The 274,897-nt window shown below is 37.1% G+C and overlaps 13 protein-coding genes and 1 long non-coding RNA gene across 24 annotated transcripts; 4 read left to right on the top strand and 10 right to left on the bottom strand.

Moving 5' to 3' along the window:
- Positions 1-3,748: 3,748 nt before the first annotated feature.
- Positions 3,749-9,970, bottom strand: fam83d (family with sequence similarity 83 member D). Its single transcript, XM_051911996.1, has 4 exons — positions 9,096-9,970; positions 5,671-5,838; positions 5,458-5,582; positions 3,749-5,075 (listed from the first exon to the last, which is right to left on the bottom strand). Exons 1-4 carry the CDS (start codon positions 9,567-9,569, stop codon positions 4,151-4,153), a joined length of 1,692 nt encoding a protein of 563 aa, XP_051767956.1. The 5' UTR covers positions 9,570-9,970; the 3' UTR covers positions 3,749-4,150.
- Positions 9,971-12,094: 2,124 nt separating this feature from the next.
- zhx3a (zinc fingers and homeoboxes 3a) lies at positions 12,095-23,450 on the top strand. Of its 2 annotated transcripts, XR_007932546.1 has the most exons (4): positions 12,095-12,419; positions 18,660-21,775; positions 21,880-21,960; positions 22,306-23,450. XR_007932546.1 is itself a non-coding variant. In XM_051911993.1 (3 exons), the coding sequence occupies exons 2-3, from the start codon at positions 18,822-18,824 to the stop codon at positions 22,337-22,339; spliced, it is 2,988 nt and encodes a 995-aa protein (XP_051767953.1). In that variant the 5' UTR covers positions 12,098-12,419; positions 18,660-18,821; the 3' UTR covers positions 22,340-23,450. The 2 variants fall into 2 exon arrangements, 1 of the variants encoding a protein (XP_051767953.1); XM_051911993.1 differs by lacking the exon at positions 21,880-21,960 and having other exon boundaries at positions 12,098-12,419.
- Positions 23,451-24,054: 604 nt separating this feature from the next.
- top1a (DNA topoisomerase Ia) lies at positions 24,055-36,739 on the bottom strand. The gene is made up of 21 exons (XM_051911994.1): positions 36,577-36,739; positions 36,148-36,172; positions 32,912-33,008; positions 32,540-32,660; positions 32,313-32,359; positions 31,739-31,825; positions 31,461-31,542; positions 31,261-31,358; positions 30,952-31,067; positions 30,513-30,634; positions 30,304-30,426; positions 30,018-30,205; positions 29,795-29,939; positions 29,090-29,233; positions 27,613-27,798; positions 26,549-26,617; positions 26,318-26,432; positions 26,086-26,213; positions 25,865-25,959; positions 25,598-25,747; positions 24,055-25,517 (listed from the first exon to the last, which is right to left on the bottom strand). Exons 1-21 carry the CDS (start codon positions 36,607-36,609, stop codon positions 25,415-25,417), a joined length of 2,274 nt encoding a protein of 757 aa, XP_051767954.1. The 5' UTR covers positions 36,610-36,739; the 3' UTR covers positions 24,055-25,414.
- A 2,483-nt stretch (positions 36,740-39,222) lies between these two features.
- On the bottom strand, positions 39,223-45,678 carry cyldb (cylindromatosis (turban tumor syndrome), b). The gene is made up of 13 exons (XM_051911995.1): positions 44,548-45,678; positions 43,952-44,078; positions 43,439-43,683; positions 43,180-43,348; positions 42,969-43,098; positions 42,759-42,866; positions 42,494-42,573; positions 42,304-42,370; positions 41,680-41,812; positions 41,448-41,556; positions 41,208-41,326; positions 40,887-41,085; positions 39,223-39,753 (listed from the first exon to the last, which is right to left on the bottom strand). The coding sequence occupies exons 1-13, from the start codon at positions 44,968-44,970 to the stop codon at positions 39,572-39,574; spliced, it is 2,091 nt and encodes a 696-aa protein (XP_051767955.1). The 5' UTR covers positions 44,971-45,678; the 3' UTR covers positions 39,223-39,571.
- A 4,696-nt stretch (positions 45,679-50,374) lies between these two features.
- tp53inp2 (tumor protein p53 inducible nuclear protein 2) lies at positions 50,375-91,210 on the bottom strand. Of its 3 annotated transcripts, XM_051911795.1 has the most exons (6): positions 91,068-91,210; positions 87,326-87,490; positions 76,557-76,716; positions 53,664-53,850; positions 51,704-51,803; positions 50,375-51,574 (listed from the first exon to the last, which is right to left on the bottom strand). In XM_051911795.1, the coding sequence occupies exons 4-6, from the start codon at positions 53,785-53,787 to the stop codon at positions 51,319-51,321; spliced, it is 480 nt and encodes a 159-aa protein (XP_051767755.1). In that variant the 5' UTR covers positions 53,788-53,850; positions 76,557-76,716; positions 87,326-87,490; positions 91,068-91,210; the 3' UTR covers positions 50,375-51,318. The 3 variants fall into 3 exon arrangements, with proteins under 3 accessions (XP_051767755.1, XP_051767756.1, XP_051767754.1); XM_051911796.1 differs by lacking the exons at positions 76,557-76,716; positions 87,326-87,490; positions 91,068-91,210 and adding an exon at positions 58,885-59,002; XM_051911794.1 differs by lacking the exons at positions 76,557-76,716; positions 87,326-87,490; positions 91,068-91,210 and adding an exon at positions 54,763-55,531.
- snai1a (snail family zinc finger 1a) lies at positions 59,048-61,968 on the top strand. Its single transcript, XM_051911789.1, has 3 exons — positions 59,048-59,273; positions 59,631-60,140; positions 60,695-61,968. Exons 1-3 carry the CDS (start codon positions 59,198-59,200, stop codon positions 60,877-60,879), a joined length of 771 nt encoding a protein of 256 aa, XP_051767749.1. The 5' UTR covers positions 59,048-59,197; the 3' UTR covers positions 60,880-61,968.
- On the top strand, positions 71,509-75,720 carry LOC127522165 (uncharacterized). Its single transcript, XR_007932530.1, has 3 exons — positions 71,509-71,931; positions 72,010-72,046; positions 74,605-75,720. It is a non-coding gene; the product is annotated as an uncharacterized LOC127522165 (long non-coding RNA).
- Positions 88,441-108,232, top strand: myh7ba (myosin, heavy chain 7B, cardiac muscle, beta a). The gene is made up of 41 exons (XM_051911798.1): positions 88,441-88,695; positions 88,941-89,044; positions 89,877-90,020; positions 91,102-91,258; positions 91,376-91,403; positions 91,654-91,750; positions 92,697-92,789; positions 93,017-93,080; positions 93,169-93,267; positions 93,351-93,454; positions 93,547-93,685; positions 93,754-93,872; positions 94,121-94,270; positions 94,361-94,531; positions 94,679-94,858; positions 95,416-95,548; positions 95,639-95,715; positions 96,092-96,179; positions 96,329-96,446; positions 97,287-97,410; positions 97,542-97,678; positions 99,459-99,714; positions 100,132-100,374; positions 100,464-100,640; positions 100,733-100,878; positions 100,952-101,042; positions 101,125-101,514; positions 103,589-103,715; positions 103,844-103,962; positions 104,054-104,250; positions 104,332-104,681; positions 104,792-104,916; positions 105,901-106,016; positions 106,157-106,349; positions 106,514-106,717; positions 106,810-106,935; positions 107,017-107,187; positions 107,289-107,393; positions 107,497-107,592; positions 107,679-107,825; positions 107,932-108,232. The coding sequence occupies exons 1-41, from the start codon at positions 88,596-88,598 to the stop codon at positions 107,941-107,943; spliced, it is 5,817 nt and encodes a 1,938-aa protein (XP_051767758.1). The 5' UTR covers positions 88,441-88,595; the 3' UTR covers positions 107,944-108,232.
- Positions 108,233-110,441: 2,209 nt separating this feature from the next.
- On the bottom strand, positions 110,442-123,504 carry trpc4apa (transient receptor potential cation channel, subfamily C, member 4 associated protein a). The gene is made up of 19 exons (XM_051911774.1): positions 123,337-123,504; positions 120,056-120,184; positions 119,786-119,902; positions 119,172-119,226; positions 118,927-118,982; positions 118,707-118,835; positions 118,368-118,569; positions 117,954-118,142; positions 116,447-116,589; positions 116,223-116,354; positions 116,066-116,124; positions 115,872-115,973; positions 115,698-115,781; positions 115,524-115,614; positions 115,280-115,420; positions 115,091-115,202; positions 113,741-113,853; positions 113,433-113,639; positions 110,442-112,267 (listed from the first exon to the last, which is right to left on the bottom strand). The coding sequence occupies exons 1-19, from the start codon at positions 123,460-123,462 to the stop codon at positions 112,130-112,132; spliced, it is 2,325 nt and encodes a 774-aa protein (XP_051767734.1). The 5' UTR covers positions 123,463-123,504; the 3' UTR covers positions 110,442-112,129.
- Positions 123,505-126,203: 2,699 nt separating this feature from the next.
- Positions 126,204-130,042, bottom strand: sla2a (Src like adaptor 2a). Its single transcript, XM_051911790.1, has 8 exons — positions 129,516-130,042; positions 129,045-129,163; positions 128,813-128,918; positions 128,645-128,731; positions 127,696-127,799; positions 127,455-127,601; positions 127,185-127,314; positions 126,204-127,076 (listed from the first exon to the last, which is right to left on the bottom strand). Exons 2-8 carry the CDS (start codon positions 129,118-129,120, stop codon positions 126,962-126,964), a joined length of 765 nt encoding a protein of 254 aa, XP_051767750.1. The 5' UTR covers positions 129,121-129,163; positions 129,516-130,042; the 3' UTR covers positions 126,204-126,961.
- A 176-nt stretch (positions 130,043-130,218) lies between these two features.
- On the bottom strand, positions 130,219-177,957 carry ndrg3a (ndrg family member 3a). 3 transcript variants are annotated; one of them, XM_051911782.1, is made up of 17 exons: positions 177,790-177,957; positions 159,334-159,405; positions 156,765-156,797; positions 145,591-145,696; positions 145,387-145,507; positions 144,735-144,797; positions 144,446-144,506; positions 140,036-140,122; positions 139,478-139,534; positions 139,262-139,365; positions 139,110-139,175; positions 138,979-139,030; positions 137,577-137,624; positions 137,380-137,415; positions 137,197-137,248; positions 133,055-133,093; positions 130,219-131,246 (listed from the first exon to the last, which is right to left on the bottom strand). In XM_051911782.1, the coding sequence occupies exons 2-17, from the start codon at positions 159,388-159,390 to the stop codon at positions 131,080-131,082; spliced, it is 1,149 nt and encodes a 382-aa protein (XP_051767742.1). In that variant the 5' UTR covers positions 159,391-159,405; positions 177,790-177,957; the 3' UTR covers positions 130,219-131,079. The 3 variants fall into 3 exon arrangements, with proteins under 3 accessions (XP_051767742.1, XP_051767743.1, XP_051767744.1); XM_051911783.1 differs by lacking the exon at positions 133,055-133,093; XM_051911784.1 differs by lacking the exons at positions 156,765-156,797; positions 159,334-159,405; positions 177,790-177,957 and adding an exon at positions 150,578-150,883.
- A 145-nt stretch (positions 177,958-178,102) lies between these two features.
- On the bottom strand, positions 178,103-196,222 carry phf20a (PHD finger protein 20, a). 2 transcript variants are annotated; one of them, XM_051911768.1, is made up of 17 exons: positions 195,789-196,222; positions 191,561-191,658; positions 191,288-191,459; positions 190,028-190,112; positions 189,839-189,915; positions 189,236-189,746; positions 186,601-186,657; positions 186,362-186,514; positions 186,223-186,273; positions 185,476-185,886; positions 185,268-185,366; positions 184,666-184,847; positions 183,326-183,425; positions 182,934-183,138; positions 181,465-181,837; positions 180,280-180,433; positions 178,103-180,167 (listed from the first exon to the last, which is right to left on the bottom strand). In XM_051911768.1, exons 2-17 carry the CDS (start codon positions 191,641-191,643, stop codon positions 180,025-180,027), a joined length of 2,856 nt encoding a protein of 951 aa, XP_051767728.1. In that variant the 5' UTR covers positions 191,644-191,658; positions 195,789-196,222; the 3' UTR covers positions 178,103-180,024. The 2 variants fall into 2 exon arrangements, with proteins under 2 accessions (XP_051767728.1, XP_051767729.1); XM_051911769.1 differs by lacking the exon at positions 191,561-191,658.
- Positions 196,223-196,546: 324 nt separating this feature from the next.
- Positions 196,547-234,789, bottom strand: arhgap46a (Rho GTPase activating protein 46a). Of its 3 annotated transcripts, XM_051911765.1 has the most exons (11): positions 234,443-234,789; positions 224,654-224,706; positions 219,666-220,130; positions 207,904-209,206; positions 204,548-205,172; positions 202,514-202,606; positions 200,390-200,463; positions 200,105-200,304; positions 198,324-198,415; positions 198,065-198,234; positions 196,547-197,968 (listed from the first exon to the last, which is right to left on the bottom strand). In XM_051911765.1, the coding sequence occupies exons 3-11, from the start codon at positions 220,085-220,087 to the stop codon at positions 197,774-197,776; spliced, it is 3,174 nt and encodes a 1,057-aa protein (XP_051767725.1). In that variant the 5' UTR covers positions 220,088-220,130; positions 224,654-224,706; positions 234,443-234,789; the 3' UTR covers positions 196,547-197,773. The 3 variants fall into 3 exon arrangements, with proteins under 3 accessions (XP_051767725.1, XP_051767724.1, XP_051767726.1); XM_051911764.1 differs by lacking the exon at positions 224,654-224,706 and having other exon boundaries at positions 234,443-234,787; XM_051911766.1 differs by lacking the exons at positions 219,666-220,130; positions 224,654-224,706; positions 234,443-234,789 and adding an exon at positions 209,999-210,109.
- Positions 234,790-236,117: 1,328 nt separating this feature from the next.
- Positions 236,118-274,637, bottom strand: sulf2a (sulfatase 2a). 3 transcript variants are annotated; one of them, XM_051911771.1, is made up of 21 exons: positions 274,271-274,637; positions 249,678-249,917; positions 249,041-249,280; positions 248,786-248,937; positions 247,626-247,795; positions 246,474-246,624; positions 244,236-244,411; positions 244,021-244,149; positions 243,877-243,942; positions 243,507-243,630; positions 243,207-243,405; positions 240,574-240,817; positions 240,377-240,473; positions 239,847-239,941; positions 239,682-239,741; positions 239,404-239,573; positions 239,159-239,301; positions 238,940-239,048; positions 238,815-238,848; positions 237,472-237,525; positions 236,118-237,109 (listed from the first exon to the last, which is right to left on the bottom strand). In XM_051911771.1, exons 2-21 carry the CDS (start codon positions 249,856-249,858, stop codon positions 237,079-237,081), a joined length of 2,625 nt encoding a protein of 874 aa, XP_051767731.1. In that variant the 5' UTR covers positions 249,859-249,917; positions 274,271-274,637; the 3' UTR covers positions 236,118-237,078. The 3 variants fall into 3 exon arrangements, with proteins under 3 accessions (XP_051767731.1, XP_051767733.1, XP_051767732.1); XM_051911773.1 differs by having other exon boundaries at positions 239,404-239,570; positions 274,271-274,636; XM_051911772.1 differs by lacking the exon at positions 274,271-274,637 and adding an exon at positions 251,246-251,367.
- Between the last annotated feature and the right edge of the window lie 260 nt (positions 274,638-274,897).

Below are 274,897 nucleotides of genomic sequence, written 5' to 3'. Positions count from 1 at the left end.
TTGCCAAATTTGCACCATATCCCCTTAGAACGGTAAGAGAACTTGCCAATAGCATACAACACTTTCAACACTTATCTTGAGTAAAGTTTTTCCACCAAGCAAAAATCTTGCCATGAGTTGCATCCATTTCTGTAGGCATTTCTATCCATGCTCAGTATATGATTGTTGAGATGTTAAAGGGATTGTTCAGACAAAAATCATTTATTCACCCTCATGTCGTTCCAAACCTGACTTTATTTCTTCTGTGGAACACAAATGTGTCTCATACAATGAAAGTCATTGGGGTCCTATAGGCTACTTTCTTGAAAACGACAAATAATATTAAATAGAAGTAGGCTAATACTGCAAAAACAATGCATTCTGGGTAATATTTGTCATTTTAAGAAGAGGCCTATAGGCTACTTTCTTGAAAACGACAAATAATATTAAATAGAAGTAGGCTAATACTGTAAAAACAATGCATTCTGGGTAATTGTCATTTTAGAGAAAGTAGGTTCACCCACATTGTATACAGAATGCATTATAATATACAGAAGTAGGCTAATATACTGTAAAAACAATGCATTCTGGGTAATATTTGTCGTTTAAGAGAAAGTAGGTTGTTTTTACGGTATATTACTGTTTCTGTGGAAAACGGTATTTTATTGTGTAAATTTGTTTAGTTTTTTTACTGTTATTTTTTGGAGTGTACAGTTTTGGTGCAACATGTAAATTCATTTTTGGGTGAACTATCCCTTTAAAAACAACCCTACTATCAGTAGAGATGTTCAAATAAAGACAATACATAAAAGTAGGAACTTTAGATGCCTTTGTAATGCACAGAAGATCAAAATGCCATATGTAATTTATAAGCAGTTATTGAATTATAGGCCTACATGGTTGGGTTTAGGCAGACAAAAAGGCTCTGTAAGTGTGAACTGTATCTTAAATAGCTACAACTGCTTTTTAAAAAACCACAAGCATGTTTCATTACTCAAGAGGAGTGATTAATGCTGCGATCATTGGACAGTCGTTGAGCGGTACCTGAGGGGGTGGCTGTGCCTCAAAATACTCATGAAAACAAGATAAATAATTAACTGCCAACAACCACTTGTTGTTGTGTTTAATTAAGCTATTAATAGTAAACCTCAGGGGTGGCTTTTGAAAGTATGATCATTCAAGGCATTTAACAGCATCTGAATGTTAATTTGTTTTGAGTATTAATTCAGGCCTTCGTTGCTTGAATTTCATGTTGAATATATTTATGTCCTGTTTATTCATTTTCAAAATGCACTTTTACATGCTTACAATTCACATAAACAATCCATTATATACAATCACTGCAGATTTTACAGTAAACAACACAAGAGGGTCATTCGTCAATATGTTGGCACTTAAGCTATGAGGCAGTATGCATAAAGCTTTTAAATGATCCAGTAATCGATAATAGGCTGGTCCTGTAAAAATGTGTGGGAAAAGCATAAATATACTGTAAATCCTAACGCTCAAAATAATGAATTGTTTTGAGTAGGACAAACTTAAATGAAACAAATTAGTTCAGTCAGATTAACTTTTATGAGTATTTAGCACTTTCTTTTTCTTTCAAGTTTATAGAACTGATATCTTTTAAGTAAGCTGAACTGTTTCATCGTTTTGAGTTTTATGAACTTATTTCTTTTAATTTAGACGAACTTAAGTTTAACTGAAACTAGGCTGGGATTTCTATTTCCCAACATGCTTTGCCCATGGCACTCTAAACAGAGAGTAAATGCTAAAATGAAGTGTTTTGTGCAAGATTAATGTAAAGTGGGAGATTTAGTAGTGATTAATGTTTTGTTATGCTAATTTATAAGAGGTTCTGTTAGTGTGGGTTTTTGGAGAGTTACCATCATGGTGACAAGTGGTGTATGCGGCTTGGTTTGAGAGCAAATAAGTTAAATAGTTTATATTGCTACACTCATTTAGAAAGTGATATACTATGCTATTGTTAACATGTTAGCAAATTAGCTAGTTAGCATTTTCCGAATTAGCTTGTTATAGCTAGCTACATAAAAATGTCCACATTGAGGTTAAGTTAAATGTATGAATTAGTGTACTCAAACATTTCAAGTTGAAAAACAATTAAAATGTATGAATACAAAATAAAAATCAGCCAATTCTGCTTACTTAAACTTAATTTCTTAACTTAAATATTTGAGGCAACTGAGTTTTGCCAACTTATTCAGGTTTACAGTGATGCCATTCAAAAGTTGAGGTCAGTAAGATTTAAAATTTTTTTTTTTTAAAGAGAGTCCCATGAGTGCATTTATTTAAACCAAAAATGTAGTCAAAACAGTAATATTTTTACAATTTAAAATAAACTGTTTTCTATTTTAATATATTTTAAAATGTAATTTATTCCTGTGATGGCAACACTGAATTTTCAGCTGCCATTGTTCCAATCCACAGCATTTTTCCTTAAGAAATCATTCTAATATGCTGATATGGTGCTCGAGAAACATTTCTTCTTATTATTGGAAGTCTGTGGAACATTTATTTGAAACAGAAATCATTTGTAACATTATAAATATATTTAATGACATGATCAGTTTAATTCAATAAAACTATAATAAAAGCTGAATAAATGTATCAATTTCTTTAGAAAAAAAAATTGCTGACCTAAACTTTTGCGTGTGTGTGTATAAGGTATACATTATGTATGCCTTATTTGTAAAATAACAAAACCTTCTCTTCTCTGATTTGTTTCTGCATCAGTAAACCATCTTGACATGCATGCAAAATGATTTTAAAGTATACATTTAAACATTTTTAAACTATGTTATCCAAAACATCAAGCTCGTGAAGTACTGGCAAGGTGCAAGATGATAGCGCCCTCTTCAGTTAGCAGAGGACTATTGCGGGTATTACATGGGGACAGAATTCCCAGAATTCCTCTTTCAGTCAACAATGTGAACACACAGTTGTTGATCTAAAATAATTGCTACTGTTTTTTTAATATATATTTTTTCCTGTTTATCTGCCTAAATAACTTTGCAATTGAGTCAGAAAGAAAATCTTTTATGCGAGATACACTCAATTATAGTTAACCAGTGGGGTCCAAGCCTGGTCTCAAATTAGCAGAATAATGATTTGAGTAAGAAAGTTGAATTTTAAAATGTACATACATTTTCTTGAGTGATTCAGTGGAAACAAGAACATCTGACCTTTTGTACAAAGGAGTTCACATGACCAATGTCACAAATTTGCTTATTTGAATAGTGACCTACAGTGCATAATCATACACATTATTAATTCATTTTACTTCACTTATTCAAAATCCTAACGTTTTGGAAATTGGGTCAGGTTTTTTGTTTGTTTGTTTGTTTTTTCTTCATTGAGATGAATAGCCCACTTCACCTGAATTCACTCTCATGGTTAATACAGTCAGATTCTTTCAAAAAAAAGAAAAAAAAAATCTAATTGCCCTCAAACTTTTTAAATATCTTCCTATTTTAAAGCTAAATGTAATATACTATACTAATTGAGCCTTTATAAATGAGTATTACATTCCAAAACCCCATAAACATCTACAACAAACAATTTGTTGTTTTATTAAAATGAGGCTATTATGAATAATTTAACATATTGTTTATTTTTTTAAATCTGCGTCCTTGGTGAAATAAATATTCAAAATGCCTCAAGCATAGTAAAAGTACCAAAAGTTTCCGATTTAGTACAACTTTGATTCAGTCCTCTCACCAACATCATTCAAGAGTCAAGACACATCAAACACATATCCATGAGTGACTGTTTATATATGAATATAACAGTAATAGTGTTTAAAAAAATGTTATTTTCATAACTTCACAACTTTAAACAACCCAGAAAGAAACAGAGACAACCAAATACAGAAATTTATGGATTTCAAAATAGCACTGAAAAGAAAAGTACTTTGGTTTATTTGACTACAGTATTTAAAGACTGCTAATAATTCCCCTCACCCTAAACAATAAGTAGAATTAAAGTGAAGAAGAAAAAAATCAGTATCTTTGCACATTTGTCATTTTTACATAACATACTCTCATAACATCATTCGAAATATTTTTCTGATTAGTTAAAAAAAGTGCGGTACTAAAACATAGCAGACTAACACCAATACATCCACCACCAGCGCTGTTCTTCTGAGTTCATGTTACTGTAGACATCTTGACCTGGGCCATGTTCCCGTAATAACATTGTCAAGTGTACCGTGAACCTGCCTGCCCTCTTGCTTACCTTTGCGTCCTCGGTGCAGGCCGGGCCTCAGGGTCAGGTTGGTGAGGTCTACAAGTTCCCTCTTGTGAGAGAGCAGTGTCACCATGTGGTCGAGTTTGGAGCGAATGGAGCTGTAGTGGTGCTGTCGTTCTTTGGTGATCTTGAGGAAGCATTCCCTCAGGTTGATGTCTTGAGGGGCAAGACAGACAGGTGGGTGACAGTCCACCTCTTGAAGATTGCATGTGGACGAATCACTGGGGTTGTTCTGGTTGCTGCTGGACGAGGTTTGCGATTTAGGGCTTGAGCTCTGAGGCTTGTTGTTGTCAGCGCATGTTTGCACACTCGTGTCTACGGTGTGGCAGATCGTTTGTGTTGAGATGTGGCAGGAAGGTACAGGGGGAGAGATCATCACATCGACTGTCTGAGTCTGAGTAGTGACATTCGTTACCGGCAAACGAGGAGGGTCATCCGAGGTGATCGCTTCATCTCTGAGTTCTTGTTCAAGCCAGTCTTCACCTACAGTGGAAGTATCAGAAACTGGGTTACTCTTTCTGTCTCGATCTTCAATGTCTTTATTCATCTGTTGGATCTCTGGGGTATGAAGTCTGGCTGGAGTGCTCGTCAGACATTCTGGTTGAGGCTTTGTTGTTCGTGCCAAGTAGGAGGGAGGCGTTCCAGGTGGTTTGAGGACAAGATGGTCATATAAACTGCTGCTTCTGGCACTAGAGGGAGCTCTTGCATTCAGTGGCAGCGGTAGGGACTGAGCATAGAGGATGCGGAACTCTTCATCAAATTTCTCAGTTATCTGGCCAGATAACTCGATAAGGTTGCTGCTGTTGAGTTTGCCATCTGTCCAGTTAAACCTGTATTTAAAAGAATGTACCAAAATAGATAGAAAATGTAGTCAAGACTATTATGTACCGATTCTCTGACATTTACAAAGTTAGAACTGATTAATTTACTGCAAAATGTTTCATGATAATTTCTTTATAATCATTCTACATTGTCACACCCACACAAAACAGAAAAAAGAAAATATTTTGAAGAAACAATGAAAGTCAATGTGGTCCTTAACAATGTTGGTCTTCCAACACCAAGACATTTTATAAATATATTAGAAATATTTTCTTTTGTGCTGCACAGAAGAAAGAAAGTCATACATGTTTGGAACAACATGTAATTTTCATTTTTTGGTGAACTATACCTTTAAGATCTTTAAAATTTGTGGAAAAGGGGTCCTAATACCTATATGAACCTGTAGCCACTCTGTTCCCATCAATCAGCATGAAACGCTCATGAACTTTTCCGGTGATCCGAGCACCTGATCTCATGTAGTAGGTAGAGCCTGTTATGGACCGTACTTTCATTTGCTTAAAAAAAAAAAAAAGGTAATTAAAAAATTCAACAACAATAATATTTAACAGATAATGCATTAAGCATGAAGTTGTGAACTCATACCAGCAGTTCATCAAGGTGTACGCGAAGGTTTTTACACATCTGTAAGAATGAGGGGACAGAAGACTGGTCTAGAAGAATATACACAGGAACTCTGCGGCGTGTGCAAGCTTCCTGCAGGTCATGGAAGATATCCAGGTCTGTCAAAGAGTCTGTCACAATGGCAATCACCTAAGGATAAAAATCACATCTGATTAATGAGATATTAAAGGTGCAATATGTAATTTTTTCTGTCCGCTAGAGGTCGCTAGACACCTTTTCAAAACAAAGGCGTAGCTTGATGATGCCAAGTTTGAGTGTGGAATCTTGGGACATGTGGTCTTTACCTCACAGCCAGTGGAAAATAATTGGGATAGGACGCGGGAAGAAATCATGTTCATGGATGCGATTATTAACGTTACTGTAGTATGAAGCAGAGCAGGACCGAGTGTTGTGGGAGCTGAACGAGGCCGCTGGAGCGATTGCGCAACACACGCCTCACGAGCAGCGGAACGTTTATTATGCCACAGTCGCCGGCGCTGCTTCCGCTTTTCCGGTCATGAGTATGAGGTAACGCAGCTCTGTTTATCATATTAGATACATTTGAGTGTGTTGAAAATGATGTTAGAACGTTACTCTGTGTGTTCGCTCGGCGGCTGCTGTGAGACACTTGTTGCACACTGGAGTAAGATAGATCGATTTTAGAATATCATATTAATAAATGCTGGATGGCTTGTGTTTGATAAATGGCATGCAATTAATTTTAAAACATATTGTATGATGGAGAAAATGCTGTATTACTGTTACTAAAAATAAAGCTGCATCTGATTATGCTATGTTAGCTACTTCACAAAATAGCGTTTTTCTCTATTATAAAGCATGGTACTCGCAAAAAATCAAGAAAATTAGATTTAAACAATAAGACTAAACGTGTTGAGCTATATAACAATAATTAGTTTTCTGTCTATAAATATATCAAAACAGTTTGTCTATTAAAACATGTAAATATTAAAGCGTCTTTGGTGTTTCCATGGTTTCTACAAAATAAAACCGGAAACCGAGGGTAACGCGGGTATGACGCAATTGACAGGCGACTCCTCACACGTCCCGGAGCCTTGGTTAAAATTGCAATTTTCTCACAATTTACAAATAGTTGCAAACATTTGGGATATTGTAAGTACTCAAGTGAACAATATATATATAACACTGGCCTAGTGGTTTTTGGATATTTTACCTAAAAAATCTTACATATTGCACCTTTAAAGCATTACTATTCTTTATACTATTCTTTTTGGCTAAACATGGTGGAAAATGAACAGCTTTAGAGCTTCCGCATCAGTGAACTCGATGTTCTAGCTCATTTGTATGATTGTCATGACCGAACTGCCGCTGGCTACACACCTTGATGATTTCTTATTACATTTGGCCTTTAAGTACATGCAAGCTGGAACAGATCCAGACTACCTGCAGGTATAACCTCAATACATTCAGCTCAAATCCCCCTTTCAGTTCAAGGACTGAAGAGCCTGTTGTGGCACCTCCAGGTTCAGACCCTTAGAGGTAACAGTTCAGTGTGATAGACGCTTCAGCACATTCTTACCATTCCACACTGAAGATCCAGAGCACACACTTACCCTTCCCTCACCTGAAAAACTGATCTTTTGACTAATACAGCTGAAATAAGAGATTTTTTTTTATGATGATCATCAAAATCATTACATTGCTTGGTTTTTATATTATTTTAATCCTCTTAAAAGTTTAAACAGGGAACAAATTAATTTCCCAACTAAATAAAAAATAAATGAAGACATGTTATGACAAGACATTTGAACATTCCTCATAAATTACTAGTATCTATTTTTGTTACTTAATCATTTTTAATTAATCATTCCAACAGACACAAGAATCTTTTTCCCATTTCACTAGTAGCTATTCATTAGCTACCATTGTTTTAGTAAGAACACTACAAAATAAGTGCTAGTGCCTATTCAATAAGAACTAAGAAAAATGTAATATATAAATAATAACCAGGTACCAGCAACAAATGGAACACATAATAGTTGCAAAAATTCTGTTCGGAATTAAATTTGGTAAATTTAAGTTAAAATCTGTTACATTGGAATATTTACTAGTCACTACTGGGATAATGACTAGTAGTAAACATGTGACTCACTGAACTGATAGTCTATTTTGGAATAAGTACTACTATCTAATGAATAGTGAAGTTCAAAATGATATTAATCACTACTGATTTACATACTAGTAATTTTAGAATGAATACTACTTACAAAAATATATTTCATAGTTTTAATTATTATACATGTTAAAGCTTTTCATATAGATGTATTCAAGTATAAGTGTTAAATGTTGCCTTGACATTGAGGCACTATTCTTGTAAAGTTGGTTTAGAAATGTATGAATTAAGTTTCAGCACAATGTAGAACAGATGAATTATTGCTACAGATGAATTAAGTAACAGTATCATGGTGACTCATATACACCTACACTACCAGTCAAAAGTTTGGAAACATTACTATTTTTAATGTTTTTGAATGAAGTCTCTTATGCTCATTAAGGCTGCATTTATTTCATAATAAATACAGAAAGAAACAATAATATTGTGAAATATTATTACAATTTAAAATTATGGTTTTCTATTTTAATATACTTTAAAGTATAATTTATTTCTGTGATGCAAAGCTGAATTGTCAGCATCATTACTCCAGTCTTTAGTGTCACATGATCCTTCAGAAATCATTGTAATATGCTGATTTGATACTCAGTTATTATCAATGTTGAAAACAGTTCTTTTTTTTGAAACCTGTGATACTTTTTCCAGGATTCATTGATGAATAAAAGGTTAAAAAGAACAGCATTTATTCAAAATATAAATCTTTTCTAATATAAATCTTTACTATCACTTTTTATCAATTTAACACATCCGTGCTGAATAAAAGTATTAATTTCTTTCAAAAAAAAAAACGAAAGAAAAAAAATTACTGACCCCAAACTTGAATGGTAGTGTATATTGTTATAAAAGATTTCTATTTTAAATAAATGCTGATATTTTTTTTTAACTTTTTATTCATCAAAGAATCCTGAAAAAGTATCACAGGTTATAAAATAATATTAAGCAGCACAACTGTTTCCAACATTGATAATAAATCAGCATATTACAATGATTTCTGAAGGATCATGTGACACTGAAGACTGGAGTAATGATGCTGACAATTCAGCTTTGCATCACAGAAATAAATTATATTTTAAAGTATATTAAAATAGAAAACCATAATTTTAAATTGTAATAATATTTCACAATATTATTGTTTTTTCTGCATTTATTATGAAATAAATGCAGCCTTAATGAGCATAAGAGACTTCGTTCAGAAACATTAAAAATAGTAATGTTTCCAAACTTTGTGTATATAACATTACGCCCCAAGCAATACCTCCTTTGCATTTTTTATCATCCTCCTGGCTGCTTCTTTGCAACTGTAAATGCACTCTCCATAACTCGGCTGGAAGTAGGCGACTGCACGCGTTACTCCTCGGAACGACCCCGTGGTGAACGCTGGCCAGCCCATCTCTAAAACTGGAGGCTCAATATCAGAGACCTCGGGGAAATAAGTCACAGATGAACAGTCCAGTGTGCCAGATTGGTCCAAATGAGAATCGTCTCCGTTCAAAGACAGTGATTTGGGCACTACAGCAGCGCGAGAAATCCGCCTGATCTCGTCGTCGGAGAGAAAGTTAGGGATTCTCTCTTTCTGCAGGAATCCCATAAAGGATTCGACTCCACCAGCGACCAGCTCCTCCAGAGCGAGTCGGTGTCTCTCATTGTAAAGTTCTTTAACGTTTAGATCCTGGCCTGTCCTCGGTGTCCGCCAACCCGGCGAATCCTCAAGACACTGGGAAAGAGCCATAACTGAAAGTTTATCAATCACACTAACGTTTCCTAAAATGAATATTACTGTCTAACACCTGTATCCTGTACTTTCAGAGGACCCATCCCACCGCCAAGACGACCATTGGTCGCTACGTTGTTGCCAGTCGAGTTGTTGCGTCACGTGCCCGCCAAGTAAGAACGCCATTGGACAATCTGCACTGCGCCTATTGGCCAAGTTTGAATTCGGAGGCAAACAAATGCGGCGTGTGTGATTCTCCTCGTGTTGTTGAATGTGAAATATTCACGATGGCGTGGTGTTGTGAAACTATGGCCTCATAAAATACAGGTAATGATACTCCATATAAACAGCTAATATAAAATCAGCTGAGGTTATGGTAGCATGTCTAAGCAGCCCTCATACATAACTCCCATTCCTGTTGGAGTAACTCGTTATTTTACTTAATAATTGAAATAGCAGTGTTATTACTGAATATATTTCATGCTTTATTATTTACAACAATAATAATGTTATAATAATAACTGTAATAATCGGTCATTTTTTAAAGCTACATTTAAAATGACATGCCAAATTATTGCTGTTATCAGGCCTTTGATTACAGCATAGAGCAGAATGGGGCTAGTTGTCACACACACACACACACACACATTATTACATGAAAAATACAGTTTATTTAACGCTGACTTTTTGTCACTATATTGAGTAAGATGTCAGTCTGATATTAAATAGACTTTTCAACTGTTAAAATTGAAAAAAAGTAAAAGTTAATGTAAATACCAAACCATTATTTTGTATGCGTAATTAAATATTGTAATTAAATTGTATGCATTTATAAAATTTAAAATACAGGACTTTCCCCAACGTGACACTTATGAAACTACCCTAGTCCTGAGAACAGAGTTATCACGGCCTTTCAATTATATAGTTTATTTCATAATATAGTTGACACTTTCTTGATTGTATGGTAGTGTGATTTAATGTTCACTTGATTATTCAACAGCTATGGCAAAAATGCATATATGACAAATATTGTAGTTTGGTGGACAAAAAAACAGACATTTAAAATCAACAAACTAAACCACTGCGAGAGAAAACACATTAGATTTTTGGCTCAAAACCTTATTCCTGAGATACAGTCATTGTGACAACTAACCCCAAAGTCCTCTATATAATATTTATAAAGCCAAGCAATGTCCACCATGCATTCACACTGAAAGATGAAAAGTTGGAGCCAAGGCCTTAATGAAGGAAAAGCCCAAACCGCATGGCAACCGTCTTGTAATGGACAGTAGGTGTTTTCGGGGTTTATCCAATCAGATTCATCTCTGCCTGTACTGTCAAAAAAAGCTGCACATCTGAAGGTGTAATTGCAACTGTGGCGTGAGGGGGAGCCCCTGGATAGCAGGTCTATCACCACGTCCTAAGAAAAGAAAAGTAAAGACTTTGAAACCCTATATGTATTTTATATGCGCCCACATACAAGGACTGAGTATCACACAACCTGTTGATAATAGACAGGCTGGTGTTTGTTGCGCTCTGATTGACTAGTTGTTATCAGTTTGGAGAGCACAACAGTAGTCTGTGGGAACTCTCAGATTTATTTTCACCTTATATGACTCTCTCAAAATATATTGTAATCAGCTTTTATGAAATTGTCCATGGACTCAGTGGTAAATGTGGCATAACCAAGGACACATTTGCATGCAGCTGTGCATATTTATTATCACTAGTAATAAAAGTATTGTGTAATGTATAAATATTTCTAGTGATTATTACTTGAAGATAACAATAATATGATAACTGGTAATTGTGGCAGCAGAGCCTCTACCTTCTTATATTCTAATAATAATAGATTAATATTGATAATAATAATATCTGTATTTAATTGCATGTTGCACAAAATCATGGTTGTGTGAAAATAGAGACTTTCCTTTCTATTCTATTGATAATACCAATAATATGTATTCTGTTGCATGTTGCAAAATAATTTCCCCCAGCCATGGGTGTGTAGCATTAGATATAATATTCTATTCTGTTTTAACAATAATATGTATTGCATGATGCACAACAATTTCCAATTTGTGGCTATTCTATTCTATTATATTCCATTCTATTCTAATAATATGTATTATATTGCATTGTCAATAACTTTCCCCGGCCATGATTGTGTATCAATGGCTATATTATATTATGTTACTGTTCTAATAATAATAGGTTATGTATAATACGTAGCGCAACAATTTCTAGTTTGGTCGTGTGGCTATAGATTCTATTCTTTTTTGGGGGGGTGGGTTCTCTTTCTATTGTAATATTGCGCGCAATATTTCGTATTCCTATTCATGCGGTTGATGCAAACATGCGTTCGTAGTAGCCTGTATGTAGTAGGCACATGCTCATGATCGGTATAGTAGGCTAGGTTGTTTTCCCCCCTCGTCCTTATACGACCTACTGACCGAAAGCGCTGCTCCATATTTCTGGCTATATTAGACATTTGCGCATGAGTCACTCCCTTCAGTGTGTCTGCTCAGCCCGTCCTAGAACAGAGAGGGGTAGGATCAGGATTTTGGGTTTGGGTGACGCGCTTTAATCACGTGCCCTTATTTGAGAGCGCCTGGCGTACATTTCTTTCCCTTCTCGCCACTCCAGCAGCGCCCATGTCAGCCGGGCACATAATCAGTGTGCCATAAAGCAGTAGATGCTCCTTATCGCGGTGACCCGACGGGTTCACGTTAGTTCACAGGGTTCATCTGAGGAGAGGTCTCGGCCCCTCCTGTTCCCCTGAGACCCGGAGCGGAGAGAAACCTAAATGTTATTCATTTCTGTATCAATAACGGATTTCCATTCGCAGTCACCAGAGCCGACGAAAAGGTAGGGAACTTTGACTTTTCAAAGAAGTGAAAGCGATTTATTTAGGTGACGCGAACAGTCCTCAAAAGTAGTTCTAGGAGAGAGAAGCGTGCCTTGTTATTCTACTCATATGCGGCGCGTGAAGTCGCCTCTATGTATAAAATGGCGACAGTAGATGGGAGTGCTTAGTTAAAATTTTTGGTAATAGCCAAAATATTGCGCCGCGCTAGACACTCAAACTCCCGAGAAACGTCTAGCCGGATGGAGGTTACTAGTGTCTCAATACGAAGCGAAAGGGTTAACTTACCAGTTTGTTACAGTTTGTTACTCAGTGTTCTCGTCTGCTTCCAATTTAATTATTCGCACGCTACAACGTGCCTATGTGATGTTACTATAGTCTGTCCATTTCGGAGCGAAGCGCGTCAGATTTCGACTTCAAACGGGGGTCAAAATGGGATTGATCACCGGCGATGAGCACGGAAATATTGGCACATAATCGATTTCCAAAAGTGATCTTTACGATGACGAACGCTTCGGGGGTTCCTGTAGTTTAAAGCTGGCGCAGATCTGGACAAGCACGCGCTATCAACTGTTAATGGGTACAGAATGTACTCAAACTCAGATTTAACTCCAGATCATAACCCTGGCTCTGATACCACACATTATAAATCATTATTTAGAATGATGGGCTCTCAGGGTATTTCATCTGAACTCTCTGCCGCAAGCATCTGTTCAGTAAACAGCACTTTTTGCTAAAGTACACTACTTTTTAAAGTTAGCATGCAGAATAACATTGTGAAAATGCATTAGAAGTGTGCTTTCTGTAGGTCCTTTAGCATGCAATGTGGTCTGGGTGAAGATCTGCAGTGTTGTAATCAGGCTAGGCAATATTGCCTTTCATCCTGAATTTGAGAACAGTAAACCATTTAGAAACGTGACCTTCCCAAAGTATTTGTAACTTAAGAAATTCTTAAAGAAAAATGATTTATACATACATGCGCAGTTTGCTCTGTTCTTATTGTGTCCAATTAGAACAGCATGACGGCACAAAATGAAGGACTAAATATTAAGTCGCTTGTGTGTGCACTTTGTTGTACGTTGATTCCAGTAAAAGCTGTCGGTTTATGTAATATTCTTTGAATTAAGAGAAGAGAATTGTCTGCCTAATGCCAACTGGATTTCTAAGCAGAATTATAATTATGGAGGCTCTATGTCCTCTATCCGTGCTATAAAAGCAGTCAAAATGATTAAATTATTTATAATGAAAAGCTCACTGTGCATGTAATAACAAAAATGCCCTTCTGTGATATCTCACATTACCTTATTAAATTTGTAAATCTAAAGAGTGGATGAATGTCGTGGAGTAACAGACAGAAACGAGCTCCACAATAGGAGTATATCCCCAAAACCTCCCCGTAAAGCCCGTATTAACCTCAGTACTTTTTGAGACAAACTTTTGGCTTAACGGCGGAGTGTCGGCCGTACAAGTATTTCAGCTGTTCCAGCGCGGTTTTGTATGGAGGAGTCTGGCATTCGCCGAGACCTGGCACTTGACTCAGTACAATTCATGGTGCTCCGCCATCTTTCTTTTTTGTAACTAATGAGTGTGTCGCACCGGTGATCAAACTCAGCACATCACATCAATGATTATTTCTCTCCTATTTGAAGGCGTACAAAGTACTTATTTTACATGTGATTTTCTGAATCTTTTCCGTGCCTTTAATGGCAGGTTTTTGTGTCACAAGACCTGGCAAAGTAATTCTGAAAACGCAAATACCGCCTTTTGTAAAATTCTGGGGTGCTCTGTTAGTGAAAAAAAAAAAACCTGCCATGATTACGGAGCGGAAAAAGGGACGGATCCTCATTTGTTTCCAATTTGTATATTGGCATAAACAAATAGCACAGTCAAATGAAATATTTGGAGTTTTGTTTCTTTTGGGTTGGAGGGCTACAAAAAATGTCCCCCAAGTGTGTGTGTGTGTGTTTTTTTTTTTTTTTGGTGAAGAATAGAGGATTTAGTCCCCTCTGTGTGTTGTGGGCAAGGAAAGGGAAAGGAGAGGGGTTGCTATGGCAATGTTAACACATGAGTGGCAGCGCAGACTGGCCTCCCAAGAGTCCGTGCAGCAGTCACCGAGGTAAGGGGGGCAAAGCGGGCACTTCTGATGGCACCCAGCTTTCTGTAGTACTCGCATAAGGTTCATTGACTGGATTTAAACATAAACACGGGCAGCCCAGAAATAGCTGATGGTACAAACGCTTGTGTTGGTGGCATTTTGCTAATGAGTCACATCCTATAATGAAGGTGAACTGTAGGATGCCTCAGCGGTGCTTCAATCTCTTCATAATTAATGTGGACGTGTTTGACGCCGTCACTGATATATCTTGCAAACAGCATCGTACAATGATGGCATGTAGTCACATGCCCATCTTATGTACTGGCACACACATTCAGGAAATATTTCAATGGCATGCGAGCATTGAGGGCACTGCATATGGCTTCCGGCTTAGTGTCATATTTCCCTCGTAAATGGGAGCGCCATTGTGTAGAATGAAGAAAAATTGTCACGACAGACTCTTATGATGACCTGCTTTTTCCTTGTACTTATAGAAATATAATTATTACAGCATGTGCTCACTGACCTTTGTTATGGCTTCTTGGCGTTAAACAAAAGTCACATTCATGCAGCACTTATGAAAGATGTTCATGCTAAAATTGACTGATATCTTTACGAGCTTATTCAGCTCAGCCTCGTGTAATAAAGCAGATCTAGTCTAAGAAATAAAAGAGGACGTCATGGTCGTGTCTGGGAGCACTGTGTATTTTGGGCCGTCATTTCAGGTTTTTTTTTTTTTCTTTTTTTTTCTTCTTTAAATTCCTGAATGGTTTCCTCCTTTATTTAAAAGACAGCTGGAACCATTGGAAAAAATATATACACATGGACACCACATTGTTTTTATCCAAAATGTATTTATAGTCTGATGAAAGAGAAGCTCATGAAAATTCAGAGCTAAAAGCAAAGCAGAAGTCTGAGAGGTTTAATCAGTGCACGTTACTTGCACAAATCTTGTGCCAATTTTTTCATTGAGTTTGAAGAGGGATATATATATATATATAATATATATAGTCAAACCAAAATTTATTCAGACACCTTGAACATTTCATTCATTAATACAGTTTATTCACTATAATGGTAATAAAATATGACAAGATCTCAGAGTTAAACTGTGCCAGAAAAATTAATCTTAATTATGTCAGATAACACTTAAGCAAAACATGGTCAGATCAAAGTGTCTGAATAATTTTTGGTTCCAAATTTTTATCAATTTTACTGGTAGTCCACTGTATGAAGAATTTTTGGGTATAATATGTCACATTTTGGTTTATTTTGCTATCCTCACTTACATAAATGAACTATAGTGTCCTGTACCCACTAGTAAAAATATATCAAAAACATCTGAATAATTTTTGGCTTGACTGTGTATATATACATACCTACATATACATATATAGCAATGACTTTACTACATATGGTCGACACTCAAATTAACAGTCAATGCAAGATATTTACATGATTAAGTAGAACAGGAGGAAAAATGTGAACCGCAGATGAACTTTATCCTAAAATGCTCCCGCACTGCCTGAAGTGTAGTGTGTGGAGGAGTGCACCAAAAAGAAGAGGATTTAGCGGTGTGTGTGTGTGTGTGAGAGCATATGATCAAATAAAAGAGAAGTGAGTGCAATATGGTATGTAAGAAAGAATACAAACATACTCGCAGCTCCAAAAATGTGACTGTTTATAACATTCTGTTTATTTTAGACCCCTTATCATGAAAAATTTCTTTTGAGCACATTTTGTTGCTGCACAGAAAAATAGAGATTTTATTTCAGCTGCCTTATAAAAGGTGTTCATGCTGAGAATCTATTGATATCTTTGCAGGCTTATTCAGCGTCGTCCCATGTAATAAAGGACGTCCAGTCTGGGATGCTTCAGCCTTTAATCAATAATGAGAAAGGATCTTGTATTATGTAAGGCCCGTATTGCCAGGCCTTTGCCCTCATGCTGCATTTAATACTGTGCATCACTATCTAAAATGTTTAAGCAGAGCCAGACTTATTAAATGTGAAACATGTAACATGATGTAATATTTTAGTTTCAAACTGTTCAAAGACGTGAATGTAGGTCAGTGTTGTTGTGCTAATTTTCAACCAGATCTGCTGCATGCCTTGACTCCACAGGTTGCTGGGATAAAAAGGCCTCCGGTTTCACTGCTAAAGCTACGAAAGTACTGAGACGCACAGTAGCAGGATAGACTGTTTTGTGTGAGACTGGTTCACCCCGGTGCTGAAACACGAGGCCTCTCTTTCTGAGTTCCCTTTTCAATAGCTCACTGTCTGGAAACCTCTTGTCCTGTGTCTAATCGCACGTCTCGGTTGCCAGATAAAGCATCCCATTCTTTGAAGAGTGACCTGTTTTTTTATATAACATTTTTGAACCATCTCCTACTTGTCCAGTGCTAATCAGGCTAGTGGTTCAAAGCTTCATCTAGGTCTGTTGTAGTTAACTAGCACTTTATGGTTTATATTAGAAGAATCTGGAGAGCAGATTTTTGTTACCATCTGAGAGAGTAGTCGGTGCCCTCATTCGTTCAGACAAACTCCACGTGATTTGAACTCAACAAGAGCTCTATAACTTTATAACAAATATAAAACTTGTGTGTAAGAAATGCTGCACACATTTTAGTAACAAACATAGCTTTTTTTTTTCTATTTGTTCGGTCCAAAGATTTTTACACACACATTTATGAACATTATTAATATTATTATGCAACTTCCTGTATAGTTTCTATTCAGAGCCGTCTGGCAAAATTTCAGTAACCATGTCAGGGGTTAACATCCATTGATGAAATCTGAGTATCATGGACTCATAAGCAGGCTGAACATACAGTAAATGCCCACGTCTGGATGCAGGGAACCAGGATTACAGCATAAGATGCTGGTGACCTAGTTTTATTTTTATTTATTTATTTATTTTTCTGGCAGGAAGGCAGCCGTCATGAGAAATAAAAGAGTCAGTTGCAAAAGAGTACGTCACTGCCATGTCTGGGTGCACTGTGTATTTTGGGCAATGTTTTTACTTCTGAATGGTTTTAACCTTCTTCTTTTTTAAAAGACAGCTGGCCATATTGAAAAAAAATATATACACATGGGCACCACATTGTTTTCATCCAAAATGTATTTGTAGTCTGATGAAAGAGAAGGTCAAAGAAATTTAGAGCTAAACACCAAACAGAAGTCTTGGGTGGCTTAATTAGAATCTTCTGCAGATGTGTAATGCATGGAAAATCAAGTATTATATTACTAGATTTATTCACCAGCTAGTTTTTAGCTGAAGTATTAAAACTGCTCAAAAAAGATAAACTAATTTATGTGCTCTGCTATCAGCTTCCAAGATGGCGACAACACATACTTTAATAAATCTTTAGCTAGCGGCATTATTTTTTATTTAGGTTTACAATTACACACGTTAATTACTTTCATCTTATATTTTAAGCTTCAAACCTGTAAGTCGACTACATATTGTTAATGTAAGAATCATTATAAGATATTTACATATTTTTAAAAACATAACAGGCGGAAAAATGTGAACCACGTATGAACTTTATCCTGAAATGCTCCCCCCACTGCCTGAAGTGTAGTGTGTGGAAAAGTGCAACAAAAAGATTTAAAGGGTGTGTGTGTGTGTGTGTGTGTGTGTGTGTGTGTGTGTGTGTGTGTGTGTGTGTGTGTGTGTGTGAGCGAGCGAGCGACTGAACATATATAGAAATCACAGAGAACTGGGTTTGATGTGCTATGCAAGAATATAAACTCACATTTTTGGAAACAAACATTTTTGGAGTTTATTTATAACAAGCAACGGTATCTTGGAATCTATTTATTTTAGGTACCTTATAATGAAAACTTCTTACAAGTACATTTTGTTCATTTTCTTTGCTCATAAAAAATAGAGATTTTATTTCACCACATCAGTACAATGTTTCTGCTCTCAATAATGAACTGTTTTTAGCTCTACTAGGCAGAGAAAAAAAATTGACTTCATATTAGTGATATGATTATAATAAACATTTAACAGTGGTTGGTGAGAGCATTTCAATAAACTATCTCTCATTTAGGACAAATTTTGTGATGCATATCCCATGCTGACATTAATTTCTAGTTTGTATCACTGTTTTATATAAAAATGTCATGTGTTCTCTCCTTAGGTTCACAGGGAGTTGTTACTTTGCTCCCTTATACAATGGGAAGTCCTGATAGCTGAAGATTTTACCAATTGCTGGTTCATCACGGCTGGCTGATGACACCTCAACTTCATACAATTCCAGTATTTGTTTCTGACTCTTTACTCATCTGCACAAACCTACACTATGGCCAGCAAGAGGAAATCCACCGTTCCCTGTATGATTCCATCAAAAAACAAGCACTTGCGGGAGGACATCATACTAGGATGCTTACCTGAGCTCCTACCCACAATACCTGAAGACAGCATCCTCAGTATCTCTTCAAAAGATGAGGATGCACAACGATTCCATGATCTCTTGAAAGCCGAACCGAAGACTTCATGCTGGGAAAGGGGAACATATAGCTGCCCTCTGTGCTGCTTTGAGTCCGGAGACTTGAACCTTTTTCTTCACCATATGGACAACTGTCACATGGACTTTCATGCTCAACCAAACTTTTACTGCCTGTCTTGCAAGGTTTCAGCAGTGAAGTTTGAAGGTCTCGCTTTACATAATGCAAAATCACATCCTGAACTCCATACCACGCACAAGAGAGTATCCTTGCAGGTTACCAAACGAGATGGAGCTATCACAGTGGAGCAAACCCTGTTTACAGAAGAGGATTTCAGTGAATCTGGAATATCCATTACCAAGACACCCATAATGAAAATGACCAAAGGGGGGCACAAAAAAATTGTCGTCTCCCATACTGTTGAGGTACACCGGGCCGAGCCTAGCAGCGAAAAGCCCGCAACTGTAACCAATGGCACTTCATTAAGGACCTTACCCCTAACAACATCACATATCATCGGTGGCACTACTGCCCCTCCGGTCCATAAAGTCCCAAACACACATGGAATACCAGGGATGCATAACCGTGGTCCTCTGTGGAACTCTAATCCGTCGTCACCTGATTCAAACGTTGATCTCCCAAAGGTCATGATCCCTCTAAGTAGCATCCCCACCTATGATCCAGCCATGGATTTAAGCAGCTTTCTTAAGACATCGTTTGGTAAGTTTCCTTACCCTACCAAAGCAGAGCTCTGTTACTTGACGGTGGTCTCTGGCTTCCCAGAAGAGCAGATCAAGCTCTGGTTCACGGCCCAAAGGCTAAAGCAAGGGATCAGTTGGTCTCCTGAGGAAATCGAGGACACACGTAGAAAGATGTTCAACACTGTATTCCAAGCCACACCGAAAACGTCACAGAATCAGTCCTATCACCACATTTCCCAACACTGTGTTTCTGTCCAGTCCGGCTCTTTGAGTTCTAACTATATACATCAGATACCAAAGGGAAGTGTAATGGGTTGGAAAGGAGGGGTCATAGTTAGCCAGCCTAGTGTGACCCAGGCCGCATCCCTTAAGCAGCAGCAGCAGCATCCAGTGGTCCAGGCACCACAGGTGAACATCCATCATGCTGTCATCACTAAGGAAACTGGAAATGAATTATCTTGTCGGACAGCTGAGAACTGCAACATTGCAAGCCGAGGAGGTAGCGTGAGCAATCATGGACACACTGGAAAAGGTGAGACTGGCTTTAGCTCATTCATCAAGACTAGCATTAGCTGCTTGCCTGGCACTCCCAAGAGTCAAAACAGCAGTTACAGTGAGGGCAGCATTATGAATCTGACAAACATAGTCAGGAAAATTGACTGTCAAGTCAATGACAGGAACACAAATTGCACCAGCAAATCTAACATCAGTCCAACTTCCATTTATGGCCAACAGAAAGCATCCAGTATCGTGAAAGAAAGCAGTAACAGCAGCTTCGCCACCACCAGCAAATATAACAACGGAAGCACTTATAAAAGCACCAGCCACAGTACTATTTGCACTAAAAGGGAGGGAAACATCTTAGATCACACCAGCAAAAGCAACTCTGACACTAGTGTCATTTGTAGCAGCAGCAACACACGAACTAAAGAGTTCACACCACCCCTTACCCATAGCCTGGTCCCAAAGCCTGGAAGTCTCATGGATCCATCCCTTGGAAAGGGCAAGATATTACCTGAGCAACCAGGCACTCTGAAGCAAAGCTTTATACATAACTCATTCCCAGAACAAAAGCAGTTTCTTGCTCCCCAAGGTCAACCATACCATGTACGTACTTCGACAGACTCCCAGTCTGCTTTGGGGGGATCGTTTAGTAACTTGCCCCAGAGCTCCCTCCAATCAAACCCTGCAGCAAGTTCGCGTCTTCTGGAGGAACCGAGTCAGCACTCCTCTCCATCCCTTTCTGCTCATCAGGAGCAACATTCTCCAGAAACTCTGCTGGGAGCACCTCAGGTCCAGTCCACAGACTTTACTGCCGTCCACTACAAGGAACATGACCCCAAGCACTTACCTGCCTTAGACAAAGACACAAAGCAATCAAATTTTGATAAAGAAAGGTTGCACAGAAACATAACACAAAAAGAAAACGAAGGAAGGGTTTCCGGACAGCACACCGGAATAACAAAAACATTTTACAAGTCTGACCAGAAAGAGCATAGCAACCTTGTTAACACACTACATACCTTCACAAACGATAACACTAACCAGGCTAAAGAAGGCATGCCGCTTTTACGACAATACATACAAGAAGTGGACCAATGGGAAAGCAAAAGTGACTATCCTGAAGGGTCAGCCGTGAGCCCTATGAAGATAAATGTAATTGCGTTGAACAGTGAAGAGAGTTTGTACAAGACCAACAGCAAGCAGCTAATCAGCAAGCCGTTGGAGAACTTGATCAATGACAGTGGTCCTAGCCATAAAAACAAATCTTCAGAATGGCACGAAAGCTATCGGCACATACCGGTGGAGGCTGAAGAGCGTATATCTGACATAGGTAACACTGAACCACATCAACCAGATAACCTTGTGGGGCTTGAAACTGAGCAAGTTAAACGTGATCTACGCCCGGAACAGAAAAGTATTTTTCAGAGTCTAGATTCTGAAGCTCCAATGCTGCCAATAAAGAAAAAATCAAAGGAGGCTCTGGCGGAATTGGACAAATCAACTGCAGGAGAACAAGATTACTGGGAGATAAAGGATGAGGAGCATCAGCAACCAATGGGCAACCAGAGTTTGAGGGGGCATCAAGCACAAGACAGTCAATCAAGGTAATAGCTGGAGACCATTGATGGACCATTAATCGGTTTATTTGAGAAAAATAAAAAAGCTAATTTTGAGCATTTTCCCAAGAGACCCATTGTAGTTTTTCTAGCAACTGACTTGTTGAGACTGACTGAGTCTTCAACTGCTGTCTACTACTCTTGGATTGTCACATCACATTACATTGTTAAAGGTAATCAAAGTAGCACAAATTTTAAAATTAGTTTAATTGGGAAATGTGAATTAAATTATGTGCATATTAACAGCATTTGGCCTTTTGATCAACTGATTTTTGATACAGTATTTTAAATTAGTCACTGGCACGCACGTTTATGTGCTTTATTTAAAAGGCTATTTTTGGCGTTAGTGAAGGCAGAGCTAATGAATTATAGAGTTACTCAAAGTGTGTCTTAACGTGAATAAATAATGAAAATTGTGTGTAGCAAAGTGCTGGACTCTCGGCTCTCTTGTGGAGTTCATGGTGTGATGCTGTTCGTTGTATTTGGGCTGGTCTAACACATCTTTTTTTGCCCTACAGGGACTGTCTGAGAGGAGAGCTTCTGAAAGTTTAAGGACTTCACTCCGCAAGACGAAGAGGCAGAGGATCCCGTATTCATCCGGAACATTACATTTCTTGTTTTCTTTAAATATGACAGCAGATGAGATTGTAACACATTTGTGATGGTCAATGGACTTGAGTTTTTGGAAGGCGGCCAATCCAGAGAGTAGCCGCTACAAATGTAGGTCTGATTTGATTTAGGTAAATTCTGTGTAGGAAACTATGATGTATATGCTTGAAACTGCACTATCGAGGGTGTACTGGACGTTAGGAATGTCAGTTAGATATTGTGATACTTCGTAATATGTCAGATGATCAGCACTTCTGCAATGCCTTGGGTTTTATGATATTTGTTGGGATATTCCAACCAGTTTTCCTTCTTCATGTCCAGATCAAATAAGTTCTCCATGGCTTATTTTTCCACACAACATCGAGCAGTTAGTGACAAATCATGCACTATAACTCGCTTTAGTGGTGTCTGTCTGCACACACAACAAATTGGCCAGACATTGCCTTAAACGTCACCTTTCTATTTCTATGACTGGCTGCACAAACAAGCTTTCAGCAACTGTGTTGGTGTGTGTATAAATTGGGGATTTGAATCCCAACAGAACTGCTGCTATATCTTCGGAGGTGTTTTTATAAGCATTAGCAAGACTATTATATATATGTGAAAAGCTTAAAAAAAAATTTAATTTATGGTGGAGAAAGTTTAAAACGGTGTGCTTACAATCCGAGGGGTATTACAGTTCTCACAGACAGTCAAATCAAGTGCTCTGCTAACTGGATATTCCCTGTGTTTGAGTTGGGCTACGATTTAAATATATATATAGTATATATATATATATACACACACACATTATGCATCATTTATATGCTGCTAAGTTCAGACCATCCAAAGTGAATAACAGGTGCTTTTCATCCCTTATTATTTGCATTTATAGCCAATGTGGTTTCTCTTTTAAAAGTTAATACGTAAAGATAATATCTGGACTTAACAGTATTACCTTCCCGTCCGTTCCCATTGTGCAGGTCTGTCTAAAAGAACACAGTGCACTGGAGTGTTATCCTTTCTACACATTACAAATCTTTTGGTAATAAATGGAGAATGTCAAATTTAAGAACTGGTGTCTTGAATGCATTTCATGCCATTGAAAGTTACACACAAGATCTATTCCAACATAGTAAAGCAGATGCACAATTGCTTGGATTTACATTCATTTCTTGGGCTAAAATGAAGCCCACGAATATGATCAACGCACTATTGCTTCAATCAGTTTCATTAAAGACGAAACGGGAGAAGAAATCATCTGGGGAAAAGAAACCAAGGGAATAAATGATTAGAATACTTTGCTGAGCACAAGAGTCACAGAGAGGTCCCGGGTGCACTTTTCAAAAGGAATGAAACCTTGCCTAAGACTACAGCTTGGCTAATACATCATACAGGCCGTTCTTCCAAAACAAACAGGCAGGGTCTTTTTACACTCCCCCTCCGAGTTCTTCCTGAGGCCTGTTCTCAAAGCAAGACTTGGTGCTTGTTTCACGCGGTTCTGGGAACACAGGAAGTTCTTCAACCCATTATTCTAGGCCGAAAACATCTTAAAACATTGAATTCTCACAGAATCTCACCCGTTAAGAAAACAGAAGATGAAACAAGACATTCAAATTTTAGAATACATTTTAAAAAGCTAAAACCAAGCAAGTTTCTTTGAACACACAACATACAAGTCATGTTGTAGGGTTTTATTTTTAAATAACCTACAATTGAGCAAAAGAAAAAAAAAAAAAAAAACGAGGGGAAAAAAAAAAGTGATCAGAGGTTATGGCATGAGCTCAATAAGTTGGAAAAGGTTACATGGCTGTCACTAACATTTCTTTCTAGACTGGAGTGGAAAAACAATATAAAGATTCTGTTCAAGTTGATGTTAAAATAAGTCTATCCTTAAATCTTGACAATTACAAAATAAAACAGCTCAAAATCAGAACAGACTTTTTTTTTGGCAAAGTTGATTTCCCTCACATACCCTTCAGAAAAAACCCATTCCACCATACCCTGAAATAATACAACCTAATAGTGATATCTTCAAGTAACAGATACAGGAGTTTTTTTTTTTGTTTGTTTTTTTATCTTATGGGAACAGTCATTACACATTAAGTTAAAACCAGGTGGAGACTCAAAGCCATGAAGACACAAGCTGTAGGATACAGAAGACAAAAAGGTGTGGGGAGAGAGAGAGAATTGGTTCACATTTACACTGGAAACGAGACCCTGATATATACGCTGTTTAAAAAAAAAAAAAAAAATTATTCACATTCTGCATGTTTAAGAAAAATAATAGTTGAAACTGTAGTCCCCTGCAGCTCATCCAAGCATCCTACTTTGTGGTCTGGATATAGTTTACACAAGAGTTCCAACTCCAGTTTAAAAGTGAACAGTTCATGTAACACTCACTCAAACACACAGCTTTACATGGTCATATTTCCCATAAAATACCACACCTGGTGTACACATTTCTTCTCCTAAAAAGGCGTGTGGGTGTACTTAAGCAATTCTTTGATTTTTTTTTTTTTTAATCTTCTATTAAAATATAGAATTCATTATTAATACAGGAGGGCTAAAAATACAGCAAAACTAAAAATGAAACGATCCACAAAGCAATTTGTAGCTGAATACAGTAGCTATAGGACCACGCAAGTTCATAGTTCAGATATCCTTGGGCCCCTTTGTCCAGAGATGGAAGGGGAGTGAGACAGTAAAAGTGTTCAAAAGGTCAAGCCACTGATTTTCCAGTTCATGGCGTAAAGACCATGCAATCTTGTATACAGGCTCTCCATACTTCATTCTTAAAAGATCGACCCAATAAAACCTACAAGATTACAGGTCACAGCCTAAAAAAAAAAATTAAAGATCAGCCACCCAAATCATGACATTTAGGCCTCCTCTCGACACTATGCTTGCTTCACATCTTTCCCTTGCCAGGTTCACAACCTGCTGGAAATCACTTAGGCTAAAAGTATCTATTTAAAGAAAAAAAAAAAAAAAAAAAAAGGATGGGGTGGAGGGAAAAGTAAAAATCACAAAGAGGATTTAAAATTCAAAGTCTTTATCAGCCATGTCAATAGCCCAGGCAAATTTCTCACGCTGAGTTTTGTTGTAGATCTTTTCTATCGGGATGCCAAACTTCTTGCACCTGGAAGGAAATGAACATCAAAATTAAAAAGGGACATAAATCCAAGAGAGTCTGGTTAACCAATGAAAACGTCATCTCACCAAGCTACTGAGATACGTGGGTCCAGGTAGTTGAGCTTGGAGGTACCCAGGGCAATCTGCTTGTTTTCCTCCCGGTCGGTGGCCTGTACCTCCAGCTTCATCAGCTGCTCCTCGACCCTCTGCACGAGTTTCTTCTTGGTCTCCACGGCCCTGGGTTGCCAAAACCATCAACATTAAAGCAGCATACAATCGCATAGAAACGCACAATGAGCATTAGAGGGGCCAAATTTAGTTGGGCGCCCTTCAAGCAAATATTTTGACACTCACTTCTTGGATTTCTCATCTCTGCGTATTTTGGCGTCAGCCTTGGCACTTTTCAGTTCTCTTTTAGCATCAGCAAGCTGTTCCTTCTTTGCGTCAATCTGGTTTTAATGAACAAGTGAATGCAGGAAAGGCAAACGTTTAGATGGTCCAACAGACCCTGCACTAACAAGAAAAAAAAATTCCAGCATAAGGACAACGAGGACAAGGTCACAAATGTCTCATACCTTTGTCTGAAGATTTTGCATGGACTTCTCAAATGTCTTGGGTGGTGCCCTCTGGTGGTTACACAGGATGGCTACTGCTCGGTTAGCCCGATTGTAGGAGAGGATCTTCGCAGGAACGTTTTCTTCAGCTTAAAAAACAAAACTTAAATCACATATCGTACATAACACCATCGACTCCATTTCTGGTAACTTGCCCCAATCCTGTTCTTTATATACAGTGAATGGAACTTACAATTTGTGAGTTCTTTCAGCTGTTGCTGTAGTGTGATGGAGGCGTTGTAAGTACGGAACACTTTAGCCGTAAGGCCATCCATCAACTCCTGAAGATGCTTGTTCAAAATGGAGGTCTGCAAAAGAGGGAAGTCATTTTACAATTGAGGACATTGGTCTTAATTTGATGCATTTAGCATAAGCAATTTACTTTGTATTCCAAGCAATAAATAACGTGAAAACAACAGCTTACATTGAGACGATCAAAGAGGTCATCCTCCGGCTCCTTGTCCTCCATGAACAGCTGGAGATTTTTGAAAACCTGTAATATTTTAAATGGGATTTTACACAAAAGGCAGAACTACACAAGACTGTGCTAATCAATAACACTCAGATAAAGAGTTTTCATTTGTACACGGCACAGTAAATTGGTGAAGAACACGTTTGATTTATAAAGCGCCTTTCACAAACCCAAGGACACTTGCAAATGTACAACAAAAGACCAACCAAAAAAATAAAAATACCAACAAAAACTACATAAACGGATGAAACAAAAAAAGATTTGACAGACAACAAAAAAAAAAAAAAAAAAAAAAAAGTGGATTGGAAACAGCAACTGGCATGAATTGATGACTGCAGAATAAGATGCAATCAACATTGATTTAACAACAAGCAAATAAGATTTCAATTGAGTTTTGAAAATATGTGGGACACAAAACTTAACAGATACTGAAGGAAAGCACTCCAAAGTCTAGGGGTACCTAGAAGCATCTAATGGCCATGGAGGACAAAACCAGGCATAAAAATGAATCAATTCAGTTCAAAACCACAGTGCTAGACCTTGACGAGCTTTAAAACTGTAATTAGAATATCATTGCATGCGATTAGTAACCTGTCAAGTTGCTGGAGAATGACACAAGTGTACTTCTTGGTGTAAGGGCACAGGCTGCAGTTTTGTATATATTAGCTCAGTTCCAAAACCTAATGAGTTGCCTCAGGCAGCATCCTAACTGAAAAGGAACCTCATAAATGACTGATTTGGAACGCTCTACATCAGCAATCTGCATACTACACAAGAGCGCTGTGTAATCTTTTCAGTATCAAGTATTTATAAATGAACATTTATTTTGCCCCATTTTGGACAGATTGAGTTTTCCAATACCTTAGATTCGCTTTATTTGTGAAGGATACATGTGATGCTGCCTTATAGTTCATCTAATATTTACCTGCATATGCCTTAAAGCATTATTCGGAATGTAGAAAATGTAACGGAGAGAAGAATGAAGGGGGGGGGGGGGGGAACCCAAAATAACTTACCCTCTTTTCAACGGGGACTTTGTTGTAGTATCTAATGGAGTCTTTACCGAGGAAGTCAAACTCCACGACAAACTCCTGGCCGTCCAGTTCTTGATGGAGAGTTAGATGTTCCACTCTAAGTGAGCAGCAGCCCACTGTGTCAGCCGTCTCTCCTTCTTCCTTTTCATTACCTGCTCTCAGAGCCAGCTACACCACATAGAAACAAGGAGATGCATAACAGCGTTCTGCTTTTCAACTTCTGCTTTAGCTCGAAAAGATATTACAAACGTCACATTAAATGCACAACCGTCGACAAAAACATTTTTAACTGAACCGAATGCTTTACATACCGTCAAACTCCAAAGTGGTGAAAAAGGTGACGTTTACAAAGTAAATAGTAGTACTGGGGTCTGGGAGCATCCACCCCCAGGAGAAAATATTCGTGATTTTAACATATAAACTAAGCATTCTGGTGCACTCCCACAAGAGAATAAATGGGGGGGGGGAATGCATTTGACACTAGGGCTGGGCATTGACACAAATTTCACAATTGGATTCGATTTTGATTCAGAAGCTTGCGATTTGATTACCTTTAATTCAACATTGATTCATTTGGGGTCTATCAGGTACAGTACATGGCAAATTTCCTCAAAGAAAAGATCTCTCTCAACTAATGCTGTAAACTATACAGGGAACCACAGCTGGCACATCATTATAATATTAAAGGTTAAAATTCATTGATTTCTAAGCTACTTGTATATAAATTACACAGAAGTTATTATAACGTTATAATAAATTTAATGACAATTATGTTTCTACTTGTTTTTAATATCGACCTAAACATTTAAATGGTGACGGTCATAAAACGGTTTTATTCATTCAGTATTGAAGCACATGTTAAGTACATGAATATGCAATGGCCTATAGGTCACAGTGGATATATATCAAAATGCTCGGTTGAAGCAATGATCGATCGATTAACGTTACATATGACATGATACGAATTTCAGTAAGTTGTACTGGATCTTTCAACATACCTTCTTTATTCATTTATCCTACATTCATTCATGTTTATTTAGTGTTGTAAAGCGGAAGAGATGATCAGTTCACGTGCGCTCTGCCTCTGTTTGAACTGAAGCACTACAGCGATGTGTCAGTCACACCACAGAGCGCCAAAAAAAGATCACGACAGCTCGAGAGACATCTATGGTCTCACTCCAGTCTATGGGAAAGTAGCCCATTTTCAATCTATTGTGCCTGCAAGCTCACCCTGACACCCCCAGAAAAAAAAAAAAAAAAAAAAAAAAAAAAAAAACCTGTTCAGATCTACACGATTCACATAAATGACATATTTTGATTCAAAACAAAAAGCGACCAGTTTGCAGTTAACAGCTTTAAGAGCTTTTATAGAGTAACTCTGAATTAACCTATTCATCACATGCTTTCAGGGTCATGAGCTCAAAGTAAAGGAGGTTACACTGATTCATGCAATGCAAACCTTGTCAATGAAGTAAAGAGCAACAGCACGTTGTCTGATCCTCATCTCTTTTGATTTCCAGTCTTCGCGGTATTGCGCACGGATCCGCTCCACACACTTTTTCAACCGACGGGCTGTTTCATATTTTTGCCAATCCTTCTCTCCCTGCAAGAAATACAACAAGGGATGCACTGATATTATAATTCTGGCAAATACCGATATAGTTGATTTTTTCCTTCACATTATGGCTGAAATCTGTCATTGTCGTCAAAAAAAAAAAAAAAAAAAAAAAAAAAAAATCTCTCTCTCTTTCTTTGATTTTGGAATTTCAAATTTAACCAAGAAATTTAAAAACGTCTGATATAATACCAATATATACACTACCGTTCAAAAGTCTGGGATCAGTTTAAGGAAATTCATACTTTTCAGAAAGGATGCATTAAATTGATAAGTGGCGGTAAAGACCTACAATTTTTTTTTTTTTTTTTTCCCCTCAAAGATCTCCATTTCAAATAAATGCTGGTCTGAATACTCTTTAATTCCAAAAATTCTGGGAAAAAAAAAAAAAAAAAAAACATCATGGTTTACACAAAAACATGCAGCACAACGGTTTTCAACACGAGAATGTTACGTGAAGGATCATGTGACACTGATTGCTGGAGTAATGGCTGCCTAATAGAAAAACAATATAAATTTCACAATATTAAAAGGTAAATACTAATTTACCTTGATCCTTGAACTGGGGTTCAGCATGATGTATTTAATAGAGCCTTGGATATTCTCAGTCCAGGACACCAGCCATGTCACCTTGTTGTCATGACGTACCTCCTTCCACTTCGTCCCGGGAGGTGGTTTAGGATGTTTTGAGTCCCTGCAATGAGAAGCATAGGATTAAACAATTTTTTCACAGCAGATGGCATGATGTTAGGCTGTGATGAATGCTCCTTACTTGCTGCAGTTAACGATAATGTCCTCAGGTCGGATACGACGCTTCAGCATGCCCATTTTGGGATGGTCACCTCTGCCACGGAACAAGCCAGGAGGCTCAATACGAAAGTTGGCAATGCGCTCTTTGTGATTGTCCATGACACAGAAGCCATACTCCTGCAGAACGCGCTCATTCTCCTCTTTAATTTTCTTAAGGTGAAAAAAAAAAAAAAAAAAAAAAAAAGTGACTAGACAAAACATCAATATTTTACCAACAATTATTTTGGTATTTTGATGTTTAATCTTACCTGTTTCTCTTCTTTAGTCATGGCCTTCCTGGCTTCAGATTGAGCTTTGAAATATTCGCTCATTTCAGAAAAGTCACACTTATTCAGATCTGTGATTTTGGATTTCTCTTCAGACGTCATTTCCTAAAACATCAAGATCATGAAAGATTAACAAAAGTCATACACTTTTTAAAAAGCAAGGGGGGAGGATGACACCATGGCAACATTACCTTCCTCCAATCTTTGAAGAAGTTTTTCCGAAATATATCCTTGGTGGTGTACTCATGGTCCAACATTTTTGCAAAGAAAGTGGCCACCTCCTCTGCCTCAGGGCTGAGTTTCATATGTTTACCTGGTGACAGACCATCAAAGCAGATTCAGAACAGCGGCAAAAAGAGCTACTAAAGCCTCAGCATCTTAATCCTTCTACCAGAAAGCCAATTACTGAAAATAATGGCCAATATCCAAAGTAAAGAAATTTGAGTTTGGGTGGAGAAACCCGCATTGCCTTTAACAGACTAATAGAACAAACAGAAAAGTCTTTTAAAACATCTGAAGTTGACATAATCTGCTTCTCCAACAGTTTTGATGGCCATCCAATTAGAGCAACTCCAGAACAGGTTTGTCTACCCACCTTAAGCACTGCTATAGTCTCGTTATAAGACGTACCATCATAATAGAACTTGATGCTGCTGGGAAGAGGCTCATATGGTGGTGCAAAGACAGGCCCCTTGTGTTCCAAAAACTTCCATTTCACACCATCTGTGTACCTCTCTTCCTCCCACCTAAATGGTATGAAAAAGCACAGAGATGGAAGGAGGTAAACCAACATCCCAATACAGGCAACCACAATGGCTCTGCAAAGTGCCGGAACAAGGACATTTGTGATCTGCACCATATCCCCGAATAAAATCAAAACAGACTCAAGATGAGGAGTCAGCCTACAATTACTTGACCATGAGAGGATGTGAGACTAACCATTTCCACTTATCTTCTGGCTCCTTTTTTGCTTTTTTCTTGCCATCTGTAGCAACTTCTCCTTTCTTGTCTTTTGTCTTCTTTTTGGGTTTTACGTCCTATGGCAAAGCAGAAGATTCAAATTATTAATCATTATATATATATATATATATATAACATTGGAAAGTCAACTTAGAGATAAGCCAATGCCTTCAACGTACCTCTTCTTCCGGTTTCCGTTTCTTTGCCTTCTTTTCGCTTCTGTCATCCTCAGTTTTAATTTTTTTAGGCTTGAACTCAACACTGAAGGGAAACAAAACAATTTAAAACGTCTAGCATTCACAAACCTTTCAGTTACCACATAACAGCTGTCCTATTTGCTCTAATGCTTAACATTTTAAACAAAGATGATCAATGCACTTTTGACTACAGAAGATTGCTAGGTTCTCTTCATATCACATTTAAGTTTAAGATGGCCTGCGAACACAATGTCACTTACTCGTCATCATCGCGTTCTCTCTTCAGAGACTTCTCGTGTTTAGGAGAGTGGTAGAAGTCATCATTCTCGGGTTCAGACTTAAAAGGGCTGTATAAAGGATGAGACACACATTATTTGTTTTCTTGCTCGTGTGATCAAATCTGAGAACCCCTTTAAATTATCAAGATAAATTCATGTTTCTAATTATGTGATTACGACCATGCCATTGATCTTAAAGCGATTAAATGAGGAAACAATTTTCCTTGATCTTTTAAGAAACAATTCAGTGGAAGCAGTATAGATACTATTTTACAAAACAGAAGACGACGAGTAAAAAGGTGTAAAAAGTTTGTAGCAGCTGAATGCAGTCCCAATATTGGCGGGTGAAGTTTACTTGTACCAAGATTGCTGATCAAGTAGGATATTATTTTGAGTGGCTCATTTTAGTACAGACTGTTTTCGGAACTAGCCATGCCAAAAAAAAAAAAAAGTGGAAAGAAAAAAATAAAAGTTATGATATGACCACTTTAAAATGAACAGCTACTCTTATGGCTACAGCTGCATCATTTACATCACATTTAGGATTCTCGCTCACCTTGCAAATCCGTTCTCTCTCTCTTTTTTGGGCTTGCCATCAAAGGACTTTTGAGGAAGAAAATGGAGGTGGAAAAAAACAAACAAAAAAAAAAAAAACAGAAAGAGGTCAATAACAGCACTCAATATTGTGTGAATCACAAAAGACTATTTACAACTCCTCCATGGCCAGAGGATTCAGTTCAGATAAAAATGCTGCAATGTGAAATTATAGAGGATTCTGCCCACCCTTTCCTCCTTTTTCTTCTCTTTGTGTTTGTCCTTCTGCTTGTCTGAGGATCCATCTTTGAGTTTCAGCCTCTCTTTATCTTTATCTCTGTGCTTTTTATCCGAGGAGTCCCTGTGTTCGCTGCAAAAATGCAATAAAACATGTTGTGATCTAATTGCCACAACGGTCTGGTCCATCAACAAAATCAGCTCCAAATAGATGATAGTGTTTACAAAGGAAGTTGCAGTAAAGCCAACATTCCTTCCTGTGGTCCGAACACTAAAGGCCACGCCCTGCTTATCAAACACACTCCATAAAGAGCAAACTGGGCTATAAACCGCCTATGTATCTACCGTAGAAACCCAAAGGAGAGAATAAAAGTGACGTCATACCTGTTGCTGTACTTTGATTTCTCACGTTCTTTGTCTTTCTTGTGGTCCTTGTGTTTGTGTTCTTTGTCCTTGTATTTATCTTTGTGTTTGTGAGAATCTGCCAACAAAGAAATTAAAGATTAAGTAGCACATTCAAAAGGCAATGAACACCTGGCAACAAAAGTATGTCCCTGGAACAGGAAAGAGATTCAAAAGCACAAAAAACTGGGGGTTAGAAAGTGTACAAAAGAATTAAATCAAACACACCTCCACATTGAAATTGTTCTGGTGCTATAGGTGTTCACAAACAAAAAAAAAAAAAACCAGGCAAATAGTACGGCGTTTCATCTGGATACATTATGGTGGATTATTTTGCTCACACCTGGATGAGAAATCCATTTCAGAGTGACCTGCATGAGCCTGCCAAACGCTGAAGACTATTTACAGACAACTGGTTTGAAATAAGTACAGCATGACACATTTTGGGTTGTCCTTGCCGACCTACTGCAGACACATTAGTCACACCTTGTAGATTTTGGCACTTTACTTCTTGAGGTGAAGTGTCCAGTTTTCACTCTCAACTATGTATGGTGTTTATAGAAGCCTCATTCTTCGCAGGGTTCAGCTAAGACTGTTTACTCTGAGAGGACCATTGCTTTAGGAAATGTGTAGGTTGGTAGACCAGATTAGGTTACAAGAGAGCCAGGCATACCCTACTGACACTGTATCGGACGGTGAGAAAGCTGGAGGTGTTTTGTAACAAGCCTCCCAAAAGGCAAAAGCAAAACGATCTCCCTTTCTATCACGAGGACCAAAAGAATGAACGGGAATTGTACAGGGCTTCAGAATCCAAACAAACTCAAATGTCATCCTTTAAGAGCACAGAGAAACAATGTACCTCATGTTACAGTAGGGTGCATTCAAGCATTAAGAGGGACAGGAGCGCTCAGTTAGGACGTGAAATCAAATCCTTTATCTTCTACAGCACGCATGAGCACATTACCAAATGCGACAAAACTTCCCCTACCTCTATATATGCATCCTTACATGAACTCCTGTTCAGGCATGTTTTTAATCAATAAGTGTAGGGTTTCCTTTCGGCTTTCGTTTAAAAAATAAAAATAATTACAAGAATAAAAAAATAAATAAAATAAAAAAGATGATGATTTTACCAACAAATAATGAAAATAATAAAAAGGCTATGGGCCAACCATTCACCATGTTCATTTTGCCCTTCAGCAAAACATGCACATCTGGGACTGTGGAGAAACTTGTTTGTGAACTCTACCCTCTAGTGGACAAGTTCATTGTCAGCAGAATTGTTACATGCTGGAGCTTCATAACAAAAAGCAAAATCCACAGTAATGAAGTCTGAGTCTGTATGACTGAAATAAGCCTTTTGAATAAAACGGATGCGAGTGAACCAAACACAAGAAAGAAGACAAAACCTTCATATTCTAAAATTACCAGCAAACATAATTAGATTTAGTACATGCTAAGCTAATGCAAAAACAGCCCCTACATATTTTTAAGATTGGTGGGTCAACACACATTCCTCATGTGCGATTTTGGAGAAAAAAAAAAAAAAGCACATTCTACACATTGGGTCACTATTTTATTAAATATGTGGTCTAATTTTATTGTTTCCAGGACTGAGCATGGGTTTAATACATCGCCAAACCGTGAAAAGCACTTGGTGGACGCTCAATGGAATGGCATGATGTAAACAGGCAGTTCGTGCATCAGCTCAGCGAGGAGTTAAAAATCCTAAATGCTCTTATAGTGAGAAGCAAAATTGATTACCAGAAGCATCATGCACATTCAAAGTATGGACTGTGTGGACTTTAAGAATAACAAAAAAAATAAATAAACAACATATGAGACACGAGTTGCATAATTACTGTAGGTTTAAAAAAAAAAAAATAAGAACTGTCAAAATCATTTACCTACCCTCATTGTTGAATCTATTATTTCCCAGTGGAACACCAAGTTAATTATCAAAGTACAATGATAATGCATGATGACTGATGACGTTCAGCTGCAGTTTTGTTTAAAAATCCAGATCTGAACTGGAATCATGTTTGAACAATATATTTGAATAAATGATACTACTAACATCTCTTGCACTTATAATAGGCAGTAGCATAAATGTTTCTAATAAAGTAAACAGTAAAAAAAAAAAAAAAATGCATAACCCTAACAATCTATGTGTGTCATAAATATGAAAAAAATATACATTATAAAATCATGAGTTTTCATTTATATCCAATAAATAAACACTTAAAGGTAGCACCCTCATAATGCATTGCATAACAAAAAAAACAAGTGTGGGTGCCACAGTGCTGTGGGATTTCCTGTCATGGCATGCTGAAGTTTTAAACTGTACAGAAAAAGGAAATTCTCATTAGTCAAATGATTTTTTTTTTTTTTTTGATGTTAATTAAAAAAAAAAAAAAGAAGAAGGTCAAAAAACTAAAGCTGCAATAAAAGCAGTGACTTTAGTAATCTCTGGCTGGCCACGTTTTGAACCAATATGACCAAATTAAGATCACCAATGACAGTTGTGTGAAATCAGTTTTAGGTCCAAAAAACAAAATCCCACAGTACTGGCTCATTTAAGTTTATTAAATCTTGTTGTAATTGTTTATTTGACGCAGATTAGATTACAGTACATACATCAAAAGATGCATTTTATAGATACTACATACTTGCATAATTACAGTTAATGTTTTATTAGTAAACGTGCATTTTTCATGATTTCTCGTCGAATAAAAGTGTATTTAATGTTGAGTGTTAATTTTCGTGCGAAGACTCGAAACAGGTCACACACGTTTCTCAATCCTTCTCCTCCATAATCACGTCGATGTGCACTTAACGTTCACTACACTCAGACCGCTAGACAGAGAAAAAGAAAATGGCGCAGAGACTAAGTCCTCAACCCCCAAACCCTCACTTTCACAAGCCCCATTAGACCATTTTTCTAACTCCAAAAACGATCAAGCTACATTACCTGACAAATAATCTCTTTCTCTTTCAAGATCGCCGTTTTTCGTCGATTTAAAAGCAGTATAAATACGATTTTTAAGGGCTCAATGTGAACAATAGGCGCTTGTCAGAGAGCGAGAGGGGACTTAGTCTCTGGGACGCCATTTCTGTCCTTAAAACTAACTGGTCGTCAAGCTGCTGAGCGATCACGTTAGATGTATAAAACGTATGTGTTTTTATCATAATGTGGTGATTAGACAAGTCCCACTCACCATTATATCTGGATCCCGACTCGATCTGCGGAAAAACAGTGGTGTATAAGTTAATGTTAAAACGTGCCATGTCAATAGGCTGCTAACTTTCAACTTGATGCTAGTCGGAGGGTTAGCGTTTAAGCTAACAAGCCTGTTCATAAAACAGCGTTTAAACACCACCGCTGCGGAGGACAGGGGACTGTTTAAAGTTTTTATTCCCAAAATGAAGCATTTGTTAGTGAACGTTAATGTAAGAAAAGCGGCAAAAGACAGCAAGGGCTGAAAATACAAAATTATTACATTCAAAGCCGACTTCTGGTGCCTGTTAGCTTAGCATGCTGGGGAAAAACTGCCGCTGCGGATGGAATTTAAACAGCCGAGCTAGTGACTACAAACCATCAAGAAAGAATTAAAATAACTGACAACGTTAAATCACAAACACTTTACCTGAGAATCGTTGTGGGAATGGTCCCCACTCATTTCTATGGGTCTTATTTTAAAATAACACAGTTAGAAGCCTGTTAAAGTAAAATGCCGGCGATGAGCTGTAGGCAGAATGAAGAAAGACACAGTTGTGTAACAGACCAAGCCCGAAATTTAAAGCACTGCGCATGTCAGACGCGTTTAAAAGGATAAAAAAGGCGTTATTCCTGCCCCTGGCTCCTCCCACACAGCTCCTCTCTGTGACGTCACACCTAATTTACTATGGTGGTAAGAGCCACGTGGTACCAAGTGAAGAGAGGCTTGTTAAAACAATTATTATTATCAATAAAAATAATAATAATAATAACAACAGCAATAGAAGCAATACATTTTTAACATTTGATTAACAAAATACTAGCCTTCTCTGATGGAACGAAGTTGACTGTCACATGGCAAGCTATTATTTACCTTTTATACTCTTTAAGGCATCAAGAAAACATGGGCACATCATTTATTGGTTTAACAATCAGCCTTGACATGACTCACAGTTTTTACTGAATTAACACTTCTATACACTGACTTAAGAAGTTGTGTTCATTGATTTCTGTCATTTTAACAAATCAGTTATTTTAGAAGTGACTCTCTTATTGGTATTTTGTGTGTGCTCTTGTGGTTTATGAGGACACAAATGTGTATAATGACTGGTATTACAACGTAAACATGGTATATGAAGACACTTCCTGTGTCCTCGAACACCAAATGGCTTAAAAACATACTAAACATTGTTTTTTGACATTCAAAAAAATGCAGAAAGTTTTCTGTGATGGGTAGGTTTAGGGGTAGAGTTAGTGTAGGGGGATAGAATATACAGTTTGTACAGTATAAAAACCAAAACACCTATAGAGAGTCCCCTTAAACCATACATGTGTGTATGTGTGTGTGTTCTCACTAACAAGTATGATCCTTTGCATCCCAATGGTCACATTTATCTTAAACCTGCAGCAGGCCTATCTCTGTCCAGACAACAGATGTACAAAGGCGGAAACTCACATTTCACAATCACGTGTTATTTATGATCTTTGTGCCTTTAGGTAACAGCCATGCTAAAAGCACGCTGTAACTTAAACATGATAGCATTCACAGTTTACAATTTAAAGGGCAATGACCAGGAACATGATTCTTGGTCACACTTTATATTAGGTGGCCTTATCTAACCATTTGATATATAGGCCTACTTATTATGTACATACATGTTGGTGCATGGTAATAACATTTAAAGTATGTGCATTTAATTAACATTTGCAATAACCTTAAAGGGTTAGTTCACCCAAAAATGAAAATAATGTCATTTATTGCTCACCCTCATGCCGTTCCACACCCGTAAGACCTTCTTTCATTTTCGGAACACAAATTAAGATATTTTTGTTGAAATCCGATGGCTCAGTGAGGCCTGCATAGCCAGCAATGACATTTCCTCTCTCAAGATCCATTAATGTACTAAAAACATATTTAAATCAGTTCATGTGAGTACAGTGGTTCAATATTAATATTATAAAGCGCCAAAAAAAAAACAAAATAACTACTTATATAGTGATGGCCGATTTCAAAACACTGCTTCATGAAGCTTCGGAGCGTTATGAATCTTTTGTGTCGAATCATGATTCGGATCGCGTGTCAAACCGCCAAACTGCTGAAATCACGTGACTTTGGCGCTCCGAACCGCTGATTCGACACGCTGATTCATAACGCTCCGAAGCTTCCTGAAGCAGTGTTTTGAAATCGGCCATCACTATATAAGTCATTATTTTGTTTTTTTGGCGCACCAAAAATATTCTCGTTGCTTTATAATATTAATATTGAACCACTGTACTCACATGAACTGATTTAAATATGTTTTTAGTACATTAATGGATCTTGAGAGAGGAAATGTCATTTCTGGCTATGCAGGCCTCTTAATTTGCGTTTCGAAGATTAACGAAGGTCTTACTGGTGTGAAACGGCATTAGGGTGAGTAATAAATTACATTATTTTCATTTTTGGGTGAACTAACCCTTTAACCCTAAACCTAACCAAAGCTCAAACACATTAGTAGTAAATGTGGAAATTTTCCAGAACGTGTAGTTACACAGTGAATCCATAGTCTTATTTAATGTTATTACATAGTAGTTAAGGCCACTTAATACTGGATTCTGCAACAACTGGGCCTAGAACAATACTGTTGTTTGTACATTGGTATTTATATACTTTTATTAAAACTTAAACCTACAACTGTGTATATCTACTCACAAATGAATCGCCTCAAACGATTCATTGAAAAGAACCAATTCAAAAGAACGATTCGTTTGAGAATCAGACGTCAACGTGCTAATCAAGTCTTTGTAAACATCGTTATTGGAGAGTTAATGCTGTGATGTTTCCATTAGAGGGCATCATCGCCCCTTCACTTCAACTAGGCCTCATGATAGATTAAATCCCACTGTAATACTTGTAATATTTCCCCAGATTTTATTAATTCCTAATATTTTCTACTTCATCTGTAAAACTTTTTAGGTAATTTATTTCTGTAATCTATACTATACTAAAGATATGACCTACAGAGTAAAAATTCAGTAACAGTTCAAACTCTGCATAACATTTACAATGGATAAAATGAACTCACAGACATGTGAGTTTGGTATAACAATGGTTTAATACAAATATAAACATCCTACAACTTTACAATAATTTTCAATAAAAATACAACATGCTAATAAAGTACAAATAAACTAAGTCATGTAATCAAAAATATGACATCCTGGTAGTAATTTTCAAATCAAATTATATTATATTGTTGATTGTGCATAAACGTATATCTCTACCTGATAAAATTGTCTTAATGTACTGCCGTTTTATTTATAAATAAAGAACAATTTGATCAAGAACAGAGCAAAGAAAACATCAGGGTCCTTCATGTGTCCACTCTCATGATGTAATGGCACAAGAGTACACAGTAGTCCAAAGATATCACAGATGTCTCTGCTCATTGATGATTGTCTGTTCTCTGATACAGACACATGTATGAATCACACAGCAGTCTGCGCACCAGCTCACTGCACTGACTCAGATCTGCTGTGGAGATCTCCTCCTCAGACTGGGAAAGGAAGTCTCCAACCTCAGGACAGGACCTGATCACGGGAACGTTGTAGCCATTGTTATCATCACCTAGGGATAAAAATAAGATAGTCAGGGATTAACTAAATTCAAACACCTATGTCAGTGATAAACAGCATTTTATCTGGGTTTATCTGGTCAGTAATGGAGGTTTTGTGAAACCTCAGTGGAGTGATCCTGTGTAAATAACATATAGAGAAATTAGAGCTGCATCCGAAAACTTAGGCAGCTGACATTGTGCCTTGCTGCTTTGTCAGGCAATGACTTGTGTTGAAGGTATGAAGGTACCTCATGAAACTGATTTCGGACAGACTTCTGGGGCAGCATAACGGTTTAATGATGTACAACAAAAGCTTTGGTGATAACTAAGCGAATATTTAATTTCTCACTAGAAATGACATCAAAAGTGGTCTAAAATGTACATTTACATACAAACTGACCACAAAATGCACTTTCAGACACCAAATTTATTTTTTGGCAGTGGGTAGATAGCTAAATAGCGATGGATGTTATTTACACTAAGTGTAAATAGCAACAAAAACTAAAAAAAAAAAAAGTGTAAATAGTTGTTTGATGGTATTTACTGTATACTTGGTGCAAATAGTGGCAGATACTATTTGCACCTCAGTGTATTGTAGTATATTATAAAACAGTATGCAATAATAACAACATATTCAATGATTATATTTATTAAAATCATAAACGGATGCTGTCTCATTGGGGCATTACTTGTCACTATTAGAGAAGAATGATTGACTTCCATAGTATGGAAAAAATACTATGGAAGTCAATAGGGGTCCCCATCAACTGTTTGGTTACCGACATTCTTCAAAATATCTTCTTTTGTGTTCAGCAGACGAAAGAAATTCATACAGGTTTGGAACAACTTGAGGGTGAGTAAATGATGACAGAATTTTAATTTTTGGGTGAACTATCCCTTTCAATTTCATGGAATGGAACGCACTGGATTGTGAAAAATCAAAGGCAGCAAAGGATACATCTATGCTGCCTTCAATAATCGATCAGATTAAGTTATCTCAGTAAACAGGATGTGATATGATCATTGGATTCGGATGTGCCTTGTTGCCTTCCTGCTTCCGAATTCTGCCTGCAGAGCCAGTATTTCTTAGCTTCGGACGCAGCCTACATTTGAATATGTTGGAGATTTAGCATATATGACATACCGCAACGGTCAGCCATGCTGTCAAAGAAGATCCAGGACCGTGGGTCAGGCCCATATTTGACAAAAGACACATAATGGCTGGTGTTTATACAGAGAACTGCAAAGAGTTGCATCTGGTGCCTCTGTACTGATGCATCTTCTGGAAGATGAACTGTAAGTTTGTGAGGAGTGTGTTCCTGTCGGGAGGGATGAGTGTGAACCTGTAGAAAGAGCAAAAACATTGGGTTTGTTAGTGGGAGAAGGCATGTGGAGGAAAAAAGCATGTAAAATCCATTATATCACAGAAGTTACATAAGTAAGATTTTAGCATTAGATTCACTACCTGCGTGTTGCAGATAGAGCAATACTGCTTAATTTTGCCTGGCTGGAGCTTATGGTCCATCAGGCACTGGTCACACTCATATTCAGCTACATGACCACACAGAAAACATTCCCGAGGAGCTGCCAGAGAAAACAGGAGAGGCATAAGAGATATTCTGTCTGCAACAGTCCAATATCTGCTTCCACAAAACAAATGTTATCAGGAGGAGATTTCATTTGGAAGTATGTTTGTTAAACTCACAACAATGCAAGACATCTGTGATGTCCAGCTCTGTTGAGGGAATGATTTTAGGAAACATCTTGAACTTCTTTCCAAACCGTGGCATCTGAACTATAAGGCAAGATGGAATCTAAAATAAAAAAAAGGTTTGATTAATAATGCATACTTCTGTTTACAATATATCTCTACTAGGTATGCAAACTGTAATATAATAAAAATCTAATTTACAGTAAGCTCTAAGAAATGAACAAACCTCTTCAAACTTCAAATCACTTGATACTAAAGACATCTCAAGCAGCTGTTGAACTGAAGGCACGGCTCCCACCTGATTCTTCTCTACAATGATCTGATGCGTATAGGCATCCTGTGACAACTCTCCACGTGCCCTAAAAACAACACACAGGTGTTAAAATATACAGTTTAAGCTTGTTTACTGCCGTTAAAAAGAGATCTGTGAGAATGAGGTCAGTGAATTTTGTTTTTGTTTTTGAAAGTCTCTTAATCTCACCATTTATTTGATAAAAAATACATTAAAAGGCAATATTGTGATATGTTATAATTTTTAAATTATAATTTTTTCTTTTTTAAATATATTTTAAAATGTAATTTATTTCTGTGATGGCAAAGCTGAATTTTCAGCATAATTTCTAACACTGTAATTATCATCAGCTTGCATCAAGACCCATCAGCCTGCGCCATCTAGAGTTTCATGACAGAACTGTATATTATTAAGTGAAATAAAAATACTTTTTAACCCCTGTGTGCAAAACATGTTCATTCAAGGGTTGTGTAAAATGCAGTAAAATGTCAAAACAGAGTAATGTTTCTCGAATAAACAAATCTGGAGTGACGGACTAGCAGTGCAAATGAAACAAACCTGATTTTGAGCAAAGGCTCTATGTGTAAAACATCCTTTAGTAGTAAGGTGATGAACTCCTCTGGATCTGAAGGAAATGGCAGTAAAAATATTTTAGTGATCAGTGTAATGTTCTCTCTTTAAGCCATAGATGAAAAACATGCAGCTCAACATCAAAAAAAGTAAATGGCCGCTATGTGACAAGTAATACCTTTCTCCTCTGTAGCAAAAGATTTGCAGCCCAGCTGTTTACGAAACTTCATCACATTCTCTGCTGGAACAAAGCCCGATCTGTCGAGAGAGGCAGAGGTCATATGAAATGAACTGTGAGTACCCTGATGACTATAAACACACATGCCCATTTGAAGAGTGTTTACTCAAGCTCTACAAATATGGCTGTGCATTAGCTTTGTTATGTCACTTTCTTATGTACTATTACAAATACAAATTACAAATCAAGGGATTTAGAGATTTACCTGCGTAAACAGTTCACAATGTCACGTCTTAAAATGTGTGAAATGCCTTCCTCACTGTCTGCTGATCTGTTAAACATTCTGTTGAAACCTATGGATGACGTGAAGAGACTGTAAAAGCAGAGAAAAAAAGAAAAATGCATCAGTACATGCGAACAAAAAAGAATGAAACGTGAAATAACAAACATAACATGCATTTCTTGAGATGCTTACCTAAAGAGAGTGGCATCTAGATAGCAGGAGTTGAAGTGACCTTGGATTCCCCTCATTCTGCCCACCAGATGAGACAAAACATCTCGCTCAGCAACAGGGGGAACATCTTCATTCAAATCTTCCAGGAGTACTGAAAGTAAAAAAAAAAAAATTCTTTAACACTCAGATTGTTTTTAGAAGTGGAATAATATAGCAGACTGAATGGCCTCACCTGAAGGAGGTTCAAGTGGTTTCTTATTCTCATTTTCATTTGGAATGAACAGAAATCTACTGTCCGGTTTGCAGTTAGTCAATGGCACAAACAAGGCTTTGTTTCGTTCACAGGTGAAATACTGTTTTGTACCAAGCGTCCCATCCGAACAAGTCGTCACCTCAGTGTCCTGAAAGGATTTAAGAGATTTTTTTTGCATGCACAAAACAACATAATCACCACATGCTCTGTATTGAGAGAAAAAAATATACATGCTCACCAGCTCAAGTCCTGCCCAGTAATGTTTCTTTCCATCTGGAACTCCAATCCATCTGATCACCCCATACACAGTCAGTCCATTCAAAGATATGACCTCTGCCATGGACCCCACCTCCAAAGAATAATGGGACATGGCCTGAATGGAGTTGGCCACATCCTTGTTGGATAAGGTACTTCCTTTTTTTGCATTGCGTGAGTTGAGAGCTGGCATGGAATATATGCGTGACACTGCTTTCCTGTTCAAACCTTAAAATGGGAAAACATGTAAATCATATTACTGCAGATATCATCACCTGACATTCCTCAAGTCATATGAATGACCCAATTAAATCTTGGTATAAAAAGCATGATAGATGCTATGAATTGTTCAAGCTTTGAGTCTTTCCAGTTTAAGATAACAATCTCTTCCGCAGTCTAGTCATGAGATCTCTCTTTTAATCTACAACAGCACACTGATACAAAATCCCACAGACTTTCAATATGTTTTTAAGGGCTAAAAAGATGAGTAACTGACCCAAATCAATGCTGACTCTCAGCGGCTGGCTGGTGTTTAAATGTGACGGAGCCACCTGGACAATGTCAGCTGCGCTGAAGAAGGGAAGAGGGACAGTCTTCTTTGACAAAATATCCTGCTCAGTGTCCTGTGAAGAAATTCAACCGCATGTCAACAGATCAAGTGGATTCTTTACACCATTCACATGACTATTTTCTTTGCATTTCAAGTATTTTGTCTATGCGATCAAGAGGTCGACACTTACGTCACAGTTGAAAAGTGCGTGTTCAGATTATGTAAAAGTACACAGTCACATAATGTTGATTCAGATTCTGATAAGGGATTTTCGCATTTAAGTAAACTACACACAAACATTTCCTCTATATGCAAAATTTTGTTTAAAAAAAAATGTATGTAATATATATCTGAACAATATTAGTGTCAAATAATATTATTATTAATATTATTTTATATATAAATAATAATTTATATATATATATACTAATTAATCATTACTGTCATTTCAAATTAACGACTTGAGTTAAACAGTTTAATTCAATATTTTAGCACATGAATTAATGGAGGACAAAACGGCAGCAAAAGGTGCCTTTCCTCACCACCAAGTCCAGCTCAAATCCCAGCATTTGCAAGACTCCTGGTTTGTCCTTCTTGCCTATTTGAATCAGATTTTTGACCAGGCATGGTTGAAAGTCCTTCTTGCGTTTGACCACAACAAGATCATCCTGAGCAAGGTCACAGATTGCACTGAAGAGCTGAACGTTGCTCAGGAGTTCCAGTCGTCTGCTGGCAGGAGAAACGAACAAAAGTAGCTGAGCTTGATGGCGTGAGAGTGGGTATGTGTCCTCTTTCTTCACCGTGCCACTGCTCCTAGCACTGCCGCTTCCTCCATAAACCATTCCTATGAGATCACCTGCTGCTGTCTCCGCATCCGCGCGCCCGACTGCCCCGCGAGATAAGCCCTTCTTACTTCTCCTCACTACAATAAAGTAGCGCTCCTGTCGTTCCTTGTCCAGTTCCATGTTAAATGATGAGTGTTTGCTTCAGCAGTCGCCTTATTAAGACAGAGAGGAGTCGGTTATCTACAGTGGTGATGTCATGGACATTTCTTTGATGACATGTGACACTAAAGATGTCCATCTGTGCAAACAAGGAAATCAGTAATACAAAAAGTGTAATACCAATTGATTTGTGTGCAGTGGTTTATTTATATAGCCTAGTAAATGTATTGATTTTTAGACATTTGCATTGATCTATAAGATTATTGAGAGATTTTTATTTTTTATTTTTTTAGAATGACCAATACAGATTATATTTTGTATTTAAGTGTTCCATTAAACCTATATAGTAAACCGATTATTAATTAATGCTTTATTTCTGGTTTTGTCAGTGCATAATCATAAATAATAATAATAAAAAAACATAATATGCATTTTTAAAACAATAACAACAATATCAGTGCCATGTAGTATTTAGCATATATGCAATTTTTTATTTTTTTTTTGCAATGTAAAGATTGCAGATTTCTTTCTTTATTTAACTGCTATGTAGGGCTGGGTATCGAATTCGATACTTTTTCGGTACTGACCGAATTGCCTCGATACTATCGAGTATCGAAAAGTGTCTTGTCATTCGGTACCAAATAGAGTACCTCAGGGATGACGTGTTTTTGTAGGCAAAACTCGGAAGCGAGTTAACATTTTAGGACTACCGGTTCCATCGCCCCGAAGTCAATGGGTTTTTTGAATGGGTTTTTGCTAAATCGCCTGAAATAAGGTCTGTGGTTAACAAAAGCCTCTAAATATTTTCACGTTTTGATCTATGACATAAAACACACCAGTTATAACCCGCTTGTGATTTTTTAAACCTTAAAAACGGCGGTTGCTAACAAATTGCTAAAATGGACTACTTCCTTTGGCGGGGACTTTAGACGTCATCATGACAAACAGGACATTTGGACAGCATTTAACATGAAAAAGTGGATAAGTATTCATACACAGCGCAGATCATAATCAGCGAGCATGTTTTTAAATAAAGTTGTTTTTTAAATAAAGTTTGAGGAAGCTTGGTGGTGGTGACGTTGATCCGCGACCATGGTGTGCTGTAGTCCGTTTATAGGCCTACTGTTAGCTTTTTATATCTGACGACTTTATTTAGGCTTCAAAATGTATAAATGTTGTGTTAACTTGTAAAGATTATCATGATAGACGAAACGTGTAAGTGTCATGACCCTTTGTTAAACACAGAGCTTATTTTTTGCGATTATCCAAAAGTCTATGGGAAAAATGCATAGGCTTTCGATTGAGGGAACCCGTGCGCCGCTAACTTCCGGGTTGGCCTACAAAAACCCGTCAACCCTGAGGTACTCTAATTCCAAACGGAGCCGGGGAGAGGGGGCGGAGAAATGCTGTCGCTGTCTCGTTGAGGAACGTAATAACGTTGCGCTATATTGTTATTTATATCTAAATGTATAAAACTATGCGCGCGAGAGAGCGAGTGAATCAACGGTTTCACTTTGAGTTTACCTCCGAAAAGGACGGGTGAGAGTACCGACTGTTTATGCGAGCAACCGGTTCACTACAGTCCCTCCAGATACTGTGAACAGCAAAACAGAAGTGCTGCACTGCCTGCACAAACAGCGGGACGCGCAATGTTTTTTTAGACTAGTTATGGACAGGTACGACACAAAGCAGCGTTCGTTCCTCAAGTCTATGGAAACACGTGACCGATTCATGACGGGCTCTAGTTCGCCTGCACAAGCACGGGCTCTTCCACACCCTCAGAGCGGACATTTTCAAACGGTTGTCTCCTGAAAAAGCAAAGTGATAAATCATTAATGTGTTGGTTTTAATAAAGACACGGAACTCTCATTTCACGGCAAGACGCAACGAGCATGTCACTCTTTACTTTCGTTTTCAACTGAACGTATTTCTCTTCACGGAAAACCAATCAAGGAAAACGTGTGCCTAGAGCACCTCCTAGTGGTCATTATATAAAACGAAAAGGAAAACCCTACATGAGATATTGCTTTATAACTTAACAGCTTTAACTAAAAATATACTCGAGCTTAACTAACAGAAATGATATAATTATATATTATATATCCAACAATGATATAAGTAAACAGTGACAAAATATAAGTTTGAAGGGAGTAAAGCCTGTGTTTTGGAGCTCTTTATTTTGAACTCTCAAAGTGCACCAGATTAATGAATTTATCATTAATTAATATATATATTGTTAATAATAATAATTTTTTTGAAGAAGAAGAACAGTTGCTGTGTGATTTAAAGATCTGCAGTGGGCCTCACATAAACTGTTCATTTTGCATTGAATTTGAACTTTATTAAAACTATTTGCACTGATTTATTGTGTTACATTTTGTTAATTTGTGCTTTTTTATTCCTTTGTGCAGTGGAGTCTTTGAGTCTGTAAAAAAGTCAACAAACTTAAAATATAAAACCAAAGTTTTTTGAGGTAATGTAATCTTGTTAAAACAGATTTTATAAAATTGGTATCGAAAAAGGTATCGTTCAGGAATCGGTATAGGTATCGAGAATTTTTGAACGATACCCAGCCCTAGTTGATCATTTAGAAATTAATAGATGTTAAAATAATCTATACAAACAATATATAAAAAATTAAGTTACTTTACCTGAGAACATGGTTGTTTTCTTGTTTAATGGACAGTAGTGCATTGGCCTTGTTGATGCTTCTGATAAAGACCCACTTATTGGTAGACTCGATTTTAAAGAACCGATAAATGAGTGAAATACATGTAATACATCTCCATGAGAAGATATAGAAACATAAAGGAAAACAAACTGTGACAAATGTCACTCACAAAAGATTGCATTATCTAATGGGACCAAGTGTACTTTTGGGATCTGCCCAGAACATCTTTGACACCTATAAAAATGCTAAGTAGGCAAGCCAGTTCACTTAAGTTAAAGACAATTGAGAAGAAAATACATTTTGAGCACCTATTCAAAAGTCTGCACTGTCTTTATGCGCATGCTTTTGTATTCATGTACTCTGGTTGAAAGCTCCAGATCTTGAATTGAACACTTGATGAACTTGTTTTGTAACTTGTCAAAAACTTTGTACAAGTCATTATAAAGGGTAAGAATTCAATGACTACAGTTCAGTTCAGTATGCAAGGAGATATGAGATAGACGTGAATGCAACATCTATACTTCTGTATCCACAAAAGGAACAATGAATGTCTTAATTTAACTGAAAATATAAGAAAGCATGTAGAAATGTAGAAAAAAATCAGACTTCTATATAAATAGGTTTATTAAATATATTTCTTTTTAAGTATAACAATCCATGTTCATGATGAAATATATTTTAAACTGCCCAAAAAAGAGACTAAATAATTAAAATTAAAGAGAAACATACTGCTTCAGATGTTTTTTTAAAGTCTCTACTACTGTCTCTACTACTCTACTAAAGAAATAAACTAAGGCAACTGTTGTTGAAACTATTCAACATTCCATCTGTTCAAATTGCTGAAAAATATAATGTTTTGCTTCCTCGTAGTTCCTCCAGCTGAGAACTATAACATAAGTTAATCTGAAAAATCTTGCATAATATTTCTTAAAATATTCCTTTTTTGGCACTTCATTACCCTGAATTAAAATGATCTCAAGCAAATCTAATTTCCTACAATTTGTTGCAAAAAAGGGAACTAATTAAAAGGTTGCATGACAGCAGCCATATCACCCTGTAGCCCAAGACTAGTCGCCCACTGAAGCTAAGCAGGGTTGAGCCTGGTTAGTACCTGGATGGGAGACCTTCTGGGAAAACTAGGTTGCTGCTGGAAGAGGTGTTAGTGAGGCCAGCAGGGGGTGCTCACCCTGTGGTCTGTGTGCGTCCTAATGCCCCAGTATAGTGACGGGGACACTATACTGTAACAAGCACCGTCCTTCGGGTGAGACGTTAAACCGTGGTCCTGACTCTCTGTGGTCATTAAAAAAATCCATTGGCACTTCTCATAAAGAGTAGGGGTGTAACCCCAGTGTCCTGTCCAAATTCTCTCCATTGGTGCTTACCAATCATGGCCTCCTAATAATCCCCATCCATTGAATTGGCTCTATCACTCTCCTCTCCACATATGTAACGGAGGCCAGCTAGTAGTTGCTGTGCGAGTAAACCTCACTACTGCAGCCTTTAGCCTCCTCGTTAGAGCGTCCGACTCCCACGCCGGAGACCAGGGTTCGAGGCCCGCGCAGAGCAGGGCGAGTAGCACCTGGGTAGAGGGGTTACATTGGTGCCGTGACCCGGATGGGAGTGAGGTTTAGGGGGTGAGTGTAACGGAGGCCAGCTAGTAGTCGCTGGGGGTTGCAGCCTTTAGCTTCCTCGTTAGAGCGTCCGACTCCCGCGCAGAGCAGGGCGAGTAGGACCTGGGTGAGGGATTACATATAGCTGGTGTTTGGTGAGCGCACTGGCGCCATTGTACCTGGTACCTGCCGTCGCATCATCCAAGTGGATGCTGCACACTGGTGGTGGTTGAGGAGAGACCCCATATACGATCGTAAAGCGCTTTGGGTATACAGTAGCATATATGAAAGCGCTATATAAATGCCTCATTCATTCATTCGTTTTAATTTCCAATTTACCTCTTTTTTCTGATATTTGTATGAAATGATCTTAACCCATTCTGCCCTATCAGGAAGAGCATTATAATATGACATAAATATGATATCTATTTAAAACAATGCATGCAAATTACAATTCTGCAAACCCCACAAATTTTCCATGAACAAATGGATTATTGATTTTATAAATCTTCAGACACGTTTCAGCCTCCTTATATGTAGAAACATGAACCCTTTTGAACTCTGAGTTAACGTGAGACATCTTAAGTCATGCATTGCATCACCTGCTTTATGCGCTCTGATCACTTTCTGACAGATAAAACATTCACCCGAGAAAAAAAAAAAATCCCTCAAATAACTACAGACGCCACATGGCATAGTTGAAATAAGTTGACATTTATCGTGAAGCCCATCAGATCAGGCGATGTTTGAGTATGAAGGTGTGTTAATGCAAGAAGGCGCTCACTAGATTTGCCTGATAGCATGTCCTTATAACAGATTTTTATGTAACTGGTAAAGATAACCTTTATATACTTTCCCTACTTATTAAGACTTGCACATTATTAGTACAAGATAAACATTATGAAACATTTAGCAACATGTGATTCTGTATTGTTGACACAACAATGATTTTGCGCATAGATGGAAACAAATGTCCTTTAAGTGGGTAGTGGATACTGTACAAACACCATCTTGGTCTGCTACACGTTTGATCATGTCTTGGATGTACTCAAATGACCCGTTCACATGACAGAACCTGCATTCTGTTAAATTTGTGATGTTTATGCTGCAGGGCTATGCCAAGAAACAAAGAAACAAACCAGAATAACTAATGAACTGCAAACTTTATACTCTATTCTGATTGAAAAACAAGTGAGGAAAACAACTTAAATATTTCACATCCAGTAAACCATTTAGCACATTAACACACGTTGCTAGTTCCGCAATATATTCATCGTGTGGAAAACATGAAAAAGATTAACAAACAGTCAAAGTATCTTGCAGCCCTAAAATAATGTAAATTTATATTATTTCTAAGAGCATAAATCATATGAAAACGTCCAGTACAAATAGCTGAGAATATATGACACTTGCTAAATTAATACAGTCAAGAACTAAATGTCAACATATTATAATTTTGAACTAAAACTTCTGAAGCTCATAACAGTGTAAATAGGATTCATTGTAGAGTGAGGAAAGAATAGGATCTTTTACTTTGATTGAAATGACACTATAATACACACATTGGATGCCTCATATTTTTGACACTCTTCCACACTATGAAAGGTAGAAAGGTAGAGTAGGACTACTTCTATGATTAGACCACACTAAGGCGCCCCTTAGTGGTTTTTATAGTGTACTGCATGACAATGACATACAAACTTAGAACATACAGTATATTTATTATGAATAAGTTGGAAAGTAAGTATCTGTCTTCATGAGGTAAACTGATCTAGATAACTGTGCACCCGATTGCTTTATTGTCTTCACCACAATAAAGTGATTTCACTACAAGTTAAATAATGTTACAATGAAAGAACACGTAAGAATTCAAAAGTCCTTCATTTAATTTTATTGCTGCATGACAGTCTAGTACACTAGAACATAAAAAAGATTTTCTAATAATTTTTGGAGGCATAATTTTTAGCTGCCACTGAGTTTATTATACCCTACATTGTAAATAACAATAAAAATGGTTCAAACATTTTCATATCAAGCTTTTATTTTGAACCAAGGTACTTGCATGTGCTTGTTGACTCTCTCTGCATCTTAGTGACTAAAATTGCGTCGGCCAGGCTGGTGGAGGATCACGCGCTGTTTGCGAGAGTAATGTTGAGGAACTCGTTGACGTATGTGGTTCTGACGCTGAATGCATTTGCGGCCGAGATTGTGGCGGTTGGCCCGAGCCTGAGCCCGCTGTATCCGGCCCACCTGTGTGACTTTGACCAGAGCCCCAGACTGAGAGACCAACCGCTGAGATACTCGACCACTGCCTCGAGCAACAGGGACTTCTGGTTCTACGGTGCTTTAAAAAGAAACAAAACACCATTTTAAGTCAATCCAATACTGACAGTGAACGTCAATGTTTACAAAACCTCACAGCAGAAGCACAGAGACACTGACTGCAATCTCTGAGCAGATGTATTGGTTTTACCTTGCATCACTGGCCGAGCTGGCAGCACATTTCTCAGTGCTTGACAGGGTTCTTATTAACTTGAACTGCACCTCACTGGGTTCAGAGGATGTCTCTCCATCTACAGAAAAGAATAATGAGGAGGAAAAAAAAAACACCTCAATGTTATTTAGAGCCCCAAACTCTGCAGAGGAATGCAGTTTGCTGCAGATATTTATATCCTCCTGACTACCAGAAAAAAAAAGTTTTGTGAATTTAGCATTTTTTGCATGTCATTACATTGTTATAAATAGCATAAAACAAAATAGAACATAAAACAAAATAACATAGAACAAAATAGCATAAAAAGCATAAAAATTATATTTTATTCATATGTTATGCGAAGTCCTCTGTAGAGTTTTTAAAAAATAAAATAAGACATACATAGACATGAAAAGGCAAAAACAATGGGATTTATTTATTTTTTTTAAATCGCCAATGAATTTTTAGGTTTCAGGATTTTTTTATACAAAACTTTGTATGAAGATGATTCTCTCTATACCATTTTGCTTTATGCAATATGTGTGTAAAATGGCCATAAATGTGTTTCCCCATTATATACAATGTACACTACCAGTCAAAAGTTTGGAAACATTACTATTTTTAATGTTTTTGAATGAAGTCTCTTATGCTCATTAAGGCTGCATTTATTTCATAATAAATACAGAAAAAACAATAATATTGTGAAATATTATTACAATTTAAAATTATGGTTTTCTATTTTAATATACTTTAAAATATAATTTATTTCTGTGATCAAAGCTGAATTTTCAGCATCAATATAAATCTTTACTATCACTTTTTATCAATTTAACACATCCGTGCTGAATAAAAGTATTCATTTCTTTCCAAAAAAAAAGAAAGAAAAAAAATTACTGACCCCAAACTTTTGAACGGTAGTGTATATTGCTACAAAAGATTTCTATTTTAAATAAATGCTGATATTTTTTTTTACTTTTTATTCATCAAAGAATCCTGAAAAAGTATCACAGGTTATAAAATAATATTAAGCAGCACAACTGTTTCCAACATTGATAATAAATCAGCATATTACAATGATTTCTGAAGGATCATGTGACACTGAAGACTGGAGTAATGATGCTGAAAATTCAGCTTTGATCACAGAAATAAATTATATTTTAAAGTATATTGAAATAGAAAACCATAATTTTAAATTGTAATAATATTTCACAATATTATTGTTTTTTCTGTATTTATTATGAAATAAATGCAGCCTTAATGAGCATAAGAGACTTCGTTCAAAAACATTAAAAATAGTAATGTTTCCAAACTTTTGACTGGTAGATACACTATATCTAATTTGCATATATGTTCTTGGGGCAATATGTAATAAAAAAAGAAGTGTAATAACTGGAGTATATATATATTTAATGTCTTTCCCTATTCACTTGTTGTGTCTCCCAAAATACGTAATAAACATGCTTTAAGTCCTGGTGTCCTCTACAGTGGACATGTATGAAATCAATGTCCTGTTTCGTAACAGAAAGTCTGAAAGTTACAGGGAATAGTCATGGTAAAACTTCCAACATTTTTTATCTCTGAAAATCCCTGAATGTGCTCTTTACAGGACATCCAGACTTTAAACTGGGTCTAAAATATAATGTCCTCTACAAAAGATAAAACTCCACAGCTGGGTGTCAGGAGAGGACTTGTGTATCAAATAGAGTAGGCTTTATAGGGTTAATAGGCACAATCACACAGACAACTGTTATTTGTGCTAAATAAGTTAGAGATGTTTTGAAGAATGTCTTGTCCATACAATGGAAGTTGATGGAGTCCAAAACAACACACTAATGACATAGATTTTTGCATATCTCTTTGCGAATGCAAATTACTTCATGTTAATGCATGTTATTTTAGATAAATGTTCTCTAGGATGTTTCTTTATATAAATATGAGACATTTAGGTCTCTGTACTCACCAGCTGCATTGACCAGAAGCCAGCCCTCTTCATCCACTTCCGGAGACCCTGGTTTTGGTACAGTTGGTTCCTGAGTTGTTTCACTCGCGCTTCCAAAGAGCAGGTTTGTGAGCCGTTGAAACATGGTTATAAATTACGTGTGATTGTACGAGTCTCACTGGCAGAACTCAGATCTCAGCAGAATGACCTTTGGTAAAGAAAAAAGGCAACTATAAATGTAAACACTGTGATATAGTCTCTGTTTTGAATTATATCCTCTAATCAAGGCTTGGTTAGGAACCACACCTGACAGGATCAGGCTATGAGCTATTTTAAACTCATAACTCATATTGAGGTCAGGCTTTATTCTGAAATCAGAGCATCTTTTTTTCAGGCCTGGCATAAAGTAGAGATGAAATAAAAAAGAAAAAGAAATAAGCACTTCTTAACACAATGGCTTTCCCCATCCATGCATACTTATAAATTCAAAACATTCAGTAAACACTGTGGTTTTACTCATCAGTTTAGTTATCAACAAAGACATTTTCTAAATGTGACTGCTATTTAAGACCCATTTCTGGGGATTTTTGTTCATATGGCCACAAAGATGGATGAACTGAATTTTGTGAGTGCATTGTTGGACCCCAGCTCCATTGTTGGTGTCCATCTGTCGTTCTCCAGCTGGGGGGTGTGCCATTAAAACAATACCTACATTTTCTCAGAAAGCACGGCATCTGCATCATGTGGAAATGGTTTAATTTCAATGTTTGTTTTTTAACGCAGGGTTCATTTGGCAGCATTTATCAAATAACTGTATGTAGATGTTTTTTATGGTGATTGTTTTGCTCTCTTTCGCTAGTGATGTAAAGGAAAACACGGGGAAATAATTTATCATTTTGTGCAATGGGCTACAAATGCACACTAACTAAAAATATGCTGTAGAAGAAATATAAATACTGTAAACATCACGAATCAATAAACAGCGTTATATGGCTAGATTATGATTATGGTACGAGCATGTATGCATACATACAAATTTGTATACATACAAACAAAATTTGCGAATATACAGATTTTCTCACATAGCTAAAATCGAGGCGTAACGTTAAGTAAAACATACCTGCTTCTTTATAGAGCAACCGATATTCCGACGTCTAATTCGTTAAAAATAAATCTTTGGTAGTTTAATCCGAGGTAGAGGTGCAGAATATATGCTCTTTTGTTTTGTTTATTTTTGCTTTTATTCCACGCAAATTATAGCACCGCAGTATAGATCCCAACGAACAGCTGATAATAAAAACAAAAAAAGCCCAGCGAGGTAGCTCCGCCTACTGCTGAGGGCTAGTCCAATCAGATTCGTACACAAACCAAGAGGCGGAGCCAGAATTTAACGGGGCGTTTTATCCGTTTTTCATCTATAGCTGACCTGGGAACAGCTTTTAACGTTAAACTATAAAACTCATGCGTCGACTGGAAGTAAAACTGATTTCAGTTCAGCTGTGGAGGAGAGGAGTTGGACATGTTGAGGGGCGTATCAATCAACAAAATTTGAAAACTGCAGAATGTGCCGCAGCATCAACGGACAGTGGGAATTAATGAAGGAGACATTTTAAAGCGATTGTTCAACCAGCGAAATTAACCAATATGGCTGGCTTTCTTCTGTTGAACACTAAAAAGGGAATACTAGGCAGACAGTCTCAGTCACTATTCACTTACACTGTATGGAAAAATATGTATTAAGAGTCAATAGTGACAATGGTGTAACATTTTACAACATCTTTCCGCATTATTTAATAAATGCGCCTTTAATTACTGTAAATGGTACACATTTCCACCACTAATTTTGATAATCACTCATAACTTTTTTTTTTTTTTTTTTACAGTACTGTTATCTACGGAGCCGCTAAAGGGACGTGGTGGTGGAAAAAAATTGGGATGGGAGGAAAAATTTTTTTTTTTCAAATCTTTTGCGTTCCCTCGCAAAGATATTATCGTTCCCTTGCTGTGAGCTCGGACAAACGGGACATTAAAGAGCTTCCTCTTTAATGTCCCGCTGGCTGGCAGTAGTGTTTCAGTCAGCTCCATATGTTAATAATGCACACAAATAATGCAGAGTTTGAACTTGTTGGACTCAAATATAAAGAAATGCAGTCAGTGCTTATGTCAAGCAGTTCAGTAAAGTTGGCAATATATTCACAGATTTGAGCTTCCCGGATCAATAACTCGTGAGCTAAACGTTGTTAAAACACAAATGCAGCTATTTCCAATCATAGTAACCTAGACAACGAGCTACAACAACCCTAATTTTCCTCAAATGTGCTTTATAATATATAAATTGGTCTCTATGAGCAGGCGGTGGAGAGACAAGTCTGAAGGGACCGTCTGAAAAGTGCAAAACCCAAAACCCTTTTGCTCATTTTATATTATGAAAAATACTCAATAACTTCACTGTAACACACTGTACTGTCACCAAATTCAGTTCATACATCACTGCTCTACTGCTGGTTATAGGTACTACAACACTTAGTTTGGCAAGTAGCACATAATGGCCTTCTTTACACAAATGATGTTGGTACACAGATTACATACAACAGCTTTTGCATGATAATTGCTTACTGAATTTGATGGCATTACAATTTATTTAATAGTTTTACTAATAACAGTGAAGTTATAGAGTCCGAGAACGTGACGTACGCAACGCAATGCATTCTGGGACTTTACGTCACCGACAGTACAGTACAGACTGGGAAATAGTGGAGGTAGATGTTAAAATTTATATTATACAGTTAAAAACATATTAGAATGGTGAACGCTGGCTGTGTTATGAACTATCTGCATATACTGACCAGCGTGGAAAACGGATGTGAAATGGAGCGCCATTTTGTCCCATTTTCGGGACATTCTAAAATGCCTAACATGGCTTAATGTAAGTAAACATCATACTAATAAACCATACGATGTACAGAAAAGCAGTTGAGCCCAGAATTTGAACGCAAGAGTTTAATTTCACGTTAAACGTTTTCCTCCCATATATGTACAGCAAAGCAGTGCGTCTTATTACACATTACGTTTTCATCCGTATAAAACCGTTATAAAGAAAACTCTTAACGTCCTTAAGCGTTTTCTTTATGGGAGGAAAATGCTTATGTGTAATTAAATGTGTTGCGTTAATATTCTGGGCTCATCTGCTTTTCTGTACATAGTATGCTTTATTAGTTTGGTGTTTACTAAGTTTTGTTTGTTAATAACACTATCTTTGTAAATTAAGCCACGTTAAGCTTTTTCACGTTATGCGTTAGAATGTCCCTAATTTTCTGCCTTCCAGCTTAGAAACAACACAATGGTGAAAGTGAAACTCAATGAAAATAAATGACCAAAATGTGGCTGTCAATTGTATTTATTACAGATTCATAATTTCTGATCCGCTTGAATATGTAAGTGCTCACGCCATGAATAATGTACGAAAACACGTTTAGAAATGTTATTTGAGATATAGCTCATTGAAAAAAAAAAAAGCAGCACACCTTTGATTCATTGTTCAGCTTCTCTCAGTAAGAAATCATGTATTTGTTCCATTTAAGTCCAGTAAAACTTACTTGGTGTAGCGACTCTACAATATAATTCATTTCAGAGCTGCATTACAGAGGGTCATGCTGTTATGTTATCCCTTAATGCTTTAACATTAAGAAATCAGGGCGATTTGATGATATGCTGGCTGAGATCAGTCTATGTTGTGTTTATTATTTTATCTGGCAGATATATCGGTGCCACTTAGTTATTAAAAACTGCAATAGAGGAATCACTCCTGTGTGTGGTACGATAGAAGGCGGCAGTGTGATTTCTATGCGTGTGTATGTCGTCTCCTGGCCACACGACTGAGCGATCGAATGAACACAACATATTCAAATATTAGCCCATTTATTACAAGCAAGTGCAAGCAGCTCTTTAAAAAAATTATCGTAAATACAGTCGTTTTTTCATCTGGTGATTTTTATTTGTTGTCGTTGTACGCTCCTGAGTGTGACCTAAAACATGGCGGCGACTACCCAGAATGCAACGCGCAGTGACATAGTTTGCCAAGCATATTGAGTATTTTTCACAATATAAAATGTGCAAAAGGTGTTTTGGGTTTTGCACTTTTCAGACGGTCCCTTCAGACTTGTCTCTCCACCGCCTGCTCATAGAGACCAATTTATATATTATAAAGCACATTTGAGGAAGATTGGGTTGTTGTAGCTCGTTGTCTAGGTTACTATGATTAGAAATAGCTGCATTTGTGTTTTAACAACGTTTAGCTCACGAGTTATTGATCCGGGAAGCTCGAATCTGTGAATATATTGCCAACTTTACTGAACTGCTTGACATAAGCACTGACTGCATTTCTTTATATTTGAGTCTAACAAGTTCAAACTCTGCATTATTTGTGTGCATTATTAACATATGGAGCTGACTGAAACACTACTGCCAGCCAACGGGATATTAAAGAGGAAGTGTTTGTCCGAGCTCACAGCAAGGGAACGATAATATCTTTGCGAGGGAACGCAAAAGATGTGAAATTTTTTTTTCCCTCCCATCCCAATTTTTTCCACCACCACGTCCCTATCAGGGGCTCCGTAGTTATTAGGGTTATGGCCTCTAATTAACATTACGACTTTTCTATGAATAGTAGAAAGAAATTGAACACTTTTTAAATAAAAAAATATATATGAACACAATTAAAATTATTATTGAATATAATTAAAACAACGCAAATAACTATATTTTATTACCACAAGGTGGAGCCATAATCAAAGTTGTACTTTCACACACCAAATTAACTCCAGGCTCGTCCTGACATCTGTTGAAAAGTGCATTGTGCACTTGTCAGCTTATCAATATTAGGTAATAAAACATCTCCAGAACACATACATTTTAGTGTATGATATATAATGGTCTTGACGATAAAATAAAACGTGACGACAGCTTGTGAATATTTAATTCTTAAAAGCTGCATCTGTACAAACTAGGTCTGGCATAAATGTGTTTGACTACAGATTTATGTTGCACACGCTAATTCTATTATCTTTCAATGTGCATACTTTGGAAATGGCAAACAGTTCCTTCACAAAAGCTTACATTTAAATTAATTATCTGGCTTTTTACACACACTGGCTTGGAGCCGCGAAGTAAACAATGCATTTAGAATGGCTAATTTACATGATCTTGATAGGCACGAATTAAACAATTCACTTATGTGTATTACCTGTGAAGTGCGCTTTGGAACATTCACACCTAGGCAGCAGTCAAGTGCTGGGTAATTAAATGAAACACTGACGACAGCGATGGCTGTAGGCTGTTCTTTTGGGCGGGTCCAAATGGACGTATACCCACTTAGTCTGACAGACTATTTTAAATAAGTACAGACTCACTAATTGTAGTCCAGTTCAGTGTTAACGTTACAAGAAGAACAGCGGATTGGCGAGGACGCTATATATTAAGGATTATCTGAAGCGGAGCGGTTCGAATTTTACGCCTGAAAATAATTGGACTGGATTCTTAAAACTTAAGAGTTCGAAATGCCTCGGTCTTTCCTGGTAAAAAAGTATTTCACCAGCAAGAGGCCAAACTACAGCGAGCTGGAATGCCAGAACGGTGAGTTTTGTTTGCTCCCTTTTTTAAAATTCGAAACGTAAAATGTTTTTAAAATGTAAAACTGAAACCTAAATGAGTTATTCTTTGAGTAACTGGTGATTGTATTTGTGTCATCGGACATATTAATGTAACGTTTGAATACAAAAACGGGATTTCGATCATTTTTCCCTTGTGGAATTTCAGTCTACACACAGCGCCCTTCTTCCCTGTATCTGGTTGCATATGAGATGCACATGTGTTTTTTAAGTTTCTACTTCTGTTGCAACTGAGTGTCCTGTGCTAAAATACCAAGTCCAAAAAGCCACATGTCTAAATATCATTAGGTACTTTATTTTCTCTTCCTCTCTCACCCATCAGATACTTTGCCAGACAGATACCCACTAGCAGAACTTCCAGCAGTCAGCAATGACTTCCCAGTGACTTGCTTGACCACTGGACTGGTTTGGGATGTCAGCTTGGTACCTTCTCTGCACGATCCCACATCCCCATCCACCCTTTCCACTAGCCAGGGCCCACTGGACCTCAGCTCCCCGTCCAGCATCAGCTGCAGCAGCAGTGGGGAAGAAGATGAAGGACGTACGTCAGACCCACCGAGCCCAGATTCCTCAGACACCTACCACCCCCAACAGACCAGCAGGCCGAGACGCAACAACAAGAACAGGCCAGGACAGAGAGAGGACAAGAGCGAGGCCACCGTCCCGGTCACTCGACCGGCCTTCTTCTGCAAGCACTGTCCCAAAGAATACAACAGTCTCGGTGCCCTAAAGATGCACATCCGCTCACACACACTACCATGCGTCTGTCCCACCTGTGGAAAGGCCTTCTCTCGACCCTGGCTGTTAAGAGGACACATTCGCACACATACAGGTAAATCCGTTACAAAATGTTTACTCACCTAAAATGTAGGGTATGTCTCTCACCAAATATGGGCTCATTTCACATTGTGTTTATAAAAGATCAAATCACATTTTAATTTTGTGTAGCGTATACATCTTTTTAAATATATGTAAGTATCTTATATTTTTTTTCTTTTGGAAGTCCCTAAAATCTTTTTTTCTCATTAATGCAACACTGTTGGTTTAGTGATTCACTCAAGTCACGTGAGTTTGTCCTCAATAGAATTGCTTTCCATTGATCACTCATTGTGTTGACATGTTTTTAACAAAGAAACAATAGGACAGTCTTATCAATCACTAGTGTGAGAGCAGAGATAAGCAAAGTTAAGTTGATCAAGAATGCCAGGGAGCACTTGTTATCATCCTTGCTGAGTAGCCACTTATTTTGTGTGCTTGTGGTTGATTCAATCAGTTTACCATGTGACTGTTAGCTATTTTGACAAAGCTATGTACTTTTAGAACAGACATTTATGATTACAAGTGCATATTTTGCAGTAGTTTTTAATTGCTTTTTTTCCCCCTCAGGTGAGCGTCCGTTCTCCTGCACACACTGTAACCGTGCCTTCGCAGACCGTTCTAACCTGCGCGCGCACCTGCAGACCCACGCAGATGTGAAGAAATACCAGTGCAGCACCTGTTCTCGCACCTTCAGCCGCATGTCCTTGCTGCAGAAACACAGCGCAGCCGGCTGCTGTCCCTCCACGGCCTGAGAACAACCGGGAGACATCTACTTTAGGACTCGGTGCTTTGTGAGATAATAATGACCGTGTGCTTCTTCTCCCAACACCCGCGCAGAGATGCAATATGCAACGGGAGACGTGACGACGTGACATTTAAGCGGACTTCTCACACAAAACATGGTCGATACATTTCCAAAATGCCACATCAGACTTTTTTGCCTAACCAAAATACTTCAAATGAAGGAATTATGAATGTTAAAAGTATAATAGCTGTTCAGCTAGGAGTCCAGGGACAGCTGCTGTCAGGTTGGGGGTGGGCTCACTATGGTAGGGTATGTCTCTCAGCATGGCACACACACATATACCCACACATGCAAACATATGCACACAGACAGACAGCTGTTGTGTGGTGCGGAGGCAGTGTGCTAACAGGTGCCCTGGCCCTGACCGTCACATCTCTGATAACAGGTGGCGTCTGCCAATTTCTCTAGAAACAATTTGAGAGAGTCGTAATGGACCACAGTTGACTGTGTTGTTGTTTTAGTTGGTTTTAGTGGGTTGTAACCTGCATGCGCAAGGTTCATCGCTTGTTTTTACTGATGTTTTTTCTTTTCAACACACATATTGTTTTTGTTTTTTTTTAACTCTCCGTCTCCTTTATCACTTCTTTTGTTGTACAGGGACTGAGTTTTACAATGCACTCCAGTTTACCAAAGAGTATTGAAGTCCTGTCATTATGTATTATTAAAACTAGTGATTGGACGTTTAAACCAAAGCCATGCTACTTTTTGTAATTTAAAATGTTTTTCTTTTTTATACCTCAATGTTTTTTTCAAGTGATCTTCTGTATTTTTATCTGATGTGAAAAAAGGACAGTATCAGTAAATAGCCACCAATGTTTTTCATTTTTCATATTCTGTCCACTATGCGTGGACATATCAACCTTAATATGTCACATTTTACTGACACCAAAATTCATGCATGATTTTTTTTTTTTTTCCAGTGCAATTTTTTTTAGCATACTTTTTTTTTTTTTTTTTTTTAAATACATTTCATGTCTCTGTATTTGTCCAAATCATTTCCATCCAATAAAATAATTTAAGTTTATACAAAGACTGATTCATGCTCACTTGTTTTAGATTCGCTACAGTTACAAAGTGTCAAAAAGACTCGTACTGGTAATCTGACGGCTCATGCTATTTGAAGCTGTTGAAATACATTATCGGGAAGAGCGGTGCTTCATTTCCCATGAATAGGAGTGACTCACTGGTTTGTAACGGTGATGTTTGCTGGGTGGCAGGTGAACGCACTATGACAGCACAGGGACAACTGCATGCACCTGCCCCACACACCTGTCCTACTGCACGCACGCTCACTCGCTCGCTCTCTGCAAACAAAACGGTTTATCCAGGACGGACTCCTGGACTGCTTATGCATACGGATGCGTGTTGATCTTTATATGTTTGCACGGTCAGTGCAGCAGAGCCATTTTTATATACAAGACATAAAGATGTCATTGTGGCCTGATGGCGTTTTAGTTATCTGAGCGCTCTGTGTTCGTTCAAACTGTTATTTTGCCTCTGGAGGTATTGCTGCGAGGCAAACTGATGGAATGTCTTACATAAATATTTTCATGTTGGGAGCTTTGCTTACGAGCGTTGGAAGAGTTGCATGTGTATACTGCATTGATGTAAGGCGCTCCTATCTGTTGACCTCAAAACCTGGCATGTGTAAATGTAATGACTAAATAATCATACTGAGCTATGATCAGATCTCTGCTATGGAAGCCTGTTTCATCCTTGGAATTAAAAAAAAATAATACGACTTTATATCTTACAATGTGACTATGTATCTCACAATATCTTTATTTCTCAATTCTGACTTTGAATCTCATAATGTTTTTGTATCACGATTGCGACTTTAAAATTCTTACAATTGCAACTTTATATCTCAGAACTGTAACTTTTATATCTCTTGTGACTTCATATCTCACAGCTGCGACTTTGTTTCTCATAACTGTGACATTTAATCTTACAATGTGATTTTACATCTCGCAGTTAAGACTTTATATCTTGCAATGGGACTTTTTCCCCTGGTTTCACAGACAAGGCATCCTAGGTGTATGTGACTTTCTTCTTTCTGATGAACACAATCAGAGTTATATCAATAAATATTCTGATGCATCCAAGCTTTATAATGGCAGTGAACGGATCAACGAGTTTGAAGCTGAAGAAAGTGCATCCATCCATCATAGATACTCCACACGGCTCCAGGGGGTTTAATAAAGGCCTTCTGAAGTGAAGCGATGTGTTTGTATAAGAAAAATATGATGTTTATGATGGATGGATGCACTTTCTTCAGCTTCAAACTCGTTGATCCCGTTCACTGCCATTATAAAGCTCGGATGCATCAGGATATTTATTAATATAACTCCGGTTGTGTTCATCAGAAAGAAGAAAGTCACATACACCTAGGATGGCTTGAGGGTGAGTAAATCTTGGGGTAATCCTTTAATACCTCACAGTGTAACTTAATATCTCACAGTTTGTGAATTTGTATCTCATAATTCTGACTTTGAATCTCACAACAACGCGACTTCATATCTCACAATTGGTAATTTCTCGTAATTGTGACTGAATCTCACAGTGTGATTTTGCATCTCACAATCGCAACTTACTTTATATCTCACGTGACTTCATATCTTAACTGCAACTTTGTTTTTCATAATTGTGGCTGAATCTCACAATGTGATTTTGTATATCGCAATTGCTACTGTCACATGACTTTGTATCTCACAAATGTGTTTTTGTTTCTCGTAATTGTAGCTTTATATCTCTCAGTGTCACTTTATATCTCATAATTAGCTTTTTTCTCATAATTATCATAATTATCTCATATTGTGCATAGTTTATTTCTTAGTTTTAACTTTATCTCACAATTACCATTTTCATTTTCTACTCTGAGGTGGAAACAGGCTTGCATTTTCTGTTGTCCATACAGTTGTAAAAATTAGGATGTAAAAAACTAAAATGGATTCTCCAACAGCACTGTAAGTGCTGTAAGGTCCTAGTAGAAACAGATCTACATTAATCAGACTGTTGAATCCAGACAGTGAGTCAGCTGCTGTCAGGAGCAAGAGTGAAGTTCTCATAGTAAGTGTAGGTGCGTTTGTGGAGCATGAGGTAAGTCCTTCCATGTGCTGTCCCAGATCTGAACGTCTGAAAGAGTGTTAGTATGAGGAGCCTCTTCCCATTTAGTCACTTAACCACTCACAGACATACGCAATCTCTGGAATGCATGTGTCAGGTGCTGACATGTACTTTACGACAGTGAAGTGCAACTCTCAGGGGGTGCTGGTTTGGAAAGAATTGTTTAAACTTTACATTTTGGTGATGCAATTGGGGTTAATTCGTCTTTAGGTGCAATGCAACAGTGGAAGGACGCAATCCTCCAAACGCTCTGGAAAACAGACAGGAAAACATCTGTATGAAATGGAAGCAGAAGAGTTACATGTGGTCGATTTGTAACAAGCCCAGAGGGGAGGGAGAGGCGGTCTAATGAGATGACGTTATCGGAGTTGCTGTGAGAACCTTTAAAGAAGAAATTCCTGATAAACCTCGACTCTGTTTCGTCAGCAGGAATAGAGACCACACGCTAGTATATCTGATTCATCAAACCGATCCACGCAAAAAAACACACATTTCCAAACCTGGAAAATGTGCGGTGAACCAACACGTCAATGCGCCGCCAGAGTTTTCTGTAACGCAACCCGCAGCAATATTTAGTGCATATTCTGTGCTAAGAAATGAAAACTAAATATGCACTCTCATACAGTCGTTCCTGAGGGATAATGAGACGTCTGGCTCTGAAATCGGAGAACTCCTTCCCCACTGCGCGTTCCCAAGTGCCAGAACGTTCACTGTAATTTACCAAAAGTGGCTGCTGCTGCTGCCATAAAGCATGTGTTTAACATTCCAGCCCTTTTCTCAGGGCTTGTGTGTGCCTTTTATACTCCCTTTCTTTTGCTCTTTCTCAACTTTGCATGGCTAAATTTGAGCACAAGTACGATGTGCCTTTGCCTTCACATGAGGATCATCTCTCTCCCTCAGAGACACCCAAAGTCCCAAGCAGGAAATGGGAGTTTACATTGGCCTGACTTTGCAGGGAGAGAACAAGTGGGCTCAAGTGTTCAGTGACTGCAGCACGGCTGCAGCGAAGCCCCATCCCCCCACTCAAGATTCCCTCCCACGCCTGCTCTCCCACTCAGTCAGGGGGAGAGCGCTGCAAGGGCCTTGGCCAAGACTTGGGGCTCGGGGCCTGGGATACAGGAAGAAGCTGTCAGCCTCTTATAAACACAAGCGGTTCTGCACCCACGACAAACTAGCGCCTGAGGGAATGCTCCAACGCCGCCATACTGTCTGTGTCAAACCGACTGAATGCAAAAAGTCACACATTTCTCACCACAGGTATTCAAAACTTCATTACAAGCATCTCTGGTGTTAGTACCTCAGAAAGCTGTTATGTCTCTTGTGTCAGAAACCGAAGGCATTCACTGGCCAGTCAGTCAATGAATTAACAGACAGCATTTAAGTATGAAGGAAACTGCTTTCGGACCGCCTTCCAAGGCACTGTAACGTCACATCTGATGATCTATAACAGGGTTCTGAAACAGTGGTACCACATTCGTGGTATGTGGAGGGCGTACACAGAATGACGCTGAAAAATTACTACAAAAATAAAGTGTATATTTTATTTTATTTAAAAGAAAAACAAAAAAGTGTGTATTTTGTTGTAAATTTCAGAAAAATCACTACAAAAAAAGGGTTTTATTTAATAATTTATTGATTGAAATGTATTTATATAAATTACTTATTTGTATACATTTTTATATAAATTACTACAAAAATAAAAAAAATATTTGTTGGGGGGGGGGGGGGTACAAAAAAGTAGATATTTTATTTAAATTTATATATATACACACACACACACACATATATATATATATATATATATATATATACATACAGTCAAACCAAAATTTATTCAGAAACCTTAAACATTTCATTCATTAATACAGTTTATTCACTATAGTTTAAAAAATGGTAATAAAATATGACAAGATCTCAGAGTTAAACTGTGTCAGAAAAAATTAATCTTAATTCTGTCAGATAACACTTAAGCAAAACATAGTCAGATGTTTTTGTATTTTTTCCAAGGCCCATATACACACATATATATATATATATATATATAAATATGTGTGTGTGTGTGTGTGTGTTGTATGTAAAAAAAGGAACTTTATTGTGGTACGTGTATGCTCTGATCTGCAAAAATGTTAATTTATAAATTCACTTGCTGGTTTCAGTTTGCTTTCAAACAAATGCCAGACTGCAAGATCAGAATTGTGGGAAATCATAAGCATTGAAGGACACATCTGTGCTACTTTTAAAATTTACCAGATGGAGGCATTTAACTTGACAGATCTACAAATAATGGATTCAGACATGCCTTGATGACTTCCTACTTCCATATACTGCATTTTCAGGTTCTGGACACTATCTATGCAATCAAGTGTAATTCCTTTCAGATTTATTTCAGGTTAACAGGTAGACAAACAGAACACACATTTGGATCAGTGACATGGGAAAGTGAGTGCAGTTTAATGTTTTGTTTGTTTTATAATGTTACAGTTTTGTTTATTTCTAAGGATGTAGGACTTGACAAATGAGAGAATCGCACATTTTTATCTCAAACTTCACCTCACATAACCCACATGTTTCAATCAGATGTGCCCCAGTATGAACATTACGAGCCTAATTACAGACAGAGACACTTCTGCATCAACTTCTCCAAGGTCTCCCATGAACAATAGCATCTAAACAAAATGCAAACAAAGGCCCTCATCTCTCTCTCCTAGAGCTTCAGAGTTTGCCAGAGGGCCGCTGGAGAAGCGGAGAGACCTTATTACAGAATAATGAATCACACACTCACTAAGTCACAGGGCTGCTAAAGATGAATGTGCTCTCTGTTGGTTTTCCTGGAGCTGCGTGTTTACTAACCAATGACGCAGGCTGCACTTGATCAGAGACATGTGTTTCTGAGGTCTCAGTTCCAGTGAGAAGCGAGGGGAAGGAGAGCCGAGCGCGAATGTGTGGCGCCTGGGCTCCCTTGGCCCCGACTCTGCCACACACACAGGGGTTGGGGTAACTGTGGGGGTCATGCTGAGAAAAATAAACCATGTAAACCTCAGGACAGGAAGCAGACTGCAGCGAGGAGATCCACATTAAGCAAGAGCATGAAGCCTCTAATTTCAGTCATGCACTGATTTTGAACCTATTTGCAAGTCCCAAAATTCATTGCCATACACTCAAATAGCAAACGAAGGTGCTTAAGAAGTAATTATATCTACTGAACTTAAAAAGTCTGCCCACTAGTGGTACCAACTACTGCAAAAATGACTGTTTTCAAACAGGTTTCACTGCTGTCTTACACAGCACAAACAGGTAGTCCTGCCCCGAACTAACTCCAATAGTAACACTTTACAATAATTAATGTTCGTACATAATACATTAACCTTGTTAATTCATTTAACTTATGTATAAAATGGTTACAAATGCATTTGGAAACTAACAGGAGGAATTAACATAGGAAGAGCATGAATCAAGTCCCCATGAAATCAAGTTTTTTGGCTTTTAGTATGACTATGTTAGCCTTACTGTTATCTATAAGCTAGTGTGCTCCAAAACAAAGACAAAATTTACAAGATATTTATAACATACAAGCATTCAAAATTTACAGTCTCTCTCTTCTGCCAATATGGATCACTGATTTTGGTGACATCACTCTGCACTTCAGTTTTTCATCAGATTTTCTGTCCAATCAAATGCTCTCTAGAATCTAAAGCATAACGCCCCCTACATTATAAATAGAAGCTGGAGCTGTGGCTAAAAATCGGTCACTTGTTCACACATTTACTATTTTCTACATGGTGAATGGCACATAGTGCACTATATAGGGGATAGGGAACAATTCAGACAGTGTAAATATGGAAAGAGATTAGGAGGAAACTGCAGAGCTCAACGGCTCTGGCCGAGCTGTGATATATAAACGAAACTCTATTGGCTATTTAAAAAAAGGGGAGGAGCTGTTCAATAGGTCCCGCCCTGTGCTCAACACATTGAATAATGCTGCGCATTTCAAGGCACTTCAGTGGGCCTTTAAGACATTTATAATTAACTTCACTGCAAATAAATTAATTCATATAAAAAATAAACATCCAAGTAAAATTGTGAATATATCTTATTTATCAGACTAATTGTTTTATTATTATTTAAAGGGTTAGTTCACCCAAAAATGAAAATAATGCCATTTATTATTCACCCTCATGTCGTTCCACACCCGTAAGGCCTTTGTTAATCTTCGGAACACAAATTAAGATATTTTTGTTGAAATCCGATGGCTCAGTGAGGCCTGCATAGCCAGCAAAGACATTTCATTGATCCATTAATGTACTAAAAACATATTTAAATCAGTTCAAGTGAGTACAGTGGTTCAATATTAATATTATAAAGCGACGAGAATATTTTTGGTGCGGCAAAAAAACAAAATAACGACTTTTATAGTGATGGCCGATTCAAAACACTGCTTCATGAAGCTTCGGAGCGTTATGAATCATGATTCGGATCGCGTGTCAAACCGCCAAACTGCTGAAATCACGTGACTTTCGCGCTCCGAACCGCTGATTCGATACGCTGATATGGAAAAATACAAAAAAATTTAAAAGATATATATATATATATAAATATACTGTATTGTTTATTGTTAATTCATTTTCATGAATTATTAACTAATTCATTAATGTTAATTTATATTAAATATTATGTAGAAATTAACATGAACCTAGATTAATACTTGCTGTAACAGTATTGTCCTTTGCCCGTTCATTGTATGTAACTTATTAACTAAAATATAACCTTATTATAAAGTGTTAGAGAACCAATAATGTTGTAATGTCTGACCCTTTGGGGCAGTTCAAACAATCAGACTACAATTCCATTGGCTGCCACTAGTAGTGTAGAAATCACCTTTACGGTCTAATAGAATAACAATTCCTCAGGTGGTTTTGTTGAATTATTAATCAGAGTTTATTACATTCATGGATATGACATATTGTACCAATTATCATTTAAGACCATGACACACACCACTTACTCGAAACATCCTTGTCAATTGCTTAAAGTAATGTAGAAATGCCTAATGACTCACGACTAAAATTCTTGCCAAAAACAAAGAGAAAAAACCTTGACTGTAAAAATGAACGTAGGCGTTGGCTGAAAACCTAAGCGAGAGGGAAGTGAGGCACATGGAGGATGTAAGTCCAATTTTAGGTCTCTGGCTCACAGGTCGTACTTAACTTGTTCCTGAGCATTGCTTGTATCCTGTGCTCAGCTCCCGCTGCCCAGGCTTTTCCTCACACATGCGGAGGGAAAAGAGTGTCGTTATTCACAGGCTCAACCCCAGATGGACAAGTGTCAAAACTTTACTGTTAGATCAATGGTACCTCACAGCATTTCGAGACTTTAACTCTTGAATTTCCTGCTGTTGTCGACCTGTAAAAGGGGGCGTGAACTACTGACTGGGTGTGTTCTGAACAACTGTCCTTCAAATATAAAGAACAAAAATTAATGCATGCCTGATGAAAAGCTGTTTATACACCGGAATCACGTGGGGTGGCTCTCAGTTTACCAAACTAACTAAACAGTTTAACACAAACTAACACTAAAGCATACGCAGTCTACCTACAGCTGTCATATAACATCATGCAACCCACCAGCACCTTCCCCCAACACAAATACATATGTCCAGGGGTGGTCTTTTGTTGCAGAGAGACCAAACAGCAGCCTAGTAATGGCTAGAAGCACTTTGCAACCTCACAGTCACCCTGATCTACAGGCAGTCTCTAATCCTCTATGAGGCATCGTTCTGATCTTCTCATCCTGTTGTTTGGAGGAGTTTGACAACCCACAATCTCTAAACTAACATATTATGATAGGGGGGGATTCGCTCATTAATGTCAGAGAACTTGAGCAGGAAATGAGATGAAACTCCTCCAAAACTCACAACCACACACACATTCATATTCTCATACATGCTAGGAGAAGTAAAACAAGCTCTTTTGAGAGAGGTTTGTGAGATTTGACTCCGGACATCCCTCTTTTGGGGGGTTTAAATGGCTCATTATAGTGAATATAATGTTTAAGTATTTTCTGCATATTTTTCTTGGGGCCCCCAAGAGAAAATGGCTCCATATGCGTTGCATATCAAGCATACCCAATATTTGCACCCCTACACGCTTGCATCTTCTAACATCAATGAATAATACATGTTAAACAAAGCAGATCTTCTTGCCATCTTGTTCTCTTCTGTCAGTTTAACAGCTCTCACATGCTGAAGTGATTAGACTGCAGCTTGTTGTTTTCCCTTCCCAAAAGTAAAAAGGCTTCACGCAAAGAATGCTGAAAGATATGCCACCCAACCGAGCTTTGGGTTATAGGAATGCTGGCGTGAAATATAAAAACTGTAATGAGCCATGAACATACAGACTAAAATCTAAAAATTCTCAAAGGTAAATTTACCCGTGTTATTAAATATTGTCATGGTAGACCAAAGCATTTCCCTACATTTAACTCTCTCTGACATCAATCTGCGATGCAGAGACTCTGTGGTGACCGTGAAATCTAGAAAGAGGAGGAGATTTAATAGATAATCTGCATAGGAGGAGTATGGAAACCTTGGGAGGACATTTATAATTAAGTTTACTACAAAAAAAAAAAAAAAAAAATTTACTCGAGAAGCAAAACTGTGTAAGATAATAAGATGTGTTTTATAAGATGTTAAACATAATAAATAAAAATAAATGAAATTAATAAATACATATAAAAAAAGAAAATTAATTATATTTTTAAAAAAAATAAAAAATCCTGTTTTAGGATTGTTTTATGCTTAAAATAATAGAGCAAGAGAAGTAATAATGAAATTAATAAATGTAATTAAAGGGATAGTTCACCCAAAAATGAAAATTCTGTCATCATTTACTCACCCTCAAGTTTTTCCAAACCTGAATGAGTTTCTTTCTTCTGTTGAACACACACAAAAGAAGATATTTTGAATAATGTTGGTACCCCAATGACTTCCAAAGTATAGGAAAAAGAAAATACTATGGAAGTCAATATACCGTCAACTGTCTGGCTACCAACATTCTTTAAAGGATTAGTTCACTTCTGAATGAAAATTTCCTGATAATTTACTCACCCCCATGTCATCCAAGTTGTTCAAGTCTTTCTTTCTTCACTTGAAAAGAAATGAAGGTTTTTGAGGAAAACATTCCCGGATTTTTCTCCATATAGTGGACTTCAGTGGGATTCACTGGGTGGAAGGACCAAATGTCAGTTTCAGTGCAGCTTCAAAGAGCTCTACACGATCCCAGGCGAGAAATAAGGGTCTTATCTGGTGAAACAATGTCATTTTCTAAAAAATTAATAAAAATTTATATACTTTTTAACCACAAATGCTCTGCGATCTGCACACATGACGTAATCACGTTACAAAGGTCATGCGTGACGTAGGCGGAAGTACTGACCCACTGTCTACAAAACGAATGTGCGAAGATTAAGCCAAAAAAGGTAAAACAATGATATCGGACGATTTTGAAGTTGGAGGAGAAAATTAGATTAAATTTTTTGCCCTGCCGTGGTGTTTCTGCCTACGTCACGGGTGAACTTTCAACGTAATGCGTGGTGCATCGCAGAGCTAGTGCAAGACAAGAGGTTAAAAAGGTTAAAAAGTATTTACATTTTTATTTTTTAAATGACAGTACGTTTCGCTAGATAAGACCCTTATTCCTCGTCTGGGATCATGTAGAGCTCTTTGAAGCTGCACTGAAACTGACATTTGGACCTTCAACCCAATAAACCCCGACTGAAGTCCACTATATGGAGAAAAATCCGGGAATGTTTTCCTCAAAAACCTTTACTTCTTTTCGACTGAAGAAAGAAGGACATGAATATCTTGGATGACAAGGGGGTGAGTAAATTATCAGGAAATTTTCATTCAGAAGTGCACTAATCCTTTAAAATATCTTCTTTTGTGTTTGTTCAACAGAAGAAAGAAACTCATACAGGTTCAGAACAACCTGAGGGTGAGTAAATGACGACAGTATTTTTATTTTTGGGTGAACTAACCCTTTAAATAACATTCATATATACATATGTATATATATATATATATACAGTTGCAAGAAAAAGTATGTGAACCACTTGCAGAATCTGTGAAAATGTTAATAATTTTAACAAAATAAGGGAGATAATACAAAATGCATGTTATTTTTTATTTAGTACTGTTCTGAGTAAGATATTTTACATAAAAGATGTTTACATATAATCCATAAGACAAAAAAATAGCTGAATTTATTAAAATAACCCCATTCATAAGTATGTGAACCACTGATTATTAATACTGTGTGTGGTTACCTGGATGATCTACGACTGTTTTTTTGTTTTGTGATGGTTGTTCATGAGTCCCTTGTTTATTCTGAGCAGTTAAACTGAGCTCTGTTCTTCAGAAAAATCTTCCAGGTCCTGCAGATTCTTCAGTTTTCCAGCATTTTTTGCATATTTGAACCCTTTACAGCAGTGACTGTATGATTTTGAGATCCGTCTTTTCACACTGAGGACAACTGAGGGACTCAAACACAACTTTTAAAAAAGGTTCAAACATTCACTGATGCTCCAGAAAAAAACATGATGCATTAATAGATGGGAGGTGAAAACATTTGGAATTTGAATATCAAGGTAAATTGTATTTAATTTGCCTTCCAGGAAACATGCAACTATCTTCTGTTGCTTCCGAAGGGCAGTACTAAATGAAAAAAAATTATATTTAAGTGAAATAAGAAAAATTTGGACCTCTTCATCCTGTTCAAAAGTTTTCACCCCCCGACTCTTAATGCATCGTGTTTTCTTCTGAAGCATCAGTGAATGTTTGAACCTTTTTTAATAGTTGTGTCTGAGTCCCTCAGTTGTCCTCAGTGTGAAAAGATGGATCTCAAAATCATTCAGTCACTGTTGTAAAGGGTTCAAATATGCAAAAGATGGTGGAAAACTGAAGAATCTGCAGGACCTGGAGATTTTTTCTGAAGAACAGAGCTCAGTTTAACTGCTCAGAACAAACAAGGGACTCATGAACAACCATCACACAACAAACAAACAGTCGTAGATCATCCAGGTAACCACACACAGTATTAAGAATCAGTGGTTCACATACTTATGAATGGGGTCATTTTAATAAATTCAGCTATTTTTTTGTCTTATGGATTATATGTAAACATCTTTTATGTAAAATATCTTACTCAGGACAGTACTAAATAAAAAATAACATGCATTTTGTATGATCTCTCTTATTTTGTTAAAATTTTGCACATTTTCACAGATTCTGCAAGTGGTTCACATACTTTTTCTTGCAACTATATATATATATATATATATAAATAACAGTGCTGTCAAATGATTAATCGCATCCAAAATAAAAGTTGGTGTTTACATAATATATGTGTATGTACTGTGTATATTTATTATGCATTTATAAAAACACATACATATACATGTATATATTTAAGAAATATATATATATATATATGTATAAAATTTTGTTAAATATATATATATATATATATATACATCCATGTGTATAATTTTGTTAAATATATATATACATCCGTGTGTGTATTTATATACATAATAAATATACACAGTACATACACATATATTATGTAAACACAAACTGTTATTTTGGACGCGATTATTCAGGATTAATCATTTGAAAGCACTGAAACAATCATTAAGAATAATAATAATAATAATAATGAAAATAATAAATAAAAATAATGAACAAAATAAATATAAATGAAAAACAAATAAAATAAAAAAATAAATCTTATACAACAATATCATGTTCAGATAAGTATTTATGTTTATATCATTTTACTGAAAAGGTCAAAAATAGTTATTAAGAAAATGCTTTTTGCAATATTCTAAAAGCTCTTCCTCTTTTCTCCTATACGTTCACTTAAAACACATACACAAAGGTAGTTGTATGTTTAAACGACGTGGCCTTTCACAGCACTGTTTTAATGCAGAGCTCCATCAAAAGAACACTGTCTCTCACTGGAACGCTAAATGAGTGACACTCGCCCACCATGCCGGACATTCACACCTTAGATCAAAGAACTGTAGGATAACGGCTTTTGCTCACATACCAGTAAGCTTCAGCCAGCCCTCCTCCACCCACCCTCACTTTTAACACCCTAGTGATAAGTCTGAAGTGGGCAAATGGCACAAACACCTGTCTGCAGTTCAAACACTGACATCGTCCTTGTGCAATCACCTGTCGGCCATCAGCTGTGAAAGGGCTTCTTGCTTTTACGAAGCAGGAAGGGGCTTTTCATTGTCTCTGCGACATGGTCGGTTTGAGTCTATGTGCATGGACCAGAGAGCTTGAATCCCCCTCTGAATGGTCCTTTACAAAACAAACAATGGTGTTTGCTTAGAAAGATGCATTAAAGAGTTGGTTGACACCTAAGTGAACTTTTTGTGTAATGCAACTTTAAAACAGTCTTCAGTTTGTTTCAATTCAATTGTGTTGGTACTATATTAAATGTTTTATGTGCACAATGAGAACTAGTGTTGTATATCTCAACAGAGTCAGAGAGAGGAAATGCAGAAAAGAGGGATGATGAGTACAAGAGAACATCAGAGGGTTGAGGGAGGAAATCCCACAGCAACCTGACCTCCATTTGAGCCAACATTACACATGAGTTCACCTACTGTCTCTCTTTCCCTTTCTCTCTCTCTCTCTCTGGGTGTGGTATGTACATCAAAAGCTCCATGTCTCTATAGACTATTCCCATTTAGGACATTTTGGCAAAAACAAGCAAGGTGGCACCGGCCACTAAAACACAGACAATTTTTGAAACGAACATCTAAACAAAGCACACAATTATATGTCTCCCATATAAACACGCACAAAACCGAGCAAGTGCATTCCCACAGTCTCGCGAAGCAGCAGAGATAGAGGTTTCTTAAAGTGCTGCATTCCTCTGCACTCATCCACAGTAGAGGAAACAGAGCCCTCTCTATCATCTCCTCATTCAGAAAGCTCATGGTCTGCATGTGATTTCAATATGGACACAGTCAACTGAGGGTCTGTTCACATTCATGCTAATGTGAGAGCGGCTGTTGAAACGTTTCAGCGGGAAATTAAACAAATCTTTTGGAATTTTTGTGAAGTTCTTAAATTTGTATCAGAGAGATCAACAAGACAAACAAAATAAATGTGTTATTTTGGTAAAGGAAAACACATGCACAGATTTGTTTTGGATAAAAGAAAACATTATTTAAAAAATAAATGGGTTAATAAAAATAAATGAATAAATGAATAAATAAAATGAACGTGAATACAAAAAAATAAATATTTAATTGTCTTGTTTTAAGATTTCTTAGTCTTTTTCCTGGAGGACATGGCAAAAATTATATATATTTTTAATATGCTATATTGGTAGAGAAACACCCTCATGTTTGTCTTGGGTATTTTATGGTTAAAACAATGGGAAAAAATAACAGTGGGGTAAGAATAATATAATATAATATAATATAATATAATATAATATAATATAATAACAGTGGGGTACAAAAAACTAATAATAAAAATAATAATGAAAAATAAACAAAATTTATAATATAATATAATATAATAATAACAGTGGGGTACAAAAAACTAATAATAAAAATATTAATGAAAAATAAACAAAATTTATAATATAATATAATATAATATAATATAATATAATAATAACAGTTGGGTACAAAAAAAACTAATAATAAAACTAATAATGAAAAATAAACAAAATTTATAATATAATATAATATAATATAATATAATATAATATTATATTATATAATAATGGGGTACAAAAAACTAATAATAAAAATAATATTGAAAAATAAACAAAATTTATAATATAATATAATAACAGTGGGGTATAAAAAACTAATAATAAAAATAATCATGAAAAATAAACAATTTATAATATAATATAATATAATATAATATAATAATAACAGTGGGGTACAAAAAACTAATAATAAAAATAATAATGAAAAATAAACAAAATAATATAATATAATAAAAAACATTTAATGATCTTATTTTAAGGATTCTAATACTTTTTTCTGGAAGACAGGACAAAAATATAAAATAAGAAAATGATTTTTTAATGGTTTATTGGCAGACAAACCTTATGGAATGACATGAAAAAGCCTGCTCTGATTTGTCTGGTACGTTCATCTCAATTTTGGCCAAGTGACACTGAAACTCTTCAGTCAGCCTGAACAGATTTCTTTTACTCACTAAATAACTGTTGCAAGGTTCTTCTTATACCTGGTTCTCACAAGAGCATAAAAAGCGCTCTGTCTTTTCCGCAAAGGCAGCATATTAGTGTTAGTGAAGGATATGGCAAGTGCAGTGGCGGGTGGGGGTGGCCGAGGCACCTTGCAACAGCTGGACTGAATTAGCCGGGGGGATCGGGGGTGTGGGGGGCTCTGAGACTGCTGGCGCCAGGAGCGGGCCAGCAGGTCAGGGTGGATGAAGATTACCAAAACACAAGCGGGCAGCCATGCCCTGCGGAGGGACAGGGAGGGGGGAGCAGGGGTTCCTGGCTCACAGGCCTTCAGCTACAGGATGGGGCGGCAGGAGGACTTCCACTTCCTGTCAGATAACCCTTTCCTGTCCATATGACATCCAGAGAAAGAATGCCTGAAAAGAAAAACAGTAGATGCAGATATTCACGTGATATATTCAAACAAAGCACCGTTCTTGTCTGAGCTAATGTTGTTAGCAGCTTTTTCTGAGATCTGCTCTCCCGTCATATTTCATATCTGTGAGCGAACATGACATGAAATCAAGATATTTAGAATTAGTGGGAGAACGGAATGAAAACAGAGAGAACATTGCTGTAAAGATCTAAATATAGATGTTTTATTAGATTTGGAAGCCAAATGGTTATGTATAAACACACTTAGCCGCCATGTCTGGATGTGAAGCGGGGAATGTTCAAGAACAAATTCCATATGAGGCAGAGAAACACATTTTCAGACATTACGGGCATGCAGACTTGTTAATTCAGTCTCCAACACACAAACAAACACTCAGAAAACAGCAAGGAGTTTCTTTAAACTACATTTGTTTTGCCTTGGTGTCATTTGGTGTCACAATAAATGCTAAAAGAGGACCTATAATACAATTACAAATATATAAATACAGAAAAAATGGGTGTATGAAAGCTTTGTGAAATGAATGGTAAATTTAAGTCTATGAACAATGATTTACTTTCTTCACTTAACTTTACGGTTAAAGTGGCACATGGGGCCATCTAGTGGCCGATTACAACATAGCATCCCTAAAAAATAGAGCCAATTAAAGTGATACAAATCTTACTGCTAATTTTGATTGTCATTTAGTAAAGGTATTTCCATTCAAGTGACTTTAATTACCAATGCAATGATTAGGCCTACATAATCAGACCTGGAGGATGCTAGGTTAGCAGAGGGAGTTTCCATTAGCCATTAAGACTAAAATGTGTTGCATCACTGTTCGTCTGGACAAAACCTACTTTAGAAGACGTGAATGGGCACTGTTATGTATTTCATCAGTAGTTTTACGTCTAATTTGAAGAGGAAATTGTCCAAATACTTTCTAGCATACTAAACTCCCGCTAGCCACACCTGCACAAGCACCAGTGACTAGACAATACCAGTAGATGGCGCCAAACCCACCTCACTTCAGCACTGGGACAAAACATGTTTATGTTTATTCAGACACCTTGAACATTTCATTCATTAATACAGTTTATTCACTATAATGGTAATAAAATATGACAAGATCTCAGAGTTAAACTGTGTCAGAATTTTTGGTTCCAAATTTTTATCAGTTTTACTGGTAGTCCACTGTATGAAGAATATTTGGGTATAATATGTCACAGTTTACTTTATTTTGCTATCCTCACTTACATAAATGAACTATAGTGTCCTGCACACACTAGTAAAAATGTATAAAAAATGTCTGAATAATTTTTGGTTTGACTGTATATTAAGACATTATTTTGGATTACTCTGATTAACATGGTTGGGGGTATTAGTTAATATAGTGGTCCAGCCTCCTGTATCATCCATTTTCTCACTAAGTTCTTTTTCTTTTATTACTTAATAATTCTAAAAATAGACAAATATTGTATAAATAGAGACAATAGCATTTTTTTTTTTCAAAAGCAATTTTGCATAAATTCTCACAACAGAAAAATCTGACAAGTTAATAGCTATTTATTTGAAGTAAATTATAAAATCCCAATTTTTCCACATACATATATATATATATATATATATATATATATATATATATATATATATATATATATATATATAATTTTTTTTTTTTTTTAAATGAGATGCACACAGAAAATATAAGTAATCAAACATCATTTGTGAAAGTGATTCTACATTTGTTTTAGAAACATTCTAGTGATCATCTCTGATTAATTCTAAAGTAGAAATGTTACTATTTTCAAAATGGCAGGTAAAATTTTGGGACTTGTTTTGTCTCAAAAATCAGTGTCCCGAATGTGCAAAATAAAAGCACAAGTTACATCAAAAAATATTACACTCTAGCAACATTATATTTCATAACAATGGGCTGTAACTACAACTGGATGTCACGATATGTGCACAGCATCTCAAGTGTGCTCCAAATTGTCGGTTCAGTATCATTAAGTGCAAAATGAACACCCGATTTACTTGAAGGGTCTAGTGACACTTCTCAAGTGCCCGAGACTCTGCCAAGAAACAACACTTCTCAGGATGCTTCGGGGTTCACACCAACACCCCACAATGTTAGAAGTGCAAGTGATGCACACACAACTAACACCCTTTCTCTCACCGTATACAGATATCAAGCCCCTGAGGGCGGCCATTACATGTGTCAAAGTAGTTTTGCCATGTTTTTCTGCCAAGTTGTATATTAGACATAGTGCTAAAGCAACTGAACTACCTGATTTCCAAGGTTATGTTGTGCTGCAAACTTCTTCCATGATGTATTTATTTACAGATGCAAATTCTAACACAGAGGCACAAAAATGACTGCAAATGCTTGTATATATTATTAAATGTACTTATTTTTGTATTTCTACAGATCTTCCAGACATATTAAGAGAGGGCAAATAAAATGTAAAAATGTTGTTTGAACGTTCAGGTTTTTGTATTAACATCCAAAGCAATTTCAATTTTTTATTATATTTTATTCAAATGTAAGATCATAGATACACATTATATACATACATTGGGGGCGGTAAGATTGTTTATTGTTTTTAAAAGAAGTCTTTTATGATCACCAAGGCGGCAAATATTTAATCAAGAATAGAGTAAAACAGTAATATTGTGAAATATTATTGCAATCTAAAATGACTGTTTTCTATTTTAATAAAATTTGAAATTTATTCCTCTGATAGCAATTTTCAGCATCATTACTCCAGTCTTCAGTGTCACATGATCCTTCAGTAATCATTCTAATATGCTGATTTGTTGCTCAAGAAACATTTCTAAGATCAAAAGTTATGCTACTAGATATTTTTGTGAAAACGAAATACTTTTCAGGATTCTTTGATGAATAAACTGTTCAAAAGTACAGCATTTATTTGAAATAAAAATCTTTTGAAACATTATAACTGTCTTTACTGTCACTTTTGATGAATTTAATGCGTCCTTGCTGAATATAAGTAATATCTTACTGAACACAAACTTTTTAAAGCTTTTGCACACTACCAGTCAAAAGTTTGGACGCACTTTCTTCATTCTTATATATATTTATATACATATACACTGCCCTCCAAAAGTCTGGAAACACCCCTGGCAAAGTGTGGTTTTGGACGATATCAGCATAAATCCTTATCATTTTTTGGTGCAAATACATTAAAGTAACTTGACATTATCATTAAAGACCAGCAATAATAACTTTCATTTTGATTACATAATAATGGCAATATATACATGTCAAAGTCAGACATGCCCCTTTGCCCGCTGTGATGCCTGGTTACTGGTTTAAACTTGGCCCAGGTTTGTGAAAGATTTTTGGGTCAGCACACCTTAATAGCTTCAACAATTGATTGCCAATTAAGTTTAGAATACAATGAACCAATTAGAACCCAGTTTAGGTCAGATCGCTGCTAATGGTGGATATTTTGAGGAATTGAAAATTTAAGTTTTTTCTATGTATAAACTGTTTATGTAATAAAATATGTTTTCGTAGTTTGTGTTGTCCCTTATCAGTGCAAAATTATCTCAGATTAAAAAGGATTCACGCAAATATTGTCCAAAACCCCACTTTTCTAGGGCGTTTCCAAACTTTTGGAGGGCAGTGTGCAAATGTTATATTATATATATATATATATATATATATATATATATAAACATTTAAAAAATGTATTATTACACAACACAGCATGAAAGGCCTAGACATTCCAAATGTGACTGCATGCTGTAATAATGTCAGATTTATAATGACCCTGTCTATTCGCAAAAACATCATTTACATATACAGCATCGTGAACTAGACATTTGACTGTACTGAGTAAGTTTTATGCTAATGTCTCCGCTCTGTTGCTTTCTAGGACTTATACAAACATTAAAAGACAGTTTAAGCTATGAGTTTAAGTAATTTAGCGCCCTCTATTGATGGAAATGTCTAAATGTTTTGACTGGGGTTCTATTGCCTGTACCATGTTGCCTCCAGATGTTTTCAATAAATATATATATTTTTTCTACATGAAAATGTCAAATGTTTCAATTTGTCTGTTGTGGTACAATGTTGCCTTGAGGCAACAAACTTTTAACAAATAAATACATTAAAAATAAATGAAAATGTTTTTTGATATTGTTATAGTATCCAATTTTAAGCAGGAAAAACACCACAAATAATTGTTTCCTCACTGATATCATATTGCGTACCATAAAGGGTTAATCAAAATGAACAATTTTTAATTTATGGAATATTGCAGTATTTATTATAAATGATTTGAGATCAGTGCACATGATTATTATTTTTTAAATTAATGTGCCCTTGTAATCTTTAATCAAAATAACTTCCCCTGCCTCTTGCAGCAACATCTCTTCTCTAATGATGTGTTAACTGGCATGAGGGCGGGACAACCTGTCACTCACATGAGATCACAGCAATAGCAAACCACAACCATACATTCAATTCCCGATGGGCAAAATCAAGTCCCTCCCTACTTTTTTTTTCTCGTTTGAGAAGCCGTTTCGCTCGGATTTATGTCACAATAGGGAAGAAAATACTACTGCAACTTCTGTTTAATGCCAACTTTAACTGAAGACAAAATACACAAAGTTTTTAATATAAACGCAGAATATTTTCATTTACAGCAACCCAAATATCGTCACTGTCAAGTGGAAACCTTGTATCTCCAAAAACACTACTTTATGAGTTATGAGGTTTTACCAACAGTTAAGATCTAATGGAGTTATAAGGTTTAGTCACAAGCTCTTTTTAATACTTTTCATTAGATAAATATTAAAAAAAAAAAAAACATTAAGGGTGACCAATAGTAATGATTTATGAAAAAAAAAAAAAAAAAAGAACAGTGTCAAGATGCTTGCTAGGAGTTTTGTGTTTAAAACTAAAGATGAACATGTGAAGAGAATGATAGAAAAATAAAACACATGTTTCACAGTTCAGATGCTGCTCTTTAGTCTTTGAGAAAGGCATGCTGAAAGCCATCTGTGTCATGGGCAGGCTGTGTCTGCGTTTAAGCAGTTGCTCCATGAGACAGGTGCCACGCTCCCCCGGGACGCTTCAGAGGCGCGGGGGGCAGAGGCAGAGTAAACTGACTTCAATAGTGGGCAAACCCCCCTGCATTCCACACCACCTTAAAGATTAACTGTGGCCTCTGGCATGTGAATCACTGCCCTCGTAAGGTTCAGAGGAACCATGGTAAAAGCCATGAGGAGGACAATGTATATGTGTTTACACCTCATTCATCCGATGTGCATGCTGTCTTCAGGTAGCCCGTGAGAAGCTACTCAGCAAGACATGCCAACTATATTAGCAAGGTCTCCATATTAGCAAGTTATCAGAGCAACAACTGGTCAGAGAAATGAATCAGGTTTAACATTTCTTAACAAGACGATGAAGGATAGAGCTGCTTTCACTTGATGCCCATGACAGAGCCTTGATATTCTTTGCTTAGTATAGGCAGCTTAAATAAAACTTGTTATGGAATCCAGGTCTGTGGTCCACTGGCAAGTTGTTCAGCTGATAAAGACAAAAAATTCCTAATCAATAAAATAAAATTAATATACAGAGCCAATATTGACTAATCTTTTGAATTGCCTGATTTTGTTAACATTAGGTAAGAAAATGTTTTCTAATTATGTATTTTAAGTGTTAACTGTAAAACTGCTCCGGAACAATATCTATTGTGAAAAGTACTAAATAAAATTATGATAAATTGAAGAAGTTCACTGGGTAAAGATAGACTTAATAATAATAATAATAATAATAATAATAATAACAACAACAACAACAACAACATCTATATTTTCCAGAAAATGTTTTAAAGGGGTGGTTGATTATGATTTCACTTTTTTAACTTTAGTTAGTGTGTAATGCTGCTGTTTGAGCATAAACAACATATGCATAGTTAGGGCGCTCAAAGTTCAATGCAAACGAAGATATTGTCTTTTAAATTCTCTGTTTAAGGACTACAACAAACAGCTGGTAGGGACTACAATTAGCTTCTTCCCGGGTTAATGATATCACTAACCCTAAAATTTACATAAACCCCGCCCCCGAGAACACGCAACAAAGGGGTGAGGCCATAGACTGTAAAAAAAGATGGACGACACAACGCCACTTCCTTCCATTGTAATGAACTGAATGTAAAACGTACGACGATGGGCGTTGACATGTTACGCAAAAACGTCAGTTTGGAGCCTGGGCATGCGCAGAAGGAATCGTCAGTGGAGCCCAGAGGCAGAGTCACGGTATCAAACTTCCGCCCAGGCGACTGCGTCATCATTGATGTATTTTAAATAGGCTATATAAATTATACACAATTTAAAATTCTACCTATAAAATAATAGGCTATTCTGTTTCTAATATGACACTAGAAACAACTCTAAAATGTCATAAACGGTCCTGCCATTTTAAATAAAGTTGAACTAACGTTACAGGAGATCGATTGCTGTAGACAGTGCTCTACAATTAATTAGAATAGGCTATCATTAGTTTTGTCCTGCTAATTATTATTTTATACCCATAAAAATAATTAGTAACTGCCAGATAACAACCACCTGCTTTTTCCCGACATGGCTAACGTTAGGCGTGTTATCTTGACTAATAACATTTATTAATTCGCTTATAAAGCCCACATTTAACGTTACCAAAAAAAGTTCAGTGATCCGTCGGATCCTGTAGGTCGGTTAATACAGTTTACTGCTGAACAACTCATTTTGTCAGTGTGAAATAACACAGAAATCGAAAATTATTAGTTAGTTATATATCTTCAATCTCCCCTCGAAGCTCTGACAGTCCTCAGAGAAGCTGTCAATCACAACTGTCAATCATGACTGAGACACGCCCCGTTTCTATAGCATCAAATTGCTAGTTAAAATCAAACTTATCACAAAAATGAACAATTGAATATATATCAGCGTGATAACAACTACTTTAAATGACCAAAACCATCTTTCTGAAAATTTTATTTGAAGCGTAATTTATTTTTTTGTTTTGACTCAAGTCCCGTTCGCTTGCATTGAGAGGGCGAGGTTTATGACCTGTACTGCATCCAGCCACCAGGGGGCGATCAAAGAGCCCGCAGCTTCACTTTTCAGGACGTATGAGGCACACCCGGGTGGGGCCATGTTATTGCAATACAGTACGTAACACAAATGCAAAAGCACGTCATAAAAGCAAGATGACAACATAAGTTATAACTGTAATTAAACTAAACTATTGTCACTTGAAGTGTTGTCAATTCTTCTTGAGTCTCTCCATCATTGTCCGACTCCGGCCTGAAAATAAAAGGCTGAACAGTTTCTGACATTTTCAGTGAGTCTGCATGAGGTAATCTGCTCTTGAAACTCCGCCCTCTTCTTGGGAGCTGCAGCTCATTTGCATTTAAAGGGACACACACAAAAACGGAGCGTTTTTGCTCACCCTTAAAAAATGACAAATTTAACATGCTATAAAAAATGATCTGTGGGGTATTTTGAGCTAAAACTTCACATTCACACATATCAGAGACTTATTTTACATCTTGTAAAAGTGGCATTATATGACCCCTTTAATAATTTGCTTTGGTTTCAGTCAGGGTTATTATCGTTAACTAAAATGAAAACTATTAAAACATTTTTGTTAATTGAAATAAAGCTGAAATAAAATAAAATATGAACATTAGATTTAAAAAATTAGAAACAAATTAGAAAATGAAATAACTGAAATAAGTTTAAACACTGAAATTACTAACTGGAATAAAACTAAACAGAACTAAAAATAAAATTAAACCTAAATAGTAATATTGCAAAATTTATAAAATAATTTAAAATAATAATAATAATAGAGATGTCAAAATTATTATATAAAAAAATAATAATAATAAAAAATAAAATTAAAATAAAATTACAATGAAAACTGGAAATATCAAATTAAAATCTAATTCAAAATATTCATAAAAACCCTAATGGTATATAAGTAATACTAAAAAAAAACACTGGTTTCAGTACAGTAATATAATAATAGTATTATAAAAGGCAGTTATTTAAATATGCAACATAATGTCTTCATATTTTTTACACAGTATAAAATAGGCTTTATACATGAAAATCTATCTATCTATCTCTCTTTCTTTCTTTCTATATATATATAGTATTTATCAGTGTAAGGCAATTATCATATTAGTGTCAGAATTTTTTTTAAACCTCTGGTGTGGTTCATTTGTGTAGTTAAATTAAATGAAACAAAATTAAACGCAACAACAGTCATTACTGCCTCCGAAAACGATATACCATATTATCTCTTTAAAAGGCCTCCATGATCTCAACTGTGTAAAATTAAAACATCATCAAGGAGGACAAAAAAGCACCAGTTAATTTTCCTACGACAGTCATATTGATGATCGTCACCACATCAGTATGAAGTAGTCTGGGGACGCTTAATGCATTACTGGAATGATGCAGGGATTTCTGCAATATCCCAAAGTGCGACCGCTTGTCTGCATTGGTTTAGATAAAGCCACGTGGCGGTGAGATAGCCGAACAAAGGCATGTTGTGACAGGGCATAAATAGAAAAACAGCTAAAGATGCTGGTATCCCCAGCTAGGGCCAAAGGCCATGACTTAACCAGTTAAAGACAGTCTATTATCTGAAGCCACAGGGGTAGGAGGAGAGTCTCTATACCCTCCACTTGCTTAAAGACTAATTGACTCACTTTCATTGCATGTTTGTGTGTTTGTGTTAGGCTTTGTTCAGGGTATTGGATGAGATTACTGAAGAGCTGAGGTATTAACTCATGTCTCCTCAATATGCTTTCCCGTCTCCCCTCAGATGGATTGACGACTTGCGACAGAGACAGCACAGTTGCTGAAAGGTTTTGCGGACGATCACAGCGATTATCCGATGGAGTGGCTGCTGCTAACTGGCACCAGCGCATTCTCCTTTAAAGGCCTCTGGCGGACACAGGCACTATTTTATTTGAAACACTGACATGCTTTACTATTTTTCCTATTACCACTTGCCGGGCTGGGCGTTTATTTGAATTATCAGGTCTTACATGACAAATTAGGTATGTATGCGTGGTGGTCTACCCCCTTAAAAGTGTGTGTGTGCCTGTAAATCTCAGCCTCCCTCCACTTCAGTGTCTAAGCCTGCTGGCATTTGGTGCACGATGATCTAAAACAACTGTGACCCAACTGCAATTGCAACTTTGATTCCAGGAATCCCCGTTTCGATGGGGATGATCTGATTTAACTCTACTGTTCCGCAACAATCGATAAACATGCAGATACATATATGCAAGCACAAAAGTCTGGCTCATTTAAAATGTTTCTGAGCTTGTGTTGTTTGGCTGTTAACAGTTATTATAATCTTCCTAAATGTTGCGTATGCATAAAAGGATCTAAAATGTTACAGGCACCCTCCGATCTCTCACGTTTTATCTGTCTGTCAACGTTTTTATGCACAGACTAGCGAGTGAGGCTGTACATAACGCAGCTGCCACACTTATGAAGCGTCCCAGAATAGCCCTCAACTGCCCTGCTATATCTAAAAGTTTCAGTCATCAATGCAACACTCCCTGCTTTGCCAAAAGATAGCTGCAACAATCATTTGTAGTTTATTCCACTAAATTGCTATAAGATTGATAACAATAATAGCAGTAACAGGTTTCAGCATTTCATTGATCATGATGCTGCTCATATTGCTGTCTGCGTCCTGTAAATTTGTCATTTTGTTGAGGGATTTCTTTCTTAAACAATGAGCAAAGCATTAACAATAGCCCTTGTCTACTGCTCTTTGTCAGGAATGTCAGCCTTTGGCATGAGGCAGGGATGGAGTATTCTCGTCTATATCGGGACACTATGAGCCCCCTCCCCTTTTGGTCCACACTCTTTACCCCTTTTCCACATACAAGGACACTGATCTCAAGGTCAGATCCACAGGGGCCGGTGTAAAAAGAGGCGCTGCTGTCCAGCATGCTCAATTACTGCACTGACACCACAGTGGAAAAGTAGCACCGGCTGCCTTCATAATAAGCTGAATTTAGGCCTGTTATTTTAGCACTTTGTCTGGAAAGTTCTGCGCCACACCTGCCGTTTCGAATATCAAAAATGCGTGTCGGCAGTGAAGCGGCCTGGATGTGTGAATTAATGATTATATGAGAAGGTCTGAAGCTACATGCAATTGCTACCTTAAGAAAATATTTCAGACTGGTGCTTTCCCCCCCCCCCAAGTCTTCATAATACATTTATAATCATTTTAGAGATATTGTATTGCTTTTCCTTCTACTCAATCAGAAAATTGTCCTCATTTCCATCGTGGAAGGAATATCCGTCTCAATTATGTTGCTATTATCATTAAGGGCAGTGCATCTTGGCTTATATTGGCATGTATTTTTAGCGTCTCATATCATGTCGAGCACAAGGGACCCTTTAGTAATTTCGTCTAGGGTTGCATTTACTGTGGCCACACACACACACACACATACACACACAATGCCTCCCTCCACTGGCGTTTACAACAAAGGATTCCGCAAACAAGCAATTAGAGTAAGGGAGAAGACTGAACACATGGCCATTATGTTCACCTAATACTTGTCCTGTATGTTGAGGAGAGAATTGTTGACGAGTTATTGAAGAGATGTTAAAGAGCCAATGGTAAGGGTGTTGCTTGTTGCCGCTGAGTGGATCTCTGTAACCTTTATCCAAGCAGGGACCGGGGGAATTTGCAGTAACCACAGCCGCTCAGACGACTGTTGGTGTTGAAAACAAAACATAACACAGAAAAAAAAAAAAAATTATTAACTGAGAAAACTTGACAGTTAATTATTAATTATTATTGCAGTTATTAAAGACTGAAGAGTTAATGTGATGCATAATTGTTATGGTGATAGTAGTTACAGTCTCAATTAGCACTAAACATGCATATATTTCAATCTGATAATCGGCTTGAGTGATATAGATAGAAATAACGGTGTTCACAGGAAAAGAAACTTACTAGTTGCTTACAAATTACTCAACTTTTTACATAACAGGCATTCATTTTGAAGTGAGAAAGATGAAACACATAACAGCTATTAAAAACATTTCCATTTATAATTCATAATATAATTTGGTAATGTCATTACATATTAATTGTTTTATTGCAGTATTATAATGACTGCTGTTTTTATTGTCAAAAAGCTGAAAAAAATATATTAGTTTTGTAAGCTATATAATTATCAGAAATGTAAATGCAAATTTGGTTTTACTATTGATTAGTTTCTAATCAGTGCCCTCAACTTAGTCTGCATAATATAATGCTGTATAAAAATAACTAAGCTTGGGTTTGGGTAAAGATAAAAATGCGACTTGCCCTTTTGTGTCAGTTTGGGCACACAGTAAGCACCAATAGGCAGTGGAGGAGGTGACACATGATAATTTCTGTGACCATGACCTTGGAGGAGATGATAAAAGGAGTTTGGCCACTCCACCCGTTCAGTCCGTGTTAAGGTCAGTTAGCAAATTATGACTGGACACTTAACTTCATTTCATTTAATTGATTATTTGTTTATAGTAATACAATACAGGAATCCTAAAATGCCATCAAATCAGATTCTTAAAACTAAAATCTAATTTTCTGTCAGTAATAAAATGCTTTGTTTTATTAAATAATAATACACCTCCTGGAATATATATATTTAATTTAAAAATTGTAATTGTTTTTATGTTCACAAGTTTGTACATTTGACTTATTGTTGACATAATACTACTTCATTTTCCTTTTTTAATTATAAGTGTAACCATAAATATTTGTCTTCTTTTAAGGTATCTGTAAAGTTTTGTCTTCAGCGAGTAAGAGAGCGGTGGATTATCATCATGTCGAGACTGTTGGATATGACTGAGTTTGGAGAAGCTGCACCGTTTCTGCGCAAATCCAACCTGGAGCTACTGGCAGCGCAAACTGTGGCGTTTGATGGTACTTGAAATACATTTTCAAGTAACTTACAATGGATACGAACACTTCAATTTTCTTTGAAATACTTCTGGTTTACGCGGCTGCTTTTATGTGTTAGCAATTGCATGTTAGGTTCTCAACTTGTTAATGTTGAAAAGGGCATATTGAGATAAATTTGTCATTGAATGACTGGATTCATAGCAAACAAACAAACGAACGAAAAACTTTCTCGACCAATGGATACTGACAGACTTCCTTGTGCGCAGGAAAGAAACGCGCTTGGATACCTGATGAAAGGGACGCGTACATTGAGGTGGAAATCAGGGAGATTGATGGTGACAAAGTCATCGTTGAAACGAAGGATGGAAAGGTAAGACTCTTTACTGAAATTTGATTTATCATGTAAAAACGATGGGACATCTGAATTTAATGATTTGAGGAACCTTTGCTGCATTAATAGGGCTTTGACTCAAGTTAAGAATCAATATAACTATTAATGAAGTTAAATTGTAATAATGATATTTTATTTTGCGATAAGGATTTGCTACACTATTCCGCTATTTAGGCCTACCTACATGGACATTAAATAGCATATTGTTTTGTTTAAATTAGTTTACAAGTTAGGAAAATACCCCCCATTACAATGTAAAAGACATTGCGTGAGATTTAATTAGGCCCCATTCCCATATTATAATTTTTATTATTAATCTGCAATTCAAGTTAGCGATTTTAAACAAGGAACTAGTTAACAACTATGTTTATCAATGTAACGTGTCGTCCTCAAGTTCTCATCATCCAGCACTTTGCCTCTTACCTGATCAATGTTTTGGTTTTCTTCTAAGCTTCTAGATATTTAAAGTTTTTATATTTAACATATATTTAAAATCATATTGTTCAGAGTATTTTCTGAGGCTATTTGTCGTTACAAGCGGTCGTAGTAACCGTTTTGAGTCGCCAGATGTCGACATAAACTATTTTAAAGCGCGCTAAAAACAGCGGAGTGATACGAGAGACATGAAAGTAGGGCCGGTGTGTTGACATGAGCAACTGTGATCCATTTAAAATTATAAAATTATTATTATTACAGTTAGGATTAAATATTTCAGAAAGCCATGTAGTAAGGAATAACTCTTTCTCTCTTGTTATCAGCAACCTTGTTCTGACCCTTTACACATTGTATTTATTCCCTCTGAATCCTGTAGTGCTTAACTGTCAAGGACGATGACATTCAACAGATGAACCCCCCGAAGTTTGACATGATAGAGGACATGGCCATGCTCACACACCTGAATGAAGCTTCGGTGCTCTATAATCTGCGGAGGCGCTACAGCAGTTGGATGATCTATGTTAGTACCATCACATCACAGTTCAAAGCAAAGAAAAGATCTGCCCTTTCTCACTAATCTTTGATGCCACAAATAACCTGACCGGAGCATTAAACATAGAGGGACGGCACTATTCATAGAACTTTACAGTCACAGTAATGAATTTAACACTTGCCTTTGCCAAGGGACAAATACAAGTGAATTCCCCTAGAGGCATGTCCTTTATAACTGTCATATGCAAAGTATCTCATAAATCTCAGGGAGGTTACGGTTTCCTGAAGTGCATTTAAACAGTTTGTGTACATGCAACAAAGTCCATATAAATAGTAAGAAAAATTAATAGGGAAATTTGCATTAAAAATAATGTCACATTGTGAGATATAACAACACTCTAATGGCAATTTGTAACTATTTTACAATTGGTGGCCAATTCGTATACTTTTGCACAATCTCATTCATATGTTTTCGTACAATATGCTTAGTTTTAGGGGTGATCCTTCTTGCTTTTTTTCTTTAAAAAAAAAAAAAAAACAATCAAATCGTACGAATTCATATTAAATCACCATCTTTTAAAATAGTTTCATTTTCTCATGACATCGGTTGGAAATATAAGTCACATTATGACAAATAATGTTTTTTGAGGCTATTTATTATCCTGTTTTGTATAAGGTAGGGGTCCTTCAATCCCAGGGGGTCCATGGTGGAACTGCAGGGCATTTGGCAATTATTATTTGGTTATGATTATTTTGGATTTCAAACTAAAAAAAAGAAAAAATAACTTTAACAAAGCTGAAGCAAAAATGTAGCTAAATGTACCATTGCCATTTCTGACATAAAAATGTGTTAAATAAAATTTAAATGTACAAGTATATTATTGTATATATGAATAATGATTATTTTTTGGCTTTGCAAATGTAAGCATCTTTAAAAAAAAAAAAAAAAAAAATGTAAATACATTAGTACTTTCGCTGAAGGTTCAGGCTTAAAATCCTGCTCCATCTCTCTATCCACAAAGGCTTGAAAAAATGTGAAGACCCCTGTGTCATTTATCGTGACTAGATACCATACCTGAGATTAATCTTGTCAAATCCTCTCACGGCAGACGTACTCTGGACTGTTTTGTGTGACCGTGAACCCATATAAATGGCTTCCCGTCTACACGGCCCCTGTAGTGGCTGCTTACAAAGGCAAACGCCGCTCCGAGTCTCCACCTCACATCTATTCCATCGCTGACACTGCCTACAATGACATGTTGCGCAGTAAGTAATAAATCAAAGGACCTCTACAATAACTTAGAGGAGGGATCATTTTCTCATTTTATTCAATGCAGAGAAGCCCTTAATGACTTAAAAATGTGTTTTTGATTCCCTACACAGATCGTGAGAATCAGTCCATGCTAATCACGTAAGTTTGGACATATCTGTACACATTTTGTATTGTTGCGTTAACACATATTTTCAGTCTGGAAAAAAAAAAAAAAAAAAAAAATCATTCAGCAACTGAAAACAATTTTTCAGATTACATTTTCTTTTTTTCTTTTTTTTTAAAGAACATTTTGTTGCACTGTTTTTTTCTAATGTTCTTTGCTATGGTATTTTTCTTCTTTTTTTATTTTTCAATGTCTTATCACTCAATCATTTCTTGATACTCATAGCGGAGAATCTGGTGCTGGCAAAACGGTAAACACGAAACGTGTAATTCAGTATTTTGCCATAGTAGCGGCCCTGGGTGAGGCACCAACTAAAAAAGGAGTAAGACACAACGCTCTCTCGGTTTCCCTCTCATCATATCCCTCTTCTTTTTCAATCAGCTTTTTTTTTTATACCTCTCATGCTGACAAGTGTTTGTCATTTTCATTTTGAAGTCGTTCCTCATCTAGGTGTCTGGCTGTATTTTTACAGTGACATTACTACTATGTATTGTAACTTTTTTTTCTATAAATGTAACTGTTATGGACATCTAGACTGAGGTTTGACTATCCCTTCCATTTGCATATGTCTTTGCCAATTTTCCCAGATGTTTTTGTGGGGTTAACCTGACTCTGTGTTTTCGAAAGCTTAACCTCAGCACATCATCTCCTGCATTTTTCTTCCTTGTTCTTGAAGTTATTTTTTGAAAACAAATTTGTGATTAACATTTAAACTTTCCTTTTTCTGTTTCAAGCTGGCCCTACATACTGTTTTTACAGTCTCCATTTTTAAACCCATTATTCATGGAATAATTTTTTTTCTGATGATCATTGTTAAATACTTTGTTGTATTTGATGTGAGCTAACACGGTTTTACCACATTTTTTTCATTCTTAACCCATAATAGTCTATGAGTTAGCATTTTAAGTTATAATAATTTTGATGACACCAATTATTAACATGCATAATATAATACTTGTTTTTAAAAAGTACACTTCCCAAATACTTAGAAATGGGTAATTTAAAAATGTTACATGCACTTTATCACATTTATATAAAAAAAAAAAAAATCAGGCTATTAAATATAGAATGGAATAATATAGTATAATAAAAATAGAAGTACGTACTATGTACTGTTTAATGAAACGACAATCTTTTTTGTTGTTGTTTTTTGTTTTAAGGCCCCTGGCACTAAAACAGGGGTGAGTATATCTTCAAATGTGGAGACATACTGCAAAAACTGGAACAAATTAAGCTGAAAATCTCAATTATAAAATTACTTTTTCCAGGGTACTTTAGAGGACCAGATCATTGAAGCTAATCCTGCAATGGAGGCTTTTGGAAATGCCAAGACACTGAGGAACGACAACTCGTCCCGTTTTGTGAGTATTTGACGCTATATAGAGCAATGTTGTAAAGTTCTTAAGTCTGCTCCTCTTTCGTACACAAAAAGACTGATGTTTCCATACTGTAAAATTAAAATGAATGCATATTATAATTGCTATAAAGCATGGTTGATTCGATCATGGTGTTCAACCTTAAGGGAATACATAATGTGCAGATTCTTTTACATTCTTGCTCTGAATTCTTGCAATAAATCTTGCTCTAGGGTAAGTTCATCAGGATCCATTTCGGACCAACAGGGAAACTGGCTTCCGCTGACATTGACATGTGTAAGTAAATTGTTCAAAGCATGATGATGCCCTTCCAGTTCATGACATTCCAAGATGTAAAACCTGATTTTTCAAATTATTTTTATAGATCTACTGGAAAAATCCAGAGTTATATTTCAGCAGCCTGGAGAGAGAAGTTACCACATCTACTACCAGATCATGTCACAAAAGAAGCCTGAACTTCTCGGTATAATAAATGCTTTAATATTGTGTATTTTATTGACCTATTATTTACGAAAATCCTTAAATTTTTTTCCTTGTGGATTTCAGACATGCTTCTGGTTTCTTCAAATCCCTACGACTACCATTTTTGCTCCCAAGGAGTGACAACGGTAGAGAACATGGATGATGGGCAGGAACTTATGGCTACTGATGTAAGCTGTACAAAAAAAAATAAATAAATCTCCTACAAAGAGCAAATGGAAAAAAAAAAAAAATCTGCAAAAAAATTCTCTTTTTAATCCAGCATGCCATGGACATCCTTGGCTTTACTCCAGAAGAAAAGTACGGCTGCTATAAAATAGTAGGCGCCATCATGCACTTCGGGAACATGAAATTCAAACAGAAGCAGCGGGAGGAGCAGGCAGAGACCGATGGCACTGAAAGTGAGTGTAAATCCATATAACCTGACTTGTCTATTACAAATATGCGTTAAATAAAATGATCTTTCCAGGTGCTGATAAGGCCTCCTACCTGATGGGTGTTAGCTCAGCAGACCTCATAAAGGGTCTTCTGCACCCTAGAGTGAAAGTAGGCAACGAATATGTGGTTAAAGGACAGAATGTCGAACAGGTGAGAAGTGTTCCCAAAATCCTACCTCCTCTTTGGATAAGTCTCTATAGTTACAAAAAGAAAAAAAATTATTTTGCTATGTCAATAATAATGCATGTCAAAACCACTGACATTTACTGTTGATCTACTAAGATACAAGGAATACAACAGCCTGAGAAATCAGCCTGGTATCCAGGCAACTGTTGCAATCCATGTAAGTGACAGCTGTGGTCTTAATGTGCTCCACACACATTGTGTGGCTCCACCAGGTTAACTATGCCGTGGGAGCTCTGGCCAAAGCCACTTATGATCGCATGTTCAAGTGGTTGGTGGGGCGTATAAATAGGACGCTCTACACCGTTCTGCCACGCCAGTTCTTTATCGGAGTGCTGGACATTGCTGGCTTTGAGATCTTTGAGGTGAGTGACTCTCGAAATTCCACACCACACTTATCTAGATTTCCGCCGGCATTCACACTTGTGCATCTGTCATGTGGATTCTCTCAACAGCTCAACAGCTTCGAGCAGCTCTGCATCAACTTCACCAATGAGAAACTGCAACAGTTTTTCAACCACCACATGTTCATCCTGGAACAAGAGGAGTACAAACGGGAGGGCATTGAGTGGACATTTATCGACTTTGGGCTTGACCTCCAAGCCTGCATTGACCTCATTGAAAAGGTTTTTTTGCAGTTGAAACATGATAGGAATATTATAGAAAATATGAAAATAAGATACAGTAACAATTAAAAAAATAAATTTTGATTACAGAATGTGCCAAAATTATTATTATTATTACACCCTTCTGAGCTTTTTTCTCTTTGTTAGCCCTTAGGAATTATGTCCATCCTGGAAGAGGAGTGCATGTTCCCTAAAGCTACCGACAACAGCTTCAAGGCTAAGATGTTTGACAATCATCTTGGCAAGTCTGCCAATTTCCAGAAGCCAAGGCCTGACAAGAAGAGAAAGTATGAGGCTCATTTTGAGCTGGTGCACTATGCAGGAGTGGTGAGTTTGTACCAATAATAGAGCTCCATCGAGACTAAATTTAAAGGTCTCTTAGGTAGCACTTGATATTAAAAGTATATTATGCATTTTAGATTATTTTTGGTGCTGAAAAACAACTTAAACCAGTCAGTTTGCTGGTTTTAGCAGGTTTAAGCTGGTCTTCCAGACTGGGAAGTGCCAGTAAGGCTAGGATGTGGAACCAGTTTAGGCTGGTTTAAGCTGTTTTAAGTAACCCTGCTAAAAAAAAAAAAGATTGAATATTACACAAAAAGAGTGGTAACACTTTATTTTAGGGTCTTTTAACTAGTTGCTTATTATCATGCATATTACTAGAATATTGGCTATTCATTAGTACTTATTAAGCACATATTAATGCCTTATTCTGCATGACCTTATTCTACATTCTTAATCCTACCCAATACCTAAACTTAACAACTACCTTAATAACTATTAATAAGCAGTAAATTAGGAGTTTATTGAGGGAAAAGTCATAGTTAATAGTTTATATGTGTTCCCTATACTAAAGTGTTACCAAAAGAGTTTTATCTGAATTTCAGGTGCCATACAATATTTTTGGTTGGTTAGACAAAAACAAAGACCCCCTGAATGAAACGGTGGTAGTCTGTTTCCAGAAATCAGCCAACAAGCTTCTGGCTTCTCTCTATGAGAATTATGTTAGCTCTGACTCAGGTAAATAAACCACACATACTGTCTGAAATATACCACAATTCTTTTCTAAACCATAAAATACTTATTCTAAATGCAACTTTTTCCTTTTAGCGTCTGACATAAAAACGGGGGGCAAAGAAAAGAGGAAAAAGGCTGCTTCCTTCCAGACAGTGTCACAGGTGCACAAGGTGGGAATATAACAAGACTTTATTTCTGTTAATTAGCCTAGTAGCAAGTAGCAGTAAATTATTCATGGTCATTAAACCAAAAAAATCAAAACTCGTCAGTACTAAGAGGGAGGCAGTTAAGACTTGCAGTGATGTTTAGAGAAATGACACATGAACATCACTTTAAGTCTGTGCTGGCTCCTGTTCTATCTGTTTCCACAAAGAGCATCAACAACTCAAGGTAGGTCTAGAAACACACTTGACAATGTTGTTTTGAGGAGAACGACACCTTTGCATTTGTTGAATGCATTTGCTTTTAGCAGTGTAAAATGTGGAAAAACTGCTGTACAACATGACTTACAAGAGTGTGTCCCCCTTGATTGCTTCTCAACTACAGGAGAATCTCAACAAGCTGATGACAAACTTGCGGAGCACTCAACCCCATTTTGTGCGCTGCATCATCCCCAATGAGACCAAAACACCAGGTGCTGCACTGAGCATTTCAACACATCCAAACCATCACTATTTCTGAGCAACAGCTTTATGTTACACTAAAACAATGGTCTGAAAAAGGATACAAGCTGCAAAACCTCAGTGCGAACATCTAACTAAAACATTTTCATCTTATTTGCAGGGATCATGGATGCTTTCCTGGTGCTGCACCAGTTGCGCTGTAATGGAGTCCTGGAAGGCATTCGTATTTGCAGGAAGGGATTTCCTAACAGAATTCTTTATGCCGAATTCAAACAACGGTAAGAAGAGCTACTATTTACACACTTTGTGTTCCTGAGTACATCAAAAAATGCACAATGAAATACTATTGTAACAGTTCGTAGATACGGGAAGAAGGAGGCGGGAACCGGCGAACGTTCAACACAACTTTAATATATAAAATAAACAAATACAAAATGAAAGTAATGCCGGCAGACCCTCACGGACGTCTGCCGGCCACACAAACATAATAAAATCATAAAATAAAGTCCAGGCCTGGTCCTCTCTCCTCCTTCACTGTCGTCGCTCCCCTTTTATGCTTCCGGAGATCCTCCGTGAGAGATTCGAGGCCGGTGCGACTCGTAGCTGGTGCTCATTATCACTCGCGTCACCGGCCTCGCGACGTTCCCTCACGGCTCTCGCCCGCCCTGCTCGTCACAACTACATAATCCATTTCTTTACATTTAAAGAGTATAATTCCCCCTATGTGAACATAATTTGATCAAATGTATGATTTGAAAAATTAAGAATTTCAATAAGGTTGAAGATTAAGTGTAATTTCAGGGGTACTAGTGGCACCAAATGGAATTGCTAAATAATAACTGTCTCCAAAAAGGTTCCCTAAATGATTCTACAACTCACATCCTTTACATCTTTCAAAGAAATTAACTTACTTGTAGCAGTTTCTTCACAATAAACTTTGATACTAAGTATTTTAACATTATAAAATTGCACACTTCACCTTTAACCTTCAATGGCTTAAGAGGTTAGCTTGATAGGCCAGTTGATACATAGTCAGTCAAAACAGTGAACATTATAAGCAGAAGAAAATAGTGAATAAGAATAAACAATGAGGATGTGTACATTCCTCCATTTCAAAGGTATCGCATTCTGAATCCTCACGCTATTCCTGATGACAAGTTTGTGGACAGCAGGAAGGCTGCAGAGAAACTGCTGGCTTCACTGGATATCGACCATAATCAGTATAGATTTGGGCATACTAAGGCAAGTCAGACTTCAGACAGTAAAAATGTTTGTTGCTTTGAGCCTCAAGCAATGGGACATCATTCAGAGGCGCTACTCTGAACAGAAGACAAAATTGTCTAAATCAACCCGTCTGTGTCTCTGCATTATAGGTGTTCTTTAAGGCTGGTCTGCTGGGACACCTGGAGGAGATGAGGGACGAGCGTCTGGCTAAAATTCTCACTTTGCTGCAGGCCGCCAGCCGTGGCAAGATCATGAGGATGGAGCTGAAGAAGATGATGGAGAGGAAGTAATACGTGATTCCATGTTACTAACATTAAAATGGTGGCCCATTTGGACATTTAAGTCACACTTAAAAATGGATGAAAATCATTACATTAGATAACATTATAATCACTTATTTTAAAGAAAGATATTCACAAAAAAAAAAAATTCTCTTTGATCTACAATTAAAAAAAGAAAGTATGATAACTTTATTTAACATTTTCTGATTATCAAAAGTTTGAGGAACATCCATAAAATTATCACTTTGACCCCAGTAGGTCAAAAATAATAAATAATACTTGGTTTTACAGTTTGACATCTCACAGAGAAGTCACAATGCTGCGAATTCGAGTGACCACCTTGAACCTGATGCAAGGCGAAATCTTTCGCCCTCATGCAAAATTTCTGATCGTGCAGATTCCTAATGAAATGGTTTGATTGTGACCTCGAAAATCAAACCACAGTAAATGTGACCGCAGCTTTACCCTACTAACAGCTCTCACCTGCTTTCAATCCATTAGTATAAAGAAAAAATCCTCCATGCTCTTATATTTTCCATATTCTTTGTCTAAAATGATGCCGCCCACACAAATATTCACAAACTACACTCATATCCAACAGGTTCAATCCTAATAAAGTTAGCAACAAGCTGTTGTCACATGATACCTCTCAACCCTCAACATATGAGAGGTATTTTGGGGCCATGTGGATGGAGTGTGTGAGGCGTGTGTCTTCAGACATGCATTTGTCCATGTGCATGTGTGGCCGAGACCCTTCATACGCTCCGACACTCTCTGTGAAACACGTAAGGTTCTCCACGTCCACATCTATGACCTCCACCCTTTCCCTTTATTAGACAATGCAGACAGTGTCCTTTAAGCGTAGAGGCCCAGTGGGTCACATGGCAGCTGCTCACCCCACTCCCCACTAAAAATACAGGCCAGCACCCTTCTCAAAGCTCTGTTTTGCCAAGGCGCCTGTGCCTCTAAAGGACCACATTGAAAGCATATCTGCAGACTGGCAAAGGATTAAAGCCGCTGGTCCAACAGAAGGCCTCGGTTTCTAAATAAATATTAGGCACTTCACCTTTTGGGTGGCCTGGGACACAGATGCACGGCAGCTATTTGATCAGACCGAAATTTCTGCCATCATCCGGCAACATGTAACCGCAGAACTGTGACAGCAAGTGCATGACATCTGAAAGTCGCCCCAGTAATAGACTAACTAAAATGAGCCTCATTTCATGCATTCATGGACATAAGCCAGTAGGTCATATGGGGGTGACACATGATCAGTGTTGTTATCATTAACTAAAACTATTAAAATTAATGTCACTAACTGAAATGAAGCTCAGATAAAATATAAATATTAAAAAGTTAGAAATGTTGCCTCAGCAACTAACTGAAATAAGAAGCACATAACAAAAAGAAAACAAAAAATATATATATACTATAATAGTATAAAAATAATACTAAAATAACACTGCCATGATGCATTAATAGTTTGAGGGTTCAAGTAGTTAACACAGCGTTTTTATAAATAGAAATATTAGTTCAATAAATAATGATACAAAAACTGCAACTGTAAAACAAAAACTAATTGTATTAGGCCAATCACATGATGTAACTGAACCAGCCTGAAAAATTAGCAAAATTTGAGTTAAAGAAACACAATTGTAAACTCAATATCAACAGTTTTCAATCTTTCCCAATTTAAGTATATAGGAGTTGTACTTGTATCACAAGATGGCCACCAAGTAGTCTGACATGCCTTAAAGATTATATATACCTGCCTTTTGTTATTAGGGAGGCTCTGATGATCATCCAGTGGAATATTCGGGCCTTCAACATTGTGAAGAACTGGCCGTGGATGAAACTTTTTTTCAAAATCAAGCCCCTGCTGAGGAGCGCAGCCACAGAAAAAGAGCTGGCAGCTCTAAAAGAGGAGTTCCTGAAACTAAAGGAGGCACTAGAGAAATCAGAGTCCAAACGTAAGGAGCTGGAAGAGAAACAGGTCAGCCTGATCCAAGAGAAGAATGACCTTTCTCTGCAACTTCAGGCAGTAAGTATCATACAATATCAGTTTGCAATATCAGTTGCAGAGTGGCGAACGCACTGTTTGCTCATAAACACCACAAAAATAGCTACAGTGGCTGCAGAACTACTCATTATTGGACTTTCACATTTGTGTTACAGCAAGACATTTTGATGTTCTTCAACATCAAAGTACATCAAAGTTTTCAGCAATGACTTGGCAAAAAACAACCTAGACATACTTGAGAAATGCCTTTCTTCTCCAAGTCACTAATTTTAACATGATCTATTTAGGTTTCAGGGAAAGAAGATCATTGTGAAAGATCTACAATTATATAGTTTTAATGCTGATACCCAATACAATGAAATCGTCCAAAAAGAATAAAATTAATTGTATATTTTCAGGTGTTAAAATGCTTGAAATGACCTTCTAATCGCTCTACAGGAGCAGGATAACCTGGCAGATGCAGAGGACCGCTGTGACCTGCTCATCAAAACTAAGATTCAGCTTGAAGCCAAAGTGAAGGAGATGACCGAACGCCTGGAAGATGAAGAGGAGATGAACGCCACCATTCTTGCTAAAAAACGCAAGCTGGAGGATGAGTGTGCTGAGCTGAAAAAAGACATTGATGATCTAGAGATAACCTTGGCCAAGGTGGAGAAGGAGAAGCATGCCACTGAAAACAAGGTGAGGCCATTCTCAAGAAAAATGAAGCTCAAGCTTTGTTGTTGAGCCACCGTGAAGTCTGTTAAACTAATCAAACTACCTTTTCATAGGTGAAGAATCTGATAGAAGAGATGGCAGCTTTGGATGAAACTATTCTGAAGCTTACCAAAGAGAAGAAGGCCTTACAGGAGAGTCACCAGCAGACGCTGGATGACTTGCAGATGGAGGAAGACAAAGTCAACACTCTGACTAAGGCCAAAGCCAAGTTGGAGCAGCAAGTAGATGATGTACGTTCATATGTTGGATAGATGTTAACAGGACCGTTAACAGATCTAGAATGAGTCAGAAATCAGTAATACAATATAATCTCTTGTTTTAGTTGGAGGGATCCTTGGAACAGGAAAAGAAATTGCGAATGGATCTGGAACGGGCCAAACGCAAGCTGGAGGGCGATCTGAAGCTGGCCATGGAGTCTGTCATGGACTTTGAAAATGACAAGCTGCAATTAGAGGAAAAGCTAAAGAAGTAAGATTATTATATGACAGGATTCTGTAAAATAAAACCATTTCTGTTCTTTATTTGTTGGGATTTTTTGTAGGAAAGATTTCGAAATGAACCAGATCAGTTCGAAAATAGAAGATGAGCAAGCATTAATCATCCAGCTTCAAAAGAAGATCAAAGAATTGCAGGTACGTCAAACTTTACTGTTTAATCTCCGAATTTATGTTTCAGTCAAAACACATTTTCATTCGTTCTTTCATTGTGTTCAAGGCTCGTATTGAGGAGCTTGAAGAGGAACTGGAAGCAGAGCGTTCCACCCGAGCGAAGATGGAGAAACAGCGAGGCGATGCATCCAAAGAGCTTGAAGAGCTCAGTGAGCGCCTCGAGGAAGCCGGCGGTGCCACCTCAGCCCAAATTGAGATGAATAAAAAACGGGAGGCAGACTTTCTGAAACTGCGCCGTGACCTCGAGGAGGCCATTTTGCACCACGAGGCTATGACTGCTGCGCTGCGCAAAAAGCATGCAGACACCATGGCTGAACTGAGTGAGCAAATTGACAGCCTTCAGCGAGTCAAACAGAAGTTGGAGAAGGAGAGGAGTGAGGCCAAGATGGAGGTGGATGACCTCGCTTCCAATTTAGAGCAGCTGGCAAAGAGCAAGGTGGAAAATATGATCTGTGTTGCATCACATTCTGATCTAATTTAACTAGCATTAATTTAGCATTGACTTTAACACTGAAAAATCAAGGGCTGATTTCAGTTCAAGCTCAGGTTTAAATCGTCTTAGTTTGTGAAGTCTCGTTTTGTATATACTATTATTATTTTATTTTATTTTTACTTATAGAATTTATTTTACACAATAAGTTTAAATGCGTATTAGGTATTCATTTACAATGAACAATAACATACAGCATTTATTAATGTAGCTTAATGTTCATTTTTAATATCCCCCTTAAAAATTTTTAGTTGTATAAATTAACTTAAATGAATCTATTATGAACAAAAAAAAAAAAAAAACAACAGTATATGTATGAATTAACATTAACCTAGATTAATAAATGAACATTGTTAGTTTATGATACCTAATGCATTAATTAATGTTAACAAATGTAACCTTATTGTTATATATATTAAAATATATGCCTATATATAACATATAAATAATGCTAAAGAAAAAATCATTTAAAACAATTATATATAAGGAATTTGTAATATTGTAACAAACATTTTAATGTTCAAGGAGTAATAAAAAAACTTAATTAAAATTAAGTTAATTAAATTAAAGGTTAATGAATTTAAAAAAAATAAATAAATAAAAAAATGGTGTGGAAAACTTAAAAGCCTTTTTATCCATTTCAGACTGAACTTTAGACAGTTAAAAGAACTGTGACCGTAGTCCAAACACATGACATCTGCACATTATAAAATAACCAGACAGCCTTAATAAAATTAACTGAACTGAATCAATCAGCAGTTACGGAATCAAAATTTGACTCACTGCAAGTTATCATTATTTTCAATGAAAATATGAAGAAAGTTTTGTCAGTATCATTACTGGTTTTCCATAAAACAATGTGTTGGTAAAGATACACAAATAGAAGAATAAATAAAGGAATATTAATATATCTGACAGGAAACATATAATACATATGTATGTGTATATATATATATATATTTGTATACACATATATTTCATGTATGTACATTTTCATATATTTTCATTCATAGACATTTACACTACCAGTCAAAAGTTTGGAAACATTACTATTTTTAATGTTTTTGAACGAAGTCTCTTATGCTCATTAAGGCTGCATTTATTTCATAATAAATACTGAAAAAACAATAATATTGTGAAATATTATTACAATTTAAAATTATGGTTTTCTATTTTAATATACTTTAAAATATAATTTATTTCTGTGATCAAAGCTGAATTTTCAGCATCATTACTCCAGTCTTAGTGTCACATGATCCTTCAGAAATCATTGTAATATGCTGATTTGATACTCAGTTATTATCAATGTTGGAAACAGTTGTGTTGCTTAATATTTTTTTGGAACCTGTGATACTTTTTTCAGGATTCATTGATGAATAAAAGGTTAAAAAGAACAGCATTTATTCAAAATATAAATCTTTTCTAACAATATAAATCTTTACTATCACTTTTTATCAATTTAACACATCGGCGCTGAATAAAAGTATTAATTCCTTTAAAAAAAAAGAAAGAAAAAAAATTACTGACCCCAAACTTTTGAACGGTAGTGTATATTGTTACAAAAGATTTCTATTTTAAATAAATGCTGATATTTTTTTTTACTTTTTATTCATCAAAGAATCCTGAAAAAGTATCACAGCTTATAAAATAATATTAAGCAGCACAACTGTTTCCAACATTGATAATAAATCAGCATATTACAATGATTTCTGAAGGATCATGTGACACTGAAGACTGGAGGAATGATACTGACAATTCAGCTTTGCATCACAGAAATAAATTATATTTTAAAGTATATTAATATAGAAAACCATAATTTTAAATTGTAATAATATTTCACAATATTATTGTTTTTTCTTTATTTATTATGAAATAAATGCAGCCTTAATGAGCATAAGAGACTTCATTCAAAAACATTAAAAATAGCAATGTTTCCAAACTTTTGACCGGTAGTGTATGTTGGAGACCATTTATTGAAAATGTATCATCTTATTTCATTAATTATATAAAAATATTGCAGGCTACCACTGAGAAAATGTGCCGCCTCTATGAGGACCAGATGAATGAGTCAAAAGCCAAAGTGGAGGAGCTCCAAAGGCAGCTCAGTGACACCAACACGCAGCGAGCCCGTGCTCAGGCTGAAAGCGGTATGTCAAAAAACTACCTACTGCACAAATTCAACCTTAACAAGAACCACCCAAACATCTATGCACTGGTTTTGAGACACTTAATATCCCTACTAACTCTAATCCTACATCATTTTAACATAATACAGCTGAACTGGGCAGAAAGCTGGAGGAGCGTGAAGCTCTGGTGTCTCAACTGCAGCGCACCAAGAACTCCCTTAGTCAAAACATAGAGGAGTTCAAAAAACAGCTAGATGAAGAAACCAAAGTAAGAGAAACCATTTTTTCCCCTCACTGTTTTGTCTTTAATGTGGAACAAATTTGTAATTTTACTCGTCTTTGGCATCTGCTACTTTCAGTCAAAGAATGCCTTGGCTCATGCCCTGCAATCGTCCAGGCATGACTGCGATCTGCTGAGAGAGCAGTATGATGAAGAGCAAGAGGGCAAATCTGAGCTGCAGCGTGCACTGTCCAAGGCTAACGCCGAGGTCGCCCAATGGAGGACCAAATATGAGACAGATGCCATTCAGAAGACAGAGGAACTTGAGGAAGCAAAGTGAGTGTGTGGATTAGAAGGACAATAATGACTGGCTTCATTCGTTCTAAAACTGAATCATTATATTCCTCAACTTGGCAGGAAGAAGTTGGCCGCCCGCCTCCAAGAGGCTGAGGAACACGTCGAGGCATCAAACGCCAAGTGCTCCTCCCTAGAAAAGACCAAACATCGGCTTCAATCAGAGATTGAGGATCTCGTGGTAGATCTGGAGCGCTCTAATGCAGCCGCTGCTGCCCTGGATAAGAAGCAGAGGCAATTTGACAAGATTCTGGCCGAATGGAGGCAGAAGTATGAAGAGTGCCAGTCTGAGCTGGAATCTTCACAGAAAGAGTCTCGTAATCTGAGCACCGAGCTGTTTAAACTCAAGAACTCTTATGAAGAGGCTCTGGACCATCTGGAGAGCATCAAACGGGAGAATAAAAATCTACAGGGTATGTTTTGAACTTCATGGATTATGACTAGAGAAAAAACTATGATGTCAAATGAACATATATTGTCAGTCACAAAATGTGATTTATCAATACCATCATGTTTCTAACAGAGGAGATTTCTGATCTGAATGACCAAATAAGCCAGGGCGGCAAGACCATTCATGAGCTTGAGAAGATCAAGAAGGGCTTGGACATGGAGAAGACTGAAATTAAAGCAGCACTGGAGGAAGCTGAAGTATTGCTTTTTGTGTCTGAAAATTTTTGTAGCTGAGAACCAGAAATGAAAACCTGATTTATATTTACGTTACGCCAAAAGTATTGACTTAAAGGGTTAATTCACCCAAAAATGAAAATAATGTCATTTATTACTAACCCTCATGCCGTTCCACACCCGTAAGACCTTCGTTCATCTTCGGAACACAAATTAAGATATTTTTGTTGAAATCCGATGGCTCAGTGAGGCCTGCATAGCCAGCAATGACATTTCCTCTCTCAAGATCCATTAATGTACTAAAACATATTTAAATCAGTTCATGTGAGTACAGTGGTTCAATATTAATATTTTAAAGCGACGAGAATATTTTTGTGCGCCAAAAAAACAAAATAACACCTTATATAGTGATGGCCGATTTCAAAACACTGCTTCATGAAGCTTCGGAGCGTTATGAATCAGCATGTCGAATCAGCGGTTCAGAGCGCGAAAGTCACGTGATTTCAGCAGTTTGGCGGTTTGAAACGTGATCCGAATCATGATTCGACACGCTGATTCATAACGCTCTGAAGCTTCATGAAGCAGTGTTTTGAAATCGGCCATCACTATATAAGTCGTTATTTTGTTTTTTTGGCGCACCAAAAATATTCTCGTCGCTTTATAATATTAATATTGAACCACTGTACTCACATGAACTGATTTAAATATGTTTTTAGTACATTAATGGATCTTGAGAGAGGAAATGTCATTGCTGGCTATGCAGGCCTCACTGAACCATCGGATTTCAACAAAAATATCTTAATTTGCGTTCTGAAGATTAACGAAGGTCTTACGGGTGTGGGACGGCATGACGGTGAGTAATAAATGACATTATTTTCATTTTTGGGTGAACTAACCCTTTAAACTTGTGAATAACACACATTGGCCTGGTTTCACTGACAAGGCTTAGATTAAACCAGGATTAGGTCTTGAAGGTACTCTCACTCTCTTACCTTATTTTTGGATCAGGGCACTCTGGAGCATGAGGAGAGTAAGACTCTACGTATACAGCTGGAGCTCAACCAGATCAAAGCAGACATTGACAGGAAGCTAGCTGAGAAAGATGAGGAAATCGACAATCTTCGGTGAGAACTTGGAAAGCAAATATAAAAGATTCATGACTAGTGAGGAAGACTGATTACTGAACCGTTATTTTCCATTTCATTATATGACCATTATTGTTTACACCACAAGTCTTCCTAACTTATTTACTCACCTTTACTAGGCGTAACCACCAGCGTGCCATAGAGTCCATGCAAGCCACCCTGGATGCAGAAGCAAAATCCCGTAATGAAGCCATCAGGGTGAAGAAGAAGATGGAGGGCGACCTGAATGAAATGGAGGTTCAGCTGAACCATGCAAATCGCTTGGCCACTGAGTCCCAAAAAATGGTCCGGAACCTGCAGACACAGATTAAGGTAAATCCAAATGTTACTTCTATAAAAATTTAAATTATTGCATCATTAATGTGGCAAACAAAAACAGGTTTGGATTATTTTCATATTATGATATGCAAAATGATCAAAACAAATAGTCACCAACTCAAGCCTAAATAACATAAAATCCATCTTGTAAATTAAAGGACCTTCAGATAGAGCTGGATGAGACTATTCACCAAAATGAAGAACTGAAGGAACAGGCTGCTGTTACTGAACGCAGGAACAACCTCCTGACTGCTGAAGTGGAAGAACTGAGAAGCCAGCTGGAGCAGAATGACCGGGCCCGCAAACTGGCAGAGTATGAGCTCCTGGAAACCACTGAGAGGGTCAACCTACTGCATTCCCAGGTAATGGACAGATGTTCTATCAAGGCAACTCTTCCGAGCAGTCACAGCAAATAATACCTTGTCATTTACCATAATTCTTTCTGCCTCCCCAGAACACATCATTGCTCAATCAAAAGAAAAAGTTGGAGAGTGATCTCTCCACGTTGTCTAGCGAGGTGGATGACGCTGTGCAGGAGTGCCGAAATGCAGAAGAGAAAGCCAAAAAAGCCATCACTGATGTGAGGAGCCTGCATATATTTTTGCTAAATATTGTTTTGTGTATCATACAGGAAATTTAATATGAACCTTTTAACGTGCAGGCTGCCATGATGGCGGAAGAGCTCAAGAAAGAGCAGGACACCAGCGCTCACCTGGAGCGTATGAAGAAGAACATGGAGCAGACCATCAAAGATCTGCAGATGCGTCTGGATGAGGCTGAGCAGATCGCTCTAAAAGGAGGCAAGAAGCAAATTCAGAAACTGGAAAGCAGGGTATGCAGGACGACTTTTGCCATCTATAAAAATAATTCAATCCTGAATTGCATTGATGATGTCTTGCATCTTATAAAACTATAAAACAAACTTTCCTCAAGGTGAGAGACCTGGAGAATGAAGTGGAATCTGAGCAGAAAAAAAGCAACGAATTCCAGAAGGGAGTTCGCAAATATGAGCGAAGGATCAAGGAGCTCACCTACCAGGTACAAACTCCATGAGACAGATGCACAAATGCAATTTAGATAGCTTGAGTTGCACTACTTTCTAAAAGAATAAAGCCTGTGGCACCACCTGCTGTTTCTGCAGACTGAGGAGGACAGGAAGAACATGGCTCGCCTCCAGGAACTCATAGACAAGCTGCAGGCCAAAGTTAAGACCTACAAGAGACAAGCAGAGGAGGCGGTGAGTCTATAAGTAAACCTTCATGTGCTACATCTCATGTATACTTAAAACAACATCACTGATGGCTCCTGCTGATTGTATTGTAGGAGGAACAAGCTAATGCCAACTTGACCAAGTACAAGAAGATCCAGCATGAGCTGGATGATGCTGAGGAACGAGCCGAGATTGCAGAGTCTCAAGTGAATAAACTACGCACCCGCACCAGAGACTCGGGTAGCAAGGCTAGTCCCAAGGCATGTTGTTTAAGTCTTGCTTTTCAACTTACTGGCTACATTTTTTTTCCATTAAGGCTGTGCTGAATAGATTTAGAATAATCAGCTTTGTTTATACCCATTTCAGCTTGCAGAGTGAAGAGGAAGCCCCTCTCGTACCATGAACACAGCCCACAGCTGCAACAGTTTTGTGTGCCAAAAGCAATGATCAAGATAAAGAAATGTCTTTATGTTTATGTAGACCATAGAAATGTGTATTTCATATTGTCCTGAAATTTCTTGACAACTCTGACTTCAAACTTAGAAAAAAAGATAAAACAGCCACTGTAAAACCCTCTTCAGGATGTTAAAGGTAAAAAAGGATCAAAGTGTATGAAAATACCACAATATAAACAAATGTGTGTACAATAAATACCTTACAGACGCTCTCAGACTTTCCTGTTGCTCTGTCAATATGGCAGTCGCCGTGGACGTATACTGACACCTAGTGGCGTGGATGCAGCTTTACACAAAAGCAGTAACTTTATAGTTAATGGTACCACTAGAAATGTGCTACTAGAAGCGGCAATTTATTTATTTCACGATTGCATAAAGCGAGTAGTGCTGCGTTGGAGTGGCTCCATGAGGCGACACGCTACATATAACACAAAATGGCTTTCATTAGGCTACTGTGTAAGTGTAAGTGTACATGATTTTGAAATTATATATATATATATATATATACACACACACACATATACATACAGTCAAACCAAAATTTATTCAGACACCTTGAACATTTCATTCTTTAATACAGTTTATTCACTATAGTTTTTTTTTTTTTTTTTTTTTTAATGTATATTTTATTATAGCTTTTAATGTGACAACACTGAAGAAATGACACTTTGCTACAATGTAAAGTAGTGAGTGTACAGCTTGTATAACAGTGTAAATTTGCTGTCCCCTCAAAATAACTCAACACACAGCCATTAATGCCTAAACCGCTGGCCACAAAAGTGAGTACACCCCTAAGTGAAAATGTCCAAATTGGGCCCAAAGTGTCAATATTTTGTGTGGCCACCATTATTTTCCAGCACTGCCTTAACCCTCTTAGGCATGGAGTTCACCAGAGCTTCACAGGTTGCCACTGGAGTCCTCTTCCACTCCTCCATGTCGACATCATGGAGCTGGTGGATGTTAGAGACCTTGCTCTCCTCCACCTTCCATTTGAGGATGTCCCACAGATGCTCAATAGGGTTTAGGTACCCTCAGCTTCTTTAGCAAGGCAGTGGTCGTCTTGGAGGTGTGTTTGGGGTCGTTACATGTTGGAATACTGCCCTGCTGCCCAGTCTCTGAAGGGAGGGAGGGGATCATGCTCTGCTTCAGTATGTCACAGTACATGTTGGCATTCATGGTTCCCTCAATGAACTGTAGCTCCCCAGTGCCGGCAGCACTCATGCAGCCCCAGACCATGACGCTCCCACCACCATGCTTGACTGTAGGCAAGACACACTTTTCTTTGTACTCCTCACCTGGTTGCCGCCACACACGCTTGACACCATCTGAACCAAATAAGTTTATCTTGGTCTCATCAGACCACAGGACATGGTTCCAGTAATCCATGTCCTTAGTCTGCTTGTCTTCAGCAAACTGTTTGTGGGCTTTCTTGTGCATCATCTTTAGAAGAGGCTTCCTTCTGGGACGACAGCCATGCAGACCAATTTGATGCAGTGTGCGGCGTATGGTCTGAGCACTGACAGGCTGACCCTCCGCCCCTTCAACCTCTGCAGCAATGCTGGCAGCACTCATACGTCTATTTCCCAAACACAACCTCTGGATATGACGCTGAGCAAGTGCACTCAACTTCTTTGGTCGACCATGGCGAGGCCTGTTCTGAGTGGAACCTGTCCTGTTAAACCGCTGTATGGTCTTGGCCACCGTGCTGCAGCTCAGTTTCAGGGTCTTGGCAATCTTCTTATAGCCTACGCCATCTTTATGTAGAGCAACAATTCTCTTTTTCAGATCCTCAGAGAGTTCTTTGCCATGAGGTGCCATGTTGAACTTCCAGTGACCAGTATGAGAGAGTGAGAGCGATAACACCAAATTTAACACACCTGCTCCCCATTCACACCTGAGACTTTGTAACACAAATGAGTCACATGACACCGGGGAGAGAAAATGGCTAATTGGGCCCAATTTGGACATTTTCGCTTAGGGGTGTACTCACTTTTGTGGCCAGCGGTTTAGACATTAATGGCTGTGTGTTGAGTTATTTTGAGGGGACAGCAAATTTACACTGTTATACAAGCTGTACACTCACTACTTTACATTGTAGCAAAGTGTCATTTCTTCAGTGTTGTCACATGAAAAGATATATTTACAAAAATGTGAGGGGTGTACTCACTTCTGTGAGATACTGTAATATATATATCTTTTTTTTTTTAACTAATGGTTTCCTTTAAGACGGGTTTTCAAAACATTTTTTTTCTGTTTGGACCATAGCTATGTTTATATTAAAACAAAAACAAAAGAGAGGCAACATGATTTATATTCTAAGTGTTATAGATTCCTGTTATAGAACCAGTAAAAAAAAAAAAAAAAAAAAAATAGGCCTAATAATAAAAATAAACCCCATTGAACAAACTCTCAGAGGCAGGATATTGAATTCAGGTTTATTTAAAGCATTAAGTTTACTGGGTTTGACATGGTTATCACTTATGACTAAATTCATCCAGACAGAGCTACGCAAGAAAATGTCAGTATCTAAAACCAAACCCAACCCATGCGAGACATGAACCAAGGCCTGTGGATAAAGAAGAGACATTCAGTTCGTTTAAGTTGATGTCGCAATCATTCAAATCAGAAAAATCACATTCACACTACTGCTATTATTACAACTACACATTCATGGTGTCAAAGGAAGTGACCAAAACTCTGTAGCATTCAAACCGCTTTATATGAATGGCATGAAACTGATTTGCCAACGCAAAGCACCGTGACAGTACAAGAAACCGATATAAAGAAAAAACACGAGAACTTGCGAACATCCACAGGTAAAAGCAAACCAATTCTTGTGAAACACATTTAGTCATTTAATACACAGGAACTTTTGCATACACAGTGAAATTAGGTGCAACAGAATAAAAACCTGCAGCATGCTTAAACTATAGGAGTGGGTTAGAAAACAACACTAATGAAACGAGGTAGTTGATTGAAAGTTTCTAGTTTAGCGCTTCTAATCTAGCTCAGCTACCACATCCAGCACAAAGCGACCGCAGAAGAGCAGCACCTTCGCAGGTTCCCGGCCACCAAGCCGGAGCTGCATGTTTGAGCGCAACACAGATTGTCAACGGCTGAGGCCTGTAAAGTTAGAAGATGGTGATTTAGTGGTTTGCTACGGAACAAACGACAGATGGCAGCATGGAGGTCAAGGCTAGCTGGATATTTACGACCATGGTGTGAGTGAACCTGCATAGTTTAACACCTTCCGTGCCCACAAGATATGAAGTGTTTCACTGTGAAAAAAATAAAACAAAAGGGATGATACATGTACAATTAAAAACTAATTTATACAAAAAATTAAAAATAGAAGAACTGAAAATCTCTTATTTCATATGTGCTTGAAGCAATGAAGAATATGAAAAGAAAACAGGTTTATGATCTCATCACGAGCGCAAAATTACAAGAGAAATGTGAGAAAATAAATAAGACTTGTCCAAATTCAATTTCAGTTCTAATTCATCTACACTGTACAAAGATTTTGACATCATTCAGTTAAGCATGAGTGCCGTTCACCTCTCAAATGTTAGAATAACCTTCTGACAGCTTGGCAAAGTAACATCCAAGCCATCATTCATCAATCCAACACTTCACTTTTGCTTTTTTCATCCTAAATTACAGAGAAAATCTCCTTAAAGGCTGGCTGTGCAGTTCTTAGATCACTAGATCATCGACCTCCCTAAGTCGAGGGGATACATCTTTCTGATCCAAGTTGGACATTTATCCTAAATATTTTCTTCTTTGTGTAATTCTGCATAAAAGGCCCCATGCGATTTCACCGAAAGAACGGCACCAGAACACAACGAGACAGTTTCAGGTCAGAGTTTCGGCTCTGGCTTGAGCTGTCCGGGTACTGCGTTCCCGGACAGCTGAATGAATGACAGGGTGGGCGATCCTTCACGGGACGTTCCTTTGCACCCAGGACCTGGAGATGAATTAAGTGGAACATGGGCACCAAGTAAAGAATGGACAGCTCACTGAGCCATAGCATGCAGTCGGATGAGCCGGGAGGCTGTTCTATATGCTCTCTGAACGTGCGAGTCCCTCCCTGAGCCCACCCGCAAGAGTCAATCCTCTAGAAGGTCCCGGTCTAGCTCCATGTAAGGCTCATCTATGTAGCTGATAATGGCACAGGGAGAAGTCCTGTCCTCTCCGAGCAGTACTGAAACCGTCTCCTTCCAGTAACTGAAGGGAATACAGGAACTCTAAAAAGAAAGAACATTGATGGTTAAATTTTATCCTAATATTCCATACAGTAAAATATAAACTGTATTAGGACTGCACAATATTGGGAAAAAAAAAAAAAAGACTGATAAAGAGCTGAAAAATTACGTTTTACTCTAAAGACTTTTTTTTTTTTTCTCTCCTTGAAATCCTTTAAGGTCTGAATGATTTGGAAAAAATTTGGATGCTCATACTTGGGTTTACTCTTAACAAGAATCAATAAATCAACAAGAACTATAAAATCAAAAAAACAAACAAACAAAAAAAACATTCCTCTTTAGTTGTCTTCATCAGCCACATTCACAATTCAATGTGACTATAAAATGATTTTATTGTGATTTATTACAAAACATTACAAGATTAAACAAAATAAGAAATATATTGTAATACTATTGTACTGTAAAATGAAAAAAAATTCACTGTAAAATTATAATACTAATATTTACGTTTTAATTTCTTCATTTTCAAGAAGTATATATGCCTTAGTCAGGTGGGTGGCGCCATATTTATTTATTTTTGACAGGAATGAAAACGAGGCTGTGAGGGATAGAATTACAGGGCGTTCAATGGTTTTTACTGTTATACCAATTGTTCAGCTGAAGAAACATTCAGTGGGCAAAAATTCCATAAAACAGTTTTAAAAGTTGTGAAAATTGCCATTGTAAAGACTAATTCTATCCCTCACAGCTTTGTTGCCATCCGCGTTTGTGGCGAGGCAGGGCGGGGCTGAGAGCCGTGGGAGCGGAGCGAGGCCTGTGGAGACGATGCTAACGAGAGACACCTCTGTGGCACACTGATCTCAAGTCCCACAGAGGAGCTCCGGAAGGATAAAAGGAGGAGTGACGACAGTGGAAGTTGAAAGAGGACCAGGACTGGGACACTTACATTGTTTGTTTAATTATGTTTATTATGCTTGCTTTCGTTTTGTTGTTTGTTTATTTTGTGATTAACGTTTATGTTCTATCGCTTGGCAGTTCGCACCTCCCTTCCCTGAACTTTGTTACAGCTTTAAATTCAATATGGCGCCTAACCTGACTAATGTCTATTACATCAATCTTTTATTTTGACAGGTTCAAATTTCACAATTGACGTGATATCGTTTTTATTTCGTCATATCGTGCAGCCCTAAACCGTATACAGACTCACATTCTCCAGGCAGGTGCTGTCTTTGTCCTTGTTGAGGTAGTGGTGCTGCCAAAAGCGCAGCAAGTTGTGGAAGTTGTTGAGGAGGCAGCCAGGATATTTCTCTGTGTATTCCTTCTCCCGCAGGGCGTTCAGGTAAAACGGGAGTTTGCCTCTCCTCCGGGCCAGCATCAGAATCACCAGGCTGGTGTTAAGACAACTCACGTTCTCCTGGGAGAGAAGCCAGAAAAACACAGGAGAAAAACAGAGGAATAATTATCATGGACTCAAATGAGACAAACAGGGAGAGGAGATCTGCACCGTGGTCTTGCCTGTGTGAGGGTCTGCACATTGATGATGTTAACCAGCCTAAAAAGGAAGGACAGCCTGTTCTCCACTCGAGCCATGTAGGACAGCAGACAGCACTCAGAGAGCACTTCAACCACTGCAGAGGCACAAACACAAAGACTAAAATAGAGACTGCAATTTGTCAATAGCGATCAGAAATGAATGACTAATGCTCTGAACAGACTATCCATCAGATAAAGCAATTTACAATTTAAGTGATCATATTATCAAATCTCAAGTTGCCTGGAAACATTTTCATCTTACTATCAGATTTTTCTCAGACAACATCTTTTTCACTATCAATTAGGGCAGGGAAAAATACTGAATACTTATGATATATTTGCAGTGCCTGGCAGCTTAAAATTAAGCAACAAAGTAATATATTATGATGATTTTAGTGCAAGTCAATTAGCCTAAATTATACTAAATTAGGCACGTTCGAGAATAGGAAGACAGATGTTTTAAAAGAATAGTTCACTTTCAAATAAAATTTTCCTGATAATTTACTCACCCCCATGTCATCCAAGATGCTCATGTCCTTCTTTCTTCAGTCGAAAAGAAATGAAGGTTTTTGATGAAAACATTCCAGGATTATTCTCCTTATAGTGGACTTCAGTGGTCTCCAAATGGTCAAAAACCTTCATTTCTTTTCGACTGAAGAAAGAAAGACATGAACATCTTGGATGACATGGGGGTGAGTAAATTATCAGGAAAATTTTATTTCAAAGTGGACTAATCCTTTAATCTCTGATTATCCTTCAGTTGTAAAAACTGTATTGGATTTGGCAAGTTTTTGAGTGAATCGGTTCAAATATTCTCAGTGTGGAATATATAGTTTATAGTTTTAGTAAAAATATGGTGGTAAATATCGCTGTTGCTATGTACTGTTATTTTGGTACACATACATTATTGATACATTTAAAACCACATATAAATCTTTCTTGGTATCAACTGTGAATTCACCTGGCAGTTTTTTTATGTTTACAAATACATAAAAATGAAGATGTATATCGAACAACATAAAAGGATGAAAAAATATTAAGGTGTATTACCGATGCGGATTGTGGTGCTCAAGAAACATTTCTTATCATTATCAATGTTGAAAACTGTTGTGCTGTCTAATATTTTTGTGGAAACCATGATACTTTTTTTCAGGATTCTTTGATGAATAGAAAGTTCATAAGAACAGCATTTATTTGAAACAGAAATATTGTCCTTCCCCAATAAAAGTGTTCATTTCTTTCAAAAAATCTTACAGACCATAAACCTTTTAACGATAGTGTACGCTTTTAACAGTATCACTAACAATCCAAGAGTACAATGGCCGAATTTACCTTTCACATCTTCCGTCTGGCTCTCAAATCGATCAAGAGAGAGGACAATACAACGGACAAGCATGTTGGAGTCCACCAGAGAGCTGTTGATCTGGGTGAGGAACACCTGGAACTGGATGTTTAACCAAAGTCAAGCAGAGGTTGTTTAACAACAGCTTTTATTTCTCCACATTTTGTTATTGCCGGTACCTTTTCATCTGTGTTGACGTATTTGTTGAATCTCTTGAAGGCATCGATGTTGAACTTCATAAGCTCCCCGAGCAGGTCAAAGTAGCTCTGCAGAACATCTCTGGACTTGCAGCCGCTGTCGATGATGCAGAAGAGGATGTGCTACAATCAAAAGACAAGATTTGAGCAACTCAATCAATTCTATGGGGAAAAACATTTTGACCAATCAGACAGGCACAAGAATGTACTGTATAAACATCTGTACCTCCAGCAAGCCTCTCTTCAGCAAAAACATCTGGTCTGCATATGATGTGGCCCCTCTGAGGAAGCTCTCAACAGCTCTTGCCTGCCAGAACCTTTAGAGAGAAAATATGTCACCATGACTCATCTGGCATTTCAAAACACGTTTAGCCAAATCGTTTTGAACACAGCGTCTCACCTGAAGGAAGAGTCTGGCGGTTCTCTTTTCATAACAGTGAGGAGACGTGTGAGGAGCCCTTTTTTACCATCACACACTAAACTCCTGAAAGACACCACAGATAAGATAGATTCTAATTTTTGTCTGCTGTAAAGAAAAGTATATTAGCATATAGATTTGACATCTGAACAGTACCTGTCGGTGTTTACTAGTGCTTCCACCTCAGGGATGTTTGCCTTTAGGGAGATGGCACTCAACTCATTCAGCTCTTGAGCGTTCAGAAGCAAGTATTTATTTCTGAGAACAAAAGAATAAATGGACGAATGCATTCTTCTGTCAATCCACAGGTATGTGACATGCCACTTTGAGCTCACAATCTTGCAACTTACTCATGGTGGTCACTAAAGCTCTGCAGAAGCCTCAAAAACTGGATTTTAAAAGAGATTTCCTGCACAATAAACAATAGCATAACATGATCAATGGGAACTATGGGAAATAGATTAGAGAAAATGGGATAAATCTACAATGTATTCGCTCAAAGCTCACCGGACTGCAATCACAGTTTTCATTCTGTCCATGAACCACGTGATTAGAGGTGGTGTATTTCCTCCAGATGAGCTTGTCGAAAAGGTTATTGAGTCCAGGAATCAAACGAAACTCCGCCAACATTTTATGCACCTAACAGATTATGATACGCAAGGATGGGAATTACAACATTAGGATTTAATCAGTTCTATTGTAGATCCGTAACAGACATGAGTGGCTCTTGCCTGGTTCCGCTGTCGGCCCATGAGCAGGACGCACAACACGTACAGCACTTCCACCTTATACATGATCTCATGAACGATCTTCATGGACTGTGGCAAACGATGCCTCAACGGGATGGTGGCCAATGTACTCTCATCAGATGATTCTGTGAGAAAAAAAATAAATTAATAATTTTATACATTATTAGTATGGCTGTCAAGTGATTAAAATTTAATTCATTACACTCAGCTGACTGTTCTCGATTCACTTTCGCAGTACTTTGATGCCATATGTCACAGTCAAATGGCAACTGCGCGGTCTCAAGTCGGACAAAATTTCTAACCGGCATGCACCTGCTTCAAGTCAGATGCCGATCGGCCTGCGAAAGTCGAACAAGCCTAATGGATCTCTTTATGAATGGGCCATTGAATCATTGGTTCACCCGACTGATTCGTTCAAAACGCGAATTTATATATTTTTATGTATTATTATTATTATTATATAATTTATATATTTTCGTTGACAAAAACAGACAATATTGTGTCTAAAATATAACAATATTAACTTATTTATTGAACTGTTGTATAAAATCAGTATCACAGCACTCGTGTGATATTGCTTAATTATATCATATGATATAAATGTGAGACAAAAATTCATACAGGGGGATTTTTCCTAGATATCTTGAATTTTAGAAGCATCACCATAACTGCATTCTATAGAATAGGGCTGCACAACGATTTATCGCGATTAATCGTTTGCAAAATAAAAGTCTGTGTTTACGTAATATATGTGTGTGTTCTGTGTATAATAATTAAGTGTATATATATATATATATATAAAAATACACACACATACATGTATATATATATAAGAAAAATTTTATATTTATACATAAAATATATGTAATATAAAATATATATATAAATATATATTTATTTATACATGTATATATTTCTTAAATTTGTACGTGTGTGTATTTATATATACATAATTATTATACACAGAACACACACATATATTATGTAAACACAGACTTTTATTTTGCAAACGATTAATCGTGATTAATCGTTGTGCAGCCCTATTCTATAGGCTCCATCACACAGTGAGTTGTTGCACTGCGTGATGTTCATCATTATCAACTGTATGGATGACCTACGTAGGTCTGGTGCGAGGCGGGTGTGTTATATGCGTTAATTTTAAAGCGTTATTTTTTTCTATAACTAATTAATTAAAATAAAGCATTAAATCGACAGCCCTATCATGGTTTCCTTAAAAATATTAAGCACACAAATGTTTAGTGTTGATAAGAAATATTTCTTAAACACCAAATCAGCATGTTAGAATGATTTCTAAAAGATCATTTGACAATGAAGGTTATGAAGAAATGAACACGTTATATACTGCATAATCATAACCTGTTATGTTTCTTAATGAACATTTCATTTCTTATTACATTTTTATTTTTATTGTTGATAGCACACACTTTGCTTTGTCACATTCATTTCCAGAGCGATGCAACAATTCTACCTGTGCTGCTGTGCTCAGCTTCATCAGTTGCTATCTGCATGAGCGCATCCAGTACTAGCGTGTTGTCGAGCCAAGTGTACCACTCCTCCAGTTCCTGCAGAAAGTTTGACGTTCCAGTTGCCTCAGACACCTTCCGTGTGGCCAATTTACAGAGACGCTCAATGAAGCCAGGGATGTTCAGGAGTGTGACTGGAAAATATTACATTATGTTTTTATTATTTGTGCCCTGTTAACACTCACCCCATAAATTTATCCCTGCCAGAAATACTCTATATATACCCTGAAAAGTACTGAACGGAAAGAGCTGTCATTTTAACATAAATTTCCCTTTAGCAATGACCTTATTCTCCGTCACCACTTTACTGCTCTTTGTGACATTAGCTCTAAGTAAAGTTAAGTTAGTAGTCCACCTACCCTGGTTGACCTCGGCACGTGAGGGGCTGGTATTGCGTTTCTGCTGTGCGTTTTTAGCCAGAAGTGTGTGTTTGTCATCGTTCCCCACATCAGGCTCAGATATGGTGACGGAGAGGATACGACAGAAGTTGGCGAGCTGCTGCTGATCAAAGCTCTGGACCAGTCCTGACAGGTTCGGGATCCACTCCAACTGAATCATTTCCTGTTATGAACCATTATTAAACACCATCAGATATTAGTGGTGACATACTCCACATGCTTATCACTATTTATTGTTAGGTGTTTGTTTTTGTAGATAAGACAAATATTCTTAATCCTCTCAATGCATTTTAAGCTGACCTTTTTAACTCCAAGAATATCCTCAATCAATGTAGCGGTTTGCAAAAAGGTCTTCTTATTTGTCATCAACGTGAAGAGAAATAAGACGAAATCATCCCTCGATGCCAGGTTTTTTGTGACCCCTTCCGTCTGTAGGAAAACAAGTACACTTATTGAACTCATCACATGGATGTTGGTCACCCTTGTGTTTTTTAAATGAGAACGAAGCCTGAATACTTACACATATGCAGCAGTTGTACAGCACACTAAGGCAGTCTTTAACCAAGTCATCATTCACTATAAGCAGTTTAAAAATGTAATTAATTATTTCTTTTTTTAAAGATAGATTTTCACATTTGTTGATGACAGATATAACAATGGTTATTAGAATAAGAATAAATAATACATTTATATATTTAGCAATAAATAATTATTATATAATTATTTACATATAATTTCCATAAAATATTCTACTAGTCAACTTACTCTTGGGCTTTTGTAGCGTTGTCAGAGTGGGTCTCATCAGAAGTTCCACCAGCAGCTAAAAAGACAAAACAACCAGTCATCATTCTGAATTGATCTAGGTCTGCAACTAAAATCCATTTGATAAATAAATAGATCTGTCAATTATTTATTCAATTAACTGACTTATCGAATAAATGAAAAGTTAATCTGTATTTTATTGAAAACACATTTTCCCCCACATCCCATGTTTAAGCCCAGATGGATTCTTTCTGTGCTGGTTAGGGTGAAATATGTGCTGAAAATCCTCAAATAGACACTTATATGTGTGTGTGTGTGAAATATTATATATATATATATATATATATATATATATATATATATATATATATATATATATATATATATATATATAGTAGCTTTTAACATTTTCAAAACAGACGTTTTAACAGTGTTAAGCAAAAAAAAAAAAAAAAAATTCTGTAAAGTGACAGCAGTGACAAAGCTTCTCTGTGCTGCGACACACAGACCTGGCTAATCAATAACTTCACCGTCATCCATTTTCATTAGCACTTTATATTGATCAAAGTTAGGGTGCCAATTCCTTATTATTCAGACATGAGAGTGTCAGAACTCACATCTACACCTCCAAACAGGTCAAAGGTGTATGTGTTGGGAAAGGTGGACTCCTGCGCCGTCTTCCTGTCCTCCGTCACAAAAGACATGGCCTCCATAGACAGCAATGATGACAGTTCCTGTATCAGAACACCACAATGAGACAAATACAGCCTAGAGAGATACCCAGAGTGACGTCTGCTCTAAAATAAGGCTATCAAGTGGCTAAAAAATATTTATAAGATAGTAGAAAATATCCCAGACTCTAAAGAGAGAGTAGAATAAGATCTCACCTTCAAGACAATATGTGAGCGGGTGAAGTCACTGTTTAGGTGGCTGCTCTCGTACAGCTCTTGGAGTAAGACTGGAATCCCGTGCCATTTCGCTCTCTTATCTCTCTCTTGAAGAAGAACTTCTGGGAGCTGAAAACAAAGAATAAACAGTAACTAGATTTGCATTTCCTTAAGGAAATACCAGTTCTTAAAAAATTCAGCAAAAGGAGTGTCAAGGCCTGTTCAAACCCCGTTCAAACCAAGCAAGATAGCTATAACAACAAAGATTTATTTTTACAAATGTTATACATTTAAAAGAACAGCAGAGTCCAAACCACAACTGTAATGATAAGGGCACAGAGAAACATGCTTATAATAAACAGACAGATATCGACCGCTGCTGTGGATGCTAATAGATACACTATATTGCCAAAAGTATTAGGACACCCCTCCAAATCATTGAATTCAGATGTTCAAGCACCTAGGCATGCAGACTGCTTCTACAAACATTTGTGAAAGAATGGGTCTCTCTCAGGAGCTCAGTGAATTCAAGCGTGGTACCGTGATAGGTTGCCACCTGTGCAATAAGTCCATTCATGAAATTTCCTCACTACTAAATATTCCACGGTCAACTGTTAGTGCTATCATAACAAAGTGGAAGCAATTGGGAACAACAGCAACTCAGCCACGAAGTGGTAGGCCACGAAAAATCACAGAGCGGGGTCAGCGCATGATGAGGCGCACAGTGCGGAGAAGTCGACAACTTTCTGCAGAGTCAATAGCTACAGACCTCCAAACTTCGTGTGGCCTTCAGATTAGCTCAAGAACAGTGCGTAGAGAGCTTCATGGAATGGGTTTCCATTGCCGAGCAGCTGCATCCAAGCCTTACATCACCAAGTGCAATGCAAAGCGTCGGATGCAGTGGTGTAAAGCACGCCGCCACTGGACTCTAGAGCAGTGGAGACGTGTTCTCTGGAGTGACCAATCACGCTTCTGTGTCTGGCAATCCGATGGATGAGTCTGGGTTTGGAGGTTTCCAGGAGAACGGTACTTGCCTGACTGCATTGTGCCAAGTGTAAAGTTTGGTGGAGGGGGGATTATGGTGTGGGGTTGTTTTTCAGGGGTTGGGCTTGGCCCCTTAGTTCCAGTGAAAGGAACTCTTAATGCTTCAGCATACCAAGACATTTTGGACAATTTCATGCTCCCAACTTTGTAGGAACAGTTTGGGGATGGCCCCTTCCTGTTCCAACGTGACTGCGCACCATTGCACAAAGCAAGGTCCATAAAGACATTGATGAGCGAGTTTGGTGTGGAAGAACTTGACAGAATCCTGACCTCAACCCGATAGAACACCTTTGGGATGAATAAGAGCGGAGACTGTGAGCCAGGCCTCCTCGCCAACATCACTGCCTGACCTCACAAATGCGCTTCTAGAAGAATGGTCAAAAATTCCCATAAACACACTCCTAAACCTTGTGGAAAGCCTTCCCAGAAGAGTTGAAGCTGTTATAGCTGCAAAGGGTGGGCCAACTTCATACTGAACCCTAGGATTAAGAATGGGATGTCATTAAAGTTCATGTGCACGTAAAGACAGGCGTACCAAAACTTTTGGCAATATAGTGTAGATACTACAGCAAGGATGCATTAATTGACAATAAAGATATCTATAATGTTACAAAAGATTTCTAATTCAAATAGATGCTGCTCTTTTGAACTTTCTATGGATCATCGAAGACATAACATTTATATTTTATTTTCAATACAATAATATATAATACAATTCATTTATTGTGTTTGATTACTAAAAACAGTTATTAATAGCATCAAATATGCTGCCCTGTAAAGCCCGGTAATAAAAGCCCATTGCATGTTTGACAACTAATGGTAATAATAAAATGAATTTACATGTGCATTACTTTGAAGGCTGCAAAGTACCTTTTACACACACAATGCTTTCAAACAAATGCAAATGACTTGTAAATACAGGTTATATTCTTTGCATTTATGCACTTTGCAGTTAGTTAATATGACATCAAAGTACTCTACACCCTGAAACAAAAGTGACATATTCCTTTAGTTAAGAACCTGATTTAATGTTCATTCTGTTCATAGGTTGCCTATTCTCAGCTGGCATAATTTTTGTATGATATTACATATAATACTAATATAAGTGTCTTTCAAAGTCATGTTGATACAATGAACTCCATGCATTGTACCATACGCCACCTGTAAATAAGTCCTCTTTCTTTTAATTTCTCCAAAATACAATCAAATACTCAGGAACAAGTAATAGGTGCCAAAAAAAGCATAATAATAATAATAAATGTACAACAGAACAATATTGTTTAGGAGGACACATGCTTTCTGCATGCACAACAGGCCACATCTCTACTAGATTTTAGAAACATTCACCAACCTGTCATGGTAGAAAATATGAACAACAAGTTATTTGTATAATGTCAGTTAGTACCAAATACTGTGTATGAAGTGAAACTGAAACCTGAGGGGTTTAAATTGAGTGAAATTCTCAGGCTCAGATCATGTCCAACTCAGCAGGACATCTTACATAATTCAAGCTCTTTAAACTCCAGGTCTGATCCAGCAAAATATCACTCCCTGATCCAATAACCCACACAAAATGAGTGCAACTTACTGTTTAGGCTGGTGATGGAACAAAATGGACAAGGAAATCTATACGAATACGATATGGCACAATAGGTGACTAGATAAAATGACATTTGACATCTATGGCTGTCAAACTCTAGCATGCTGACTACCCTGACAACATTTATGGGCTACATGACGTTCAAAGGTGCCTATAATGATCGCAAATGCTGTCTAGTTAGGCACCTTTAGGTTGTGAGACTCAACCCTTGTTTACTTAAACAGCTGATCGGTTATAAACATTACGCGATTACAGATTGATCTGTGTGATTATAAGTAATAATAATACTCTTTCATGATAATACGACTCCATGTGTCGGAGTCTTTAATTGGATCGTTGCATTTAAAGCCTCGTTTAACCCAAATTATTATCGGACAGTCAAAGCCAAGAACAACCTAATTAGTTAACGGCTAGTTGTCATTCTCCGTTTATGTGGTTTATTTTTAAACTACACTGACCATTTGCCTTCTTAAGTTTTAAGAGATTATTTAAACAACCTTTGGATCAAACTTAAGCGTCACATCCGTCCGATTTATTTTGTTGCTTAACTTAAAGCAGGTTGATCGACGGTTCAGTTCATAACCGCGGATCCCTGACAGCGGCTTTCCCTGTCAGCAGCACAAATTCTCCCGTTTACCTGCGTCCCTCTGCTGAAGCCTCGTCCAGCAATCTGACTCTGCCGTATTCTGGTGATAATATTCCTGTTTCGAGTCCGTTTCTTTCCTCCCATCCAAGGGGACTCGGGCCCCATTAGCGTCGCCATTACTTCGTCTTCCTGAACTGCTCCAAACAGGAAGTTAAAATCGCTCAGCCTTCGTCGCTCACTTGTGTGAGTTGAGCGCCCTCGTGTGGACGATGTTTTGACCGACCAGTAGAGGGCGCGATGCACTGAGCTCAAATGCGAGACATCGCTAAATCGTACTTTTGAATAAAAAAACAACAGTAAAATGTAACGTAAATTAAATATACATATATATATATATATATATATATATATATATACATATATATATATATATATATATATATATATATATATATATATATATATATACACACACACACACATTATATATATATATATATATATATATATATATATATATATATATATATATTATATATATATATAATTAATTTTAATATATATGTATATTTTAATATTTAAACAAATTAAAAAGCTATTTTTATATTATTATTATTTAAAAAAAAAAAAAAAAAAAAAAACGTCTGATGCAGATTGCTTAAATAGTCATACGGGAAATGTTACAGGCAATGTCTGTATTTTGTAAGCCTATCTGAGAGGTGATTGAGGGTGTGGCCCATGTCAGGAATGCAGTAACAGTGTTTACTCATTTAGACCGGCTCATGTACTTGTTTTGTACTTAATTTATTTGCTCATACAACCAAATTAACCAAGAGCCAGAAAGATAAGATAATTGTCGGTTTGAACTTTATTCTTTTGATAGCTGTATGAGACAACTATGTCTAAGCTCATGAAGGTCAATGTAATTCTTTATAGGATATATAGCACTATTGGTCACTATATTTTAAAATATGACAGTGAGTCATGTGTAGAAGTTTGTATCAGTTCTCTCTGCTCTGTGTGGATGTTTCTGTTCCAGTGAAGTCCTGACAAAAACACAGGAAAAGATATTGCATATGTTTTATCTAATTGTGCTGGGCAGGGGTTGTTTATTATTTTTAGAGGCATGTGACCATGCCAAAAAGAATAGTCTCCAGGAAAGTTCAACAGCAGTATAGATGAGAAGAGTCCTTCAGGAAGTTTTGACTCACCTGTGATACTTACCAAAGTTACATGCATATATAGAACAAAGTGTGTCAAAGATAATGTCTCATTTGCGTAAAGAACAGAATATCATGTTCGAATGCTGCTAGAATTATCCATACTGTTAAAGGGTTAGTTCACCCAAAAATGAAAATAATGTCATTTATTACTCACCCTCATGCTGTTCCACACCCGTAAGACCTTCGTTCATCTTCAGAACACAAATTAAGATATTTTTGTTGAAATCCGATGGCTCAGTGAGGCCTGCATAGCCAGCAATGACATTTCCTCTCTCAAGATCCATTAATGTACTAAAAACATATTTAAATCAGTTCATGTGAGTACAGTGGTTCAATATTAAATAAAGCGACAAGAATATTTTTGTGCGCCAAAAAAACAAAATAACGACTTATATAGTGATGGCCGATTTCAAAACACTGCTTCATGAAGCTTCGGAGCGTTATGAATCTTTTGTGTCAAATCAGCGGTTTCAGCAGTTTGGCGGTTTGACACGCGATCCGAATCATGATTCGACACGCTGATTCATAACGCTCCGAAGCTTCATGAAGCAGTGTTTTGAAATCGGCCATCATTATATAAGTTGTTATTTTGTTTTTTTGGCGCACCAAAAATATTCTCGTCGCTTTATAATATTAACCACTGTACTCACATGAACTGATTTAAATATGTTTTTAGTACATTAATGGATCTTGAGAGAGGAAATGTCATTGCTGGCTATGCAGGCCTCACTGAGCCATCGGATTTCAACAAAAATATCTTAATTTGCGTTACGAAGATGAACGAAGGTCTTATGGGTGTGGAACGGCATGAGGGTGAGTAATTAATGACATTATTTTCATTTTTGGGTGAACTAACCCTTTAACCTATCAGAATTTGGAAAAAAAACATCAAGTGATTTTCCTTGAGAATATAAGTAGTGTTTCTGTATACTGAGTTAGTTTGAGGCTCTTACTCATTTTCTACGACCTATGTAAGTGTGGAGAACTTTGTCTTCAGTAAACTCTGTCAACTGATTGAACTTTAACTTTAACTGATTGAACTTTACTGGTCTATTTTATGTGGTTTAACTGTAATACCCGATACAGAGTCCCATTTTAATGACGTAGGCCTATTGACTGATGAAACAAAGTAAAGTTAAAATAAAAAACATTTTAAACACATTTTTTTTTCTTGGATTTATTCCCCTTTCCCACAATTGCACAATTAATTCCCCACAATTTTATTTACATAATTATTTTATGTCACACATAATTATATTTAAAGTATGTTACTTTACTGTTTGTATTGTTACTTTACTTTATGTAACTGAGCAACTCCCAAGGTAACGCATCTTGTCCTTCACAACAGACACAAAACATGACTTCACAAATCTTCATTAAAAAATAATAAAATAACCAAAATGATTATTAAATAACAAAAGATAATAGTAACACTTTACAATAAGGTATCCTTTGTTAACTATATTAGTTAACATGAACTAAGAATGAACAATACTTCTACTGCATTTATTAATCAGTTAATGTAAATCTCAACTTTTACTACTACATTTTTAAGATCAAATCTGTCAACATTAGTTAAAGGGTTAGTTCACCCAAAAATGAAATTTCTGTCATTAAGTACTCACCCTCATGTCGTCCCAAACCCGTAAGACCTTCGTTTGTCTTCGGAACACAAATTAAGATATTTTTGATGAAATCCAAGGGTATCTGATCCACACATAAGCAGCAACGACATTGCAACTTTTGAGGTCCAGAAAGGTATTAAAGACCAGCAATGTGACTGCAGTGCTTCAACCTTAATATTATGAAGCGACGAGAATACTTTTCGTGTGCAAAAACAAAAGAAAAATAAAGACTTTATTCAACAAATTGGTCTTTCCCCTGTCATACTGCTACGCTATTTTTGTTGCAGAACTTCAGTGTTTATATCTGAACGCGGGCTCAGTATTGGCCACTGTATATATACAATGAACCACTGTAGTCACGTCGACTATTTTAACAATGTCTTTAGTACCTTTCTGGATCTCAAAAGGTGCAATGACGTTGCTGTGGATCAGATACCCTCAGATTTAATCAAAAATATCTTAAAATGTGTTCTGAAGACAAACAAAGGTCTTATGGGTTACATGGGGGTGAGAACTTAATTGGATGAACTAACCCTTTAATGCACTGTGAACTAACATGAACAAACATTTTTATTAACTAACATTAACAAAGGCTATTAGATGCTGTAAAAATATATTGCTCAATGTTAATGCTAGTTTATGCATAAACGAATGTTAACAAATAAAACCTTACTGTAAAGTGTTACCATGATCATTAATCAGGCTTAAGAATGTACTTGTACAGGACAGAGCGTTGTGGTCAAAATGTCCACCAAATACATTGAAAAGACCCAAAACATCTCTTACTTAAGTGATGTTAATAAATGTGTGTTCTTTGTTGGATGTCACTCAGTCCTCACAGCTCGACTCCTCTGTGATGTAAAAATATGCATTTAGAGTCTCTCGCAGTCCTTCACTCACCAGAGTCTCTTCGTCTCCCTTTAACTGCCTTTGAATCATCGACCTGATGATAAACATTAGTTATTTCTATGCATAACCAAAGCAAGCATCCTACTAGCCTAAATTATATTAAAAGCCTGGAAAGTGTGATCCAAATAAAAACTGAACCTACCTGGACAAATCTTTCCAGTTAAAACTGGACCTCTGGAATTCTTTTGGAGAGGGTATGTGTGCTACAGTTGTGCTCAAGTCATGAAGTAAGCAAGGTTCAGTCAGCTGACAGCATGTTCCATTAAAAGGTCCTGTAAATTAATGAAATTTATTCTCTTTGATTTATTTTAACATTCAAATGTTGTAATTATTATCATCGAAATACAACGGACTGTCTTTTGTGGGTGGAAGGATTAATACTAAGCTTTTTTTTTTTGTCATTTGAGCTTACGTGAGTAATAGTCTACCAGCTGGGTGAGAGTGGAGAAGGGCCGGTTTTTGTGGATATAGAACCAGCCGCTGTTGATCTGATGGATTCTGTAGTGCTTTACATTGTGCATATGGTCTCTATCATGTCGCATTGAGAGTGAGTAGGAACCTACAACCAAGAGCAATGCATTTGTTAAGGTTAAGAAATAGATATTTATTAATACAAAAAATGGCAAGCAATAAATTGCCTTTGGAGCACTAACCAGGGCATGACTGGCTTTCCCGAATTAGAAAACATCCAGAGTAGTTTTGAGGCAGCCTAAGAAGTTGTTCTGCATTTCTCCTGGAGATCCCTTCAAACAGCCACCTTTATGGAAATAAACAAGATTGGGCAAAGTTAAAGGGTTAGTTCACCCAAAAATGAAAATAATTTATTACTCACCCACATGTCATTCTACACCCGTAAGATCTTCAGAACACAAATTAAGATATTTTTGATTAAAAACAAAATAACGACTTTTCAACAATATAGTGATGGGCCGATTTCAAAACACTGCTTCGGAGCTTTACAAATCAAATCAGTGACTCGGATCTCCTATCAAATGGCTAAACTGCTGAAATCATGTGACTTTGGCGCTCCGAGTCACTGATTCGATTCGCAAAGCTCCGAAGCAGTGTTTTGAAATCGGCCCATCAGTATATTGTTGAAGTTGTTATTTTGTTTTTTGGGCGCACAAAAAGTATTCTCATCGCTTTATAATATTAATATTGAACCACTGAACTCGCATGAACTGATTTAAATATGTTTTTAGTACATTAATGGATCTTGAGAGAGGAAATGTCATTGCTGGCTATGCAGGCCTCACTGAGTCATCGGATTTCAACAAAAATATCTTAATTTGTGTTCCGAAGATTAATGAAGGTCTTACGGGTGTGGAACGGCATGAGGGTGAGTAATAAATGACATTATTTTCATTTTTGGGTGAACTAACCCTTTAATAATAGACATAATAATAACACTTTTCCAAAATCTCTCAGTCATAAGTGATCACAAGGTATGATTAAATCCACAGAGAGAGCCCGCAGGCCTGACTCAAGCCCGATAAGAACAGAAAGTCAAAAATGTCTTTAGCATTTGTAATTTTTTTTCTTTTCTTTTTGTGAATGTTTTTTTTTTTTTTTTTTTTTAAAAAAGGTCTGAACATGGCTTACCGATTGTGCACTTTGGAAACGTAGGTGTGAGGAATGAAAAACTCTGTATCTGTTGATGTAGACCTAACCCTCATCATGTCATCATCTCTGTAACAGAAACAAACCCATTCTGCATTCATTTTAGCAAAGACTTACATACATTTATGACTAAAAATAATCTTTACTTACTCTGATATAATGTTCAGTCTGTCTCCGAAAAATATAGTATGTTCATCAAACCTGTGGGGTGGAAAGTTACACAAGGCCACCGCTATGTTCATGTGATTTCCCAAAGCTAAAGTAAAACAGACACAGTTGAGGGATAATTTTACACAACATGAGTGATAAAATATGTAGTAGAGATTAAAAACTGAGGTGTTTGACAAAGAAAATGTGTTTAATTGCATAATCACGCTCATACACCCATCAGACGTCAATAAAGTATCCTCCAGTCGAGTCGCGGATCGACGCCAGAGTCTGCTTGTTAAACAGCCCATGGTTATTTTATGACCATTTTCTGATTTTATGACAGAAACAAGCCTAAAAAAACATGGTAACACTTTATTTTACAGTGTCATTGTTACATATGTTACATGTAGTTACTTTAGTAATAACTATAAATTATGCATAATTACATGCAACTAAACCAAACCAACCCTAATCCTAAGCACATGAAGTTACTCAATATTACTCAGTACTTAAATATATAATTACAGTGTAACAAAGACACCTTAAAGTGTAACAAAAAACACAACTAAAGAAATAACACTGTACTTAAATGTTCAATTACACAACATTATTGATTAATTAAATATGCTCACTGTTTATTTTTTAAGAGTACAGACAGACAGACATTTAACCAGACCATATATAGCTACATAAAAATACTTACTCTGCTCTGTTTCAACTCCGTGTGAGAAAACGCTGAAATTACAAGATGATTTTCTTTGCCAAAAATATACAGGCGGCCATGTGATAAAAGAGCATCCACTATAGGAATCCCATCACCAGAGGAGTGAAGACGCTGTTGATGCAACCTGCTCTCTGTTGTACGTGTGAATTGACTTTTGTGCTCTCTTGAGTAGGAGTTGTGGTGAACTAACCCACATGCAAATGAAATTTCCTGTGCTAATACACTTTACAAATCCATAAACATACAACAGTCAGAATTAAACTGAAAGGACTAAGTGTGCAAGATGCAGTGCCTTCAGTTAAATTAGATTACATAAACTGGAGATAGACAGATAGACTCTACATATATGTGAAAGTTAAGAAAATGTTACATCATTCCTAAAAGCAATGTTATGTATGTGATAAATTTGAGCTTCTAACGTTTTCTTGGCACAGTGATATGCACATTTTATTATTTTAAGATAAAAAATAGTGTAACCACAACCTGAGAATAAGCGTTGCTCGATGTGAGGGACAAAAAAAAAAGTACATTTGTGGTTGGAAACTTTGCGACTTGATGATCTTCCATCTCCTATGCCGTTAAGAGGTTGTTTCTTGAGTGATTCTGAAAATGATATCACTATTTTGAAAGCAAAAGTATAGCTATATAGTTAGAAATGCCTAAGGAAAAAGTGCATGAACAGTTATTTTCCATGATCTAACTTTATTTAGTAATTGAGAATCAGTGGACAGTGACTTTGTCAGACACTATTTCATACTTGTATACGGCTGTCATTCCATGTGTACATCAATTCATGTTTTGATTAAGAATGATTGTGTTTGAAAAATGGTAAGGTAGTGAATGTACAAAAGAAAAACATAATTTTATATCAAACTAAGTCCTTGCTACTTTTGTTTTAAATATTTAAAAGGGTGATAGCCTAATGTAACTTAAAAAAAAATACAACGAAACAGTTATTAAAACGAAAATAAAGCATGATATTCCACTATTGTCTCCTAATAGCTGATGGTTTTTAGTATAACCCGTTAGAGTTCTTAATATAAATACAACAAAAGTCAGATACTGAACATTCATTACATTCATAGGATGAACAGGAAATTGGATTCAACGACAGAACACATTTGTAAGACAAGAGCACACAGTGTGGCAAGATAAGAGCACAGGAAAGGTCATAGGTCACAATAAAACATAAAAACTATTTTTTGTTAATGCATGTGTTTTTCTTTATGTGAGAGTGGCTCAAAAAAGAGGTGGAATTAATTCAACAGAACGCGAACCGAGATGAAAAATGAAAATAAAAAGCCTGATGGAAGACCCTTCATGTGTAAATATATATTAGTCTTTAATTTTATCTGCTTTTATGACTGAAAATGTGGCTAGCGTATAGTAACATCTGTATATATTCATTATGCATACCTTCAGTATATAATACATTTCATTCGAGCCTCCCCTGCCTCACTATTAAAGGCATTAGAAACACGTAGGTGTCTAGGACACAGATAACAGGAGGTGAGGGGTGAAAGGACAGCAGACAGTGAATTCTTTAGCAGGAGACCTCCATGGTTTGTGGCCTGGCCTGGCTGTCCAAGACTCCAGAGTTGGGCCCGTCCAGAGGGCTGTTCAAGTTGCGGTTGCGTGAGCCCTCCATGGATGTGATGCTGGAGGAGGAGGATCGGGATCGAGACAGACGCGTCATGCCAGCTGCTGGTACTGTGAGATGGGAGAGGGATATGAGAATGTGTTTATTTCAGTCTTCAATAGAACTGGGGGGGAATCGCAAGTCAAAAGAAAAAACAAGCATCGTGCAAGAGGAAACCAAACCGAGAATGTAATAATAGATAATCACAAATACATCTTGTGTCTGCCTACACAAAGTATAAATGTGCACACAGAAGCAAATGTAGACCTACCAAATACAGCGCAAAGACACATACAAGCAAAACTAAACGCATACCTTCTAAAAAAATGTAGAAAGTAAACTACAAAATAATAATGATAATAAAAAATAAAACTTTCTTCTAAAAAACTTTTTTAGAAATTAGAAAAGAAATAAAAGTAAATATAAATACCAAGTAATACTACAAAACAATTTATACCATAGCAGAAAAGTAAAGATGAACAATAAAATCAAAATGAAGTAATCATATAGCTCATAAAATAATAGAAAATGTATATAATAAAGAATAAAAATAATAATATTAATAAAAAAATATATAAAAATAAAGCTTGATTAAAAGTTAATAAATGAAATAAAACAAGGTCTACAAAATGTCATTTGGAACCTGAAACACTTTAGTAACTGTAGTGATGGACCGATATGTAGACCAGGCCAAGTAACTGGCTGATTTTTTTATTTTTATTTATTTAGATTTGTAGCATCTGCCAATAACTATGTCCACTTGGTAAAGTTTTAAAATCTAACAACAGCTTAATCAATGGAAAATAAACATTATATGTTTTTGACCCAGATTTACTTAAAGGGTTAGTTCACCCAAAAATGAAAATTCTGTCATTAATTACTCACCCTCATGTCGTTCCACACCCGTAAGACCTTCGTTCATCTTCGGAACACAAATTAAGATATTTTTGATAAAATCTGATGGCTCAGTGAGGCCTGTATTGAAAGCAAGATAATTAACACTTTCAGATGCCCAGAAAGCTACTAAAGACACATTTAAAACAGTTCATGTGACTACAATGGTTCAACATTAATGTAATAAAGCGACGAGAATACTTTTTGTGCGCCAAAAACCCACCAAAATAATGACTTTATTCACAATATCTAGTGATGGGCGATTTCAAAACACTGCTTCATGAAGATTCAAAGCTTTACAAATCTTTTGTTTCGAATCAGTGGTTAGTCACGCCCCCCCAGTGGTGAACCATTGAAATTTCGAAACACTAATGACACTAAACACTAAAGCCTCGTTTACTGAAATCACGTGACTTTGGCAGTTTGATACACGCTTCGAACCACTGATTCGAAACAAAAGATTCGTAAAGCTTCAAAGCTTCATGAAGCAGTGTTTTGAAATCGCCCATCACTAGATATTGTTGAATAAAGTCGTTATTCTGTTTTTTGGTGCACAAAAAGTATTCTCGTCACTTCATAATATTAAGGTTGAACCACTGTAGTCACATGAACTGTTTTAAGTGACTTTCTGGGCATTGAAAAGTGTTAATTGTCTTGCTGTCACTGGAGGCCTCACTGAGCCATCGGATTTTATCAAAAATATCTTAATTTGTGTTCTGAAGATGAACGAAGGTCTTACAGGTGTGGAACGACATGAGGGCGAGTAATAAATGACATAAATTTTCATTTTTGGGTGAACTAACCCTTTAAAAAAAACTATTTTTTTTATGAAAACTGATATCTGCATTGGCCATTAAAAAACCCATATCGATCGACCACTAAATAACACCACGTCAAATAGCTCCATGCAAATATGTCTAAACACAAGCACAGAAGTATACCATGCAAGCATGTATACACCAGTCAAAATAACTCATCCGGGTACCTGATTCAGTGCTCAGATGGCTGAGCAAAACATGAGGAACTGTTTGCAAAGGTTGAAGGGAGACAGATGGACAGAACAATAAGATATCTGTACAATACAGGTTTTAGTATACAAAAATGGATGTGAAGTATTTAATGTAAATGTTTACAACATTTCTGTTAATCTGAATACAGGCCAGATACTGTTCAGGCACTGACTGTGGTCGGAGACGGCTGTGTTTTAAAAAGAAACCTTGCAAGTTACAACCTCAACCCTACCAATTACCACAGTAGAGCGCGCAGGTGTTTTCAGCTGTGTTTTAATGGCGTCACTGCAGGGTCTTAAATCGCAATCCTTTTTCTGCAGTGACATGAGCTGAGTCTCATGCTGCATTTATAGCTCCTCACCTACAGAGGGCATCAAGAGGTAAAAAACATGTGCTGCGTCCCAATTCGCCTACTTGTACTACGCCTTAAAATATGTAGGCCTACTGCAGGGGTGTCCAAACTCGGTCCTGGAGGGCCACTGTCCTGCAGACTTTAGCTCCAACTTGCCTCAACACACCTGCCTGGATGTTTCTAGTACCCCTAGGAAGACCTTGATTAGCTGGTTCAGGTGTGTTTAATTTGGGTTGGAGCTAAACTTTGCAGGACAGTGGCCCTCCAGGAGCAGGATTGGACACCCCTGGCCTAATGATTTTGTGAAGAAAAAGTACATACTTTTGAGTGTGCGTCTTTAAAGGGCCGCTCTGTCACTTAGTTACATGCATAATGTTACTGTTTAAACTGCCCTGTCAATCATCTTGTCACAGTTAAAATCCTCCACATTCAATATAATTTAATTTCCAAAGCTGATCTACCAGTCGTGGGTATTAATCACGAGTCAAACCCCTCTCTACTTAAATGTCGGCCTTGCACATCCACCATGTTTGTAGTTTAAACAATTTTTATTCATTTATTTCATCATGGCTAAATATTACAACAGGTGACACGTACACAGTCTGCACACCTACGCATTGTGGCTGATTTTGCCTTCATCAGGGTGTGAGTAACAAACACATTGAGTTAATTTTGAGCAGCAATTAATTAGTCTAATGACAATCACCTGGTTGTGCTACACAGGACAAACAGAAGAGAGGAAGTTCGATGATTACATATCAAATTGATTCAAACACAGTATAATCAATATAAAAAAAAAATTAAAAAAAAAAAAATATTGGGCATGCAGCGTAAGCTTTTTGAAGAATACAGAAAGCGGAAGCACGTGCAAGGCGATCATTTGTGTTTATAAAGCATATACATTTGTATTTTTTAAGAAAATGACCGATCGTTTCGCTAGATAAGACCCTTATTCCTCGTCTGGTATTGTTTAAAGCTGCACTAAAACTGTCATTTTGACCTTCAACCGTTTGGAGACCATTGAAGTCCACTATAAGGAGAATAATCCTGGAATGTTTTCATCAAAAACCTTAATTTTTTTTCGACCGAAGAAAGAAAGACATGAACATCTTGGATGACATGGGGGTGAGTAGATTATCAGGAAAATTTTATTTAAGTGGACTAATCCTTTAAACTACACCAGAGCGCGTACACACCTCACACACCGGATGCCGTGCGCAAGGCAGTTGGACATAGTGGTGTATTAGAGGTAAAAAATGATATAAATACTGTTCGGTTTCTCGCACAAACCGATCGTTTAGTGTCTTAGGACATCAATGTGTCTGTGCATGTTTTTTTGACTCTTATAGATGGTGTTCCCATTGACATGCATTATACGACTGACAGACCGCAACGGTTGGAGTTAAAAATCATCATTTGTGTTCTACTGAAGAAACAAAGTCACCTACATCTTGGATAAACATCAAATTTTCATTTTTGGGTGAACTATCCCTTTAACCATATTGTCACAATGATTGCAATTGCCAATAATTTCCTGCACTCAGGCATAACAAGGTACTTGATTTCTTAGAGGGAAGATGACTTCTCACTATTTTATCTTTAATCGTAGGTGCTTTCCGAAAGACAATGGAAGGAGATTCAGGAATGACTTCCCTGAGATGAGGATCACTCATCACAATTATTTTTTATAATTTTCTTAATTCTATTCGCTTCTGTACTATACTGTGTAACAAAATAAACAGAATTGTCAGAATCTCGTGGTTTGCGTTTTTGTACAGTAACTCATCTCTACTGATATTTCTTGCTTTATTGAAAGCTTTTTTGATCACACTATTTTTGTACCCTCGTTCCTGAAATCTTTGAGTCATTTCTTGAGCCATAAAATCAAAATCATCTTCCTTGTCACAAATTCTTTTTAACCTCTGAAACTGTCCAAAGGGTATATTATCGGACAACCATGAGGGGTGAATGCTATCTGCTCTTAAAATAGTATTTCTATCTGTTTCTTTCCTAAAAATAGTAGTATGTAGTACACCATTATCTTCTTTAAAAAAATTTAAATCCATGAAATTTTTCTGAGTATATGAAAAATCAAGACTCAATTTCAAATTTGCATTGGTATTATTTAAGTATGAGTGAAAAGCTAACTATTCATTGAGTTGTGGAGTCCGAGTTATATACTTTATTTCATTCAATATATATATATTTTTTAATAAATTTTTTTTTTTTTGTTGTTGATTATACTGTGTTTGATTTAATTTGATATGTAATCATCGAACTTCCTCTCTTCTGTTTGTCCTGTGTAGCAGAACCAGGTGATTGTCATTAGACTAATTAATTGCTGCTCAAAATGAACTCTCAATGTGTTTGTTACTCACACCCTGACGAAGGCAAAATCAGCTGCAACGCGTAGGTGTGCAGACTGTGTATGTGTCACCTGTTTTAATATTTAGCCATGATGAAATAAAGGCTTATAAAAAAAGTATTTCTATATGATTCGAGTGCCTTGGACCATCCTTAATTTTACAAGTTGAACTATCCCTTGCATCCAAAGAGCACCGAGACCGAACTCACACCCCGTGCAGCACTTCTTTGCCATTTTTTTTTGCTTTGAGGAATTTTTATTCATGTTTGTAGTTTTAATTGAATCTTCATCCAATGCACAATGGGTTGTGAGCAATATTAGCCGTTGTGTGTGTGTGTGTGTGTGCATGGATCTGCACTTCAGATTCTAACTGGAAACACCATCTTGGTATCTTTGTAATACTCATTTTAACATGATATGATTTGAGACACAAATTCTAATTTCGAATACTATTTAGGATGGATCATATGCAAATTGGGATGCAGCAATGCCCTTAGATAATTATAAATCTTTTCAGCAAACTACTTAAAGAGGTCATTTTGTGCATTTTTATTAGTTAATCATTTCCACACCAAAGTCCTAATAAGTCCTTCATAACCATTATCCAATTTCACTAATTTCCTTTTCATTTCCTCCCCATAGTGGGGGTTATTATGAAAAAAATTAACTCTTTTTGGGCCTGATTGGAAGTTTACAGTATGTTTTCATAGTACAATGTTGTCTTTAATCTCAAGGTAAGATTTAGCAATTAGATTCCTCATGGTGTGACCCCTTTAAAAACTCTCTAGAGCTATGATGGCTTAATTTAAAATCTTGGAATGAATGTTACAAAAGTATTATGCTCTTGAAAAGCTGACTCCTGACATGTAAATTCCTGCCTGATTGCAACAAGGACTATACAACAGTGCAGAAATGAAACAGCAAGAATATTTGGAGGGGGAGGTACGGGGTCAGAGAAAGGGTGACATTTTTTCACACAGAGTGCTGGCAGCGCACTGAGCGCTATACTGGTGCGCCGAAACCTGTCAACCAATATGTGAGGAGGGCTCATTCAGAGGACATTGCAATTTTGTGCACGTCTGAAGTTTGGAAGGAAAACTAATCAAAACACAGGGTGTGTGGGAAGTCATTGTGAGTTGTGTGCGGTAAAAAAAAAAGCAGTAAAGAAACAAAGACAGACTCCCTGAGCCGGATTTGTCTTAATAAAAGATGCCCATTAGTCATAGTGTTGTGCTGAATTGATAATCAGCATAGCTCAGTGTCTGAGAAACGCAGATAAACAGATGCATGTTTATGGAGAAAGCTGACCCAGATTGCTCTACAAATTAAACAAACATCTGAAGACACATTCACAGGTTAGAAAATGTCAAACGTTGAGGTAAACAGATAAAAATACTCACTGTATCCCATTCCTTGTACAAAGTATTTGAAGGCTTCGGCCAGCTTTCCAGGCTGTTGGGAGATTTAAACAGGTTTACACATTCATATTACATTATTCATACTTTAACATTGGTGAAGATAACAGCAAAGGTGGAGGTGTTTAATATCATGTTCAATATCAAGAAATGGAGATCAAGACTAACCTGCACAACCTGAGGCAGACCGCCACAGTCAGCCATCTGGCATAGAGAGAGAGAATTAAATAATGTACAAGGATAAAGAGATACAAATATCACTGTAAAGATCACACAGTTCACAATGTACCAAAAAGTTTGATGAGTTAAATGCTGGACTTAAAGATTAACAGTTAGAGCTTTGCAAAATACCCATGTTGTCTTACCTTCAGCAAGGTGGTCTTTGTTGGATTTAACCTAGAGTTACATTCAACCTGTAATATAAAATAATTCAATAGACTTCAAATAGTGAAGGTGCAGCAACAAAGGAAAAAAAGTAACGCTTTAGTTTAGGGTTCAGTTCTCACTATTAACTAGTTGCTTATTAGCATGAATATTACTAGGATATTGGCTGTTTATTAGTACTTATAAAGCCCATATTAATGCCTTTTCTGCATGACCATATTCTACATCCCTTAATCCTACCCAATACCTAAACTTAACAGCTACCTTACTAATTATTAATACGCAGTAATTAGGGATGCGCCGATACCATTTTTTAAGGACCGAGTACGAGTACTGATACTTTTTTCTAGTACTCACCGATACCGATGCCTATACATTTATTAAGTTCTCTCTCTCTCTCTTTTTTTTCTTTTTTGGTGATGTTGCAGTTTTCCAAGCACAACACAGTGAGACTAATGAATGCACGACAGCTTCTTCATTATTACTCTAATGAAAAAAGTAATAATTTTTATGTGCTTGTCACAAACTTAAAGAACAAAAATTTCACAGTGTCCAATAACCTTCAAAGGGCATAATTACCAATATATATAATTGTTGTTATATAAAAAGAAATTTACAAACAAATTACAAACAATACAACAAATACTATAGAGATACAAATTAAATAAACTTGTTTTTCAGATACAGCAGGTTTATTTACCATGTATACATTAATTTAACATCTTTTGTTGTTTTATTAACATTAATGACAAATATAGGCTACGGTCCCTTTAAGACGGAATCCATGGATACTGACACATATCCTGTTTTCACCCAAAAGTTTACGTCGACTTAAGCCATAACCGACTGTATTTACGTGAGATACTTCACACGATGGACATTTTGACAACTTGACAACTATGTGTGCATTTGACCATTCAGGCGCGAGGAGAACTGATCGCGCGCTGTCTGAGAGAACTGGGATCGCGTGCAAGAAAGAGAGAGAGCGCGCGAGAGGAAGCGCTTCTGGTCTGTGTCATTCAGTGCGATTCCGCCTATCCCGCCTTCATTAATCAATAACGAACTGTGATTGAAAGCATGCAGTTCGCAATATGTGTGTTGTCATCATTAATTTTGAAATATTTCCACACCTCTGAGGCTGACATTGTTTCTGCTGCTGCCGCCGGTGTCTCTGTCAGTGACGTCACGTGAGGTATCGGTCTTTGGTATCGGGGGTATTTTTACAAGTACGAGTACAAGTACAAGAGCTTGGTATCGGTGCATCCCTAGCAGTAATTAGGAGTTTATTGAGGCAAAAGTTGTAGATAATAGTTAGTTAACAGTGAGAATAGGACCTTAAACTAAATTGTAATCGAAAAAAAAACCTTGTACTTGCAAACTTACCACAGCCTCCACAGCAGGGGAAGTGTCTCCAACCACCAGCAGAGCAGGGCATCTGTACAGGGACAAACAGTGGTGAAAAGTAGTACACAAAAATAAAATAAAATAAAATAAAATAAAATAAAATAGCTTACATCAGCGTCTTCACTGTGTTCTCGTTGAGGCCAGCAACTGGTCTCTCGATTCCAAGGTCTTGACGCCTGTTAAAACAAAGACCTAATTTAGAAGGTTTGTCAGCATAAGTAATGACCAATACAGACAATTTCTTTAATGAAAAGTAGCTTACGCATTGTATGAGCCACAGAAGAGGGCCAGGTTGTCCTGGTTGATGTCCTGGGCAATGTGCAGACGGTACGTTTGAATCAGTTCTTGGTTGTCAGTCAGCTCCTCCTAATTTATCAGAATAACAAATAAAAAACATTGCGTTTAAAGAGAAATAAAAGCTAGGTGGCTCTCATGGTGCTCACAAAGCATTATTGTAAAGCCAGAGGGGTTTACTCACAGTGCTGAAGTGATGAGACATCACAATGTCCACTAGATTGCTAGTCCACCCAGTGAGCTAGAAAGAAAAAAAATGGGAATAATATGGATATGGATAACAATATGAAAGTAATAAAATATAAACATAATCATGCATCTGTGGAACAGTCCTTAAGACACAAACAGTTTACAGGTGGAAGAAAATTAATGTCACAATTTCAATAACTTTGAACACTAAAGAGACCTTTCTACTGACTGAAAAACACCAGGAGAAAGATGCCCAGGGTGGGTCCCTGCATTAACATGCCATAGACCTGCTGCAGGTGGCTAGAGGAGCAATAAACTGCAATGTCTATAATGTAAGATGTCTAAGACAGTGCTACAGGAAGGACAGCTAATCATCCTCACAGCGCCAAACCACGTGTAAACATATGTGTCCCCAGACGCGTTTAAGAACTTGTGTCTTGGTGCAAGAGTGGAGCAACATCTCACAGCAAGAACAGGCAAATCTATATATACAATAAAACACTGCATATTCACCTATATAATCACCATCTGTTTGTTCAACCTTTATACTCACCTTGGAAGCAGCCCAGTCTATCCAGCCCTCAGCGCAGGGGTCCACATTGATCAAAACCAGCCCCTCTACCAGGGACGGCTGAATCAGCTGCAGACAGAGCAAAGGATTTATTTAGGGAATTAGGGTCTTTAATGAGGAAAACATGGGGAGTGTGATTTAAAAATGCATGCAGTCATGACAGAAGAGGAGCTTTTAGCAGCTGAACTTAAAGCATCTTCCTTCAGAAGCCTCTGCTGCTGCTGACTGTCACTGACATTAATCTTTCAGTGTGCCAGTCTATGCACACACATATGAAGAGAGGATCTGAGAGAGCACAGCACAGGAAAAAGACACAGGGCACTACGTAAATGAGAAAAGAGGGAGGGGAAGGGATGTATTATGGGTTGTTCTGCATAAAAGAAATGCTGAATATATCAGGCTTGTGAGTGTGTCAGAGATATTTAGACTTTGATCAATAGCCTCAGATGCTTGAGGCTGCAGTGCATGCAGTATAAGAACAGTCCTGCATTCAGAGCCTCTGGGGGCAATGCAGTTTTGCGGCACTATTTTGACTCTGCTCTAAAAGGGCAGGTGGGGATGATATAAAAATATGTGATACAGCTGTTTGATATAGGCCATGTACAGCAGTTCAATATGCACCATCATTTTAGTGTTTTATTGTTAAAGGGTTAGTTCACCCAAAAATGAAAATAATGTCATTTATTACTCACCCTCATGTCGTTCCACACCCGTAAGACCTTCGTTCATCTTCAGAACACAAATTCAGATGTTTTTGATAAAATCTGATGGCTCAGTGAGGCCTGCATTGACAGCAAGATAATTAACACTTTCAGATGCCCAGAAAGCTACTAAAGACATATTTAAAACAGTTCATGTGACCACAGTGGTTCAGCCTTAATGTTATGAAGCGACGAGAATACTTTTTGTGTATTAAATAACGACTTATTCAATATCTAGTGATGGGCGATTTCAAAACACTGCTTCATGAAGCTTCGAAGCTTTACGAATGTTTTGTTTTGAATCAGTGGTTCGGAGCGTGTATCAAACTACCAAAGTCACGTGATTTCAGTAAACGAGGCTTTGTTACGTCTTAAGTGTTTCGAAATTTCAGTGGTTCACCACTGGGGGGCGTGACTTTAGCAGTTTGATACACGCTCCGAACCACTGATTCAAAACCAAAGCTTCGAAGCTTCATGAAGCAGTGTTTTGAAATCACCCATCACTAGATATTGTTGAATAAAGTCGTTATTTTGGGGTTTTTTTGGTGCACAAAAAGTATTCTCGTCGCTTCATAACATTGAGGCTGAACCACTGTAGTCACATGAACTGTTTTAAATATGTCTTTAGTAGCTTTCTAGGCATTTGAAAGTCTTAATTATTTTGCTGGCAATGCAGGCCTCACTGAGCCATCGGATTTTATCAAAAACATCTTAATTTGTGTTCCGAAGATCTTACAGGTGTGGAACGACATGAGGGTGAGTAATAAATGACAGAATTTTCATTTTTGGGTGAACTAACCCTTTAACTAAAACTAACTATTAAATATAATTTTTGTGAAAAGATGAATAACTTTATCTTTTAAATCTTGCCTTGGCAACTAATTGAAATAAAACAAGTTCAATTTGAAGTACTAAAATTACTAAAAAATATATAATAAATAAAAAAGCTAATAATAGACCCTTTTCACATGACGTCACACAGCTTCCGTTTGGACTTGAAGCAGTGCATCCTCACTTCCGTCAGCATAGTGGAATACTAGCGCCGCTCGAATGAAGAGCACCCAAAAGTTGTACATATGCCACAAATGTGGTTAGAGGATGACTGTAGTCGCCTAATTTCATGTAAATTCAAGGCGAGGTGTTTGGCAGATCTCAAACGAACTTACCGATCGGCAAGATTTGCTGTTTGCAGTCGGAGGATGAGTCGAATACGGAGCGCTGAAGCTGTACACTTTCTGCTGCCCGTAATAACGTGCAAACTTTGCTGTCTTTATTGCAGATGAAGCTGTTTATATGTATTTGTGAAATAAACGCACGTTTCCAACATTTACATGCAGAAAAAACTTTTCATTCAATGCTTAATGTACTACTTATTTCAGTCCCTTTATGTACAATGAAGATCAACATAAGCTTATTCTTTTTAAATATCAAAAAGTCTATTTTTTCAGTTTTATTTCGATAAATATGACATAATAATAATAAAAATTGTGTTTAATATAATACTATTTCTACACGAAGACTGTTAATGTTGTAAAAACTGACTCCTGTACATGGTATTTTTATTATAATAAACAAAACATTGTCATCATTCATCTCTTTATTGTAGAACAAGACTTTTTGTATGCGACATACAAAAATATACAGAGGATTTACAACAGTACTCATTGTTATAGCAGCATTAAATGAATTAAATAAAATTATTTCTCCAGGGAATAAGATTAAATGAACACATACTTCCGTTTTTTACAAATTATACAATCTTTATATTGCACCAGTTCAGTTTAAACTGGTATAATGTAAAATGATCTAAAATCTTCCCACCATTAACTCTTCGGAGTATTATATGTGGATGTGCTACTTTCAGGTGTCCATTACTCATAAATAAATCTCACAAGAAATAATACCGTTATCATAGCCTACCAATTTCTAAAAATAAAGATCTGTTTTTAAAGACAATATTCTTGTTATTCCAAATAGGCTAACAGATTTGTGTGGACACACAATCATTGTGATAAAACTCTGACAGCAATTCAAGGACACAACATTGCTAAAGTTTCTGCTCGCGGAAACCCTAAGCAAGGCAGTTACAGAAAGGAAATAATAAATAACGTTACCAAAAGAAGCCGACTGTGTAAATTCTTGACATACACAGTTCGCATTTAAAGTTATTAAAGCATTTTCCCGAGACGTCGCCAGCGCAAAGGTAAGACGGAATAACAGATCCACTGCTTTGCGGATAGGCGGAAGTTAAGTCGGCCTGTTATGACAAAGCCATAACAAAATTACTAAACTTATAATAACTAATTATAAAAACAATTTCCAGTAAAGTGTTTATGACGTTTATAGCAGTACATGTGATTCAAAATAAACTGTTATTTTTGTAAAATAATTAATTTGTTTATATAATTAATAATATTTAATTGTTTTAAATATTTTTTTAAAGAAAACTACTAAACTAAAAAAAATTTTTTTTTTTATACTTTCAAAAATGTGTTGTTCAAAAATATTTATAACAGGCGGGTGAAAATGTTGCAGGGAAAGTAAAATTTGAACTTGACATGAGACAGCAGAAAAAAATCTTCTTGTTGATCCCTGCAGGGGTACTTGATTTACAAATTGTTATAGAGTACCTCAGGGATGACGTGTTTTTGTAGGCCAACCCGGAAGTTAGCGGCGCACGGGTTCCCTCCATCGAAAGCCAATGCATTTTTCCCATTGACTTTTGGAAAATCGCAAAAAATAAGCTCTGTGTTTAACAAAGGGTCATGACACTTGCACGTTTTGTCTATCAAGATAATCTTTACAAGTTAACACAACATTTATACATTTTGAAGCCTAAATAAAGTCGTCAGATGTAAAAAGCTAACAGTAGGCTATAAATGGACTACAGCACACCATGTTCGCGGATCAACGTCACCACCACCAAACTTTATTTAAAAAACAACTTTATTTAAAAACATGCTCGCTGATTATGATCTGCGCTGTGTATGAATACTTATCCACTTTTTCATGTTAAATGCTGTCCAAATGTCCTGTTTGTCATGATGACGTCTAAAGTCCCCGCCAAAGGAAGTAGTCCATTTTAGCAATTTGTTAGCAACCGCCGTTTTTAAGACACAATAAAGGTTTAAAAACATTACAAGCGGGTTATAATGGGTGTGTTTTATGTCATAGATCAAAACGTGAAAATATTTAGTGGCTTTGTTAACCACAGACCTTATTTCAGGCAATGTAGCAAAAACCCATTCAAAAAACCCATTGACTTCGGGACGATGGAACCGGAAGTCCTAAAATGCTAACTCGCTTCCGGGCTTTGCCTACAAAAACACGTCATCCCTGAGGTACTCTATTGTACAGCCACATTACAATCCAAAGAGATTTTAAAATGTCTCTGTTGATGGAGAATTACTAATAATTGACAAAGTCTCCAGTCGCTATTTATTTCTTTTAGTAAAAACAGAAAACGGCAAACGAGTTAAACTGTTGGCATCCATGTTCCTTGTTTACAGCTGAGAGACTCCAAAACGTTGCTATGGTTATGCCGACTGCTTTGGGAGGGAATTCAGTATTCCGTACACAAACAGAATGCTAATTTAGGGGATTCAATACCGTTATAAAGAAACAGAGAGAAAGGCACAGACAATAAAATGAAAGTGAAAAATGAAAAGTTGAAAAATGTCAGAGAACTCACAGCAAAGCGGGATAAGATGTATGCACCTGCTCCCACACCAATGCCAATCACGCTGTTCACCCTGCAAACGGATACATACACATCCTGTGTCACTTTCAACATCTGCAGTATTTCATCAGTGCTCCCTACAGAGAAATATCGTAATTCACTCAAACCGTGACAAACTGCCACTGTGTGCAGTCCTACAGATGCAGTGATGTCCAGACCGCAGGTTCACAGACAGACCTCACTGATTGATGTGGTACAGAGTAATTCATTACTAATGGACAGGCTTGACTTTGTTACTTACTTCAGCTGAGTCAGGACTGAGGATAACATCTCTGCCAGCTCATCCATGGTAGGGTACTGGTACCTGAAGAGCAACAAAGACAGAAAATGAGAATTATATAACCAATGGGAATATAACCAACCGATACTAACCAAGGGAATATAACTAATAAATAACGTCACTCTGCATCATATTTGCTGAATGAAATCTAGCAACGTTTATGGGGTGCTGATTCCAAAAATAGTGCCTGTTTGCACACCACACTTTCTCACAAAATATGATGTGCATTTCATAGCATTTTTTCCTTCTAATAGCCATTTGTAAGGTGAAGACATCTTGTATTATCACTTAATCACAAGAAACATTGCTACATAGACGTGATTCCTATCTTCCTTTAAACCAGCTGATTTTCACATATGACATTATTTTATGGCCAGTGATGAAAGAAAATGCAAACTTAAGTCAGATGTTTTCTGCTACATCTGTGGGTAATATATAACTAGAAAAATCAAACAATTGTGAAAGAACTTCACATTAAATTACATAATATTAGGCAATTTCTTGCAAATCAGCAGAAATTGTTTTTCAAGATGCAAGGCTGTGTAATCTAAACATTTCGACAATGTGTTTGATGGCAGTATTGCCTCATTGGCTGTGGGGACGTGCCACTCACCCTGTGGGAAAGGGGGGTGCTGCCTCCTGCTGGCCAGGGGCGTCCACGTGCACGACGGCAAAGTGCTGAGTGATCTCCATCATGTCCTCAAAGTTAAACAGCGTGTTGAAGCAGGACTTGTCTGAAAACACCATTGTCATCATTATACTCAGATTTCCGACAAGTATACAATTTGTCTGTTATTTAATTTTTTTTTTCACATACGGTTGAGGCCGATGTCATGGTAGGTGAGAATGACAGGGCGGTTGCCTTTAGGGGTGCCTCTCATGGTCACATGGAGCACACCGTAGGGCGTCTCAATGTCATGCTCCTGGAACAAACAACAAGAAGTCAAATACAGGCAATAAAATCTCTCCTTAAAAACTTCGTCAAGCTGCCGGAAATGATTTAGGATTTACTATGCTACTAAGTGAGTGAAGTGTTGGTGCTGCTGCTTTCAGGAAGCATGTATTTGTGTAGTAAATGAGATCTCCCATGAGAGGCTCAGACAGATGGCTTCAGGATCAATAGAAAGATCTAGTGAGAAGGGCAAGCAGCTGCACATAATCACGATTCAATTCCACCACGCATCAGTACTTTTGCATTATGGGTGTGTGCCTTAGTAATGCTTAGAAATGTTTTTCATTGCATTATACACACTAATTTGGGCTTATGGTTAATATAAAGAATCCCTGGGCATTCAATTAACAATTGAAGATTAGTGAAATGATCATATGAATTTATCCAGTGATTCATATTTATTGCCTAGATTACATCTACTGGATTTATGTAAGTGATCTAAATGCAGAGATCTAACGTTCTAATATAAATATAAACACATAAATGTTGAAAGGATGAACTCCTTGTACTGTAATTTCACTCCAGTCATCATCATCCAAATCCGTTTAGGAAGAAATCCAAAATCTATAAAGATTTTTAAGAGCCCAATTAGTGCAGTAATATAGTAGTTGCTTATCCTAGATAAGAGGGCAAACATATTACACACAAACTACCCTGCCGTTTAAAAGTTCGGGCTCATTAAGATTATTTTTCTTTAAAATTAATAATTTTATTCATCAAGGGTGAATTAAATTGATCAAAAGAGGCAGTAAGGAGATGTATAACATTACAAAAGATTTCTATTTCAAATAAATGCTGTTTGTTTGAACTTTCTATCCATTAAAGAATCCTGGAAAAAAAAAAAAAATCATGGTTTCCACAAAAATTTGAAGCAACGCAATTGCTTTTTAACATGAAGAAGATATATGTAAAGGAAGAAGAAGCACCAAATCAGCATCATATACATCACATTCTTTCATAAATGACATTTTAAAATATCTAAAAACAGATAATAGTTGTAATAATAATTCCAAATATTGCTGTTTTACTGCATTTTTGATCAAATAAATGCAGGCTTGGTGAGCATAAGAGATTTCTTTCAAAAACATTAAAAAAACCCACAAAGTTTTAAACAGTAGTGTATATGAAAAGATAAGCGCTAAACATAAATGCTTCCTTTGGTAATTTAAAGCTATCAATGTGGATGCATGCCGGATGCTTCAGAGCCATCAATGGGAGCGGCTGCAGAACAAGACCATCATCTTGAGAGTGACTTTGCAGAACTGCAACACACTGCGTAAGCACAGAGTGCTTTTCAAACAGAGTCTTAACATTCACTGAACTGTCTGATTCATATTGCACACAAGACTGGAAAGCAAAAATGGCTGAAATCACCAGTAAAATCTAATGCAAAAGGCTGCTTTATGCAACTCCTGAGATTTTTCTTTGAGGCAAGTAGCAAGTCCTCTATATCACAATTTGTATGGATAGAACATGGACACATTTTCTGCTATTTTAAAGTGAGTCAGTGCGTTACCTTAAAGGGTCCATTTCATATAACCCCACCCCTAAATAACATGTAAAAAACAAAGCAAACCGATTAATCGGGTTACATGTCAGTCTAACCGGAGAAGGCTACAATGAAGACCAGACTGTGATGTCCCTAACCATATGATCCTTCAAATCCAACTGATCTAAACCAAGATGGAGCTGTCACATGCCTGAGAGAGCAGAGAGATACCTCAACAGGAGAAGAACTTATTATGCAAAATTAACAATTTTATGCAAAATTCACTTTTATATGGTGTCTGAATGTGTGTCCACAGCGTGTGTAAACAACCAGCCAATAATGGTAAAAATCCACCCACTCCTTTTTTGATGATAATCAAAACCAAATAGATGTTTTGTTAGTTTTTGGCAGAGTTCCCGAGGCACGAGTTGTACAGGCTCCTTCTGGAAAGTGGGGTGGGGAGCAGCAGCTCATTTGCATTTAAAGACATGCATAAAAAAACAGCAAGTTTTTGCTTCCATTAAAAAAATGGGCATTTACAACACGGTATAATAAATGATCTGTGGGGTATTTTGAGCTGAAACCTCACAGACACATTCTGGGGATACCTGAGACTTATATTACTTCTTGTAAAAAGGGGCATTATAGGTCCCCTTTAAGAGATTAATGACCAGACAGAAAGTCTAAGATAAATATCTGTTTTATTCAATCTATATATCATCAGAAGGAGATAGTGTACACATGTCATCAAGAGGGAAAACTGGGAATGTTGTCCTGGGCTTGTATTGAGGGAGGACCAACTAAGGTCATGGTGTTTGTTGATAGAATGTCAATGTCATGTTCAGCGATGTATATACTGACATCACAAGGTTGGACTATAAGTGTGTGTGTATATATATTATATATATTATATATATATATATATATATATATATATATATATATATATATATATATTTTTTTTTTTTTTTTTTTTTTTTTTTTTAGGAGAGAGAGAGAGAGAGAGAGAGAAAAATTTCCGCGCATCACAGCTTCCTCTCCATCAATAATAGAATGAGTCACAGCAGAGGGACACAAGAGTCCTGAGGTAAGAAAAATTAGCTTCTTTACTGAAGCTCTTTGTATGAATAAGAGTCACATAATTGTTTTCTTTCTAGCTTTGGGGCCATCTTATATGTTGAAGTTGGCATTAAATGGAAATTTACCCAATTTCTTTTCTAAATGCATGCTATTGTGAATGATTAATAAAATTGATATTGTAATTTTTAAATTAATATCATATCTGGATCTTTCGGTGAAACAACATAATTCTCTCTGGTGATATTATATATATATATATATATATAAACCCCGGCCCATTCTTACAATCGACTAGAAGCTCACATTCAGATCAACAACCGACAGATAAAAATCAAGTCCATCCTCTACATTTTTTCTTTTCTAATAATCCATTCCTCTCTGATATACGTCACAATATAGAAGAAAAGATTGGCCACTCCTGCTGTTTCATTATGACTTCAAACACTGACAAAAATTAGATGTACGCAGACATATACAAAATGTAAAGTCATTCTTACAGGAAAACAAGCCAAAAATATTTATGACTCATCCTGCATTACACAGATTTTGTCCAATCAAATGCCCTCTAGAGAATGTCCCGCCCCGTAATACCACCTTCAACTGACTAGCAAGTAGCAAATCATGATTCATGGCTGTTTTAATACATCAAAATGGGAAAAAAATTGTGCTCATAAAATGATTTTATAGGATCTTTAATATAATACTTGAGTAAAAATATGAGTAGTGCTTGCAGTAAGGCATGCTGATTGAACAAATGTCTTACGCTTGCCTTTAAATTTGGTTGCACTGGAATGAGTCCGAATGTTTACAGCTCTCAGGGAAGTGAGTGATCAAGGCCAGAGAGTGGGAGAGTCTGAAATGTAACATTTTAAGAAAAAAAGTCTCTCCTGTTCGCTCTGCCAAACACACTCTCAATCTTTCAGACACACACATACACACATTTATACTCTGCATGTGGGTCTAGAGAGTGTGGGAGAGTCTAGAAAGAGGGGCAGAATAGGAATGAGCCTGATAAAAAAAGAAGACTAATTCAGTGGGACAAATAGTGATGGGTCATCACGATTCCTGACTAGCACAACAATTAGCAGTAGGAGGTGATCTAAACTCTCCAACGTATTCATTAAAAACCCTATAATATGATTTGATATCAAACGCTTGCATCATCTTCCTCTCTGTGCTCTTCAAATGGAAAATAAATCTGCGTGCAATCTGCGATTCACAATAAAATAAATAAATAAAATGCTGATCAACCAGCCTAGCCTTTCTGGAGAAATTGGTAAACCTAGGATGTTGCTGGTTTAGCTAGTTAAGAAGCCTGGTGGGAGCTTCCAAAACACAAATTCCAGGTTTTCTCAACTGGGTAAAGACGCCATAACAAACACAGAAATTGAATTGGACACATTTACAAAATAATCAAACTACTATCAGACTAACATAGGTTTTTAAATGGCTGTTTATTAAAATATTCCATCTAGCACCCTCGTATCCATAATATTTGGTTCCATCCTTGCATGCAAACATTCAAACATGGGAAAAAGACAATCAAAGCCACTCTCTCTTGGGAAACAGAGGCCAAGCCAAGGTGAATGAATGAATACAAGCCAAAAGTCTCAGCCTTTGCCCCCCACCCCCGCTCCAGCTCCTCCAGCTAATAACATCAATCACAGACCACAAACCAGGGAGCCATTACACAGCACAAACTTGACGACACATAACTATTACACACACACAAATCGCATACACAGATCTTAGTACACACTATCCATACTAATGCATTCCTAGAAACACACGGAGTATATACTCTCTACCACACCCTGCCAGTAATGCTGGAGTATTTAAGTGCTCCAAATGTCCTTGATTTGCTTGACCTATTAGACCGCTTGATGATCATCGGGACGTGTGCCGTATTTAAATACACAAACGCCTAATTTACCTGACAATCCCTCGACTGCACCAACATATCATTTTAGTGTACATCATGTACATTCGAAGCTCATGAACTAAAGATATTTCTAACTGACAGTTTAGTCTCATACTGGTTTAATCTGTGGTAAGGTAAACAAGCCGAGAGGCGCATGACTCGCATGACTAATGCAAGAAAACACACATCCCTCACTGGAAAGCATCACATATACTGGCTCACACATCAACCATGACACGCATGCACATACAAACATTTCTGCTGGTACATAGTAGGATATTAGCACTAAAACAGCAGGAATCAGGAGTCAGGAATCAGCCTCGGCAGTGAGTTGCAGCAGTCTCTCTTACACACACACTCACCACTGCATTTCCAGTGCATGCATTCTGCTCCACATCCAGAACGGTTGACATGTTTCCACACACGAGACAGTGACAGCTTCAGAGAGGAGACAGGAAGAGATGGGAGGATCCACGAGAGAAACACAGAGTAGCTGAAGGAGGGATGGAGGGAAACGGACAGGGAGAACAGTAGCTAGGCAGAGATCCAAGAGGGAGGGGTGACAGAAGAGGAGAGAGAGGGAGAGTGAGATAAACCAACAGAGGAGGTATGTTTTGAGAGAGAGGGAGAGATGTTGAGATGCGGATAGAGTGAGGAGGAGAAAGAAGTGACTGCGGTTTGCGCTGAAGAGGCAGTGCTTGCTCATGTATACGGCAACACTGAAAGAGCCCTGCTCCGATTGGACGAGGGGAAGTCAGGTGGGCGGGAGGTGGCAGGAGCAAGGATGAGAGGGGTGGGGCAGACACAGAGAGGGCGAGGAAGGGATGAAGCTCTCCACTGCACTTTATTATTTGTTTTTGGGTGGGGTCAACTGGTTCACAGCTTCAGATTCAACAAGAGTAAAGATGCAGAGAGATTTGCAAATCAATTGATTTGGACTAAATATATTGATTTAATACATGCTATTCATGGCAACTGCCTCAGGGCAGATTTGAGATTAATCAAGTGGGGACCAAGACCAACACAAAAATCACAAGTGATTATCATATGAATCTATACAAAAAATGGTTTTATTGGTCACGTGGCTCTATTCGCGTGAGCAGCACGACGCAGATGCTAAAACAGGAGCCGGCCAATACTGAGCCCGCGTTCAAACAAACACTGAAGCTCTGCAACGACAATAGCATAGCAGTGTGACAGGAGACAGACGAATTTGTTGAATAAAGTCGTTATTTTTGTTTTGTTTTTCGTCGCTTTATAAACTTAAGGTTGAAGCACTGCAGTCACGTTGACTGTTTTAGCGATGTCTTTAGTACCTTCCTGGACCTCAAAAGGTGCAATGTCTTTGCTGCCTATGTGTGGATCAGATACCCTCGGATTTCATCAAAGATATCTTAATTTGTGTTACGAAAACAAACGAAGTTCTTACGGGTCCTTACGGGACGACATGAAGGTGAGTACTTAATGACAAATTACATTTTTGGGTGAACTAACCCTTTAACTTTGATTGTTTACGTCAAAAACGCATGTGTGCGTATGTGTGTGTACCTACTTAACCATATTTTGGGGTCAAATTGCACCCACAAGTTAGCTAAATTTAACAAAACCTCAATTTGGGGACGTCTTCATTTGTAAGAACAGAAACTTTTCTGTTAGGATCAGGTTACAGTATTTATAACAAATAACTAACTGTACATAAAAACAATAGAAGTCTATGCAATCTGTCTATCCATATAAATATATACACACATAAACATATCATCCCCCTGGAATTATAAGGTTCTATCTGCATTCGGAGCAGTTTTGAGATACTGAGCTTCAAAGTTTTTGCATTCCATATAACTTTGTAGACAGAACCTCTGCTTGCCCGTCTGTGTTCCTAGTTAGTTTCCATGGTTGTTTGTTGAGTTACGCACCTGTTCCCTGTTTTGTTGATTAGCCTCCATTGTGTATTTAAGACTTCGGTTCTTGGTTCAGTGTTGTATATGTCTTAGTTTATGTGGTTGTGCTATATTTCTCCTAGTGATTTTGCTTGATTATCTCCATTTGTTGTGCGATTCATTGCAACCATCGTTCATGACAACATGTGCATCTAGACCTGTATGACCATTCTATACAGTACGTTGTGACTCTCCAGTTGAGAACCACTGGATGTAATGACATACAAATAATTACTCAGTCAAATGAGCTATCAAATCAGTACAACAACAAAAATTAACCCTATTATCAGTGACCTTGGATGTACAATAATGTTTTTTTTCATGTGTTTTCTACCACTGCAATAAATAATCATTGTTGCAGAACACAGTTTGTCCCCACTGAAGGAATTATGACCCAGCAGAGGTGCAGTGTGGTATATCATCGGAGCGATCTCTCTGTGGATCTTGGGCTCTGATAGGTTATTGATCTGCCTTGCTTCCATTTATCAGTAGATGAGGTTGAAACATTGTTTTTCATTCAATAAGCCTCAGGGGCCACCATAGACAAACACAATGTGAGGAGAAATAGTCAGGGAAAGCTAACACAGCTGGAGCTGTAACACATAAGGTAAAAGAAGTCAGCATTTGTGGATTGGGATACAGCAATGCATTTATAAAGGTATGTACAGTGTTTTGTATTCGTGTATCAGGCGTTTAGCTAAAATGCATAATTCGGATAAATACTACTGCATAAAGCAATTGACACAGCACAAAATATACAAACTGCAGTACCCAAGGGTTAAGAAGTAACATTGTTTGGTAACACTATTTTACAGCGTCCTTGTTACATGTACTTACAGTAATAATAACAGTAAATTATGCATAATTACATGCAACTAACCCTAAACCAAACCCAATTCCTATCCCTATAGTAAGTACGTTTTTAATTGATATTACTCAGTACTTAAATGTATAAATAAACTGTTACAAAACCACCTTACAATAAAGTGTTAACCATGGTTTTATTACTTATTGATGGACCTGCAGCTTCAGTAATAAATCAGATTGTGTTAGCCACTCTCTCCGTCTCAGTGAGCAGTGCTGCCGAGGTGCCGAGTGACCTTCAGGAGAGCGTGTACGCACCAGAGGGCAAAATGGACAGACACAGCCTCATGAAGGCCAGTCAAGACTGTCTAGAAACTTCATAAATCAACAAAATATAATTTATAATAGAAACTATTCTGAAACTATCTGAAAATGGGAGAAAAAAACGGAAAGGGAGACCGGCCAGTCTAGACATTTGGGTTAAATTTTTACATTCCTATTTGATGGCTGAGGCTGAGAGAAGGTCTCAAAGAGCGGGGGATTGGAGATGAAATCATGGTATAAATGATTCTTTTCCCTTGGGCAGTAGGAGTGTGACGAGATCTCGTGCCACGAGGTCTCACGATATTAAAATGTGACGAGATTTCTCGTCGAGGTGAAAAGCTGTCTCGCAATATCTCCATGATGTATAGGTGAAATTAGCATAGAATATGCCACCACTACATTTACATTACGGTGCTCACAGTGGCACTGCCTCCACTGTTGTTTTGCTTTTATTTATTGGAATAAAAACCATTTAATTAAGTTGTATAACCGTCGCTTTAATTGTAAACTATTGTAAATGTCTGCTCTGCTCATCGAGCATGAGCTGCAGAGTTGCACACAGTGCAGCAGGAACTGCAATTCACTAATAATGTGGCGAGATGACTGACAAGACCATGGCAGAGGATTGGTTGCCAACAGAGCCTGATAAATGTCTTATCTTGTAGAACGCGCACAGCACCGCTGCTTCCTATTCACAGAGTATGTGCGATTGCAAATTCGAAAGCGAAAGTAAAATGCGAATTCCTGTCCCTGATGAAGTGCGCAAATTAGGCTAAATACAATAGCCTGTATCCCAATATCAAATCTATGGCTGGGCTGTGTAGTTGTAACCACCTCTTAGCTCTGGTCTCTGTTTGCACTTTGAATATTGAGAGAATACTTTGATTATGGTTGCACTTATTGTTTGCACTTAAGACTAAGAAAAAACATTTATTTTTGTTATTTATACTGTTTTCATTTCTATGTTCAATTTGTGGAAAGGAGTTTAATTAGGAGGTCACACACAAACTCAATCAGAAGTTCTGGAAGCTCATAATTCATGTACAGTAGAAGAGGCAATATAAATTAATATGAAGAGGCTCACGTGAAATCATACAGGAGAGAAGCCAGTCAGTTGAGTTTGTGGCAAAAACTTTTACAGTGCTTGCATACTGCTGTCTTTCAATGCATATAATAATTCATGCTCAGAAATTAGAACTGAAATTACTTTCATTACAAGATGATCAGTTAAAACATTTCAAAATGCACCTGCATTTTGTCATTGAGGATTTCTTAAAAATATTGTGCAATCCTCCTGTCTCATCTCATCTCCTGAGCTAAGTGTCCCATCACACCCCTACCGGGCAGTGGTCTGTGACGTATTTTCAAAATACGTCAAGGATATGACTTTGCTTACTCTGAGCTTCTGATGCCCTCTATGGGATGAAATTGTCTATGAATAATGATGAACCTGTCGTGATGACTTGCAGTATTCATGCTAGATGCTTTGGCTATTACTATTGGCTAAGAGTAGAAGGAATAATAGGGTCTCAGAGAGCTGATTCCCCAACTGAGACCTAAGTATTTTGGCTAGCTAGAGAGAGAGAGAAACAATTAGATTTTTTTTTTTTTTTAATTTTACCTTAAACCTATAAGACTCTGTAAACCATTTATGCCATTAAAATAGTGATTATTTCAGTTTTATCTTTCGGTCATTCACACAGAATGCATTTTTGCGGGTAAAAACGTGAGCTGCAAGGCACTGGAATGAAAAAACGCAAGGTCTAAAGACAAGATTTTGATAGTTTATCTTCTTTTAGAAGCACCGTGTTTTTAGAATGTTGTGTCATGTGCTGCAAAAGACGTGAACGCAATGGTCAAACATGTCCGCCTAGTGGTGCATGTTTATATAAAACAATGAAAAAAAGCAGTGCAGTGGAATGTAAAAATGCATTCTGTCTGAGTGGCCCCACAGATTGCATTACCTCTCTTCACCAGCAGAGAGCAGTTACTCCTTAAACCTAAGCCATCTCACACACATGTAGGTGTTCTGCAGCACTCAGTGCTCTCGGTGTGAGATTGGATTCGCTGGCTCGGCGTCAGCCCATCAATTGACTAACACTTAAAGTGTGCGAGCTTGTGAATGGAGGCTTGCTGACTAAGGAATAATAAAGCCACTATATAATGTAGACCAGGTCATGCCTGAGTCTGAGCATGCTCACTTTAACAGCTGCAGGTGCTATATTTAGCTCATCTGAGACCCCTGCACTGAAGGAGGAGAATGTAATTCATGAAGATGTAATTCCATTTCCTCATTGCTACAGAGGCATTAAAAAACCCTATCAGATATGAATTTCTAAATGATGTATACATCTATATTTCAAGATATAATGAGATAAAGAGATAATGATCAATGTGGACAATTATGACATGCTTTAAAGGATGCATTAAGTTCTTGAGTATAATCTCAATTAGAACTACAAAATTATCATCTTATTTCTTTTAAATGGACTTATTTTAGTTAAACAAAATCAGTTTATGGCTATCAGAGCTGATTTGCAGAATCCCGGAGTGACAAAGTTTGAACACAAATCAAAGCACATATTCATATATTCATATCCTCCAGTGAGGCTTATTTCAACATCAAAATAGGATGTTTTTCCCAAAATAACACCTTTGATATTAAAATGTGAAGATTGAACACCTTAAAATATCCATATCACACCACTTGTCTGTTTTTGAACACAAACCTCTAATGAGCACCTAAGGGCCTGTTTACACCTTGTCACTTCTCTGATCGGATAGCTATCTGACTTATAAAAACGATTTCATTTACACTTGGTCACATAAATGTGTCTCTGCGAAACGGATATAAATCCGATCTTCAGTTCCCGCGCTATATGCAGATTTCATGGAGTTCACATCACCGAAAGCAACAAATATGAGCTGCATTTTTATTGATCATCAGCTAATTTCAAAATCAAAGACCGTAATAGGAAAGAGCGTGGCAACAGTTCTGGCAAGATTATTTAGTCTTATTACTTTTAATGAAGATGATTTTGAGCGCCTGCGGCTTTCAGTTTGATTTGCGGCAGCTTGCGCGTTGTCTTGCTGAAGAGATAATCAGGTGCTCATCTGCGACGTTTCGTGCTGCAGTAGCACTGTCATATCTGACTATAACATATTATTTAGCCATTAACGCACTCTCACACGTTTATTTTTTAGTATTTTTGGGAGGAGTTAAATTTACATATGTGGTTTCAAAAACCAGAAGCATTTAGACCTGTTCAGTTTTGACTGGAATGCGTTCCAGACCACCTCCTGAAGTGGTTTGAGCGATCGAATCTCGAATGCGTTTCGGAGGGCATTTAGACCTGGTCTTTTCACGATCGGATAGCTATCCGATCAGAGAAAACGCATGAAGTGACCAAGTGTAAACAGGCCCTAAGAGACAAAATTGACTCATCCACTAATGAAATGCATGAAAGATAAGATATCTTACCTGACAGTCAAAGTCTTGGAAGTTCTGAGAGTTCTGTAGGAAAAAGAGATCATATTTCATTAATCCCTACTCAATGACTTACATAAAAAATGTCTAACAATGTTAAATAATATTGATCATATCATCAATTATTGTCTCCCAGCCACTGCTGCTCTTTATATTGACACCACTAGATGGAGTGAGAGGTCAGCGAGTCTCTCCAGTTCACGCATTTAAAGAATGAAAAAAAAGGGAGAGAAGAACCACCCATAAAACGTTTGTCCCTTGTCTCTTGAATTATACTGGCGGCCTTGCTCAGTGCTAATGGGTGTATGACATTTACATTTCTATTTTTAGCGTTTTTGATATGGACGCTGTGTGGCAAAAACGAATGGCAAGACTTAAACTGACAAACCCCGGGGTGCCATGATGAAAATTTCTACCAACAGGGGCTGCAGGAAGAATAAAAATTATTCTGAAACAGACTGAACTATCTTTCATTGCACAGAATTTTTTGGCACCTCAACCCCATCTGCCCTTTCTTTATCTATTCCTATCCTTTCAATTTCAATCTTCCACTTTTTCTCAAGCTTAAACCATTTCACTAATATTCCACCCCATCCGTCCCTTTTCCATCTCCATTTGTTTCACTTGCTACAGTAACTCTCACATGAATTATTCAGTTTGATGAAGTAAAAAAAAATGCAGGGGTAGAGAGGAACTTTGCTTCAGCTACAGGAAAACACAGAATTCTCTAACACGAGGAGCCGTGGAGGGAAGACGTGCGTTTTCATGTGGCACAGATGTGTAATACATGAGTCGTGAGACTTGGCATGTGTGCGTGAGCATTACGGAGTGAAGCTGGTGATGAGTGCTGTGTCTATAGGCTTTATATTGTGTTAGATCCTGCTCCTCATTCATTTATGTGCATATATATCAGCAACGGCTCAAAGTCTGGCTGCAAATTCTGCTGATTTAAACTAGATATCTAGCTGACTTATACGACATATAAGATTTATAACAAACGATTGTGTAAAAATTGAGAGAATGACTTTAGGAATGGGTTGGAAATTATAAACCAAAAAATTGTGATGGAGCTGGAGCTGTATCATTTCCAGCTATTATTGCTTTTTTATTATTTTGGTCAAGATTTGGTCAACATTTAAATAAAAATATCAGTAATTCTTCTTGCACAAAAACCCACTGCTTAACTCTTTCTTACTCTCGCAAAAATTTAATGGCCTCCAATGAAGCAATAGTTTCATCGTTTGTTTCTGCTACTTTTTTTTACCTGCGTTTCAGGGTTGCCAGGTCTGTGCAACAAAAGTAGCCCAAAAATAGCCCAATGCGATTTTCTCTGTTGGGTGGCCGAATTCTCCACTGAATTTGTATGCCTGGGGGCGTTTTGGGGGTGTTGGAGAGCCGAAATCGTACGTACAGGGGTGGAAATCAACCCTCGGAAAACATTTTTACCCACGGCAACGAATTAAAACTAGCCCATTTCCCCAGAAAAACCAACACTGCTGCATTTTGAGCCAGAGATTCTCTACTCTTTCAGAAGATGCGTAATAGCGCCCCTAGTGTATAACTTTAAAAACACAGAAATCCGGAAAATTCCGTCAATGACGGGAAAGCGTTGTCTCATAAATGACGGAAAATTCCATCAATGGCAGGGAAAGAGTTAAAATAAATTATTTTTATTATTTAACTTTTTTTGTGCGGCCTGCATAAAAAATTGCCAGGGCAAGTAAAAATCTGAACTACTGCACCCACCTCCCAAAAAAGATTTTATCTTGTTATTTATTCAAGCTGTTTACACCTGGTCATTTAGTGTCACTACTTTTAATGAAGACGATTGTGTGTTGTGCTTCAGGATGCGACATTGAACTTTCAGTTTCGTTTGCGGCAGCTTGCTGAAGAGATACTAGGCTACTCATCTGTGGCGATGTGAGTTGCAGTAGCACTGTCATGGGAGCCGGTATAACACGCTCTCACACGTTTATTTTTTAACATTTTGGGAGGAGTAAAACTTACATTTGTGGCTTCAACAACCAGATGTATTACACTTGTCCAGTTTCATTTGGAATACGTCTCAAACCACCTCCTGAAGCGGTTTGAGTGATCGGATTCAAATCCGTCTTGAAAGTGTATCAGAGGGCATTTGTCTTTTTTCAGACAGGGACCTTGTCTGGAGGGCATTTGTCAGACAGGGACCTTGTCTTTTCACGCTCTTTTGATTGCTTTACTATAATTTTACTATCATTTGGTGGCTTTACTATTATTCTAAAATGTATTTAAAAAATAAAAATAATTATAATAATAATAAAGGTAAAAAAATAAATAAATAGTACTAATAAAAAATATGTGTAGGTGTATCAAACCTTTTGACTGCTAGGATCTATAAAAACAGGGTATGTCCAAGAAGAGGTGTTTGTTGTGCAAATCTGACTAAGATATCACTAGTAAATGATTTAGTAAGCTATAGCTTATTTATGAATGTGTATACAGTAAACTAGTGTGTGTGTGTGTGTGTGTGTGTGTGAGAGAGAGAGAGAGAGAGAGTTGGATGTTTCTGATATGTTTATTTCACCTTGTAGGTCAGCAGAGGCTTGATCTCGGTCAGCTGAACATCTTGTAGCTCATCCATCTCTGTCTGTCTGTGCTACAAAAAGAAAAAGCACATTCATTTAAACGATACATGATCAACACTATTTCTTATTAATGTAAATGAAAAAAACAAATCTGTTTTAGTTGAATCTAATGTAGTCTAATAACGGCCAACATTGGCAGACATATTTCACAATGCGTCACATGTGCAGCTGACTTCACCTGAGTCAACACCTAGGATTTGTATTGAGTTTCTGTTAATAAAACACGCTTTGCGATGTACTTAGGAGAGTTCTAATAATTTCCACTCTTGTAATCAAGAGTAAGCGTAGTCACCCTTTTTATTTTTAATTAACCTGGCAGACCTGAGATTGGGTATCAGCCCACAACAGCCTTTAGTTACACACTCTCGGTAAATAGTAATAAAAGCAGAGAGCCGAAGGGAATGTCTCTACAATTAAATCTGCTCTTTTCCGTTGCCTTGGGAACAGGGATGTTTTGATGCAAGGCTACAGTCTGCTTAGCTAGTTAATGTATAAATGTTGCATGATTAAAATTCTGAAGGCTAAGTTTTATGCAAGGCTTAGTTTTTAAATCATCCAGTATAATCACTTCCTGTATTCATTACAAGGACTGAGACAGGAATGATCACACAAATTGTTCCTTATTTGCGTTCCTTCTGTTTGCGCTGGCTGCTAATGAGTGACTATGCAAATGAAGCCCCACCTTATGTTTTTTTTTCAAGGTCTGTTCAAGGTGAGACCAACAAAAATATGATGCATGATCAAATACTGACCTAGATGCAACAAAATTGTGACATTCAGTATGAATGATGTGCGATGTGCCAATAGAGATCTGCTGAGCTCATGCTGTACGGTGGAATGACATGCTGACGTGGCTTAACCCACTTCCACTAGCCTCATCTGTCTATTGTCACAGTCATTCTGACCTTCCTGACCTTGGGACAGGTCCAAACGTGATCGGCTGCTTCAATTGTAGCACCTTCAACGGACTGATGGACCACCATCAGATGAGAAAGATGTGATATGATAACATGCAGTTTTGGGTTTTAAAACATTTTAAAATCAAGATTTTTGGTTAGTATTGGTAAGAATACACTAGTGCTTGAAAGTTTAGGGACGGTAAGATTGTTTTTATGTTTTTTAGGGCCCGAGCACACGTCAGAAGTGGTGAAAATTTACGTCTGATATGGGTTTCAGAATTAGGTGTGGCAAAATAGCTCGATAGCGCCACCTACAAAATTTCAATTAAGCGCCCTTCGTGCTACATTTCACGTACAGGTATGAAATTCGGTACACAGATGTAACAGCCCAATACCTACAAAAAAGTCCCTTGGTGCAAAATCTGAAAACCCAACAGGAAGTGAGATATTTTGAATTTTCTCTGCAAAATTTTTGCAGTTTTTGCCATTTCCAGACGTTGTACTTTAACGAACTCCTCCTAGAGCTTTAATCAGATCAACATTATATTTGTTTAGTCTAATCTAAAGGCCTTTGCGACGTTAAATTGTAAAGATCTTGAGTTTTCGCTGCAGGGCGTGTCTGTGGCGGCCTGATGAAGTTTGATGTTTTGCCATGAAACAGTAAGTTGTTGTAACTCGGGTATACAATATCTGATTTGCCCCAAACTTCACATGTTTTAATAGAGTCCTGACCTGAAGACGTCTACATGGCAATATTCAGTTACAGTCATAGCGCCACCTGCGGGCAACAGGAAATGGCATGTTTTACACTGTGATTAACTCCTCATGGAGATTTAACCAGAACCACATCATATTTGGTTAGTCTGATTTTAAGGCCTTAGTGATGTTAAATTGCAAAGATCTTGAGCTTTCATTGAGAGGCGTGTCTGTGGCGGCCTGACAAAGTCTGATGTTTCGCCATGAAACAGGAAGCTGTTGTAACTCAGGCATACGATGTCCGATCTGCCCCAAACTACACATGTGTGATAAGAGTCCTGTGCTGTGTTCAAAATCGCCCCCTATACCCTCATTCACTATTCCCTACATTAGTCCACTAATATAGTCCACTTGAAGGAGTGAATGAAACGAGTGAGTGAATTCGGACACTGAGTGCGCCGGAAGGGCTGCCGATTTCGCATAGTTTGTGCTTGCTGTTTAATAATCATTTAAAATGTAGCAAACTGGCAGCTCCAGTAGTAATGAATATTTATGTTAAACTCTGCCATGAAAACTAGCATGTACAAACCTTAATTAAACGATTTAATGATCAATTAAAAAGGAAATTATACCTGTATGATATACTGGACCAGAGCGGTTTGGAAAATGAATGGATGATTGATTCAGCTGCGGGCGCCATCTCCTGGTGAGACGCGGGAATTCATTCAGCACCCGCGACTCTCACAGTGCATTATGGGTATTCTCTAGCCGTTGAGCGTGCATCAGTTGTACACTCGTTATTGCAGTGCATTGTGGGATTGAATGAGTGCACTCAACGTCGTCCACTATGGTTTCGGACACCACTACAAATGGCTGTCCCCTCAAATAGTGCCCTATTTAAGGGTATAGGGGGCGATTTCGGACACAGCCCTGGACTGAATGCATCTATATGCCAATATTCAGTTAGTCATAGTGCCACCTGTTGGCAGCAGGAGGTGTGGCACTTTGAAATGACTTTGCCATGATTCTACTGTATTTACTCGCTTACATGCATGTCGCCCACTGTTCACTGTTTTCCTAAGGCCACCGGGTGGCGGTGAGCCTGGGTGCGAGGGCCCTTTCATCGCTGCTTGCAGCTTTAATTTTTTTTGTTTTCTTTAAAGCTGCACGTATTTGACCAAAAATATACTAAAAACATTAATGTGAAAAAAGTATTACACTTTAAAACAACTGTTTTCTCTGAATTTTTTAATCTTCAGAAATCATTCTAATAATTCTGATTTGGTGTTCCAGAAACATTTCTTAAAGGCACACTGAAGAGCGCTGGAACGCGCACCATTATTCAATGTGTTGACGTAATTTCAACTGAAACAGGAAGACAGGGTGATATATCGAACAGCTCCGCCCCTTTTTTAAAATAGCCAATAGCGTTTCATTTACGTTACAGCGCGGCCAGAGCCGTTAGACTCTGTAAAACCTCAGTTTCCTTCTAATTTCCAACTGTTTCTCCTCCTAATGTCCTTTATATCGCTTTAATACACAGAATTCAAATGGGTCCGATACTGTTTGTGGTCTGAGCCGACTCGCGCATATGATCCACTCTGTGCTCTCGTGTCTCTGGACCAGAGCAGACTGCTCGCGCTGCGGCGGTTCATGTGACACTAACGCAAAAACGGACTTCATTCACGTCAAAGGAAAGCATATTTACACTGAATCGTTCCCTATTCTCTATATAGTGCACTACGTGCCATTCACCATGTAAAAAACTAGTAAATGTGTGAACAAATGACCGATTTCAGCCGCAGCTTCAGCATCTGTTAGAGTGTAGGAGGAGGCGGGACTTCAGATTCTAGAGAGCATTTGATTGGACCGAAGATTTGACGAGAAACTGAAGTGCGATGTGATGTTATGAAAATCCGTGATCCATTTTAGCAGAAGTGAGAGACTGTAAGATTTGAATGCTTATATCTCCTAAATGCGAATTTTGTCATTGTCTTGGAACACACCAGCTTATTCATAACTTTAAGGCTAACATATTCATACTAAAAGCTAAAAAACTTAAATTATGTACAATCAGGCACAATATGTAAATTTTCGCTGCTAGAGGTCACTTATTCAAAACAAAGCTGTAGCATGATGACGCCTTGATTTTGCGGAATCATGGCATGTGTTGTCTTCATGTCTACAGCCGATGGAAAAGAATCGGGACGGTACTCGGGCAGAAATCATGTTCATGGATGAGATTATTAACGTTACTGTAGTATGAAGCAGAGCAGGGCTGAGTGCTGTGCGAGCAGAAGTGAGGCCGCTGGAGCGATTGCTAATGATAGCCGCAGTGGCCTCTTCCGATTCTTCCAGTCAAGCGTAAGTGGGGTAAAGCAGCGCTGTTTAATCATATTAGATAAATTTGTGTGTTGAAAGTTGTTATAGTGCTTCTCCGCATTCGCTCGGCGGCTACTAGGAGACACTTAATGCACACTAGATATATATTAGGCATGGTAAAACATGGTACTCAAAGTAAATCAAGAAAACAAGATTTAAACATTAAGACTTACTGTGTTGAGCTATATAAACAATGATTAGTTTTCTGTCAATGAATGTATCCATTCAAACAGTTGCTCACCTGTCTAATAAAACACATAATATATTGAAGCGTCTTTGGTGTTTTTCTAAATGCCTCCGCCAAAACCGCATTTCCGCATTCTCCAAAAAGCTTACGCTGTATGTCCTACAAAAAAATGTAACTGCGTAAATTATCAGCAAAAGTTTATTTAAAAGTGAACTAATCCTTTAATGCGTTACTGCTGAATAAAAGAAGTAAAGAAAAAAAACTGACTGCCCCCCCCCCCCATTACATTCTGTAACAGTTTTCAAACACCTTTTTGCCTTCACTAGCTCATTTTAAACGTTGGTGTGACAAATAAAATGTGCTCAATAAAAGCTGCATGTACAATAATGAGCAAAATGCAGTTCAAAATGGTGTTAAAGGTTATATAGCTTCCCTTGTGTCAGTGCAGTGCCTTTCATGAATGAAATAGCAGAGCAGCATGAAATCAAACTTCCATTACGTAAAAAGTGAGAAAACTACTAGCACATATTAAGATTTGAAAGCTTAGGGGGTGGAAATCTCCTCCACAATCCCAGCAGCAAATCCGGATGAAGGGCATTAAATAATATTTAGAAAAGGAGTGAGTGACACAAAAAGAAAACAACAAATGTTCAGCATGCCAAAGATTTGCCACGAAGTCCACGAACGTTCTGCGCACACGAATCTGAGCTGAGGGCAAAGGGCAAAGGCCAAACTGCAATCATGACCTCTGACTGTAATCCCCAGAGTGAGCTGAAAGGCTCCGGCTGGAATTATCAAGCAGTTTCATTTTTTTTTTTTTTTTTAAAAACACACTGCCAAGATCAGTGTCAAGATTTCATATCAACAAGATTTGACTTGCTTCACTAACCCGAGTTAACTTTGTCACCAAACTATCAACCGCAATCAATGTCATTTTCAGTTTCCGCCCACTCTAGTTGTGCATTCAGTGAAGTGTAAAACTGTTGCCATAGAGACAAAAGGGCTGATGTTTATTTTCAGAGAGGGCTCCCAAAGGGACGGGGAGGAGTAATGAAGACTCAGAACAGCAGACCGAGGCATTAGCTGAGACTCAGACACCCACAGTTCTGTATATGTATTATATTTCTCGCATCAAATCACTGCTTTTTCTGAGTATAGACGAAAAATCTTTTGTAGGTAAAAACTACAGCAAAAATCCTGATTCACCATCTTCCCACGTGTATTGCATAACTGTGCCATCCGAAGAAATGTGATTCATGTAAAAACACTTCCCAGGGTTCCAGCCTCCTATTTCAGAGATTTTCAGCCAAAATTTGTATACACAGCTGCGAAAAGAAAATACCAGAAAAAAATGATGAGAGTTAGGAGTCAGATGACAATGTTGCTAAAGGGCATTGCTGAATCAATTTCAAAGATAAACTGTCTACAAATGTTAACTTTTAGCCCCAACAAGCCTCTCTACACACCCTGTTAATCAGTCACATACAGAGGTGTAAAGAGTACCTGAAAACCATACTTTAGTAAAAGTACTGATACCTTACATCGAAAATGACTCCACTACAAGTTACAAGTAACCAATTCCAATATGACTTGAGTAAAAGTCTTAACAGTACTTAAGTATTTTACTCATGCTGAATGTAGGCTCAGAGATGCACTAGTCCTGAGAGACATACCATTGAAAATAAGAAACAATTGATTTGTAAGATGAGAAATCAAGTTTATTTTCTAAAATCAAAATAAAACTGAACACCTCAATGTTGAAATAAATCAAGGTCGACACGACAACCTTTTAAACGTCTACAAACTCTCAAGTCTCAGTTGAGTTCAAGTAGAAAGGCCATAAGTAAACCAATATCCTTCAAAACAGTCTTGTCAATATAGCGGATAAATAAAACAATGTTAAGTAAAATTAAATAGTCAAAGTCTACTGTATGTGCTGGTTTGAGCCTCATCACCAGCTGCAGTCATTTCCTCATCTAATAAATCAAACATCTGCGATCAGCAACTACCTGCTAATGCACTCACATTCACGTAAAGTATCCTTGATGACAAGTTTGGGTGAGTAAAGACAAAATGCTCAAGATATAGTACCTTCAATGCCCTTAGATGGCGATATCACTTCTTTATAGCAGAAATAAACTGCTGCAGAAAAAGTTAGCTGCCATGAAAAATGTAATGTGTAATTGCATTACTCATCACAAATGCAGTGGAGTAAAAAGTACATTTACTTGCTCAAAAATGTAGTCAAGTAGAGAGTAAAAGTTGCCAACTAGTGAGTACCAGTAAAATGTCCTCACTAGTCGGTTGTTGTCATAATATTTCACTAAATAAATGAAGACATTTGGCCCTCACAAGTATAGTCAAACTTACGCACACACACACACGCACGCACACACACACGCGAGCGCACACACACGCGAGCGCACACACAACCTTGAATACCCTTGAGGGGGTTTCCCATTTATCTTTAATTCTTAAAGGAGGTTTATGGAGAAATCATTCACAATAAGACTATAGATACATAAAGATGATCATTTTGTATTTCATTTTGTAACCTATAAGATACTTTTAGTCTTTTTAAATTTTATTAATACATTTTAATATTGATAAATTAGTTTATTTGATATTATTAATATTATTCTATAATTATTACTGAAGACAATATCAAGCACTACAACATTACATTTTTAGAAATTAAATAATATATTACATACTGCCTTTATTCATTATGTTTTTCCTTGTATGGATGTCTTCACATGGTGATTTGATCATGGGAGGACATCTGGAAATTGTCTCCACACATTTAGATAACCACAGATTAAGTGGAATACAAAGAATAGCGGGACAAATGCTGTCAGAAAACACCGCTGAATGATCGATGGTTATCACAAAGCACTCCTACACTTCTCTGTCCATCCATCTCTCTCTCTCTCTCGCTCTCTGTTTCACCTTGATGCTAGAACACCCTGCAAGCCAACAGTCGGTCAGTAAGGGGCATCCACAGTTGTGGACAGATGGTTGTACCTTCTCTCCTGCATAGGTTGAGTTCTGTCCAGTTCATGTTACACAACCAATTTTAAAAACCTTCTTTATTCAAGAAACTTTGGTGAAATGTTGACTTCTGTAAAAAATAACTAAATATCTTGTTTTAAAGATATTTATATATTTTTACTATAAAACAAAAAGCTAAAACTGAATACTGAAAATACTGAAAATGATTTTTGCCGTGCAATCAGTCCACGCTAAAACTAAACAAAACATCAGTGCGTGTTCATGTTACAGTTCACTCGTTTTCTACAGAACAAAAAAGTCTGTTTGAATGATTTGTAATTGTTTGTCGCGACAGCAGACCAAAATTAAATAACCCAATTAAGGCCAGAAAATTGCTGCATTGTTTGAGCTCATCAGCTCACGGCTACATTCAGCTCCTGCTAGCTTTAATCCTCACCACAGCAGCGTAATTCTGTTTAAGGTGGTGTGACATGCTCAGCTCTAGATTATTCCTTATGCTGTAACCCTGGTGATTTGGAAAGGGAATTACAAGGAGATTCAGACCAAGTAAAAGAGGCAAAAAAAAAGAGGATCAACATTGGGGAATGCTTGAAGGCAAAGATTTCTTTCAAAGATGAGACGGAACTGAAACTTCTATCATAAACTATGTCCTCTTTCCTGCTTTTGAGCTTTATTTATAGTGGATTATTAACCATAGCTGTCATCATGTTTATTAATGAAGTACAAATGTATTATGGGTTCAATATGTATTTAGTATTCATTATTTAATATTTCATTTGATTACTAATTTAATGATTTGTTTAACAGATATTATTAATATAATTTAATATTAATTACTAAAGACATTCTATACCCCTACAATATGCCATTTTTAGATCTTGAGTAATACATTATATAGTATTATAGTATTATAAATATTACATTACAAAATGAAATGATATTACAAATATGCATTTATGTATAATGCATTATACATAATGTACACTACAATGCCTTATATCTTTTCATAACTAATTGTAACCAAAGTTAAAATGCGTTATAATATTTGCAGATTCTTTGTTACATCTGAAATTGGTTGTTTGTTATGTATTTTAATGCATTACACCTTCTAAAGGTGAGTTCAATACAAGTAATAGATAAGTATTATAACCGTGGTTACAATTATTTATGAGACCATACAATGCATTATAAGGCATCAAAATACTTTTATGATGCATTATTTAAAGGCTTAAAGTGTTACCAAAAATGGGGGGGGGGGGGACTTTGCAACAACACCAAGTACTTCAAATGATAACAAATAAAAATAATTAAAATAACATGTTATGATTAATGCTGAAACCCACTTTATAATAATACAAATAACAAAAAAGATTAATAACAAATAAAATGCATAACAAAAGATTGAAATTAAAACTTAATTTTTAAACCTACTGATTTTATGTATTGTTTAAAGAAAACATGACACATAGAATGCTTCAGAAAAGTCATTACTAGAAAAGATTTTTAGATTTGCTATTCTGAAGCGACAAGCCTGTATGTTCCTACCTTTTTCTGCCTGCTTTTATCTCCATCTCTGTGGCTCCCTCTATCCCTAACAGAATTAAGGGAAACCCCTCGTCTAAGCAGTTGTGTACGTGATAGGGTGACGTGCACACTCTATTATAAAGCTCTTGTGGTGGCAGAGTGCAGCCAATGCACTAGACTCTCTGCCAAAAAAGGATTTCCATCTCTCTCTCTCTCTCTCTTCATACACTAAGGGCTGAGGGACACCCTGCATTCTGACGCAAACTGTCACAGACTCCCAGCATCGCATCCATCATACTTTTGCGTTTTCCTGATACATTAAGCCACTTCCTTGCTGTCATTTCTGAAGAAGCGAGGACTTGCATACACACAAGGGTATTTGAGGATACTTGTCTGTCTTTTCTAGAAGTGCTCTCAGAAATCAGAAATGCACACATACAATCACAATCTTTCATAGTGCAGACTATAGCTTCTTAGACTTCCCAGAATGCTTTGAAAGGAGTGCATTATTCTTGAAGGGTCACAGTATTTAGCCTTATTAGAACAGAAATCCATTCACTGGATTGATTTAACACTTAATATTTGTTGGCATCATCAGGAAAAGATATCTTATGCCTTCCATTAGTGCTAGTCAAAACGATTAAATGTAATTGATCGCATCTAACATAAAAGTTTGTGTTTACATAATGTGTGTGTGTGTGTGGTATATTATGTAAACACAAACCTTTATGTTAGATGCGATTAATCGTGACACACTGGAGCTTTTGGTGCGGACCTGAGCCCGTTTGATATCAGAGCTCGGATTACTTCATTGGTGTTAAAAAGGGTATGAAAAATGGGTTATGGGTTAAAAAGGGTCAGTTTTTTGTGAACTTCAGTACAGTTCACAACTGAAAAGAGTCCGTTCTAACTCACGGAACTGAACTGTTATTGATGATGTATAATTAGGGATGCACCGATTTTTAAAGTTCTGGCTAATACAGATAATTATTTTCAGATTATGGAGACAACCGATAAGTAGACAACAAATAGACTATTTTCTCAGAATAAATAAAAAATAATTAGTGGAAACTGTGGCCTCAGTTTTTGCACAGAAAACATGAGGATTTAAAGTAGGTTAAATTAATGTAATTTATTCCTGATAATTATTTTCAGATTATGGCAACAACCGATAAGTGACAGATATTAGACTATTTTCTCTAAATAAATGAAAAATAAAATACTAAATTAACCATTTTAAATGATAAAAGTGAATTTAGCCATCATAACATTACAATGTTCATTATGGAAGATGGATTTAAGGCACGTTTACACCAAGAATGATAAATATAAATATAATTATAACGATAACTATATTAGTGTCCACACCAACGCACGATATTGTTGAAAATTTTTGTGATTTTAACATATAAACTAAGCATTCTGGTGCACTCCCACAAGAAAATACATGGAAAAAACAACATTTGCTTCAATTTAAAAAACAAAAAAACATTTATTGACAGTAGGGCTGGGCATTGACACAAATTTCAAAATTGGATTCGATTTTGATTCAGAAGCTTTCGATTTGATTACCTTCAATTCAATAATGATTAATTTGGGGTCTATCAGGTACAGTACATGGCAAATTTCCTCAAAGAAAAGATCTCTCTCAACTAATGCTGTAAACTATACAGGGAACCACAGCTGGCACATCATTATAATATTAAAGGTTAAAATTAACTGATTTGTAAGCTACTTACATATAAATTCCACAAAGAAGTTTTTATAATAACGTTATAATACATTTTTAATGACATAATTATGTTTCTACTCGTTTTTAATATCGGCCTAAATAGTGACGGTCATAAAACGGTTTTATTCATTCAGTATTGAAGCACATGTTAAGTACATGAATATGCAATGGCCTATAGTCACAGTGGATATATATCAAAATGCTCCTCTCTAAGTTCATTTTTGTAGCTGACTAACACGTTTTTTGACATTGAATGGCTTTTCTGAGGTAAATGTTACAGTAAATGTGACATTTTTACAAGCTATTTTATTGGCGCTTTTCCACAGTTGATCGATTAACGTTACATATGACATGATAAGGATTTCAGTAAGTTGTACTGGATCTTTCAACATACCTTTGGTATTCATTTATCCTACATCCATTCATGTTTATTTCGTGTTGTAAAGTGGAAGAGATGATCAGTTCACGTGCGCTCTGCCTCTGTTTGAACTGAAGCGCTACAGTGATGTGTCAGTCACACCACAGAGCGCCAAAATAAGATCACGACAGCTCGAGAGACATTTGTGGTCTCACTCCAGTCTATGGGAAAGTAGCCCATTTTCGATTTATTGTGCCTGCAAACTCACCCTGACACCTCCCACCCCCCAAAAAAAACTCTTCGGATCTACACGATTCACATAAATGACATATTTAGATTCAAAACAGCGAATTTCGCCGAAAAGCGACTAGTTTGCAGTTATGATTATAAGCGCACTGCAGTTTTGTCTTCTGCCACTTTAAGAGGTCTTTAAATCAGGATGGATTGTGATTAACTGTCAATTTTTTTTATTGTTTATCAGCTGGGAAAAAAAAACGTTCTGAAAGGGATTCCAATGATATCGTTTCTCTGTGCCGTTATCGTTATTTTTGTGTTGTGGACCTTGCTATTCTTTTATATTTACACCGTGTACGGCGGACACGAGCGGCACGACACGACGCATCAAAAGATAATAGAACCCACTGATATTGTCTACACTGGATGTGGCGCGACGATACAACAAATTCCCGAAAGTAAATTTCTGACATAGTTCAAGTGCTTTGCAATGGTCGGTTTGTCACGTTCAGTGTAGACACGGTGTTAGAATGATTTTTAGAATATCTTTATCATTATGATGATAATTATGATTATTATTAGATGCATGAGCATGTTGATGTATTGTGCAGACAGCACAAGGCCTACCCTAGTAAAAAGCAGAATGTTTTAGTCAGGTTTATTAGGGGACATCATATGTGACATCAAAACAATCCCATCACAGAATGCATCTGTCTCTGCAGATGATCTGCTTTGCACAATGCTGCAGAGGCTTTGAAGGGATGTGATTGAATTCTTGGAAACTATAGCCTCAGTTTTTGTACCGAAAGCATGAGGATTTAAAGGCTAAATTACAGTGTGAGACTAAAGCCTTCAAACAAGCAGATGGTCAAATTTTATTTCAGATCTAAAATACTGTGCACATATATAATTCACATTCTATATTTACTTCTTATCTCAAAAATGAGGTAATAAATAATCAGCAAGGTAATCACTCATAAGGGTGCCAGATCCCCCAGAGACGCACAAAGCAAAGCATGGGGTGCATTAGATGGATGTCAACAAATTAATCTGGTTTGATAAATGACAGAAAATAAATTTACAACCTGTCCAGACAAGATGTGAGCTGGGTAAATGACTTTCTGCAACCGCTCACAGAGCCATAAATAAAATCTAAACGTGTGGCATGTGGAGCCTGGTCTAAATGTATTTAAGAGAACCTGCATTAGCACAGTCTAAAGGGAAATCCCACCGTCTGACTTCAGCAGGGCCAGGGGAAGTGCTCTGAGTCAGATTTCATCTGAACAACATTCTATGACTGTTTACTTCTACCTTAAATGTATCTTAAAGTCAATTTAATATGCATTTTACTTTGGTAATCTGATGTTTTTCAGAGAGGCTGCCACCATCCATGCTTGAAAAATGATCTGAATGGCTAAATTCTAAATATGCAAACTGTGTTTTATTTAAATGCCTTCAGAAGGTCTTTGACTGATGCGATTATTTGTATTTCAGACTTAAGCAGGATATTCAACAAGACAATACACTGTAAAAATGAATTGTTGGTTTAACTTAAAAAAGTAAGTTACCTGGTTGCCTTAAAATTGAGTTAATTGAAAATAAAAATTTGAGTTAATTCAATGAAGGCGATTGATTTTATCAACAGAAACTATTTAATCAAAAATACAGTAATGACAACAGTAATATTGTTAAATATTATTACAGTTTAAAAGAATTATTTTCTATTGTAATATATTTTATAATGTAATTTACTCCTGCAAAGGCAAAGCTGAATTTTTATCAACAATTATTTCTAGTTTTCAGTGTCACATGATCCTTCAGAAATAATTCTGATATGCTGAGTTGGTGCAAAAAAAAAAAATTGTTTTGAAAGCAGTTTTTTTGTGGAAACATGATTTTTTGACAAATAGAAAGTTATTTTTATTTATTTTAAATATAAATCTTTTGTAATATTATAAATGTCTTTACTGTCATGTTTGATGAATTCAATGCATTCAAATCTTACGGACTCCAAACTTTTAAATGGCAGTTTATTTTACATTGTTTATTATTAATAACACACTAGGCATTTCAGGGTAAAAAGCTAAAGAGACACTGAATTTTCATTGAAGCTCATGCAAAAAAACGTTGCAAAAGCAGAATACTGTTGTTCTTACAAAAGGATTGTTATAAATATATTTTTCTTTTAAGAGCCCTGAGTCCTTAGGGATCTAGTGCAAACTACTGCTCAAGATTAAAATTCAAGAGCTGCATGAAGATACACTGAGCAAATAAAATAAGAGATTCTGCTGTGATCTGAAAAAGTGCAGGGTCAGTGTGAAATCTGATGATCATTTTGATGATCATAGACTGAGACATCTCAGCAGGCCAGCCTGATATTGAGCCATCAGGCAGAAGCACAGCTGTCAAGGTGAAAATGGGAGGAGGTAACGATGGGAGACAGAAAAAACATGGCACAAAAACCAAAGACACAGGTTTAGTGGGCTGGCCACAGTCCAGGACAACCACATGAAACCCATAAGGCCCGTGCGACAGGCCAGAGCGAATGACCTTTAATGTTAATCAGACAAAGATCGAATTGGTGAAATTGATTAAAAGAGCTCAGAGATCCAGCACTGGGATGATTCGCCTTTTGTAGGTCAGATATTAGATGGGTTTGAGCTCATTAACAAGGTGCACATCTGAAAATGAGAAATATTAAGGTCACAGGAAACTCTCACAAATCTTCAGACCATCATGCTAACCATGGCCGCCATATGCCGAAACCAGTTTCACAGCGTCTCTGACTACAGGTTAAAGCGGGGAGAGAGCAGTGCAATGCAACAGATCTACTGAAAGCCCTTAAAATCCCACTACTGAATCACTAAACAAATCAGACATTTGATGTTTGTATCCTCCGCTCTCTCCCCACTAGACTGCACTTAAAGAAGCACACTCACGGGAACAAACGCTCCAGAGCATCATATTCACCATTCGCTATGCAGCAATTACACTTTGCAAACAATCAACTTGTTTTTCAGTAAACCCTTGTCTGTAAGGTTATATTAAATCACTACCTACAGTCTTACAAAATAAAACCAGTTTATTTTGAAACCAATTTAAACAATTAATTGAATCATTTTAAGGCAAAACAGTACCAAAGTTTTACTATGCTTTTGTTTGAAAGACCCTGGAATATATGTACATTACCGTTCAATAGTTTGGGGTCGGTAAAATGATGTTTTGAAAGAAAGGCTGCATTTATTTGATCAAAAATACAGTAAAAATGTTATTATTGCGAAATATTATTACAACTTAAAATAGCGGTTTTCTATGTTATTATATTTTGAACTCTTTAATGTCACATGATCCTTCAGAAATCATTCTAATATGCTGATTTGGTGCTCAAGAAACATTTCTTAATATTATCAATGTTGAAAACAGTTGTGCTGCTTAATATTTTTCTGGAAAACATGATAAGATTTTTTTCTGGATTCTTTGATGAATAGAAAATTCAAAATAACAGCATTTATTTGAATCTTTTGTAACATTAAAAAAAAAGACTGTAAAGAAATGTATAATCAATTTAATGCATGTTAAAATGTTAAAATAAAAGTATTAATTTCCTTTTAAAAAAATCTTACTGACCTCAAACTTTTTAACTGTACTGTAGTATATGGAAACGGTATCATTCTGTATCACAAAGCTAATAAAAGTTCGATTTTTTGCTAAAAATGGCATTTACAAGAAACAAATATACTTCACCAAATATCTTAGATATTATATAAATATTATGAAGAAAAAATATGTACATTAAAGGGTTAGTTCACCCAAAAATGAAAATAATGTCATTTATTACTTACCCTCATGCCGTGAGGGTGAGTAATAAATGACATTATTTTCATTTTTGGGTGAACTAATCCTTTAAAGTCAGCTTTATATGGTAAATTTTGTCTGGTGAAGCATAATCTGAATTCAAATATAGCGCATTAAGTATTACAGAGTGTCCCTTTGGTTTTGCAGTCTTGCAAGTCCCTGCAGTGAGGGATGGTCTGGAGGACCAGCTTGGAATCTGTCCACATCCCAAACTCAACAGCCTGACAACTGTGATATTGCTCCACCTGCAGCAGGTGCTTTATACAGAGGATGCTATGAGTGTGAGTCGAAATGCACTGCTTAGTTTATTTAAAGGAATAGCAGTATGAGCCTTGTATGGCAAAGTGCTGCATTAAGATTCTTCAAAATGTAATAAAAATATAAAAGCATATGGGTTTGGATTGACATGTGGTTGACTAAATAATGACAGAATTTTCATTTTTGGGTGAACTGTCCCTTATACTGTGGCCTGGTTTCACAGACAGAGTTTAGATTAAGTCAGGATTAGGCCTTAGTTCAATTTAAGTAGCTTTAATAAATGTACCTTAGAAAAAAACATAACTGGTGTAAATTTTGATACAAAACAATGGCACTGACGTATTTTAAGATAATTCAGTGCAAGTTGCTTTCACTTAAAACATGCATTTTAGTCTGGGACTAGGCTGCCTTGTCTGTGAAATCGGGGGTACATGTATTAGCACTAACTCTATTGCACACACTGATACATGCCTCATCTGTCACACACACACACCAAAATACGATATTTTACATTCAAATAAGATCTGACACATTCAGAACGGCCAGTTTAAGATGAAGTGTCTTCTTTTTTCCTCTGTATAGCACTATGGGCTATACTCATTGGCCCTCGTGCTGGTCTTACAATCCTGATAAGAAGGGTTATTGAGATTGTGAGCACACTCAATTGAACCGAGCATAGCTTAATTAAAGCTTGGAGCTCCCAAGAGAGTCCCAGGATTCCCTGACATCTATCTATCTCTACATGCAAACCTACAGGAACAGACCAAATCTCTCTCTCTTGCTCGCTCTGCATATACAAATAGATGTTTAAATGTTAATTATTTACACTGATTACACATTTTAAAAAATAAGGGAAAATTAAAACAGAGAGAACTTACAGTGTAATGACAGTAAAATGAGTTAAAGCAAGGCTAGAAATCAGAATAAAAATAGATTATATTCTTCTGATTCACATATCCAATCCTGTGTGATTCACTTTTTATTTTTGGAGTGTTAATGAACTAAAAATGGGTTAAAGGTGCAATATGTAGTATTTTCTGTCCGCTAGAGGTCGCTAGAGACCTTTTCAAAACAAAGGCGTAGCTTGATGACGCCAAGTTTGAGCGCAGAATCTTGGGACATGCGGTCTTCACCTCACAGCCGGTGGAAAACAATTGGGATAGGACTCGGAAAGAAATCATGTTCATGGATGCGATTATTAACGTTACTGTAGTATGAAGCAGAGCAGGACTGAGTGTTGTGGGAGCTGAACGAGGCCGCTGGAGCGATTGCGCAACACAAGCAGCGAAACTTTTATTATTCCGCAGTCGCCGGCGCTGCTTCCTCTTTTCCGGTCATGAGTATGAGGTAACACAGCCTCTGTTTATCATATTAGATACATTTGAGTGTGTTGAAAATGATGTTCGTGCGTTCGCTCGGTGGCTGCTGTGAGACACTTGTTGCACACTGCAGTAAGCTAGATTGATTTTAGAATATCATATTAATAAATGCTGGATGGCTTGTGTTGATAAATGGCATGCAATTCATTTTAAAACATATTGTATGATGGAGAAAATGCTGTATTACTGTTACTAAAAATAAAGCTGCATCTGATTATGCTATGTTAGCTACTTCACAAAATAGTGTTTTTCTCTGAGGCATGGTAAAGCATGGTACTCGCAAAAAATCAAGAAAATTAGATTTAAACAATAAGACTAAACTTGTTGAGCTATATAACAATAATTAGTTTTCTGTCTATAAATATATCAAAACAGTTGTTCCCTTGTCTATTAAAACATGTAAATATTAAAGCGTCTTTTGTGTTTCCATGGTTTCTACAAAATAAAACCGGAAACTGAGGGTAACGCGGGTATGACGCGATTGACAGGCGACTCCTCACACGTCCCGGAGCCTTGGTTAAAATTGCAATTTTCTCATGATTTACAAATAGTTGCAAACATTTGGGATATTGTAAGTACTCAAGTGAACAAAATATATAGCACTGGCCTAGTGGTGTTTGGATATTTTACTGAAAAAAATCTTACATATTGCACCTTTAACTCAAGTCACAAACTTTTCATAGACAATAAAAGACATGGATAACGCACCATTATTAATTATACCTAACAAAATCTGAAATTTCCTATATGGAATACCTGTTAGTGTGCAGGGTAGAAAGTTTCATTGGATTTCTATGGAAAATTACAAGCTCATCTCAAAGAGCAGCGTAAAGATCTGTTAAAGCTTTGTCTTGAATACAAATGATTAACAGAAATACTGTGTACTAAAACAACAAACAACGTTTCATTGTATGTACGACAAACAGATTTCAGCAAAAAGATTTTTTGGAGCCCTGTGTTGATGATAACAACAGGTTAGTGTTGTTTGCTTATTGTGTCAACAGTGTGTAGTGCACTACCACAGTGTCTGAGTGTGCTGAACAACACACCTGCGAGCACATGGAGTTCACATCATCAGCACTGCGACCTTCCCATGAGCAGGTGACCGAGGACAATGTCATTTGTGTCATGCCGGAAGTTCTCACATATAACTCAAACTAGCCCAAAATCTATCACTTTACAGTACGTCTTTGATATATGGGCGTCCTTCGAGAAGTCCTAATCTACTGAGAATTTTTTTTTTTTTTTTTAATAGGAATTTTACATTTATAGGAAATGTAAAACTTGATGCAATCACAAATCAAAGTTAGACCGACGTAAATAATTTAGCCATAGACAAATGCAAATTCAGATACACTACGACGACGACAACAGCATCTTTTCATTTTAACTGTTATATATATGTATACATATTATAGACAAAGAAAAATCATATTCAAGACAATGTAGGATGCAGCTGGCCCTCATTATCTATACGAGAAGAACCAACTATGAAACATCTGCAGCGACGAATGGACTAAAATGCACTGAATTACAACCCATTACATCTAGTGAGGTACAAAGTTTCTATTTTTGGCTACAAGACCCAACATCCTCGGTGTCGGATGTGTGAGATAAGGGGAAAAATCGATCTATAATAAATCAAAATGTGCGTGTTTTTTCTTTTCTGTCTTGTTCAGCGGCTGTTGTGATGGAAATCGACGTTATTGTGGCTCCCAGCAGTTTAAAAACATGGAGCCATTTTAAATGGAATTACATTAGCCGCTGTAGAGATGACCAACACTATCACGCTAAATTAATGTCTTAATTCCCGTCAGTTTTGTTCATATTCATATAACAACCGTACTAGTTCAGTTCTAAAATTAGGCATTTAACTCACCAATCAGTCTTGAGGAATACTTGGATCTGACTAAGGAAAAATCCCCCACAAAGATGTTGAGTGAACAGAGACTGGTGGCAGGGATCGTCGTCCGCACGTTTCTCTGCTCGCCGTCTCTGCCAGCCGTGTTTTGATGTCACTCGGTGGGCGGGGCCTTCTGGGCTACCCACATTACACTCAACGCGTTTGGAAGACCCCCTTATACGCGATTTATCGCCCCCGTGAGGTTATCTATGATATCATGTCACGTCTTTATCGTCTTTTTTTCCGCAATATTTTTTCTACTCCAGAAAATCACCAGCAGACACGTATACACATATGCATACAAAGTGCTTTTATTGTAACTGTCTCAAGTTTCAACAACGTGTTAAACAAGCGAATCTTCAACATAATGCATAATATAGAGGGTTTTCCAGTCATACAGTATTGAAAAGATATATGTAAATAATGACAGAATTTTATATATACACTACCAGTCAAAAGTTTGGAAACATTACTATTTTTAATGTTTTTGAATGAAGTCTCTTATGCTCATTAAGGCTGCATTTATTTAATAATAAATACAGAAAAAACAATAATATTGTGAAATATTATTACAATTTAAAATGATGGTTTTCTATTTTAATGTACTTTAAAATATAATTTATTTCTGTGATGCAAAACTGAATTGTCAGCATCATTACTCCAGTCTTCAGTGTCACGTAATCCTTCAGAAATCATTGTAATATGCTGATTTATTATCAATGTTGGAAACAGTTGTGCTGCTTAATATTATTTTATAACCTGTGATACTTTTTCAGGATTCTTTGATGAATAAAGAGTTAAAAAATATCAGCAGTTATTTAAAATAGAAATCTTTTGTAACAATATACACTACCGTTCAAAAGTTTGGGGTCAGTCATTTTTTTTTAAAGAAATTAATACTTTTATTCAGCACAGATGTGTTAAATTGATAAAAAGTGATAGTAAAGATTTATATTGTTAGAAAAGATTTATATTTTGAATAAATGCTGTTCTTTTTAACCTTTTATTCACCAATGAATCCTGGAAAAAGTATCACAGGTTTCAAAAAAAATTACTGTTTCCAACATTGATAATAACTGAGTATCAAATCAGCATATTAGAATGATTTCTGAAGGATCATGTGACACTGAAGACTGGAGTAATGATGCTGACAATTCAGCTTTGCATCACAGAAATAAATTATATTTTAAAGTATATTAAAATAGAAAACCATAATTTTAAATTGTAATAATATTTCACAATATTATTGTTTTTTCTGTATTTCTTATGAAATAAATGCAGCCTTAATGAGCATAAGAGACTTCGTTGAAAAACATTAAACTTTTGACCGGTAGTGTATGTTCACCAAGATAATAGCTAATGTGCATAGATTTAAATTTTAGAATTGCAATACTGAAATGCATTTAGAACAGGAAATTCAGCATTTCCAGTTTCTGCTTTTAGACAAACAGTCATGTGGTTCAGTCTTTGTTAATATACTAAACATTTTATGGCTAATCCATAATGAAGTGATGACACAGACCACATTACTGCACAACACTTAAAGGAATAGTATAGTAGAGGATTGTGGCAATTATGAAATTCACAGTTTTTCAGAAATAAATATGCAATATTCAAAAAACATTTGAACTTTTATAAGCATAAGGTCCTTTAAATACAATGGAGCACATAAACAGTTGTTTCATTGTGTACATTTTACTTCACACCCAACTTGTTAAATAGAGGTTAATGGGGTTACTATAGAGGTTACTAGCCTTGCCTTTGTTAGCCGTTACTATCCAAGTAGGCTTTTAGATTAAACATGAATAACTTATTACTTTTTCTCTGAAAAAAAAAAAACTTGCTTTATGACTAAGTGTAAAAATATTAAGAAAATGGTGCATGGCATGCAGTGCATTGTTAAATGACAAAGACATGTCTTGTATACCTTTCGGCAAACATACATTTAAAGTATTTTGTTATAGGTTTCATTTTGGTGAAACAAAGGATGAAAAGCATCTGGATCACATTTGCTGTAAAAGGATAGGTGAGGTGATAAAGTTCTGCGACATTCGCTCTCAATTCCAAGTCCACAGTCAGAATCACCGACTCTGTAACAAACAGTTTGTCCTCAGTCTATTATTCTTTAGGCTCTTTGGTTTTGTGGCCCGGTATAGGAATGTATTAATCCGAGGTAGTCCTTTGATGATAGTGAAATATGCCCTGGCGCCCTCATGTGGCACAAGTCAGAGCGATCTGCTGCACCTTTCCCAGTTCATTCAGCAGCTGTTTGATGCTTTGCTTGAGTTCAGGCAGACGGTCCAATGGCTCTGGAGGCTCCAACTCACCCGTGCAGTCCAGCCAGTTTTCAAGCACTAAAAAAAAGGTAGAGTTTTGATTTATTAGCTTTAATGTATACGAAACAAAAATCCCCCACATGAAAAACTGCAAAACATAAATCCAGCCCCCTGAAACCCTCTGGCGCACCATCAAGCTCCCTTTCGATGAAGTCCATCCTGTGAGTAACCTCTTCTTGTACAGTCTCGATATGTTCCAGCAGGTTGATCCTCCACTCCTGGGGCTGAGCTCCGCCCTTAACCCCGCCTCCATCACCACCTGCCTCAAGCTTCTCTCCTACATCCTACAATGTCACATTCACTCATTACTTGTAGCATTCAGTGTAATTAACATTCAGTCACAAACAATCAGTGTGGACTACTCTTCAAAGGTTTGGGGCTGGCAAGATTGTTTTTGAAAGTCTCTAGGCTCACTAAGGCTGCATTTATTTAATAAAAAAATACAGTAAATATCTTGAAATATTAATACAATCTGTTTTCTACTTTAGATACATATTTAATAAATATATGTATTTCTATTTAAATACACTTTTATATGTACTATTCCTTTAATAAAAATGTCAGCTCAATGTAGAATCAGACCTTTTGATTTGACCGTGACGATTATATTTCACAGATCTGGACAGTGTTAAAGGGTTAGTTCACCCAAAAATAAAAATTCTGTCATTTATTACTCACCCTCCACACCCGTAAGACCTTCGTTCATATTCGGAATCCGATCCGATGGCTCAGTGAGGCCTGCATAGCCAGCAATGACATTTCCTCTCTCAAGATCCATTAATGTACTAAAAACATATTTAAATCAGTTCATGTGAGTACAGTGGTTCAATATTAATATTATAAAGCAAAGAGAATATTTTTGGTGCGCCAAAAGTCACGTGATTTCAGCAGTTTGGCGGTTTGACACGTGATCCGAATCATGATTCGACACGCTGATTCATAATGCTCTGAAGCTTCATGAAGCAGTGTTTTGAAATCGGCCATCACTATATAAGTCGTTATTTTGTTTTTTTGGTACACCAAAAATATTCTTGTTGCTTTATAATATTAATATTGAACCACTGTACTCACATGAACTGATTTAAATATGTTTTTAGTACATTAATGGATCTTGAGAGAGGAAATGTCATTGCTGGCTATGCAGGCCTCACTGAGCCATCGGATTTCAACAAAAATATCTTAATTTGTGTTCCGAAGATTAACGAAGGTCTTACGGATGTGGAACAGCATATGGGTGAGTAATAAATGACAGAATTTTCATTTTTGGGTGAACTAACGCTTTAATCACGCAATATTAACCTCATTTGACCCTCACCATCCTGTGGTTGAACAGCTGAGTACTAGATGTCTTCAGCAGTGCTGGTTGGATCTCTCCATAATAGTGTGGTTCATTCTTCAGCACTCTCTCAGTATTGTGTGATCGGTTTTCCAACAACGACTCAAATTGTGTCTTCAGCACCAGCCTCGGCTCCAACACTTGGTACAGTGTTTGTGGCTTTTGGTAGCAGTGTTCACTGCTAATGTAGTCCTGGAAGGATGAAGAGAAGGGCTCTTTACGTAAAATGGATTCTGAGGATGCTGATGAAGAAACTGTTTTTGCGTCTGGAAGAGCCGTGCTTTTCATCCTGGATCTCTCAGTCAGCTTCCACGGCTTCTGCCACAACTTGAGGTCTGGATGAGTCTGGCTCCTGCAGAAAAGTGGTATAACACACTTTACATGTGGCATTTCTAACAGCATGTGTCTCATTGGTTTAAACAGAGATAAAACTGCATCACTTAGGCCGCATTTACATTACATTGTGCAAGTGACCCAATTCCGATTTTATCCTCCCATGTGGCACAGATCGGATATGACCCACAAACATGTAAGCATTGATTCCGATATTCTCAGATATTCCGATATTCTCATATCAGTTTCAGGCCTCATTCATATGTGGAAATAAATCTGATATGAATCAGATACATGCATTTGCACCTGCCATGTAAGCGGACAGATCGGATATTCCCCTGTCAACGTGAGTCGTACGTCACTGAAAAAGCGGCGGTGGCGAACAACATCAACTCAACCATGATCACATGACTCTTTTCAATGCCGCAATGGAGAACAAAGGCTCAACCCAGTAGAGTAATGCTGAAGTTTTATGTCTTTTGAGCCTTTGGGGCGAAGAGACAGTGCAGGCAAAAATGAAGGGTTGTTATAGAAACAAAGCTGTATTTGAAGAAACTTCAGACGAGAAGGGAAGGTGCGATTTTAAGAGTTTGTGGCTACAGTGTCAACGTAAAATCAAAAGCTAAAAAAGCAAGTACAGGGCGGTCAAAGACCACAACAACGAGAGTGGTAATTAGCCGTATTATATTCCCATTCTACGAACAAACAGAAGGCATTTTAGGTGACAAGCCAAGCTGCCGACCACCTGAGATACTAGATAGTTTTAGAGAAGAGGATGCCGTGTTGTCACTGGACTGTGAAGAGCCGGAGTATGAGAACATTAACGTTACAGGTAAGGGTAAACAACATTTTTGCAGACATTAGCTGGCATATTAATGTCATTTCAGCCATCGGCAGTTTAGAAAAAGTGATGATATATTATTGTGTTAGCTTATAACATTAGATACAAGGGTGTAATGTGTAATGACCAAGCTATCATCAAGTGTATAGCGTAAATGCAGAAATCAGATATGGGTCACTTTTAAAAGAAGATGTAAGCTGGTTGTCAAAAAAATGTGATATAATCGACAAATCAGAATTGGGCATCAAGAACAGCAGTGTAAATGTGGCTTTACTGTAGCACGCTGATTTTGAGCTGCAGGCCATTGAGGACTTCCACCACATGCTGAACGTCCCCTAACAACTGATGAGTGGCTGCGATTTTCTTGCCGTTCTGGTGGGAGTAGTTCTCTAGGAAAGAGAGGCCGTACATATGGCCGGTGCTAAGCCAGTCCCTATCATACCAGTACCGCAGGCTCTGTCTTTGACCTCTGTTCTGCCCTGGATACACACAAAGAAATGCACTGGTAAGCCAAAAATTAGCTTAAAACAGCAGAAAATTCCTTAATTTCCCAGCAAGAGAAAGGGGAATTGACAAAATGTTGAGTCAAACTACTCAAACTGCCACTCATCCTGATGACTACATCAGGGTTTTTTTTTCAGAAATCAACACTAATCACTTCCAAACCTGGAGAATCCCGGCAAATGAAGCAAGCGTATCGTTCTGGAACGTTCTCTTCCAGGAGACCCATACAGGTTCCATGCTGCCAGTACAGACACTCTTCACACTGAGATGCAAGAGGAAAAGCAACAAATGTGATTGTTGTTAATAGTGATAATTTTACAGCTAAATCTTCTACTGATATATACATTACAGTTCAAAAGTTTGGAGTCGGTACATTTTTTTAATGTTTCTGAAAGAAGTCTCTTATGCTTACCAAGGCATTTATTAAAATACAGTGAAAACAGTAATATTATGAAATATATTTCTATTTTAATGTATTTTAAATTGTAATTTATTAATGTGATGTCAAAGCTGTATTTTCAGCAGCCATTATTCCAGTCTTCAGTGTCACATGATCCTTCAGAAATCATTCTAATATGCTGATTTGGTGCTCAAGAAACCTTTTGTAACATTATAAATGTCTGTACTGTCACCTTTGGTCAATTTAATGCATCCTTGTTAAATGTAAGTATTAAAGGGTTAGTTCACCCAAAAATAAAAATAATGTCATTTATTACTCACCCTCGTGCCGTTCCACACCCGTAAGACCTTCATTCATCTTCAGAACACAAATTAAGATATTTTTGTTGAAATCCGATGGCTCAGTGAGGCCTGCATAGCCAGCAATGACATTTCCTCTCTCAAGATCCATTAATGTACTAAAAACATATTTAAATCAGTTCATGTGAGTACAGTGGTTCAATATTAATATTATAAAGCAAAGAGAATATTTTTGGTGCTCCAAAAAAACTAAATAACGACTTATATAGTGATGGCCGATTTCAAAACACTGCTTCATGAAGCTTTGGAGCATTATGAATCTTTTGTGTTGAATCATGATTCGGATCGCGTGTCAAACCACCAAACTGCTGAAATCACGTGACTTTGGCGCTCCAAACCGCTGATTCAACATGCTGATTCATAACGCTCCAAAGCTTCATGAAGCAGTGTTTTGAAATCGGCCGACACTGTATAAGTTGTTATTTTCTTTTTTTGCCACACCAAAAATATTCTCATCGCTTTATAATATTAATATTGAACCACTGTACTCACATGAACTGATTTAAATATGTTTTTAGTACATTAATGGATCTTGAGAGAGGAAATGTCATTGCTGGCTATGCAGGCCTCACTGAGCCATCGGATTTCAACAAAAATATCTTAATTTGCATTCCGAAGATTAACGAAGGCATGAGGGTGAGTAATAAATGACATTATTTTCATTTTTGGGTGAACTAACCCTTTAATATCTTTACTGACCCCAAACTTTTGAATGGTACTGTGCAGGTCAAATTAAGGGTTACCTGTAACATGAAGTCATTTTCCTCTTCTGCTTCACACACACAGCGGACAGTTTCCTGACTTCCTGTAGTCGAGGCTACAGAGCTACAGCTGAGAGGGGAGGCGATGACATCCAGATCCGCCCCCATTTCATCTTCACTCCAGCCACAGCTGTCAGAGGACCAATCAGAAATGCTATCCTCATCTGGAAACATATAAAATATGACTTGAATTATGAGGAAAAAAAATTAAATATTGCAAAACTATGTATAAACTCTACAAAACATTAAGATGGAAACGAAAGCTTCAGTTAAACCACAGCTGAATGTACTAACAGTGAAAATATAAATTGACAGGAAGGGGACGAATAGCAGAGCAAAATGTTACTTTTTTTCTTTCTTAAATTATAAAACGCAAGATTTTTTGCATACATGTGACAATATAATATTGTTATGAGATTATATAATATAATTTACACTTCTATAATTTATATTTACTGCAACGAACAGATTTTAGATTTGCAGTTACAGTTGTTGTGCACAGAAATAAAGATTTACCATCACTCAAAAATCAACGCTTCAAGAACTCATTGCATTATCTGTAAATAAATGCTGCTTTTCGTTACCTGATGTGTTTTTCTTCATCTTTTTCTTTTCCTTCAACTTTATACGCAGGAAGTCTCCAGTCTGTTTCTCTTTCACCTTGTCACGTTCTTTCACACCTTCTACAAAAGGCAAAAAACAAAGCTCAGTTAGATCATGTCATGTATTAAACACTATTAATCCCACATGCTTTCTGTGAAATACTATATAAATTTTATCCATCAGCCATACCCATTTCCATAAATCTCCTCTCTCTTTCCTTGTTGAAGTATCTATGCATGTTGCTGTCTAGCTGATTCTCTCTGGTCTTGTCCTTCAGTGTAGGCCATCGTTGGTAATTCTGTGCACTGACAACAGGGGGCGCAAGAGAGCGTCTCTTCACAGTCACCTGTGCACACTCATGCGACGTAATGCACCTCTTCTTGGAGCCATCCTGATTATTAAGTGCGGTCTGTTTGTCCATTGCCCTGATCTGGTCCAGTTCCATCAGACGATCATCTCCATGGTAGTATTTCATATGATAGTGCAGGAGTTTTGCTTTGCGGAAAGACTTCGTACAGCCAGGAGCACTGCATTTATATAGATTATGGTCCAGGTTGATAGATAGCACTGGTGGCGGTTGGTTTCTGATTACTCTGTATACTGTGATAAGTAGATTTTACATTCATCGTCACTTATTCAAGATCATTCTGATGATTCATGATTCAGTGAATCTCATTATTAAGGGAAAGTTCAGCCAAAAATGAGAATTCTGATATCATTTCCTAACGTGTATGAATTTCTTTCTTCTGCTGAACACAAAAGAACATTCTAAGGGTCCATCAACTGTTTGGTTACCCATATTCTTTAAAATATCTTCTTTTGTGTTCAGCGAAAGAAAGAAATTCATACAGGTTTAGAACAACTTGAGGGTGAGTAAATGATGACAGAATTTTCATTTTAGGGTGAACTATCCCTTTAGTAGAGATCGTTACTCACATGGTTCTCTGCTGAACCGGTTAGGGTTCTGGTATGCTTGTTTTTTCACTGCTACAATTAAAAAAAAAAAAAAAAAAATTGATTATAGGTCTTATTTGAGTAAATATGTGTTTTACAGATGTGGTGGGTAGAATCTCACCTGTAGGCTTAAAGGTTTCTGATTGGCACTGAGCCTTAGGTACTGCTGTGTCATTGGACGGTTGTGTCAGACATAAGGGGTCTGGTCCTTTTCCTTGAGTTCTCTGATTGGTGGATGCGCATATGGGCTTGGAATCAGTATGAAAACTTTTTTCTGGAGGAAAGAGATGATGGAATGATAAGGAAATCTACCATTATGGCACTAGTAAACATTTTTACGCAACATTCAAATAGTCAAACCTGAATCAGTCTTGCTTTTTTTGGAGCTCCTTCGTGCCATTGATAGTCTCCTCTTCCCTAGAGAAAATAAACTTACATTTTAAATAACCTTAAAATAAATAAATGTAACTGGTATTAGAGCGGAGAAGAGGATCGGTTCATGTGCGCTTCAGGCTGCCGCTTCTCTTGAACTGAGGCAGCGATCACGCCACATTAAAGAGCGCCAAATCCGCTTCCTCGCGCTTTTTTAAATGGGTATACTAAAATCCTTGACCTTTCCTAGTGGGTATCGGCAAAGTCCCTTTAAGACAAGTCATTTCACTCTGCGGCCATCTTTGAAACGCCTCTTGGGCATGCAAGTGCAGCTCCTATCTCTTTGAATGGGAAAACATCAAATTCTCCAAAGCTGTTTGCCAAGCTTTCAATTAAATTTCATATTTAAATGAAATCTGACAACAACTGTCTCATACATTTTTGTTTCTAAACGCTCGAATCATGACAAAAAAATTTCCGGGCTGGATAAAGCTAACGCACATGCGCAATCCTAAATTTGTGTCTCATTTCGGAGGCGCGCGTCTGACTGTTTCTATAGGAACCGGAGCTTCCAGCGGTCGCTGCAGTGACGCGATGACTTTACCAATTGGCGATTGGCTCTTATTTAGAAGGCGGGACTTATTCTGCCATATTGCGCATTGCACTTTCTCCCATTCATAATAATACGAGTGACGCGTCTTGTGTTATTCTATAGTCTTTGGTATCGGCATATACCTGCATATCACGTAAACTACACCACTGGGGGGAAATCGCAAGGGGGGCCCCATGCCCGCGGGGCCCCACGCAATTGCGTGCTTTGCGTGGTGGGTAAACATGCTACTGCAAAAACACAGGATCATAAGATGCTCACGTTAAAAAAACACATGCATAAATTTAAGTAATCACAGCCTTTGCAATTTGATAATTACACTGAACCATATTGCGATTAAAAATTTTGTTTTGTCAAACTTTTGAAGTTTGACATTAAGTTGATGACTGACAAATGGGGACTCACGTGGGAGCCCCAATCACCTCTGAGTTTTATAAAAACGGCCAGTGGTACTGGTGAGTGGAATTTGCATGCCAAGCCACTCCACCATACATGAGGGTATAGAAGATGGCGGCTCACATCCACTCATTCAGAAATTTGCTTCGGTGCCTTCGAGGGTTGGGCGTACCAGTACAAGGTACTCCCCTTTGGGCTGTCCTTGTCTCCCCACGTCTTTACCAAAGTCATGGAGGCTGCCCTTGCCCTGCTGAGGGAAGTGGGCATTCACATTTTAAACTATCTCAACGACTGGCTCATTCTAGCTAACACTCGAGATCTGTTGTGCCAACACAGGGACCTAGTGCTCCAGGTCAACTGGGAAAAGAGCAAGTTCTCCCCCGTGCAGAGTATCTCTTTTCTCAGTATGGAGTAGATAAGCAGATTTCTGTCAATATGATAGCGCGCCTTACCAACGAGCGCGCGCAGTCGGTGCTGAAATGCCTGAATATGTCCAGGGGGGAAACACCGGTTCCACTGAAAGCCTTTCAAAGGCTCCTGGGGCATATGGCATCCGAGGTAATGGATTGGATTGATGATTATGAGACCTTTTCATGCATATGAGACCTTTCACAGCCGAGTCCTGAGATGGGCCTAGCGCATGGCACACTCCGTGTGACCATCACACTGATATGTCGCCAAACTTTCAGCCTTTGGTCAGACCTAGTCTTTCTATGGGCCGCAGTGCCCTAGGAACAAGTGTCCAGGCATGCTGTTGTCATAACAGAATGGGCTGGGGCGCTGTATGCAACGGGCACGCAGACTCAGGCTCCTGGACGGGACCTCGACTGCAGTGGCATATCAACTGCCTAGAGCATGGGTCTTCAGCGCTGCTCCTGGGGACCCACTGTCCTGCAGAGTTTAGCTCCAACCCTAATCAAACACACCTGAACCTTCAGGATCACTTGAAAATCACAGGCAGGTGTGCTGAAGCAGGTTGGAAATAAACTTTGCAGGACAGTGGGTCCCCAGGAACAAGGTTGAAGACCTCTGGCATAGAGTTGTGCTTCTCACCCTGCACCGGTTTCGGCCGTTGCTTCAGGGCAAGCACGTGTTGATCCGGACGGCGTATATAAACGCTCACAACTCAACATCTCCTCCTCTGGAGTCATCAGCGACTCAGGTCGCATTTATATTCTGGGCGAGCTCAATCGTGTGGCCAACGTGCTCTCACGACAGCTCATGCTACTGGGAGAATGGAGACTCCATCCCCAGGTGGTCCAGCTGATCTGGAGTCGATTCAGGGATGCACAGGTAGACCTCAAGTCACTCTGGAATCCTCCCATAGTGGTGGTAGACACTATCACTTAAGCTAGAGCCCCCTCTACTATGCGAGCTTATGCAAATAATGATGGTTCAAACATGTTTCCCAAATATTCCCCCTGCTATTGGTCAGTCAAATAGATAGCCCCGCCCCAAACTCACACCATTGGTTTAGCCTTGTTCTTTTCTCAAACAAACAGAACAATGTTTTGATACTGCCACAGAAACACGTTTATACTTTTCAGGGAAAACAACCTACAAGTCACTTGGATACATTCAAGAAAATCACTTTGAGTAGTTTAAGTTTGTACGTACTTCTTATTCGCTGCCTCCGTGACTTTCTGTCATGAGGAAGAACTTGTCCTTTGATTTCCTCCTCTTTTTGTTCCAGGACTTCTGCTTCCTCTGTCTCATTTCTCTTTACCATCCCCTCATTAAAGTTCATGCCCAAGTCAATCATCACAGAGTCCTCCATTTTCACCCTGGCCTTCTCTTCTCTCTCCTCAGGCCCCGAGCCCCTCTTCAGAAATAACTTACTGTAGTTGTGCTGCCCTATTTGCTCTAAGATTCTCTCTCCCTCTGCATTTTCCTCCTTTATGCTTATATTTTCCACTTCAAGGCATTTCCCATTCCCATTGCTTTTCTTCTGTTCACCTTCCTCTCCATCCAAGACCGAGTTCTCACCCTCCTCTTCCTCAGGAACACGGTCAGTCTGTCCTTCTGCTTGTTTATCACCGCTGACTTCATTCTCCTCCATTTTCTTGTCCTTTACTGTCTTTTTTACCATAGACTTCTCTCCATTTTTGTCAGTTAGTTTCTTTCTACTCTAATTGGAGAGAATGAGAGAATGAGTAAAAGAAGAGAAGGCCAAAATGGGTACTGAAATAGAGATGAATAGGATACAAATACAAAATGAACCTCTTTGGTAAAGGGCTTCACATGGATTCCTTTGACTGTTTGGATGACACCATCATAGAACTTAACAGTGTAGGATGCTGCAGGATAATTTTGTACATTTGAATCACATATGAAACATAACATTTCAATTTGAATAAGAGTCTGTTCACGTAAAATTTGTTTTATGCAATAAATACATCAACAGCTTACCATCTTTATTGACGGCCAAGACTTTAGCAGGATAAAATCGACAATCAGACCAACTTGCAAGAACTTTGTCATTCACATGAAATCCCTGCCAAAAATTATAAATGAAAACATAATTCATTCATTTGCATTGTACAATGATTTTAAATGTGGCTCAACAAATCAGTATTTAGGGTCAAATGATCTGATTTTTATTGACCTTGACACATAGGCAAGTGGGTCTGCAGAGGTCATATGATATAATTTCCTGCTTTTTTTCTGCACGTTAGCTGCACCACAAAACTAATATAAACAAATAGCAGTGAAGAAGTTGTTATAATATACACTACTGTTCAAAAGTTTGGGGTCAGTAAGATTTTTAAAAAATAAATAAACACTTTTATTCAGCAAGGATGCATTAAACTGAGTGACAGTAAAGATATTTATAATGTTACAAAAGATCTCAAATTTAAATAAATGCTTTCTTTTGAATGTTTTATTCATCAGAGAATCCTGAAAAAGGTATCATGGTCCACACAAAATATTAAGCAGCAAAACTGTTTTAAACATTAATAATAAGTATATTTTGTCTGGAGCAGCAAATCAGCAAATTAGAATGATTTCTGAAGGATCATGTGACACTGAAAGCTGGATTAATGATGCTGAAAATTCAGCTTTGCCATCACAGAAATAAATTACATTTTAAAATATCTCAGAAATGGAACACAGCTATATTTTAATATTATTTCACAATATTAGTTTTTACTGTATTTTTTATCAAATAAATGCAGCTATGAGGAGCATAAGAGACTTCTTTCAAAAACATTAAAAAATCTTATGACCCCAAACTTTCAAACAGTAGTTTCAAAAGTTTCTAAGATATAATTTTCTAAGAAAATATAATAAAGGATTACGCTAAACTACTTTACAACATTTTCTTTTCAAAAGATAAAAAATGATCAAAAAGTCAGAAATTAAAAACATGTTCATCACAGAAGATGTGTACTCAAGCCATTGTAAGTATGAATTGCACTTTTAATGTATCCAATGAATGAACAGTTAGTTATTACCAGCTGGACAAGTATCTGTAAAGTATATTTGGGTAGACTGGTTGATATACAGTAAGATTTGCTTTTGTGATCCACACAGTAATAATCAGTTGAAATAGCAAGAGGACTGATGCAGCATCACTTTCACATCTCATTGAACAGATTTATACATTAGGCTGATCCTAGATTAGCTTTCATATACTTGGATTTTTAAGGAGCACAGTCTGTGACTCACAGGGATAAAGCTGTCTTCCTGCCGTCCCTCTCTCCTCAGCTGAACCCTCTCCATGGGCCTCAGATACGGACTGGCCCAGTCAAACCACTCATCATAGCGATGGCTCCACTGGCGATAGTGGATTAAGACTTTCTCATCCTCATAATCAATCTTCTCGATGTTGGCAGCATACCTGGGAGCGAAATCACATACAGACAGCTTTCTATAAAAAGAAGTGATGGAAATGCTAAAAAAAAAAAAATAAACAAGTGTTTTTAAAAGAATGGCACTTGCCAGTTCTTCAGACTGTCCCGTGCTTCAAGAGCAGCGCCCACCTCAAAAGTAATTCCTCGCCTGTTAGGAGGTGTTTTGCTCATATTGTCAGCAAATACCTAATATGAAAGTGTCACATTTCAGTAACTGCCCAGTGATGATTACATTACATAGATCATTTTAATACTAGGGCTGAGTTAATATCGATTTCTCGATTTAATCAATTCTCATTTTGAAGAACGGATATTGATTCTTAAATCCCATTTATATATAGAATCGATCTTTCAGTCTATGCTGTTTTCAGTTAATGAATGAACAAAGCGTTGTAGCGTACCTCCCATCCAATATATCGCAATAAGCTTTGTTACTTCTGATAAGTAACAAAGTCTACAGTTTTTTACAGGCGCTCTTTAATATGGCGTGATAGATCGCTGTAGCGCCTCAGTTCAAGCGAAGCGTCAACGAATCATCTCTACCACTTTACTACTACAGCACGAAATAAAATTGAATGAACATCAGAAGGTATGTTGAAAGATAGGCTACAGTACAACTTACCAAAATCTGTATAATGTTACATGTAATCACTCAATCAGTGTTTCAACCACCGAAAGACATCAATAAAACATAATTAAGTCATTAAAAATTTATTATTAGACCGTTATTTTTATAAAAACCTTTAATTACCAACTGGGATTCCCTGTATGGTTTACAGCATTATATCTTTTTCCTTGAGGAAATTTGCCATGTACTGTACCTGATAGTCCCCAATTAATCGATATTGAATCTAATTTAATCAATATCTAATCGAATAATGAAATTTGTGTCAATGTCCAGTGTTACTCAATACTGTTTTTACAAGTGGACTATTTAAGAGCTAACATGAGAGAGAGAAATTAACCCTAAAAAAAGTAGTAAAAGAGATTAAATAATACCTTTTCCAATAAATTTAAGTAACAAATATTTATAACAGTAGCTTACACTCTGAACAGTATCACAGCAATAGTTTTGGCAAGAAAACAACTATGTATTGTCACAGCATGCTAGAATCACATATCAGGATCACTGATTACTGACACTATTGCACTGTTTTGTAACAATAAGTATTTGACTTGTAATATAAATCTTTCTGTGGGCCTGAACAGTCAACATTTACAATAAGGCCCCATAAGTTAACATTAGTTGATGCATTAACTAACATTAACTAACAATGAGCAATATTTTGTTACAGTATTTATTAATTTTTGCTAATGATAATAAAAATACAGCTTCAGGTAACACTTTATTTTAAGGTGACGTAGTTTCATGTTACTACATGTACGTACTATAGTAATAACAGTAAATTATGCACAATTACAAGTAACTAACCCTAAACCAAACCCTAACCGTAACTCTATAGTAAGTACATAATTACATTGCGTTCCAAATTATTATGCAAGTGACATGTCAGTAAGATTTCAGTACAATAAACATTCAGATTTTAGTTTTTCTAAGAAAATGTTTGTTTGTTTGTTTATTCATGTCTTTTTAGATAACTGGTATCAATCTCAGACAAAATAATTTGCCAGGTCTATGGAAACCCTACTTAGAGGTTGTTCCGCATTATTAAGCAAGTCACAGTTCTCATGCAATATGGGGAGGAAGAAAGATCTGAAGATGAAAAGCATGAAATGGTCCAATGTTGTGCAAAAGGCATGAAAACGACTAATATTGTGTGAAAACTGAATGGAGATTATCAAATTATCATAAGATTTGTGAGTAATTTAGAGCACAGCAGAACTCGGTCAGATAAAGGCTTATTAATGAAAGTTCCTATCAAAAAAATTAATTGTATTAAAAGGGCAGCTATAAAAAAATTTGAAGCTTCTGGTGTCTCTGGAGTCTCAAGAAGCTCTTCATGCAGGCTAGCAGTTGTGTGTAAAGATGCATTTCAGCCACTCCAAACCAAAGCTCACAAAGAGAAACATTTACAGTGGGTGTAGAAATACATTTTCAAACAGTTTTATTGCTGTGGTGTTTTTTTGCAGCATGGGATAGTGCATAGTGCATTGTATTTCAGAAGGCACTATCCTCATTTTTATACCATAGCTGAAAATGGCCAGTTATGAACTCCACATATCTTGCAGAAGTCATTTCAATACCCGCAGAGACCCTAAAGGGACCTTCCATCTCACTTCCCAATATTCCAGCCCAAATCATCACCCGCTAGCTCCTTGCTGACATCGCAGTCTTGATGGAACGTGGTGGCCGTTCACCAACCATCCAGAAATCCATCCATTTAGACCATCCATTGTAGTACGACATCAGTCAGTGAATAAAACTATTTAAAAATGAGTCTTCATGTATTTCTAAACCCACTGTAAATGTTTCTCTTTGTGAGCTTTGGTTTGGAGTGGCTGAAATGCATCTTTACGCACAACTGCCAGCCTGCATGGAGAGCTTCTTGAGACTCCAGAGACACCAGCAGCTTCAAATACCTGTTTGCTGCTCAACACTGGCTTTTTTATAGCTGCCCTTTTAATACAATTAATTTTTTTTGACAGGAACTTTCATTAATAAGCCTTTATCTAACCAAGTTCTGCTGTGCTCTAAATCACTCACAAATCTTATGATAATTCGATAATCTCCATTCAGTTTTCACACAATATTAGTTGTTTTCATGCCTTTTGCACAACATTGGACCATTTCATGCTTTTCATCTTCAGATCTTTCTTCCTCCCCATATTGCATGAGAACTGTGACTTGCTTAATAATGTGGAACAACCTCTAAGTAGGGTTTCCATAGACCTGGCAAATTATTTTGTCTGAGATTGATACCAGTTATCTAAAAAGACATGGATAAATAAACAAACAAACATTTTCTTAGAAAAACTAAAATCTGAATGTTTATTCTACTGAAATCTTACTGATATGTCACTTGCATAATAATTTGAAACGTGGTGTAATATTACTCAGTACTTAGCCTATTTGAATAAGTACAATGTAACTATGTCACCTTATGTCACTATTCACTGTTAGTTCATGTCAGGTCCATTATATTAACAGAAACAACTCTTGATTTTATTATGTATTATTGAAATTAACTTTAACTAAGTTTAATAATGCTTTAGAAGTATTTATCATTGTTACTTTATTTTACCTAATGTAGTTAAGTAATGTTGACGAAAGAAACCTTATTGTCAAGTGTTACCAAGATTTTTATTTTTCATGCAACAAATTTGCATTACCATTAATATTATTATTATAGTTTAAACGAATAAGAATAATTATATTAATAACTATTTAAATGATTACGTTTAAAAACTATAAGCAATTAATACAAAGATGTATTGTTTTGTCATGATATTCCATAATTTCTTTTCATAGGTCTATCAAAGCAATAGGGAAATCTTTCCCAGTACTCCCTGGAACACGGATCATCACTGATCTACAGCATTTGACTTAGGAACAGCGTAGGTGCTCAGAATCCAGGTCATGGCATCATGCCACTAAACACACTGCGAACAACAGACTTAACTCAATTATCAATAGCCTACTTAACTAAGCCTCTTATTTCTATATGTAACTTTTATGTTTAAGTTTAGATTCAACATTCCGTTTATCTTAATATAACGTTAGGAACAGGATATTAAATAGATCTATCAAAATATGTTGCAGTTTAAATGAATAATGATACCAAGTAAATCATATAAATCATAACATATATATAACAAAACACAATAAACATACTAACTTATTTACTCTTGTCTGAGTAGTCATATAACTGAGTGATTAACTGTGATTTTATCAGGGGCCCCCAAGTGCCTGACAATGACAATGGAAACAATAGAGATGCCATATATTCCAATACTACACTACATGGCTGCTTATTATTCCCAGATCACAGATTTCTGCCTGTCTATAGCCAAAAAGCAGACAGAGGATATCATTTAAGACCATTTGAAATGGTACAGGATAATTTTCATCTTAGTGAAAACACAAGCAGACATTAACTTCCTGACTGATCCACACCCTCCAGGAGAATAATGACATGGATAGTAATGGGCGAGTACATCGCCACTCCCACAATTACAAGCTGTAAATCACAACATGCATCTATCAATGCACGTTACGACATTTATTTAATCTCATTACCTAAAATCTGCAATTACAGGTTCAGTTTTCTAAAACAGCATCTTTAAACAATCCGTACTCGAGCAAAAGTCTTGCCACTGCGAAAACAGTATTATATAATGCTATAAATATCAGTTACCTGCAGTGATATCCGTCTCTTTAACTATAAAGGCGCGTCGTGCATCTATTAAAGCGTCTTTTATTGTAACCACGTTGGGCGCGAGACGCACTTACTATTTTCCAATGTGTTCCACAGACTACCGGTATGAACAATACCAGAACTGCGCATGCGTCAAGAGACTTCGCGTCTGGTAACATTATTGTGATTGACACGGACATTTTAATACACTACCGTTTAAAAGTTTGCGGTCATTAAATTAAAAAAAAAAAAAAAAAAAAAAAAATCAATTAATATATTCATTCAGCAAGCATACATTAAATTGGTAAAAAGTAACAGCAAAGACGTTAATAATGTTAATTACAAAAGATTACTATTTCAAATAAATGCTGTTCTATTCATTCAGAGAATCTTGGAAAAAAATCAGGTTCCCACAAAAATATTATGCAGCACAACTGTTTTTCATATTAGAATAATTTCTGAAGGATCATGTGACACTGAAGACTGGAGTAATGAAAATTCAGCACCATCACAGGAAAAAACTACATATGAAAATATAAATAAATAAATGCAGCTTTGGTGAAGAAACTCATTTCAAAAACATTTAAAAATCTTACAGACCGCAAACTTTTAAACAATAGCGTATTTATATAATGTAACATTATATAGTTATAACGTATAGAGCTTAATTTACTTAATTTAATTAAATTACATATAAAGAGAGTAATTTTAAAACATTGTCTTTACCCCTAAAATATGAAATAAATAAACAAATCACATCTTTGTGAAACTTTATTATACTTATTCCTCAACATCCATTTCACACAAAATACACACACAATCCAAAGGTTGTTTAGAATATTTTGATCATACAGTCGATAGCACAGAATACTAAATACAAAAGTGTTTAGATTTTCTATTTTCCAACAACTCACACCACTCAGTTCCATTTATAAGTAACGTCAGTAAAATAAGCAGCACTATTTACAAGCTTTATTTACATACAAAAACTCATAAAGAACATGAATACACAAAGGCTACCTGTGTCTTTTTGGATTTTAACTACTCTTTTCCAAGATTTTACATTTTAATTCTTCAAAGGCTATTTCACAGGCATCATACAATGGCATATATTTTCATTATCACTTAAAATATTTAATTCATTTACAAACTTTCTCAGAAGTAGTATTTTCAAATGGTATGTGTGATGCTGTGGACTTCCAATGGGAGCTGAAAATGTACCATTTCATGACATTTCATTTTCAGCACAATTTCACATAAATTATATTCCTGATTATCAGGGAGTTTAACAGTTTAAAAAAAAAAAAAAAAATCATAAAATAAAATAGAAAATTTTCACATCTTAAAATACTGTATATTATTGGATAGAGTATGAAAAAGTCACACAAAACCTATTTTTCTTTTTTCTTTAGTTACTTTTACTAACTAAGAACAAATACAATGTTCATACGGATGACCTTTTCTTTGAAATCCACAAATACACAAATATACTGTCAGAGAACAAACTAAATAAACTGCTTTCTTACAGCCGGTCACCATGACTTACTATACAAAACAAGCAGACAGCGTTTGAGTGCTCACAATCCAATGCATCCATGCAAGTTACTTTTAACTTTGACCCTTGCAATGCACATTAACGTATGTAAACTACTAATATTTCGTAATCATCGCAATTGCATTTTTTCATGCATTTCTTGAGCATGCAAAGAACTTGGATGAAGGCGTGAAATTTCTGCCATCAATGAATTTCAAATTTACCAGTCTTTATATCACCGAGGTGGGCAGAACACATCTAATTAACGAAAGTAACAGTGAAGTTGTTGAGAGTTTTATGGTCAAAATAAAAAAAAATTCACAAACAATCATCCTTAAAAGTGTACTTTTCTCTTAGATTTTGCTTAGTTTTTGTCCACAATGTCGTATTTGTGAGAAGGTTGGTTGTGTATCACTGATTCATATACTGCCAATGAGACAAAACGAGAACTTTAAACAATGCCCTCTATGAAGCTTGTGTCCAGATGTACAATAAGCATTCGCAAGAAAGACATCTCCTTGCGGGTGTTCTCGAATATGACACGGGGGTCGTCCGATTGGCACCGAAGGCAATTAGGAGCCATTACCATAGCAAGGTTGTTCACGTCCATTTTAGTGACTGCGACATTCGCAGGCTGAGCAAAAACCTGAGGAAGACATGGGACATATATAAGTGAAATAAGACATTTTTGTGCATTTAAAAGCACTGCTGCCCATTGTGTGTGTTTGAGTGTTGTGGCTACCTGTAGGAAGTGGATGAAGTAGCACAGCACCAGTCGGTTGAGCTCAGGCAGCAACTGCACCACACTGATGGCTGCCACAGGATCGTCATAGTTACTGACACACTGCTTGTAGAAACTCATAGGGATGAGAGGCTCTTCCAGCTCACGGTACCAGAGCTTCATCAGAGAGGCTGAGGAAAACATTAGTATAAGAGGTTTAAACTTTTGGTTGTCTTTGGCTATGTAGTATTCTTAAAAATGCATGAGAATAGTTACTCACCAGGAACATTAGGGTCTGATAAGTTTTCAGGAATCCTCCACTGGTCCACCTGTAGCTTCAGTGCATTAACTTCATCAATGTCACCAGGGACCCTGTAGGAGGAAAATGTAACGTTACACTCGAGAACCACCAGAGGGAGACAGCACACCATAATTATGCATGAACAGTGAACTGAGTCGGGCAAAACTGTATGTCCACCAATGTTTTAGAGTTTGCAGAGCATATTTATAAACAGTTAGTCTTTCGCATCCATAATTTGTGCAATTTTGAAACTGCAGTTTGCCAAGCAACAAGCTACTCGTGATTTGAAATGTTTAAAAGGAGACTTTAATCGCCCTTGCCTTTTGGCTCAAACTCAATCTGTCAATAATACTAGGTGTAGAACACTACAATACAAATGGATGCCTAGGACATGCATTACCCCAGTTAAATTGCATAGGATTAATCCTAACAACCTGGATAATTGCATAAATTGTAAAGAGGAAATTGGCACACTGTTTCACTCTATGTGGGAATGTAGAGTCGCAGGTGTTCTGGAAGGAAGTTCTTGAGGTTATTATATGCTGTAAGGGTATGGTCCCCCTTTATCCAATTTGTTAAAGGGTATAAAAAGTGGAATGTTATATAAATATGACTGTAAATCGAAATCTGATGCGAACTGTATCAATGATGGATACTGTACTGATAACTGTTAATGTAGATGATAGATAGATAGACAGATAGATAGATAGATATAGTCTGAATAGTTTAACACTACAAATTACACAGGAGGTTTTTAAGGGCACGAAGTCCTTTTAAAGGGATAGTTCACCCAAAAATGAAAATTTGATGTTTATCTGCTTACCCCCAGGGCATCCAAGATGTAGGTGACTTTGTTTCTTCAGTAGAACACAAATGATGATTTTTAACTCCAACCGTTGCGGTCTGTCAGTCGTATAATGCATGTCAATGGGAACTCCATCTATAAGAGTCACAAAAACATGCACACACAAATCCAAATTAAACCCTGCGGCTCGTGACGACACATTGATGTCCTAAGACACGAAACGATTGGTTTGTGCGAGAAACCGAACAGTATTTATATCATTTTTCACCTCTAAAACACCACTATGTCCAACTGCCTTGCACATCTGGTTGGTGAGGTCTGAAACGCGTTCTGATGACGGAAGTGATCTCTCGTGCTTATACTTCAATGAGCACGTTCAGACCTCACTGCTCAAGGCAGTTGGACATAGTGGTGTTTTAGAGGTGAAAAATGATATAAATACTGTTCAGTTTCTCGCACAAACTGATCGTTTCGTGTCTCAGGACATCAATGTGTCGTCACGAGCCGCAGGGTTTAATTTGGATTTGTCTGTGCATGTTTTTTTTACTCTTATAGATGGTGTTCCCATTGACATGCATTATACGACTGACAGACCGCAACGGTTGGAGTTAAAAATTATCATTTGTGTTCTACTGAAGAAACAAAGTCACCTACATCTTGGATGCCCTGGGGGTAAGCAGATAAACATCAAATTTTCATTTTTGGGTGAACTATCCCTTTAAATAAATTATGTGATGATATGATTTATTTTTGCACTCGGAGCAAAAACATGCAATTAGTGTGCGAGTATTTAACTTAAACAGATAAATTTGCACAAAATTTCACTAAGGTTCTTTTTTTTTAGCTGTGCTAATGTTACATTACTGAAAAATTTAGTTGAGCTAGTAACGTTGCAACTTTTAATTATTTACTTGTTACTTGCTCTTCAATTAGCAGCAAGTTGAGCAGGTCTTACCTGAATATCCCCTCAGTCTGAGCTCCACCCAGAGCCAGCACATATTGAGACAGCTGCACTTGCACCCATGGCAACTTCCTGTCTGGAAAGAGTTCACTCTGCCGCTCCATCACTTCCTCTAGAGAGCTGCCGAATAGTGAGGGGGTCATGATGGCACGTCGACTGTGGTCCACCTCTTCCAAGCTAGGCTTACGGAGACCCTTTATGTGAAATAGAGGAATTGCTACTTATTGTTTTTTTTCTTAAACATCTGATTCTTCTTCAGTGTATTTGTTAAAAACTCACCTTTTTCCCTCCAGTAACCGACACTTTCTGGAGCTTCCGGTAGCAGTACTTGGCATATGTGCTGATGGGGAGCGCTAGAGATGAAAAGACAAGAGTTATTCATATTATTCTTAGACATGGGACCTGCACAGTCTAATGGCTGACAGATTTACATCTAATGCATCAAAACCTGTTTTACAAGGCGAACACTTTGAGAACTGAGTCACTTTTCCATAATGCTGCTGTTGCTATAGCATCAGTGATCATGAGATCACAGCGGCACGTGAAGAGTGAAGCACTTCAAAATGAGTCACTGTTTTAACAATGAATGAAAAATTATCTGGTTCCATCAAAAGCGTGGAGGAGGAAATCCAGCCTGCGCATTCTGTTAGCAATGACTCATCAGATCAACACGTAAACTGGAGGAGAGGAAACAAACAGACAGAGGGGTTTTCTACTAGGCTGTGCTTCATCAATGTGCTGTTTTGTCCTTCTGTTATGTAAGAGACATGGACTATAAAAGTAGACATCGCAGAACCTTTTCCATTACTTAGAATAAATGATATTCGCAGATATCACTTGATGTCAGATTCTGAAACAAACTCCAGACTTGTAGAATCACTATGATTTATTGTACATTCAGAAATGTTGAATTTATAGCAGTCTATGCTCGGTATTTCAGAGAAACCACAGCCGGTCTCTTCTGGTTTCACAGGAGATGTTCATAACTCCAAAGTTAAATCCATAGGGGGCATTTCTAATACCGTCACTGCAGGCTTTGGGAATCTTAACTAAAGGAGCCAGATGGTAAAAACTTGTGCGGCAATAAAAAGCATCTTTTCTGGAATGTGCCCCAAACTCGACACCCCTTTAGATTTATAGCAAACAGGTGACACACATGCGTGTTGACACAACCTCTTGTTCATTTCCTTGCACCAGACTGCAATTATGTTTAATGAGAGATATTGTGTTGTAAATTTGCCCTTGATCTCTCTTTTTTTTTTTTTTCTCCGAATCCTGAACCTAAACAGTTCATTTACAGGGTAAACATACAGATTCTGCTTAATTCTGAATATTTTGTATGACTAAGTGCTGGTGGTCCGGCTCTGAAGCAACAGCTTGCCCTCATTTGAAATGAAAGGCAACAATAAAGTGAAGGAAAGCCAGAGGAAACAACAATCTTTTCAGAGGTCGCAAATGAGACCACACAGATCTTTGTGGTGACTCCCTATGTCAGAGAGATGAGTAAATTCCTGTTTTACAGCGGCCCCGTCATCAGGGTTTCCAGCTTAACATCCCAATAAACTCCTCAGCTGAGCCAGCCCTACATAAAGACCAGATCTAGCCTTAAGAATCCCCCCATAATGACTCACACCCAGCTGCAGCACTATCTGTGAAGTCGACCCACTTATCTGGACATCTGCCCATCAGATCCAACCGAATGATTCAAAATCATTGCATGCTATGGCAGACATATGAGCCATATCCTGCTCCTTCAAGTGGCCAGTGGCTGCTGGTGCTAGTCTAATGATCCTGTGACTAGAGACGGCTCATGAGTAGGTCTGCAGCAGTGGCTGTGAGTCACTGTTATGCCATGCCTGCAGGCAGTGAAAATCAGTGTGAGGGATCCTCACTGTGGTCAATGCCACGGCTATGTGTAGGCAGAAATCTGATGAGATCATCAGGGCCAATCATTGTGGTAACAGTAACAAGGTCAAAGTGTCACCATACGGAGGCACTGTCATTTACTGATTAGCACACGTGATGCGTACTGCCTGAAAAGACTAATTAAAATAGTTTTATTGACATGTCAAACAATTGACGCTGCTAATGCACCCATGAAGAGCACTCAATATATATTTACAGAGAGATGCATACCAACATCTAATTCTTCTTTAGTGTATTTCATAAAGGTGCAGTAAATCTCTAATTGATACATTACATATTACAAGTTTCTTGAAAATCTCTCAAATGTCTATTTCAACAAACTTTCATCTGACTTTGGTAAATTTTTTATTTATATTTTTGTTCCAAAATGTGTCTCAGATAAGGAAACAGCCATGTTAGCGTTCCACTCTACCACCCATAGTACAAATACCATTCAAAAGAGACCTTAGGAATGCTAAGGGTTTAAAGAAAAACTACCTTCTGCTTCCTCCTCTGAGCTCTGTTTTCTCTTCTTCCTTGACTTTGAGTTCTTCTTCTTAATATCCTGCTGGTCCAGTATGTACTGGGTTACTGCAAAGGAGACAAAAAGCAAAATAAAATGAAACAAAAAATGTAAACAATCCATAAATAAAATATTGCTTTCATTTGATACATATATATACATACACTACCAGTCAAAAGTTTGGAAACATTACTATTTTTAATGTTTTTGAACAAAGTCTCTTATGCTCATTAAGGCTGCATTTATTTCATAATAAATACAGAAAAAACAATAATATTGTGAAATATTATTACAATTTAAAATTATGGTTTTCTATTTCAATATACTTTAAAATATAATTTATTTCTGTGACGCAAATCTGAATTTTCAGCATCATTACTCCAGTCTTCAGTGTCACATGATCCTTCAGAAATCATTGTAATATGCTGATTTATTATCAATGTTGGAAACAGTTGTGCTGCTTAATATTATTTTATAACCTGTGATACTTTTTCAGGATTCATTGATGAATAAAAAGTTAAAAAAATATCAGCATTTATTTAAAATAGAAATCTTTTGTAACAATATACACTACCGTTCAAAAGTTTGGGGTCAGTCATTTCTTTTTCTTTCTTTTTTTTTTTTGAAAGAAATGAATACTTTTATTCAGCACAGATGTGTTAAATTGATAAAAAGTGATAGTAAAGATTTATATTGTTAGAAAAGATTTATATTTTGAATAAATGCTGTTCTTTTTAACCTTTTATTCATCAAAGAATCCTGAAAAAGTATCACAGGTTATAAAATAATATTAAGCAGCACAACTGTTTCCAACATTGATAATAAATCAGCATATTACAATGATTTCTGAAGGATCATGTGACACTGAAGACTGGAGTAATGATGCTGGCAATTCAGCTTTGCATCACAGAAATAAATTATATTTTAAAGTATATTAAAATAGAAAACCATCATTTTAAATTGTAATAATATTTCACAATATTATTGTTTTTTCTGTATTTATTACGAAATAAATGCAGCCTTAATGAGCATAAGAGACTTCGTTCAAAAACATTACAAATAGTAATGTTTCCAAACTTTTGAATGGTAGTGTATTCTGCTGACATTAGATATGTTCAGATGTCAAGAAAATAGCTTGATTTATTGGAAATTTCTTGTTGTTTTACCTTTTGAAATTGATGGGTAACTATTTGGGCAACTACTAATTTGTTTGGGGCCTTTTTGTCAACTATTTAAATGTCAGACCGGTAGTGTATATAAGAATAAAATTAGTTAAATTATATGCAAATTAATTAAATCACAATTAATTGCATATTAAGAGGTAAGATTTTTTAATGTTTAAGAAAGGTCCTTTATTTGATCAAATATACAGTAAAACTAATACTGTGAAATATTATTGAAATTTAAAATAACTGTTTTCAATTTTAATATATTTAAAAATGTAATTTATTCCTGTTATAGAAAAGCTGCATCATTACTCCAGTCTTCAGTGTCACCTTCAGAAATTATTCTAATATGCTGATTTTGTGCTCAAGTAACATTTTCATTTTATTATCAATGTTGAAAACAGTTGTGCTGCTTAATATTTGTGTGGAAACCGTGATACATTTTTTCTGGATTCTTTGAATAGAAAGTTCAAAAGAACAACCTTTATTCGAAATGGAAATCTTTTGTAACATTATAAAAGTCTTTACTGTCTCCTTTTGTCAATTTATGCATCCTTGCTAAATAATAATATTAATTCCTTAAAAAGAAAAAAGAAAAAAGTACTACCCCAAAACTCTGACTTTGACAGTTCTTCGCATTTTTAAGATGCCGCGACAAGTTTTAAAAATGTGTCTTTAGGCCTTCCATTCCATTCAGTTAGAACACAAGAATGTGTCCTGTGTGAACAACTTCTTGATGATTTGGCGAGACACATTGCCTGTAGGTCTAGTGTATGGGTCAACTAGCAAGCTTATTTTATATTAAATTTTATTACTTGATTTTTAATTAACTGACAAACTCACTTTTCTTGTCATTGGTTGGCTCCATGTGCCTCTGAATGTAGCCTTCCAGGTAGCAGCAGAACTTGGGTGAAGGAGCGAAGAAGGCAAGGCACACAGCCATAAGCTCCCAGCCGGCTGCCAGACTGCGTGGACTGGTGTTGCCTGTGGTCTGCCTCACGAGCTGGACATAGAGCTCATCCCTCAGGCCCTGCATGCCCCAGCACTTAGTGACAATGAGGAGAGCCGCATGTCGCCGGTCCAGCCGCGAAGGTCGGTCTCCCATGTATGCCTGGACAAGCTTAAACATCTCGCAGGCTTCTTTGCGCACAGTGCGGTCATTGGTCATCAGCATGGGTTTCTTGATGGAGCCGCGGTTCCAGGACAGCATGTTGGCGATGGAGACTCGACGGCGGAACAGGCCCTGGGTGTGCATGTTCAGGTGCTTGCTAGCCCAGTCGGCCATGTTGGCGTCTGGGGGTGGTGGCTGACGGAGGGTGGCGTAGGATAGCTGGTAAGCCCCACCATCACCTCCCTGCAAATTGATTTCGCTGGCTACGTGGCGATGAGGGCCGAGTGAACCCGTTCGGCCTTCTACCATACCTTTCTTTCGGCTCTCCAACTGAACCTTTGGCTCCAGAGTTCCCGCCTAAAGAGGAGGAGAAACACGGTGAGAACAACAGTATTCATAAAAATAAAAAAATAAAAAAATCTATTTCTCCACAGCTTCAGTTTGTTCCAACTGCTGTTTACTGAACTCTCTGTCCCTCTGTTAAGCTCTGCCTAAATTTGTAAATTAATTACAACAAAATCCATCAAACACTATATAAAAAGAATTCCAATCCACTATAGATGAATCGCTGACATTAAAAGTCCTTCTAGAGTAAGTTGTTTCTCCTTCCATGTGTCTAAAAAATAGTGCAATTCCAGCAATGGCCTCATTTTGATCCCTTGAGGAATTGTGTCCTGTAAGAAGGTCCCTTATGCAGTCATTGTCTCTCTTGCTGTACTGAAAGCTGTATTCCTTTTACAAAATCCAGACACAACGTGTGAGCACCAACTTTTATACCAAATATAGAGTATTTAGGACACTGTGGGTCAAAATGAAATAATTCATAGAGGTCATTTAAGCAAAACAAATTAGAGTTCATGTTTGTAGAAACAATGTTGGTCTGTTTAAATTATGGTTTTTTTTTTTAACTTAAACTTACAGATCTGTGTTATTTTAGTATTATTTATGGTCCCACTTTATATTAAGTGGCCTTAACTACTATGTACTTACATTTAAATGAATCATTTGATACAATGCACTTATTGTGTACATACATGTTTTTACATTGTACTTGTATTTTAAAAACACCTGCATGTAATTACATCTGTAATTAATTTCTGTAATTACATTTATAATTACACTGTTGACCCATCCCTTACACCTTACCCTTAAACCTACCCATACCACCAAACCTGTCCCTATCCTTACCCGTATCCCACCTTAATAGCAGCAAAAGTGTTTTGCAACTCAATATGAACCCAATAAGTACATTGTACTTACTTTTTGATGTAAGTACATAGTAGTTAAAGCCACTTAATATAAAGTGGGACCTTATTTATTTACTATATATATATATTATTCACTAATATTTTGAATTAGCTTTTATTTTTAATTTTCAAGTTTCATTTTAATTTTCATATAGAAAAATATCTGTTTAGATTTTTTTTTTATTTCACATTCAATGATTTTAGTATGTCAACTTGACTTTTTATCTAATATTTATTTATAATTTATTTTATTTCAGCTTTATTTCAATTAACAAAACAATTTTTAATAGTTTCAGATCACTGTTAAGGATGGATTCTCTATGGTTCCCTATGACACGAAACAGAATCATACCATAGTTTTTTTTTTTTCGTTTATTCGTCTCATCTGCCAAAGGTTTTGGGAAGTGGCACACTGAAATTGCCAGTGTGGTGAAATGACTTATACACCAGGGAATGAGGTGACCTATGATGTCATCAGCTTATGGAACAATCCCCAGCAGGTATCAAACCCCTATCGGCTGCACTGTAGACACACAATTGGTCGGTATAGTGACCACGCCTGTCCAGTACCCAACTGTCCCGTCTGTGTCAGCGATGCTACCATATGGGCCACAGTAGCCATCCTTCCTGCTCAATAGGCGTCGTGTTTTGCAGCTCCTCTACGTTCTGGCATTTCACCCATTACCCAGACAGTTCACTGCTGGACTCGTATCAGAGGACCGTGGGGGGGAAGAGGTGGGCGCGAAGAGAGTAAATATCATCGCCTCTTTTTAAATAGGTAATGAAAACGTTTGCAACGATCAGCACCTGTAAGTCTCAAATCCCTAAAACAATCCCTTTCATGTTTTCAGAGCTGACTGTATCGAAACCCAAGTAGTAAGTTCTTGACATGTACGGTCCTCTGGGCGCCTGGCTGTTGAACAATGCAGATAGAATTCATCACTGAGGGAGGACAGATTACAGCTTTGCTACGGGTTAGAACAGCAGTAACCGTTCCTTTGAGTGAAATCATTGCCCTTAACTAGAATCATGTGCAGCCGAGGAACTGCTTCTAACTTGCCTTACTGCAATGTTGAATACCCAAGAGAAAGATGTTGTTATACTGCCTGTTGCCTCATTGCAATTTATGTTTTAGACTGAAATAACTACAAGACTGATATTTTACATCACTATTATGTTATAATGGCTGGTGTAAGGTGTACATAATAATCTGTTTCTAATAAAGACCATAGTAAAAAATCAGACAGGCATGAAAAACTTCAACCAAAACAAAACGCTCTCACAACAGTTCCACATAGAGATTAAACAAATACAACGTCTGGTTTTTAATGATGCTGAAACTCAAGATCTGTGGAAAATACACTGTGCCAGAAGTTCATACACATATTTTCTACGAGACTGCAAATCTCTATAAAATAACAAGGGAAAACGACTCCCATGGAGGACATGTAAATGTTAAGCTCATTGTAAGTAAGTGATAGTTTACCAGAAGACTGCCAGTAACATGATTTTACAATAAGATTTTTTTTTTGTTAACATTAGTTAATGTATTTAAACTATAAATATACTATTATTCATTGTTAATTCATGCTTGTTCATAATACATGAATAAAATGTTAATTTATACTTGAACAGTTAATTAACATTAAAGGGAAAGTTCACCCAATAATGAAAGTTTCATCAAGTAATTTCAAGTAGTGAATTTTCTTTTTTGGATGAACTATCCCTTTAACGACGTTTAATAAATGTTGTAAACGTAGTGTTGATTGTCAGTTCATGATATTAAACTAATGTCAACTTTATTGAAAAGTTATTGAAACTGCAAAATTTCTATGACATACCTGTGAGGGGGGTCCAGCAGTCTCTGGTGAGGACAAAGTCACACTCTTCTCAAGCGTGTCCACCTTTTCATAAGTCCGCTTCTGCCGTCCTGGAATCTCCAGAGGTGTGAAGGCCATACTGGGATGGTTACTTGTCCTGCTTATTGACCTGCTGCAAGATGCAACGTCCTCCCTGGAGGAGCACCGTCCCACGCTGTGTGTGCGCTGCGAGGAAGAGCTCTCAGACATCTCAGAATCCAAACTAGCTTTGGTCTCCCGCATGGTGTTTGAGCGACTGACCACCTCCCTCATCTCTTCCATCAAGCGCTCGTTCAGGGCTGTAAGTTCCCCGGTGCTGCCCACAGAACCGGGTCGGCCCTGGGCTCCAGCACCTATCCTCCTCCTGCTTTTTCTCCGAAGGCTAGGTGACGGGCCGGTTGAGTAACCTGAGTCCTGGTAGCTAACGGCGGGAGGTGGTGGTGTGGAATAGTCCTGAGATCCTTGGCTGCCCTGCCGGCTGTGGTGCACCTCCATAGCTCGGAGTACACTCGCTTCTAGGATCCTCAATGACTGCTTCTTCTCCAGGCTGGCGGGTTCCTTCTGAAGTCCCCTTGTCGGGAGAAGCAGAGACTCGGATGCTGAGGTCGGAGAAGGGCTTGGAGACGGGACCGGTGAGGTGGAAAGGAGTCCTTGTTTGGGATCAACATTCACCATGTGCTTGATACACTCCAAGCCTGCTGGACTATAGTCTGAAGGGTTTCTCTTGTGTCTGGATCCGGTGTGAGACTGACCCGGGTGCTGGAGGAGTTTCATCTTCTGGAGGCTGTGATTGTGTCTGGACGGGCCATTGTGTAGGTGGGCACCTTCAACCTCCATATCTACTGGAGGCTCGTCGTAAATGGGGCAATCGGATGATGGATCGTCATAGAGACGTGCAGTTGCTCCATACTGAGGAGATACTGGCCTTGGTGAGTTGGACTGTGGTCGTAGAGACGTTGTAGAGTCCCCAGAGGTCACAAGGCAGAAGCTGCCATTGCTCGCCTTCCTCAAGTGGTGGGCCTGCCTTGAGTCCGCTGCTATTTTTCCTCCTGGTGTGGTTTTGTAAGCCTGCGGGGACAGCATGTAGCCTGAAACAGATTTGATGCTGCCAGGATTGAGTGTGCAGGCATTATGGTCACTGGCTTTGCTCTGTGGGAGATGAAGGGAAGCAGCTCCGCTGGTTCCTCTTGTCTGGCTTCTGCCAATGCTGCTGACCTTTACCAACATGGCGGCTTTGGATCCAGGTGAGGGCTGCCACCTCTGAGATGTGTCTCTTTGCTCTTGCCTGTAAAAAGTAAAAAAAAAAAAAATGGTCAAAATAAGAAAAACAAAAATAAGGAAAGAATTCATAACACCGGAAGGTAACACAAATCTACAGAAGGTGAAGCAGTAAAAGTAACTTTGTTAAAAAGCTAATCTATGAAGCCAAAACCAATCATCTTTATGACGCCTTTAACAAGCCCAAAATCTCCATGGTTGCCTTTATCATCCAGACAAGTCGAGCTAAATTCTCAGCAATTTAGGGTAACTAAGGGTCTGTATAAAATGTCTATTTAATGTCATTGTCAGGAAAACAAAACCACAATTGTTCAACTGAAATAGATTTTAAAACACTACAATGTCTGAGTGTAAAACCGTTTTGTGGTGAAAATGAATGTGGTTCCTTGAATTGTTCTTATTCGAGAGTTTGCCTACAACATGTTATTGTCACTACACCGATCTGCTTCTGTTTGTAAACCCAACAACTCACACAGCTTCAGTACTCCTAGACAGCAGTGCATACTGAAAACAAAAGATCTAATCTGTTCACATCAGGCAGAATAATCATTTAGAAACAAATGTACTCGGACTATTCCCAACAGAACATTTTTGATGTGGCCTCCTAAATCCTAATCACATGTCATTAATCTCCAAAATTAAAAAATATACATTATTATAGTAATTTCCTATCAAATGTTTAAAATACATAGTGAAAACACAAAATAAGTGATAGGTGTTTTAAAAAAGAAAGTCACTTGCAGATTATCCCTTATTGTACAAAAAAAAAAAAAGAAAGAGTAGTAAATACTTAATTTACCGTTATTGTGTGAGGAGATGAAAGTCTGTTCAGTACTGAAAGAAATCTACGAGTGATATGCTTTCGCAGAGCTTTTATGCACAGTACACAACTGGATACCACAGTAAAAAATCCCCAAGAAATCCTCTGATAAAAACTGCTCAGACGACCTCCTCTGGGGATTTTTAATGAGTCACTTCTCAAATTAAGCTCTCATCTGGTCCTACTTCCTCTTACACCTCTACATTTCAATCAAACAAAACAGATCTACCTTATCAAAAGGTACGAGTTAAGAGTAATTTCAGACTGTAGGTAAACAAACACTTATTTTGAAACAACACAGGAACATTGCCGTGAGGAATGCACTTCCCTTCTCTTCTATACGCCGAGGCATATTTGAAGATAAGCGGCCGTTTGAAATGCCAGACAGGTACAGCATCTAGGAAGACTGGAAGTCAGCCATCTGGCAGAGCCCCAAGGCCATTGTAAAGACTGTCAGGCGTGACAACACAACAATCAACAATGTTCAAAGTCTGTCACACTGATAGAGAGGACTTGACACTTGAATCACACAGAGTGTGAATGCTTAGATGGTGTTGGTTTTCTCAAGGTAGTGACGGAGGGGGCGTTGCTGTATGAGTGTTACCCACCACCAAAGAGGAGACTGTAAACAAGTAGCTGCTCTTTCCTGTGAAATTCAGCCTTCTGCATCTGGCATGACACAATGGCATAACATCCTCACAGAATATGCTTAAATGTTGGGAAAGCTACACCACAAATGATCTGTAATGTAGATTTGGGTCTCCAATGTGACACTGATGTTTATGTAAGGTCCACAGATTAAACGCACTGTTGTTTTATGAGTTCTTCCGATGTGAGCAAGCAGGCAGCTCAATTTCCTGTCACATGGAATGACTGGTAAACAGTTCAAAGGACGGACTACACAGTACAAAGAGGAAATACTAATGCAGATATAAATTTAGCGCCAGCTTTACCTCTGGACTTGTGAAACATTCCTCAGAAATACAAACTGTAACGTACACTACCGTTTAAAAGTTTTGGGTCTGTACGATTTTTTTATATTTCTGAAAAGTATCTTACCAAGGCTGTATTTATTTGATCAAAAATACAGTAAAAACTGTAATATTGTGAATTATTATTAGAATGAAAATAACCACTTTTTATTGTAATAGAATATATAACTCTTACTGACACGTGTCACAATTTTCTCTCTTGAAAAACGTAAGAAATAAATAATTTGAACATGAGAACATGGTCTGAATGAACAACATACAGTAATTTGTCACTAATTATACAGTACATCAGTGACGTTTAGTTCATTCAGACATGGAAAAAGACACCAGTAAAACTCAAAACCTGTTTAAACATGTCCCCAAACAACAGTAAGTTTATACATTGCCTTGCAGCCTTTAGTTTGCCTTGCAGCCTTTGGGTGAAACTAGACACATATTGGTAACACCCAGTCTGACATTTAAATAGTTGACAAAAAGGCCCCAAACAAATTAGTAGTTGCCCAAATAGTTACCCATCAAATTCAAAAGGAAAAAACAACAAGAAATTTCCAATAAATCAAGCTATTTTCTTGACATCTGAACATATCTAATGTCAGCAGAATACACTACCGGTCAAAAGTTTGGAAACATTACTATTTTTAATGTTTTTGAACGAAGTCTCTTATGCTCATTAAGGCTGCATTTATTTCATAATAAATACAGAAAAAACAATAATATTGTGAAATATTATTACAATTTAAAATGGTTTTCTATTTTAATATACTTTGAAATATAATTTATTTCTGTGATGCAAAGAATTGTCAGCATCATTACTCCAGTCTTCAGTGTCACATGATCCTTCAGAAATCATTGTAATATGCTGATTTGATACTCAGTTATTATCAATGTTGAAAACAGTTGTGTTGCTTAATATTTTTTTGGAACCTGTGATACTTTTTTCCGGATTCATTAATGAATAAAGGGTTAAAAAGAACAGTATTTATTCAAAATATAAATCTTTTCTAACAATATAAATCTTTACTATCACTTTTCATCAATTTAACACATCTGTGCTGAATAAAAGTATTAATTTCTTTCAAAAAAAAAAAGAAAGAAAAAAAAATTACTGACCCCAAACTTTTGAACGGTAGTGTATATTGTTACAAAAGATTTCTATTTTAAATAAATGCTGATATTTTTTTAACTTTATTCATCAAAGAATCCTGAAAAAGTATCACATATTATAAAATAATATTAAGCAGCACAACTGTTTCCAACATTGATAATAAATCAGCATATTACAATGATTTCTGAAGGATCATGTGACACTGAAGACTGGAGTAATGATGCTGACAATTCAGCTTTGCATCACAGGAATAAATTATACTTTAAAGTATATTAAAATAGAAAACCATAATTTTAAATTGTAATAATATTTCACAATATTATTGTTTTTTCTGTATTTATTATGAAATAAATGCAGCCTTAATGAGCATAAGAGACTTCGTTCAAAAACATTATAAATAGTAATGTTTCCAAACTTTTGACTGGTAGTGTACCTTTATACAAAGAAAAATAAATAACTAAATTCAGTCTTGCTTTTGGATTATTTGCTTTCAGAAAAGTAACCAAATCTACAAGATATTTTTCTTTATTTTCCCCAATAGAAGTGAATGAGTTACTACAGCAACCAAGACTTCTTGTCCTTGACGCTAAAGCATCTCACTAACACATGACGTGTTGCAGACTGTATTTATACATACCCCCAGTAAAAAAAAAGTACTGTGTGACCATGAAAGCACTGAAGAACAAAAACTAGTAAAATGAGAGCGGAAGAGAGAAACTGAGAGAGTGAGAGATTAGTCATGGAAGGCTGCTTTGGTTGGTATTAGAATCAACGTTGGCATTCCTTCCACTGATCACTCAAAGGCGCCAGGATTGTTTAAATAGCAGGACAATGCGTGGTTGTTAAGCGTCATGGCAATGGTTCTCCTACCATAATGTTTCATAATAAGATCCTTGTGGTGAGGGAGAGTAGTTGCTACCAAACAGACTGATGAAAAACAACCTCGCATATTAATGTATCACAAAACAAATGTTGAGATAATTCTGCATTTCGAATTTAATTGATTATCCATTGATTAAACCAAATTCCATGTGCACATTATGACAATTCATAGATGAATTAGAGTTCATGCACACATTTTATTAGTGTCTTTGTGTAAAGGAGGTCAGCATGGCTAAAAAAGCAAGATGAAATCCTGTAGAGCCACTCTGGATAATTTAATTTGGCAGTGAGGAAAATAAGGTTAACTAGTCAGGGAGGATCAATTTGTCCCAGGCCGTCTGGTACAATAGTCCAAACAGAGGCGAGAGATTAGGAGCTTCAGAGGGTGAAATGTGTCTAACCTTATTATTTTTATGAATGCATTGGACTTTCCATGAGTACTGGAAAACATAATCAAGACAATGTATCCAAAACTCTTCCACAACTAAAGAGGAAAACTGAAATAATGGGCTATTTTCATCGTATGGACAGGAAGAGGAAATGTGCTCTATAGCAAAAACCTGAAACATGACTCAGAGTTGACAATCATCTTTTCAACAGATGTGAAAGACTTAGCAGCATTAACATACACTCATATACAGTACACTACCGTTCAAAAGTTTGTAGTCTGTGTAAATGTTTTTCCCTTATGCTCATCAAGGATGCCATTATTTGATTAAAAATGCAATAAAACAGTAATATTATGAAATGTTATTACAAATTAAAATCACTGCTTTCTATTTTAATATATTTTAAAACGTAATGTATTTCTGTAGTGGCAAAGCTGAATTTTCAACATCATTACTCCAGTTTTTGGTGTCATGTGACCCTTCAGAAATCATTCTAATACGATGATTTGGTGCTCAAGAAACATTTTTTTCTTCTGTTAAAAACAGTTATGCTGCTTAGTATTTTTGTGGAAACCGTAATACAGTTATTTGACGAATAGAGAGTTCAAAAGAATAGAAATCTTTCAACAGCGACAGTCTTCGCTGTCACTATTGATAAATCCCTGCTGAACATCAACACTGAAAATGATTTGATTTTCAATCTTTGCTCAGTGAAGCAAATTAAGGTCTCTTGAGGACTTAGAGGACTCAGCTGTTTGCGGACAGCTGAACACCTCTCACTATTGAGCCAGTGAGTCTAGCTTCTTCACATACCGCACACGTGACCAGCCCATCCTCTCCCTCCACACCCTGCTCTCAAAAGACTTAAGAACAACTTAAGCAGATAATTCAAATTATTAAGAGCAATAAAGCCTGACCACAAACAGGGTGGGAATCACTAGGGTCTCTACAAAACTACAAAATCTTGCAGTTCTCACAATTAGATTTACTGGTTATGGCTAAATTATGGTTCATTACTTTTGTCTGCAACAAGCAACACTTTCTAAATCTAGCATATTGTATGTTTCACACCAAGCTCATGGTGTATATGTATATTGGGCACCCGGAAAAGGCAGTCAGAGGGGCGGCTCGGCATATGGACAATGAGATGGCTCTGGAATCTCAGCACTAATCTACATCTGTTGATATGAAATCAGATAGCATGAGAATGCACAGCTCTGATTACAGCTGTGAAAACTGTCTATTCTCTCACAAACAGTGAACATACTGTACAGAGGATAAGGCCAACAGTATGACCAAAACATGTGGAAGTTAGTTTCAAATACTTTTTTCCATGAGAGATGATTGTGTTTACGGGTGAAAAGAGAGGTCCCAACAACTAGAGTCGCAGTTCTGGTCAACTACATAAATACATAAAGAATCATAAAGGTAAAAAAAATAACTTGTTAATTAACTTGTAAGTTCAGCAAACACTAAATCATTCTGAAAAACACTAGCCCTGCACCAGGCTGAGTTTCTCCACGTTTAAAGCAGAGCCAGCGGATCAAGGCAGCAATCTGTTCTCAATGTATTTTAAGCAACACCAAAGGCACGACTAAAATAAAACAAAACAGGGGAAATTGCTCTACTTTCATATACGATCTGTGTTAGGCCACTAATCTAGTTTTCAGAGAAAAGGACTGAGGTAACAAAACGTGTGAGACAGAAGCGCAAAAGATTTAACAAAGCCTGACTGAGTAGCTTCAGTGTGTCTCTTTACAGTTTAATGTTTATGACCATTTAAAGGTAAAAGCATGAGAAAGTCCAAATGATTTCTGAAATCTGAGATTCCCCTTTAGCAATACTCCCTGAGGATATTAATGGTGACCTTTTCACTCCAAACATGAGCAATAGCCTGTAAAAAGACCAAATAATTCATTTAAAATGTCTTTTGCAATCTCAGCTCTTTATTAACTCCCAGACATTCCCCAAATCAAACAAATCTTGTGAGCATAACACAAGCGAAAGTAAAAGCACGAGACTGGCAAAAAAGTTCCACTTCTCCTTTACAGCTTTCACTTTTGGTATCTATCTAACCAAGCCAATATACAGCGTTTGTTTTTTTCGTCAGGACCTTCTGAGAAATCCCCATAAATACCAATATCATAATGATAACGGCATGCATCATTGCTGTAGTTATCATTAACTCCACCCCTGAATCATTTCACTCTGAAAAACATGCCATAAAAAGACTCTAAATATCAATGCATGTGTTTTAACTCCTTCAAAGGAAAGTCTGCTAAATCATTTGTCCACAAAGAGAAGGTTGTATTAGGCTGGGTGTTAATTTAATGTCTTAGATCCCACTCCAATTCATTCTATGGGAAACCGTAACAGCTGGTCCTCAGGGATTTGCATGCTTAACTAAAACCCTTGTCTTCCTATAGCAGACACTCGGCCTGGGGTCCGCCTGCAGGACAAAAGAATTTCGTGACCCCTTCACAACTTCCCCAGGTCATCCCTGGGTTACGTTACACCATTGCGTCACACGGCAAAGGAAGCACTGAGGTGTCCTCTAATCTGCAATCTTCTCGCCATGGTAACTTACTAAACGGCTGAATGCTAGATAACACACAGACATTGTTGAATAAACCCTTGTGATCTCTAGTGCAGATGTGGAAAAAGTAAGCTTCCTTTTTCTTGACACTTAATAACTTTCACAGAAACACCCCCGTCCCTGCCACCTATTCATCATTTAAACAGGATCACATTGTATGTGTGTGCCAGTGTGTTTGTGTTTGTTTACAGGGATTTGGTTTGCATGTTTACAGAATCCTCTGACTAGGGTCAACCTCTGCTTGCCCGTACCACGACTGTGTCCTGAAGGGGCGGGTGTGATGACTACCAGATTTAGCACTTTGTTCATCAATCAGGGGAAGTTGATTGTCCCAAACACACCATATGATAACACAGATGGTGTTGTTTGGATCATTGTCAGACTGATATTTTATGACCACTCCCTAGCTTTTATTTTTAGATGAACAAACAACAGAAATCGTTATTGGAGACTCCTTCCCCTTGAGGTATGAAACAATAACAAAGAACATGTCACAACAGATCAATAATAATTATACAGCAATTCAGCAAAGGAACCTTTCTTCATTCTGGTGTAACCACACATGGGACAGTAGGAGCCAAAATAAATATCTGGTGAAATATCTAAACAAGATTTTGATGCTAAAATTTATTAAACCATCGTTTGTTTGTTTTTTACAGTTCACCTACTAGTCCTCACCTACTAGAATTTGGGAAACTTAATCGGCAAATTAAAAAAGCACATTAAAAATCGCCACAATATTCACAATCCACCTTAATTTATAATGTCGCCAAAAATTCACAGATTTTTAAACAATGTTTTTGAGGGTGCGTTCACACATCGTTTGGTTCGATTAAAACGAACCCTGGTGCGATTGCTCTGTTAGTGCGGTTCATTTGAACATGTGTGAACCCTGGTGCGCACCAAACAAGCGGACCAAGACCACTGAAAAGATGGGTCTCGGTCCGCTTCCAAATGAACTCTGGTGCGGTTCGAATGATATATGAACACAACACGGACCAAAGACATGTAAACGAACTAAAAACAGGAAGATGAGACCCTAAAAAAGACAGAATCCTCAGGCATATAGGTTTTCTCTCGTCATAATCGCGAGTTTGCCCTATCACAGGCATCAGACGCGTGTCTCCCATGCAGCAGATCGTTTGTGTGTGTGACGGATGGATTTCCGCCGCTGTTTCACTTCTTTTACACATTTTATAAGCTCTTCACGAGTTCCCAACTGGCCAAAATACCATCATATGCAGTGCTACTCACACACAACGAGCGCATTTACCTCAGCACACAGCATTGTTGATGTTCGGTAAGTTCTGTCTCAAAATAGGCAATACGTCATAAAATCCGACCAATCAGGTTGTGACTATATCCTTTTGCCTTTAGGTTCGTTGATAAACACTAATCAGACCAGGACTAAATGTTATTTTTTCTTTTTTGGTCCGGACCAAATGAACCAAACGAACCGAACTACAAGTGTGACCGCACCCTGAAAGAAGTATCTTAGGCTCACCAAAAATGTATTTGTTATATAATTACAACTTAAAATAACTCTTTTCTGTTTTAATTTATTTCAAATGTAACTTTTGAACAGCAGTGTATCATTAATATTCAAAATATCTCCCAGCCCTACTCACAGCCCACAAAAGTTTTTTGAAAACAACTAAGATATTATCATACTTCTAAATTAGGCACAATGCACTCATGAAGCTATAGCTATGGTCTCTGATTCTCTCGCACACAGCTGTCTATTGTTTTGTACATCGTATGACCTTTGAAAAATGTGAGTCATCCGTAAGGAGGCTTAGACGTGTGGGGTTCCCGAGAGAGATATACTGTTGCTTGTGAAGTCTGAAACAAATTGAAGGCGAGGCGGTGGGAGATGAGTGGTTTGTTGCCCTTCTAGTTTTACCTAAAGGTCAAAAATTTGTTGCCCTTCTAGTTTTACAAAAAGGTTAAAAATGTTGGGCCTCCCAGAGACAACAGTCATGCGTATCTGAAGCGAAGACAGATGACAGCTCTTCATAGCACTCACCACTCATCAAGTAGCTTGTGCCACAATATTTCAAAATCCTCCCAAGCAGTGGGATCACACTGTTAAGATATTGGAGTCCAATAACTCTCTTTCCATGGGTGGATTTGAAAGAACGAAGGCCCTGCTAAACATTTCCCTGAAATAGAAAGAACCGCTGTATATGCTGGATAATGTATACCGTGGCTTCAAGAGCGCTTTTCTTTGCAGGAAAAAGGGAAAGTCCAGTCACGTTCGAACCACAATGGTTTGGCTCTCCCTGGGCCCCGACCCCAGCAGCTTTCATCTAGTGGGGCCCAGAGATTGTTTTAGGAAAGAATGAATGGCCTAAGTACTGTAGTTGGGTAAAGCATAAGGCACTGAAATAACAGAGACATAGCCCAGTGCCAGGTGAAATAGAGCTGGCATGACTGGAATCTGGTTATGAAGGTGGTTTGATGGGTCTGGGAAGAAACCAGCAAACTCTCATAAAGCACTCCATAATAAGGGTTATGAGGAAATATCAACTTTTTACATTTGGCAACAATTTATCTAAATGACTGCTTTTTTTAAATTTTACTACTCTGTCACCATTACAGTATAACGCATGGGGGAAAAAAAAAAAGTGTATTATTTGAGCTGTAAAGCTGTTTCAATATTTTTTTATGATTTACAGCACAAATAATACACAAATTTTAACAGAAGAATTAATGTAAATATTTTTATAACTGCTTTTAAAGGGTTAGTTCACCCAAAAATGAAAATAATGTAATTTATTACTCACCCTCATGTCATTCCACAGCCGTAAGACCTTCGTTCATCTTTGGAACACAAATTAAGATATTTTTGATAAAATCCGATGGCTCAGTGAGGCCTCCATAGACAGCAAGTTAGTTTACACTTTCAAATGCCCAGAAAGGTACTAAAAACATATTTAAAACAGTTCATGTGAGTTCAGTGGTTCTACCTTGATATTATAAAGTGACGAGACTTCTTTTTGTGCGCCAAAAAACAAAATAACGACTTTTCAACAATATCTAGTGACGGCCGATTTCAAAACACTGCTTCGAATCTTTTGTTTCGAATCAGTGATTCGGACTGCATGCCAAACTGCTAACGTGACTTTGGCACTCCAAATCACTGATTCGAAACAATAGAACCATCTGAACTGTTTTAAATATGTTTTTATTACCTTTCTGGGCATTTGAAAGTGTAAATTAACTTGCTGTCTAAGGAGGCCTCACTGAGCCATCGGTTTTTATCAAAAATATCTTAATTTGTGTTCCGAAGATGAATAAAAGTCTTACAGGTGCAGAACGACATTAGGGTGAGTAATAAATGACAATATTTTCATTTTTGGGTGAACTAACCCTTTAAATCCCATAAAAATTGCACCCCTTCACTTCCACTAAGTGCCTCAATGAAATCTTGATTCTAGCTTTTTCTAAAGAAAATGAGGGACAAGTCAAAATTTATTTTTTGTGGTAATCAACATTATGCCACAAGTGCTGCCAGTTGAGCGTAACTTTTATGGATCCAGAATGTTCTTTTAATCTCAGGGAAAATGAGAGCGATATTCCAGCAGTCAAAGATAATTGGTCTCTGGTTACGGACAGTTATTTCTGAGGAAATATAACGGCTAGACTCAAGATAACATGCAGAAAAAGCCCAGAGGCCTACCTGAGAGAGTCTTTGCTGCTTTCTGCGCCATGGATGTCTGGTTTCTGTCTGTTGTCCATTTCTTGTTCTTTAGGCTCTTTGTCGGCAAATTCTGGCTCTTTAGTGTAGGGCTCCAAGGGTGGTAGAGGGGTGCATCTATCTTGACTCCCTATGGAGTCCCCATGTTGCCTTTCTTTAGTACCCCCATCGGTCTTGCGCTCAGATGCTGTGTTGCGTTTCATGGCCTGGAGCTGAGACAGGGGGACAATATCTGCACCCTGCGGCCTGTGCCACACGGTGATCCGGCCGGCAGAGTTGTAGTAGTAGAACCTGCTGCTCTGGGGGTCAAAAAGCTCCCACCACTGGTTGCCATCAGCCTGGCGGACGGGCACGTTAGTCGGCGGGTCCCAGCCACACTCTCCTGTGGCCAGATTCACGTACATGCGCTCTTGTGAACGAGGTTCCAGGATTTCCACCCAATCAGCGCTGAGAAGACAGAGACAGAGTATTATCACCATTTAAATCATATTTAAATTTAATTTTAAATGAATCATATTTATTATACAAAAAACAAACATGACACATTTATTATCATAATATTGACCGTGATTGTTTTCCGGAATCGTAGTAAATTAAAATCAAATCAACTCAAAATGGCACAAATGCGCTGTTATAAATTAGAAGCCGGGCTTCATGGTCAATCTCTTAAGTGTAATCTGATGGATGTGTTATCAAGGGAATTAGGCCAAAGCCAGAGAGAGATTCACCATGTGTGAGAGTGCATGCACAGAAACGCTGTCTCAGCACACCCATAATCCTATCAGCAGATACAGCCACAGACGAGGAAACAAAGTTGTGAGCTGGAAAGCATTCACATATATTCCTATATACACATGCACCCCGATCACCGGGAGACAAGTCAGGACTCCCATCCGGTCACAGATGCACTTGTCATGGTCTGAAAAGCTCTCTAAGTCATCTTAGTATGTCATGTGACTGCTAAAATATTTATAGATGACAAGGACTAAAGACCATGCAACCATCTTGGAATCACATACACAGACACTGAGGTGTGGAAAGTTAGTTTAAAAACATGTTTGACCAGACACTTAACATTACACTTGACAATATGAATTGAGCACGGTGACTACCATGAGAATAAGAGGTATTCATTTTATAAATGCATACTATTGATCTTATTATGAATGATTCATCTCTGCATGTTTATTTATTTTTTACCTTTTGACCCAAATAAAAGGCACTACATTTTACAACAAGACTCAAACTCAAGTCAAAACCTTTCACCTCCGTCTGAGACACCACATGGGGAAAGTGACATCGGATGGAGACCTAAACAACAACAAAAAAAATTGAATGTAGCTAATTTGGGTCATGTTAGCCCTCTGAGAAACCTATTATGTTTCTTTTGATCTAGTTTCCTAATGCAGAAAATCTTAAGTGTGCTAATTTAAGCCATGTGGGTGCTCAGACTATCTGTCCCAGGCGGCGGGATTTCTTCTTTAGGCCACCCAAACCATCGAAAGGCTTGCTATGACTCATTCCAAGAGTCAAAATACTCAAAATACATGAGACATTTATCTCATGTGGTTTAAACTTTAAACCTTAGTAAAATAAACAAACACTTACATACTAGAATAAAACGTGAGACGATATGAAAACTCAGATGTCTAGACATGTAGACACAGCTACTGTAAATTATCATTTTGATTCATCTTCAGCTGTTTAGCATGGTCTGATGATGCTCCAGTGTTAGCTTCTATGCCACAACAAGTGTGCCCCTTCACTCCTGCCACGTGCCCTCTATACCACTGGTTGGAGAGTGAACAGTGTGCTTGTGTGTTGTCACGTCCATATGTCCATTTGTTCCCTGGGCTTCAACCCAAGCTGTGGCTCAGGATCAGAAATAGTCAGCCCACCTGTTCAAAGGTGCTTGAAACGTAACATAAGCAGTCCAACTGTCTTTACTGTTCTACTCCTTACATTTGAGAAAACAACACATACCAAATCTGTTAATATATCATTGCATCTTCCTAAAAACAAATGTAGATATACAGAGGCCAAGAGAGACTAATATACAGCTGGTGCCAGGTAAGCTGGGAAACACAAACCAAAACAACAGACCTCAGCAGAGACATACTGGGGCACCATCTGTCTCCAACATACCAATCAGCTCATTTTACCTTCATTAACACCATTAAATATTTAAGCCTTGCCTTGAGAGAAACAGCAACTGACCTGTGGAAATGCACTGATTTTATGTCGATGCATGTGCAAGTGTGTGTGCACAATTGTCAATTTGACTAAATTAATTATGGGCAAGATTGACAATGTTACTGCTCATGAAGAATCCTGTCCTGCAGAGTGTATTCTGCACAAACTGTTTCTCGCTACTAGATCAAGAGCTTTATGGGTGGGAGCCGTGTAATTGAAGAGCAGTTAAACTTGGAGGCCTTTTGTGTGCTGAACTCCACCCACCTTTTTCTCACTCGTTCACGCGGTCTCAAGAGGCATTCAGTCTCTGCAACAGAATCCTTATGACTAAATTCCTCCTAATCAAGTTCAAAATGTTTGGCATTAATTTATCAAGAAAACAGAAGAATGTGAAAAGTTGCATAAGAAAGCATGAGGTATTCAGGTTGACTGCCAAGACCACTGTAAAAATCAAACAGACTGGCATGTGGTTGAGTGGTGTCATTGTGGTATTTCCTGGGTAAATATGCAAGCACATTAGTAAGAGTTGAGTTTTGTTGACAAGCATAGAGAAGAATCTCCATCCTTTAATAAAAAAAAAACTAAAATCGAAACTCTAAAATTAATAATAGAAAGAATTAATGCTGTTAGATATTCTTTTTCACATTATAGAAAATCTTTTTGTGCAATAATCAAGTAGGTATCCCGTTACCTTCCTGTCTGTAACAAATTTACCAAATTAAAAAATATTAAAGCTGCAGTCCGTAAGTTTTGCCTCTTTGTCGCCATCTCTGTTCGAAACCTGCAATTGCAGTTATTTGCAGAATTATCATCTTTACGTGGGTTGTGCATCGGCACGGCTCCACAGCGCGGATGAATCTAATGTCAGCGCACCGGAACTTCGGAATCACAGATTCTACATCTTGGAAGTATGACCAAAATAAGAATTTTCACCGGAAAATGTCATCTGAACATGTCTGCCACTTTTGTTCTGACCAACTGAGAAAAAAAGCATTACAATAAATTGCGCTACCAATGATGATTAAATCTAACGATCGCTCGGATCACGTCAAACCATGCAAATTATTATTATTGTTATACTTTGTTCTCAAATTGTTAATGTTATCAGCATTGCATGACCATGTATTAGCGTTACCTGTAGATTTCAATTTCTGTAGCCACTCCGCAGTCCTACGTCTTTTGCTTTTGACTACGGGTTAATCTCCAGTTATCACTGATGATTGTCATTTGGACCTTTCTGGATTACAATCCGCCATCAAAATAAGTTTAATTATTCCAGCTGCTGTGAGAAAAGGCTATAAATGAAACGCCACCTGCAGCATCCTCACATGACATATAGCCTACTAGCTGGGACTCCTTCTTTATGTAAACAGTCGTGATGTAAATGACGCAAAGACTAACAGCTGCATGCTAGAAACCTACCAGTACCACTCTATTTAGAAAACATTATTACAAGTTTACCGTTGTGAATCGGTAAGGAGATAAGTTTTGAACACTGGCTGGTTATGTACTTGCCTAAAAACTGATTTTGGATAATTTTTAAACCAAAAAAAGTTACAGACTGCAGCGTTAAATTTTAACCCTTTTTAGGTCAAACTGTGCCTGTATCGCCTCCTGGTTCTATTCTCTGCAAGTAGTGCTTCATGGGCATTACTTTTTGGGAATATATCAATTTAAATAAAATAAAAATGTCACCAAAAGCAGGCAGCACACAAGAAAGCATCATACTAAGACTTTCACCCTCTTCTTGAGTCTAGCTTTGTATGACAAAATATATTTTTAGAAAGTGTTTAATAATATGTCAAATCATTTCCTCATATATAAAACAATTAAATTATTTTTCAAATTCTTGAAGTCTAGGAATGTGCACCATTGTTTAAAAATAGCTGCAAAATGGCTGGTCTCCAAGCACTGAAAAACAACGACATTATGGACTAAATCCATTGTTCCAAAATGAGGCCAAATGCCGTTTTTATTCAGTGCTTTTTTTAGGAGTGCAATTTTAAAATTCCACTTTAGGTGTTTCTGATTTAGACTATCCGAGACCCCTCTGAAACAGCGGGAAAAATGCAACAAACTTCACAATAATTCTCTATGCCAAAGTCTATTAGCTGCCATTTACTCCTCATAAAGCTAAACGCCAGGCCAAATAACATACTATTCTGAGTTTGACACTTGACAAACATTCACCACGCCAAGACAACATTTTTAAAAACAGAACCTGCCTTTGACTTAGACAACTTATTAGACCTTATAAGCTGAAAGTGTTAAACACAGCTACTTTATCTTAAAATAAACAGTGTTCCTGTCAGGGATTATTTACAAAATAAGAATATCCTTGGAATAAAAGGTCAAAGGAGGTTAAGGTGACGTAATGCCATTCGATATGGTAGAACGGCATGCAAATTGTGTGACAGGTGGGGTTACGTAATTACCTGACTCAAGGTGTGGCAAAAAAACAAAGTACTTGCTTAGATATACTAAAACTAATCAATTGTTCTAACCTTTAATCAGCATTCACCTCTCAAACTATCAACCACTGAAATGTGGGCCTACAACTAATCTAACTTGCATATTTGTTGCATTTAAGAACTGAAAACATGCTGTGTCACTCTCAAACACAAATGCACAGAGTGTCAGCTGAGTACACACATAAGCAAACAAAAGGCATAGTTCCACTAACAGAACACACAAGGAAAGACACTGCCCTGCCCCTGAAACAGAGAAGAGTGAACAGTGAACACACGTTCATTCAAATAAAAAACAAACTGCTGCACCTGTGAGAGGAATTCTTTAGCTCTGTGAAGTGAGGTCACTCAGTCCAGTGATACTAGGAAAAGATAGACACACAAACTGTACTCACACATTTGAATGAAAATAGACAGATGAAAATGGATGGATACTGTTCTTCTATCTCTTCTCTTCCTGCTTCATGCAAATGCTTCATTCATCTCATTGTACTAAATACCTTGAGAATGAACACATGGTTTAGTTCCTGGCCCCTGAGGTTGATATATAGTAGGCTATTGAATGAAGGTGCAGCAGACTGCTCCAGACTGAGACTAAAACGGTCCATATCAATCGCAAATAGATGAGAGAGATAGAGAACCATGAGAGAGATAGAAAATCATGGAGGATCATCTTTCCGTGTCACTGAACGAACACCCAAGTGAAAATGCACACAATGTGGATAAAACACAACAGGTGAATGTGTCAGCTGTGTGGACACTAACAATATTGTTAATAATTCTCATTTTTAATCAATACTGATAATCTCAGAATCTTTTAGTCTATGCTACTTTTAATATGTTTGTTCCTTCTAATAAAGTCTCAGCTTTCAGTTTAATCATGAAATACAAACAATAAATGTCATTTTGGTGCTTTTTAATGTAGTGTGACAGATAGCTGTAGCCGCATCAGTTTAAGTGGCATGTGAACCGATCATCTCTTTACTGTCTTTACTAGTAGTTATAGCATGAAATAAACATGAATGAACATCAGAAGGTATGTTGAAAGAAACAGTAGGCTACAACTTACTGAAATACATCATGTCTCATGTAATCGCTCAGAGTTACAACCGCAAAAAGACGTCAATAAAACGGTTTGCAAACAATGTCCTGTAACATTACATCTACCTCTTAGAAAGGCCATTCAAAACTTGTTAGTCAACTAGAAAAAATAACTATAAAGAGGAGAATTTTGCTAAATATATGCACTATATTACAAATTCATTATATTTTTAATTAACCTCTTGTCTACATATTTAGAAAGAATGGAAGGAATCAAAAACTAAATTTCAACACCGCCTATTGCATGTGAAGAGCAGCCTTGCACCAAATTTAACTCAGAAGAACAATGGACTGGATATGTGCAAGACGTATGACAACATTTATGGGATGCACTGAGGAGGAGGCCAAACTACACTCAATGGCCAAGTGATGCTGACATAATTATGGACCATGACATTGGTTCAGATTCTGTGTAAAGATTAATTATTTTTGACTAAATATAGTTCTCAAGTTGGAAAAGACATTCAGTTTCCATTTAAGGTGAACCTAGATCCCAGGACATCCACAAGATGGATGAAAATTCTGGTGCTGGAGGATAGACAAATACATGACAGTATGACTGCAATTAAGTGTTTAAAAAAAAAGTAAAACATATGTTTAATCTAATGTGGCACTGTGCCGCCTATTTATTTTCTTATAGGAGCCAATAGCTTCTTAATTGTTTTTTTTGTCTGGAGGCTAGAGCCCTTCGCAGGTTGTTTTAGCTCATTTTGAAGAGGGCAAATGACTAGACCGGACCAGGCCTCCATCAGCAGAGGTCATGGTACAGCTGCTCCAGTCCGTTTCACTTTTATTCTGCCTGGTTGTACGGACCAACACTGGCTTCATTTATCTTTGTGAGTAACATGTCAGGACTGATTTAGCTGGCCGTGCGTTAACAGATTGGTTACAGGAAGGCATTCTGATAAATGGCTGAAAGCCAGCAAAAGAGAATAATAAGGTTAAACAGACAGTTTATTCATACACAACAGGACAAGTGAAAATTAGCAGTTTTGGTATGGTCAGAGTCTCCTACACAAGAACAAATGTGAGAAGGAAAAACATAAATCACTTGTTTGTATTTGTTTACAATAAAAGTGATTTAAAACTACAGGCACAGGGCATTCGATTGGATTAGACATAAGAAAATAAGCCTATCCCTATCAAAACCAAACCCTCAGCATTATCTTATGGTACTTAGTTATAAGTACCGTCAACTCAAGCTAGAATTAAAAACGGCAATGAATACAATCACAGTCATCTGTTTGAAATCCATGCATAGATTCCTTTTTTTGAGCTAGTAACTTTTAATCTAAATGTCTTTCGAGTTAAACAGCAGATTTCTCTCTGGTGACGTACCCTGGTCTTCTCCAAACATTTAGGCCCCATTTACTCTGCATGGTTCAAGTGACCCAATTCCAATTTTTTCCTCCCATGTGGCACAGATCGAGAATGAGCCACGACCGTGTAAAAAGTGCATGGATTCTGATTTTCACAGATCGGTTTCAATGCCTCATTCATATATGGAAATAAATCAGATATGAATCGGATTCGTGCGTTTGCGCCTGCCGTGTAAGCGGACAGATCGCATATTCCCCTGTAAATGCGACTCCTGTGTCATCGAAAAGTGAGGCTTTTTTAACATTTCACGGTACAGACATACCTATAACAAACAGAACATCTCTAGTTGACTGGCAGGGTATTAATTTCATTTGTTCGTGTTAAATAAAAAGCGTTCTGACGTTGAAATGTGTTGCTCTTGAAATCACACTAATGAGTGTTCATTGCCGCTGTTGTCAGTGACGACGGCTCATGCACAAACAGGCGCTTCAGTCCCGTTGTGGAGACTCTACCTATTTGTTCCATTGAAACCACAAAATAAAAAGCACACAAACTTGTACCTGCCCTTGATATTCAATCACTGATGAACGCATTGGTTTTAATGACTAAAAAAACCTAGTATAGGATGGCAGATTCGAACCCAGAAGCTGTGACATGTTTAACAAATATCTACCCGAGTATTGTTCAACTCGCACGCTTCCAGCGGAGCTGTGTTCGTATACTGTCGTGAAGAATTTGTATTATTTTGATCTTGGGATGTAACTATCGCATTAAAAGGGTTTCTATATGAATTCATGTCAATAAATTAAACTCACTGGACCAATGAAATTGATTTGTGATGTCATGTATGCTATTTTTGGTACGTTTCGCCAAGTGCAGTGTAAAAAGGAGACATCGGATACAGGTCACTTTTAAAAGAAATGTAAGCACGTCGTCCAAAAGATCGGATCTGTGCATTAAGACTTGCAGTGTAAATGCAGCCTTAGTTCACTCAAACCCCACTCCTTTCTGACAATCAACTGCAAGTTCAGATTCAGAACTTCCTCCATCCAATAAAAAAATAATGTCCAAGTCCCCTACGTTTTTTCCATTTCACGTGCCTTTAAAAAAATAAACATTTACTAGATAAGCAAAATGACTAATATTAACTCAAAGTTCAATTACTAAATAAACTGTTTGCCAATAGGGTATGAAAAATAAACTCAATTTCAATTCTTATCCCACTTGTTTTAAGTTTAAAGCTCACAAAATGTTATTTATTTAACTTAGTATCAAGTCATTTTGCTTCCAAAGTAAATGTATCTTGTTTTAAGGATCCTCTGATATTTTTATTGGAACTTAATGATTGAGAAAATGTTTTATTTTTTTGTGGTGTAAATGTGGAAATCACTCAAAAATCTTGCTAATGTCTCTTGCTTTTCCTGAGATGATGATAACTAAAGCAGATAGTACTCAAGTGTTGAGGTTAAAAGAAGGAGGGCATCAAACTGTCTAGCCAAATTGTAGTAAGTCAGTATCATATGCATGACAATATGTGAGAATTCCACCCATTACTAATGGATAATGGGGTCATGACAATGGAGAGCATTGTTAGCACAACCATCAGCCTCTATTCATTTGGAGCAACCCCCTTTACAATTAAAGCTCTCACGGCACTGGTGGCCAATCAGAACCCGAGTCATGCCTCAGCGGGGGGGGTGTGGCTTTGGGGTAAGGATAAGGGGTCTGAGATGCTGAACTACAACCCCCTTCCGAGAATTCTTTCTATATAAAGCAAGAAAAGTTGACCTCATTGGGATGATGCACTGCCTGTATGTGTTATATGGCTCTTTTTGTCCACACTGCTGCTGAACTACTTCCTGTCTCAACGGACAGTGCTGCCGGAAATTTCTACTCTGGGTGGGAAGTCTGTAACTGCCAAACAGCAACTGTGTTAGCAAAACAATAAATCTTCTTTCTAGAGGGGACAAATCTGACAAGCCTGCTGTTTTCCGGCATGCACACACACAACTCCAACGGCCTTATTCAGGACAAACGAGCACATTGACAGTAACAGTGAGACGTGAACGGACATGTGTGAGGGGGTAAGACACACTGAAGGTAGCAGAGTGGATGTGTGCTCAAATACAGATTCGCTTGTCTACTACCAGCTGTCAGCGTCAGTATCAATACTTCTTTCGAATGAACATCTCATTTTGAAATACAGAGACAACTGTAAAGATTTAGCAAGATAAGAGATTAACTGTTCTCTGAGCTGACCATCCCTGCTGAACATGATGATTTTATCATAACGTCTGCGATGGGCAAACGTTAACATCTTACTTTTAATGTTTAAAAGTATCAAATTCAACGCATCAAATTTCCTCATAGTGTTGATGGTCAGGCTGAGTGACTGGGTGGGAGCAGGGTCAGAGGTCACCTAACCACCTCAAAGACGACGTTGTCAAAGTGAGCTCCTAGGAGATGGGAACGGGAGCCCTGAATGCCCAACTGATTGAGTTGTTCATGTTTGTTTCAGAGCTTAGTAGTGAGTTCTAAGTAAGGACAGGATAAAAATAATGCTTTCAGGTTTTGGATAAGATTAGCATATTAACAGTCAAGGTAGGGTCAACAGCTGCATTATAAGTGCCCCATCCTGAACAAACACAGGAATTAATACCAGTGAAACAATTAAAATAACACTAATATAATTATAAAAGTGTTTTACAAGGCTATGATCAAATCATATCCAACTGTGATTTATTGGCCCAGTAATGTTGGCCCATAAAATCCAAAGCATACAAACAGGTTGGTTTTGAATTAAATAATGTGTCTAAGAAACGCTTCCTTAAGACCTATCAGTCAACTAGTTAATTAGTTAAAGTCACAATGTAACGTATTGTGACATACATCTATGGAAGCCCGTTTCCGCCACTAAATAAAAAAATAAAAACAGTAATTGCGACTTTTTATCTCAGAATTCTGACTTTTTTCTCACAATTGCGTGTTATAAAGTCAGAATTGTGAGATATAAACTTGCAATTGCATGATATAAAGTCACAATTCTGACTTTTTTCTCACAATTGTGTGAAACTTTTTTTCTCGCAATTCTGACAATTTTTCTTGCAATTGCGAGTTTATATCTCAGAATTGTGACTTTATATCACACAATTGTGAGAAAAAAGTCAGAATTCTGAGAAAAAAGTCGCAATTACTGTTTTCATCCTTTTTATTTAGTGGAAACGGGCTTCCATATACATCTGTGTGAAACAGATTATCAAAAAAAAATATATATAGGCGGGGACTTGATTCTACCCATCAGTTGTTAATATATGTATATGGTATATGTCGAACATCACATGACCAAACTGGAAAACTGGTCTCATTGCATCCGCTTGTCAGAGAAAGTGTTAAAAGCAGTATGAACTGACGGCATATCTATGGACTTTTAAGGTAATCAGCGAAACTACCTAGTTCACATTGTTATAGGTGTTTTATTCTATTAAATATCTAGACGTTAGTGTGAAGAAGAAGAATGCATATGTGCATATCTGCATATGTGGGGGACATCAGTTATGCTCATCTTTGCTCACTATTTTTAAGTTTTCTTAAAATAAAACAGCAATTATTTTCATGAAGCACAAACAAAAGACCTAAACCGGAAGCAATCTGATCTGTTTTACAGAATACGGAAGTTAGATTGCGCATAACCCCTATTGAATGGAGAGACACCTGAATGCAAACTTGCAAAATTGTAAGAAAGGACCGGGTTTCATCAACAGAGAAAAGTCAGCCGTTTTCATTGGGATGGTCAAGTTTAAAAAAAAACCCATAGATGAATAGTTCATAATATGATCCATAAGATATATTTAGAAAACAGGATGAGTTTCCACTTCATGCCAACTTTAAGATGACTTGGTCTTTTTTTTTCTTCTTTTTTTTTTATAAATGTGCACATCCTTTTAAAATTGCACCTTCAAAGGTGACGCATTACGGAAATGCGTGCAATGTAAAACCCAAAGATCTGTTGATATCTATGTTTCCATCCAAAGTTGCGAATTTAACGTATAAAACATTTGCGAATAAAGCACTGTTTCCATCCAGTGAGTCGAAGAGAAGAAAATCATCACTTCCTGATAAACTGCCGCTAAATATCACTAAGAAAAATGGAAGTTGTTGCAGCAGAAGCCACTGTATAATAATTTTCGTATATAATAAATTACTTGCACCTCAGAGCGCGCAGACAAAACGCATAAACGTTATCATGTTATCTTATATTCAGATGCCTGGCGTTTGTGAACGCAATCGTGCGAGGCGCTTCTGGGAGGAAATTATACCGAACCACTTTAACGACAGACTTTGGCATTACAGAATGACCAAAACAATTTCAGATGTTGTGCAACAAGATCAGTCCACTGGTTGGTCCATCCCATCGCAAAGTCACATGTCTTTTTTGATGCATATCAAGAAATTTATTCGGTAAAAGTGTTTCCATCCTAGTTTATGCGCATGTTTTTGTATTGCATAAAAAAATCACCCAACTGCATAAGTTTTTTAAGCACATTTTTAGAATTTATGAGCATCTTGCCATTTCCATCCAGCGTTTTTTAATGCAATATCCCAAAATGTGCATAAAAATAGGTGGATGGAAACATAGCTAATGTCTTTGCCAGAACAACAAAAACAAAACTGTGAAGTACATGACAGCTGAAATTCAATGTATTTTTTAAAAAGCCACAAGACTATTTGTGACGCACAGATTCACAGTTTATCATCTATACAAAAGAACCGAATCATGGAATGGAAAAGCAAGTCACTGGCCCGCGAGACACGCCCGCAGGCAGAGCGCTGGAGATGGGCCATTGGGTGCTTTTCACATTGAGCTCAAAGGTCTTGTTAAAACACTGGTGCTAAACTGCTGTCACAATGCTACGTCCTCCCTTTGTCTGCACACTATTGTGTACCAGATATGCAAACAGTGGAAAACATCCTATTGTGAGATCCCATTCTGGATCAAAGATAAACCTCAGCATGTCAAAACATACATTTACACTCACTAGTAGCCGGAACGACCACAAAAGTGTCCATTAACTTCAGTTAACGGTCTTTTATCATATTAGAGTTTCTTGAGTGGTGCAAAACTAGTAGAACACCATCTGAAGAATTTTAAACAAGCTTCAAACTTGAGCTTCATAGAGACATCGCAATGTTAAAAGCATCAAGTGTCCGATGTCATACCCCTGCTCAGCTTCTGAAGAGAGAAGAACAGAGAGCCATCAATACTACGGCTGATCAAAGCTCGGTAGTGTTACATCAAACGGTCCACACTCACAGAAGTCTTTCAACCACCTCTTTTCATCTATTTACACTTCAGCATCTGTGTCATAATCAAGCGCAGGGTGGAAAAAGACGTTAATTTAATGAATTTAATTAATTCGTACAGCTGTAACCCTGCACTAAACACATGCTTTGTGTTTTTCTGGCAGTGCAGCACCAGCTAAAGCAACATGTGTCCACAGCTCACATTATGTGACTTCAATGCTTGTAACCACAGTAAAGGCGACAGAAGGTATTGTGGGATATCAAAGAGGGTTCTGGTGGTTTCCTGTAACCATCAGCCGATATTAAGAATTAGACCAGATTCACTATCTCATACACTGATTTTTGAATACTGGAACAAAACAGGCAACAGCTGAAAAACTAAATATAGTTTACATATCAACATGTTCATTGGGTTTGGGTGCAACCTCCTGATTCTTCCTGTTTTTTTTTCTAAAATATGCATTTGTCATCACTGTCAGATTAAAAAAAAAAAAAAGTATGTGCCATTATGCCATATATATTTATTATAAAATAAAATGACAAATCCAGCACTTCAATGAATGAATAAATCGAGCGTACAGGATGGTTTCTAATTTTAAGCGCCATCTATTGAATTGTCACCACAGCCATCATTTGTTTATTAAATGCACTAATCGCTTTTTCTGGAGTTACTAATAGCGCAAAAAAATAAAGTCTTAATTAGAGAAATTATATAATAATTCCAAAACATTCTCTATAATTTGTATGATATACACTACCAGTCAAAAGTTTGGAAACATTACTATTTTTGATGTTTTTTGAGGCTGCATTTATTTCATAATAAATACAGAAAAAACAATAATATTGTAAAATATTATTACAATTTAAAATGATGGTTTTCTATTTTAATATACTTTAAAATATAATTTATTTCTGTGATCAAAGCTGAATTTTCAGCATCATTACTCCAGTCTTCAGTGTCACATGATCCTTCAGAAATCATTCTAATATGATGATTTATTATCAATGTTGGAAACAGTTGTGCTGCTTAATATTATTTTGGAACCTGTGATACTTTTTCAGGATTCATTGATGAATAAAAGGTTAAAAAGAACAGCATTTATTCAAATTATAAATCTTTTCTAACAATATAAATCTTTACTATCACTTTTTATCAATTAAACACATCCGTGGTGAATAAAACTATTCATTTCTTTCAAAAAAAAAGAAAGAAAAACAACTACTGACCCCAAACTTTTGAACGAAATTGTGTATATTGTTACAAAAGATTTCTATTTTAAATAAATGCTGATATTTTTTTAACTTTTTATTCATCAAAGAATCCTGAAAAAGTTATAATATTAAGCATTGATAATAAATCAGCATATTACAATGATTTCTGAAGTGACACTGAAGACTGGAGTAATGATGCTGACAATTCAGCTTTGCATCACAGAAATAAATTATATTTTAAAGTATATTAAAATAGAAAACCATAATTTTAAATTGTAATAATATTTCACAATATTATTGTTTTTTTCTGTATTTATTATGAAATAAATGCAGCCTTAATGAGAATAAGAGACAAAAACATTAAAAATAGTAATGTTTTAAAACTTTTGACTGGTAGTGTAAATATGATGATTGTGATAGAAAAAAATAGAAGCACAGCAAAACAAATCTCACCAGAGTCTGTGTGATGTTGTTGAACTCAGATGGAGTAAATTATGGAAAAATCTTCAGGAAAAAGACTGACTTAACTTTTTTTAATAAATATGTGTTGACCAAAAGTAAGGACACAGTTGTAAAAAGTTAAAAAGAGGTAGCCAAATATATTCTAGTGATCATCTCCGATTGCATAATAATAGAATAAAAAAAACAACCGAATGACAGGGAAAGTTGTGAAACCTGTTTTGTCCCGCGTCTCAAGATCAGTAAACAGTATTGTAGTTTATCCTTTTCTTTTATCAATTGAGATCAGTCTGAGATTACAGTAAGAGGAACACTAGTCAAAACTGAGCCATGTTTATAGTAAAGTCAGTTCAAATCAAATCAGTTCAAATACATGGTCGAAACAGTTGGCCTCCGGCAGTGATGCTGATTTAATGACACGACTGAACAAACGACAGCAGCAAACTGAACAAAATATCACATTTGACTGACTCCTCGTGAGTCGTGGGAAAATCATCTCTTCATTCACACAATCTCCATATTTTCCTTCATACTGACTTATCGCCGATTTCTAAAGCAAATTAAGTTGTATTTGTAGTTTCCTAGTAAGTCATAGCTAATTTACAGATCTATAACTAGTTGAGCGGCTAACGTACAAGCGAGACACGGCGCTAACCTCTCGTGTCAAAACGTGATTCATTTTCCAAAAGAAAGATTCAAACTTACCTTTTCCCAGCCATTTCTTCTCACATTGTACGGTTAAACCACAAAAAAGTATAAAAGGGTAGCGTAACGACGGTAAAACTTTATCTCTTCGGTCTGTCGGACGTCCTGCGCGAGAGCTTCGTGATATATTCAGAGTCCTGAATGCTCGACCGCCTGTGCTGCTGCGTGCGTGTGAGCTGGGGGTGTCTCGTGAGCACCTCTCTCTCTCTTTCTCTCTCTCTCTCCACCCCCTACACACAGATACAGCAACTCAAAAACAGTTTAGTAAACGTGACGCCCAAAAAGTTCAGTAAAACAAACTATATGTGGTGGAGAGTTTTGGTGTTGGTTTATACTACACGACAGGTGCAAGTTCAGGTGGAGTTGGATTCATATGTTTGATTGCCTGAAGGGATTTATATCGGATTATTCAAAAAAGCGCCACCTGCTGGTGAACAAGGCAACACAAAGTGTCTCTGTTATGATATCCTGCTGAAAATACACCATAAATGTAAAATAGTTTAGGTTTGGGCTGCTCTATCTGGTCTCACAGTCTGGTTTTAACTTTTTTTATGCAGCAGCAGGGTAAAAGAAATCACAAGAAAACTATTCATCTATTTTCATGAGCTTTCAGGGTGACAAAAACAAGACGAGAGACCTGTACCAACAGAAATCTATTTTATAAGTAAAATACAATTTAAAATATTCATGACTGCTGAAAAAAATGGTTTAAAGGGTTAGTTCACCCAAAAATGAAAATAATGCCATTTATTACTCACCCTCATGCCGTTCCACACCCGTAAGACCTTCGTTCGTCTTCGGAACGCAAATTAAGATATTTTTGTTGAAATCCAATGGCTCAGTGAGGCCTGCATAGCCAGCAATGACATTTCCTCTCTTAAGATCCATTAATGTACTAAAAACATATTTAAATCAGTTCATGTGAGTACAGTGGTTCAATATTAATATTATAAAGCCACGAGAATATTTTTGGTGCGCCAAAAAAACAAAATAACGACTTATATAGTGATGGCCGATTTCAAAACACTGCTTCATGAAGCTTCGGAGCGTTATGAATCTTTTGTGTCGAATCATGATTCGGATCGCGTGTCAAACCGCCAAACTGCTGAAATCACGTGACTTTGGCGCTCCGAACCGCTGATTCGACACGCCGATTCATAACGCTCCGAAGCTTCATGAAGCAGTGTTTTGAAATCGGCCATCACTATATAAGTCGTTATTTTGTTTTTTTGGCGCACCAAAAATATTCTCGTCGCTTTATAATATTATTATTGAACCACTGTACTCACATGAACTGATTTAAATATGTTTTTAGTACATTAATGGATCTTGAGAGAGGAAATGTCATTGCTGGCTATGGAGGCCTCACTGAGCCATCGGATTTCAACAAAAAATATCTTAATTTGCGTTGGAACGGCATGAGGGTGAGTAATAAATGACATTATTTTCATTTTTGGGTGAACTAACCCTTTAAATGGTCTCCCAGTTTAGATAAACAACGTCTTCGGATGGTCTCCCAATCTGAGGAGCTTTAAAGTGCCCAAAACCCCTTTAAACCTAGCCAAAAGACGAACATGAGAGACCAGTAAATCGATTTTAGTTGTTTTTTAAGTTATTGTCTTTTTTCTAAACTAAACAAAAAAGATATATAGAGAACATAAAAAAGGAGTAAACCTGGGTATTTAACACTTTATTCACCAACTACAACCTTAATTGTTTTCCATATTTCAAGCCGATGGAAAACAGCAAAACGGAGTGAATTGGTTTGTGATGACACCTACACAGATATTTGAATTTAACTATTATAACACATCATTACTCCAACACTGTTTAGTATGTTATTCATAAGTGCATTCAGATAAACATAAAACATTTGTTAGACTGAGGGTGCTCTCAAAGAGGAACTCCCATATGTTCAGTCTGGTAAAAAATATACTAATATTTACATTAATTGCACATACATTCAAATACATATTATGCAGCATTCAGTTCCAAGTGTTAACTTACAGTAGCACCATGTTTCAAAAAGCAACATTTCCATAAATGGAATCACACAAGTTGCGGGTGACATTAACATTATACAGCACAACATGTGTGAAGTATCATGACGTTTCCTTGGGATTTTCGGTTTGAGGGTAATATTACAATATCCACAGCAGCAGAGAAGTCAGAGCACATCGGCCCTGCATTTAACAGAGTCCCACATCACAGTCTTACAGGAATGATAAAGGAGTAGTGTGTTTATAGATGACAAGTTTATATCTCATTGATGAGCCATGTGAGTTTTCTTGTCTTTTGAGAGCAGTGAAGGTGATCGATCTTAGCCACAAAACATTAGGTGCTGTTTTGAGACTGGCTCATTAAAAAAATCCATTATGGTGAAAAGTCTTTCATTAAAAAGTTCCCAAAAAAATGTAGTAAATAATAATAAAAAAAAAATGTAAAAAGAAAAATGCATTGAGAGAGAAAATGAGATGATATATATCAAATAAGTGTGGACTGATACGACTCTCTCCGATTCCACACTTCATTATAGCTGGACGTTTGCACAATTTACTTGCTGTCCTCAGGTCAGGAGTTCATCGGTTCACATTCCTCACCTCTGCGCATCCTTCACAGTGGATAGTAGAGACAAACTAACCTACCCATCCTTCCCAGATTTGGCCCCTGTGTAAACAGACAATAGGTAATCTTAGTTCTGATAACCAGACTCCAGGTTTAAGCAGAGTATGAACAACATAAAGACGAAAGAAAGTCATGTACAAAATGAGGACAATGTGTAATAATGGCAGTGGGACAGTCTGCACCACTCTGTACTTTGTTAACACACTTTTTCTCATCAGTAATGAAGGACTCTTGTCGTCACGTGTGTATATAAAGGAATGTCAGGAGAATTGAAAAGATGCTCATGCAGTGAGGGACAGCATGCTCATACACTGTATGACAGAGGGAGGAGGGCTACTGAGGATTAGTGCTGATAATTGGCTGGCTGAATTATATTAAGCAGATGGTGTGTACAACAAACTCACATTGATTTGGAGGACGGTTTCTTCACTTTTGGCCTCTTTCGACGATGAAGGGGCCTGAAGCATGTGGAGAAAACACACACACAAACACAAACACATTAGGTTTCCATGTTTTATGGAGACTTTCCATAGACAGTGATTTTTATACTGTACAAACTGTACATTCTGTCACCTAACCCTAAACACAACCCTCACAGAAAACTGTATGCATTTGTACAGTTTCAAAAAGCATTACTCTGTATGATTTATAAGCTGTTTTCCTCATGCAGAACAAAAAAAATGACCTGACAAGGTCAAAGATTTCTGGTATTACTGCAATGTAGGGTTTACCAGGAACACACAAACACACACACATACACACACGCCAGCAAACACACATAACAAAAGTAGGAAATAATTTATTTCCCAAGTTCCAGATCTGATAAAGCCTTTATAACTAACTAATATACTAATATAACTATATTAATAGACATTTTTTGAAGTCTCTTATGCTCACCAAGGCTGTATTTATTTAATAAAAAAAAGTAAGTAAACACACTATGAAATATTATTACAATTTAAAATAAATGTTTTCATTTTTTTTTTTAAATGTAATTTATTCCTGTGATGGTAAAGCTGAATTGTCAGCATCATTACGCCAGTGTTCAGTGTCACATGATCCTTCAGAAATCATTCTAATATGATGATTTGGTGCTCCTGTTATTATCAATGTTGAAAACAGTTTTGTTGCTTAATATTTTTGTGGGAACCTTGATACATTTTTTAGGATTCTTTAATAATATTTTTAATAATATTTATTCAGCAAGGACATATGTGACATATGTGACACAAAACCAGTCATAAGGGTCAATTTTGAATAAATATTCTGAATAAATAAGCTTTCCATTGATGTATGGTTTGTTAGCATAGAACAATATTTGGCCGAGATACAACTATTAAAAAATCTGGAATCTGATGGTGCAAAAAAAATCAAAATATTGAGAAAATCGCCTTTAAAGTTGTCCAGATGAAGTCTTTAGCAACACATATCCACTCACAAAAATACATTTTTGATATATTTACAGTAGGAAATTCACAAAATATCTTCATGTAACATGATCTTTACTTAATAATCTAATGATTTTTGGCATAGAAGAAAAATCGTTAATTTTGACCCATTCAATGTATCGTTGGCTATTGCTACAAATATACCCAACTTATGACTGGTTTTGTGGTCCAGGGTCACATATTTAATTGATCAAAATAGCACATTTATAATGTTACAAATTATTTCTATTTCAAATATATAGAATCACATATATAAACATATTAATAATATTCTCTTAAAAATAAGAATGAAGTCATACCTATAATCGTACAAAGAGTTTCTTTCTTTTCCGCCTGTAAGAGATATGATGTGTCATTGGGTTATAAATCGTATGTTTATTGGTATTATGTTGAAATGCAACATCAAATACATGGCATGACTCACCTGTCTCCTGATTGCACTCTTTGTGACCTTTGCAGCTGCGCAGTTTCATGAGCTGCTGGTGCATGTGATTCACTGCATCACGATCAAGCGTGCTCACGCCATTCATCAGCTGCACACAGAAAATAACAGCAGTGGAAATGATGGGGGTCACCAAGACTACTTGACAAATCTTATTAAATGATTATAAATTGTAAAGGAGATAAAAAGATAAAGAACTACCTGATAAGGATCTGTGTTAAGATCAAAATACTCCAGGAAGCCAGTGGCAAACTCACAAAATAGGAAGTTGTGTGTATCATTGATAGTCCTCAGACACCAGTAAGTATTATTGTTGGCACTCGTGCAAGCACAAAATGGCCCCACTGTCAACACAAAAAGATAAAATAAGTGAAATTACATCATTATTTAATCATTAAGTGGGAAAAAAAGTTTTTGTGTTTGTGGTGTAATGTCCTATGCAGTACTTGTCCAGAAGGGGGCGGTCTGCCAGTGTTGGTTGTCATGAGTAAAGCAAGTGAGGCCAGGCATGCTGCAAGTGTCATTATTACGGAGGCGCTTCAGGAGCTTCCTCAGCTTCTTCCTGCGTTTCTGCTCTTTCATCAGCCACTGTTTCTTATCTTTGGAGGTCATTCTACTTAGATTAAAAGGAAAATGACTTTACTATCAACTGTTAGATTTCAACATTAGCGATAATGCATTAATGTGCCTTCCTGTTAATGACAGATGATGAATGAAAACCTACTTGACTGAATGTATCCGGCCTGATTTGAGTTTTAACAGTGCTCTATTGTTGTACTGATACCTTTAAAGCAAATATTACATGATTATGTCAATTGTGTGAAAAAGATCAAGCCAACAGTTAATGAAAGTATGAATAGCTTTATTTAAAGTGATAGTGGAGGCTTACATGTTTTGGTTGCATTCACACTCTTTTGGTCGAACCTGCTTTAGATGCCCTTTGACCTCTCTGAGGTTCTTTATTTTGGTCTGCAAAGTCTCAATCTAATCAAAGAGCAAAATGTGGTTAAAAGTAGAACCTAAACTGGCTAACTGAAATATGTTCTAAGAACATTTTGCAAAAGTTATGTAAGTTTTCTGAATGTTCAAAATGTCTTAAATGTTCAAAAAGTTTTAAAAACGTTTTTTCATGGTTATATGAATGTTAAGGGAAAGGTCCATTTTATAATTTTGAAAACGTTAAGGGAACGTTACTTTTGAATGTTGTCTGAACATTCTGAAATAAGTAGTAAAAAAAAAAACATTAGATGAACTAAAAAGTTCCATGAATGATGTATAAAAATGTTTTTGTGCTAACGTTTTGAGAACATTATTATAACTCTGAACAAACATTCTATTAAAGTTACTGGAAAAACATTCATTTATAACTTTGAGAAAACCTTGCCAGAACGCATTAGAACAATTTAATCATGATCTTACCTCATGCTCAATGTGTAGTTTGTGATCTTTCCATGCTTGTAGAGATTTATATAGTCCACCATCACACCTGACCGTGTCATTCATCAGTATTGAGCATCTGAACAAAAAAGAATCGTTTTACATAATGTAAAGATTTTTTTGTGTTAATTGTTTTTCACTGACATTAGATGCACAGTAACTGACTGTCTATAATGAACCTGTAGGTGACTTTAAGAGCAGCAGGTGGCGTAAGGGTGTTGAAATTGTTGTCTGCGGGTCCCATTCCGCTATATTCTTCGTTCTCTCCATACACGGCCTGCTTTCTGCCTAGCATAAGGCTGGTGTTCAGGTTAAGCGGCTGGTAGCCCTTCTCCAGGTCCAGAGTGTACACATTTGAGTCCAAGTGATACGGGATAGAGCGAGCCCAACGATTCCGTGGCAAACTCTTCTTGGACTTCAACTCTGGAATATTGCACATGGACTTTGTTACAGATACAGGTATATTATTGGTTAAACTGCTATCATACCTATATCATGGACTAATTTGGTCTAGTACATGAATATGATCCTTAAATATTAAAGGGTTAGTTCACCCAAAAATGAAAATTCTGTCATTAATTACTCACCCTCATGTCGTTCCACACCCGTAAGACCTTTGTACATCTTTGGAATATGAAAAATTAATATATTTTTGATGAAATCCGATGGCTCAGTGAGGCCTCCATTGACAGCCAGATAATTAACACTTTCAGATGCCCAGAAAGCTACTAAAGACATATTTAAAACAGTTCATGTGACTACAGTGGTTCAACCTTAATGTTATGAAGCGACGAGAATACTTTTTGTGTGCCAAAAAAACAATATCTTGTGATGGACGATTTCAAAACACTGCTTCATGAAGCTTTACGAATCTTTTGTTTCGAATCAGTGGTTCGGAGCGCCAAAGTCACGTGATTTTAGTAAACGAGGCTTTGTTACGTCATAAGTGTTTCGAAATTTCTGTGGTTCGTGTGACTTTGGCACTTTGATACACACTACAAACCACTGATTCAAAAAAAGATTTGTAAAGCTATGAAACTTCATGAAGCAGTGTTTTGAAATCATCCATAACTAGATATTGTTGAATAAAGTCGTTGTTTTGTTTTTTGGCACACAAAAAGTATTCTCGTCACTTCATAACATTAAGGTTGAACCACTGTAGTCACATGAACTGTTTTAAAAATGTCTTTAGTAGCTTTCTGGACATCTGAAAGTGTTAATTATCTTGCTGTCAATAGAGGCCTCACTGAACCATCGGATTTTATCAAAAATATCTTAATTTGTGTTCCAAAGATGAACGAAGGTCTTACGGGTGTGGAACGACATGAGGGTGAGTAATTAATGACAGAATTTTCATTTTTGGGTGAACTAACCCTTTAAAGTAACTGGTATATGTTTGTCCTATTTGGAGTTTGACAGTATAAATCAACAGTTTTATTGCAAGTAAGGGCACTTAAAGGGTTAGTTCACCCAAAAGTGAAAATAATGTCATTTATTACTCACTCTTATGCCGTTCCACACCCGTAAGACCTTCGTTAATCTTTGGAACGCAAATTAAGGTATTTTTGTTGAAATCCGATGGCTCAGTGAGGCCTGCATAGCCAGCAATGACATTTCCTCTCTCAAGATCCATTAATGTACTAAAAACATATTTAAATCAGTTCATGTGAGTACAGTGGTTCAATATTAATATTATAAAGTGACGAGAATATTTTTGGTGTGGCAAAAAAACAAAATAACGCCTTATATAGTGATGGCCGATTTCAAAACACTGCTTCATGAAGCTTCGGAGCGTTATGAATCTTTTGTGTCAAATCAGCGGTTCGGAGCGCCAGAGTCACGTGATTTTAGCAGTTTGGCGGTTTGACTCGATCCGAATCATGATTCGACACGCTGATTCATAACGCTCCGAAGCTTCATGAAGCAGTGTTTTGAAATCGGCCATCACTATATAAGTCGTTATTTTGTTTTTTTGGCGCACCAAAAATATTCTTGTCGCTTTATAATATTAATATTGAACCACTGTACTCACATGAACTGATTTAAATATGTTTTTAGTACATTAATGGATCTTGAGAGAGGAAATGTCATTGCTGGCTATGCAGGCCTCACTGAGCCATCGAATTTCAACAAAAAGACATTCTGCAAACTATCTCCTTTTTGTTCCAGAGAATAAGGAAATAATACAGATTTGGTATGACATGAAGGTGGGCAATTTATGTGAAAAGTTTAATTTTGGTGTGAACGGTTTTGATGTATATAATTATCCAAACCCCTTTTGGCCGATGCCACGCTGGCTGTAAAAAGCATGTTTCTTCATAAAATAAGCCATGTTTCCTGACTTATTTTATTTTTGCTACATATAAATCTAAAATATTTCATTATATTATAGTAGATGTTTACTAGTTCAGTTTTTTGGAGGGAGCTTAAAAGTGTAAAATACCTTTTCCTGATTTTCCCCCAAGATGTCAAATTTTAAACGTCACACTTCCAAAGAGCCACATTGCAACTGCCTGAGAAGTGAGAATGCTTTTTCAAACAGCTTTTTCCAGGCATCCTTGGAACTAACCCCATTATAAATAATGATTCAAATATTTTGAATATTATAGATGAGACAGAGATAAAAGGCATGAGAAAGAGGGGAACAGGATCAGCAAAGGACCTTGGACCAGGAGAAGCTGCGCTATATGTCCAAACGCTGCCCACAATGCTCCAACATATACAATTATTATTAATCTTTTCCGTAAGACTCCTAACCACTGAGCAAGCAAGAACACCTGGACAAAATATGTGAAACTATACTGTGACGCACTTTTTTTGGTGAGTGCCTTCTTCCTCTTGAGAGGCACATTGGGTTCACAGTCACAGTGGTCCGATGCGGAATGAGCTCCATTGATTTGTCCCCTGTTGGCAGCCATCAGACCCAGAGCACGAGGTGCATAGAGACCCGCCATCCCTTTACACTTAAACAGCCTCGGCATGCCAGTGGAATCCTCAATACACTGCCACTTCTGCACAGAGGAGGAGTGGTTACTTAGAAAGCACTAGACAGATGGAAATCACTAGAAATAATCATGGGAATATGCCATGGTAACTGAAAGTGAATATTTACCTGCCCTGGCTGCTCACAGGGCGTCTGGTACTCAGCTCTTTGACACAGGTCTCTGACCCGCTGATACTTTGGCAGCGAATTCTGTTCCACCTCTTTGCCATCTGCTAGCTTATGCAGAGGCTTCCTGTAGATCGGAAAGAGATCACATCAGGTTGCCACTCAAAAACAGCAAAGAATTAGATACAGCCCCTATTCGAAACGCGTAGATGTGTCCGATGTCAGTGTGCCATCTGGTGCCTCTTTAATGGAGCCGTGTCTAATCAATTTCTAGGGTTGAAAATCTTTTTCCGAGCGATACAGTGTAAGAGTTTGTGATACGGAGTTCAATTAAAAATGCATGGGTTCATCTGGCCTGATCAAATGTACTCACCCCCTCTCTACCAGGAATGAATCCCGCCACACTTTCGCCTTCTTGTAAGAATGAAACCTGGTAAAACTGGAAGAATATAATGAGGAAAAAGGATGTGTTTTTGAATTGCGAGCATGAAATGTTTATGTGGGTGTACTTTCGCACCTGTTGACAGGTCGTTCTGTTTCCAACAGCTTGAGGATGGACTTGCCATCCATGTCTAAGGGAATATCCACTCCGGCCATGTCCAGCAAGGTAGGGGCTAGGTCAACGTTCAGGACTATGTGAGGATTACTGCAGGAGATCACAAACTTATAATCAACAATGTGTTATTTTTAGCATTTCGCAGTAAAGTTGTGAGGTTAATATCTTTGACTCACATGGCACCTGCTTCCACATTCGGCCCTCTCAGGTAGAAGGGGATTCGAATGTCAAATTCATATGGCATTGATTTGCCCTTGACCAACCCAAACTGGCCAATGTGATAGCCATGATCAGACATGTAAATGATGTAGGTGTTATCAAGCTCCCCAGTTTCCACTAACATCTTGTAAACCTGTGAGGGGGGAAAAACAGTAAACGGCAGGTTACAACATCTAGGCTAGTTACGCACAATCATTTCTACCTTTTTCTGTACATTTCAGAGGTATCTCTCATATGTTTTAGACACTGATGTGCCTCACCAATCAGAATCAGAATTGCCAAGTACCATGGGTTTACATGTACAAGGTATTTGTCCTGGGCTTAGTTCACTAGAAAGAAGATTCTGGTTTTGCTAGTCATTCCAATGCAATCTCACAACAATTCGTATGTATTTTACAAGGTGGCTAATATGAATTCGTATGACCTCACTTGTACGTTTTCGTACGCTTTGTCTAGACCCCAGTGATGGGTAGGTTTTGGGGTGGGGTTAGGGGTGACGCTTTCTGTAAAATCGTACAAATTCATACGAGTGAGGTTATACTAATTAGCCACCTCGTAAAATACGTACACAGTAAAAAGTAATACGCTCTATCTACTCAATAAAATTGTGGCAACAGATTACACGCAATATTATTAATCAAATTCAACATATAAGAATTGAGTTAGAATTAATCAAATTAATTCTTTAAAAGTCAACTATTTAAAATTAGCAAACAACATTACAAAAACCACAAACTGACATAAAAGAGTCAAACTGGCCAACTAAATGAAACACTGATCACCATAATGGTGATGAAACATTTTCAATAAAATCAACATCAACATCTAAACCTCCGTTAATTCTTGTGTTTCTCGTTCCTTCAGTGATTCTGCTTGTTATCATCAGGTGTCTTCAATGTTGGGAATTAAAAAAATAAAAGAGTTCTTAATTCATCTTTGACGTCTGTCTGTTATTCAGATATTTTTGTTTAAATTTTACTTTAATTTTACTTGTTATAAATGGTTGACCTTTAAGGAATTCATTTGATTAATTCTAACTCAATTCTATTTGTTGAATTTAATTAATAATATTGCTTGTAATCTGTTGCCAAAATTTTATGGAGTAGATATAGCGTACTTTTTACAGTATATGAATTGCTGTGAGATCGGGTTGGTTATTCTAGTAAACTAACAAATAATATTGCTTTCATAAAACTCGTAGGATGTAAATATTGTGTAACTTGCACTACCATTCAAAAGTTTGGGGTTGGTAAGCTTTTTTTTAATTATTTTTAAGCATTTAAGAAAATGTATATATATTTTTTTTTTAAGAAAAGTGTTTTTTTTAAGTTTCTTAAGCATTTATTTGATCAAAATATAGTAAAAACAGTAATATTGTGAAAATAAAAGGAATATTAAAACAAATAATACTTTTCTATTAGTAATTTTCTATTAATATTTTTCTTTTCTATAATAGTTTTCAATTCTAATATATTTTAAAACGTAATTTATTCCTGTGATGGCAAAGCTGAATTTTCAGCATCATTACTCCAGTCTTCAGTGTCACATGATCATGCAGAAATCATTCTAATCATTCTAACATTTCTTAATTATTATCAATGTTGAAAACAGTTGTGCTGCTTAATATTTTTGTACAAACTTAAAATAAAATAGAAATTTTAATAACTTTTAATCATTGTAATGTGTTCTTTCTGAATAAAAGTACACATTTCCTAAAAAAAAAATACTTACTGACCCCAAAATTTACTGTAGTGTACTTTCTTGACACAATATTGCGAATTTCTGTTTGTCTATTTTGCTCCGCCAATGGAAATAATTTCAAAGGAAGGCACAGAAGAACCACTGCGCATCTCAGAGCAACACATTCATCGTTCCTGAATGAATCTGTTTTGAAAGAATCAGTTCAGTGAATGATTTACTGACTTAGTCATAAACATAGTCATAGTCTTCTTGGTTTGTTCCTGAATGAATTATTTAATTGACTCACTCATTCAGTCACTCACTAGCATAACGATGTAACCTGCAGTGAAAAATTCGCACTACTAATGGATGGCACAGTGATAAAAACATATCAGTAGTGTCAGCACTCTTACAACGCCACACGGACAAAAAAAGAAAACATACAAGGATTGGAACTAACTTTTATCTAAAATATGATCTATGTGCTATATTGTGAGGTTATCATGATCTGTGACCTTCTCAACGCTGTCATCCACGGAAAGCAGGGTCTGTAGCCTTCTTCTCTGTAACATATTGGTAAACTGCATGTGCACAGGCTTCATGGGTCCCGTGTAACGCAGGATCCAGTGCTTGTCTGCGTTGGGGGCGTGGTTGTAGCTTGGTGTTCTGTGTGGGACATTTTCAGAATTGAAAAAAGTTTTCTGTGCCATTAGAAGAAATTATACATTTTTATATACTTCTCTGTCTCTGAGTAAAACTTAAAATTGTTGACAAGGAAATTTAGAGTCACAGTCCTACATTTTGTGCATAACTTGAGGCTACAAACGTCTGTGAATGGAGAAGCTTTGTGTGTAATGCATTGTGTGCTGCTTCATGGTGCTGAATAACACTGCTGAGAAATTTCATTGTGCTGCAGATTGAAAATGTCATTGTTGCAAAATTGTGCATTGTGCTGAATTCTGAAGTCTTGTTTCATATTGTAATAGGCCAATGCATTGTCATCTTTTGGTTTGCACTGTTGTTTGTGAAGATTTTGATTTGCATAAAGTTGCATACCAGCTGCAGCTTTAAGAATGAGCAATTAAAATGATCATAAAAAAAAAAAAAAACAATAGTAAAATAACAGTGAACTTGTGATTGCACATGTGTTTCCATAAAATAACATGCTAATTTAGAACAGAAAAATTTGCAGGCTAATCAAACACCACAAGGCCAACAAAAATAACAGTACATGCACTAGCAATAGGCTTTATACCTCTAATGGGACCTATGAATGAATACAGATGCAAATAATAAATCATGATATTATAATAATAGCACTGTATATCTCTCCTGAGCCTACTGTATAAACTCATTTGCTGGAGGCACTATGGAAACAATTACTGTACACAGAATACATAATCAAACCTCTGTTCCTGTAATAAACCAAGAAAATAAGTCATATGCGTTGGTTTATTAAAAGTAGCAAGTGTGTAATGAGAATAGTGGCTATACAGCGAGCATTATTTATTAGGCTGTCGTATCTCAAATGGCATGAGAACATTTGATAAAGTGCTGAAGACTGAAAAATTGATACTAAATGAGACTTATGAGACCACATGAAGCTGTGAACTCATGCAGACTGAATTCTCCAAGTGCGTAAGAGAGAGAAAAAAACAGAGTCTTACATGTGCTGAGATGCATTGGGGAAGGCGCTGCTGTACTGAGGTGCTGCGTCCTCCGGCCCATGGGGGGCAGCGTGGCTCAGGACCATCATCACAGGCCTGTGCGGGTACATCCTCTTTGACATACGGAAGTAGTTGATACTGTCGTTTGTGATTACATCAGTGAGATAATCCTGTAAAAGAAGTAATATTAAAAGGGAAATCTGTCCAAAACAAAAAAGTATCATTGTTATATATTTACTAAACAATATTACGAATTTTCAGCAGCCAATATTCCAGTCTTTCAGTGTCACATGATCCTTCAGAAATCATTTTAATATGCTGATTTGGTGCTCAAGAAACATTTCTTATTATTATCAATGTTGAAAACAGTTGTGCTGCTTAATATATTTTTGTGGAAACTGTGATATATTGAATATAAAGTCGAAAAGAACAACATTTATTTTGAATGAAAAGCTTTTGAAACACAGTGAATGTCTTCGCTGTCACATTTGTTCAATTAAATGCGTCCTTGCTGAATAAAAGTATTAATTTACTTAAAAATTCTTACTGACTCCAAACTCTTGAACGTTATTGTGTAATTAAATCTTAGACCATGTTTGTCCATGTTAAAACTTATTACGATCATGAATTTTGCTGATTGCCAATATAAATTGTTAGTAAGGGAATAAGGGAATTTAGGCATATTGGCATGATGTTCATTTTGCAATTTGATGAAGATTACAAATAAATACATTAATAATTTAATAACACTGTTAAAGACGGTCTTTACATTATCATCATATAGCGGCAAATCTACAATAAATTTAAAAATAGAGGAAATGAGTGTGTTCAGTTAAATAATACCTAATATCTAAACTCTCTAATATCACTCTCAGTGGTCAACCAATATGGTACCAAAATATTGTACAACCCTAAATATATATTGATAATATGGTAAATACTGTGAATGAGCTTACACTGTAAACCCTAATAAGTTGAGACTTTAATTTAATTGAGTTGACCTAATGTGGTCTTTTTATTGAATTAACTTAAATGTTTAAGCACAGATAACTTAAAAGGCAAATACAGTATTACACTCGGCCTATACTGTATGTAGGAAATACTATTAGTTTCATCATACAATATTCAGTCATGTTCTTTGGAAAGAGACAGCAGCCAACCTTCGGATACTGTGTGCCATGCTTTTCTCGGATACCGTTCCGGCACAATGTGTAGTTGTAGAAACGAGAGTTCTTCACCAGCGCTACCCATTCTCTCCAGCCAGGAGGCACATAAGAGCCATTATACTCATTCAGGTACTTCCCAAAGAAGGCTGAAACAGAAATCGATTATTTTGAGATCAAAAAGCAACTTAAAATGCAAAAATACTGCATATAAAAAACAATAACTGATAATTATACAAGCTATCTACTAACCTGTCCTGTAGCCTGAATTGTTGAGGTGGACGGCAAAAGTGTGTGGTTCGTGGTGGGCCTGCCAGGACGGTGATGAGCAGTTCTCGTTGTTGGTGTAGGTGTGGTGGTTGTGCACATATTTCCCAGTCAGGATGGAGGATCGAGAAGGGCAGCACATCGGAGTGGTGGCAAACGCATTGGAGAAGTGGGTGCCGCCCTGCATCATTATACGCTTTGTTTTGTTCATGGCCTGCATGGAGCCTTTAGGGAAAAACGGAGAATATATGTAGATTAGAAAAGAGAAAAATAGATTCAGATTGTTTTATGTAACAGATGCTTGACCATAAATTTCCTCCCTAAAAGGGTTTGAATGAAAAGCCTGAACAAAGACCAGCAGCGAGCCCATTATGTTGCCACTTCAGTGATTAAAGTGCCAAAAATCGAGTAAAAAAACTGCATGTTTGGCACAATGGACCTCAGCAGTTGGCCGATGCTACTGGGCTGAATGTGTAAGATGCCCTTTTTTCCAGAGAATTGAATTAAATATGATAATGATTCATAATTGTGAATCATACTCTGTATAAACTCACACGTGAGGTCACAATACGCACATATTCACAACCAAACACAACATGAGAAATGCAAATAGGCAACGCACCGAGTTCAATGTCCTGGTCATCAGTGAGAATGAGAATGATGTTTGGACGAACGTTTCGTCGATCCCTCTGAAGACGAGACCTGAGCCTCTGGCCTGAGAGGTATATGGTTCCATCCGAGGGGCAGAGGAACGTCAGGATGAAGGCAAGGAGAAGGGTGGCCGGTCTCCACCCAACTGCCATGACTTTAACCTGTCTTCCACCTCCCACACTAGTTAGTAAGGTCACAGTTTCTTCTCAACCTGAAAAACAAAACAAGAGTAACTGTAATTTATACATATAAGTCCATTATCAAACATTTCTTAGGATGCACCGATACCATTTTTTAAGGACTGAGTACGAGTACCGATACTTTTTTCTAGTATTTGCCGATACCAATACCGATGCCTATACATTTATTAATTTCTCTCTCTCTCTCTTTTTTTTTTATGTTGCAGTTTTCCAAGCACAACACAGTGAGACTAATGAATGTAGGACAGCTTCTTCATTATTACTCTAATGAAAAAAGTAATAATTTTTATGTGCTTGAAGAACAAAACTTTCAGTGTCCAATAACCTTCAAAGGGCATATATATATATATATATATATATATATATATATACCAATATATATAATTGTTGTTATATAAAAAGAAATTTACAAACAAATTACAAACAACAAATACTATAGAGATACAAATTAAATAAACTTGTTTTTCAGATACAGTAGGTTTATTTACCATGTATACATTTATTTAATATATTTTGTTATTTTATTAACATTAATGACAAATATAGGCTACGGTCCCTTTAAGACCGAATCCATGGATACTGACACATATCCTGTTTTCACCCAAATGTTTACATCCACTTAAGCCATAACCGACTGTATTTACATGAGATACTCCACACGATGGACATTTTGACAACTATGTGAATTTGACCATTCAGGCGCAAGGAGAACTGATCGCACGCAAGAAAGAGAAAGAGTGCGCACGAGAGAGGGCTTCTGGTCTGTGTCATTCAGCACGATTCCGCCTATCCCACCTTCACTAATCGATAACGAATTGTGATTGAAAGCATGCAGTTCGCAATGTGTGTGTTGTCATCATTAATTTTGAAGTATTTCCATACCTCTGAGGCTGACATTGTTTCTGCTGCTGCCGCCGGTGTCTCTGTTCACGGAAAATTCTGTCAGTTACGTCACGTGAGGTATCAGTCTTTGGTATCGGGGGTATTTTTACAAGTACGAGTACAAGTACAAGAGCTTGGTATCGGGCCGATACCGATACTGGTATCGGTGCATCCATAAACTTTTTTTTTTCTCACTGAGGTCCACTTAATATTACAAAACATATCTTTACTGTTTCTGATATCAGAAATAAGGATTTTGTTTTCACAATAAATGGTCTATTCAGCTTATTTTGCATTTAAACATGTACTCACAAAAAACTTTTATCACAAAAGACTCCAGATGATATGATATCATCACCAAGGATGCATTTATTTGATCAAGAAACAGTAAAAACAGTAATATCGTGAAATATTATTACAATGACCCAAACTTTTGAATCGTATAGACCTTATTTACCAGAGAAACAAGCGCGCCGCCATCTTAGAATATTGTCTTTGAACTTCCGTTTTTTGCGGTAGCTCTGTATATTTCTATGGCATCGCTGTTGAAGAATAATTAGCTGGTGAAGTGGATTTACCTGTTGTAGAGTTAATGAAAGTTATCATGAGCATTGTTATGTTTAAAGCAGATGTCTTAACAAATGTCTGTAGACCGGAAAGATTTTAAAATGAGCAGTTCATTCATAAATAGTAAGATCACTGTGGAAATACAAACCGGAAGTCAAAAGACAGCGACAGCAGCGCTGAAAAGGGGCGGAGCTACATAAGGTCTATAGGGTTTATACTGTGTTGTGCATTCTCTAACACACACAGCTAGAAGATCTCTCAGAATGATTTTTCAGATTTATAACATTAACTCGAACTGGCATTCACTGACAGTGGCACACACACACTCCTTCTCAAATGACCCTCCATTTCTACTCCTTTGGGCTTTCGGTCACCACGGGCAGAGTAACTGAGGAGCTCGTCCATATAAACGATCTTATTTATGATGCTTGGCATTAATTAATCATTAATGATGCATAGAGACCGACTCATTCTCGAAGTGTAACGATCGGATCAGTTGAACACATGGCAGCTGGTGTGGATGATAATGACAGCATGCTACAGGCCAAAAGGAGCCAGAGAGAGGGTGAATGATACGGGTCAAAGGTTAGAAGAGGAAAAGGTCATTATTAGAGAAGACAGTTGGGTGTTAATTAATTGGAATAGGGAGGGTATGTGATGTCTGATACAAATTGGTTATGGAAATGTATAGATGCATGTTTAGACTGACCTCACAGCCAGTTTTTAATGCATTAGAAAATGGTTTCATTTTGGTTTTGCCTAGGATTTTACAGTGGATATCAACCAAATCATTATCGTAAGAGTCAATAAAAGAAAAAAGACATGTAATTCATTAATATAACCTACTATGTACATTTTGCATTGTCTTCCCCTAATGTCCATATCCCCATCATAACAGACCGATTGAGAAACACTGAATTTGCTGAATTAAAGGGATAGTTCACCCAAAAATGAAAATTTGATGTTTATCTGCTTACCCCCAGGGCATCCAAGATGTAGGTGACTTTGTTTCTTCAGTAGAACACAAATGATGATTTTTAACTCTAACCGTTGCGGTCTGTCTGTCATATAATGCATGTCAATGGGAACTCCATCTATAAGAGTCAAAAAAACATGCACAGACAAATCCAAATTAAACCCTGCGGCTCGTGACGACACATTGATGTCCTAAGACAAGAAACAATCAGTTTGTGCGAGAAACCGAACAATATTTATATCATTTTTTACCTCTAATACACCACTATGTCCAACTGCCTTGCGCATGGCATCCGGTGTGTGAGGTGTGTACGCGTGTGTAGTTTAAAGGATTAGTCCACTTTCAAATAAAATTTTCCTGACAATTTACTCACCCCCATGTCATCCAAGATGTTCATGTCTTTCTTTCTTCGGTCGAAAAGAAATTAAGGTTTTTGATGAAAACATTCCAGGATTATTCTCCTCCTATCTAGTGAAATGATCTGTCATTTTCTAAAAAATACAAACGTCTATGCTTTATAAACACAAATGATCGCCTTGCACGTGCTTCTGCTTTCCGTATTCTTCAAAAAGCTTACGCTGTGTCCTACGCCTTCCCTATTCTACTTACGGAACAAACGTGGCGCCAGTTCCGTTTTTTCCTTAAGTAGAATAGGGAAGGCGTAGAACATACAGGATAAGCTTTTTGAAGAATACGGAAAGCAGAAGCACGTGCGAGGCGATCATTTGTGTTTATAAAGCATAGACATTTGTATTTTTTAGAAAATGACCGATTGTTTCGCTAGATAAGACCCTTATTCCTCGTCTGGTATTGTTTAAAGCCCTTTGAAGCTGCACTGAAACTGTCATTTTGATCTCCAACCGTTTGGAGACCATTGAAGTCCACTATAAGGAGAATAATTCAAATCAAAAACCTTAATTTCTTTTTGACCGAAGAAAGAAAGACATGAACATCTTGGATGACATGGGGGTGAGTAGATTATCAGGAAAATTTTATTTGAAAGTGGATTAATCTTTTAAACTACGCCAGAGCGCGTACACACCTCACGCACCAGATGCCATGCGTGCGCTCAAGGCAGTTGGACATAGTGGTGTTTTAGAGGTAAAAAATGATATAAATACTGTTCAGTTTCTCACACAAACCGATCGTTTCGTGTCTTAGGACATCAATGTGTCGTCACGAGCCACAGGGTTCAATTTGGATTTGTCTGTGCATGTTTTTTTGACTCTTATAGATGGTGTTCCCATTGACATGCATTATACGACTGACAGACCGCAACGGTTGGAGTTAAAAATCATCATTTGTGTTTTACTGAAGAAACAAAGTCACCTACATCTTGGATGCCCTGGGGGTAAGCAGATAAACATCAAATTTTCATTTTTGGGTGAACTATCCCTTTAAGGTGAAATTGCTGCCATACTCACAACCTGTTACAAATACCTCAATCTTAGACCAATGTTTTTGATTCACTGATACAGAAGCGAAAATTTTCCTCTGTTAAATAAGTACTACTCATACAAGATGATGTGTACAAGCGCAAAACACTCCACCTCTAACACACCAGAATTATTTGATAAAAGCCACAGCAGTTGTTCTTTTTTCCTCTGAGGAGGCCAAACAAAATAAGTCTAATAGCTGATAGTCAAATACAATGTAAGGATTTTGCTTCTTAACACAGCATTAACCCAACACACCACCAACTGTGATTGGTTACATTCAGAAAGAAACATGAGCTAAGACAGGAATTATTGTTTGTTTTGGACACCACAGGAAACCCATCTCCCTCAGCATCATCCCTTGAAACATAAATCCACATGGAAGTATCCCTTTCATGAAATTCAATGCTATCTTACTTACAGCTTACTTTCTTCAAATTCATATCACATAGGCTACAAGAGGAAACTCTTGCCAATTTCCAGCAGTTAAAATTCAACTCAGTGCCATAATCTTACCTCAGAGCGGTCAAGGCCAGGCGTGCTGTAGATCCAGGCACCCTGTGGTCTTCAGGGCAGAGGTGATCACACAAAGTTCACCCTTCAAACTAGCAGCCAAAACTTTTTGCAAGAGATGCCTTGAGGGTCTCCCACTGCTCAGCCCTGGACCCTCTCATCTAAAGGGTATTTTTAATCATTTTTTAATCTTATCATTTATCTGACAGATTTCTCTCCCGCATATATGCTCTTCTCCTCTCTCTCTCTCTCTTTCTGTTTCTCCCAACATCTCCCTCACAAACACTCACACAGCTGCATTCAGTCCATGTTAATTCTTGTTCTCTTCTCCGTCATTGTTCTCTCTCAGGGGAATGGATGAGGTCTGACCTTGGGGGTCTCCTGTTTTAAATTCTCTTGGCTGCTCTGTTTACCCCGGGCCCCTCCTCTCCTCCTTGTCCCTCTCCAGGACTCATTGCTGGCAATTGATAAAAACAACAGCTTGAGAAAAGAGTTAAATCTTAAATAGCTCTAGCTGGACAAACAGGAGATGTTTTTTTGTTTTTTTTTGTCATGAAAAGGAATGCTAACATTGTTAATTGCGACATACTGATTGCTACAAATAAACTTTAACAGTTGCATGGTGATGGGAGAGATATGTCGTGATTTTAAAGGCTCTTCATTACCGCCACACCAGTGAGAATAATTTATGACGAGGGGCTTGTGGTAAAATGGTGCCAGTATCAGATGTTCTGTGTATCTGATCTATCGTTCTGCTTGCCAGCGTGTCCTTTAGCGCTGAGCCCCTGTTATTGCTGCTGTCAGCGTGTTGCTCAGCTTGCATTGTAAATCGGGTTGGCAAACCTAGGGATATAATAAATGGCAGGAAAAAAATTGGACCTCAGTAAAACAATTTTAAACTCATCAAATCTCATTCCAATATTGGCAAAACTGCAATAACATTGATAAATTTTAGCTAGTTGTGAAAGGTATACATCTTAAAAAATAAATAAATCAATTCAAAAGCAAAAATATTGTCTTGAAAATGTTCTACAGAGGATTTAAACAAATAATATAAAATTAAAATTACATATGGTTACACTTTATTTTAGTGCCGTAGTTACATTGTAATTACTCAAATAAGTACTGAGTACTATTAATTAACTACATGTACTTACTATATAGTTAGGGTTTGGTTTAGGGTTAGTTACTTGTAATTATGCATAATTTACTGTTATTACTATAGAAAGTACATGTAGTAACATGTAACTACGGCACTAAAATAAAGTGTTACCTCACATATACACTACCGGTCAAAAGTTTGGAAACATTACTATTTTTAATAAAAGTCTCTTGTGCTCATTAAGGCTGCATTTATTTCATAATAAATACAGAAAAAAACAATAATATTGTGAAATATTATTACAATTTAAAATGATGGTTTTCTATATTAATATACTTTAAAATATAATTTATTTCTGTGATGCAAAGCTGAATTGTCAGTATCATTACTCTAGTCTTCAGTGTCACATGATCCTTCAGAAATCATTGTAATATGCTGATTTATTATCAATGTTGGAAACAGTTGTGCTGCTTAATATTATTTTATAACCTGTGATACTTTTTCAGGATTCTTTGATGAATAAAAAGTTAAAAAATATCAGCATTTATTTAAAATAGAAATCTTTTGTAACAATATACACTACCGTTCAAAAGTTTGGGGTCAGTAATTTTGTTTCTTTTGTTTTTTTGAAAGAAATGAATACTTTTATTCAGCACGGATGTGTTAAATTATTAAAAAGTGATAGTAAAGATTTGTACTGTTAGAAAAGATTTATATTTTGAATAAATGCTGTTCTTTTTAACCTTTTATTCATCAATGAATCCTAAAAAAGTATCACAGGTTCCAAAAAAATATTAAGCAACACAACTGTTTCCAACATTGATAATAACTGAGTATCAAATCAGCATATTACAATGATTTCTGAAGGATCATGTGACACCGAAGACTGGAGTGATGATGCTGACAATTCAGCTTTGCATCACAGAAATAAATTATATTTTAAAGTATATTAAAATAGAAAACCATAATTTTAAATTGTAATAATATTTCACAATATTATTGTTTTTTCTGTATTTATTATGAAATAAATGCAGCCTTAATGAGCATAAGAGACTTCGTTCAAAAACATTAAAAATAGTAATGTTTCCAAACTTTTGACTGGTAGTGTATATATATTAATTATATATCGCTTACAGATGTTTTAAGCATAAATGTAGCAAAAGTGTTTAAGGTTTACAACAAGTAAACCTTACATAAAACAAGTAAAAATCTATAAATTGTATTTAAAAAAATCAAGATAAAGGGAAGTTTATATTAAAAACTTTTTTTGATATTTCATTGTCTTTTTAGTTGCTTAAATTGCAAAATAATTTTCAGTTGTCTGTAGAGGTCATTTTTCTTTACTTTTGTATGATATATATCTTTTTTGTGTAAAAGCTAACTTTTACAAACAGGATGGTCTCTATCGCACAAAATTGGACCAAAGAAAAGTATCTCTTTCCAAATGCAGGTACTACTGATTGACAAAACACTAATAATGTTTTTACAGAAGGTCTAGTACATGGCAGAACAACATAAACTACTAAGATGCATTGGACATAGGTGAAATATAGAGTGCACTTGACCCTGGGCCTCTCAAGTACCGCCATCACTCTACTTCCTGCCCTCATAGCTCTGCTGGCAAGGCTTGGGGAATGTGCGTCCACCCTCCAATTCAGTATGCAAACTTTCCAAAGTCTCCTTGAATTTGCCAACAGCAGTTGGCATTCAGATGCAAATGGTCTGACAAGCCTCTTTCATGGGGAAGACCTTTATCTGCCAGCTAGTTTAAAGTGAGGTGGGGGGATATGTGGATTCTCCAGTTGAATACTGTACATCAGGCCCTTTTGTGGCAAACTGTGGCCAAAGGGACTTGCGTCGGATTTGGTCAACGTCAGTATCCATCATTCCCTACTTGTTTGGAGTGGAACATATACGCCATGGCACCTACAACAATTGATTCGCACGTTTTAATGATGCTGTGAGCAGTTGCAGAGGGGCATTTTCCTTGGGAAAATATTGAACATACAATTATCAAGAGCAAGTGGTGTTTTCTGCCTTGATCAGCAGTATGATAAAGACCCGAAAAGCTGCATGTCAGCACTGTGTGAACACAGAGGGCTTCTAAATCATACGTTTAAACTAATTAGACTGGAGTCAACACCTCAAGTCTTGTAATCGCCACTGACATGTAACCTTCAGAGACACATCACACGACTATGCTGACAAGCAGAAGAAAGCAAATCAGAAACATCAAGCATTGCTTTATTTTACCAAGGCTGGCTAAAGTATTCTCTCCAGTTAATGAAAAACTAACTCAAAGGAATACTAAGCTCAATCAACAGCATTTGTGGCATAATTAATTATCAACTTTTCTTAAAAGAAATCTTTTACAGTAATGCACTTACAATGGAAGTGAATTGGGCCCAATCCATAAATATTCAAATACTCATTGTTATAGTAGAATAGCCACAAGACATGAAGACAAGTTAACATGATTTTGACATGAAAAATTGTCTACCAACCTTTTCTGTGTAAGGTTATATTTAATTTCACAACTTTTCTGCTCCAAATATTGGCCCAATTCACTTCCACTGGAACATTTATTTTTGCTTTTTTTTAAAAAAAATTATAAAATAAAACAAAGGAAAAAAGACGAGCTGAAATTATTTTTGTGGTAATCAACATTATGCTACAAATGCTGTTGTTTGTGCTGTGTATTGAAATCAGAATTTTAATTTAATAGAAGTTCAGTAAAAGCATATAAAAGTGTAAGTTTAAAAAATGTACCACTTTAATCCAGCTTCCTATTTGAGCTTCTTTGGAAGTTTATGATGAGCCTCTTCTTTCAGCTTCAAACAACACCAAAGAAAGGTCAGAAAAAGTGCTAATCATCATAATCGCCTTCTTGTTATCGTAGTGGCTAATAATAAACAGATGAAAAGCCATGTTTCGGTGCTTGCTCTGAACACAAATGACACTGACAATTTTCAAACAAGAACAAAGGGAGGAAAAAAGAAGCAAAATATCAAATGCATCAAAGATAAGAATTTTTTTTTTAGCTGAATATGATTGAATTGTGTTTTGAACTAAATATGTGCACTGTGTGTTATATGAGGCTAAAAATAACAATCAGCTAGACAGGAACCCTTGGTACTGCTAATTGTTGTTGCCCCGACTAATTGCAGCATCTAACTGGTGACTGATTAACAAAATGTACCTCCATCAGGAGCAGAGGAATTCAGTTCTCGTCCTCTATATCCGTCGGCAACCATATGGCATGCACTGGGCAAGCGTGGTGGTCCTGAGCCTTGTGGCCAATGGGGGATATTTGTAGGGGTCACCCTGGTGTCTAAGGCCACTTTATCGCCCTCCGTCTGTCTTGTGACAGAAGGACAGAGGGGCCACATACACTGGGGTCCAAAAGTCTGAGAACGAAGATGGGAATCTTGGATTCAATATTTAATTTAAGGAAAAATGGGGAATGTTTAAACAAATAAACTTTGAAGCTCATGGAGCTTGCCTTTAAAGCAAACAGGGGACAAATCCCCCTTAAAAAGAATCAAATTAAATGGAAAATTTTCTAAATTTTTTTACTCAAATTATATAATTTGTACTGACAAAATTGGATAGTAAATGCTAAAGAGATTTATTCTTAGTAGTAGACCCAAAAGTCTTTGGCCCTTGCACACTATCAGCAGCGCTATGATTGTGCCTCTAAGGGTTTCATGTGGACCCCAGATATCTGTGTCTTAACAAGCAACTAGAGGAGAAAATAGTTTCTGGTAAATGTTTCAACCTAAAAAAGAAAGTGTTTTTCCACCACTATCCGCCAGGAAAATCCTTCAAGATTAGTTTTTCCTATAGCACTGGCTCCACTCATCCTATTCTGACAAAAGAGGGAGTGAGAAAGATTGAAAATGAAAATGAGAGGGAAAAGTGACTACTGGTTACTTCATTTACCAGTAGTCACTCTTCCCTCTCATTTTCATTTTCAAAAAGATTTAATTTTCAATCTTTCTTACTCCCTCTTTTGTCAGAATAGGATGAGTGGAGAAATTAAACCCTGCAGCTCGTGACGACACATTGATGTCCTAAGACACGAAATGATTGGTTTGTTTGAGAAACCGAACAGTATTTATATAATTTTTTACCTCTAATACACCACTATGTCCAACTGCCTTGTGCACGGCATCCGGTGCGTGAGGTGTGTACGCGCTCTGGCGTAGTTTAAAGGATTAGTCCACTTTCAAATAAAATTTTCCTGATAATTTACTCACCCCCATGACATCCAAGATGTTCATGTCTTTCTTTCTTCGGTTGAGAAGAAATTAAGGTTTTTGATGAAAACATTCCAGGATTATTCTCCTTATAGTGGACTTCAATGGTCTCTCCAAACAACTTATGGAACGATTGCGGCGCCAGTTCCGTTTTTTCCGTAAGTAGACTAGGGAAGGCGTAGAACATACAGCGTAAGCTTTTTGAAGAATACGGAAGCACGTGCGAGGCGATCATTTGTGTTTATAAAGCATAAACATTTGTATTTTTTAAGAAAATGACCGATCGTTTCGCTAGATAAGACCCTTATTCCTCGTCTGGTATCGTTTAAAGCCCTTTGAAGCTGCACTGAAACTGTAATTTTGACCTTCAACCGTTTGGAGACCATTGAAGTCCACTATAAGGAATCCTGGAATGTTTTCATCAAAAACCTTAATTTCTTCTCAACCGAAGAAAGAAAGACATGAACATCTTGGATGACATGGGGGTGAGTAAATTATCAGGAAAATTTTATTTGAAAGTGAACTAATCCTTTAAACTACACACGCGTACACACCTCACGCACCGGATGCCGTGCGCTCAAGGCAGCTGGACATAGTGGTGTATTAGAGGTAAAAAATGATAATAAATAAATACTGTTCGGTTTCTTGCACAAACCGATCGTTTCGTGTCTTAGGACATCAATGTGTCGTCACGAGCCGCAGGGTTTAATTTGGATTTGTCTGTGCATGTTTTTTTTACTCTCATAGATGATGTTCCCATTGACATGCATTATACGACTGACAGACCGCAACGGTTGGAGTTAAAAATCATCATTTGTGTTCTACTGAAGAAACAAAGTCACCTACATCTTGGATGCCCTGGGGGTAAGCAGATAAACATCAAATTTTCATTTTTGGGTGAACTATCCCTTTAATGGTAGAGAAACTGAGAGCAGGACCATACTGCTCATCAAAAAGTTCATCACATTAAAGTACTATGAATATCCATATTAAAACTCAGCATATACAAATACATTATATTAATTTGTAAGATTGTATGTATATAACATCTACTCTGAGACTGCAGTAAAAGATTTGTTTGTTTGTATTGAACACTATCAGCTTTCAGCTTACTTTACAATCTGCTTTCTGCCACGCTACAGGATGCTAGTTCACGTCATTCATTTTCTTTTAATTACTTCCAATTTTTCTTGTCTCCTCTAAATGACTTGGGGGAGAGGGGAAGGGTAATGGCCCTGACTTAATGATGATTACAGACAATATTGGTTTCTTATTTCAGTAAGCTGGCTCAGTGGTGAATACAAAGAAACACATAAATCTTTATGTTCACACACCAAATGCAGTCTGCATTGTGCCTCAAACTGAAATAACAAGCATCACTTTTCCAAATTCAACATAATGTAACCAATTGCACCAATGTAACCCCTCCAGTTTTACTCGCACCGCTCTAAATAGGATTTGAACCAGTGTTTCTGAAAACAGCCTCTAGCATCAGTCGCTAATGCGCCTTTTGAGACCGGGGAGGTTTTACTCGCACAGCTCTTACTAGCTGGCCTCCATTACACTAGCTCTGAAAAATACTAACTAAAATTAAAATGGTTGAAATAGGGAATGAAAACCCAAAAAAAAAGTTAAACTTTTGTGTTGTCTTCAATCAACACAAAGTAGTGGTGTTTTGTTTCTGAATAAATTACAAATTGGCTGAATGAATGATTCAATGACTCACTCATATAGATGGTCAGTTATTTAGTTCCTGAATTAATCAGTGTTTTGAACAAATTGGTTGAATGAAATATGAACTAAAACTAAACTGGAATGTCAATGAAATCAAAATACACAATAAAATAAAAACAAAACAACCCCAAATTGCAGCTTTTCACATTCACTGAAACCATCTTCAGTATTCCACCCACAAAGGAGCACTTGCAGCTCACAGCAGCAAGTGTAATTATCACATCCAACGCCTCTGACCCCTGTGGATTCCAACACATGAACATTAGCCGTAATTCACATGGGCTTTCCACTGTCAGTGTGGCCACTGTGGGGATTTTCTAATCTTCGCTGGAGATGGTCCCTGGGGATGTGCGGCTGGTTGGTATTTTCCCTTTCTGACTTTCCTTATCCTAATCCTCTTCTCCTTCTCCCTTCCTTCTCTTTGTGGTTAGATTAACAGGCTTAGCGGCAGCCCCTCCAAAATCTATACATGTTACAGGCTTCATTGCCAAAAACACACAAGAGCTTTAAGAACCGCAGGGATGGATGGGAACTTGAAAAGAGGAATTAGAAAAGGTCCGATGCCCAGCACACTGACCCGAGACTTCATAAGATATCTCAGCTAATCAGATATAAACTGTTTTGATTGTGTATGGATATTTTATGGGAAAGAAAAAGTTAATGAAACATGAAAACGTTTTGAAATATAGACCTAGAAATGTTCTGAATCTGTATGGAATCAATAAGCTAATTTTTCCTAATAAGTAAAGGAACATCACATCAAAATGTGAACTTTGTTTAACTAAACAGCTTCTTTAAAAAAAAAAAAAAAATCACAGCTTAAATGTGTCTAAATGTTTCTAAAATCTGGATAGTGTGATAAAAGGACCATCTTCTTAATCTTGCTCTATTTTGGGCACAACCGAGGCAAAACAAATGTCCAACCATTGGCATGTTACCTATACTCTCACAGCTAAAGCATTATATGACTCTCTCGGTTTCTTTTTTTCAGTATTGGAAATATAGTTTATTTAATATGCCACTGCAGCTTCAGGTTGACGAAGTACAAAGAATGTATTCCTGGACAGTTCTTATCACTATCATCTGTTCCTGTCTTGCAGAATTTGTCCTTAATGTGTAATCCATATCGAAAGAGGTTTCTCACACTCACATAACCATAAACACACACATTTAATGGAAATAAATCCACCCACTGTCACACACAAGCGCCAAATTGATAAAACATCTGGTGAAAATCATTAATTCTCATTTCCATCTCTTTGTGTTTTAATTGTACACAAACATTTTTAATCATATCACCAATAACCCATGACTGGCACCCACAGAACTCAGAATTGGTCCAACTGTCAATCATAAAATTCTACAAATGCTCTGCCTGCTTATTTATTGGTGTCTTAAATATTTTGGCTAATTTCCTAAAACCCATCTAATGCCAGTTTAGAAGAATCAATGACATGACATGCACGCCAAAACATAGAAAACATATACTATGTTGCACAAGGAGTAGATCAACAGAGCATGGCACTAACAACATGGCTTTGATTTGTCAGGGAATCTCAATGAAATGCATTCAAGATATACATTTACTCAATGTAAGAAGCTTTGGATAAAAACATCTGCCAAATGAATGAAAATGGAACAAGGTTGGAAAATATATGCCATTTCCCAAGGTAGTATTACACAGTTCCCACATACTCTACTGTATATACATTAAGCGAATACACTACCTAATCATTGCACGGTATCCAGTTACAATAGTCACTTTTTCCCTCCATTTGGTAACTGGCCATTAATGTGGAGTCATTGAACTAAAGCCCATTTCGTTAATGACGCTGTCATTGGGGCCCCATGTCTGCATCTTTTACCCTGTGGCGAGACTGGACCTTCTAAACTGCCCCTTTGATGATCGTAATCTGTAATCCATAAAAAAGACTATTACCATTCCCACAATTTCCACTGCTTTTCCCCTCCATTTACTTCCCTGCCGATAACAATGGTCGTTACATTCACACAAAGAACAGCGCAGGTTGTTACCACCAATAATTGAGAGGTTCGGGTAGAATCTGCTTGAGGGAGGAAAGGGCTACACAAAGCTAAAGTACTTGATGAGAGACAGAGTTTGACCCAACCTCTATAAAGCAGGCCATAAATTGCAATAGTGAATGACTCCGCAGACACACAGTCATGGCTTCGACATTAGGTTGAGTGAACAGCAATATGGGTCTTACAGTTCGGGCCATTCGGTTAATGACCCTGAACACTCACAAGCTGATATGATCTGCGGTCCTGTGCCCGACATGCATGATTGCGTAAGTACAGCAGATTTGAGGCTTAAAATAGAGTATGCAAATAAAATAAACAAGACTAACTTTTAAAACCACAGAAAAGGGTAAGAGGAATTATTCACTTACTATCAACATTACACACCCAATAAGCTTCTAGTCTGTCGCTAATCTCTATCTAAACCTATTAAAGTAATTAGCAAAGCAGCGGGAGAGTTGTCCATTTTGATAACTCTCAAAGGAAGAGGGTAATTATCAGGGGTTTGAGCGTTTTTGTCGGAGGAGAGAGAGACAGTTAGACCGGTCCTCTGATGACAGCCAAAAAGTGTTGCGAGACAAAACGCGTATGATTTCCCACTGACCTGCCAGGCTAACCCACTCACACAAACAGGAGGTTTTTCAGACGTCCCCATACACACTGGGACGCATGTGGCGTACCTTTGTGTGCAGGATGTCTGTTGGCACAATCTATGGTGCTTCATTGGGCGCCTTTTTTAAAAAGTGGGCACATCGCCCAATGTTGACAAAGCAGGGTATCTCCTGCTGTCTGGTTGTTTCATGTGCACCGAGTGTAAAGAATCAATTATCCCAGCACACAGCTCACCATTTTAATATCTGACTCCTAATTAGATTGCAGGGCAATATCGCTGATGAAAGTAGATCAGGGTTTTTTAATATATACACTACCATTCAAAAGTTTGGGGTCAGTAAGTTTTTTTTTTTTAAAAGGAATTATTACTTTTAGTCAGCAAGGATGCATTAAATTGATCAAAAGTGACAAAAGATTTCCATTTAAAATAAATGCCGTTCTTTTGAACTTTCTATTCATCAAAGAAAACTCACACACATTTATATTTACAACTGATCCTAGTAAGAAAAAGTTATATTAAGTTATATTAAGTTATTATTATGTATATTTTACATATAAAGCAAAAAAAGAGATAAAGTTGGCACACCACGGCTCCAAAGGTAACATTTCGAGCACACTTTTTTTTGCTTTATTGTTATTTTTTGGTCGAACTTTGAGCAACTTGCAAGCGATGTGTGTGCTTTTGTTTTGTGTTTGCAATGTATAGTTTTGTGCATGTATATGATTTAGCTTGTACTATATCATACAATATTATACATTATCTTCTGCAGAGGTGCAAAGTACTTGAGTAAAAGTAATTAGTTACTGTACTTAAGTATCTTTTTGGCTACTTTGTAGTTGTACTGAGTATCAAAGATATTGGCAACTTTTACTCTCTACTTGACTACATTTTTGAGCAAGTAAATGTACTTTTTACTCCACTACATTTGTGATGAGTGATGCAATTACACATTACATTTTTCATGTCAGCTAACTTTTTCTGCAGCAGTTTATTTCTGCTATAAAGAAGCGATATCGCCATCTAAGGGCATTGAAGGTACTATATCTTGTGCGTTTTGCCTTTACTCACCCAAAACTTGTCAACTAGAATACTTTACGTGAATGTGAGTGCATTAGCAGGTAGTTGCTGATCGCAGATATTTGATTTATTAGATGAGGAAATGACTGCAGCTGGTGATGAGGCTCAAACCAGCACATACAGTACACTTTGACTATTTAATTTTACTTAACATTGTTTTATTTATTCACTATATTGACAAGACTGTTTTGAAGGATATTGGTTTACTTATGGCCTTTCTACTTGAGCTCAACTGAGACTTGAGAGTTTGTTGACGTTTAAAAGGTTGTCGTGTCGACCTTGATTTATTTCAACATTGAGGTGTTCAGTTTTATTTTGATTTTAGAAAATAAATTTGATTTCTCATCTTACAAATCAATTGTTTCTTATTTTCACTGGCAGTCTCTCAGGACTAGTGGATCTCTGAGCCTACATTCAGCATGAGTAAAATATAGTACTGTTAAAATCAGATACTTTAAGACTTTTACTCAAGTCGAATTGGAATTGGTTACTTGTAACTTGTAGTGGAGTCATTTTCAATGTAAGGTATCAGTACTTTTACTCAAGTATGGTTTTCAGGTACTCTTTACACCTCTGATCTTCTGTCATTTTAATAGATTTTTTTACTCCATTTGACTCTGTTAAGACTATATATACTCCCATGAGCCGCAAGAAACCCCCTTTTAAAACTTTTAGTCAGCCAGTGCTTACGCCCATGATGTAAACAGCAAGGTTTTATGGGGAGAGAGTTAGAAAGACCAAAGGATTTTATGCAATAATGTGCAAGAATGAAGACTTCAAGGGCTTGTTGGAAGAAGGACATTTTTAAAAAATCATAAAAATATATATATCAACACATCCACTAGCTCTTTGAAGAATTCTTTCCCTTTCTTCCAGGTTGCAGTGGCTGTTTTATCTTGCTGTGCTGAAGGCACATTAAAAAAAAAGAGCCTGAAAGGGGACGAGAGGTGAAGTATACAGACTTTCTTTTGAAGTATACGATCATGCCTCAAACAGAATAGCTGAATATAGCGGTTTCCTGTAACACCACCAAGCAAAAACCCTTTTAGTACACAAACAGTAATCCAAGCCTCAAATTCGAATCTGCTGATAGACAGCTCCTTCGATTCTTACAATTCATTAAGATGCAGTAAATCTCTAGGGTGTGATCTGTCAATGCTCCACCTCGAGATCAACACCATAGATGCTGATGTAATTATGTACAGAACTGAAAACGCATTAGTCCTTGGTTTGGTCTTGATTATGTCCGGAGGGTAGGTCTCTCATTATAGCTCATGAAAACTACATTACTTGACATACTCATGAAGACATGAGATCACAGGATCTGAGCTACTGATCTTCTCCGTCTCCCACTGCCTAGGTGGCTATTAGTGGCTCTGGCAGCTATTTAATATAAATGAGGACTCAAAATAGTGTGATGGGCAGAGATGCTCCTGAACGTGGGTTCTTATGAAGGCTGTGCATCATTACTCAGTGCACAGCTAACTGTGTAATGGGCTGTTTGTTCGACTCACTGCAGGATACATGGCAGGATAAAAACTAATAGGCCCCGTTCTATTTCTGTTCTGGGGCTGTGCAGAAACTAGGCAACAATTCAGTCCCAAATCAGTCTTAACCAAGCTGCCACCCACAACCAATTACAGTGAATGTAACAGGAGACAAGCATAAGGGAGGATGAAGGTCTAAATATTATGCACTTTCTCACACAAACACATATAGGACACTACATGCTGAACTTAACTATATAGAATGTTTTCTGCTACATTTCAGAGTAGTTAGAGTAGTAATGCATTTCATGTAATGCAAGTTATGTAATCAGATTATTTTTCTCAAGTATCTAGTAATGCAGAGCATTACTTATTATTATTGTAGTCTCAGACTAAATGTGAGCAAGCATTTACTTATCTTACTTGCACAAAACAGATTTAGTATTCCATGAAATTAATAAAACAATGAAATGCAAACTCAGAATGTAACGCAAACCTGCAATAATTAAATGTTAAATTACACAAATATACTTTATGTGTTTAATCTCACTTTATTCTTTGCTGCTGACCTTCGATGATCAAATTCAACCATACTAATAAGCAAAAATGACTTTAAATAAACATCACATTTATGTTTTTGTTTGTTGGTTTGTTTTTTTATTGCTGAAGTAAGTGTTGAACTTTAGCTGCGTCTCATTTCAGAGGCTGTGTCCTCTAGAGGTCGCATTTGAAGGCTGCATACATCATTAAGGATGTCTTATTTAAGAAAAGTAACCATAATAAAATTTATGGTTATTCCTCATGAGGTGCAAAATGCTGTATTTTCTTTCTTACTTTGCAATCCAATGGTTATTTTTCTTAAATGAGCCGGCCTCAATGATGTATGCAGCCTTCAAATGCGACCTCCGGAGGATGCAGCCTTCGAAATGAGACGCAGCTTTTCTTCTCCTGCGTCCTATTCTTCTGCAATCCAGAATGGCAGCACAGCTGAAAGGTTTGTTTGAGCTGCGCCCTCTACTGTACAGGTGTGAACTTGCATTTCCTTTAGCCTGTGACTTGTTCATTTCACTTTTGCTGTGAAAGGGCCTTTACATTTGCCAAAAAACAGACCTTTTTTGTTGTTGTTAAAAACAAACAAGCAAACCCAGTCCAGGTGGTAAAAAAGTAAAGCAAAAGTAACGTAACACATTACTTTCCATATAAAGTAACTAAGTTACACAATTAGTTATTTTTTTTTCAGGGAGTAATGCTATATTGTAATGCATTTCTTTTAAAAGTAACTTTCCCCAACACTGGTTAGATTAATAACTGAAAGCAATACCAAATTTATTGTTGTGAACCAAATCAATAACATATTCCGACTTGAAAGTGCATTCTGTATACTTTGGCCTTGTATCAAATTTATGTTCCCAAACCACTGGCCCGATGATTGAACTTTGATAAACTTGATTGTTTTAACATCCTAGATTACTTAGATAACACCTGACATGTCTGTGGGTCTTTTTTTAATCAAAAACATTCAATATAGTTCATTTCAAGCAAACGCTTCCCTCAGATATAAATCTCTCTCTTTTCACATATGTCATTTACCATGATTCACACTTAACAACTGACATTCGCAGTCATCACTCCACCTTTACGCTGTCACACACACATATGCTATGATGACATCTTGAAAAATTCAACCCTCCAACGTAACAGCTGAATAAAAATAATAAAATAACAATAAAGTAACTAATATTTTATTATATACCTATAATGAGAAAAGTTTTGGGATGCCTGCCTTTATGTGCACATGAACTTTAATGACATCCCATTCTTAATCCGTAGGGTTTAATATGGAGTTGGTCCACCCTTTGCAGCTACAACAACTTCAACTCTTCTGGAAAGGCTTTCCGCAAGGTTTAGGAGTGTGTTTATGGGAATTTTTGACCATTCTTCTAGAAGCGCATTTGTGAGGTCAGGCAGTGTTGTTGGCGAGGAGGCCTGGTTCACAGTCTCCGCTCTAATTCATCCCAAAGGTGTTCTATTGGGTTGAGGTCAGGATTCTGTCAAGTTCTTCCACACCAAACTCGCTCATCCATGTCTTTATGGACCTTGCTTTGTGCACTGGTGCGCAGTCATGTTGGAACAGGAAGGGGCCATCCCCAAACTGTTCCCACAAAGTTGGGAGCATGAAATTGTCCAAAATGTCTTGGTATGCTAAAGCATTAAGAGTTCCTTTCACTGGAACTAAGGGGCCAAGCCCAACCCCTGAAAAACAACCCCACACCATAATCCCCCCTCCACCAAACTTTACACTTGGCACAATGCAGTCAGGCAAGTACCGTTCTCCTGGCAACCGCCAAACCCAGACTCGTCCATCGGATTGCCAGACAGAGAAGCGTGATTGGTCACTCCAGAGAACACGTCTCCACTGCTCTAGAGTCCAGTGGCGACGTGCTTTACACCACTGCATCCGACGCTTTGCATTGCACTTGGTGATGTAAGGCTTGGATGCAGCTGCTCGGCCATGGAAACCCATTCCATGAAGCTCTCTACACACTGTTCTGGAGCTAATCTGAAGGCCACATGAAGTTTGGAGGTCTGTAGCTAGTCCGTAGCAGAAAGTTCTGCGCACTGTGCGATTCAGCATGCACTGACCCCGCTCTGTGATTTTACGTGGCCTACCACTTCGTGGCTGAGTTGCTGTTGTTCCCAATTGCTTCCACTTTATGATAGCACTAACAGTTGACCGTGGAATATTTAGTAGTGAGGAAATTTCACGAATAGACTTATTGCACAGGTGGCAACCTATCACGGTACCACGCTTGAATTCACTGAGCTCCTGAGAGCGACCCATTCTTTCACAAATGATTGTAGAAGCAGTCTGAATGCCTAGGTGCTTGATTTTATACACCTGTGGCCACAGAAGTGATTGGAACATCTGAATTCAATGATTTGGAGGGGTGTCCCAATACTTTTGGCAATATAGTGTATATATATTAGAAGAAAAATATATTTCTGAATATATTTAATTGTATTTAATTTTATATATTTTTTTATATTTAAATTATATAAATATTTAAATAAAGCAGTGAAACACAAATATCAGTATATCAATTATAAAATCTGGGCAAAACAAGTTTAAAGTATAAATGTCAGAAATGTGCACATCACCAACTCATTAGCTCTAATTTATGATGTAGTCTATGTAATAGGAGCTTAATCAGTGCTTTCAGTTCTGGTGCAGACTGGCCCTCAGGCCATGATTGTTTGATTCCGTCTGGTCCAGATCTCTCTCAATCGATTCCAGAAGCCTCTCATTCACCCAATTAATATCTCGATGTGTTCCCAAAAAAGAGCTCCCTTGAGTTAGTGGGGGGTTTTGTACAGTTATTTTTTATCTTTCTAATCATCACACAGTAAAATTTAGATTTAACAATATTGACTTGATTATAATTTGCAACAAACATTATATATAACATTGTTACATTAAAGAACAGAAATAATATAATCATTCATAAACAAAAAATGGGGTGGTATCAACATTATTTTAGATTTAATTAAAGAAGAATGAATTAATACTGTAAAATAAGTGCGAAAGTAAAGCAAGAAAAAGCAAGAAATATACAATAGCTATTTTTTTTTGCATTGCAGTGTGTAATGCAAAATGGCCTTTAGTACATGAAAACTTCTGTTTTGTGATAAACGAGCACTGACGTTTTATCCCCATTCACAAATAAAGACAAAGTGTTCATCTAAAATTACAGCTAAATGAATTAAGCCAGCTACAACAATACCAAAGGCTAAAGTGTGATTTGATTCTACTAGAGAAGAAAAAACTACTGGAATACAGATAAACATGCCATCTAAACCAATTGTCCATACTCAAACATTCAAGTTAAGTTTCAGGCCACAAAAACTCTGGTGCATGTGAGAGTAGTCAGCTAATCTGCTTTCTTTAGTGAGTTGGGAAAATCCAATTTCAGAAATCTATAATTCCATAAAAGTTAATAAGCAGCCACAAAGCCTGCTGAGCTCCTGAGGGAGCAAGAGATAGACACGGTGAGCGAGAGAAAACTGGAGAGAGTAATGGGTAGATGTGAGCTGAAGTCTGAGCGAGAACCTATAACTCAGTTGGGAGAACCCTGAGGGTGCGTGATTGAGGAGAACGTCAAGAATAAGGCAAAGAAATGCCATTTTAAAAATGAGCAAAAAGACACATCTTTACATGTACAGTATACGAACAATGTTTTTCAAAGCTCAACGAATATCTATAAAATCACTTAGCAGACTCTCTATATTCTCTTATACAGACTCTGTTTGCCCAGAAGTGCTTCAGATCACTGTAATTTCCTTTGGTGTGCAGTTCACCATTAGTCCCAATAACTGTCACAATTGTCTTCCAAGGTACGTAATCAAACATCTGCAGCTCATCCCGAATGCTACAGCCCCCCTATTGAACTTTCCCAAGTACTTCCACATCACACCGCTATTATGTTCCCTCCACTGCTTTCGTATTCCTGCTAAAATATACATAAAAAATCGGTCTTATTTGTGATGTTAACCGACTTTTAAGAGACTTTCTGGATAATACCATTTGCTAAATGCCTTAAAAGGATATAGTTAATTTAAAATTTATAATAAAAGATGAAATTCAGAAAAATGTCTTGGTGTTTGTTTGTCAATACAGTATTCCAATGTTGTGTTGGATCCCCTTTGACCTCCATTGTATGTACAAAAACAGTTCTCTACATTCTTTACAACATCTTTTGCATTCTGCAGAATAAAGTTTTGGAGTGACATGACCTAATTTTCATTTTTAGCTGAACTCTTTCTTTAAATGTAAATGTACAGGAAAAATCTGAAACCAAAACTCCTATATCTATAGGCCTATCCAATATACTCATCTCATCGGAGCATCAATGGTCTACTTACTGTTGTTGTGACAGATGTTAATGTTATATGAGACAAGAGATGGATTCTAGTATTGAATGTTCATGGCTGATAGGAGAGAGGTGCGGTTTACAGTTGGAGGAGCCAGAGTGATGAGTAATAAGACATGAGGAACAATGATTATGACCCCAAAACTTTGAGCAGGGTATTCCAACTGCAATGTTATATTGTCATTCAGAAAGCCAGTGAAAACATTCACCATTCATTTGATTAGTGAGGGGAAAAAATACATTTGATGTTGACTGAAAAAAAAACTCTTTTGATTACACATTCTGATTCTGATCTAAGATTGATGCTCTCCATGTTCTTGGCTGGATGTAATTACAGATCTCCGCTGGATACCTGCCGTATCTTGGCACAGCTCTGTAATAATGCATTCACATCACTCTCTGCCTCAGAGGGCACCGCCAGAGGTGCTGTACTCCAAATCACTCATCAAAGACTTCCAGTCAGCATTAACATTTAAGACGGTGGGCACCGAGCTCAAATTATACTTTAGATTCATATCAGGCCTTGTTTTGCTCTCAGCAGCTCATGAAAATGAGATCTTGTGTCTCACATAGACGTGCGGCTGGTTCGGATTTGTCTGGTGTCCAGACTCTTTGATAAATATCAATTGGTTGGGATGAACATCCCATCTAATTTTGCTAGATTTTTGGAATAAAATGTAAACAGATCAATAATAAATGCACAACCTTGTTCGCAGCTTCTCATAATTTTATTTAAATCTTGCACATCTACTAAGCTCGTCTGACCACAATGTCCGACACAGTTTGCGGTTAAGTGTCAAACCTTGTATGTTCTCAAATGAAAAGCCAATTAACTTAGTCTAGTGATTAATAAGGGCTAATCAAACTCAACTTCTCAAAGATTTAAACGTGAGAAAAGTCTATGATTTCTAACTGCTCGGTGTTGGTTTTCTTTGTCTATATGAAAAGATAAAGGTCCAGTCTGTCAATTACAAGTTCAAACTTTGCTAACACACTCAAGACAACTTACAGTCAAATCATATGATATTGCATGACTTGGATCATATGAAAACATACATTTTAATAGGTTTTTCCAATTACGATCATGGTTAGATCTAGGGGTTAAGTTAGGTGTGGGCCTTCATAGTTAGGTTTAAGTTTGAAACGTACTTTCCCTCTCATGATTTCGCCATTTTGGTCAAATTATGATGACTTCTCATGACCAATCGCAACACCAATATGAGTAGTCTAAAAAGACTAGGAGAAACAAACCTAAAAAAGGTTTAATGAATTCAAGAAATCCAAGAATATCTTAGTGGAAATGCTTTTTTTTGGGGGGGGGAGGGTTGATCCGAGTGATTTCACAATCATGGTTAGATTTAAGGTTCGGTAAGGGGTGGGGCTTCATGGTTAGATTTATGTTTGAAATGTACATCCGAACACTGGGTTGAACTTTGCATAAAATCCATTATGTGGACTTTCTCCCTAAAACCAACAATATGCCAACTTACAGTAGACAAAGGAATCCAAAAATAGGTGGTTTTCCGCTTGTAAATTGGATAAAATCATCGCAGGATATGAGAACCCTATTGAGGCCGGGACGTACATATGCAAATGAACCCTAAATAGCTCCCACTCAGGAATTAAAAAATTGAGATCAAATTCCCTTTTTTTTTGTGCTGTCAGATGGAGGTCCCAAATGAGCAGTAAAGTTACAGCTGAACTACTTTAAGAAATCTTTGAAAAAAGAAAGAGTATGCATTAGAAGCCTCTGTACGTGTGTATACAGTGGGGTCCAGAAGCCTGAGACCACCAAAACTGAGATTAAAAATCGTTACAACTGAACAAGAAATATTTCGGATTCTGCACTATTTCTAGGTCACTAGTCAAAGAAGCAAATTTGTGACATTGACCATGTAAAGTCATTTGTACAGGTCTGATGCACTAAACGTCATATAGGACCTGGTCTACAGCTTTGGTTCAGACGATAGAAGAGGAAAAGGAGGCCAGTTGTTGTGGGGCTGAGCGGAGACATAGTGCACATTAAATAATGAATGACTAAGGCACAGATCTCTCAGCCCCCATCACCTTTGTCATTACCTCATAGCCTCACACAGCAAACACAAGCGCAAGCTCACTGATGCATATTTTACCCAGCGAATCTCTAGCACTCCAAACATCACTTGCTTCCGGAGACCTACTTGACCCAGAGAGCAGTTCTTCATCATCAAAAATGCAGCGTGAGTCATGTAGCATTTTACAGGGGTGACGACAGACTCTTGTTAAAGTCCTTAAAAGGGCCAAAATCACATACAAACACAGACCAGTTCAGTCAGACCGCAAATATAAGGTACAAACATTTGAGGTACAAAAAGACCAAGAAATATGGCGACACCAACATGAAGAACCCGAGAAGACTAGAAGAAACAAACCTAAAAAGGTTTAATAAATGGGAAGATATCACAACCAACAACTTTCTGAATCTCTCAATGGCAATGATTTGGGCTTTATAAGACATTGTTTTATGGGGAAAAAAAGAAGCATTTTATGAGAATTCAAGAAAAATGGATTTAAAATGTCAGTTGAAGAAATTTCCGATATACATAAAATTAAGGTTCATGCAATGCAGAATTGTGCATATAACAATCTGGAAAGTGTACCAAATTATAATTCGCTTTAACAATAGAGAAATATACCTGTGCATCCATTACTGGCATCAAATCTGACAGAGGTGATGGTATCAAGCAGTAATTAGGGACAAAGGCACTTACCTCACTGATGCCCACCTCAGAATCCTTCCTGAGGAACAGCGAAACAACAGGAGAGGTTAAACTCGGCTATAATGATCCGTCACCTGTTCGGTCCTCGCCAGACCACCTCTGACACGACTCCCCCTCTGCCAGCCGTACAAGTGGGCTCTCTCATAGCTGGTCCCCTGATATAGACACACGGAGAGGTGAAAGAAAGGAGGCGTGGTTCCATAGCAGATAAATAAAAGAGGGCGGGAGGGAAAGAAGTCCCTTAATCTACAATTCAATATCGTCCACTCCCCTCTCTTGTTGTCTCTCTTTCCCTCTCTCACACAGTTACTCTTTCCCTCATGCATATTAACACGTCCCTGTTTTTCCTTATTCTCCCACACACATGGGGGAAACTCTATCATTCTCTCTATCTCTCTTTTGCTCGCCCCGAACTCTGTTTTTTCCACTTTTTCTGGGCGCTCTGAGCTGGTATTCATCCGGCAGCAGTGTGACTGAATCAGGGCAGCTCTGGCCATCTGTTGGAGCCTCAGAGCTTCACCTATTCACATGGGTTCTAAAGCTGCGGGTCTGGCAGCGGGGAGAGAAAAGAAGGGGTGGGGATAAGGGATCAATCTTGGAGCAGGAGGGCAGGGGAAT

This window comes from Ctenopharyngodon idella, chromosome 11 (genome assembly GCF_019924925.1).
Source record: "Ctenopharyngodon idella isolate HZGC_01 chromosome 11, HZGC01, whole genome shotgun sequence".
In the NCBI taxonomy this organism is placed as follows: Eukaryota; Metazoa; Chordata; class Actinopteri; order Cypriniformes; family Xenocyprididae; genus Ctenopharyngodon; species Ctenopharyngodon idella.
Note: the sequence above shows the minus strand (reverse complement) of the source record. Positions and strands in the feature narration are given on the sequence as shown.

Coding starts and splice junctions, on each gene's coding strand:
- fam83d (XM_051911996.1), bottom strand. CDS start 9,569: ATGGCTCTTTCCCAGTGTCTTGAGGATTCGCCGGGTTGGCGGACACCG. Junction 5,839..9,095: donor TGATAAAAAATGCAAAGGAG/GTATTGCTTGGG, acceptor TTTTATCCTTAG/GTGATTGCCATTGTGACAGA. Junction 5,076..5,457: donor GTGGCTACAGGTTCATATAG/GTATTAGGACCC, acceptor TTTTAAATACAG/GTTTAACTGGACAGATGGCA.
- zhx3a (XM_051911993.1), top strand. CDS start 18,822: ATGGCCAGCAAGAGGAAATCCACCGTTCCCTGTATGATTCCATCAAAA. Junction 21,776..22,305: donor GCACAAGACAGTCAATCAAG/GTAATAGCTGGA, acceptor TTTGCCCTACAG/GGACTGTCTGAGAGGAGAGC.
- top1a (XM_051911994.1), bottom strand. CDS start 36,609: ATGAGTGGGGACCATTCCCACAACGATTCTCAG. Junction 30,427..30,512: donor TCTTCAAAGATTGGAGGAAG/GTAATGTTGCCA, acceptor TTGATGTTTTAG/GAAATGACGTCTGAAGAGAA. Junction 25,748..25,864: donor AGAGATGAGAAATCCAAGAA/GTGAGTGTCAAA, acceptor TTGGCAACCCAG/GGCCGTGGAGACCAAGAAGA.
- cyldb (XM_051911995.1), bottom strand. CDS start 44,970: ATGGAACTGGACAAGGAACGACAGGAGCGCTACTTTATTGTAGTGAGG. Junction 43,349..43,438: donor ACTGGGCAGGACTTGAGCTG/GTGAGCATGTAT, acceptor AAATCCTTTCAG/GACACTGAGGTGACGACTTG. Junction 41,327..41,447: donor CACAGATGTCTTGCATTGTT/GTGAGTTTAACA, acceptor TTTCTCTGGCAG/CTCCTCGGGAATGTTTTCTG.
- tp53inp2 (XM_051911795.1), bottom strand. CDS start 53,787: ATGTTTCAACGGCTCACAAACCTGCTCTTTGGAAGCGCGAGTGAAACA. Junction 51,804..53,663: donor GCTTCTGGTCAATGCAGCTG/GTGAGTACAGAG, acceptor TCTTTTCTGTAG/ATGGAGAGACATCCTCTGAA. Junction 51,575..51,703: donor AGCTCGGCCAGTGATGCAAG/GTAAAACCAATA, acceptor TTCTTTTTAAAG/CACCGTAGAACCAGAAGTCC.
- snai1a (XM_051911789.1), top strand. CDS start 59,198: ATGCCTCGGTCTTTCCTGGTAAAAAAGTATTTCACCAGCAAGAGGCCA. Junction 59,274..59,630: donor CGAGCTGGAATGCCAGAACG/GTGAGTTTTGTT, acceptor CTCACCCATCAG/ATACTTTGCCAGACAGATAC. Junction 60,141..60,694: donor ACACATTCGCACACATACAG/GTAAATCCGTTA, acceptor TTTCCCCCTCAG/GTGAGCGTCCGTTCTCCTGC.
- myh7ba (XM_051911798.1), top strand. CDS start 88,596: ATGTCGAGACTGTTGGATATGACTGAGTTTGGAGAAGCTGCACCGTTT. Junction 88,696..88,940: donor GCAAACTGTGGCGTTTGATG/GTACTTGAAATA, acceptor CCTTGTGCGCAG/GAAAGAAACGCGCTTGGATA. Junction 93,873..94,120: donor AAGGACAGAATGTCGAACAG/GTGAGAAGTGTT, acceptor TGGCTCCACCAG/GTTAACTATGCCGTGGGAGC.
- trpc4apa (XM_051911774.1), bottom strand. CDS start 123,462: ATGGCGACGCTAATGGGGCCCGAGTCCCCTTGGATGGGAGGAAAGAAA. Junction 118,836..118,926: donor TGTACAACTGCTGCATATGT/GTAAGTATTCAG, acceptor GTTTTCCTACAG/ACGGAAGGGGTCACAAAAAA. Junction 113,640..113,740: donor ATGTGCAGACCCTCACACAG/GCAAGACCACGG, acceptor CTTCTCTCCCAG/GAGAACGTGAGTTGTCTTAA.
- sla2a (XM_051911790.1), bottom strand. CDS start 129,120: ATGGGCTGTTTAACAAGCAGACTCTGGCGTCGATCCGCGACTCGACTG. Junction 127,800..128,644: donor GTTTCCAAAGTGCACAATCG/GTAAGCCATGTT, acceptor ATTTCCATAAAG/GTGGCTGTTTGAAGGGATCT. Junction 127,077..127,184: donor AACTGGAAAGATTTGTCCAG/GTAGGTTCAGTT, acceptor GTTTATCATCAG/GTCGATGATTCAAAGGCAGT.
- ndrg3a (XM_051911782.1), bottom strand. CDS start 159,390: ATGGATGAGCTACAAGATGTTCAGCTGACCGAGATCAAGCCTCTGCTG. Junction 144,798..145,386: donor GCACCCCCCTTTCCCACAGG/GTGAGTGGCACG, acceptor GTTGCTCTTCAG/GTACCAGTACCCTACCATGG. Junction 139,366..139,477: donor TGTCTCATCACTTCAGCACT/GTGAGTAAACCC, acceptor CTGATAAATTAG/GAGGAGCTGACTGACAACCA.
- phf20a (XM_051911768.1), bottom strand. CDS start 191,643: ATGAGCAAAACACCTCCTAACAGGCGAGGAATTACTTTTGAGGTGGGC. Junction 189,916..190,027: donor CTTGGCCGTCAATAAAGATG/GTAAGCTGTTGA, acceptor ATTATCCTGCAG/CATCCTACACTGTTAAGTTC. Junction 189,747..189,838: donor TGAAGCCCTTTACCAAAGAG/GTTCATTTTGTA, acceptor CTCTCCAATTAG/AGTAGAAAGAAACTAACTGA.
- arhgap46a (XM_051911764.1), bottom strand. Junction 202,607..204,547: donor GCCAACCAATGACAAGAAAA/GTGAGTTTGTCA, acceptor TCTCCTTTGCAG/TAACCCAGTACATACTGGAC. Junction 200,464..202,513: donor CTCAGAGGAGGAAGCAGAAG/GTAGTTTTTCTT, acceptor TTTCATCTCTAG/CGCTCCCCATCAGCACATAT.
- sulf2a (XM_051911771.1), bottom strand. CDS start 249,858: ATGGCAGTTGGGTGGAGACCGGCCACCCTTCTCCTTGCCTTCATCCTG. Junction 246,625..247,625: donor CCCAATGCATCTCAGCACAT/GTAAGACTCTGT, acceptor TGTCCCACACAG/AACACCAAGCTACAACCACG. Junction 243,943..244,020: donor ACAGAACGACCTGTCAACAG/GTGCGAAAGTAC, acceptor ATATTCTTCCAG/TTTTACCAGGTTTCATTCTT.